Below are 288,358 nucleotides of genomic sequence, written 5' to 3' on the forward strand. Positions count from 1 at the left end.
AGGAACAGAAACTTCAATGACCATATTGACAAGGGATACAGTCTTCTCAATAATAGTTTGGCAAAGACACTAAACAAACAGGCTACCACAGCCTTCAGTAAGTCCCCAACAACAACAACAAAAAAACTAGGGAAGAGATTGAGTATAATTTCTGGAACGACCACATTATAATGCCCAAATGTCCAGTTTTCAGCAACAACAAAAACAATGCATATAAAACCAGCAAAGTACAGTTCATTCAAAGGAACAAAATAAATTGACATATATCATGCAAAAGGTGCAGATATTGAAATTACTAGACGACTATCTTAAGTATGTTCAAAGTGCTAAAAGGAAACACAAATAACTAAGGGAAATCAGAAAAATGTATATATATGAACAAAATGAGAATGTTGACTATTAACAGCAGTTATGAAAAGTAATTAATAAGAAATTGTAGAGCTGAATAGTACAAAGACTAAAATAAAAATTTCACTATAAGGTTTCAATAGCTGATTTTAGCTGGCAGAAGAATCAGTGAACCTGAAGATAGAGCAATTGAAGTTATCAAGCCCACGGAGTAAAAAGGAAATATTAGGTTGGTACAAAAGTAATTGTGGTTTTGCCATTATTTTCATTATTTTTAATGGCCAAAACCACAATGAATTTTGCACCAATCTAATAGAATGAAAACAAGGGAATAGAGCCTAAGGGGCTTCTGGGACACAATCAAGCTATATATGACAAAACTGCATTTCAAGAATGAGGGAAAATTAAGCATCTCTCAAATAAACAGAAACTGATAGAATGTATTATTAGTTTGTCTATACTATAAGGAATGCCAAAGGGAGATCTTCAGGTTGAAATAAAAGGATGCTAAACAGTAACTGAAAGCCATATGTAGAAATAAAGATCTACGATAGGAGTAAATATATCGGTAAATATAAAAGCAGGTATTATTGTAACAACACTTTCTATTTTCCAACAAGATATAAACTAAAGGGCAAAATAAATTTTGAATTTACATGATTTGGCACGCTATGCATAAAAAAGCAATTCATGATGACAATGGCAATATAAAGGAGGGATGATGAGGGTGAATAGAAGCAGAGTTCCTGTATGCTTTTAATGTTAAGTTGGCATCAACTAACAATTTACCATGTTAAATGTAACACTCATGATAAGTACAAAAATAATCTAAAAACTACACACAAAATGAAATGAGAAAATAATCAAAATGGTTCAGTACAAAAAGTTAACTAAACACAACAAAGGGAGTAATGAAGAATATGAGGGACAAACACTATGTGGGACAAACACTATGTAAGACAAACAGAAATAATAGGAAAATGGCAAAAGCAAGTTTTTTCTAATTAATGATTACTCTGAATGTAAATGAATTAAACTCATAAAAGGGCAAAACTGACAGAATGAATAATACAGAAGAAAAACTATGATCCAACTATATGATGTCTGTAAGAGACTAATATAAAGCACAAAGATATCTGTAGATTGAAAGTAAAAGAATGTAAAGGATATAGTATGCAAGAGAGCTGTGGTATCTATACTAATATCAGGGAAAAAATGGAATTAACAACTATTGAAAGGACAAATAAGAACATAATATATTGATAAATATGTTAAATCACTAAGAAGATCTAACAATTATAAGCATGTGTTTTAAATAGCAGAGTTCCCAAATTATATGAAGGAAACATTGACAATATTGAAAGGAAAAATAAACAGTTCAACTCCCAATAATTGATATACCAGTTATATAGAAAATCACTGTGGAAATGAAGGACTTGAAAAATAATATAAGCATCTAGACCTAACAGACATATATATATATAACAATCCACCTAGTAACAGCAAACATTCTTTTCAAATACATGACATGGAGTATTCTCCATGATATATATCTCCATGATATATATTAAGGACACAAAACAGGTCTCAATGATTGGATGCTAAAAACAAATTACATGGAAAACTAGAAAATTCAAAAATATTTGGCAATTAAACAACACACTGTTAAACAACCAATGGATCAAAGGAGAAATCACAAAGGAAAATATATAGCTATAAACAAAAACCCAAATAACATATATCAAAATGTATGAGATCCAGCAAAAGCACTGCTTAGAAGGAAATTTCTAGCTATAATTTTTTAAATTAAAAAGAAAGCTCCCAAATCAATAACCTGACTTTACCTCAAAGAACTAGAAAAAAACAACAAGAACAAACTAAGCCCAAAACTAACAGAAAGAAGGAAATTGTTAAGGCTAGAGCAGAGATAAGTAAAATAGAGAACAGAAAAACAATAGAGAAAATGGGTAGATCCAAAAGTTTGTTCGTTGGAAAGATCAGCCAAGTCTGACAAATATTTAGCTAGACTCAAAGAAATAAAGAAAGAAAACACAAATAACTAAAATATAGAGAAGAAAGAAAACTAGAGATAAAAGTGGGGACATTACTGTTAACCTTAGGTAAATGAAAAGATTATAATACTATGAACAGTTGTATGCCAGCAAATTGGATAAGCTGGATGAAATAGACAAATTCCTAGAATACCTTAAATGACTCAAGGTAGAAAATTTTAATAGACCCATAACAGTAAACTGAATTAGTAATCGAAAACCTTCCCACAAAGTCCATGACAGGATGGCTTCACTAGCAATTCTATTGGTTGTGGTATTAATTATGTATAAACATCTATGACAATTCTCTACTACTCAGCTTTCTATAAAATAAGGATAAAACACTCATATCATGGTATTTCTATGAACATGAAATCAGATAAAATAAGTCTATGCAGCTTTTGTAATAATATGATTACCTTGGCAACTAACATTTGTATTTTCTTTTTTCTTTTTCTTTTTTTTTTTTTGAGTCAGAAGTCTCGCTCTGTCGCCCAGGCAGGAGTGCAGTGGCATGATCTCGGCTCACTGCAAGCTCCGCCTCCCGGGTTCACTCCATTCTCCTGCCTCAACCTCCTGCCTAGTTGGGAGCACAGGCGCCCACCACCACGCCCAGCAAATTTTTGTATTTTTAGTAGAGAAGGGGTTTCACCGTGTTAGCCAGGATGGTCTCGATCTCCTGACCTCCTGATCCGCCTGCCTATGTTACAATTCATTAAGACACCCCACTTAACCAAGAAGAGAATTAATGTAATCATGAACATGTCAGTTGAAGATGGGTAGAGAGAGTGAAGTTATGTGGCTTAACTCCCATCTCTACAGAAGACGACTACAAGTTTAGGTTATTGAAGGATAATTCTAAGCAAATTAGAGGAGGAGGACCCACGCAGAATGCAAAAAGCTTAGGGTTCTAATTGTTTTCATTATCCATGCATTCTTGAGTAATTCTTAGTTCTTTTTCTTTTCACCTCCCTTCTATTTCCTTAACCTTGAAGTTTCACTTTTTAATCATTACAAATGCATGTGGAGTCTCTAGCACATATCTTTTGATATGCCTACCATATCAAAAACATCTAATAAGTGTTACTTTCCTTCTCATTTTAATGCTGTCAAAATTAACTATTTTCTTAAACTGTAAATCAAAGAAAAAAATCCTTTAAATTTGTGCAATAAGACCATGCTTTGGGGTCATATGTGTCTATTTAATAGAACTATTAATGTCTTGCCCATTTATTCTTTAAATCTTTGTCTAAACTACCACACCAGATGATAATATATTATTTGATTTGAATCTATGTAATCCTTCACTAATTTTGTATTTTTAAGATGGAATCCTAACTTTAAGTTGAATAAGACAACTCTCAAGTTATGTCTAAAGAGTTAAAGTAGACCAGGTTAGATTCAGATAGAGTGCTAGGTTTTTGCTCCCTGAAACAAGTGGGGAGTCAGACAGACTAGTCAAAGAATTAATTTTTTCTCTCACCACCTACAACAAATTGCTAAAGTGAAAATAAATAGAATAGTCATATGTAAATTGGAGTATATATTTAAATCCAGTAGACAAACAATGAAGAGAGAGAGATAATTTAAGCTCAATCTTACTGGCTGTGAGAGCCACAGGAAAACAGATTATACTTTATGATAGAAGCAGAAGCATAAAATGATTGAATTAAATATCGGTATGAAGCTTTAGGAAAACTTTCACTTGTGCACACACCTCACACTTTCCAAAGTGTTTTCCTGAGCTTACCACTTCTGGAATCTAAAGTGTAATATACATGTAATAAATCAAAGTTGACTGTCAAAGATAGAATCTGGCATGGAATTTTCAGGTAGAATATGAGTGATAGTACAAATGTGGCAGTCTATCTCGGATGCATTCCAAATTAGAATAAAGCTATGATTATCCTAAGTTATGCTGTGATACAACAATAGGTCTATGTGTAACGGCAAGTATTGATAATTTGAGATGGAGGCATAGTAGCACTGTAGTGCATTGCTTTATTCTTTGTGAAAGTCTCCGTGCTTATGGCAGCAGAATGTGTTTGGATTTATGATGGCTGACAATGTGATTTAAATTATGAATCTGGAATTTTTTAATAGAATTTGAATAATCCAAAAGAATAAAAACTTAGATAGTTGTGATTAATTTTAACCTCAATAGGCTGCTTACCTAGGAGAACTGTGCCAACATTTGAAGGAACCAATGAAAAATGAAAACCTCTATTTCCTGAGTGGATATAATTTTTGTTGACACATATGTTTGTGAAAAAAAAGTGGGTTCTGTTTTAAAAACATTAAAAACTTTCTGGGAAAAAGTTGGCTCTGCAAGCGTGTCATTTCACATAAAGTTTAAATAGAAAAATATTTGATTACATAAAATACCCAATGTGTCTGAGAGGAATATTGAAACCTTTGCGCTTTTTGAATGAACATTGGAGTCATTGATCACACTGATCATCTAAAGTCCAATTTGATCATTATGATGGGCTCCCCAGGAATTCTATTTCCCTCAGAGCTCACTCTTCTAATTTTGAAAAATGCTGAGGCTTCCAGAAAAAAATCTCTCTAAGACCAGAAAATAACAAAATTTTTTCCAGACACATAGCACAAAAACGAAAACTAGTTTTTTATATATATATATATATATTTATTTATTTATTTACAGTTATAGAGTGTTATATAAAGAAAATATCAATGGCAACATGAAAAATCAAAATATTAATGTACTAAGATGATATATTATAATCCCAAATATTTATTGGTTAATAATATATATTAAAATAAAAATTACATGTTATCTTGTAGCAAACAACAACAAACACTTCATATGTAAAAATTATAAAATGTGAACAAAGCAATAGTCAGAAGAAAATTTATACATTGAAAGTCAATAATGTAAAAGCAAGCAAGAAAAAAATAAACATTTATGTAAATAGTGTGGAAAAATAGATAAATAAACCAAAAAAAAAACCCACTAATAAACCAAAAGGAGCTATAGAAAATCAAAAATGAAAAGTAATGGGAAAATAAATACCATAGTTAAACAGTTAAAAGGTAAACAAAACTGTAGCAATCTTTTTTTATAAAAATGCAGAAAGCAGAAGTTAGCAACATTTAGAAAGAATGATGTAACTATAGATATTAAAACATAAAAATTATTAAAACAGTTGGTGGTTCTTTACACAAATTAATTTTAAAATCTATTTAGGAATAAACCAATTTTCCAAGTCAATTCAACTAACAAAAAATAATTGAAGAGAAATAGAAAACTTGAAAAATGAACAGTCACAAGACAGAATGCAATTATTAAATGCTTAACACAAATAGGCATTGAGCCTAGACAGATTATATGTTCAGCTTTAATCACCCTTCAATGAACAAACACTTAGATTTTATATACAAAGTTCCAAAGCACAGAAAAAAACTGTAAGATTACAGAGAATGAATTGAACATAACCCCTGTAACTAGAACCAATAAATGACATCACAACAAAACAATGCCAGAGATCGAATCATGTTAAAACACGAGACTATCTTAAATAATACCTAATACAGATATCTTAAATAAATAATACAATATGAAATAATATTTTATGGTTATTTAAATGGTGAGATATCCTGCCCAAGAAATATTTGGTTAGTTATTCAAAGATGTTTAAATGTTACAAATTTTATCAATACATTCTCTTCATTATCAGTTTCAAGGAAATGTACCCAGATTTTTAAAATGTAAGAGTAACTCCTATTGAGCCAGTCCTCCCTCAGATAGTAACCAAAACCTCTGAACAAAAAATAAATAACAAGTACTTGAAGGCATTGGCAAACACTTAAAGGTAAGCAGACACTCTATGTCAGTCTACAGTGGGATAAAGAACAGTGAAGGTGAGTATCCTAACTTTTTCAAAAATTTTCCGGAGTAAGCTCAGTCTTATTGGCTTAAAGGATGAGTGGACAGACATTAGGGTAAAACCATAGTTGAAAAGAAAAACAAAACAAAACAAACAACAACAAAAAAACCTATATAAAGAGAGAGCCATAATTTGGAGCCCAATATTCTGTAAAAAATATCTGTCCAAATCTCTGATCGACTCCTAAGCTATACTTGTGCAAGGAAGACTTCAAGAAACCTAGCTACCCCGGGCACGGTGGCTCATGCCTGTAATCCTGGGACTTTGGGAGGCCGAAGCGGCTGGATCACCTGAGGTCAGGAGTTGGAGACCAGCTTGGCCAGAAACCCTGTCTCTACTAAAAATACAAAAATTAACTGGACATGGTGGCGGATGCCTGTCAGCTACTGGGGAGGCTGAGGCAACAGAATCACTTGAACCCAGGAAGCAGATATTGCAGTGAGTCAAGATCACACCGCTGCATTGCCTGGGCGACAAGAGTGAAACTCTGTCTAAAAAAAAAAAAAAAAAAGGCGTTTTTTAGATGAACAGAATTACAGCTGATACTATGTTCATTTACAATACCTCAATACCTAGGACACATTCTAGAATTATTAGGTGTAGGAAGAAATAGGAAAAAAATAGTAAGCAGCAGTGGACAAAACAGTCCAAATCAGTAAAATGCTAAAATCAGAGGTGTGATTTCTTACCTGTTTTCACAGTGATTATGCAGACATTATTTTCTTCAGGTGAAATGATAGAGTTTCTACCCACAAGAGACCTGCATATCCCAAGTATAGAGTGCTGGGAAGGCCCTCTTAACAACCATGGTGGACTGATGGAGTACAGTTTTCTCAGCTTAACAGGGACAGGATGAAATCAGTTTCTGTAAAAATATGAGTCTAATGTTGGAGTCACAAATCAGAAATTAACTTAACTGGACATCGGATGGAATAGGCTTAAGAGAGGCAAAAAGTCTAGTTCAGGATAGGCTGAATGAGGATAAGAATGAAGTTCCCAATACTATTGTCAAAAATATAACCAGGAAAACTATAACTGGGGATGAAGGACTCTTTGGAAGTTGTTCAGGATTGCTAGCTCAGCTTTCTAACAAGAATGGGGCACAGCCTTGAAAGTTCTGAGGAGCACAGTGAGGCCTAGCAATGACAAGCTGCAATTTGTTAGAGCTTCAATCAGCTGGCAGCTGAATTGAAAAGCCTATTAGTGTTCAACAACAGGCCATGTTGGTATACAATTTTCAGTCACAACTAACATTAAAATCATCTTGCTCAGATAACCAGGGAGAAATAACTTACGTCTAATTACTTGTTATTTGTAGCTATTAAATATTTATATCTATAGTATCATGAATCTTTAAAGATAGAAGAAAACTCAGAGATCATTAAGAACTTTGCTGTAAAATACCACAGACATTAGCCACATTGGCTTTTGAGCACTTGAATTGTGGCCTCCTTAAATTGAAATGTATTGTATGTATAAAATATACATCGGATTTCTTAGACTTAATACAAAAATAACAAAAATAATATAAAATATCTTATTTTTTTCAAAAATTGATTACATGTTGAAATTATAATATTAGATTTACTGAGTTAAATAAAATACATCAATATAATTAATGTCACTTTTTTCTTTCTAAAAGGCAGCTTTTGGAAAATTTAATATTATGTGTGTGGCTGACATTGGTGGCCCACATTATATTTCTATTAGAGTTTATGTACACCAGGATTAGCAAACTTTTTTAAATAGCCAAATAGTAAATATTTAAGGCTTTGAGTGGAAAGTGCTAAATTCACTTTATTTCTTTTTTTTTTTTTTATTGTAGTTTAAGTTTTGGGATACATGTGCAGAATGTGCAGGTTTGTTACATAGGTATACATGTACCATGGTGGTTTGCTGCACCCGTCAGCCCGTCATCTACATTAGGTATTTCTCCTAGTGCTATCCCTCCCATAGCCATGTACCTGCTGACAGGCTTCAGTGTGTGATGTTCTTCTCCCTGTGTCCATGTGTTCTCATTGTTCAACTCCCACTTATGAGTAAGAATGTGCAGTGTTTGGTTTTCTGTTCCTGTGTTAGTTTGCTGAGAATTATGGTTTCCAGCATCATCCATGACCCTACAAAGGACATGAAACAATCCTTTTTCATGGATGCATAGTATTCCGTGGTATATATGGGTCACATTTCTTTATCCAGTCTATCATTGATGGGCATTTGGATTGGTTCCAAGTCTTTGCTATTGTGATTAGTACTTCAGTAAACATACATGTGCATATGTCTTTATAGTAGAATGATTTATAATCCTTTGGGTATATACTCAGTAATGATATTGCTGGGTCATGGTATTTCTGGTTCTAGATCCTTGAGGAATTGCCACACTGTCTTCTACAATGCTTGAACTAATTTACACTCCCAACAGTGTAAAAGCGTTCCTATTTCTCCACATCCTCTCCAGCATCTGTTGTTTCCTGACTTTTTAATGATCACCATTCTAATTGGCATGAGATGGTATATCACTGTGGTTTTGATTTACATTTCTCTAATGACCAGTGATGATGAGCTTTTTTACATATGTTTGTTGGCCACATAAATGTCTTCTTTTAAGAAGTGTCTGTTCATACCTTTTGCCCACTTTTTGATTTGTTGTTGTTGTTTTCTTGTAAATTTGTTTAAGTTCCTTGTAGATTCTGGATACTAGCCCGTTGTTAGATGGATAGATTGCAAAAATGTTCTCCCATTCTGTAGGTTGCCTGTTCTCTCTGATGATAGCTTCTTTTGCTGTGCTGAAGCTCTTTGGTTCAATTAGATCCCATTTCTCAATTTTGGCTTTTGTTGCCATTGCTTTTGGTGTTTTGGTCATAAAGTCTTTTCTCACACCTATGTGCTGAATGGTATTGCCTAGGTTTTCTCCTAGGAATTTTATGGTTTAAGGTCTTACATTTAAATCTTTAATCCACCTTGAGTTAAATTTTGTATAAGGTGTAAGGAACGAGTCCAGTTTTAGTTTTCTGCATATGGCTAGCCAGTTTTCCCAATACCGTTTATTAAATAGGGAATCCTTTACCTATTGCTTATTTTTGTCAGTTTTGTCAAAGATCAGATGGCTGTAGATGTGTGGTGTTATTTCTGAGGCCTCTGTTCTGTTCCATTGGTCTATATATCTGTTTTGATACCAGTATCATGCTGTTTTGATTACTGTAATCTTTTAGTGTAGTTTGAAGTCAGGTAGCATGATGCCTCCAGCTTTGTTCTTTTTGCTTGGGATTCTCTTTGCTATATGGGCTCTTTTTTGATTCCATAAGAAATTTAAAGTAGTTTTTTTCTAATCCTGTGAAGAAAGTCAATGGTAGCTTGATGGAGATAGCATTGAATCTATAAATTACTTTGGTCAGTATGACCATTTTCACAATATTGATTCTTCCTATCCATGAGCATGGAATGTTTTTCCATTTGTTTGTGTTTTCTCTTATTTCCTTGAGCAGTGGTTTGTAGTTTTCCTTGAAGAGGTCCTTCACATCCCTTGTTAGTTGAATTCCTAGGTATTTTCTTCTCTTTGTAGCAATTGTAAATGGGAGTTCACTCATGATTTAGCTCTCTGTTTATTATTGGCGTATAGTAATGCTTTGATTTTTGCACATTGATTTTGTATCCTGAGACTTTGCTGAAGTTTCTTATCAGCTTAAGGAAATTTTGGGCTGAGACGATGAGATTTTCTAAATATACAGTTGCGTCATCTGCAAACAGAGACAAGTTGACTTCCTCTCTTCCTATTTGAATACCCTTTATTTCTTTCTCTTGCCTGGTTGCCCCGGCCAGAACTTCTAATACTATGTTGAATAGGAGTGGTGAGACAAGGCATCCTTGTCTTGTGCCAGTTTTCAAAGGGAACGCTTCCAGCTTTTGCCCATACAGTATGATATTGGATGTGGATTTGTCATAAGTAGCTCTTATTATTTTGAGATATGTTCTTCCATCAATACCTAATCTATTGAGAGTTTTTAGCATGAAGTGGTGTTGAATTTTATTGATGGCCTTTTCCATGTCTATGGGGATAATCATGTGGTTTTTGTCTTTGGTTCTGTTTATGTGATGGATTACATTTATTGATTTGTGTATGTTGAAGCAGGCTTCCATCCCAGGGATGAGGCTGACTTGAGAAGCAAGAGCAAACTAATTCAAAAGCTAGCAGAAGGCAAGAAATAACTAAGATCACAGCAAAACTGAAGGAGATAGAGACACAAAAAAAACCCTTCAAAAAAATCAATGAAGCCAGGAGCTGTTTTTTTTTTTTTATTAAAGATTAACAAAATAGATAGACCGCCAGCCAGACTAATAAAGAAGAAAAGAGAGAAGAATCAAACAGACGCAATAAAAAAATGATAAAGGGACTATCACTACTGATCCCACAGAAATACAAGCCACCATCAGAGAATACTATAAACTCCTCTATACAAATAAACTAGACAATCTAGAAGAAATGGATAAATTCCTCTACACATACACCCTCCCATGACTAAACCAGGAAGGAGTTGAATCCCTGAATAGACCAATAAAAAGTTCTGAAATTAAGGCGGTAATTAATAGCCTCAAAAAAAGCTGAGGACCAGACAGATTTACAGCTGAATTCTACCAGAGGTACAAAGAGGATCTGGTACCATTCCTTCTGAAACTATTCCAAACAATAGAAAAAGAGGGACTCCTCCCTAATTCATTTTATGAGGCCAGCATCATCCTTGTACCAAAACCTGGCAGAGACACAACAAAAAAAGAAAAATTCAGGGCAATATCCCTGATGAACATCGATGTGAAAATCCTCAATAAAATACTGGCAAACAAAATCCAGCAGCACATCAAAAAGATATCCACCACTATTAAATTTACTTCATTTCTATAGCACTTTTTTCTTTCTTCCCTCACGCACTTTCCTCCTTCTTCCTCCTTCTTCCTTTTCACTTAAAAAACATTAAAAGCATCCTTAGCTTGAGACCTATTTTTTAAAAAGCAGGCCATTGGATATGGTTGGCCCAAGAATCTTAGTTTTCTGACTCCTAACTTAGATCAACCTATATTATATTGATAAGTAAACCAACCTCAGAGCGTTATATTATTTACTCTTAAACACACATCTGCAAGCCCATCTTCAATCTCCAGGGTTAATGTTTCTAGTATACTATAAAATAGTTATGATTAAGGATTATGAATCTTTTTGGTGTTTCTTGAGATTTACTTTCCTGAAATGCTTCATATGCTCTTTATATAATTACTTTAAGCACAGGCATATTCTAGCTAATTGTTGAACACATTATCAACCTGCTTTTCATCAGTGATTTGCCAAATGATTTTAATGTCAAGTTTAATTTGACCACAAGAGAATGTTGCCTGCTTAAATATCTGACATTGTGCAATTCATTTTTTTTTCTTTGCTAAGTTCATTCTTCTCAGAGCCGTTGCTATTAAGCCAAACTTCATCTACTAAATTTTTCAACCTTAATCATTATCAAACTCTTTGAGTTATCTTTCTCAATCACTGCTAGCATTTAGAGATTATTCCCAGTAGGCTCAGGTAAATGTACTTAGCCTGGACTATAGCACAACCTCATATGCCAGTAGTATTTCAATTTCACAAACCAGAATAGTTGGTGTCACTTGCTGACTCGAGCACTAAATTATCAATGTAAAACTCTTTATAATTGCCTCTTCTTGAAGCACAAGCAAATTTGAAATGGCAATTTCTTCCTGGGTTTCTTGGTAATCATAATGTGCATTGCCTCAAACTATCCTGTGATGGACATGTTTTATAAATAAGAAATAAATATCATCTCTTGTAAACCAATGACATTTGTAGGCTTTTTGTTACTTCAGCATAACATGTTTCTTCTGACTGATACCTATGATCCATAGACAGGAAACCCTGCTGCAGTAAAAGGTGAAGGAGGTATTGTAGAGTTTGTCATAAAACTGATGAGTGTAATCTTTTCTTCTTATCTTGCTCCAATTTTATTGGTCATTAGAGGATAATTATGGAGTATAAAATAAATCATACATTTGATAGTATAGTAAGTGAAAGTGGTTAAAATGTGAAAGCTGAGACTTAGGCAGAGGAATCCAGAAATTAAGATGTTAGCAAAGAGACTTCTGTTTCTTAGAGTAGAGTGTATTATTGGTGGATAATATTGAGACTTGATTAGTAAAATGGCAATATTGCTAATTTCTCTGCTTAATGTTATACAACAAACCCAACAATTTATCTATATACACTCATTTCTCTCTCTCTCTATGTATGTATTTTATATATTTTTTCCTGTAAATGTTTTCTTATAATATATTATCTTTATTTTCATAATGATTCTTTTAGCATGGGCTTCATTATTTATTATGTATCATGAGAACCTCCTAACTCATGCTTCTGGATATATTCAAACTCTTTACTGATCTATTTTCTATATGAATCACAGAGTAATCTTTTAAAATTATAAATTTACCATATCTTTTTCTGAATTAAAATATTTGGAAATATTTTATTTGCCCTGAGGCAAATAAATCTTTTCATCACTGTATAAAAGACTTAATAATCACTGCTTCTCAATGCCCTCACTCCATACTGAATTGTTTGCAATTCCATGTATCATACCCTTTCTCCATATGTCCTGGCATACAAGCAGGAAAGGGGTCTTAGGAAATCAAGTCAAATCAATGTGGTCTTAGCAAATTGTATCAAACTGAATAAAGGCAAACAGATGAGCATAACTCCTGAAAAAACAATCCCAATAATAATATTACATAATATGTAGACTAAGTAGACAGAACATATAAATTATAATCTTTGGTGTTATAAGTCACCACACACAAGATTTTTCTATAACCACAGTTATTATTTTCTATAACTAGTTCTTATATTTATCATGATTGATTACAGGAAGACGATCAGATTCTGACCTGAAAAGGGTGATATGCAGATTTAGTTGGATGTTAAATATTCCTTGGATTTCTCTATTTCTGGACTTTTCTTTGAGACTAATGGCCTTGTTACCTTTCACTTTATTTTACTAACAAATAGTGTTTTCTTGACGTTTTCATAACTTTTATTTTCTTTGATTTTAATGCTCAGCTGAACCAATTCAATTTTTTTTTTAATTTTCAAAATTGCTATTCTTCATGTAGTTAGATTTTGTCTTCAATTTGGCTACCTTTATATTACACAAATTTGTAATTAAATGAAAGTGAGGGGGAAAATGGAACCAAGTTGGAAAACACTCTTCAGGATATCATCCAGGAGAACTTCCCCAACCTAGTAGGGCAGGCCAACATTCAAATCCAGGAAATACAGAGAATGCCACAAAGATACTCCTCGAGAAGAGCAACTCCAAGACACATAATTGCCAGATTCACCAAAGTTGAAATGAAGGAAAAAATCTTAAGGGCAGCCAGAGAGAAAGGTCGGGTTACCCACAAAGGGAAGCCCATCAGACTAACAGCAGATCTCTCGGCAGAAACTCTCCAAGCCAGAAGAGAGTGGGGGCCAATATTCAACATTCTTAAAGAAAAGAATTTTCAACCCAGAATTTCATATCCAGCCAAACTAAGTTTCATAAGTGAAGGAGAAATAAAATCCTTTACAGATAAGCAAATGCTTAGAGATTTTGTCACCACTAGGCCTGCCTTACAAGAGACCCTGAAGGAAGCACTCAACATGGAAAGGAACAACCGGTACCAGCCATTGCAAAAACATGCCAAAATGTAAAGACCATCGAGGCTAGGAAGAAACTGCATCAACTAACGAGCAAAATAACCAGTTAATATCATAATGGCAGGATCAAGTTCACACATAACAATCTTAACCTTAAATGTAAATGGACTAAATGCTCCAATTAAAAGACACAGACTGGCAAACTGGATAAAGAGTCAAGACCCATCAGTCTGCTGTATTCAGAAGACGCATCTCACACGCAGAGACACACATAGGCTCAAAATAAAGGGATGGAGGAAGATTTACCAAGCAAATGGAGAACAAAAAAAAGTGGGGGTTGCAATACTAGTCTCTGATAAAACAGACTGTAAACCATCAAAGATCAAAAGAGACAAAGAAGGCCATTACATAATGGTAAAGGGATCAATTCAACAGGAAGAGCTAACTATCCTAAATATATATGCACCCAATACAGGAGCACCCAGATTCATCAAGCAAGTCCTTAGAGACTTACAAAGAGACTTAGACTCCCATACAATAATAATGGGAGACTTCAACACTCCACTGTCAACATTAGACAGATCAACGAGACAGAAAGTTAACAAGGATATCCAGGAATTGAACTCATCTCTGCAGCAAGCAGACCTAATAGACATCTATAGAACTCTCCACCCCAAATCAACAGAATATACATTCTTCTCAGCACCACATCGTACTTACTCCAAAATCGACCACGTAATTGGAAGTAAAGCACTCCTCAGCAAATGTACAAGAACAGAAATTATAACAAACTGTCTCTCAGACCACAGTGCAATCAAACTAGAACTCAGGACTAACAAACTCAATCAGAACCGCTCAACTACATGGAAACTGAACAACCTGCTCCTGAATGACTACTGGGTACATAACGAAATGAAGGCAGAAATAAAGATGTTCTTTGAAACCAATGAGACCAAAGATACAACATACCAGAATCTCTGGGACACATTTAAAGCAGTGTGTAGAGGGAAATTTATAGCACTAAATGCCCACAAGAGAAAGCAGGAAAGATCTAAAATTGACACTCTAACATCGCAATTAAAAGAACTAGAGAAGCAAGAGCAAACACATTCGAAAGCTAGCAGAAGGCAAGAAATAACTAAGATCAGAGCAGAACTGAAGGAGATAGAGACACCAAAAACCCTCCAAAAAATCAATGAATCCACGAGTTGGTTTTTTGAAAAGATCAACAAAATTGACAGACCACTAGCCAAGACTAATAAAGAAGAAAAGAGAGAAGAATCAAATTGACGCAATTAAAAATGATAAAGGGGATATCACCACCGACCCCACAGAAATACAAACTACCATCAGAGAATACTATAAACACCTCTACGCAAATAAACTGGAAAATCTAGAAGAAATGGATAATTTCCTGGACACTTACACTCTTCCAAGACTAAACCAGGAAGAAGTTGAATTCCTGAATAGACCAATAGCAGGCTCTGAAATTGAGGCAATAATTAATAGCCTACCAACCAAAAAAAGTCCAGGACCAGATGGATTCACAGCTGAATTCTACCAGAAGTACAAGGAGGAGTTGGTACCATTCCTTCTGAAACTATTCCAATGAATAGAAAAAGAGGGAATCCTCCCTAACTCATTTTATGAGGCCAACATCATCCTGATACCAAAGCCTGGCAGAGACACAGCAAAAAAAGAGAATTTTAGACCAATATCCCTGATGAACATCGATGCAAAAATCCTCAATAAAATACTGGCAAACCGGATTCAGCAACACATCAAAAAGCTTATCCGCAATGATCAAGTGGGCTTCATCCCTGGGATGCAAGGCTGGTTCAACATTCGCAAATCAATAAACATAATCCAGCATATAAACAGAACCAAAGACAAGAAACACATGATTATCTCAATAGATGCAGAAAAGGCTTTTGACAAAATTCAACAGCCCTTCATGCTACAAACGCTCAATAAATTCGGTATTGATGGAACGTACCTCAAAATAATAAGAGCTATTTATGACAAACCCACAGCCAATATCATACTGAATGGGCAAAAACTGGAAAAATTCCCTTTGAAAACTGGCACAAGACAGCGATGCCCTCTCTCCCCACTCCTATTCAACATAGTGTTGGAAGTTCTGGCTAGGGCAATCAGGCAAGAGAAAGAAATCAAGGGTATTCAGTTAGGAAAAGAAGAAGTCAAATTGTCCCTGTTTGCAGATGACATGATTGTATATTTAGAAAACCCCATTGTCTCAGCCCAAAATCTCCTTAAGCTGATAAGCAACTTCAGCAAAGTCTCAGGATACAAAATTAATGTGCAAAAATCACAAGCATTCTTATACACCAGTAACAGACAAACAGAGAGCCAAATCATGAATGAACTTCCATTCACAATTGCTTCAAAGAGAATAAAATACCTAGGAATCCAACTGACAAGGGATGTAAAGGACCTCTTCAAGGAGAACTACAAACCACTGCTCAGTGAAATAAAAGAGGACACAAACAAATGGAAGAACATACCATGCTCATGGATAGGAAGAATCAATATCGTGAAAATGGACATACTACCCAAGGTTATTTATAGATTCCATGCCATCCCCATCAAGCTACCAATGAGTTTCTTCACAGAATTGGAAAAAACTGCTTTAAAGTTCATATGGAACCAAAAAAGAGCCCGCATCTCCAAGACAATCCTAAGTCAAAAGAACAAAGCTGGAGGCATCACGCTATCTGACTTCAAACTATACTACAAGGCTACAGTAACCAAAACAGCATGGTACTGGTACCAAAACAGAGATATAGACCAATGGAACAGAACAGAGTCCTCAGAAATAATACCACACATCTACAGCCATCTGATCTTTGACAAACCTGAGAGGAACAAGAAATGGGGAAAGGATTCCCTATTGAATAAATGGTGCTGGGAAAATTGGCTAGCCATAAGTAGAAAGCTGAAACTGGATCCTTTCCTTACTCCTTATACGAAAATTAATTCAAGATGGATTGGAGACTTAAATGTTAGACCTAATACCATAAAAACCCTAGAGGAAAACCTAGGTAGTACCATTCAGGACATAGGCATGGGCAAAGACTTCATGTCTAAAACACCAAAAGCAACTGCAGCAAAAGCCAAAATGGACAAATGGGATCTCATTAAACTAAAGAGCTTCTGCACAGCAAAAGTAACTACCATCAGAGTGAACAGGCAACCTACAGAATGGGAGAAAATTTTTGCAATCTACTCATCTGACAAAGGGCTAATATCCAGAACCTACAAAGAACTCAAACAAATTTACAAGAAAAAAACAAACAACCCCATCAAAAAGTGGGCAAAGGATATGAACAGACATTTCTCAAAAGAAGACATTCATGCAGCCAACAGACACATGAAAAAATGCTCATCATCACTGGCCATCAGAGAAATGCAAATCAAAACCACAATGAGATACCATCTCACACCAGTTAGAACGGTGATCATTAAAAAGTCAGGAAACAACAGGTGCTGGAGAGGATGTGGAGAAATAGGAACACTTTTACACTGTTGGTGGGATTGTAAACTAGTTCAACCATTATGGAAAACAGTATGGCGATTCCTCAAGGATCTAGAACTAGATGTACCATATGACCCAGCCATCCCATTACTGGGTATATACCCAAAGGATTATAAATTATGCTGCTATAAAGACACATGCACACGTATGTTTATTGCGGCACTATTCACAATAGCAAAGACTTGGAATCAACCCAAATGTCCATCAGTGACAGACTGGATTAAGAAAATGTGGCACATATACACCATGGAATACTATGCAGCCATCAAAAAGGATGAGTTTGTGTCCTTTGTAGGGACATGGATGCAGCTGGAAACCATCATTCTTAGCAAACTATCACAAGAACAGAAAACTAAACACCGCATGTTCTCACTCATAGGTGGGAACTGAACAATGAGATCACTTGAACTCAGGAAGAGGAACATCACACACCGGGGCCTATCATGGGGAGGAGGGAGGGGGGAGGGATTGCATTGGGAGTTATACCTGATGTAAATGACGAGTTGATGGGTGCTGAGGAGTTGATGGGTGCAGCACACCAACATGGCACAAGTATACATATGTAACAAACCTGCACGTTATGCACATGTACCCTAGAACTTAAAGTATAATAATAATAAATAAATTTTAAAAAAAAGAAAGTAAACTGATAACATGCTTGTTTTAGATATTTACGACTGTCAGCAATGGTAGGGATTAACTGGAGCCTGTACACGCTAGAGACAGAGAAAAGATAATCCTACTGAAATAATGAAAGGTAAAGGTTAATAATGATCCAAATGGTAAAAGCACAGTGACAATTACTGAAAGAAGACAAAAGACACTCAAAATGTGAGATAAATAAAATTCACTAATTGACAGAATGCGTTGGGTAAAGGAGAGGGAAAAGACATCTATGATTATTTGAGTTTTAAGCCTTAGAAAATTACTATGTGGTTTTAACATTATCTAAATTTTGCCATAGCAGAAAGTCAGATTCTCAGAGAAAGGTGAACTCACTTTTGTTCACGTTGAATTGGAGCAGTGATCTCTGTGACTTAACAATTAAAGCGTATCTGGCTTAATGATTTCATAATACTCTTTAATGTCAGAAAAATGGTCACTTTAAATAAATGTGCAGAGAAAAGCAATAGAAAAATATATTTCACTAAACCTGCTGGAAAAACTATTGAAACTGCAATGGAGACATGCAAATTTGAGAGTAATTATTGTCATTTTAATTTTAATTCTTATTGGAATATATTAAAATTAATATATTTATATTATTTAATATAAATTATTATAATCTTTTTGAGTAGAAATTTGGCAATTTGTTTCAAGAACCAGTAAACCAATAAAACTATATATGTGAAGACTCCCAAAAAAACTGTAAACACAAACAAAATTCTGTAAACATACATAAAATTTTAATAAATTAGTATTTTTATTTTTTCTTCAAATAGATGTTCAATTATTTCCAAACACACACACAAAATATTTTTAACTTCAATTATGCTTATAGTTAAATCTAAAAAACAGCTTAATACGGCTTTGAAGTGTAATGACGTATTTCAGGGAATTACAAATAAAGTACATAATGAATAAAAAAATCAGAAAATAAAATTTATTTCTAAAAAGCTGGTACGTCAACAAAAATCAAATAATAGAAGGGTTGATGATAGCATTTTTGAAAATCTGAAACTAACATTGAAAATAAGATAAACAAAAATGGATAGGAAAGGTTTAGTAATTAAGCAGTAAATGTATCCTATAATCTATTCTCATATGTCTCACCTTACTCCAGCTGCTTGCTTTTATTGTGACATCTCCTTCTCTGAATTTCCAACTTTATCATCTCCCTTTATAAGGACCTTTATGATTACATTAGTAGACCCAAATAAATAAACCAGGATCATCTGCTCCTAGAATCCTTAATTTAATCACATCTGCAAACTCTAAAGGACATGAACATTTTTGGAGCAGCCATCATTCAGCCTACCACAAAGTCTATAGAGGGTACAGTTCTGTACAATACCTGGTTGTGGAAATTGCAGGTGGAGTAGCAGACCAGGAAGGCTTGATTAGAGCTAATGCTGATATGAAATAAACAGAGGATACTGCAGCATGTTTCAAGATAATGTCCCAAGAAAAGTGTGGTTATGTGGCTTGGATTCAGATTTCCAATAAAGGAGATAAGGTCTTCAAATACCCCTTATGAATATAGTATGATTGAATATGGAAACATGAAACAATAGGGACAATACACACCATTACAGATATCTGATGGGGGGGCATTCAGAATTAAGAGCAGGGATGGGAAGTGGAAAAGACTACGACTCTCCTAATTTTTATGCATGAACTACACTCCCTGGCAAGGGTCATTATCACTGGTTAAAGTCTCCCTCTTATACAAAAACTCTCTGGTGGACATCAAGTAAAGGTAGTTTTTGCTTTGTTTATTCTGATTTATTATTAATAAAGCATCATAACAGGTACAATATCATTTGACATTACTGATTTAAGATTTTTGGGTGTGTCTTCTGCTGTGCCTCTTTTTAAAGAGCTTGGGGATTGATTGATATTATTTAAATTGTCATGTGAAAGTTAGAAAAGAAACTAGAAATCAGAGGTGAAGGTAATTAAGGCTTTCTAATATAATGGTATTCAGCTCATTAAAAACAGGTTCTTTGGATATGTCTTCTAAGTAAAATAGACATCATTGTTATCATCATCAGTGTTTAACAAATAACAACATTATGGCAATTTTGAATAATGAACACTACAACTGATGATTATTTTAATATTGCAATTTTAGATAGGCCGTAATTCTGTTAAGAAAATCTATTTGGAAAATCATTTGAGGCTAGAAATTTTTGGTGGGGTTGGAATATTTTTTTCTAGACACTATTGTTACCTGAAAATAAACATTTCTAATAATTAATGACTATCAAATCAACTTCTATACTTAAAAAATAATGTCCTAAATAATTTAATTAATTAACATATTTTAAATAATTTTTTGTTGTGAAGACAAAGGAATTAATATAAGCATGCACATTAAAAAAAACTTATTTCTGTCGGGGTGTGGTGGCTAATGCCTGTAATCCCACCACTTTGGGAGGTCAGAATGGGTGGATTACCTGAGGTCAGGAGTTAGAGACCAGCCTAGCCAGCATGGCAAAACCCCTGTCTCTACTAAAAATACAAAAATTAGCCGGGAGTGATAGTGCATGACTGTAAACCCAGCTACTTGAGAGACTGAGGCAGGAGAATCACTTGAACCCAGCACTGCACTCCAGCCTGGGCAACAAAGCAAAACTCCATCTCAAAAAAACAAAACAAAACAAGTCATATTTCTTAACGTCTACTACATCTAAACTGATATTTTCTGCAATGTATCCTGATAAGTCTTTGAAAACAGACATTCTTGTATCCTGAATCTGCAGAAATGCCAGCATTAGTAAACATGTAAGTATCAGCCTGGTGAAAATTATTTATATGTGTTATATTCCTATGCATTTATAGGGCTTTTTCTTTTTGTATGTTACTGCAAAGGACTGATGTTGCCTATCCTAGAAGTAATGAGACAAAGAACTCAAGTATTTGAAAACTTTCTCATTAGTCAAATGTATTCATTTTACCATGTTTAAAGTGCAGAAAAGATAAGCAACTCTCAGGAAATGTTTTTTGGTAAATTTTTATATCAAAATGAGGTGTGACCTTGCATCAGCCCCCATGAAAAATTGCATAATATTTTTTCACAGTTGATCATTCCGAAAACCATCTGCAAGAAGAAGTTTGTATCTACAGTACAAAATACATACATTAATGCAAAATACGTTTGTGTTAATGTATCTATAATACATTATTTTAGCTTATAAATTGTTTTAAATTTTTAAAATTAAAGTTAGAATTTCAAAGGTTTATTACATATATTTTTAAATTAAAACCCAAACTTTTTAGTAAAATATTTTAACTTGCTGACTCTTCCTTTTAATTTTTCTTGCTTTGCTTGCTCTCCAGGAAAGAAGAGTGAAAGGGAGTCTAAATTTGACATAAAATATCACATGAAAGTTAAAGAATCCAAAAATAATGAAACAATTTTTTTTTTCAAATCTCATATTTATCTTAAGATTTGGTATCATTTGGAACAGAAAATAATACTTCTTATTTGTTCTGTGGAATTCACTGGTTAACAAAATCTATTATTTCAGATAAGATTCTAAGTTAATATTCCAGGTTGTACTGTTAAATAAGACTCATACAAACTGAAGATCCTAATATTAACAAATATCACCTAATATAAAATGTTCTAATAATTTAAAATCAAAGACAATCAAGAGGCACAAAAACAAAAAGAGGTCTGGGACATCTACAGCAGCTCCTTCTCTTTCCACTCTGGTTCCATGTATTTTTGGCCCAGAATGAATGGATAAGGTCCCTAGGTGAGGTTCTGTGGGATTGTCTCACACAACAAGGAGGGAAAGTTCAGGTTGTGAAATACCTCCACTTTATACCTCAGAGTGTTATAAAACTTACCGTGCCTCAGAAATCCATAGATCCTGGATTTATTAACTATAAGTAATCTTTAGGCAAAGTTATGTTGCTAAGAATGTTCTGTAGCTTAGAACTCTGGCAAATATCATTAGGTTAATCACCCAAGAGGTCCAACTGGCAAACCTATTCAGAGCAGATCACCAATTTTCTCTTATTTTACCAAAGGCATCCCCCAGTAAAGATAAAAAATTCAGTAGCAGGCAGCTGTTTTAACTCCATCCCCCTCAGGCTCATTTGGTGATCAAATAATCAAACATGAAGGAAGACTCATCATGAGATAATATTGCATCCTGAAAGAAAATCTGCTTATGTGAAGGCAAAAAGCAGCCAGCTTTAAGTTCACAATAAAGTCTAGCTTACTAATAACCCTCTCAATACCCTCTGCATTTAATTTAGAAAATAAATATAAGTAGATAAGCAACCTTAATAAATAATTTGAAAGCAATTGAAGAAAATAAAAATACATGCAAAAAATTATAAGTATAAATGACTCTTGTACCCACCAAAATAATCTTACCAACCAAAACTACTACTACTATTACTATTACTATTACTATTACTACTACTACTACTACTACTACTACTACTACTACTACTACTACTGCTAGCACTACAGGTGATGATAATGATGATGGGTAAAGATCATTGACAGTTTGACTGGTTTGATTAGAATAGTAGTATGGTTAGAACATTTCTAAAAAGTTGTTGGAATAAATTTTTCCTCATAAGCAGGGAAAACAATTTTTCACCTTTAAATTAGGAATCTGCGTAAGAGTAGTCAATCAAAAATAAAAATTGTTTGGAATTTACAGTGTTTTGATATTACATTTCTCAATTTTATCATTCTAATTATCGTCTATAGTTGAACTTCAGGTATTTTTCCATAACCAACCAAATGGAAAGCATTTAACATTTGTGATTTAAGTATGTATTATCACATCTCTTGAAATTCAGCCTTCCTGTTAACATTTGTCTCTTGACCTTAACAACTACAGCAGCTGAGCAGATAATGAAGGGTATAAGATATAATTGTTTTGTCGATTTTTTTCTATTTATCCTAAAAGGTATTGTTTTACATTTTAACATATTCTTTATATTTAAGTGTGAAATAGAGCTTTTATAGTCAAATCTGATGAAAGTAATGTGTCTTACTCCCAGGAGAGCAAAATTAGAGTATCGTTTTATGAAGATGATAATCTTAATTTATAATTTTTAAGTCTATGTCATTGATTTTTATTCTATGATAAAATTGGCTTTTTAATGTTGGCAAGGAATAATGTATTTTCTTGAGAGAGAAACATAATTTGGGGATACATTTTTTTTTGTTTAAGTCTTTTTTGACACCTAAAGAGACATGCAGATTTTTCCTTTAACATAGACTATTATTCCTAGTAAAAAGCATTTTCTTTTATGTAGTATGAAATAAAAATCTGTATGTTCATAAGGCCTTCTAAGCTTATCTATGTCAATTAATAACGAAAGTGGAAATTACTTACTTCTATTGTGTAGGAGGTACCAGACTAAGTTTTTTACATTTATAATGTTTTGTTTACACACTAGAACTTATCACACTTGAGTACTGCTTGGGTCTTTTTTCACAAGAAAATAATTGTGGGACACCAAATGAAATTAAACATATTTTATTAAGATCAAGTTTCTATAAATAGCATTTCAAGGTAAACCTCCTTGTGTTTATAGTTTTTTACAGTTATAAAAATGAGAAAAGTTATTTATCATTACCAAAACCAAATTAACTAGAATAAAATAGGTAATTGGTCATATTATTCTATTAAATCACCAATGAAGTTATATTTTATTCTGTTATTATATTTTGACTTCAGTAATATCAGGGACAAAATGTATATTTAAAGAAAATGGTGTATAAAATAATATAAATATCAAATCTCTATTATTAACATAGGATTATCAGAACACATTAATAATCAAAGTACCACCACAAATATTAATTTTAACGAGATGTCACTGAGTTAACAGTGTTGATAATACTATAAAGTTTAGTAGTGTAGCATTATAAAAATATGCCAAATGCATATTGTATCTAATTATTTCAGTAGAAATGAGAAAGATAATAATTGTTTGAAAGTTTGAACCTGTATACATTTTATCTACAATGCATATAAGTTAAGACTTTAATATTATTCTGTATTCTGTTTTATGTGTCTTTGGAGTTAAGAATGTCTGCACACTGAGATAGGGATTAAAATCTCATATTTCCCTCTACTTAAACTTCTGAAAAACATTGTTTATATAGCACCTTATGATGTCATTTGGGCAAACACAGAGGAGAACACTGTATTTAAATATGCTAAAACAGATGTTACTTTAGGTTGTCATCATAGAGACCGATTGTAGATTATGCTGGGTACTTTCGTTTGGTTGTTTGGTTTTTTTTTGTAGCTAAGTAAGTATGTTTAAGTTTGAGGAAACTTGCATTTTACCTTGATGTCTCACGAATACTTGAAAAAAGGATACTTAAAATGCAAAAGATATAAAACTCAATTTTATGATCTATCGAAGAATCACAATTCCTTTGTTATTTTTATTGTTAAGATATTATCCTTTTTCCATCAGCTTTTACAATATTCAGCCTTCTGGAATTCTAGCATTCCAGAATGCTAGAATTTCCCCTCTGCATAAATGTCTTATATATTCTCCCATGAAATCTATTCTAAAGGTGACATACGGGTAGATAATGCCTTTTTATTTGTGGTTACACAGACCGTAGCAGTGCTTGGTGCAGTTCTGGTGAGATAGCATTATATAATATGTTAGGAATTAAGTATAGGTAGAATAATGGAGAAATCAGAAATACCAATGTTGCCTTTATGTTTAATTAGCATCATTTTTAAGTTGTGAATCAGGTTGAAATGTCAGTTATGCCACTCAGAAACATTGTGACTTTGAGAAATTTTCCTAATCAACTTGGGCCTCAGTTTCTTCACATGTAAGGTGTGATAATAATTCATATCATTCATTTGAAACATTAAATTGTTAATAACTATATTGTACTTCACACAGGTTACTACATGACCCAGAGTAGTCATTCATTAAATGAATGTCATTACTATTATTAGAAACAGAATTTATGTCTGGTCTTATGAGACAAATTGGCATCCAGTCTTTTCTTTGATTAATGGGGAGGAGGAGATCAGAATAGGAGGAAGAGACCTGCTTTATCACATTTATAAATAACCTGTCTAAAAAAGTTTTGTATAGCTAGTTGTTTAGATCTAGGGAGTAATTTTCCCATGGAAGCAACGCTATAAATGGTAGGTTCTCCGAGAAACCCACAGAACTCTATTTAGGCCATAATGTGGTTGAAAATGTATAATTGCAAAGGAAAATAGTAGGAAAATAATAGTGTTGCCATACTACCAATTACACAAAACAGAGAAAAAATAGAATAAAATTAGTCCTTTGTAGTGAATTCTTGGAGTAGATAAAAATATTTAATAAACAAATGAAGAAATGCCCACCATAAATTTCTGTAGAGATTCTGAGAGTCAATTTATTACACATTTCAGAGGCTTTAGAGAATGATTAGTCTTTAAACATAAGCTGACTTCATTTTGTTTTCTTTTTTTAATTTTTATTTTTATTTTCTGGAGACAGAGTCTCACTTTGTTGCCAGGCTGGAGTGCAGTGGTGTGATCTCAGCTCACTGCAACCTCCGACTCCCTGGTTCAAGCGATTCTCCTGCCTCAGCCTCCCGAGTAGCTGGGATTACAGACGTGCACCACCACACCGAGCTGAATTTTGTATTTTAGTAGAGATGGGGTTTCACCATGTTGGCCAGGATGGTCTTGATTTCCTGACCTTGTGATCCGCTCGCCTGGGCCTCCCAAAGTGCTGGGATTACAGGCGTGAGCCACCGTGCCTGTCCTTGTTTTCTTCTTTCTCTCTTTTCCTGCTTAAATAAAATAAAGAAAGGATGAAGAGTAGAAGAAAATGAATATATAGAGAAAGCTTCTGATTTTGGAATGGAGAGGATGTTCAAAATAAGAAAGAAAAGAAGAAAGATTATTGAAGAGGGGAGTAGAAGCTTATTGAAAAAGGAAAAGAGAGAATGGCTGAATGAGAGAAAGGAAGAGCTACAGAGGAAAAGTGAAGAAGGAAAAGAGGAGTGAAATTTGTTGAAGAGTTTCAAGCAATATGAGATATGTGAAAAATAAAGATAATCCATAGCATAAGGATCTGACTGCAATATGAAGCCCTCAGCAAGTGTAAAATTTCATTAATATTTGAAAATAAAAATTTACAATAATTTTGCCTTCTACAAGGAAAAAGATGAATATACTGAAAACAAATTACTTTTCTTAGGCCCACCAAAAATTTCAGGTCACATAGGAAACTGTCACCCAGAAATCTGAAATGAAGGGGAATATAGAAAACTGTGTCAACGATAACTAAGTCCTTCTTCTGAAATGAGAAAATTCAATTTATACTTAAAATGAATGGCAAAGCAACAAAAAGTTATACAAATTTACTACACCTGCACAATTATTCTTCAGAAGTGAAGGAAACAAAAACATTTTCAAATACTGAGGGAATTTATTGCCAGTAGACCAGTCCTGCCAGAAATATTGAAAGATGTTCCTCAGAGAGAGGAAAATGATATAGGTCAGAAACTCAGGTCTGTATCAAAAGAGAAAGTGTGTTAAAGACAGAAAAAAAATAAGATTATAAGGTACCTGCATTCCTCAAAAAGTGTTATTCAAAAGTGGACTTAAATTAGTTGCAAAGATTTATTGAAAACTCTAGGGCAACCACTAACACAAACTTTAAGAGAGGTATAATTGATATGCTAAATGAAGAAACAAAATGAAATCTTATAAAATGCTCAGTTATAACCAGAAGGGACAGAGGAATAGAGGGAAAATAGAATGAAAAACAGAGAATATGTACAATGAAGAGAACATAGCAACATGGTAGGTATTAATCAAATCATATAAACAATCACCTTAGATGTAAATGGCCTAAATACAACAATTAAAAATAAAGGCAATCAGAGTGACTAAAAACCAAGACCTGGCTGGGCATGCAGTGGCTCATGATCTACAATCTTACCAGTTTGGGAGGCTGAGGCACGAGAATCACCTGAGTTCAGGAATTTGAGACCAGCCTGGGCAATAAAGTTGAGACTTTCTCTCTATGAAAAAAAACTTAGCCAGGTGCAGTGGTGCATGCCTATAGTCACAGCTGCTCAGGAGGCTGAGGCAGGAGGAATGCTTGAGACCAGGAGTTCAAGCCATGATTGTGCCACTACACTCCAGCCTCAGGGACAGAGTAAGATCCGGTTTCAAAAAAAAGAAGAAGGAAAGAGAAAGAAAAGAAAGCAAAAAGAGAGAGAAAGAGGAAAGAAGGAAGGAAGGAAGGAAGGAAGGAAGGAAGGAAGGAAGGAAGGAAGGAAGGGAGGGAGGGAGGGAGGGAGGGAGGGAGGGAGGGAGGGAGGGAGGGAGGGAGGGAGGGAGGGAAGGAAGGAAGGAAGGGATGAAAGACCCAACTATACATTGTTTGGGTTTGGCAATGAGTTATTATATACAACATAAAAATCACATGCACACACATACACACACACACAAACCCTGATTACTTAGTCTGTTAAAATAAAAAAATCTGCTCTTCAAAAGAATCTGTTAGGGGAATAAAAATACAAGCCACAGACTGGGATAAAATATTTGCAAAACACATAACTTCCAAACAACTTGTAAACAATTTTTTTAAACTTCTACTAAGTGTGGTAGTGGTACTATAAATAAATAATAAAATAAATAAATAAATAAATAATAAAAATTTTAAAACTTCTAAAACTAAACAATAAGGAAACAACCCTATAAAAATCATCAAACATCTGAACCAACACCTCACCAAAGAAGATACAGAGATGGCAAATAGACATATAAAAATATTCAACATCATTTTTATTAAGGAATTGCAAATTAAAACAAGATGCCCCTACACACCTGTAAGAATTGCTAAAATTAGAAACATTGAAAATGCCAAATGCTGGCCAGGTTGTGGAGTAACCGGCATGTCATTCATTGCTGCTGGGAATGCAAATGGTATATCCACTTTAGAAGACAGTGTGGTTGTTTCTTACTGTAGAATGTTCAAGGGATTTGGGGGGAACTGCACAATGAAGAAGACATTGTGTAACAAATGTCTTACAGAAGACATCTGTAACAAACAATAACAGATGACAAGATTTATTGAATGGACCAGGCTGCATGGAAGGGGGCTTCCATGCAGTAGTAAGCAGAACAAGAAAACTTTTAAGGGAGAAAGAGGGATTTGAAAGGGAACTTACGTGTCTAGGTGTTGTCTCTAAGTAGCACAGCCAGCTATATCTAGATTAGAAATTCTGAAAGGCAGCAGTTGCATAGGATCTTATAAAACAAGCTCTCTGTTATCAGCAGACAATAGATGCTAGATCTATTTGCATGTAGTGTGCAAAGCAAGCAAGCTTTAATGACTAAAAATTTGGTGGTTTAGGTTGAGGTTAGCTGATGGGCTTGTGAGTGAATGGGTCTCATCGGGCAATGAAGACATAAACAACCTAGAGGCCAATATACAAAGGCCATATTTGGCTCATTTATAAGGTATTTGTGAAGCTAAATACAGTATTACTGTGTGATCTAGTAATCAGTTGTATTCCTTGGTATTTGCCCAAAGTTGAAAACTTATGTCTATGCAAAAATCTGCACATGAATATGTTTTTTGCAATGTTATTCATAATTGCTAAAAACTGGGAGCATGAAATATGTTTTTAATATTTGAATGGATGAATAAACTATATTCATTCAAGGGAATATTATTTAGCAATAAAAATGAGCTATCAAGCCATAAAAAGGACATGAATGAACATTAAATGCATATTGCTAATTAAAAGAACCTGGTATGAATAGGCTATAGACTGTGTCATCCCAATTATATGATGTTCAAGAAAAAGCAAAATTATAGTGATATTAAACATCTAAATAGTTTCCAGGGTCTTGGAAGTGAGGAAAGTTGAACAGGTTACCAGGTGATTTTTAGGTGAAAATACTCTATGACGCAGTTAAAAATATATATATATAACATTATGCTTTTTAAAACCAGTAGAACTTTACAATACAAAGAGCAAATCTTAATTGTAGCCTAGTTAATATACCTGTGTATACATGTCTCTGTCTCTGTGTGTGTGTGTGTGTGATCAGTTAGGAGTGGTTTGAAATTCCAGCGAGGAAAGAGTGAAGACAATGAAAAGAGTCTAACTCTATTACAAATGTATGAAACGGCATCACTGAAGAGGGTGAGAGAAAAGGTGCAAGCATAACTTTGGAGATAAATCTGTCTGTAAAACTAAAGGAAAAAATGAACTGTGCATAAAAACTATAGTCTAGTTAATGATTATTTCCCTCAGGCATATAAGTTAACAATTCAGATACTGTTATACAGGTATACTGGAATCAAATGAAGTAAATGGATGATGGATGGTGGGAGACATGCATGTATTATCTGAATTATATAATTCAGGTAATATAAATTCCATGAAGACAATGAAACAGGGCAATCGCGTAGACAGTGACTGGACTAGGATGTTTTAGATACGGTGATCAGAAACAATCTCTAAAGATGTGATGTTTGAGAAAGAATGTAAATGATCAGAAGTTAGCTTTATGAAGATTTTGAGGAAGGGCATCCCAGGCAAAGGAAATAGAAACATGTAAAACTTGTGAAAAATAGAAGCTAACTTTGTCAGCTCCAAGAGTCATAAGGAGACTGATGTGATTAAAATGTTTTACATGTTATAAGACAGTCCGAGTTGACAAGCTCAGTGTGATAGCTAATTGTGTAAGGCTTTGTAAACTGCAGGGAATTTTCTGCATTGTATTCTCAGTGAGAAAGAAAGCATTCAGTAGGAGTGGCAAATAAATGAGATAATCTGACTTACATATTTAAAGAAATACATTGACTGCTTTCTCATTAAGCTCAAGAAACACAAACAAACAAATCAAAAATGAAACATGTTGACTGCCACATGGGTTAGAGACTGTAGAGAAACAAGAGTGGAGACAGAGTGACCAAATGCACATTATTAAAGAATTTAATAGCTGATAGTGGTAGATATAGTGTAATAGACTTGGAATGAATCAGAAGTGGTCAAATTCTGGATATATTTCTGAAAGGAGGGTCAAAATAATTTGTTCAAGTATAAGATATTGCAGTGCAAAAAAAAAAAATGACTCCAATTTTCTTTGATCTGAACAACTAGAAAAACAGACTTGGTACTATTGAGATGGGTGAGCCAGTAGGAAAAAGTTATTCTCCTAGGAACAGTTATCAGGTGTTCTATTCTGAAGATTTGATATTTTAGATGCTTATTAAACATAATGAAGATGTCAAATAGGTAATTGGTGCCTAAGTCTTGAGCTCAGGAGAGATCTGGACCTGAAAATATAAATACAAGCACACTAGCATCCAGTAGACTGTATTTATAGCCATGAAAATGGGTTTATTAAACCACTGTAATATTACAGAAGGAAGATGGAAAATTGGTTAGCTTTATATAGTAAATTCTTTAAAATTTACATATTGATTAGAGAAGTTGCCATAAATGGATTTTTTTAAAAGTTGCCTTTGAGATAGAAAGAATAAAAAATAAATAAAAAGTAATGTATTATGTAAGGGCTGATAAAGAAACAAGCAGTTAAATAGTTGGGCAAGTTGAGCACATAGATCTATTAGACTTGTTAATATGAATTTCAGCAGAGTGAAATAAAAAAATGATAATTAATGTTTATTGAAGGCATTACAATCTAGGCACTGTTTTAAGCACTCTACATATATTATATCACTTAATCTGATTATTTTATTGATTTTACAGATGAGGAAATGAAGGCATTGTGAGATTAAGTTAAATTATTATAGAATTGCACTGTTAGTAACTGAGGCAGTTAGGATAAAATCTTGAGCACTCTGATTTTCATGTTTATACTCTCAACCACTGCAAGAAATGTAATGATGAAGTCTTGGAAGCATGCTTTTAAAGGAGGGGGAAATTAAACAAGTCTGGCAACTATCTTTTCTATTTTCAACATGTTATCAGAAATTCTGGTTAATCAATATAATTTTTTAAAAAGAGGCATAAAGATTTAAAGATATGTATACTTCTTTTCCTCATCTGTAAAATCAAAATAATTATATATATATAATTATTAATATAAATGATGAATTAGAACTAAAAATGTGAGTTTTGGCAAGTTATCCTGATATAAATAAGTAAAATAGTAACATTCCTTCTCTGAGGAATTAAAATTTAGATGGCACTTGGCTAAGGGTCATAATATTAAAGGAATACATAATTTTAAAGAAATACATTTTTCCTTTAAATTTAATTATGATTTTTAAAAAAAATTATTGAGGATTTATTATGTATTAGTAACTTTGATAGTATCAAGTAACAGGGAGATCAACAGGAGGAGTAACTGGCTCAAGGAGTTCAACATATAGTAGAGGAAAAACGAATTAGTAAATAACCATTGCAAAGTGTTATCCACTAGAACGCACACATAAACAAATTATTAAATGCAAAAGGAAAAAGGAGTATTTTATTTCCCCAGGCTGTGATGAGGAATGTAGTCTTGGTCTTTGAGGGATGTTCAGTGAGTCCTAAAATCTTACTTGAGGACATTGAAGCAGACCATTGCAAGATAAGATGAGTTTCATAAATTAATGTCAGGTAGAACAGTCACTGGGGGAAAGGAAAGAAAAACAAAAGAATCGTGCAAATGGATGGTGAGCTCACTTGGCTCTTGTGAAAGAGGCAGGCATTTGAAAATGGGAAACACAGGCCGTGACGACACTGCACCCAGTAAGTGAAAGCTGCTGTGTATCATATAAATAGCGTGGTTAGTAGTGATGCAGGATTTTTGCTCCTTAGTTCAGCTAAATCCGGGTTCTTGTGTCACAACCAGGAAAAATTACGCACAGGGACAGAATGAAGGGTGAGGAGAATTAAATTTATTGGGCGAAAAGGAAAAAAGAAAAAACAAAAAACTCTCAGCAAAGCAAGAGGGGATCCTGCCAACAGGCTCCCACCTCACAGATTGAATACCAGGCCACCACACACACACACATACACACACACACACACACACACACACGAGCTGAAGAGAGGCCAGGCTCCTCCCCACTGCAAAAGGCACAAATTCCTGGTGGCTCCGCCCTGTTTCCGTAGTGTGCATGTGGGCATTATTCAGAAAGAATCATTCAGGAAAGGGTGGGCAAACAGGAGCAGTTCTCCATCTGGGTCATGGGTTTCATCTAGGACCAGCAGTCTTCTCTTTCAACCTTCAGGCTGTTTTAGGCTTGAAGGTGGGGTTTCAGCAGGGACCCTTGGCTGTCTCCTGTCTCTATCAGTAGTACATAGTAAATAAAGTAGAAGATTATGAGTTTTTTGTTTTTAATTTTTATGGGTACATAATAGAAATACTTATATTTATGGATCATATATTTGAAAGAAAACTTTTACAAATGTAAGGATGGAGGTGAGTGGAAAAAAATGATGAAGGGAGATCAGGCAGGTCAAAGGAAGTGAAACGCCATTTCATTTTCAAAACCTTCTCAAATCTCTCTAAAACATCTATTTCCTCACTATTTCTGATGAAAATGTTTCTGGCTTCTGAAGATTGATCTCTTTTATGTAACTCTTTTCAGCTACAACCATCTCTCTCCTTGAGATAAAGATGCTTTAGCATTGATCTGTACAATTGCTTTCTTGCTATTTTACTAGTATACATTACATTTTTGAAGTTTCATTCTAAGTCTTTGAAGGAAAAACCATATCTGTCTTTCTAAAATGTCTGTTACATTCAAAGGACGTAATTGGTAACAAATAATAATTGCTGATGAATTCCAAATCTAAATCTCCAGCCTGGACTTCTCCCCTAAACTATAGACTCACGTATTCAATGATTTCCTGGACATCTAAACTTGATGTATAATAGACATCTTAAGCTTGACACGTAGAGGCTGAGCTTATACTATTCCTTCTCAAACTGATCTCCCAAGAGTGTCTGCCATCTTGTTAAATGGAAGCTCTATCATTTCATTGCTCAGGCTTTAAAATGTGTAGCTTTCATTGACTCTTTGCTGTTTTTTAATATTCCACATACAATTCATTAACAAATTCTGTCAGCTTTATCATCAACATTTATTCAGAGTCTGTTTACATTTATCCAGAATAAGCTTACTCCTTTCTGACGCTATTACTATCGTCATTGCTGCATCTCCATTCCAAGCTACATCACTCATCCTTGGATTTGTTAATAATCTCCTTAATGGTTTTCCTGCTGCTTGTTTATGTACATTCAGTATATTCTAAACAGTAGCCAGAGTGACCCTGTTCAAAGGTAAGGTTGGTATGTTGCTTCTCTTTTTCATTTCAGTGACTGACTTCTCGTCGAAATCAGAACAAATATCAAATTCTACACAATGATTTCCAAGGCCCTGTGTAAAGAGGACCCTGTTATTCCTATGTGCCACTTTCTGGTACTGTTTTCTGCTCATTCTGCTTTAGTCACTTGGAAACTTGACTATTTGTAGAGCGTACTAGACAGTCTCCTAGAGCACACTAGAGCGTTTGTTCTTTGCTCTGTGTGGAGTGCTCTTCCCCGCTCATTGCACGTCTTGCTGATTCATCAGCTTCATTTCTTTGTCAAATGTTAACTTCTCAGTCAAACCTCTCTGGAAAATCCTGTATACAACTGTGATTCTCTTATCTAACACTTCCTTTTCTTAGCTTTTATCATTTTTCAACATAATTAATACCCATTTATTTATCTTCTTATCATCACTGGGAAGAAAGCTCTGTAAGGAAAGCAATGCATTCACTGTTCCTAAAAGATTCTCTGGCACTTAATTGACACTCAAACATTATTTGTTGAATGAGAGATTAAATGAAATCATCGAAGATAAATTGTTGAGTTAATTGAAAATACAGTAAATCTGATGTCCTAACATATCTTGTCTCAGCTAATGTGTCCCATTAAATTATGGCACTAACTTAGTCACTGTAATAAAATTCTTTCATGCTAATATTGTGGATTAAATATTTGTTTAGAGAGAAGTTTTTGGTGTGAAGACTAAGCTTCGACTCCAATCTAAATGGCTTTAGGCTTCAAAATGATGGGATGTATCTTTTTTTTTTGTCTGAACAACAGTAGTTAAATGATCACAGCAGGAGGATGGATTAATGTGGTTAAAAGAAAAAAGGGAAGCTTCAAGAGAGACATTCACTTATTTCAATTTTATTGTTGGCTCCAACATAAAGGAATCATTATTTTCTGATTTATCTTTTTTCCTAACTTACCTAATTTGCTGAATTCTCTCCATTTACTGATGCCTTCTTACCAATCTGACAAGCTGACCTCCTGCCTGGAGAATCTTCCTTCTTCACAAGCCTCTTCTTTTTTTTTTTTTTTTTTTTCTTTCCTTACTGCCACTTGATTATTTTTTGTTATTCATACGTCCCCTCTGTCAAGTTTTCATCACCTGATACATTTTTATGAAATTATTTTTGCCATCTAGTCCATGTTAAAAAGTACTTCAATGTCATATTACTAAAATTCACATCTGTGATGGCTACTGATCCCTAGAAAAGGTCTTCCTTATCTTTTTTACATACAAAATATTGAGTTTTCTTATCTTTGAAAAACCGGCTCATGCATTGCCTCCTCTCTGTGTTTTGACCTCACTCATCTAATCATAATTCTTCACCTTGAGCTGTTTTCTTACCTGCCTTCCCACCATAATTTATTAGTACCTCAATTCTAATATCTCTTATTATAAGTACTTGTTTCTGTTTCTGTCATCCCAGATATAGAGAGAAGCCTTTGAAAAAATAATTTGAGTCATTTTCATGTTTGCATTATATTTTCTGGCACTGAGTACCGAAGAAGAAAATGATTTTATGCTAAATGCTTTCAATTCATTAAAAAATTATAGCTCAGATTATATTACAGCCCAAACATTTTATACAAGTTAAATCTGACTAGCACTAATGTAGTCGTTAATTTGGAAATTAGGCATATGCTTGCAATTTCATATTAAGCCATTTCAATTCTTATTTTTTCTGTAGGCATAAAAGGGAGGCAGGAAGGCAAAAGAAAGAAGTGAAGGAAGAACAGGAAGGAAGGAAGAAAGAAAAGGAGGGAAAGAGGGAGGGAGGAAGGGAGGGAGGAGGTAGGAGTAGGGGAGAAAGAAAGGAAGGAAGACAGGAAAGGAGAAAAGGAGGGAGAAAAGCAGCAAATATAGTTGTCTAATTCACAAAGAATACTCAAAAAACAACTCCAATATTTTGTGTTTTGCTTTTCACCTGTATTCCCCTGAAATCAGCTTTTCCAGGCATTTACTTTTATACTTACTAGTTTCTTTAGCTGTCTGACCATTTTTCTCACATTTGAGCTGTCAAAATTTTATTTTATTTTAATTGATTATAAAGCTGTCCTTGCTATTTAAACTTTAACTCAGTTACCAAACTACTCAGTTAACTAATTCAGTTACCAGTTCTCAACATAAAATTAGAGTATGATGGCAGCTTTTCCTGAACCTTTCTTCCCATATTCTTTGCTAAGGGAAAAAAGGAGGAAAATAGAGACTAATATTCTTACCTGAAAAGCAAACGTAAAGAAACATTATATTCAATGTTGACAGTATTTTTCCCATAGGCATGCACAAGCATTGGTTGGTGGAAACGGTATAATAGCAATGAATTTTAAAACACAATTGACCATATCTATCAGAATTTAAAATCTATTTATTATTATTCCTAAATGTCCCACACATTAAATCTATCCTATAGATTTATCTGCATATATATGACATGGTATAAATGAAATGGCATGTGTACATTGATAGCTTTTCAGCATTTTTGTCATAGTAACATATGATAACTAGCACAGGAATCATTAATGAGGGAGGGAAGAGTTAAATTAACTATGATTTTATACTCACAATGAAATAAAATGCAGTTGTAAGGAAGAATGAGGAAGTTTTTTGTATTCTGAAATGGAGAGATATTGAGGATATGTTGTTTTCTATACAGGAATTTATTTGATTAATGAAAGAAAATAACGTATACTGTTTTTCTTAATTTACAACATAATAAATGTTCAATATAAGAATAGATGTTTACATGGATATATTCTGTAGAGATAGAAAATAAACTAGCATTATTACTCACAAAAATCAGCCCATGATGAGTTAAATTGCAATTATATGAATGCACCTTATTGATCACCCTGAACTAAATAAAATCTCTGTACCTGAATACATTTTAGATTCATAGACATGGATAGGATTTTTTTTTCTCTTAAAACATACATTATTAAATGCATGGCTTACATGACAAAATCAAATAAAGATATTACATGACTCTCTTGGCAAACGTGGAATACTAAATTGTTCTTGTTTCAAAATACATAGATTGAAGCTAGATTGTTTTTCTTCATTTTTAAATTTAACCATATAATGACATCATCTTTTGCATTAAAATTCTGATAGAAACTTGGCTTTGAGAAAATGATATTCTTCACAGTCAGATTTAAAGACAATCTAATTTCAAACCCCAAATTTAAGTATTCTTGTGTAATTTTATATTACTTTTAATATGTCTAATTACTTCACACTTATAGCAACAAAAATCCACTGACACCACTTCTGTCTGTTTCTCCACTTTGGCTGCCTTCCAACTCTTCCCATCTTCAGCAAAGAGCCAACCCGCCTGAAGGGAAGCTGCAACCCACATTCCACTACTGATTGGTATACACCTCACAGCCTGAGCACTAAGTCTTTCTCTGAGAAATTGGAAAGGCTCCTGTGGGCTGCTGGGGAGCTTAAATGCAGTTAGTAAGTGAACAGATTGTCTTTTAGAACTGGCCAAATTTTATCTTCCATATTGAAAAAACAGACTCCCAGAAAGGTTTTGTTTTTCCCCCTTTTTTTCTCTTTCAAGAGTAAAAGCTTTAGAGCTTTCTTCTTTTAACCAAAACTGACCCAGCACCTATCCTGGGTTTTGTGGATTTCATCCTTATTCTAGCTGAAGGTATATAGCATTATAAGAACAACACTGCTACCTGGCTCTGTTTTTAATCTGTATTGGCTGGCTATCCACTTATCACAGGGTTTCAGGAGGAAATTCTCTTGACAATTTGCACGTAGGGCCTGGTGGGACCTTCTTTATGGAGTAAAATGATGTTCAATACTAAGTATTCCTCTTTCTCAGCAAAGGGCAGGTAGCCTGTATCCTGGTGGCAACAACTTCATTTAATTTTTTGTCTGCCTTTTTGATTAAATTCTCTGGTGTACAAAGGAAAGAAAAGGAACAATTTCAGCTTGTTATGCTTGAGCAAAATTGTGAAATAAAGAAAGCACTGCAGTGGGAGTCAGAAGCTTTTGGCTATGTTCTTCTATCTGCATTTTTTCTAGCATGATCATCATCCTCTCACTTTGGGCCTCAGTCCTCTTCCTGGTAAAGTGGAATGATAATAATACCTACCTGCCTAAAGTAGGGCCATATTAATTGATGTATGAGAGTCTTTGCAGATCTAGGTTTTGGCCATAAGATAAATAGGCTCATCTATGCTAACAGCCATAGCCAAAAAATTCCAAATAAATGCCCACCATTTAGAGTGGTGAATGCAGTTTGTTGAATGCTTACTCCCTGTCTAGACCTACGAAGGCACTTAAAGAAAACATTAAGCAAAATCAAAAATGTTCCTAACTTCATTTACATTGTAGTACTGAAGAAATGAAAGGTGATATATAGGTTGAGTATCCCTAATCCAAAAATCTAAATATCTGAGATACAAAACGCTCCAAAATTTGAAACTTTTCGAGCACTGACATGATGGCTCGAACGAAAGGCTGATTACAACATTTCAGATTTTTTTTTTTTTTTTTTTTTTTTTTTTTTTTTGAGGCGGAGTCTCGCTCTGTCGCCCAGGCTGGAGTGCAGTGGCCGGATCTCGGCTCACTGCAAGCTCCGCCTCCCTGATTTACGCCATTCTCCTGCCTCAGCCTCCTGAGTAGCTGGGACTACAGGCGCCCGCCACCTCGCCCGGCTAGTTTTTTGTATTTTTTAGTAGAGACGGGGTTTCACTGTGTTAGCCAGGATGGTCTCGATCTCCTGACCTCGTGATCCGCCCGTCTCGGCCTCCCAAAGTGCTGGGATTACAGGCTTGAGCCACCGCGCCCGGCCCAGATTTTTGTATTTTTGGATTAGGGATGCTGAACTAGTAAGTATATAATGCAAATATTCCAAAATAAATTTTTTAAAAATCTGAAATCCAAAACACTTTTGGTCCCAAGTGTTTCAAATAAGGAATATTCAATGTGCACTAGGTGTTTTTCTTGATTAGAATATCACACGCTGTGCCAATCTTATTTTGCTTGAGTGTTCTCATCTGTGAAACAATCATTGCTTTCTTCCTACCAGCAGTATCAGAATAAACAGAAATGTTTCGTGAGAGTTTTCTGCTTCCTCAGAATTGGCGTTAATAATTTATCTAATAATTTGGAGGCCCAGAGAACTCTAGAACTCTGCTTACATTTCAAGTTGGAGAACTTTCAGCTATTTTTGTTGTTATTGTTTCTTTTTTGTTTGTTTGTTTTTTTCAAGCTGAGATGTACCAAGGAGGAAAAAGGCATGCGAATTCTTCCATCTCATACAAAAAAAAAAGGTGCTCAAATCTGGGAGGACACTGTGTAAGTGTCTACCTGAAAGAGCACAATGTTCTGCTCTTTGAACTTTGAAAGTAAGGTTGCTTATCAGCTGACCTTAAAATAGGGAGATTAGTCCGAGTTATCCAGGTGAGCCCAATGTAACCACATGAGCCTTTAAAAACAGAAGAGAAAGGCACAAGAATGAGTCAGAGAAATGTGGTGGAACTAAAAGGTGTTTGAATCCTGAAACAGAGGAGACCCACTATTATTGGAAGGAGGCTACAGGCCACATAATAAACACAAAAGGACTGTGGATACCTTAGGAGCAAGATTCACGACTGGCAGCCAACAGAGAAGTGGAGGCTTCAGTTCTACAACCACATGGAACTGAATTCTGCCTAAGTCTGAAATTAAATTATATCTGGAGCCTCTAGTAAGAAATGCAGCCATACCAACACCTTGATTTTAGTCCTGTGAGATCCAAGTCAGGTCTAACCTTCCAGAAACTGTGAGGTAATGAATCTGTGTTGTCTTAAGCTTCTACATGTCTGATAATTTACTGTGGCAACAAGAGAAAAATAATACAATTATATCCTCATCCTTCTGTAGATACATTTGCCTTCCTGTCCCTGTGGAATGTAGAAAGCTGGGTCAGCAAAAGGGGAAAGCAAATTAGTGGGGTCAAAATATTATTCCCCTTATGCTTTTTAACTTTATCAATATTGATATGATGGCCCTATGCTAATATTATAAAGCACTTTACAGACCTTACATATAGAGTAGCTTCTAAAACACTATGTGTGTGTGTGTGTGTGTGTGTGTGTATGATGTGTATGAGACAGAGGATTGGATTAATGATTCATCATATATTCACTGTGATTTACAGCACTTTCTCAGTTTAACCTTTAATGAATTAAGTATCCTGATATGTATACTACATGTAAAGTAACAGGAACAGAAATTTTAAGTGATATGCTCAAGGACAATACGATGAAATTGTGACTGTGCAAAATGGAACAAACTCTAGCGAAATGAAACACCTAACATTAGTGCACCTGAAAAAGTACAAGGTCACCAGAGATTAGAGAAAAATCCAGAAGGCCAGGCATGGTGACTCACACCTGTAATCCCAGCACTTTGGGAGGCTGAAACAGGATCGATTGAGCTTAGGACTTCAAGACCAGCCTGGGCAACATTAAAAAACCCCACCTCTACAAAAAATATCAAAATTAGCCAGGCATGGTGGCAGGTGCCTATGGTCCCAGCTCCTCTGGAGGCTGAGGTGGGAGGATCACTTGAGCCTGGGAGGCAGAGGTTACAGTGAGCTGAGATTGCACCACTGTACTCCAGCTTGGATGACAGAGTGAGACCCTGTCTTAAAGAAAAGAGAAGAAAAAGCCAGAAGATAGCTTAGCCAAAAGCAAGGATACCAAGAGGTAGACTATATCTAACTATTTATCAGGATAAGAATATATGAGGTTTCCATTGATTACAGGAACACCTTATTTATTGTCTGAAGCTTAAGTTGACTTATCACTATTTTGAAGTAAGGTGCCTCCTTAGCAAAGGGCCCAAGTGACAACAAAATGTGGAGTAGACCACCATAATAAGGATTCAATAAATGTCACGCATAATTATACTAAGCAGTCACTACTTCAATGACTCATTTGCATTAAGCATTTAAACTTTAAAAAAAAATTCTTGTCAAAATTTTAGTAGGTGAGTGGTAAAGACAGGAAGAATAGCTTAAGGTAGATCTGTGCAAGTCTTATAGTACCCTTTGTACAATCACACATCTTTCTCCTAAAAGGCCCAGTATTACCATAGAGAGGTAAACAAAAACCAGTTCTCATTAGCTGGGGAACTGGTGGCATGCCACATGATAGGGACAATGACCTCTGTACGGCTAGTGTGGAGTGGCTATTTTTACCTTCCCCTGTATATTTTCAACTAGAGAAATAGGTGAAAGAAGAGATCCAGAGGAAAGAGTAGATCTTGATTCTACCCCACCCAACCTGGTGGAAAGGACTGCAAAGCTAGACTCAATTTGGGAAGGAGAAAAACTTTGAATTAAATATGTGAAGACATTTAAAGTGATTGAAATTCATGGGCTCAAATTAGAAGCAGTTACAGTAATCAGTTACACAGTGGGAAAGGAGATTTCAAGGTCCATAGCAAGTGTTAGAAAAAAATAGAAATATTTTCTACTTATACTTTAATTCTACTTATACAATAATTTTCAATTTATTGGTCAAACTTTATGTTGTTTGCCTCATGAGTTTTACACACACACACACACACACACACACATACACAGTAGGTTCTCACTTAACACTGTTAACAGGTTCTTGGAGACTGACTTTAAGTGGAAGGACATGTAATAAAACCAATTGTTTTTCTTTTAGCATTATAATGAAATAATGAATGAAATGACTATATTCAAGGGCCTGCTGCATGCTGTTTTTGTTAAAGTTGCTGTTTCCAAGAACCTATCAATGTCATTAAGTGAGAACTTACTGTATATATTAACTTATTTGTAGCTTACTATGTTATCACAAAAAAATATAAAATTTGTTAAAATGTTTCTCAAATGAGCCATTACATTTATGACTGTTATATTTAATTTATTGAGCACTTACTATGAATAGAACCCTGTTCTAAAATCTGTACACATGTAATATCCAAATTATCAATACTGCCTTAATGAAAATTTTGGTGACATGAAAAATCTTAGGCAGCATGAGCTTAAATATATTGTACAATATCTCAGAATTATAAAGTATTATAATCATGATTTGAACACTTGAGGTTAGACACTGAGGCTTTTCTTGCCAAACTTCCTTTTATGAAAAAAGTATGAAAGGTTTAAATTAGAAGTTCAAAATCAACTCCAAACTGTTTGCCCAAAGCTAGAAGATCAATCACAATTAATGAAGGTATCAGCCTACTTCCATACACACAATGCTTACTTTGACAACCCAACTTAATTCCACTGGCAGATGCCCAAGGCATTATTTACGCTATGTGCTTGACACATAATAAACAATTTATTATTATATATGTATTATTAGACATATATCCTCAAATATCAATTTTAATTGGTTTTAATCCTAAAAAAATATATTTTCAAAATCTCTCAGCCATCTCTTCTTTCTTTCCTCTTTTATCCTTCTGTAATTCCTACTAGATATATGCTGAAAAGTTGCATTTGATCTCCCATGTCTCAATTGCTTTTATTTTTCAGTCTGTTTCTCATTATTATGCCTCCTATGAGATTATAGTAATGTAATGGATAAATAGGAATTTATCGAGTACCTACTCAGTACCAGATACTGCTCTTCAGATTTTAAAAAGTCGCATTCACATCAACACAAAAATGTAAAACCTATTATAATTTTCATTTTATAGATAGAGAATCTGATGATGAAAGGGAGGGAAAGTATTCAAACCAAATAGGTTTGGTGTTAGGATCTCCAGTGCTAGTTCTTTCATTTTCTTCTGGTTTCAATTCGTTAAATTTTCCTGAGCAAGATTAAGTCTACTCTTTAGCACTCCTATTGAAAGTTATAACATTTTTTCTTCAATGATTATATCTTAAAATTCCAATATTTCCATGTCATCCATTTTAATTTCTCCCTGTGCAGAAAACTAGTATTTTACACTTGGTTATTACAAACTGTTTTCCATATAATTCTTTAATCTCTATTTCCTTAGATTTTCTGCTTGTTGAACCTCTCAAATACTGAAGGTTTCTTGGCGGTCTCTCCATCATATGCTCGTTACTAAAGGAATAGCTTCCAATCTGCTGTAAGAAGCACTATGCCATCCATTTGTTCCAGGACCTTATCCTCCGCAGGTAAGCAGTCTTGATCTTGCAACCACAAATGAGGCAGATCAAATCCTAATTATTTGTGAGTGCATTTACTTTAGGCTTCTGTACATTCAGAGTAACACACTTACGGCTTTGTCTCAACTTGATGAGCAAAGGTAATTCACGTAAGGTAATGACAATAAGGTAATTGACACATAATAAACAATTTATTATTATATATGTATTATTAGACATATATCCTCAAAAATCAATTTTAATTGGTTTTAATCCTAAAAAAAATCTGTTTTCAAAAATCTCTCAGCCATCTTTTCTTTCTTTCCTCTTTTATCCTTCTGTAATTCCGAATAGATATATGTTGAAAACTTGCATTTGATCTCCCATGTCTCAATTGCTTTTATTTTTCAGTCTGTTTCTCATTATTAAGCCTCCTATGAGATTATAGTATCAGGTGTTTTCCTGAATTGTAGAGATTATTCAGGAAGCTTTTTTCCCCACCACACCCCAACCTCACATGTGCTTCTTCTATCAGTCCCAGACTCCACGTGGGTTCAGCTTTTTGCTACCTTGCTTTTTTGGTATTTATCTTTTTACTTTTGGCATTTAAAATCTTTTTAAAAAATGTAAATGGTATAGTTAATATTTCATCAATAATATATATGAATTAGAGTGGATAAAGTAAGGTTATTTTGCTCTTTTCAACATGTAGACCCAGAAATACATATGTTTTAACAAAACAAGATTATACCAGGGTCTTTTATCATGCAATAATTCAGCATATATACATTATTGTTCTGTTTATGTAGAGCTTTCACATGACTTTAGGTTTTGAAAAAATATATTTTTGAGATATATTATTTTTATTTTTGTGTGTAATGCATATCCAACTCATGATTTGAAAGTTTTTAAAAATTATAGCAATTTGAAGAAAACAGTCTTACTGTCTACTGGTTTTACTGCTAAAAAGCAGAGATTAAGTAAACATACAAATATATGATTAAAGAAGGAGAACATTAACATAGATATAGACTAATTAAACAAAGAAATTTTGGCCCAATTATTTCTTCTCATTAAACTATTTCAAGTCTGTTTTTCAGTATTTGTTTACAGCTCCTGTAAAAAGAACTCTAATAATAAGAGAATACAAAAAGTCAGTTGCACCTGGGCACAGTGGCTCACTCCTGTAATCCCAGCACTTTGGGATGCCAAGGCGAGCGGATCAACTGAGATCAGGGGTTCAAGTCCAGCCTGGCCAACATTGCAAAAACCAGTCTATATTAAAAATACAAAAAAAAAAAAAAAATTAGCCGGGAGTGGTGGCAGGTGCCTGTAATCCCAGCTACTCAGGAGGCTGAGGCAGGAGAATCACTTTTTTGAAACTCTGTCTCAAAAAAACAAAGGTCAGTTGCTAGTTTTCTTTTTACCTCAAATATACATATATATATATATATATATGAAAAATGTCATCATATATATCACATATATTATATATTATTACATATATAAGATATATCATCATGCTGTGAAGACCAAAAATATAAAAGGTAAACAAGTGTATTAAAATATTTATTTTCTTTTACATTTTTTCATAATTTCAAAATTGAGTTTGATTTAGAAAAATCTGTATTCTTATAAAGAACCTGCTAATGTTTGACTTTCCCTCAAAATTATTTTACTGCTTCCAAATATTACATGAAATGCAAATAGCCCAATAATTTTTTCTCTGATGTTACTTATTTTATTTTTATTTATTTATATATATATATTTGAGATGGAGTCTTGCTCTGTTACCCAGGCAGGAGTGCAGTGGCGTGATCTCAGCTCACTGCCACCCCCACCTCCTGGGTTCAAGGGATTTTCCTGTCTCAGACTCCTGAGTAGTTGGGATTGCAGGCGTGTGCCACCATGCCTGGCTAATTTTTGTATTTTTTTTTCAGTAGGGACTGGGTTTTGCCATGTTGGCCAGGCCAGTCTGGAACCCCTGACCTCAGATGATTCACCCACCCCGGCCTCCCAAATTGCTGGAATTACAGGCACGAGCCACTGTGCTCAGCCTGATATTATTAATTTAGATTTTTACCTGGTTGTCAAATTATTAACTGGAATATTTATTTGTTTTGCTTTAAACCATACATGCTATTTTAATCTTTAATTAAAACAAAAGCTTCAAAGTGGTTTATCCTTTAATATCCTTTAAAATTATACATTCATTTGCACAGAAAACTAAAATAACACTGGGTTTTCTGAAAAAAAAGCAATGTTATTTTGGTATTTTATAGCATGCAACATTTGCTAATTAAAAGGCATTTGAACTCAACTTTGATAGTTAATACAAAGTCCTCAATTAGAGTTTTTTTCTAACTACAAAAAAGCCATTCATATTTGACACTTAGTTGAGGATATTATAGATGAATATTTATAAATATTTTGTCCACTATCTCATCATTTAAGAGCCTTTTATAAAATAAATCAAAATAAAAGTACTTGAATCTTAAGCTAATTCCCCATTATGTGCCTATCTCAGTCCATTCTTACTGGTATAACAAAATATCTTAGACTGAGTAATTTATAAACAGAAATTGACTGCTCAGAGTTCTGGAGGCTAGAGCATCCAAGATAAGGCACCAGTAGATTCGGTGTCTAGTAAGGGTTTAAATTTGCTGCAAAGATGATGCCTTCCAGCTGTGTCCTCACATGGCAAAAGGAGTCAATAAGCTCCTTCAGGCCTCTTTTATAAAAGGGCACTAATTCCCTTCATGAGTGTAGAGCGCTTATTACCTAATCACCTCCCAAAAGCCCCACTGCTTAAATCATCACCCTGGGGCTAGCGTTTACTTACAAATTTGAATGGACACAACATCTAGATCATAGCATTCCTCTCCTTGCCTCCCCAAAATTCATGTCATTCTCACATGCAAAATAAATTCATTTCATCCCAGTAGCCCCAGAAATATTAACTCATTTTAGCATTAACTCAAAAATTTAAAGTCCATTCTCATCTAAATATCATCAAAATCAAATATGAGTGAAGCTCAATGCAATTTAGTCTGAGTCAAATTTTCTTCCAGCTGTGGGTCTGTGAAATCAAACAATTTAAACATTTTCAAAATACAATGGTAGGATAGGCATAGGATAGGTCTTTTCATTCCAAAAGGGAGAAATATAAAAGATGGCAGGGATAATAGGTTCCAAGTAAGCCTAAAACTTAATAGGGGGAAAAAAAAAAAACTATTAAGACTTTAGAATAGTCTTTGACTAAATGTCTCACCTTTTGGACATGCTGGAGTAGGGGCTGGGTCCCCATGGCTCTAGGCAGCCCCACACTCATGATGTTACTGGTCTCAGCCTATGCCACACTTTCATAGGTTGGAGTCAATTGCCTTCAGCCCTCCTAAAATGGATGGGGTTGCTTCCAAGTGGCTCCATCAGTGTGGAGTTCTGAGGGTGGCCCCACCCGCACTATTCCACTAAGCATTACCCAAGTGTGGTTTTTCTGCAGTGCTTCCACTTTTGCAGCAAAAGTGGGTCTTCCTGGGTCTCATGCTTCAGTCTCCAGGAAGCTCCATCCTTCAAAACCTAGGTAAAGGCATCCATGGCTCAACATTTTGAGTTTTCCTTTGACACGTGAATCACCCCATCCCATCTCATGGTGCAAATTTGATGTTATTATTGTTAAAGAGGGCATGAGTAATGGGTAACAGGTTAAATATTAATTAGTATTTATTGAATTGAAAAAAGGAAGAAAAATAATACCGTTCTAAAAAAAATGAATGATTAAATTTTGAACCAAAATCTCAAAATTTTTATCATTTCATACTCTACTAGAATTTATGTGACATCACAAGAAACAATTACAGGAGGTAGTGTAATTACCCAGTAAATTTTACCAAGTAAAAGGACCCCTGGTGTAAAGTCAGAATAACTAAATATAATCCTTAGCTCTTAAATTTAACTTGTGAGCTATCTTCCAGTTATTAATTACCTTGGCTAATATAAACATCTTTTTTTATCAGATAAGGATAAAGAAGCTCTCCTTACATTTTAGTTTGGCTGGTTAAGTGGAATCATATTTTGCCAGCATCTAAAATAGTTAATTAAACTAAATGCTAATAAAATATTGATCTATAGGTAATTTACTAAACAAATTGAGAATTCTAATTAGTAGTATCTCCAGTAAATTCATGGGTAACATATGTGTGTATATCCTAATCTGTTGTACTTAAATTTATTTGAATTAGGGAGCAATTTTTATTCTTATTACCACATAATCCTGGCATGGTGCCTGGAACAAAGTAAGAAACAGACACATATTTGTTAAATATTGAGTAATAATAAGAAAGCTCATGCTGTTTTACTTTATCATGAGTTTTTTCTCATTCTTCAAATTTCCACTTAAAAAATTATTATCCAGTAAATACAGGATGGTCAAGAATATTTCACAGAATTGCCTCCAGCTTCATTCATTATTCACATGGCCCATCATTATTTTAGCATTAGAGATAGGATTTGAGCAGTAACGTGAAAGTACAATCTGCAAAATGAGAATTAATTATATATAATAAAATACTTATGTAGATATAATAAAATTTTAAAAGTAAAATGATTCAAATATTAAGATATTAAAAAAATCGAAACCTTTGGTCCTTCAGTTATTTTCACATAATTTACCTAAATCATGAGAGTTGGACTTGGGCTTTTACTAGTATTGGTAACTTTAATACATTACTTATAATTTGAGATTTCCCAAACTGCAGTAAATGAAATATCTGTTAATAACTTAATTATTGCTTGCTTATATGGAAAAGTTTATTGCATAAAGGAAATGCCACAGTCTGCTCTTGAATTGATGGCAATTATCATAAAATTATGAAATTACTGTAACAAGAATATGCAATTAATCAGTTCTGTGTTTCATACTAACATGTGCATGCCCTGATGCATTGCTTTCAGCAATATAGCAGCTGCTCTTTAATGCATTTTTTATGTCTCCAAGTAATTCTTTCATGATGAATTATGGCACATTCAGCCAGAATTAATAATGCACCAACAGCATGTGTAAAAAAATAAGTCAAATTTTTACTGAAGAGTTAAATTTGATTTGAGATTTTAAGTTTTAAATTTCAAATATATATATATTTATAATATGTATCACATCAGGTGATAAGTATTATCAAAAATATATCTAAAAGTAGGTCAGAGAAGGTGATATGAGTGGGGAGACGGTTCATGGAACACATATGACATAACATGCAGTTGGATGTGTCATACAGAGGGAAAAGCATGGTCAAAGCAACAGGAGGAAATGGAGGAGAATGACTAAAAAATCCCAATTTGCTGTTACATTGCTATTTGGTTTTTGAGGACCTTTAAATAATGTGATAGATCTTATTTAATAGATAATTGAGATGATAAAGATTTTAAGTAAAGGACTCAGGAATTAAAAATGTGCTCTAGGAACATAATTTCCCTATGGCAAACAAGACAACCAAAGCTGTTGTAGTCTATCAGAATAGTAAAGACTTATCTCTTACTATAAAATAGTTTTATTTTCATCTAAATAAATTGATGTATGGGAAAGAAAGTGGAGTAGATAATGAAACTGTAAACAGGTGCTTGAAAGTATGTTGATCCTCCACATCAACATGTAAGTTAGTAATCCCTGCTTTGCCCTCCACTTGAGAGCAGAATTAGCCATATAAGATAAAATGCATAAGAATTATTATAAGATGAAGGTCATATGGGGCTGTAAAGAAGAAGAAAACTATTCATGATCACTCCGTAATCTTATGCATCAAAGAGAGATATATATACACACACATATATATACATATATATGTATACGTGTCTGTGTGTGTGTATTATATATATACTCATTGTCCAGTTCCCAAACTGTGGATGTTCAGGCTTCAATTAGCTTTTAGTTAATTGTGTTAATCGTGATGAAGTGCAAAACAACCTAGTTAAACAATATGGATTCAGTTCTAGACTGTGCTCTCTATTGCCCATGTAATGTTAAGCAATAAAAGTGACCTATAAAATCTCAATTTTAATACAGTGCATGACTGCCATAGGAATAAAATATTGTAGGTGAAAAATGTGTATTAATTGGAAAGTATTATGTATTAAGAAATACAAGAAATTGGTGTTATTCTGACCTACTTCAACTTTGTTGAGGAAGGCTAGTATTTTAAATAACAAAGATTTATCTCTTAGAGAATCAATTTGTCAAAATTATATCCAGGATATATTTTTTTAAAGCAATTTTTCCCCTAAGTATCCAGAAGGAAATACCTTTTTCCTTTCTGGACTGAACAATGAAGAAAATAGTGTCAAAGTTAAGGTTTTTGATAGACATTTCATAATCTCATAGAAACCTCATGCATCTTTCATATTTCATCTTATATAACTTATAACTACTCCAATTGTATAACTTCTAACTACTCTAATTTTTATATTTTTCAAATAATTATGCTTCAATATTTTTATTAAATGATTATACACATCCTCTTTTCCTTTTTTTGTAGGTCTACTCATTTAAGTGATATTATAAACTACAAACTCATTCTTTTTATTTAGAGAGAGGGTTTCCTCTGTGACCCAGGCCTACTATAAATATTGGTGTATAAAACATGAAAGTCAAATGCTATTTTTTAATTAGTTTAAAGAGAGGATCTTGTTCTTTTGCCCAGGCTGGAGTGTGCTGGTGCCATCTATCATAGCTCACTGCAGCCTTGAACTCCTGGGCTCAAGGAATCCTCCTGCCTCAGCCTCCCAAGGCTACAGCCATGTACCACCACACCTGGCTTTTTTTTTTTTTTTTTTTTTTGAGATAGGCCTTTGCTATATTGTCCAGGCTGGTTTTCAACTAGCTTCAAATGGCCTTCCAATCTTTCCTGTGATTATAGAAGTGAGCCACTGTGCCTGGCTCAAACTCATTCTTAACTTTCCAATATCCCTAATTTTAAGACTTATTTTAATATATTTTGAATTTTAAACCATATTATTTAATATCCATATTAAAATACTTATTTTTAGTGTAAGTTTAAATAGATTTTAAAACTCCCTGCTGATAAGCTTACAAAATAAAAGCTGATCAAATAAGTATCATTTTTATAGAAAACTATTTTACAGGGGTCACATAGCTCAAGTAACAGAAATTAAGGTAATTTCTATTTTCACTAATTTAAAATATATATTCAGCACTAAATTTGCATTGCTAAAGAAACCAGCAATAATTGTTGTTTTGGACTATGCCATACCAAAAGGAAATGAGCCTCGTAATATAACCCCCTCAAACTAGCATTTCTCTAAGAAGTTAAAGGAGAATCTTGCTAGGATTAGAATAACAAAACGAGACTTGACACTTGAACCTTATCCATTTTCATACAATGTGTCTCTCAGCAGAATTAAAAAAAAAAAAAAAACTGTATCATCTTGCAGTGTGCAAGCTATCAGCAAAATGCAAACTAAAGGTTGAAATCTAAAGGCAAAAAATAACCTATATTCATCTAGAATGAGCAAAGCATGTCACAGTGTTTCCGATTTTAGCTGAGGTAAGCTTAAGCGTTGCATGGTGAAGGGTGAATATGAAATACAAAGACCTAATCAAATATTATGAGAAAGCAAAGACCATAACATAATTGAGGGAAGATTACATGCAAATATTAGGTCACTGAAACTAGTGAACTTTTTAAATAGATTTAGAAATTTTAAAAAACATTGATTTATTCTAGTGATGTGTATCTTTTCCTCATTACACATTATAATGATTTTATCCATACAGCAGAACATACACCTTATTGTTAATTACAAAAGCGACATGTGACACAAAAGCATATGTTTTGATTTTCCTGAAGCTCTGTAGAGTTAGTTATATATACTATAATGTTAAAAATGTTTTCTTAAATTGACTGTCATTGATTATTCCCACTCACCTTTTAAAAACTGGATTGGAAACTACAGGGATTTCATTTTCTGGTTATGATAGAATAGCTTATATCAGACATTTCTCAACATGAGGAAACATAAACACTGGATTAAAAATGAAAACTGCTGTTTGAAGATATTGGAAAGCAACTTAGGCAGTCAGGACTTCAAAGCCTTAAATTTCCCAGAGAGGAAAAACACAACGAAAGGACTTCAGCCCTGTTTGTTTGCCACTTCTGTTCTGGAGGCATTTGCCAACTTCTCAGTAGCACGGGGCCCATAAGCCAAGTAAAATGGAGAGGTTCAGAGCTTTTTGAAGTGGCTCAGAACTGTGGAAACAAAAATTAGAGTTCAAGGTTTCCACAGTAGCTTAGAATTAAAATAGGAAGATCTCAGAGCCAAGGCATCAACAGAAAAGGTGGACCTGACACCATGTGATTCTTTGCTTACAGAGTGGTTCTTAATATCTAATCTGCAGGGTGTGAGAAGCTAGGCAAGCAAGCTGAAAGTAAGAACTAAGAAGCTAAATTGACAGCAGGGCAGTCTTATAGTACTGAAAGAGAGAAAACAAATGTGTTATTTAGGTCCCAACTAAGAGGAACAGCCCTGGAAAATACTCCAGGATTTCAACTGAGACTCATGAGGAGTTATTACTAGACACAGCTGAATAAAATATTAATAGAATGAAAGACAAGTCAGTGTGTGTGTGTGTGTGTATATATATGTGTGTGTGTGTGTGTATATGTACACACACATGCACATATACAGATGAATACATGAAGTGAACATGAATAAAAATATAGAGAAGATTATAAAATATTCATGGCACAGAATGAAAAATTATAGGAGTCCAATTGGAGTCCCAGAAGGAGAAGAGGAAAAAGAAGGAGGCAGTAAGTTCTATTTGAAGACATTGTTCAAGATCTCCTAATATTGAAATAAAGACAAAAAAAGGTAAAGAAACAGGAAGAATTAATACAAAAAGATAAAACTGAGGCAAACTCTAGTAAAATTACTGATATTCAAACAAATAGAAAATGGTTGAAAGCATTCAGAGAAAAATAGATCAATTATCTTCACATGAGCAGGAATAATAATGGTATCTGTTTTTAAAGAGAAATGATGAAAACCAGTAGATAATAAGTGATATATTTAAGATGCTTTAAAGAAATAAATGCTAATTTATAATTTGATATCCACCTAAAGTATATTTAAACCTGAATATGAATTAAAATTGAAGCAAAAAGAGAATGTATAGGTAGCCTGCTTACACTAAGAGAAATAATAAAGGAAAGTTATGGAGGCAGAAAAGAAAGTATCCTAACTGGATTTTCAGTAATGAAGGATGGAAAAAAAAACACTGAAATAAATAAAAGTGTTGTAACTCTAAGTAAAATTGACTATATAGTACAGTAATGTGAATTACTTATTAAGAATTAAAATACTGGCTGGCGCGGTAGCTCACGCCTGTAATCCCAGCACTTTGGGAGGCTGAGGAGGGTGAATCACGAGGTCAAGAGATGGAGACCATCCTGGCCAACATGGTGAAACCCCGTCTCCACTAAAAATACAAAATTAGCCAGGCGTGGTGGTGCATGCCTGTAATCCCAGCTACTCGGGAGGCTGAGGCAGGAGAATGGCTTGAACCCAGGAGGCAGAGGTTGCTGTGAGCCAAGATCGCGCCATGGCACTCCAGCCTTGGCAAGAAGAGCGAAACTCCATCTCAAAAAAAAAAAAAAAAAAAAAAAAAAAAAAAACTTACAAAACATGCAGAAATGAAGGTAAACATACCAAGTGCTTTAATGGGACACCAAAAAAATAAAGAACAAATAAAAACAATGTTGGGATGGGCACATAACACTTTTTTCATAAAAAACTACGTTTTTCTCCTACATTAATATTTATTCAAAAAGCATTTGTGGCTAGGCATGGTAGCTCACACCTGTAATCCCAACACCTTGGGAGACTGAAGCAGGAGGAGCTCTTGAGGCCAGCAGTTCGAGACCAGCCTGAGCAATGTAGCAAGACTCTGTCTCTACAAAATATTTTAAAAATTGGCTGGGCATGGTGGCTTGAGACTACAGTCTCAGCTACTTGGGAGGCTAAGGTGGGAGGATCTCTGCAGTCCAGGAGTTCAAGGCTGCAGTGAACATGATCATGACACTGCACTCCAGCCTGGGTGACAGAGCAAGAACTTATCTCTAAAATAAACTAACCAAAAGAAACCAAAATCCATTTGTTTTTCATGTTTTGGGCACCAAGATTTATAATAGGCCTTGACATATATACATGAACAAGATATATTATCTATTCTCAAATACATTAAATCCAGTTTAATAACAAATTATATTTATTCTAAGATTCAGCATTGATTTAATTCAGATTAAGGATAGAGAAGAAACACTGTATAAGATACGAATTAAAAAAAATACCTGAAAACAACATTTATTTATTCATGCAAATATATACTTCTTTTACCGTGTATTCCAATCAAAATTTGAATCTAAGATCTCTATATATTTAGATTATATTTTTTCTAAATTAATTTGGTGATTGCTAAGAATTTAGGGCATCATTCTGTTATTAGTAAAAAATATTTCACTTGGCCTCTTTTAAACTTTTAGGATTGATAGTATTATAAATGGCTATGATAAGTAGCATTTCTCTCAGGTCTTTATTTCCTGGAGACATTTAACAGTTTGGTACTTCAATGGCATTCCTTCTTGATTCATAAAATAGTTATACCTAACTCTCCTAACTCTAAAACTTGTATTATTTAAGGAGCGTTATCAATTTATTTGCTATCAGTTGTATTCCTTGCAACTGGATAGTGTTCTAAGCATATAATACAAATTGATTTCTCATCTTAATCATCTTTGAAAAAACATTTTATGGTACATGTAGAAATTCACATTTAAATTAACATTATACTCCATTTGGGTGCTAAACATGGAAATAGTTGAAGTGAGGTGATAATCAGTTAAATGTAAAGTTCTTTGATAGGTAAGTTAAATTAGGTGAAATCAATGATAACAGCATCATAGAGTATCTCATATGGTGTAGTAAAGAAACTTTCTAATTGTGATTATAGGACATATTTTAATAGCTCAATTAGAAAAATGTAAAAAAAATTTAGCTGAGAGTTGATGAAATATGGTAATCACAGAGCTGAACAACACAGAAATGCAACGGTATGCACAAAACATTATGAAGCACAGAAACAAATTGCCAAACTTTACTAATGAAAATTTTTGTCTCCATTTCTGAAAACATTTTTCTCAGTATGCTTTTATTCATGTCTTAAAGATAAGTGAACACAGAGCGTTCAGTACCATGTGATTGGAGGTAAAAAGAGGGCTGTGAAAGGAGAGTCTCTCTTAACAGCAGCACTCCAGGAAGATGTGGAAACCTTCCATTATCATGCTCCCTCTGTGTTCATCATCCATTGTCACCATTTTCCCAAACAGAAAACAAGTGAATGGCAGAATTCAGCTGATTGTTTCTTTACTGCAGAGCTAAACAAATTACTTGTAGACATTGTATCTACAAAGGCCCTTAGCCTTTTCTCAGACTCCTGAAACCCAAAGCTACCTAACTTCAAACACAGAGAGCAAAAGCATCTCTTTGTTAAAGATGCTTATAGCCCAAGCTGTATTCTAGATATTATTTTCTGTCTGATAAGTACCCTGTATTGTTGATGCCAATATATCTTTATAAAATATAAGTAAGTTTAGAGAATATCTATTTAAGATAGTTTCTCAGGTTTCTAAATCTTCTTGTGAAATGCTACATGCAATATGGATTTCTGAGTGCTTTTTAAACAGGTTGGAAAATACTAGTTTCATAAGTAAGTAAAATGAACAGACAAAATAAACTAATATTGTAAAAAACAATCTATTGAAAGAATATGTTATTCTTAATCAAAGTATTTGAAAATAAGGAAATGCTTTATGAAGGAGGTATTATATGTTTGAACATAGGGAAATGAAAGAGCGTTTTGTGTAGACAAATTGAGGGAACCTAGAAAAAGAGGTAGAAAATTCAAATCCATATGCAGAGAATGAGGAAGAGTCTACTTTGGATGGATTTATAAACTGGGTGAAAAATAATCATGGTAAATAAATCAGTGATGGTGAATGGAAAATTATTATAGTAAGATATGTATGTCTGAAGTGGTTAAATAGTAAATCTTATAGAAACAAACCAATATTAGATTATAATTTTCAGTAGTGTGTGTAAATTTTTAAGTGTGACATAAAGTGGACATGTTACATAATTAGAGTTAGCATTCAGAAAGGTTTTTAATTTGCAACATTATGCAGAATATATTAGATCAGGAAAATACTGAAAGCAAGAATACAAGAGATAATAAAATTGCAATGATTTAGTTCATTAGCAATGAAGGTCTGACTACCCGTGGTCAAGAGGATACCATACATTTGAAAAACGCTGAGAGAAATAAGTAAAAGGGCTGAAAAATAATTAAATCATTGGAAAAGTTAAGAAGCAGGAAAAGACTGGGGTGACTTCAGCGTTCTTCGTCTGGGGGAAGGAGGTAACTGGGAAGAGGAAAGCATCATCTGATAGAAAATAATGATTATTTACTCAGGGGAGTAAGAATTTGTATAATATTTCACAGAAAAGCTATTCTAAAACTCAATTTATTCTCTTCTGTTTTCTTCAAAATATATATAAGGCTGGGTGGGGTGATTCATGAATGTAATCCTAATGCTTTGAGAAGCCGAGGCAGGAGGATTGTTTGAAGCCAGGAGTTCAAGATCAGACTGGGCAACATAGCAGGACCCTGTCTCTATAAGAAATAAAAATAAATTAGCTGGATGTGTTATAATCCCAGCTACTCTGGAGACTGAAGCTGGAGGAACACTTGAACCCAGAACTTCAAGGTTGCAGTGAGCAGCCACTGCACCCTGGGCAGAAGAATGAGACTCTGTCTCAGAAAAAAAAAAAAAAAAAAAAGATATGTGATATCATAATTATAATTAAATTTTGCTTTGTAAATATTTTTTCTTTCATCCTTTTAGTTTTTACTATCAATGGTATGCAAATGTGTGACCACTGAAACATGAATGCTTATAGACAATATAGTTTAGTGGAAACAGTATTCTATTGACTTATTAGTGCTAAGTGCAAGTTCTATCAATGCCACTATACTAGTATGACTATATTAGTTAAAAATAAATGTAATTGCATAAAAAAGAAAGCTAGCTGCAGTGGTTTCCCTAATAGGATTATATTTTTATTATAAAAAAGAGGCCCAGAGCTAAGCAGTCCAAACTGCAACTGGTCAAGTAGATATTACATTTCTTTGTAATCCAGCATCGTTAGCATGTGCATGTTATATGCCTGGTTGCAAGTCAGCTGCTCTAACTTCTAATAAGCCATGTGACCTCTAGGCAGGAAGAAATAAAAAAGACTAAAGGCAAAATGAGCTGAATCTATTCTTTCTATGAGGAAACAATCCAGGAATTCTATCCACTAGATATCTGCTAACACATCATTAGCTATCAGTGTGATATCTGTCTCAACAAAGTAGTGTGAGTATATGAATATTTTAAAGTAGTATGTTGGCATGCAAATAAAATTGGTGTTATAGTAGTAAAAAAGAAAAATAGGATGGCTATTGTTCCCATATTCTTATTTTTCTCATGTGAAAAATGAAGAGATTGTATAATCTGTAAGGCCCAGTTAATTATAAGAATCTGTGATTATGTATAAACTGAAAACTTGACCAATGTATTCAAATATCGCTTGTATTTCATATCATAGTCTAACAAAAAAACAATTGCCTGGCTGTAATGGAACAACGCTGGGAATTGTGATTATGATAGCAGAATGTTCTTTTATAACTCAAAGGTTCTCTTTCATCAGAATAAGCAATATCTCTGAATACTGAGTAAGCTAATGTCAGAAATGAGTTAATTAGACTTTTTTCTTTTTATATTGTTTACATCAGATCTAAAAGACTTGCGTTTCAAAGTAGCAGAAATGCAATTTCATGGTATTCTGCTTAAGTGACTTAGAGATATATACTAACTGCCTAAAGTTGATTATTTTAATGATTTTAAGTCTACCGAAACTCAAATAGAGATTTGTGATTTTCTAACCAATATACTTGTTCCAGAATGAAGACTCTAATCTGAATGTTAAATTATAAATTTTCTCATCAAAACTAATGTGCAGACCACAAAGAAGATAATCTTAGTAAAAGTAGCTAAAATTCTATAAAAGTTTTATACACAATTTATGACTGATAAATCAGGCATAGAATTAACTATCACAGAATCTAAACACAATTATCAAATAACCTGAGGTTATTGGTGAAGCTAATCTAGCCTTTTAATCAAATATTCACTAAAATAGATTTAGATCATTGACAGAATAATTAGTTAATTGAAATTTCTGTTTTGCCAAGTGGCTATTTCTCATTATATAAACACAAGCACTATTTTTATATCCTGGTAGATGCTGAATTTGAGTAAAATATTTAGAGCTATATGCTATTTAAGTTAATACAGTGATGCATTACTTCTTAGTAATTTAAAGAGTCATATTTAAAAACACATCCTCTGCTTTAAATTCACATATTGACTCATTATCAGGCACAATAAAGATTTTTTACATTAAGATTAATAAGCAATATGAACATTTGATTTGTAAAAGTAAACATAATTTCCTTTATTTCATACATAACATTGTGAAGCTTAAAATTCTTAAATAGTTGTTAAATACATATTTTATACCTTTAGGAGTTACAAATTATCTTAAACTTGGTAATAATTATGTTGCATTGATTGCCTCAATTGAGATAGTTCAGTATAATCAGTATACATAACCAAAAATAATTGGTAAAACCTAAGAGCTACTGTCTTAAGAAGTTCGTTGAATCACAAGAAGCATATATAAAAAGGAACCAGTTGGTAGAAAAATGCTAAAAACAAGACAAGAGATCATTTTATTTTAAAAAATTATCTTAAAACAAGCACTACTACTGAATGGAATGATATACTTATGTGCAAAAATAAAATAATCACTAATCTAGAATGTGAAAATATTATTCAAGAAAACAAGGTATTTTCAGATGAACAAAACCTGAAAAAATTTGCCATAAATAGGCATACATTAAAGTCAATACTAAAGGATGTTTTCAGACAGAATGAAAAATATTCTAGTAAGAGGTAGGAAATGAGGAAAAAGCAATAAAAAAGAAGAGAAACAGTAAAAATGTAGTTAATTTAAAATACTGTTGAAAAAGTAAACCAATACACATAATAATTTGATATATATTACATATGATTTATATGCACGCATATAATTAAATATATGTTAATTATTAAATAACAAGTACATGGATGTCCAAGGGCTTCAATAAGATTTTCTCATATCTTTTTTAATTTTAGAATTTTCAGTGTTGAAAGTAAATATAAAGATTCATCATAAGATAATGAACTTTGTTTATAGTTGAGAAAAAATGTAGAAATTTAAAATCTATACTAATCTTAATATTAGCTCATCAATATATTGACAAATATATGTAGTAATTTAGAATATTTATTGGAACCAAATCCTGTTTTTATTTTTGAAATATGTAATCATAGGAGTTCTGTTGCTTTAATAATTCTACTTCTAATTGTTGAAATTTACAAACATAGATTTCTACCATTATACTTTAAGTTTTGTCTCATTTATTTCACTTGCCTGATAGGTTGGCAACATACTATTACAAATTTTGCATTTATGTTATTTTTTTGCAGAATAGTGAAGTGGTGAAATAAAGAAAACAATGAACAATATCATAAATAGATATATTTAAATATATAGATTAAATATCTCTCTTCTTTATTTGACCCTTTCCATACCATTTTCATCATCTTCTCTGCTCAAGTAATCGAATAATAAAAGGAGAATCCATTGATTAGAATAATAATGATTCAATATTTGCTAGGGTTAGCTTATTTTTTGTTGTTTGTCAAATAATTTTTTCATGATAATTTCAAAGACAGGTGCCAAAATAGGTAAGCATATACACTCTGAAGCCCAGTAACCTAACTTAAACTGACTCTCTTACTCACTGGACAGATCTATTCCCTTAGAAAAATTATTTAACCTTCCTATGCACTACTTTCTCCCTCTTTTACGTTTTATAACATACATAGTAAAACATAAGGTTCATTGCTGTTAACACATGTCATGCTAGAAGTTGGGGTAATGGGAGAGGGAAAGGAAATAAAATGTGGTTAACAGATATCTGAATTTACTTCTATTTAGTGAGTGGAAAATACCTATAATTCTCTCTTGGCAAATGATCAGATCATTGCAGCTTATATTTATATCTACCATTTTAGCAAATAAAATCTACCAGTATCATCTATAATACTTTTTTTTTTACAAATTAAAACCTTCTACAGATTAAGAAGAATGAATCTAGTTGAAGAAATAATCAAAAGCATATTGATGGTCTATTTGGAGAAAAAAAAATACAGACGATAAACATAAGATAATTTGCACCTCCTTACATACCATCTTAGAAATACAAGCACATATAATAATATAACATTTCATGTCTAACAAATAAAGGGATGGGGGAGAGGGAGAAAACTGGGGAGGAAAGAGAAGCAAGGAAGGAAGAAATAGAAAGAAGGAGGGAAGGCAGGAGGAAAAGGAGGGAAGGAAGGAAGAAAAGGAGGAAAGAAAAAGAACAAGGAAATACAGAGGAAGGATTAAAAAAGAAAGAAAGAAAGAAATAGAAAAGGAATTAGAGAGGACTGGCAATACCACAAGTTGAGGAAAACATGGAGCAATCAGAAATTCTCAGACACTGCCAATAGGGATGAACATTGGCAACACAATTTTGGGAAAGAATTTAACAATATCTAGTTAAAGTAAAAATGTTTGTAACCTCTCACCCAATAGTAACTATTTATAAACATGTTTGGCCAGGTGTGGTGGTTCACGCCTGCAATACCAGCACTTTGGGAGGCCAAGATGGGTGGATCACGAGGTCAGGAGTTCAAGACCAACCTGGCCAAGATGCCGAAACCCATCTCTACTAAAAATACAAAAATTAGCCTGGCATGTTGGCAGGTGCCTGTAATCCAAGCTACTCAGGAGGCTAAGGCAGGAGAATTGCTTGAACCCGGGCGGCAGAGGTTGTAGTGAGCCAAGATTGTGCCACTACACTCCAGCCTGGATGACAGAGCAAGACTTCATCTCAAACAAACAAACAAACAAATAAATAAATGCTCACAAGAAGACATATAAAACTATAACCACTGGGACATTGATTATAACAGCAATATGTTGCAAACAACTTCATTTATAAGAGGATTTATACCTAAATTGGAATAGAGGTATACAACTAAATATTCTTTTAGCAGTAAAATAGAATGAAGTAGAATTCATATTTTACCGTGGATGAATTACAAAAATAAAATAGGTGAAAAACTGTGTATATTTCTTAAAAACATAATTTAAAATATATGTGATTGTGCATACGCTATGCATGAGCATGGGAAGTACCATCTATACCCATGAGAGCTAGAAAAGATAATAAGGAGATTGATTCCCTGTCAAACCCTCAGTTCCTTAAACATAACTTGGTACAAGTGAAGTTCTCAGAAACGTTTGCTGAATGATAGATGATATTTTCAGTTTCTTTCCTAATCTGCAAAATTATCAATGTTTTTATAATACTATTATCTGTACCATTGTGGAAACTATGAAGCATGTTGTCATTTTAACAACTAAAGAAAAATATTCTTTACATATAAATTTAATTGAAACGGTTATTGTGAATTTTTAAACTTTGTGTCATTTTATCAGAGGAGTTACTCATCTATAAACAGAATAATATTTTTATTAATAATAAAAATGAGATTTTTTATGACTTGAAAGATATAAATAAAATCACCACAGTACTATCACAGTTTTATGCTCAACAAGGTATTGGATGAAAGATCTCTGGTATTATCATAATAATCTTCTATCTAGTAAATATGATTGACGTGGTTGTATATACAACTTGGAAAAAAATCCCAAGATTAATGATATAGATATGGTGTGCAACTTCAACTAAGCAAAATAATAATTTTAGTATCTGAGTAGCACCCATTATCTTATTTTAGTGTCAATTTGTACTGACCCAGTAACTTGCTTAGGGCAGGTTAATGCTAATGAGGCCAAGGTCATAAACTCTATGCCTTGTGGGCAAGGTCTTTGCCCTGTTTCTCAGCTGTTGATTGCACCCTATGGTGGTGAATCTTGCTTGAAAACATACACGGCTAGAAAAAGTTTTAATTTTATAAAAAGACTAAAAGTTCTTTAAAACACACCTTTTCTTTCTTGGAAATCAAGTTGTTTTAATTCTAAAAATGAAGGGGCAAAGGGAAAGTTATTCAAGGTTAAGTCAGAGTTAAAATGAGAATCAGAAACCATTCTTGGATCATGTCTTTAAATATAGTAGATGTGATTCTCTTCCTCTTAGTTATAACTCATAGTACCTATAGTTGGAAGTATAGAAAATATATTAATATAAATAACTTGTAATTTTCTAGTAATGATAGGCAAAAATCAAGGCCCTCACATTTTCTAATTCCCATTTTTTAATCTTGAGCCTCTGTTCAATACAATCTCTTTTCCATATTATCTAATTGTACCAATTGCAATAAATTCAAATAATTTCAAAAAACAAGATGATAATATAAATATCTAAATGGGTCTAGGAGCATAAGGAGTTGTATTTCAGTCAACTGAAAATTTCAGAGCCTAACTTACCATGTGGAAATTCAATTCACTATTAGTTTATGATTCTTCTATAATGGTATCTGCCTTGTTGATCAAGTGATCTACAGCATTCTATATTTATATTACACTTTAAAATGTCACCATGCTAACTTTTTAAAGTGTAGAAATTATACTTAGTTTCTTTAATCCCGGCATTCAATTCATTTAATGTATCTTGTTAATATAATAAAAATAAACACCATTATTGAGAATTTATTTTGAGATTGTTATGGAGAAAAGAACTTTGTACTATATTACTATCTCATTTAAACCCCAGAACAACACTACAATATGGAGATTATTAGTCCAATTTTATAATTAAGAAAATTACATATTAGAATAAGAAATTTGACCAGTTTTGTCCTAGGAATATCTACCAGATTGATCAATGTGCTTGAGTAAGCTTATGTCAGCATGTGAAAGGCAATTGTTAAATTTTGTGTAAAAGTTGTTAACCATTGGTAGCTTTTAAATGTCCATGGTGGGAGTATCTATACCACAGAAAATGGCAAAGCCTGAAAGTCGGGGCTTTCTTTTTTTCTTTTTTTTTTTTTTTTTTTTTCAGAGAGCTGCTTTACCAGCACACAACTGAGTATTACTTAGCTAGTGTCTATAGAGTTAATATTTGTATTCTTAAATGATTTATGAATGAGCCCATGTTTTTTATCTCTGTGTGATGTGGTTTTCATTATTGTACTTCTGTTACTCAAAAATTTATTATTATATATTGATAGAGCATTAGTAAATAAAACTTAAATTTTATTTTTAGTGCTTTATAGTATATTATGCTTAAACTAATTAAACTAGTAATCGAATGTCAAACTAGGAAATGTGTACTTTATTTTATAGCCAGTGGAGAGTTTTTATGCAAGGCAGGGACATCATCGGAGCCATGATTAGCTTCTTAACACGTTCTCCGGCAATAGGGTAAAATGTGATTTTCTTTTTAGAGGAGACTAGAGGCAAGCAATTGGAAGGCCATCAAAATAGTCTCTGTGACAGGTAACAAGGTCTTCCCTGATACAGGAGAGGCAGTGTGGCTTCAGAAGTTTATTACTACTACCAGAGGACGTCTGCTTAATGTAGTAAAATGCCATATATGAACTTAGACTTGGTGGCTTAGAACAAAATTTTGCTCTTATAATTTGTATGAATTGAATCCATTCTACCTGAGTGTGTCTTTTTTAAAAAAGTAGTTGTCTCCCAGAGATCACTGTACCATCTCTAATTATTTGATGAGAGTAATGAAGTGAATTCATCTTCAAATTTTTAGAGGCTTATGAATTTACGCCTGATTGAAAGCATTTTTGTCCTAGGAATATCCGCTTTTTTCTTGTTAATTTTTCCTCCATCTGTCCAAATATTGAGAATGTAAAGAATATTTTTGATCATTTCCAAGTGGTTCTTTCCCTTTTTTGTTTTGCTAAATGAATTCTTCTAAAGAAAAGTCATTTTGCATTTTATTATATTTTAATCTGTCTTTGGAACATTGTGATAAGGTTTAAAAATAGGATTTCATTTCATTTGTTTTAGTGCCTAAAAAATGCTATAGCTATTATTTTTAAATAGCAAAGAAATGATTAGCTTTAAAGTCATAAGTAAAAAGAGGAAAAAATATATGCTCAATCTAAGAGTATTTATTATTAGATGCTTACATTAAATTTGTAAAATTGCTATTTTCTATTTTAACAAAGTAATTTAATATATGGTCCATAATCAAATTGTAATTTCACATATATAAGGAACAGGTACAAATCTCAGTCCATAAACTCTGTTGTGAGAGAAATACCATTAGATGTTTTATAAATAACTTTAAGATTCGTCATGGAGTCTCCATTCTCTTGGGCTGCCCTTACATTTGAACTCAATGATTGTAATGTTCCCTCCTTTCTTTTGCTCTGGTTCCAAGACCCTATACATTAATTAGGGTACAAGGGAAGAGGTATCTCTAGTCTTTAGTTGTCTGTCTACACACATCATCAAACATCCCACACACATGTTCCCTTTAGATTTGGTGGGTCTCCACAATTTTGTTGAAAATCTTTGTCTATAGGTGTTTTTATTGAGTTTTGAGACCTTATCCCTAGAGCCCAAGGTGATTATTGGATTATTTATCCATAAAATCCTGAAGCCCTTATTCTAACTGCTTCTAGATCCAAATATCTCTCCCTCTTTTTCTTTCTCAGGCCAAGAAACTTTCCATATAGTCTAAAGTCCTTCTTCCATCAAGTCACCCTGCTCCTATGTGAAACTTTATTTCTTTTCCTTTGACTTCCTTAGGAAAGTCTCTAAGTTCTCCTAAAAGCGTGGGCTATGAAAAAAAGAAAAAAAAAGAACCAATCCTGTTATATGCCCTCCAACATACTTCCCTTGAAGCTGTAAAATATAAATCTAACTGCTTTAAAAAGATTGGGGTAGAGGCCACCATTTCAAGAGTATTTCCCACTCGCATAAGAAATACCACAGAATCCTTAGAAGTGTCTCTTGTTAATGGATATCAGAAAGAAAATACATTTACCTGGGACTGCAATATTGGATTGTTTGTAAATGGATTATCAATTATTAGGTGATTTTTAGATTACAATGTGTGCAATGCAGTCTGTTTCTACCTACTCTTTTTTTTTTTAACATTGTAAAACTTCTTTGGGGGCATGGTTACAGATTAACAGTTGATGCTAGCCTTATGCTCTTAAATGGAGAAATTATTTTTGGATGTCTTAGTTAAATCCAAGAGATATATTTTACTCTTGTAAAGAAACCAAGGACTTTGATACCATATGAACATTTGAAATGAGCATATAAAAAAGTTATTGGTTTTAAATATGGTTGTATGCACAAATAAATTTAAGAAACTGAATTTGTTTATGCACATTTATGAATTTGAATAATGCTGGTCTTTGGGGGAAAATGGCACTAAAGTTAATACATATAGCTATCCTTTCATCAGAAGAATCTGCAATTTGAGAAAATTTTAATAATAAGATTCTTTCAGCATTCAACTATTTTGTATTATCCTTGGAACAAAGAATGTGGTTGAACTAAGGTCAAGTCTTTCTACAACCAGAGCATAATGTATGGCAGATGCATCTGACAGCAATAATTGAAGCATACTCTGAGAATGACCCTAAGGTCTAAGAAGAATGTGTATTTGGAGATCTGAGCTAAAAAAAAAACCAGGAGGGGCCAACCAGTTTCATCCCTTTTCTGTGAAGAACACACAGACTCCTGGACCATCCCTTGGAATATAGACATGCAAGGAACCAAAGCCCTTTGCTTTGGGTTAAATGGAGGTTGCTAGGTGGAGGGTGATAAATGAAAATGATATACAAACTTCATGCTTTTTATAAACAGTAGTAATTCTCCTCTCCAGCCAGCTACCATTGGACCACCCCTGTATTTAAGTCCTCAATAATCCCTATGTCTGGATCACTGGTGCTGGGTCTTTTCTGTAGCATCTTGGACACAGTGCCTTCCCGATTGGAGTCAATAGGGGTCTGGCAGAGCACTTAGCAAAACTAGTAATGTTCTCGGGCTAGTAGTCTTGATGCTCTAACCAGCAGTTTTACGTTGTCACAGAATAGCACCAACTTTTAACAATGTGCGAGGCACTATACAGTTCACAGAGTTAGACTATGATCCCAATTAGTTAGCTATACTAATTTTTATCTATATCTCAGCAGATTTACAGGGATTTAAGTCAATCATTGTAAAATGAGTAAAGTTCATATTTTCCTGTCAAATTGAGTTTTTGATCCCTATGTGTGTGTTTGTAGCATCGAAGTTTAATTATTCAAAATGCATTGACTGAACTACCTTTGTAGTTCTTTGGGAGACCTTCAGAATCTTATCGCATAGTTAAAAAATCATTTTAGTTGTTTTCAGAAATATAATCAAAATTGTATCCACAAAAATATATCTTAAAACTAACAAAAGTGTTACTCAATCTTTCTCTAAATTTCTTTTTTCCTCTAGCCACAAGACCAGATTTCCATGTGTTTGTATGAGTTTTGGTCAGCCAATGGTTGAGCAAAGGCTATGCTCAAATGCCTTGTGCCCGAAGGCAGATGGAGCTGGGGGGTAGAGTGGGAGTTAGACAATTTTCAATTCTGCCTAAGCTTTCACTTTCCACCAGTCCAGTTCAGTTTCCTCTGTTTTCTAGGCAGCTCAATTGTTTTCTAGTCAGTCAGGGATGTATGGGGAGCTTGCTTATCCCTTCCAGGGACCTTTCATTTCTGGGCTTTATTTCCTTTTTAAATATCTGGCTTTTCTGCCACTTTCCTCAATCAAGTTTATAACTTTAGTCTGCCAGAGCTTCAGATTTCCATCCTCCTTTCCAACTTAGTTTGCTACTTTTACTATGTAACAAACTTTTACTAGGCCGCAGGGTGTGGTTTTTCACTTTCTGCTCCTAATCCAGTCAGTTGCCTTTATCAGCAAAGTTGCTAGTGTTTCTGGTGATGCTAGGTGCGGACAGAGCCAGGAGGGGTGGGGTGGGAATGGGAGCAGCCCCAGGCAAGGCCATAGAGTCTCACTGTTTTTTAATAAAGTTCTGGAAGTCTCTCACAAATAAATACTGTTCAATTTGTTCTTGCCTTTAATTAACTTCAGAGTTCTGAAACACTTATTTTCTATAATATTATACAGTTTTATACTTGCTTTCATAGGAGATTTGCCAATATCTATTACTGTAGCTAGAAATCCTACCAGACTTTGTTTGATTTATAAAGGATTTTTCCCAATTATTTAATTTTATCATCACAACTAGTCTATGAAATAATGCTATTTACATACTTTTATAAAAGCAGAACTCATGATGAAGTAGACTCCGAGTATAACCAAGAAGAGAAAGTATGTATGTATCCAAAGATATGATATGATTAGCTTATCACAGAAAACCCATTTACACCAAAATGGTAGGTGGCCATCCTTTATAAATAGTGTATGAAAGACAAAACAAAACCATGAATTGAAAAAACTAAATACACATATTCATACATAAAATTCTTCACTTTCATAAGTGAGACTAGAACTATCTCTTTCTACTCCCCATATACCACTTTTTCTCCCATATGATAGCCAATTATCTCAGTATTGCAATACATTGTTTTTAAGTATAATGAATGCATCTGAAATTAAGAGCATACTTAAATTCCAAAGAAAAGTAAGAAACAGATTATTATAAATAACAAAACACAGTCCCATTAGGAATAACACTTTTTAGAACACAGCATAAAGGTGATAAACTATTTCAGCACCTAACAATCACTTTAATTATGTTTTCCAATTCTATCACTGATGTTGGAAATATATTTTCATAAAATGTTTCCCACAGGTATGTTCAGTCTTTCCATAAAGCATTTAGTGTTATAACAGCATAACTTATTTCCTTTGTGGAAATTCTGGGTAGTCCAAACTGTAAGCTATGCAAATTCTGATAGAGAATTAAAATACTATCATGAGATACTGTGAAACACACAGTTCTAAATTCCAATTCCCATTTCAGTTTCAAGGAGAAGATATATGCAACATCTCAATTTTAATTTGTGCTTCAAGGTTCAGTTTTGTTGACTATGTGATACCATATTACAGCTAAAAATTAGCTTACAATATTGTATTTGTCAGCTTAAGCTGCCATAAAAAATACCATGTAGACCAAGTTGCTTATAAGAAAGAAATGTATTTATTCTAGTTCTGGAGGCTGGAAGTGCAGGTGAACGCATCCTCACTGTGTGCTTATTCTAACTCTTCTTTGTGTGCAGAGAGAAAGGGAGAGACAGAAAGAGAGATACAGAGCTCTGATGTCTAATTACATAAGGGCACTAATTCCATCAGACCGGGTCCCCACCCTTACGACCTCATCTAACCCTCATCACGTCCCAAAAGCCATATATTCTGAATACCATCACATTGGAGGTTAAGGCTTCAACATATTAATTTTGAAGGGACACAAGTATTCAGTCCATAGAAAATGTTTATATAAATAACTCATTTATACATTCAAAGAGTATATTTTAGGGCTTGATGTTAAAGAATGAATAAGGCATTCTGTATTTCCTTATAGAGTTGAAATCTCATTGATTTCCCTCTGCTCATGTCTACCTTAAAATTTGTCCGAATAATCCTCAGAATCTGTGAAATTCATATTTATATTAGAAGAAAGAATTGCCATAGCTATTTTTCTATTAGTTTTTAAAATATTTAATATAAAACAGTTCACAAGGTTGAATTTAGTATTAAACATATCATGTAATATTCCTCTAGGTCTAGCCTTTCTGTTGTTAATGTTACATCAAAATATAGCACATCTACTAGTTTCCCAACTATAATGCTGTCATAGGCCAGGCATGGTGGCTCATGCTTGTAACCCTAGCACTTAGGGAAGCTGAGGCTGGAGTATTCCATAAGTCCATGAGTTGAAGACCAGCCTGGACAACATAGGGAGACTCCATCTCTACAAAATAAAAAAATAAAATAAATAACTGAGAGTGGCACTGCCCGCCTATGGTGTCAGCACTCTGCAGGCTGAGATGGGAAGATAACTTAAGCCCAAGAAGTCGAGGCTGCAGTGAACCATGATCACACAACTGTATTCCAGCCTGAGTGACAGGGCAAGACCCTGTCAAAAAAAAAAAAAAAATAGCTGTCATGTTACTTTATATAGATGCTGTCAGAAATCAACATAAGCATCTATGAACATGAACTTGCCTGGCACTTAGTAATATACAATACACAATAATACTTTATGTGAATATAATTATTTTTGTAAGGTAATCCAGACTTTATTGTCCTGATATATAAATTGCCCAAGTAGTGCTTGTCTTAATATAACAGTAATATAGAGGTCCCTGTTTAAACTCTGTAATTTTCTCCCACGTGGTAACCACCTATAACCATAGCCTCTCTAAATGCGAATACAACCACTTGAAACATCTCTATTTTGGTCTTCAGGATGTTTAGGCCAAGAATGATAGTTAATACTCCCTTCACCAGACCTGTTTTCTGCCTAATTACTTCTTCTATTCTGGACAATTTTTATAAAAGATGATCTTACCTTTTATTAGACATCATATTAACCCTTCCCTATAGGAATGTGCGCTTTTATAAATGTTTCTGCCAACATTCAAGCCAAGTCAACCTACAAAACTGACTTCATGACTGATCCTCACTTACCTCTCTAGTTTCGTTTCAAGCTACTCTTATCTTTTCTTTCTATGCTTTGATATAAAAGACATCTAGGAAACCAAGAGTGAGATGTTTTGAAGAGGCTAACCAAGTAAGCCCTGGACCTTGGGAGACAACTTTACAAAACCCAGGGAAAAGCCTGGGGAAAAAACTCCAGAAAATCACTAAGGTGAAAGAATTTGACATGGTAGAGGCCAAGGAAAGAGCAAGGTGGGTAGCAAAGAAAGCCAACACTGGGATGATGTGAAATTGATTTGGAAAGATAAGCTGCAATTTATGCAGCCTCAGTTCACAGAAGACTTGCACCTCATTCACGGAAGTTTGGAGTGTAATTTGATTGCAAAAAGAAGTCACTGGCAAATTTTAGGTGCGAATGAACTGCGGGTGATCTTTTTAGATCATGAATAAGAACACGACAAATGTAGCAATGAGAAGAAACCTTGGGAAAATTTTGCAGTAGTCCTGAGACGATACGAGCTTTAGTATGGTAAAAATGGAAAATAACTGCAGATTAGAACATGAAGGTAGAACCCAGAGGACTGGCTGTAGAAGTGGAGAATCATAGTAGTCGTGACGAAAATCAAGAACCAAGAGATTTCCAGATTTCCTACCATAGAGCATGATAGCTTGTAATGTCATTTATTGACATGAGAGGAAAAAATAGGGAAAGAATAGAACTTGGTTTTTGTTATCGTGACTCTCATCTGCTTACACTAATGACTTATGTTATGCTGACTATTGTAACTCTGAGGGCAAGGAAGTATGTTTGATGTTCACCACTTTGTCATTTATTGGTTATTTATTAAATACTTTTTTTTTTATAAGTCAAGCCGAAGATTTATGTGTGAGTCAAATGCAAATGGAGAACTCTATGATAACAAATTTTATGGTAAGTGAAACAAATCACAAGGATGTCAGACTGCTTCCCTTTTGTCATATTCTTCATAATTAACCAGGCTTCAATCATTATATTTAAAGCAACAACAAATATTTTTTCTCATGTCTAAAGAACCTCAACCCTATACCTGCCATAAATAATAGTGCATTTCTTAATGAATACAACTCCTGAAATCATTCCTAGAGTAAACAGAAGGCTTGGTTTTAATATAAGGATTGTATAATTATATTTACATGATAAAATAAAAATATGTATAAAAAGTTCAGCTGTTATTGTCCAATTAATCTGTTGATATCTGTGCATGTAAACAATTAAAGTTACTTCAAATGTGTTAGAAGAGTAGTTCAAAAGTATTCTTTACAAAAGTAATAATGGTTAAATTATAGGCATGCTTTTCAAGTTATAATTTCAAAGGAAATAGAATAACTTTTATACACATATTTACCATATTTTCATAGTGATCATCCAGGAAAGACTATTAATATAAAGTGAATTTTACCTCAAAATGCATACAGTAAGCCACAGAACTGGTGACAGTTTAAATAAGGGGCTTTGATACGTATTTAGGGAAATTGAGTGTGACAAGGAAACTCATGAATTCTGAAAGCGTTATGATAGCAGCACCCATCTCACTGCAAATCTCCCAGGCTGCTGGCCCAAAAAGTAGAAGAAAAATGATCAAAAAGACATTCTTAATAAGAGGGCCAATGAATCTCTGCTGGTAAGTATGGAATCAAATCAAAAGCTTTATCGGAATTTTCTTACTTTACATGTAATTTTCGCGTTAACCAGGGGATATATATGATTTGTTAATAGCTACAGTTTTTCTTCATTATTTGGGCTTCTGTTCATGTAAGTGAACAGCTAGACTCATAGCTGCACATAAATTCTGAATTGAGAGGAACATAAAAAATACTCGGAACTTAGAAGAAGAAGAAAAATAGCACTGTCAAATGGCTACAGCATTGATCCATGAAGACTTAGGTTAGAGTTTACTCTGCTACTCGTTTGTACCTGGACCTGGTCACATGCAAGTCACTTGATCTATCTGGGTTTCAATTCTCTAGACTTTAACATGGGAGAGATCAATCGGTACCTTTTCAACTTTAAAAATCTTGCGTTGTTTCTTTGAAATTAGACAATAATAAAACCTCTTTTTAAAAAGTTCTCTTCCCTTAAGTCCATTTTTAGTTTTTTTACCTCTTAGAATTTATTCTTTTTTATTTAATATCCCAGATCTACAGAATAAAAGTGAAAAAGATTGTTTTATCTAATAAAGTAGCTTATCAAAATGTTTAGTCACTTTCATGTGAAATGGGTCAGCTCATAACAAGGGCTTCATTGTCAATACTTGACAGTTTTGCAGAATAATTTCATTTATCAAGTATTCTGTCTCACTGTTTCCATAATTGCTTCTTAAAAAAAGCATACTTGACAATGTGCCCCAATTGTTAACTGCAAAAATATTCACTAAATTTAAGAAAGATATAATATTAAATATATACTCAGTATAAAACATAATAAATATGTGTGTTGCACCCATACTATAAACTGACCAAAAAAAACCAGACATGATATTAAAGCACAAGAAATCTCAAAATACATATTTTAGAGCGGTTTGGGCAATTTATGTAGAGAGGGCATGTTGTTTATTCTGAAGACGAGTTGGCTCCCATTAACTCTCTCATGAACATTATAATCTTCTAGTTAGCCTAGAAGATACATGAATAACTGAAAACATCAGAATATGATGGAATGTTTCCCTGGGGGCATATATTGTACATGGCTGGATTTTGATTTTATTTCATCATTTCAAATAGCCATTCACTTGTGATCTGAGTCCCAATGTTTTCCTCGCTAAGTTATTTATCAGATAACTCCTGAATCATGCCAGATGCCCAGGTAAAATTTAAATCCTGTTCTCAAATATTCCTTCTGCTTAACTCTTGGGTCAGTTTTTAAATGTAACCAACATAAAAATCACTTAGAGGGCTTTTTAAAGCATGGATTCTTCAGTTTCATTCCCAGAGATTCCAATTCAGTAGGTCTAGCACTCCTGAGTGATACTAATTCTGCAGCTCTGTGAACCACACTTTCAGTAACATCATCTCAGGTAATATAGATAATCACCCAAGAATCTGTTAGAAGTTCAAAATTTAGCCAAGTTTGGTTTCTTCCAACTCCAGTATATTAACTACTCATTGTACATATATAAACATTAATCATTATCTACTTTTTGATATTTAAGTTATACATAAATTGAAACGCCTGATGATTTCACTAGGAAGGTGCATTCCGTTTGGTCAAACCTAGCAATGTAGCAGTGCCTATCTATCTGACAGTTCCTCCAATCAATTGCACTTCAGTAAGATGAAAGGAGATGTAAATTTCAAGAGAATATCCAATAATTGTTTATTCGTACTCACCTTTAGTCTTGTATAAATCAAGCCTAACTTTTTTTTTCTATATTATTTGTGTGGGGGTGTTCGTTTTTGTTTTAAACAAAACTGCAAAAGCAAGAACTTTCTTTGAGAGAGAATTCCTCTTTGATGGTAAATTGCAAAGTGGACTTGATAATGTCTCAGATTCTTTTTATTTTTAAAAATATTTCTCCTTACTCTTGCTATTCTAGCTGAAGCATTCCTCTCCAAAAGAAAGGAAAATAGCCAAAGCAGGAGGAATACTTGAGTCCAGGAGTTTGAGACAAGCCTGAGCAACATAGCTGGACCTCTTTTGTACAAAACTTAAAAATAAAAAAAAGACTAGCTAGGTGTGGTGACATATGCCTGTAGTCCCAGCTATGAGTGGAAATATCATTTGCATCCCAGGGTTCTAGGCTGCAGTGAGGTATGATTGCACCACTGCACTCTAGCTTGGGTGGCAGAGTGACACCCTGTCTCTTAAAAAGAAAAAAAGGCAAACAATTTAGGCTTCCTTCTAGCATCAGGAAAAAAATATGTATCCCCTGAACATCTGTCTTAGGCTTTGGAAACTGAAGTTGTTGGTTTTAAACACAGGTTAGCTTTGCTAGACAACTACATTCATCACATTTAGAAATAAAATACAGGGAGGATGTACAGGGGCTCGTTCTTTATCCTGGGTCACATAGAAACTTCTCAAACAAATCGTCTCTGGACAGCACATTCTCAGAAGCTAGACCTCTCCCTGTTGCTACAGTTATAAAGGAGATTCATGCTTTGGCATTCCAGGGATAATGGAATATTGGTAACATTTGTCATAATGATGACATTACATTATATCAGTGACAAAGAAAACTAAATACAGCCTGACTGGGTGTTTAAAAAAAGGGAGAAAAGATTGCTACCTATAATCAAATGCTTCTATCACACAAAGATGAATTATACACCAAAATAGCTAGTCTTACAAAAATGTACTATCAATAGAGTCAACAAAATATGAGTTATATGCTGATATCATTGGTATCTGATACCTTGTATATTTCTACAGAAATAAAGCCTTTCAAATAATTTTAATAGATTTGATTACTTTGTTAAACATTTGACTGAGTCCATGAAATGGAATTTTGTCAAGTAGTTTTCTGATTTGATATCAAAACGATAATTAACTGATCTTTAAAAAGACAAATATCTATAAAACATTTCAATGTATCTAGATATTACACAAAGCTTACCAGAAGCTGGTAAGGAACTGATACTTTTTAAATTCTTCTAGCTATATCAATAAGATTTGATAGTGTGATATATATTTTATTTTATTTTTGTATAATAGTATCAGGCATACAGATTGTAAGTTTATTTGGAACTCTATAACCTAGCATTAGACTATATGATTTGTAGGACTCAACAATGTGGGATTTAAAAACATAGTAGAAAAATGTTGTATAAAAGAAAGAAAACTGAAATCTGTCACACCTTTACCTGAGAAAGTCCAACATGTTGCTGCATCACTTAAAAATCCACTCCTTAAAATGTTCTCATAAGTTCAAGGAAGCCACTGACATAATATATTTAAAAGACAGTAATTTTTCTCCTTAGCTATGCTATACTCTTGGGAAAAGGCAATCACATAAAAAAGGTTAGACTAAGAAAAAAAATCAGATGGGATTTCTGAATTCACTCATTATCAACTGTGCAAACTTAAGAAAACTATCCAATTTCTCAAAGCTTCAATTTCCGTCACATGAACCACTTCAGTTTTCCTACATTTTTTCTTAGTTATGTTATTCTATATTTTATGTAGTTGTGGCAATTTGTTTAAATATGCCTGGTTGTATGATTAAAAACCAGAAGTCCAGGAAGCTGCTGAGTGAGGATACACAGAAAAATGTTATTTAGAAGTTTAAAAGTTAAGATGTGAGCTTGAAAAAAAAAGAACATGTACAAAATTTTTAACTGCTTCAAGAGATTTATATTCAAGGGATCTATAGACTGACCTTCCACCTGTTATAAAAGTCCATTTAAATGGCAGAGAACTCATGAAAACTAAAAGCACTTAGAAACAAATTAAAGAGGAAATTCTGCTTACTTGTTTGTTTTTAACATGAAGTATTTCAGAGTGCTTATGAAACACATTTCTGTGTGTATATATAGAAAGGGAGAATTTACACACACACACACACACACATATATGTAAGTTCTTTGTAAAAATAATTAGGTAAATACACATCAAAACAATTCAGACATGAAACCAATGTCTTGGAAAGAAAACTATATTAAATGAGGATCAGGGAGAGCTATTGCTTTACTTAAAACATTGCTGTGATTTTCTTATAAAAAGAAAGTACTCAATATTATTCACATAATTTAAATGTATTATTAACTAGAAAGGACAAATGAGAAATTATTGAGGAATGAATAAAGATGGAATATACCAAATTCACAAGTGCCAGAGGGTGCCCCAGAGATGACACCATACTTACATTCTTGCATGCAGGTCCATACTACTTTCTCTACAGTTTAGAGTTTACCTATGGCTTGGAACTAGGGATCAGGAACTAAAAAAAGAGGATTTGATTTGTTCTTTCATGATTTTGTCACTTTTTTCTTACATTTCATTTTTCCCACTTACAAGGCTGCTCTGGCTCTTCTTGGATCAGGGCATGTGAACTAGGCATAGGAGGAAAAAATAAAATAACTTTTTATGCAGCTGGAGTCTTTCATGGGTTTCTCTTGGTTTTTGATTGTAAACTGTCATGGCGGAAACAAAGGCAGAGTGTTTTATGGGTGACCCACCTTTCCGTGGGAAACTCCGCACAGAACTGATTTGGAGGGACTGATTGCTAAGGTCATAAATATTTGCTCTGCCAATTTGACCAGCACTTGCTGCCTCTTCTGCTGCTGCCATCTTGATTGGTTCAGCCAGTAGTCTCCAGCTGTCAGCGTTCTTGGGATGAGAGGTGGGGTTTGAGTACTTACTTCCACATATCTCTCCACACTCCTGGAACTCCTATGAGTTTCTCTCATGCTCTGCTCTAGTGGCAGCAAGGTGCAGGTCTACTACAATTTATTTACCGTGGCTTATGTCCTGTAGGAACTGACACTCCAGCCCTCCCTTTGATGAAAACATCTGAAGTGTCTTTTAAGAAGTTTCTCTTCCTTACTCCTACCAATTTGGCTGTGGACGAAGAAGCATCTTTAAGTCGGAAAACTTTTTACAGCACTCTGAATCTCTAGAAAAAATCTTCAATTAATCAGTATTCTTCCAATGAATCAGTAAGATGTATAGACTCTTGGGAGTTATGTTGCTGGGCTGCTTTTACTGCCTCTCATTATGTCCTGCAAGGTTGTGTCTGGCTCTGACACTGCTCCAGAAAATGGGCAGGTTATTCCATCTATTATCTTCATGGTTGGTGCCTCACCACCAACTTGAAAATATAAATTTCCATTCAATACCTAGTTCCTAGTCAAAGCTTAAAAGTAGAAAAATGTTAATGTACCAAGCAAATATTGAGACTGAGAGGAAGTAGTAGAGGTGAAAATAAATGTTTGAGTGCACTAAATATTTCTTAATAGAGTTAAGAAAATAGATATTATCCAAATTTGCAAAACAAAAAATTGAGTTTTATGCATATGATAATTACAGAAATGAAAAATCTGGTATCAGTAATTGCCTTTGGACAGTGACCTGAGGAATGGAAGTAGAGAAGGTTTTTATTTCAATAACTTCTTATACTGCCTCAAAGGCAGCTATGAAGCCATTCAGATTCTCTCTCTCTCTCTCTCTCTCTTTGTGTGTGTGTGTGTGTGTGTGTGTGTGTGTGTGTATGTGTGTGTGTGTATATTTGGGACCATATATCTGTTCCCCCTCTTATCAGATATTGGGCCAGTTTTCTTTAGATACAGAGAGTGGAGATGGACTGCACCCAAGGGATAATATTTTTATCTTAAATATACAAGTATAGTGCCTACATTCTTTATTAAACAATATTTATAAGGTGCTTATTGTTTACCAGACAGTAAATAAATAAAGATTAAAATATATTCTCTACTCTTCAGGAAAACAAAGTATCAAAGTGTGAAATGTTTTAAATAAAATTTTCATGGTAAAGCTTAGACCAGTAGTTTCTTTAACATGTAGCAGTTATTTTATTGGGACTGATTAACACATAATTTAGATCTTTCCAAGTTTCTCCTGGAATAATAAACATCTGATTTGAAATCATGACTTTTAACTAACTTGATTTAATTTTTTTTATTCCCATAAAATTGTATAACAATTACCAGTATGGATTCTAGACATATATACTTACATGTCACCTTTTTTTTTTTTTTTTGAGACAGGGTCTCAGTCTGTTGCCCAGGCTGGAGTACAGTGGCACAATCTTGGCTCATTGTAGCCTTGACCTCCAGGGCTGAAGAGATCCTCACACTTCAGCCTCCCAAGTAGCTGGGACTACAGGCACAGACCACTACACTGAGCTAATGGTATTTTGTTTTATTTTGTTTTGTATTTTTTTGTTAAGATGGGGTTTTGTCATGTTGACCTGACTGGTCTCGAACTCCTGGGCTCAAGTGATCTGCCGGCCTTGGCCTCCCAAAGTGCTTAGATTATAGGTGTGAGCCACTATGCCCAGCCACATATTAACATTAAAAACAAAACAAAACACTCTTTGAAAATAGTCATGAATTCTTCTTTTAATATGCTGAAAACACTGAGGTTCATCCATGGCTTATAATAATTGATTTTGAAACTTTGAGGCTATAAATTGCCCTGATCCTTGCCTGTGTGTGATTTATCTAGCAAAACTCTAGCTATTGCTAAAATGCCTAAACTCCTCTTTCTTATAGGGGAAGGGGAAGTTACAGTGTCTAATTAAGATACTGCTGCCTTGTGCTCATTTTTGCCTTCAAAGAGACTGGATACCTACGCTATCCACAACTCCCTTCAGGTATTCAGCTTGTATTTGGTCACTAAGTCTAACTAGCTAACACTGCATTCAAGCCATGTTCTGATATTGATGTTCCTGACAACTCAAGGCAGAACTTATGACTTTTTTGTTTGTTTTTTCTTTTCTTTTTTGCCCATGTCAACTCCAGTAAAAACTTATGTGAACAGCCAACCCTGCTTTCATGATTGCCTTTTTTATTCATCAGAATAGAAAGACAAGCAGCTTGCCATTTCAAGCACTGCACTACAATGTCAAATTATCTCTGCCAGCAGTGTGAAGATTTCCACACAGCACATTGTTTAAAGATATACATCTTGCATAGAATCAGTACTTATTATTGTCTTTTGAACATACCCAAACATAGCAGAATATATACAAGAAGGAGCTATGCTGCACTCTTATAATGGTTAGATAACTTTATTTAATAAGTGTTCATGTGCCGGGAATTCTTGTAGGAATTTGGGCTATATCTGTGCATAAAGAGACTAGATTCCTGTCTTTCTGCAGCTTTTATTCTACCAGGAAAAAACAGACAACAAAAATTTATATAATGAATGAATTATTAATATCTAATATTTAGAAACAGGAGGGCCAGGTACAATGGATCATGCCTATAATCCCAGCACTGAAGCGGGCAGATCACTTGATCCTAGGAGTTTGGGACCAGCCTGGGTATCATGGTGAAAACCCATCTTTACCAAATAAACACAAAAATTAGCCAGGTATGGTGGCACATGCCTGTGGCCACAGCTACTCGAGAGGCTGAGGTGGGAGGATTGCTTGAGCCTGGGAGGCAGATGTTGAAGTGAGCCATAATCAAGACACTGCACTCCAGCCTGGGTGACAGAGTAAGACTGTGTCTCAAAAAGAGAGAAAAAAAAGAAAAATATGAGGATTTAAAAAAAAAAAATCTCTCAGGATGTCCTCTTTGGGATGATGAAATCTGAGCAAAGATTTAAGAAGGTAAGTGATTTAATCACACAGACTTCTGGATTTATGCCAGAATAAATAAATAGCAAATGTTTAATCTTTTATGGTAGAATCAAAGAGGCCAGTGCAGCTGGCATATCTTGGTGGAGGTGACAAATAGAAAGCATAGAAAATGAAGTGAAAGATTTAAGGCGAATTTGCAGGAATAAGATTATAGGGCTTTACAGAGTACATAAGACTGACTTTTACTCTGAGTTAAATGAGGAATCCTGGTAGGGTTTGAGTTGAAGGGAGACAAGACCTGATACAGGGTTCCTACCCCTACCCTTGCCTTGGATGGCACCTGTAGAAGATTTAATAGTATTGAACTAAGAATAGAAGCAAAGAGGCCAGTTAGGTGTCTATTGCCGTCATCCCAGTAAGAGAGTAGATATTTATTTAGGGAGGTAGTGAGAAAGTGCTGGATGGCCAGATTCTGTGGCAGACAACATTGTTGGGGGTGGGAGAGGGAGATCAGCGTGCAGGATGACTCCAAAGATTTAGGGTTAAGCAACTGAAAGAATGGATGTGGGTGTAAGCAGATTTAGGAGGGGAAGAACAGTGGTCAATGTTATATATATTCAGTTTGAGATTCTCAACAAACAGACAAGTAAAGATATTGAGTAAGCAGCCAATAATTGAGTGTGAAGTTCAGAAGGAAGATCAGGCTAAAGATATAAATCAAGGATCACTGGCATGTACATGTATTTAAAATCATGACACTGCATGAATTCACCAAGGAAAGAAGCTAATTCAAGAATAGAAAAGAACCAAACTGAACCTGGAGATCTTCCACAAATTTGACATTGAGAGTATTAGAATAAAACAGCCAAGAAAAAGAAAGAACACCTGTGAAGTAGAAGCAGCAGCAGCAAGAGATAGTGGTATCCTAAATGGCAAGTGAGGAAAGCATATAAAGAAAGTGAAGAGGGAGTGAGCACCTGTGTGAGTGTCACTAAGAGAACCAGTAAAAAGAGGACATGAATTCATCATTGGATTTTATAATATGACAGTCACAGGTGAACTGGGCAAGAGCAGTGATATTGTAATGGTGAAAGAAAGGCCAGATGATAGGAGTCTAAGAGAAAATCCAGGCTCCAGGGATTGAAGAAATTGAAGGAATACAACTTTTCCTAGGAGTCTGACTGCAAAAGACAATATTCCTTTAAGGTAAAAGCCTTAAAGATTTTATAGATTAGAAAAATGACACTGATATAATACATAAATAGAAACAGGATTCAAATTCAGGCCTGCTTAATTTTTTCTGTTGTACTAGGCTGTTTTCCCAAAAGTCCAAAGAGTTGGAAAGTAATCAATCCATCCTTATTTTATGTGGTTTTGTGAACATTGTTTTATTTATATAAATTACATAGTCCCAAACCTGGCACATTATAGATGAAAAATACATGTTAGATTTCTTCTTTCTTTGTTTCTTATTCCTGTTTGCTGTCTGAAATATATAGGGTCATTGGTAAATGTAAAGCAAGTATTTATTTCATGTAGAAAAAAATGATAACATCAAACATAGCCTACTAAAAGAACATATGAAATTTATAACATATTTGTTCTGATAAAAGAGGTCTATAATAAATGTAAGTCTTACTCATTTTTTTGCTCACATCTTACTCATTGCCAGATAAAAAGAAATATTCTATCCTATCCTGTAGACTTGTATTTAAAAATATGTAGATATAATTTTTAACTTGTATTATTCTAAGAAATAGCTATGTACCTATAGAAATAAAAATTTTTTATCTAAACCCTTTTACCACATATTTTTTACACTTTTTCATTTAATGACAGCAAAATGAATAGCATATAGTATAAGACTGCTTACATTATTTAGATAATTAGTTTAGCCACCAAACACAAGAAACAAAATGAATCTAAGTGTTTACAAAATGATATTTAGGTTTTAGTAATCACATGTGGATTTTAAATTCCAACTCCCTGGAAAAAATTACTTTTAAAACATATACATGGGATCAAGGTTTTAGATGTGTTCTGGAAATATTAACAGTAACAATAGTAAATGATCTTATTTTGCTAGAACTTAAAAACAATAGATTGTTTAGAGAGATTTAGATGTAGATGTAGTACAGATAAGAAAAGAACATATTTTGATATTGGAAGAGGTCCTTAAAACTTTTAATTTTGCAAATCATTTGTATCCCAGAATAGCAAAACATGGAAATCATCTTTTATTCAAAATTAGATACTACCTTGAGGGTGAGAATTTGAAAAAAGCAATAAATATGTAAATTTAAAAACTGCTTAAGGGAATTGGGGATCTGGGAAGCTGGTTGAGCTACAATAATCAGGAAATAAATGTCTGAGGGGGTCATATTTGATCTGAGAGTAAATAGACAAAAAGACAGTTGTGCAGGTATTTTATGAAAGAGCTTCCCAAATATGGGTGAAGGCAGTACAGAGGGCTTGAAAAATGACACCACATGATTCTGAATTTAATAATCAAAAATTAAAACTCTATGTGATTGGAGCTCAGTAAGAAAGTTAGAAAATAATGGGAGAGATGGTTGAAGAGGTTGACCAGACAAATTATGCAGGATCTTGGATGCCAAGGTAAAGGGGGTGAATTCCATTGTAGTGGGAATGGAATCCTTTAAAAAACTGTTAAGTAAGGGAGTTAGGTGATTTGGTGAAGGCTTTGACAAAACCACTCTGGCTGATATGTGTAGAATGGGCCACAGTGGCCAACAGGACTACTTACTAGAAAACTGTTAAGGTAGTCCAGATAGCTGACGATAGTGGTGTGGACTATAAACTTAGCAGAGAAGAGGAAAATACAAAAGCTGGATATAGAAGTTATAACAGATGAAATGAATACCTATGGAAGTGTATGATGGGGAAGAGTAAAAGATAAGTTGAACTGACCGGGTGAACCTAAATTTGAACAGATTGAGTCTGAGATACTAGTAGTAAAACTGCAGAAATGCACAAAAATAGAAACTTAAAGCTTACTAGGAAGATCAGATCTAGCCAGCCATACAGTTTCAGTGTCATCATCCTAGAGGACATCATTAAACTATTAAAAAAACTACCCTCTGCCCAGTCACAAGAGTTTAGGGATTTTGGTGAAATACTTCTACTGTATAATGCAAAAGCCTGTAAACTTGAAGACGTTAGGGTGGGAAAGGTAAGGGTTTCGAATCTAAAAGGAAGAGGTGAGGAAGAAGAGAGACTAAAGTTTCAAGTCTCTTCCTCCATTACCAGTGAATGCTATCGATACAGGATCTAAAAAAGAAATTATTTAGGTAGATAGGGTAAAGGAGTCCTTAGCAAGGCTTCCCTTTCAACAAAAAGCAACCTGAAATCATTTGTTTTCTAACAAAGAGCAGCCTGAAAAATTCAGTTGCAAACATAGATAAGCCAGCTGGAAGATTGAACGGGTAAACGTTGGCAGCTGTGCCAATAGAAAAGGGCTACCTGGAAGCCAAGTATGTTCAACATGGAGACTCCATCTTCCTTTTCCTTTGTCACCACGTGTACAGCAGAAAAGCAGGCAATATGGTACCAGTCAGGTAGAGAACCCATCTGTATAATAAAAGATTGGGGCAGGGCATCCACCTTCTTTGGGTGCTAGGCAAATGGAACATCTAGTCCTAACCAGTTTTTCATGCACTATGCAAATGGCACACCTGGTCTAACCAATCTCTTGTGTCCTCTATAAATTAGACACAGCCTCCTCAAGCTCATCTATAAAACCTCCTGCACTTCATGGTGGACCAGAAGAGCCGCTCGAGATATCCTCTCCCTGCAGGAGAGAGCTTTTCTCTTTCTTTCACCTATTAAACCTCCCCTCTTAACCTCACTCCTTGTGTGTCCACATCATTGATTTCCTTGGTGTGGGAAAATGAATCTCGGGTATTACTCCAGACAAAAGACACTGCCTCTTCACCACCCTCTCTTCTGGGAAGAACCAGGGATAACATTATGTTCTTGTAATAGTAGTTATATAGGGTAAGTAAGGTATATTTATAGATACTAGCTATTTATAGATGAACATAAAACTGTACATTCTGTCCTCGATGAGTTATAATTCAATTGTTAAACAAAAACAGTAGCCTTCTTGATTCTATTTAATTATTCACCACAGCATAATATTTTAGTGAAAAGTTGTACAAATGAATTCTGAGTGGGATTTTCACTGTCTCACTCTACATAATCTTTCTTAGCAAGTTTCCTTCACTGCCTCTCTCCGTAACTGATTCTTTTCATTCTATTCATCTCTCTAACCCCAGTGTATAGATGATCATCTTCTTTCATTGTTTTCTCTGTTGTATTTCTGCCTCCTCATTGTAGATAGCTGCAGACTTTTTTGCTTCTTTAAATTTTTCAATCTATATTTTATAAAGATCAAAGACCGGCAGAAAAGCAGATCAAACAAATGATCTTCCATAGAATATATAGTGTGTGTGTGTGTTGTGAATGTGTGTGTTGTTGGGAAGAGGAGGGCTGTAAATACTTCTACACTAATATTTTTTGTCTCTGAGACATGAGCTATATTTGAGTTAATTTTTATTGTATTAAAAATGTGAAGAATCTTCTCACAACAGACATGTTCTCTGAAATCATGAAACAGTTAAATTTTCTATTTGAAGTGGCTTACATTTTAAATCTTAAGTACTCCTAAACTTAGCAAATAATCAGAAACTCATAGTCTTTCAAAGAAGAAGCATATAAAAACAATTAATTTATCTCCATTTTAATTAAATGATGAAGCAATTTAACCAACTCAGCTTTTAAATTTAATCATAATTAATCTAAGTAGGTACAGAATGCTTTATTTCAGTGGCTCAATAAGAGACTGTAGGCAGCTGGCAGGAACATTTCAACTCTATAGGTTGCTTCATTTATTCAGAAAGTGATAACAGGGCAGAAAATCATTAAAAAGTTTTTTGCTGAGATGACAGTGCATTTTTTCAAAGTTTGTCTCTGGATATACTCTAAAGGACATAAACCTCAGTCACATTTAGAGTCTATTTACAATAGTTCTTAGACCTGACATCAAAAGCAGGAGTCATAAAAAAAATTTAACCTCATCAAATTAAAATTTGTATTCTTTAAAAGACCTTTGAAAGGATGACATGATAATTTAAACTATAAAGATTTCTGTATCACAAATTTTCATATACGCCACTAACCTATAAAATTTAATGTTATATAGAATATAGAGCAGTCCAATATAATTGTGCTGTTTCTAAAACAATTTGAAATAAAATATGATAATGAGCATTCTAGTTGTTTTCTTTCTTTCTTCTTCATTTTTTTTTTTTTGAGACAGGATCTTGCTATGTTGGCCAAGATGGTCGATAACTCCTGGCCTCAAGCAATCCACCTGCCTCAGCCTCCCAAAGGGTTGGATTTATAGGCATGAGATACTGCAATTTGCCCATTCTGTTTTCATCAGAATAATTGGCTCTGATGAATATGTATAGTCTGTTACATATTACTGAAAGCATAAGTCTTCTTGTTAGTTGCCAAAGTTATTTAATCCCCTACCTCCAAAATAGCAATTACTTTTCTACAAAAGCTATGTTGACATGAAGATCAAGAAAGGTTTGTCATGTACAGATTACTTATTATTAATTTGCACAAATGAGAGAGAAATAAAGAGAAAAATACACAGAGACAGAGATTGAGAGACAGATAGAGATGCAAGGCCACCTTCTTACAGATATAACATAAGGTCCGAATAAGAGTAAATTAGCTAGCAGTGTGACTGAAAAAGAGGTGGTAGATATGAGAAAAAAGTATAAGAATTGTTCATTGTTCTCCTTATTGTTCTTTATACACTATTTTGTTTAAAAGTAGCACAAATGCAAAACTTTTGATAATATGTTTCCAATCTGTAAGGCAGGTTACAAAAATAGGACAAAAGTTAAGTATAATAGTAGAAGGCTATGTTTGTAAATTTGAACACAATCAACTACAAGTAAAATTATCCAAGTAACATAATTCTTTGTGATTATGTGTTTTAAAATATAAAAGAGAAATTATGTCTAATGAATTCTCCAAATTACTACATATATTTTCAAAGATGTGGATGATTTAACACTGAGATTAGTAGAATAGTTTTTAAATATCTACATTTTTCTTTAAAATATAAGCAAAACTACATTAACTCATGATAGACCTTTGAATTTACTTTCACTAAAAAAATGAATTACCTATAATTACAGATTTCCACAACTGGTTTTGCAATCCATAGGCAAAAAAAAAAAAAAAACAAACAAACAAAAAAAAGATTTAAAACTATACTTTAGAAACATGAACTAAAAGACTAAAAATTTATCCTAGACTTACATGTGAAACATAAAATTAGAAAATACTTGAAAAACATGAGAAAATCTTCAAGACCTAACACTAAGAAAAAGTCTTTAGACATGATATCAAAGTTTGAGTAAAAAAATGATAAACTGTACCTCACCAAAATTAAAAACAGCCCTACATAAGACCCTGTGGAGTTCATAAAAAGGCAAGCTATGGACTGGGAAAAAAATCTTTGTAAACCACATATCCAATGAAAGACATATCTAGAGTACGTAAGAAACTCAATAAAGCAACTTATTAGAAAAAGGGCAATAGATATAAACATATTTCACTGACTAGGACATTCTCATGGCAATCAGGTATATCAAAATATATTCAACCTCATTAGTCATTAGGGACATGCAATTCAAACCTCTTGACTGTGATGCTGATCACATGAATTTACTCATATGATAAAATTGTACAGAACTAAATACACATATACACATATACATATGAACAAATGCACATATACAAGTTCATGTAAAACTAGTAAAATCTAGATAATGTAGATGAATTACATCAATCTCAGTTTCTTGGTCGTGATATTATATTATATCTTTGTAAGATGTTACCATTGAGAGAAACTAGGTGAAATGTACATAGAGTCTCTCTTACAACTGCATATGAATTTACAATTGTCTCAAGCAAAATGCTTTTAAAATATATGTATATATTTTGAGGTTTCTTTAATCACTATGACTGGTGATCATAAAAACAATGCTCAGGTTTGCTGCTTTATGATGAAAACAATTAGAAGTGAGCTTTTCATATTACATAATTAACAAAACACATTACTTTGCTGGAATTTCATATTGATAAAATAATATTTATAAAGTAGATTACTTTGCATATCAAGATATTGTTTAAACTCGTAAGGAGTCAGATGAAAGTGAAGGATAAAATATATGAGCCAAAGTACATCTTTCTGCTCCAAAAGGAATAGATTTTTATGTCAGAAGAGTTTATACCTCCAAGGAGATAATAATTGCTAATGGACACATGGTTTCCTCCTTGATAGGCCTTTGCATACTAGTAGTTTTCTATATCATTATCTGTACTAAAAACATATGGCTCCCTCAAGCTAAGCAGATAAGCAGTTAGAAGTACTTTTGGTAAAATATTTCTCTATTTTGGTAAAACAGAGAATTTGTTAGTGAGTAGATGTTTTGCCATAGACCAGCAGATTAGGTTTATTTATATGAGATAGTAAATATTATTTTGTAATTTAAAATGTTTAGTATTTATGTAATTACATCATTTTTCTTAAATCTGTAGGCAAAAGTAAATTGATGTTAATTTTAGACATATTGAATAAAAACATATTGCCTGGTCAGTTAGAAATATGGTTCTGAAACTCAGATTAAAGTTGGTGCCAACAGAAGTCATCAGTATGACTTGCCAATAGAAGTCTCAGAACATTATGAGATCTGGTTAATTAGATCTTCCTACATAAAACACAAGAACTGGTGAAGAACAGACCCCTATCTAGTGTGTATTAGTCCATTCTCATGTTGCTATAAAGGACTGCTGAGACTGTGTAATTTATAAAGGAAAAAGGTTTAATTGACTCACAGTTCCACATGGCTGCGGGAGCCTCAGGAAACTTATAATCATGGTGGAAGGGGAAGCAGGCAACTTTTTCACATGGTGGCAGGAGTAAGAAATGTGTACAGCAAAGCAGGAAGAGCCCCCTATAAAACCATCAGATCTGGTAAGAACTTACCCACTATCACAAGAAGAACATGGGGGTAACTGTCGCCATGATTAAGTTACCCCACACTGGGTCCCTCCCAGGATATGTGGGGATTATGGAAACTGCAATTCAAGATGAGATTTGGGTTGGGGCCCAGTCAAACCATATCATAGTGGCTATAATCAAAAGGCTAAAAGGAAAAGTGTGGCTGTGGTGGTTAACAAATGCTTGAAAATTTAAATTAAAAGGGAAATTCAAAGGTTGAATGTGTAAAAAATAAATAAATGTTGTTTGCACTAATTGTACTTTCTGTCTTTCTATTCATTATCTTATTGAGTGTACACATGGAATCTAAAATACTGACAATATAAAGTAAGGCTGATTTTGTTTTAAAAATCTTTTCTCCTTTATTATTATGTACTTATTTGATTAATACCATGAAGATAAGTTTTAATTTAAGAAGAAAAGAAAGGTTATGACCATGAAAAAAGTCTATAGCATATCATTAGTTATAGCATTTCAATAGTGCCATTAAAACTTTCTTTTATTTTAAATGTTTTTTAGCTCAACCATTTGATTTCAAGCTAGATTTCATTAGTTCATTTTTGTTTCAATTTTGGGGGTAATTCGGGAAACTGCTAAAAGTTATGGGATCTTTCCAAAGGAATGTGGCTAAATGCAGGAAGTATTTACACACTGTCATCTACAACTGAACAACAGTATCATAGACTAACCATTAGATGCTATTGAGTAAATTCTATTAACCATTTCATGAGCATTGCCTTTATCACATAAAGGGATCTTCATATTACATAAGGGCATAATAAGTCTTATTGTTCTTTTAAGTTTTAAATAGGTGTATATGAGAAAAATGGTATATAATCAAATTTACCCTTGAATCTTCCTCAAATAACTGTAATTAATAAAATAGCCACATAGGGCAATGTGGATTATTATAATATATTGCTCTGAGAACTACAAAATATATAATTCCACTGATAAATGCTATTCATAAATTAAATTATTCAAGGGTTTGACTACTTGGAAATTTCAGTAGTTTCTGAATTGGCACTGATTTATCTAGAATTTATTATGTGATTTGATTAGGTTTAAAGGCATTAATGGCTCTATTTGCATTGATAAAGGAGATACTGTTAACTCATTACAAGTAGTAGCAACAGATACTTAAATTATCACCCATAGCCATTTCTAATCAAGTGCTTATAGAAGGTAAGGCTTTGAGGGATCAGGTAGAATACTTTGTAAAAAATGAGTATAATAGGCTGATTGGTTGCTTCTAAGTACACTGAAGAACTTGGGGGAAAGAAAACGATATGGTCAGGACTTTAAATCCTCTGCTTGAAGTTCAAGTGAATGACTAGAAAGTTTTCTCTACTGCCCTAAAATCAAGACATATTCTGTAGTCCCAGGATCAAGATTTTAGAAAATCAAACTTAAAGCCTAATGCTACAGATGGCTGAACTTTCATGCAAAATTTACCTCCCAACCTCCAAGCATCTCTGACAAAATTAGGGCATTGATTGTTGTGTTAGTCTGTTCTTATGCTGCAGTGAAGAAATACATGAGATGAGGTAATTTATAAAGAAAAGAGGTTTGATTGACTCCCAATTCTGCATAGCTGGGAAGGCCTAAGGAAACTTACAGTCATAGCAGAAGGCTAAGGGAAAGAAAGGAACCTTCTTCACAGGGTGGTAGGACAAAGAAGTGTGGAGGAAAGAAGGGAAAAACCCCTTATAAAACCATCAGATCTCATGAGAACTTATTCTCTCTCATGAAAATAGCATGGGGGTAACCGCCCCCATGGTTCAGTTACCTCCCATGGGGTCCTTCCCATGACACATGGGGATTATGGGAACTAAAATTCAAGATGAGATTTGGGTGAGGACAAAGCTAAACCATATCAGCTGGTAAGGTAATGGAGCCTGAAAATGGAGATAAAGGGCATATTGACAAAGTATTCGTTTGGTGCAAAAGTAAATGCAATTTTGGCCATTACATTAAATGGCAAAAACCTTAATTACTTTTGCACAAACTAATATTAAACTGGGGAACTTGTATCCCAGGGGACTTCAGTGGAAACTCTTAAAAGCAATTCTATGAGAATTAAATTTATGAGGGGAGTCCTGGCATCCTTAATGAGGCCTTTGGCAGCTATTCTCTATAGGCCAAGATGGACAATGGGAACATACCTCCTCAGATATAAATTTGGGCCATCTCTGCCAGCCATGAAAGAAAAAAAAAAAAAATACAGAATGGGTGTCGTCTTAGACTACTATGCAAGCCCATAAATGGAGTAGCTTATAAACAAAATAAATTTGTTTCTCACAGTTTTGGGGGCTGAAAGTCCAAGATCAAGGTGCCAGTATGGTCAAGTTTTGGTGAGAGCCCTTGGCACGGTTTGGCTGTATACCCACCTAAATCTTATCGTGAATTGTAATCCCCATAATCCCCACGAGTTGAGGGAGGGACCCAGAGGGAAGTGATTAGATTTAAGGGGCAATTTCCCTCATGCTGTTCTTGTGATAGTTAGTGAATTCTCTGGAGATCTTATGGTTTTATAAATGGTAATTTCTCCTGCACTCACATGCACGCCGTCTCTCTCTCTCCTGCCACCTTGTGAAGACAGTGCTTTGCTTCCCGTTCAATTTCTGCCATGATTATAAGTTTCCTAAGACCTCCCCAGCCATGTGGAACTGTGAATCAATTAAACCTCTTTTGTTTATACATTACCCAGTCTCAGGTATTTCTATATAGCAGTGTGAAAATGGACTAATATAACCCTATTCTGGATCGCAGACTGTCGTCTTCTCATTGTGTCCTCACGTGATGGGCTAGAAAGCTCTCTAGGGTCTCTTTTGTAAGGGCATGCATTTCACTTAAGTGTCTACCCTCATGGCCTAATCACTCTCAAAGGTCCTACCTCCTAATACCATTACCTTGGGAGTTAGGACTTCAACATATGAATATGGGGAGACACAAACATTTAGTTCATTATACTAGTGTAAAATGTAGTTACAAAACCAGCCACTATCACATAATCATTTGCAAAATGAGGACTAGTAGAATTTGACTGTTTTCCTTTAATTTATTGAGTTTTGTGTATGTATCTATTAACTAGTTTTGTTTCTTACCCATCTTCCATCCCCCTACCATTTAATGTAGTATGTGTTCATAATAATAGACGTTATATTTCAGATGTAGGTTATAAGATATCAAAGGAAGGAGTCTGACATAGTTAAAATGAGGAAGTTATATTAACCAAAGTCTAATAAAAATGTGTATTCTCTTTTAATGACAAGGTTAGCGTGTTTCAATTGTGTAAGGTAAAGATGTATCCCATTAGGCAAGATAATGAATACGTTATTATCATTATTTAGAAGTTATTCTGGTTGCGCAGGGCACAGTGGCTCACGCCTGTAATCCAGGCACTTTGGGAGGCCGAGGCAGATGGATTGCCTGAGCTCAGGAGTTTGAGACCACCCTGGGCAACATGGTGAAACCCCATCTCCACTAAAATACAAAAAATTAGCGGGCATGGTGGCGCACACCTCTAGTTCCAGCTACTATGGAAGCTGAAGCAGAAGAATCACTTGAACCCAGGAGGCAGAGGTTGCAGTGAGCCGAGATGGCACCAGCACCATTGCACTCCAGTCTGGGTAACAGAGCGAGACTCTTGTCACACACACAAAATAATAATAATAATAATAATAATAATAATAATAATAATAAAGTTATTCTTGTTAAGAGAGATGGGAATGGATGCTAAATTGACAAAGGATAGAGGACAGCTTTGTACTGCCACAATTTAAGCTGAAACTACATTTCCCAGAATTATTTCCATATATGGTTCATAACATAAATTTGTTTTGTGAGATTTAGATTTAGCAGCCATATTTTTATCTTCTGAAAGTTGATGCAGGTTCACCCAGGTACTGTGGCTGTTCACATGAATTATTGTTGGTCTGCTAGCAAACTTTATCGGTGAGGAGCAGCACCAGACCTGTAACTCCACTAGATCCTGCCACATCCACCTCTTCAGTTTTTCGGAGTCTTCCCGTAAGCGCATGTGCAGCTCTTTGGGGATGTGCACTAACTTTCCCATGCCCCCTTGGGGTTCTCATCATACTCACAGATTTCAGTTTTGTCACATTCTTGTTCACATCCAGTTTTCCTTTCTCACTGCTGCATTGGCTGACTGGTAGCAAATTTGGCTAAATAAATGACACAGAAACAATGTCTGTGCAGAGTCTCTTCCACCAACATCACAACTGCCCAAGGTCTGATCCTTATACTATCTGAATCATCTATAGTGCCTCTGGTTTTCCTTAATGAACGCTTAATGAAAAAGAGAGACAGAGAGAGCGAGAGCGAGAGCGAGAGAGAGAGAGAGAGAAAATATAATGATGGCGAAAAAAGCTGTATCAGACAATGGTATTTTAATACTGCATTGTTCTGTGTTACCGGAAATAATGTAACTTATTCCACAATTTGGGTACGGAAGCAAGCAAACAAAAAACAAAAATGAGAAAGGCAAAAATAATAAATAATGAAAAGAAAATAGGTCAAACATTTTTCGAGGGTCCCATTGTTGAACAATTAAGATAGAAAAATGCTTTCCCTCAGAGCATCCAGTTTAACAACAACAACAACAAAAAAAAACCCTCCATTACTCATTATTTAAATGGTATATTAAAGAATGTTGTCCTAGAGTTATAAATATCTGAAATGATTTAATCTATATATTTCTGTCTTAATAAAGTACATAGTGGCTTTCCTTAAAAGAATGGATTAGAAAGCAAATTTAAATAATTACTGTATTGCTATACCTTTAACAATATCCTTTTTGGTATATACAATAGCAATTATTATTTGTGTAGTGCTTGTCTTGTGCCAGGCACTACACTAATTACTTTTTGTTGATTAATTTTGTATTCATAGTACTTTATAAAATAGGTACTATTTTTATACCGGGTTACAAATGGAGAAAGTAAAGCCCAAGGAGGTTAATTTGCCTGAGGAAATATACCTAGTAAATAAGAGAACCAGAAATTGAACTTAGGTTTTCTGATGTCAGAGTATATATGCTTACTTCTTTGATAGCTATTTTTGAAATTCTCATTAAAATCATTTGAAAAATATCAAAATATGAATCAACTCTAGCAAAATGTTGGAATCATTATTCTAATCTTTGGAATTGTCTTTTATCATTACATTACCTAAGGAGATGATGAGGTGGAGATGGCAAGAGGGGAAGATGAAGAAGGGCTATATGTTTACATATATGTAGTATAAACACAAATATATACACCCAAATCTATACACACATATGTGTGTTATGTGTGTGTATATCTGTATATATTATAACAAATTAAATAGAATTACATAGTTGATAAAAAACATGAAAGCACTTCAAAGTGTTTTTATTAATTTTAGATGTTTCTTCTATCTGTAACCCTATTCCTAAGTGCATAGTTATCCTGCTATATCTTGTTGTTCCATTAATAAATATTGTCTATCAGTTTCCTACTACAAAAAATGAAGTTTTAGACCACTCATGCTGCATCAAATGAAAACATTTTCCATTATCACATTCTTTCAATAAAGTTTAGAGTTATTTAGTAAATATTATGGTTTACATTACCATAATCATGTAAACATTGATTATATCTAATTTCTATAATGTTCTGAAATGATATAAATTGCTAGGAATTAAATGTTTATGTTATCTAGAGAGAACGATTAAAATTTGGGGCATTTTTTCCTTTTTTTATTTCCATCATTTAATATTCTCTGAATTTTAATACTCTAGTATAGGTAACGAAGTTTAATATGTGCATGTATGTGTGTATATATATGTGTATATATGTGCATCTATACTATATATACATATATAATACTGTATATATAGTACTATATATGTATATATCTATAATATATAATATACATAGTATATAGTATATATAACTATAGAATATATAACTATATATTATATATTGTGTATATTATATATAACTATAATATATAACTATATAGTATATAGTACTATATGTACACATTATATATAGTATGTATATACATATACATATATGGTATGTATATATACAAATTGAATATATATATTCTATATATACTATTCTACATGTACTATGTATAGTATATATGTACTATATAATATAGATAAAGAATATACATACTACATATATAATATATTATATTATATTTTTTATATATATATATTTTCAATTTGAAGGCATCCCTCCTGCTACCCTGCCTCTATCTCCTCCAGTCTCAGTTGCTTTATCATTACTGTGGAAATTGTTTTCCTCATGATGCTGGGATTTTCTTTCTCCTTTCTCCTACATGGCATGCCTGTTTCATAGATCCTATTGTCTCTTTCTTTCTTTAAACTTCTCAATATCTCACCTTGCAGGAGTATGGTCTTCAGCAGCGTCATAATAATGGGTCTGTGTGAGGTATAAACTATTGTAGATTTATCAAAAATTCCTAATTTGTTACAGAATTCTGACTTGAAAATCATTTAAGAATTTTTAGATCAATCCTTCTACATTTCCACTTTGCTTCTCAGAAAGCTCATAACATTCTTCTGTTCACCCTTTGTATTTGACTTTGCTTTATTTATTTAATAATATCTTTGTTCTCTGTCTGGAAGCTTTTCAGTTTTTTATCTTTAGATCTTAAAATGTCAGGATGAGATACCTTGGTGATATAGGTTTTGATTTATTGTGCTAGACTCTTTCTGGATATTTTCAATCTGAAAATACAAGTACTTAGTACCAGGGCCTTTTCTTGTATTATTTCTCACATAATTTTCTGTCCTCTATTTTTGTTTGTTTGTTTGTTTGTTTTGTTGTGACTTTTTGGAATTCTCTAATCTCTATTCATTTTCTAATTCCCAAGTGGGATGTAACATCTCCTAAGCTAAGTCTGTTGTTTTCTTTTTTTATACTCTCCCATCTTCCATGTCATCTCCTCATTGCAGTTTCCGCAATTTTCTTACTTTATTGTATATATGCTGTATATATACATACATTTATACATCACTCTGTATATTTATCATTTCTTTTGTTTCCCACATTTACTCCATATTTCCTAAGTTCTTTTCTTCTGTTGTTTGTTTATTTGGTGTTCCAACTTTTATGTTAAGGGTTCTTCCCTATGTCTGAATCTGGGCTATTGTTTATATTTAGTGGTGAGACATTTGAAAACCGATTGGTACATGACAACTGGCATGCTTTAGTAGCTGATGTTAAAACAATAAGTTGATCTCTGCATTGGAGGTCCCTCAACATTCAGTGAATATTTTCTTTTCAACATGTCACTTACTTTCACTTAATGTTGTTTCTAGGCAGTATTTTTATCTCTGAGCTCAACAGAGCAAATATCACCATAATATAAACATGTTTTTGTCAGAGTTGGGGTTGTTAGGTATAGGCAGTCACTTAGCGCTGCACAGTACTGAAGATCTGTATCTTACTGACCCTTCCACAATATGTAACTGTATTGGGTCATTCTTGTATTGCTGTAAAGAAATATCTCAGACAGAGTAATTTATTAAAAACAGAGGTTTAATTGGCTCATGGTTCTACAGGCTTTACAGAAAGAAAGGTGCCAACATCTTCTGAGCTTCTGGGGAGGCTTCAGAAAGCCTCCAATCATGGCAGAAGGCAAGAAGGGAGCCTTCTGACACCAGGTGACACACCTGGTGAAAGCAGGAGCAGGGGAGAGTGGAGGTGAGGTGTCACACACTTTTAAATTACTAGATCTTAGGAGAAGTCACCCACTATTGCAAGGTCATTACCAAGAGGATGGTGCTAAACCATTCATAAGATATTCACCCCCATGATCCATCACCTCCAGGCAGGTCCCACCTCCAACACTGGGGATTACATTTCAACATGAGATTTTGGTGGGGACAACATCCAAACTATATCAGTAACCCACTCATCTGTCTCCATTTCAGGAAAATACACAGTCCTTTCAAAAGTACCTAGTGCCTTCAATTCCTAAGCTTCTTCAGAGTTCTATTCTGCAAGTGTAACATCAGTTTTCTGTGATTTATTTTATCATTTAGTATTTTTCCATATACTTTCTGTTTGACTTTTCTGCTATGTTCTTTTCTCCTATTCTTTTCTTTGAGCACTGCTTTTTGAAATTATTTTATTTGTACTATTAAAATAAGTTCGTTGAGAGAGAAGACACAGTTATTTGCAATACTTAGTCATATTAACAAGAATTTTTTTTATATTTTAAACTTAGCAGTCAATTTATATTGTCTGTATGGTTTAATTGATGTGATTTGTTATAAGAATAATTATAAATTAGAAATCCAAGCCAGGAAATTTCAACAAGAATCTTGGTTTTAATTTGACTTGATTAAATTATGATGTCAATTTATTATCTCTTGTTACCAATTTACTTGTCTTAGGTAATCATATTTTACTGAGTATAGGATTTTCTTATAAGAAAAAGACAAGCTAAATGACTAAGATGGGAAACACTATGCAAATTAAACTTAGTTTCCATGATAATACTGAGATCGTTTCTATTTTAAGAAAGCACATAAAAACATAACACAAAGTCCATAATTTTTGTAAACAGTATTAATTAAGGTCTATTAATCATTAAGTTTAGAGATAATATAACAAAGCACTAGGAGCAAATTCCAGCTTGGGAAATAAATGATTTGGAGTCAGTTGAAAGAATATTACCTAGGATCCTGTCTAGTGTTTAGAATTTGATTTCTGTTTTTGAGGTAGGAGTAAGAACATGGAAGTCTCAGCACATATTTCTGAACTCTTTTCTCTTCTAATTTCTTGACAGGTTAACTCAGCCATAAAAATTATCTTAGCTAATTTCCTTTAGCCTACTAAAAGTATCCTTCCATGTATCTTTCATTTCTCATCAATTCTCTACTGCCCAACAGACTCTGACAGCTTGATCTTCACAGGGGTTGAGGGTTCTCACAACAACTAAGATGAGCAAGAAACGGAAGGCCCCAAACTTCACCTTTCCTGTGTGACATAGAAAAGACCATTCTAAATAAATATAACCACATTAAACAAATACAACTAAAGAAAACTTTAAACAAAATAAATGTGAACCCTTGAGGATATGCAATTAGAGTAATTTCTAAGAGAGTACTGGAGGGGCAAATAGACACCACAGGGGCACAATGGTCATTAGACAAACAGGCAGCTCACTGTCAGGGGTAAATGATGAAGCTGAGGCTCAGAACTCTGTGGGTATGTAAATGACTAAACCTATTCCCAAGAGTGGTCGACATTGTGATGGACAAAAGAGAAGCAGATTCATTTAGACTCCTTTAAGTAATTTGGAGTAAGTCTAATGAAATAGAAAGACTCAAGTCTTCATGAGACTAACCCTATAGGGACAGACACAGCTCCAGATAATACAAGTATAGCTGTAAAACAAGTAGAAGAATGAACAGTACTTGTTAAATTATTTAAACTTATGCATACTATCATGACTCCATAACAAATGAAAGCTAGCTTGGGTCAATGTTAAACTTCAGTATATACTTCTAAATTATCTCTATCAAATGCTAAAATTTCTTAATATTATTTACAATAAAACCAGAAAAATAAGTATTCTTCTGGTACTATATATAATGAAGATCTTATATGAACAATATCTAGTATTGGAATAATAAAAGGGAGTTTCCCAGTACAATGTTGATGGTATTTAATTGGTATTCTATAATTTTGTGTGAGATGAAATGAATATGAGTTATGCTATGAAAGTTATGCTATGAATATGAGTTATGCTATGAAATGAATATGAATATGCTATGAAAGCAAGTGATGAAGAAAAAGAAAAATGTTATGAGAACACTAGTACAATCTCTGAAGATGGACATTGCTACAAATGTTAAGTTTATCACTGAGCTTTTTTAAACTCTCAAGAATATCAGGCCTGCAAGATTCTGATTTTTTGGGACATTTGAAGACTGAAAGTTTATCTTTTCCTGGCTTTGACAATTTATAAACTCCAGAATTATGTGCAATAGCTGTGCATGATCAAAAGGCAGACACTACAAGTGAGGTAGTTAAGTAAGAGAATACTCCAGATAAAGCCAGGAAAATGTAAGAAATATAAACAATGAAAACAAAAGTTATAGACACTCTCAGTTAAACAGTAGGCAACATTTTGGTGTCCGGACTAATTAGTCAGTGAGAGTCAATGCTGAGCAATAGCAATCAGCAGCTCATAAGACAAACGTGGAACTTAGGCATTATAGCCATAAATTAATCCCCAATAATATTTCTCTTAATTACACTGAGTTTACATGTAGTGACATGATATTTTCAAAAATTGAAAGTTGAAAATGGTAAGTTAAAAACTAAAGTGGAGAAAAATCTATAGTCATTTAGTAAAATGTTGGTTTGTTTTGTTCAATAGATTAGAATCTTGCATAAAAATATAAACTCACTCTAGTCCTCAAATGCCTGAGTTTGAATTCTGGCTCTAAAATCCGCTAGATTCATGGATTTGGGTAATTAACATCTCTGATTCAGTTACCTCATTTGTAAAATTGGCATGTTATGAACTACCTCATTAGGTTACTCTGAGGTAATCATCCCATAAATTAGTTAATATGTATAAAATGATTAGAATAGTACCTGACAGCCAGTAGCCACCATGCAAGTGTTTGCTATTATTATTATCATTATATTAAGAAATTTTAGGACTCTTACTTTGCACCAAGTCTGTAGAAAATATTCTTAGCTCTTCCTAATATCTATCAAAAAAGATAAATATTAAATATTGTGCCTAACAACCCTTGGAAACAAAAACCAAATAAATGCTTAAAGCTCTTAAAAAATGATAAGTATGTGATGTTACCATGTAATAGCAAAAGCAACACTATGGCCAATATTGTCAAAATTCTCTAAAGTTATGTTCACTTTGGTTCCCTCTCATCTTCATTACTCTGTTCTTTACTTTCTGCTCATAGTATTGCTTTCCAGAAAGGATGTTCTGTGGTCTACCTGAGCTCTTTATCTAGAAACAGAGAAAATCATTCAATTAAATTGTTAATTAATAACAAGTAATTTATTGACTCTAGGTTGACTTTCTGACACAATATAATTAAGACATGTTCAACTATCAGTAATGTGCAACAGCACTAGTAAAATATATTATCCAATGTATCAGGTTGACCATTGTTAGTGCTTTTGAAAGGGAGAAACATTTTTTTTTCTTTTTGTCGATCAATATTCAATGATTATTGAACAAAGAACAATTTATGTTTCCTAAAGAGTTTTAACTCTGTTTTGACATATGTCAATAATAGATATAGCTATTTGAAAAGATCAGACATAAGCATATTTAAATTAATCGTGGTTTCTTATCTGAAGAAATCAAGGTACACAATAAGTAGATTACTAATTTTTATTTAATGAAGGTGTAGACATCATGGCCTCTAAAATCCTCATGTGTCTTTAGGACATACAGTTGTCTATTCTAAGTTTGACTGAAGGAAGGACATAACCGACATCATGGATGATTAACTTCTCTTCCAATCTCAGGCTTATGAAAAAGGTTGGGAAACTCCACGTTTAGCATTGGCTAGAGACAAGCTGTGGACCACCTCACCTGAACCAGGTGTGGCTCATAAGAGACTCAAGACTGGAGCCTTCTTCTCATCCAGTAAGTTTAGCTCCATAGTCTTTGTATATCTCAAGGAAAATACATTTCCTAAAACAGTTTGTAGAACTAGAAGAAAGGGTAGAATCCAGATGTCCCTCGGAATAATTCTTTTAGTCCATTAGACCAGCTACTATACCCTACTCTTTGCTAGTGAATAAAGGGAAAAACTTTGAAGTGAATCTTTTCTGATATTGGAGATTGTACCAAATAAATTGATAATAATAATTTTCATACTGTTACTAAAAGTAAAATTAGCATCAACTTACTCTTATTGAGTACAGTGTTTTTAAAGATTACCTGTATTATTTTCTTTTATTACTGCAACACTAACCTGAGTTAGAAGACTGAAGCTTAAAAGGTTAAAACATGAAGTCATCTAAAGGACAGAGCTGTAGTTACACCTTTGTAGTTTAACTCCAAGGCCTATCTCTACACCACTTCTAAAGATGAATCCTGGCCTCTTCTGAGCATTGTTTCTAGGCACTCCCACAATGCTACTGACTGCTTTTCAAGGAAATTAGCTAAATTATGTTGGTGATCTCACTAGTCCTGTGAATCAGGAGATTCTGAGGGAAACTTGCAAAATGTATAACCACTTCAACATGCCAAACTGAGAATGCCTGTCCTGTGCTATATTGCACAGAGAGCAACACAATTAAAATGTGTCATGATTTTGAATCATACCCTATGCTTTAGGGAGCATCCTAACATCACCTTTCATAATTTCACTGTCTCAGTGCTGTAATCTTTAAAAGTTGAGTTTCATGGAACTATATATGACACTTTTTTAAAAAAGCACTATTAGGATATAGACTTTGAATACTTTTACAGGAAATGTAGGAAGATGGTCTTTTTGCAACAAGAAAGGCGAAGGCAGAACCCATAATATCAGTTTTCTTAAATATTTTTAAATTACAGAAATAAATATGTATTCCTGTGGTCTATTTTCCTGACATAAAAAAAGTACCTAAATGCCACATCACAGTACCAGTTCATTGATACGAAACGTACAACAATCTGCATTGCTATTTCTACATCTTCAAAAATTTTATTGAAAAGAATATATTATATAAGATTTTAGCCCCAAATACCCAAATCAGTCTAGACCAAGATTTCTCAGGCCTGTAATCCCAGCATTTTGGGAGGCTGAGTCTGGTAGATCACCTGAAGTCAGAAGTTTAAGACCAGCCTGGTCAACATGGGGAAGGCCCATTTCTACTAATAAAATCCAAAAAATAGCCAGGCGTGGTGGAGGGCGCCTGTAATCCCAGCTATTCTGGAGGCTGAGGTAGGAGAATCACTTTACCCGGGAGGCAGAGGTTGCAGTGAGCCAAGATCACACCATTGCACTCTAGCCTGGGTGACAGAGCTAGACACTACATCTCAAAAACAAAACAAAACAAAACAAAAAAACTATTCATCAGTAATGCAGTCTAAAAGATACTGGTTTCACTGATATGCTTCCAAAATACATTTTTTGAAAAAGTCATTTTGCAAATAACATTTCAAATTAAAATATTAATACAAGAGAAAAATCTCTACTGCACACAATAGGATCAAATAAATAAGTATACACTTAGGCTGCTTTTTGCACAGAATTATGCAGTAAAAATACATTTGACAAGATATTTCAATACCTCATTCTGTTTCCAGGGTAGTAGCAAATGTTCTTGTCATTTTCCTGATAACAATAATAGATCTCAACATATATCCTGTTGCCATGTACTATTAGCAATCATTTAGAACAGCAGCCTCTTCAGCTGAGTAGGTAAGACGCAGCGGGATTTAGAGAGAGTAGCCAATAATCAGCAGGTTTATTGGATCTGCCAGCATGTAGATTACTTTAAAACTTGAACCTGCTGGGATTTTGATTTCTGAAGAGTCTCTTTGTATTTTTGGTGTTGCTTTTGCTATATCTTTGTAGTAGTGAATTTCACATAAGCACACACACACTATCAAGAAATTCTGAGATCTAGATCAGAGGGAGTTAATTACTCACCAGTAGTGGTCATTACCAGTGAGTTTCCCCTTAACACTGGAGAAATAAAGATTGACAGTTGTAATTATGTGGTTTCAAGAAAACCAATTTTGTGAGTACATTTTCAGTATCTCCACTTATATGCATTTATTCATTGCATCAAAGTTGGTTGGCTTAAGAAAAAACATCTTCAAATACAGCAAAGTAATAAATTAAGTGGTTGACACTGGAGAGTAATGGAAAAAAAGAACAATTAACTAAATGATTTTTCTCTCTCCTAAACTTCTTAAACAATAGTGAACCTGGCTTTAAGGTAGGATTTTGTTATTATGATAGCTTATAGCCATAAATTATTGTGGTTTACTCTGTGCTAGGCACTGTGCAAGAAAATAGCATACATTACTTCTAATCCTCATAACAATCTATTAAGATAGTTACATTTTCCACATTTTTGAGCTGGGAAAAAAATAAGTCTAATTTAAATAATTGTCCCATAGGACAGCTAGTTAGCATTCAACCAGTTCCTAAAAACATAGTAGTTTAGAAGGCTAAGAAATCTTAAATGATCAACCACAGAGTCACAGTATTGCTGCCTCCTTTTGGTAATAACAATGATTATGAAAACACTGTTGTTATAATAATATCAAAAGGTTTTATGCAAAAAAAAAAAATGAACTACAACTGAAACAATAAGGAATTTGTTGTCTCAATAAACCAAGAGGCAGAGATTGACTTAGAAGGTTAATATAATTATCAAAGCCTCAGTGTATTTTTATCTCTCCGTGGTGCCATCCATAATTGTGTCTTTGTTCAAGGCTGCTGCAGCAAGTATAAGATAGATGCCAGGAACAACCCAGGTGTACAGCCTAACTTATTATATCCAGTGGGGATAAAGGAGAACCTTGCCACAACCATCAAAGAGAAGTGCTGAGCTTTGCACTAACAGGGCCTCTCCAAATAGAAGTGTCAATGTTGTGTACTAATTGTTACGACATTTCTACATATCACTACAACAAACGGGAATAAGACTGAACAGCCTGTGTCTTAGGACCTAGGTCTGAAATGATAAAAGTCTTGGTGTTTTCAAGGAACTCCTAAAATGCCAGTGAGACTGAACATTGTGAGAAAAAACAAGAGCAGCAAATGTTGAGGGTAGAGATATTGACAGAGGCTAAATCACATGGGCGTTCATAGGCCATGTTAAAGAATTTAAGGTTTTTTCTATGTTTAATAGGTAAGTATTCATGCATTTTAGACAAAAAGGAGTATGGTCTAACTTAGGTTTTAAAATGATTTATCTGGCTTTTGTATGGAAATGATTTCTGGAGAATAGAAAAGAAAGTTTGTTAACTATACCAATAGTCTGTGAAAGAGACAACAATCACTGGTGCCAGAATTATATCAGTGAAGATGGTGATTAGTAAATTGACTTGAGATATAGTTTGTAGTCAGAGTCAGCAGGACATACAGATGCTTTTTTATAAGATACTTTTAGTAGACCATTTTCTTAATAAATCGTGTTTGAATAGACTACCTGGCTAGCTTTTTTGGGAATTTTTTTCTATGGCTGGGGGAATGCTGAAACATTAATGAAAGGAGGATAAAGCACAGTTCTGAACAGACAAAACCACATGCCTTTTTAGGATTTGCTTTCCTAGTAAATTGATTAACATAAATTAATCAATTAATTAAAGTTTACTTTGAAGAAGATCGAATTGAACTTAGAAGAAGATTTCTACTGCTCAGTAGTTGGTTGAAGTCTTAGCTACAATCTCCAGTAAGATTTTGATAGTTATCCATAGGGGTTTTTTATATCTTGATCTATGATTATGGCAATATTCTTTCTAGAATGCTATAGTTCATCACTAAACAAATCAGATATTGCTCGATGGTGCCACCATACTAAGAGACACTAAGTAACCCAGGTAGTAAATGTGTGGAATTATAATAATAGAGTCATCTCCAAAAACAAACTATGGTATTTGGGGATAATAGTGACAGTCAATGTGTGTTGTTCTTGTTGTTGTTTGTTTGTTTTGAGACACAGTCTCCCTCTGTCACTCAGGCTGGAATGCAGTGGCACCATCTCAGCTCACTGCAACCTCTGCCTCCCAAGTTCAAGTGATTCTCCTGCCTCAGCCTCCAGAGTAGCTAGGGCTACAAGCCTGCACCACCACATCCAGCTAATTTTTGTATTTTAATAGAGACAGGTTTGCACCATGTTGCCAGACTGATCTCGAACTTCTGACCTCAGATGATCTATCCACCTCAGCCTCCCAAAGTGCTGGGATGACAGGCATGAGCCACCAAACGGGCCAACAGTCACATTTTAAGTTGTTAAAATAATTCTGTGAAAAAATAGGGTTATTAGAACTTAGATAATAAGCGTCTTTGACATCTGGCAGCAAATTTGCTGTTTGAGAGGTCATTTTTCAAAAGATCATTCAAAGATGTATAGGATGATTAGATTTTGAAGACAAGATAATTCAGATTGGGTTTTTGGTTCTTCTTCTTGGGTGAAAACAGAGGTATTTTTCCATAAGGAGTTATCCTCCTACCTCAATGACCTCTAATACTACCCAAGTTTTGGTAGTGACCCATTCATGGTGTGGCCCAAATGGTCTTCTTGACTATGAGGAAATCTTCTCATACAGATATTCACAGCTTTTCTGCATCCTCTCACACTAGGAACCAGGAGTCCACATCAAGAAAATATCATTGACATCTAACAAGACAATACAAATATTTCCGTAACAGTTTAGAGTATGTCTACTCCTACGCCATGTTACAAAACAAAACCATGCCTGATAACAGTCAAAAGCTCCATCTTGATAACTAACATTTATGGAAGTCTGATTTTAATTTAATCACTTCAACTTTTCAACTACATTCTGAAATTTATTAGTTAGTTAAGGCTCACTATTATAGAACAGAGTACCTAAACCACAATGCCATTATCCTTTCTGTAACTGGTTATGTGATATTTGAGAGAGATACATACAATCCCCTTGCATTATGAAAATTTATTTAGCAAATGGCCCTATTAATTTCAATATTGGCATTTGTCATTTTAGGGACTGGTTTGTTTTTCTTTGATTAGGACTTTGCCCACAAAATCATACTGTGCCCACCAAATCATATTATGCCCTTTAAAAGGGCTCATGAGAAGGAGGTATCTCTAGATTCAGTTAAACAAATGATGACATTCTGAGCAAATGATCTTAGTTATAGGCACAGTAAATCTTGAATTTACATTATCCTTATTGCTAAACTCCTAAGAACTCAAAGCCATCTTTCTTTCTCAACTTCTACAGTTGCTGAGGATTTAATGGCATGTTTTGTCATATTATTTCTGGCTTAATTTTAATCTTTATTAATGTGTTATTTTTAATTAATTGCAAATTTTAAATAATAAATATTTCTGTATTAGCCACGTCAAATCATTTCTGGCAAAGGAAATTATGTAAAAGTCAGTAAACAAAATGACTGAATAAGTATTTCAAAGATTATTATCTGGGCATTTGAATATAAAAAATCTAAAGGCCATTTACATATAAATAGTTAATTTGTGTTCCAGTGTACTTGGGTTAAGGTTAGAGAATATTCCAGAAAGTGTTTTTATAAGTATCATACTGTATAATGCTTTTAAAAATTGTAATCAGAGTAATCATACTATTTGATATTTTGTAACAAAAATAACTAAGATGAATATTCTTTCTGCTTTATTGGCTTATAATTTAAACAGTGGGTGTTTGAAAAATTACTGGAAATATTTCTTGAATTAAAAATTGATTTTTTCTCTTGTTTTATGAGACAGGGTCTCTCTCAGCCACCTAAGCTAGAATGTAGTGGCACAATCACTGCTCACTGCAGCCTCAACCTCCTGGGCTCAAGTGATCCTCCTGCCTCAGTCTCCCAAGTAGCTGGGACCACAGATATGACACCATGTCCAGCTAATTTTTTTCTATTTGTAGAGATGAGGTATCTCTGTGTTGCTCAGGCTGGTCTCGAACTCCTGGACTCAAGGGATCCTCCCACTGTGGCCTCTCCAAGTGCTAGGATGACAGGCATGAGCCACCATGCCCGAACAAAAATTGATTTCTAAATTAAAGAAAAAAGTTAACTGACATAACACCATCTATATTTATTTTTCATATTTATTTTGTCTCAATGAAATGCTCATTTATAGGCAGTATAGTTTGTTGCTGAAGTATTGATTTATTCATAATGAACAGAAATATGAAAAAATGTACCTCCTTAAGATAATTTTTTTTTTCTTAAAGACCAGTATGGTATAATTTATTTTAAAAAAACTGAAATGCCACTTTTTCTCTATGACTGTATCAAACATAACTACTAAACAGATTTAAAATAATATAGAAAAAGTTACCTCTCTCCAGAGCCCATGTTTTTCTTTTCCGTACATTTTATAGTGAACAATCATTTAACAAGATTTCAGTGTGCTTAATGAACAGTTATAACTAACAAAATGTTTTGACCATTACAGAATCATAGTTTCTATTTTACTGGGAAGTTCTTCAGTGCTGTAAAATCAATGTAGTCATGTATACTTTAATTCAAAAATAATTATTAGAAGTTTATATTTAGCATTGTGATGAGCAGATAAAAATACATAAAATAATGTATGCTCCAGAAAATAGATAATTCTATTGAAAATTATCTTTAATGTAGTTTGGTAAAAATATAACTAAGGGCCAAAACAAAAACAAAAACAAAAACAAAAACAGGGCTATAGAAACAATTGGAAATAAATAGAAGAAAAAATTTAGTCCTATTATCTCTAAAAGTTTGGGGAAGAAATTAGAAAAAATAAAATAGTATATTATTAGTCTAGTTAGAAACAGTAATAAAGCCCATTCTTCCTGCAGATGAGTTTGTCAGAAACATATTTTATCAATACAAAAATGAAATATGGCAGAATATCTAATATTTTGACCAGTAACATAACTTTCAAGTCACTATTTCATTTGATGGCCAGTCTATTTGAATAAATAGACTTGTTTGCCCAATAATATAAACACAAAGTCCAAAATTGTTTTTCACACATTTCAAGCTGACATTTATGGAACACCAGCTTACTGCCAAGGTATGTCTAATTCCATCTCAATAAAAATAATTTATTACAAACCATCACTGAACAAGCCACTCTGTTAGTTTTTTGCTTAGTCATTCAACAAACATTTACAAAACACCTATTGTGTGGGCGGGTACTCTGACAACCATTAAAGATTCAATAATAATTAAAAAATAGAAATATTATCTGCTATATTATTAGTGTCATAAAGTAATAGGCTATAAAAAAGAGATGGAGCTATAAAAGTTTATAATTGATCATTTGATCTATAATCAATTAATTAGTAATTACTATGTGAGAAATTACCTCCTTCAAAGTGGTAGTTTCATGAAAACCAGAAGCCTCAGATGAATGGATGGAAGAGAGGTTGGAATTATAACCAGGCAGCAGGAATAGTGTATGTAAAAGGAGGCATGGTGAATGTGAGGAACTAAAAGAAAGGCAGTGTTCAGTGTTGCTGCAGTTAGGGAGAATGTGGTGTAGATGAGGTTGGAGAATTAGGTGGGTACCCAAACACTCAGAGCATTTAAGCAGTGTTTAGTCATGTTGTCTTCACCCTAATAACAGTAAAAAGCCATTGAACCACCCTATGTATTGGGGTAATATGACCTTATTTGCTCACTTAAAAGACTGTTCTGGATTTTTAAAAAATTGAAATGGGTAAATGTCAACGTTTTTATACTGGGAAGGAAATGGTGGTAGCCGGGACTAGGGAAGATTATGAGATTCATAGTATTTCATGTAAGTGTTCAAGCTCATGAGATTTTTAGTAAGCTAAATCAATAAAATTTTCCAGTGATATGGATATTGGGGTAAATGAGAGGCAGATGTCATAGATGATTCTTGGGTTTCTGGTTTACATAACCTGATGGATAATAGTTCCATTTGTGAAGAAAAACTGTGATAAGGGATCATGTATGTGGGTAATGATCATAATTTTAGTTTCTGTCTTTGTTGTGTAAGAGTGTCTTCGAGATATATAAGAATTAATGTTAGTTACGTAGTTAGATAAAGTATCTGAAGCTAACAGGCCATTCTTATCAGATAAATGTTTTTGGTTTTTTGACTAATATATATGAAAGTCAGATATAAAGAAGGAATTGCCTAGGAGAACAGTCTAGCTTGAGACAACTTGAGACCTTGGGACTGAAACTCTAGAAAATTTACCATTTTGTTGTGGATTACAAAGGATGAGAAGTATGAGTAAAATCGGGAGAATTTTGAAAATAAAATACAGTATAAAGAGAGTGTTCTGAGAAGGTGGGAGTGTTCAGCAGTAATATATTTAGTGACAAACAAATAATTGTTAACCTTGGTAAGAATTTTATCTATAGAGAGATGGAAGCTGAAAGACAGAATGATGTAGTGAGGGGGAGATTAAAAATAAAATGGAATAAGGCATAACATATGGATAAGATGTTTTAGAACTTTGCTCTAGATAAGAAAGCATACTAAATATGAGGTGAAAAGTAAGATTTTGTTGCATTCTTTAATTTTTTTCATTTTGAATAGGATACACTCGAATTGATTTAAAAGCCAATGTAAATGATGCAACTATGTGAGAAACATGGGAAGTCAGAATTTTATTGTAACATGGGGAAAGAGGAGAGAAGGAAGCAAATACCACTAATAATCATAATGATATAAGCTAATTAACAACAAGCCAACATTTAGGAGCTGTATATATGAAAGAAATATGAGGCACAAAGCAGTTTTACATTGTATAAGGTCATCTTTTTGGAATAAATGGAAAGAAACTGAAAACTGGAAATCAGAAGAGAGTTAGAAACGGGTCAAATAAGAGATGGGGAAGAGAGCCACAAATGTAGGATTGCAGAACAAATTGGAGATCCTAATTAAGGTTGGTAGTTAAAAATTCATAGTGGAAAAAATTTTGTCCTGTTATGGGAAAATCTCATGAAGCAATTGGATGATCAGGGTCAGTCTTGGTGAAGATTATTCAGTTCACAGAAGATAAAATTTTCAATATAGATTTGAAAAAGTTTCAGAGAGATAATGGAAATTTATATATCTAGATATACTCTTGAACAAATGGACATAAAAATAAATGAATAAAGCTGAGTAGGAAAAAAAATGAGATAGCTAACAAACTTGTAAAATGTGCCAATTTCAAGAAACTGGAAATCTTGATGGAGTAAAAAATCGATAACATTAGTTGAACAAGACTTAAGGAAATGAGACATTGGCCATAAAGTGAGATTATTTAATTAGTGATTTTTGAAGATTGAGCAGATTCGGGTTATGAAAAGGCTGAAAGTCTGACCGTGAAAGTAAGTGACAAGTGAGAAGCCATAGAAGCTCGTTAAGAAATTGTAAAACCTAAGGAGCTCTGCAGCTGGACATGTTGTGTACATGAATGTTAATGTCAATACATATGAAGTTAGGGCTTGGGATAAAGATGAATATCTAAACCACATATAAAATCTTTGAGGAGTGATGGGAACTAACTGAAAGTCACAGATGACAGTGTTAAGAAGAGGAAGGGACTGGTGTAGCTCAATGACTCGATCTTAAAATGATCTGCATTTCTTTCTCTTTTCTTTTCTTTTTTAAATATTTAAATTTATTTTATTTTTATTCAACTGAGAGATGGAGATTATTTTCTTCTGAAAATGTATGCAGGATTAGTAATATGGAATTTCTAATGGAGAATAAAAAGAATGCCAATCTTCTGTGTTATCTTTAAAGCACATGGTTTATAAAAAATAAATAAATAGTCATCAGTTAAGCATTCTTCAGTTGAAGTGGTATTCTCAGAGATAAGCCTGATTTCTGTTAAGGAAAGAAAGTTAAAAGAGTGATTTAAAGGAGAGAAGGAAAGTTACACATTATGACACAAAATGAATCTTAAAAAAATTTAAGGTTAATATTAAGAGACAAATAGAAAAGTGAGATATTTGAAAATTTAATTTTAGAACTCTTTTGCGAGTCAAAAAGGAATCTATCTTGTTTTGTTTGGCCAAAATAATAAAGGCACAATTTTAGAGTAAATACTGAAATATATGTTAGAATGTACATGTAAAAATACATATAAAATATAATTGTATTATCTATGAAGCCACTATATAAGATTTGGCACCAAATGTGTAGAAGCATGGTGAATAGAATATCATTTTGTCAAAGGAAGGGATTGCTGAGGGCTTGCAGGAGGTAAGAAATCTTAACTTGCCTTTGTATTGGAAGTTTTCAAGTATACATTTTGTCCTAAAGGCAATGGAGAGGTGTAAAAAGGGAGTTTTAAATAAATGTCTGACAATTATACAATATTGAGTAAAATCACTCTGAAAATAAAATAAATGGAGGATAGATTAGAAGGTGACATGCTGGAGGATTAAATTCCAGTTACAAGATAATTGAAATAGCCCACTTATTCACTATCTATCTACCTTTAGACCTGGGGATCCAAACCAGGGATCCAAATCTGAATAATAATGTAATTCATTTAATTCAGGAAGTCATAGTTTCTTATTAGGTGGAAGACAGTGGTTCGGGAAGGAAGCTGATAAAACAGGGTTATCATATGCTCTCTCTAGGCACTGTTTGGGCTTTTTAAAAATTCCTGTGTAATACATCGAATGATTGCTTCCAATCTTTGTTGCTTCCCTGAAATAGGATATTATCCTATATGTATTTGTCCATTGTCTTATACTTCCACATGACTCACAGGAAACGAGAAATACATTCCACCTTCCACTGATTTGGGGCTTGGTCATCTGTCATGCTTGTTCATATGTCAGCTAGGAAGATACGACAAAGGACCAATTCTGAGCATAGAATTAATTTAAAAGATATTATGGGCATACACATAATCTTCTTGAAAACCTGCCCTCTTCCTTGAGAGCTTTATATCTTGAATAGCACTTGCTCCTTCAACCTGAGTCCTCAAATAAGAAGATATGTGAATATATGTGAATAAGACCTGAATGTGACCTGCAGCCCATAGGCAGGCCCAACTGAACTCAGCTAAACCCAACTCAACCCAGCAGAGTCACACATAGCTCAGAAGATCCCAGCAGAAGTTCAGCTTATAAGTGTATGTTTTTTTGTAATAAACCACTGAGTTTTATGGCTACTTTTTATGTAAGATTGTTGCAATAATAAAGAAATATTACACCTTGGCTTTTCCCTTTTGAGAGATATACATATAGATACACACACACCCATACACACATATATATGTACATATATGTATAATATATACATGTACATATAGGTATATATGTTTTGAAATTGTTTATATAACTATATATAGTTTGAAATATATGTATATATCGCCCTTCTACTAAATGTTAAGACTAATTTTTATAGGATATGTGATAATATATTTATTTACATCTTTCACAGTGGAAGATCCAGTGCCTTGTAAAAAATACTTTTTAATTAATATTCAAGACCTATTTATACATCTTTTGATTTGCTCTTTTTAATTAAAAAAGTATTATTCTACAAATATAGGTTTTCTTTCTTTTCCTTCATATGTAAACTTTCTCAAAATCCTAAAATCAGTAAATAAATTCTTCTTCCACTTTAAATATTCACAGAACTACTCTGTTGACAATCTGTGTTAGACAATTGCTGATTAACTAGAAACTGCGATCGAGTGTGAAATATCTTGAGTAAAAATATCACATGTCCATTTTTTGACAATTACAAATCGTCCAAAGTATGGGAAGTGAAGAAATATAATGTACATTGCCCCAGAATCAGTATATTATTGGTTTCTTAAATTACTAAATTACATTGCACTTTAATAACTTTTTTCTTTTCCAGTGCGTTAAATAGAAAATTGTTGCATGCTCTAAGTTTAGATAAGGCATACAATTAACCTTGCTTTTATACAAAATTATCACTTCACCTTTTAAAAAAATGGTATCCAACTATTTAGATATTCATTGTGGTTATCTACTTGTATTAGCTACAATGAGAAATTATTTTTTTTTCATTGGATGAAGTCTAACCATCACTTGTTATCTAATAAAAGAGTGATTGCAATGGAGTTAAAGAAAACTTCAGAGTTTAAGAAATGTTTCACAATGACCTAAAGACACTGATATATGACTTCTTAGATGAAAGATAAGTTTTATTCTTTCTGCCCATGTACTGGATGCTTTTCTATCTGAAAATAGGAGTGGTTAATGTTAGCCTTCTGTAGCTCTGACACCTTATTTGAGGTTAGTGATGGTAAAAATTTTGGATACTTGTTCTCTAAACTTTCAATGACCTAACTTTTTAAAAAATCCAACATTCTTATTTCTCTTTCCTTTATAACTGTCTGTATCTTAGCAAAGAAGAGAAGATTTTGGATTTTCAATGTGTTATAATTATAGAGAAAAAGCCATGGATGAAACTCCCTCTATGAAATTGTGTGGATAAAGAACACTGGCAACATTCTATTTTTTCACTTAAAACACCACACGTAGAAGGACTATATTTACACAGATACTAAACCTTACATTTAGTATCTCCAGTCCAATGTGAAGAAAAAACAATGATCATGTCAGATCAAAATTTTAGTAAGCAAGAGTGACAAAGTTTGTAGATGGTATCAACCCTTAAAAGATCTTCATAGGCTTATACTTTGCCCAGACAGAAGCAAATAATGGAAGGTTAATTTATGATGATTTCCTAAAGTTAATATTGTGCAAAAAGGCAATTATGTCTATGGTATTAATTACCTGACTTGATCTGCCCAGATAAGTGAATACAGTCTTCCCTTGGTATCTATGGGAGATTTGTCCCAGCAACCCATTTCCCACCACCCGCACACCGCAACTCTATGGATAACAAAATCTGCGAAAGCTCAAATCCCTTATATAAAATGGCCTAGTTTTTTAATATAACCTGTGTAGCTTCTCCCATATACTTTAAATCATCTCTGTATTAGTAATAAATACCTAACATAATAACTACATATTATTTCATGTGTGTGAATTCAATATAGTTCTTACTGCATGGCAAACTCACGTTTTGCTTTTTCAAACTGTAGAATTTTTTCTGAATATGTTTGATCTGTTGATTGAATTCACTGTTGATTTAATTATTTGTATCCATGAAACTCATGGTTACAAAGGGCCAACTGTATCTACTTTTTCCTTCAATAGCCCACGTATTTATTTCTTGAATGTGTATACTAATGGAAGAGAGTGGCTTTCTTGGGTAGAGAAACTTTATATTTTTCTAAAAATAAACAAAATTATGCTCTTCATTAGAACCAAAACATGTTCTAAATATAGAGCTGTTTAAACAAAGGGGGAAAATAAAATATTTAGGATGATCTTAAAACAGTCCCTGTATTGAGATTAATTTTAATAAAACAGTTTAGATGTATAAGATATAGATATATTAATATTTAGTTCAATGAAGTTTCTGGAAAAATAAAATCTGCTAATTATATTGTTAATCCTTTTGAGAATCAAGAACTGTGGTATGAAACCTGCTTAGATATACAATTCAGAGAACTTAAGACAAAACAGCTTAAGATTGAAGACACATTAGTTTGGGCTGTTTTGTGAGATCATACCATTGTAATATGGTAACTCAAGCTACTACAATACGACAGACAAACCAACATGAAAGTGGCTTTAAATTTTCCTTGTTACATAAGAAAATATGCAGGGTTTGAGATTTTTGCCTTCCTGTGAGATAATAAGTTAGCCAGACATAGTATACTGACAGAAAGTCACAAGACCCAGTCGGTTAAAAACATCAGTCAGAGCAGCATTTTTCTTCCTGGTCTATTTCCAATAAGATTAGAACCAGATGTTACCTGCCCATACAGTAAGTTTCAAGACAGTAAAAAAAACACAACTTTTAAGAGATACTACTATTTTATGAAGCTTCTAGCATATCCATGTTTTATTCTCTCTGGAAGCAGGGAGATTAACCATTACCCTAGAAAATAAGTACATCACTGAGAGGGAAAACAATGGGCTTTATCTTTATTATGCTAGAATATTTGTGAGTGGTACATTTCTAAATCTCTCAAGAGGGATTCGCTATATCTATCTTCTAAGGCTGTTTGCTTTCTAACATGGCCTTATTCTGAATGTCTGGATCTTGTAAGAAAACGAGGAACCCATGGAAAATTGTCTCCCAACAGTTCTCCATGGCTGCATCTGAAACAGATATTGTAATAGCTCCTCCATGAAACTGTAAGATTTTTGTATTTCATTCCCTATTATGCAGGTGTAGGGCCTTAAGATGTTAAAGCTTAGAAAATCAAAAGCACTTTAGATTTAACTCATGGTTTCTTTGAAAATAAAGCCACCTGAAATATTATCTTATATATTTGCTTATAGTTGGCTCCTTTGGCTGTAATCACACCTAAAATCCTCTCCTATATTTAGTTTTTCACTCTGTTTTATTTATTTTACTTGTTCTATGCTTGCACTGCCTTACTCATGGTTATTTTAAAGCCATGTGGAGAAATCAACTTGAGTGTGTAGCTAATTACCTTTACATTAATCTTGACTGAATCTTTATAGGTCTTTGTTTCAAAACATTTATTATTTTTTTTGGTAGGTTCAGCAATAGTTGTAATCCCAAATTTATGGATTTGTAAAAGTCCTTTTATTTCAGCTAATAGGTGAATTCTGCTTTGTATTATACTTTTTCTGTAATATTTCACTGTAAGGTACAAAGATCAAGTAGCATATACTAATAAGCTAAGTCTATTTAACATTTTGCCTAGAGCTACAGTCGTTAAACAAAAAACAAAAACCAGTAAGAAACTTCAGGTGACAAAAATATAGTTATAAGAATTGTTCCTGCTGGATAATGTACAGCATTGCAGGAAACAAATCTTCAAAACTTGTTTTAAGTTCCTCTGTGGTAAAAGATCCTCAAATAAAACTGCTAAAATTCGTATGCTTACCTTTGCATAAGACAAGTATAAGTTAGCTTGACAATGACAGTATGTATTCTTTATAGTTTTTAATATTGGTTTCACATGCATTGGTTGAAAATGCATATAATATTGCCTCTCCAGCTCACGACTCCATTCCTAATACACAGCAATGTGCCTGTTACATAGAAGGATTCAGTATGTACTTAAATCATTAATGAATAAATGAAGATCGTTTTTATGCCTTAGTCCATCCAATCTGCCATAATAGAAAACTATAGACTGGGTTGATTATAAACAACAGAGATTTAGTTTTCACAGTTCTAGAGGTTCAAGACCAAGGGGGCATCATAATCAGTGTCTGGTGAAGGCTAGCATTTTTTGATCACAGACAGCTGTCTTTTCTCTTTGTTCTCACATAGTGGAAGGAGCAATAAATTTATCTGATATTTCTTTTATAAGGGCACTGATATGGCTTGGCTCTGTTTCCCCATCTGTCATGGGTAATACTGAGTGTCAACTTGATCAGATTGAAGGATACAAAGTATTGACCCTGGGTGTGTCTGTGAGGGTTTCGCCAAAGGATATTAACATTTGAGTCAGTGGGCTGGGGAAGGCAGATCCACCCTTAATCTGGTGGTCACCATCTAATCAGCTGCCAGCGAATATAAAGCAGGCAGATAAACATGAAAAAGAGATATGAGCCCAGCCTCCCAGCCTACATCTTTGTCCCATGCTGGATGTTTCCTGTCTTCAAACATCGAACTCCAAGTTTGTCAGTTTTGAGACTCGGACTAGCTCTCCTTGCTCCTCAAGCTTGCAGACAGCCTATTGTGGGACATTGTGATTCTGTAAGTTAATATTTAATAAGCATATTTAGTATTTTATATATATCATATATATATGTGTGTGTGTATATATATATATATATATCTCGTATTAGTTCTGTCTTTCTAGAGAGCCCTGACTAATACACCATCCAAATCGAATGTCACATTAGGAGGGGCCTGGTGGGAGGTTACTGAATCATGGGGGCAGACTTCCTTTTTGCTATTCTCGTGATAGTGAGTGAGTTCTCACAAGGTCTGGTTGTTTGAAAGTGTGCACACTTCCTCTTTTACTCTCTCTCCTTCCACCATGATTGTAAGTTTTCTGAGGCATCTCAGCCAGGCTTCCTGTAGAGCCTGTGGAAACATTAGTCAATCAAACCTCTTTTCTTCGTTAATTACCCAGTCTTAGGTAGTTCTTTATAGAAGTTTAAGAACACACTACTACAGGCACTAATCCTGTTCATGAGTGTTCCAGCCTCATTACTTGATCACCTCTCAATGACTATTCCTCCTTATATTATCACATTGGGGGTTAGGATCTCAACATGTGAATTTTGTTGATCATAAACATTCAGTCTACATTATTCTATCCTAACTCTGTGACATAATCTGGATTGTAAGAATGTTATCGATGAAGAAACTTGAAAATACAGGATTAATTTTTCAAAGTAAAAATGGTACCCAGAGAAATAGTAAAGTTTAATTTGTGTGAATAACCTTGAACTGTTCGCTACATGAATATAAATATGGATATTTGAGATAGAAAGGAGATTCAGAATATAAGGTTATATATAATAACGCTATATAAATTAATTAGTTGCAAACTATTAGGAAAAGAGTGAGCATATACTCTAAGGATTATGAAGCTGGAAATTAGATGGCATCACTTCTACCCACTTCATTTTATAAATAGAAAAGTATGCATATATGTATAAAAATTTGCAACTATTCGGCTGGGTGCCATGGCTCACACCTGTAATCCCAGCACTTTGGGAGGTTGAGGCAGGTGGATCACGAGGTCAAGAATTCGAGACCAGCTGGGCCAACATGATGAAACCCCATCTCTACTAAAAATACAAAAATTAGCTGGGCACATTGGTGCACACCTGTAATCCCAGTTACTTGGGAGACTGAAGCAGGTGAATCTCTTGAACCTGGGAGGCGGAGTTTACCGTGATCTGAGATTGTGCCACTGGACTCCAGCCTGGGCAACAGAGCAAGACTCCATCTCAAAAAAAAAAAAAAAATTACAACCATCCTATTTACATATGTATAGAATTACTTTTACTGTATTAGTCATTCCTCAACTTACTTATAAATAGTGAATGACATACCCTACTATGATCTCATTCTTGTAGGCAGGTGGAATTTATTGATAAATCAGCCAAGCTCAAGGTACATATGCCGATAACACAGCCATATTTTTTTACACATTTGTACTAGAGATGTACCTATAATTTTTCTTTAATAAGTTGAAGAAATTGTATTAGCTATCTCAAAGATCTATGTAGATTTTAAAACTCTGTTATTTTATTTGAAAATATTCCAAGTCTTTCTGGAACCATATCAAACAAAGGAAAAGGGAGAAATATTTTCAAAAATTATTTGAGTGTATTAAATTTAACAATTCTGATCTCTGGAAATTATCACATTCTCCCCTGAACATGAGAATCTTTTGTAAACCTGTGACTGTCAAAATGTATGACTAGAGTAAGTGTTCATTATCTGTGTAATGATGCAGAATATTTATAGTAAGATAATTAAGTACTGTCTTGTTTTATGCTTCCATGTGTAATTTTAAATAACTGAATTACTTACAAAATTTTAAGTAGATGTTATATTTAAGTGTCTTGTATCCTAGTAAAAATTTTTAAGTATGAAAATTTTATATTTTTACTTACACCTGAGCAAATAAATGATAAATAAATCCTTAAGGCAACATTTTATGAAGATAATGAAAATATCAATACAACAGTAATTTAATAACTTGCAAAATAAAATTTCTAAACTAGATATGAACCTATACCAATGATACAATTTCTTATTATACCATTTTTCTGGTTCCAAAAGTCAATCTTTTTCTGAAATAAGAAGTTATGTCTACTTTCCTTTTTTCCATAAATGCCTTTGCCTTGAATTTAAGTAGTTTAACATTTTTCTTCAATTTTTACCACAGTGACAGGCAAGTGGAATTTTTATAAAGCAAACTACAAAGGCAATGTATGATATTCATGATTCCAATAGTAAAATCCTCTGAGGGGATACTGTGGGGACAGAATCTAATGAATTTTTTAGAAAATAAAAACTTCATGTTGATTTGAACCCTTTATTATTATGTAATGCTCATTGTCTTTTTTGATCATTATTAAACTCTGTTTTCTCTCAAATAAGAATAGCAACTCTTACTCTTTTTTGTTTTCTGCTTGCTTGATTTTTCTTCATCCCAGTACTTTCAGCCTGTGGTTGTCATTGCATGTGAGATGAGTCTCCTGAAGACAGCATACACTTGGGTGTTGATACTTTATCCAACTTCAAATTCTGTTCTTGTTAAGTGGAGCATTTGTCCCATTTATGTTCAAGATTAATATAGATATGTGTGGATTTGATTCTGTCATCATGCTGTTAGCTGGTTGTTATGTGGACTTGATTGTGTAGTTGTTTTATAGTGTCTGGGGTTTGTGAAGTTAAGTGTGTTTTTGTGGTGGCTAGCAACAGTCTTTCCTTTCTATGTTCAGGATTCTCTTATGGATCTTTTCTAAGGCAGGTGTGCTGATAACAAATTCCCTTAGTGTTTGCTTGTTTGAAAAGGACCTTATTTCTCCTTGGCTTATGTAGATTAGTTTGGCTGAATATAAAATTCTTGGTTGAAATTTATTTTATCTAAGGATGCTGAATATAGACCCTTACATTTCGGGCTTTTAAGATTTCTGCTGGAAGTTCCACAACTAACCCAGTGGAATTTCCTTTGTAGTTGGCCTGCCCCTTCTTTCTAGCTGTCTTTAATATTTTTTTCTTTCATGTTGACCTTGGAGAATCTGATGACATTTTTCTTGGCTGTGGTTGTCTTATACAGTATTTTGCAGGGGTTCTCTGAGTTTTCTGAACTGAATGTCAATCTCTTTAGCAAGGTTGGGGAAATTTTCATGAACAATATCCTCAAATAGATTTTCTAAGTTGTTTACTCTCCCTGTCTTTCAGGGGGTACCAATTAGTTATAGGTTTGGACTCTTTACATTACCCCATATTCCTCAGTGGTTTCATTCATTCTCTTCTTTTTCTTTTTTTCTTTATTTAGGTATGCATAAGTGAATTCAAAAAACAGGGCTTAAACCTCTGAGATTCTTTCCTCAGCTTGGTCTATTCTGCTGTTAATACCTCTGACTGTGCTAAGAAATTCTCATAGTGAGTTTTTCAGTTTTATCACATCAGTTTAGTTATTTCTTAAAATGACTATTTCATCTTTGAGCTCTTTAATATTTTTATTGGATTCCTTAGAATTCTTGGATTGAGTTATCACTTTCTCCTGAATCTCAAAACTTTTTGCTGCCATCCAGATTTTGAATTCTGTCTGTCATTTCAGCCATTTCACTCTGGTTAATCATTGCTGAAGAGATGGTGTGATCATTTGGAAGTAAGAAACTCTGGGTTCCAGAGTTGCCAGAGTTCTTGAGCTGGATATGTCTCATTTGTGTGGGCTGATATTCCTTTAACTGTGGTGTCATTTGCATATATTTAGTTGGTTTTATTTCTAGATATTTTCAGAGGTCTGAAGTTTTGTGCAGGGGTCTTAATTTGTGGCTGAATTCTTCCCATTGGTTTTATTGGGGTTATATTAGCAAAATATTTTTGGTGTTGTAGTTTGGGCTGAAATCCAATAGAATATGTCATACAACTCAACTTCAAACTACACTACAAGGCTACAGTAAATAAAACTGCATGGTACTGATGGAAAAACAGACACATAGACCAATGGAAAAGGTTAGGGAACCCAGAAATAAAGCTATGCACCTACAACCATCTAATCTTCAACAAAGTTGAGAAAAACAAACAGTAGGGAAATGACTATCTGTTTCATAAATGCTGCAGAGATAATTGGCTAGCCATATGCACAAGATTGAAACTGGGCCCTTTCTTTACACTATATACAAAAATAAACTCAAGATGGATTAAAGACTTAAATGTAAAACCTAAAATTTCATAAACCCTAGAAGAAAACTAGAACATACCACTCTGGACATAGGCCCTGGCAAAGATTTTATAATGAAGACTCCAAAAGCAATTCTAACCAAAACAAAAATTGATAAATAGGACCTAATTGAGCTAAAGAGTTTCTGCACATAAATATATATAAATATATAGATAGATAGATAGATAGATAGATAGATAGATAGATAGACAGATACATACATACATACATATACACACACACACACACACAGAGTAAATGTACAACCTACAGAGCAGGAGAAAATATTTGCAAACTATGCAGCTGACAAATGTCTAATACCCAGAATCTATAAGGAACTGAAACAAATCAACAAACCAAAAGCAACCCCATAAAAATAGGCAAAGAATGTGAACAGGCATTTCTAAAAAGCAGACATTTATGAAGCTAACAAACATATGAAAAAATGTTTAACCTCACTAATCATTAGAGAAGGGCAAATCAAATGCACAATGAGATACCTTCTCACACCAGTCAAAATGGCTATTAAAAAGTCAAAAAATAAATATGACAACGAAGTTGCAAAAAAAAAAAAAAAAGGAAAAACTTATATACTAGTGGTGGGAATGTAACTTATCAGCCACTGTGGAAAGCAGTTTGGAGAATCTCAAAATACTTGAAACATAACTATTTGACCCTACAATCACATTACTGAAACATACCCAAAGGAATACAAATTATTCAACCAAAAAGACACATGCACACATATGTTCATCACAGCACTTTTCACAATAACAAAGATGTAGAATCAGATGCCCATCAACAGTGGACTTGAAAAACAAAATGTGGTACATATACACCATAGAATACTATGCGATCATAAAAAAAGAATGAAATTTTGTCCTTTACAGCAACATAGGTGCTGCTGGAGTCCATTATCCTAAAGGAATTAATGCCATAACAGAAAACCAAATACCACATATTCTCACTTATAAGTGGGAGCTATGCATTGAGTACACATGGATACAAAAAGAAGAACAAGAGACACCAGGGTCTACTTGAGGATGGAGATTGAGAGGAAGGTAAGAATAGAAAAACTGTCTATTGGGTACTATACTCACTAACTGGGTGATAAAATATTTTGCATATAAAACAACCACAACACCCAGTTTATACGTGTAACAAAATTTAACATATATCCCCTGAATTTAAAGTAAAAGCTGGAATGAAAATTTTAAATAAATGAATAAATACAAATATAAAAATTTAATATTGGTCTTCAGTATTCCTGGAAAGATATATTTAATATTAATTTGATATTTATGGACATATTCTTAAAGAAATTAAAGAAAATCTCATTAATACAATGTAGTTTATCTTTTTAATACATAAAAGAGGTATTTCAAAGTTTAGTTTATATTTATTTTTAATTGACACATAACAATTGCTCGTATTTATAGGGTACAGTGTGATATTTTAATATATGTGTACAAAATGTAATATATCAAATCAGGATAATTAGCAAATCCATCTCAAACATTTATAATTATTTTGTGTTGGGAACATTCAAAATCTTGTCTTTGGGCTATTTGGAAATATACAAAAAATTGTTGTTAACTATAGTCACTTTACAGTGATAAATAATTTTACGATGTAATCATCTTATCTAGCTACAATTTCTTATCCATTAACCAATCTCTTCTTTTTCCCCTTTTCCCTTATCCTCCCCAGCCTTTAAAAAACCCATTTCTATTTTGTTTCTTCTTCCTTTGTAAGAAGTCCTTCAAGCTGAGACTTCTTAGCCTCCATACTTGTAATAAGTATATTTCTGTTCTTTATAAATAAGTCAGTTTTAGGTATTCTAAGAACAGAAAGTGAAGTAAGACAGAAAATTGGTACCAGGAGGGTGGTGTCGCTAATAAATAACTGAATATGTGAAAACAGCTGTGAAACTGGGTAATGATCAGAAGAAACTAGAAGAATTTGAAGGAGCACAATAGAAAAAATTTGAATTATAGTGAGAGATTTGAAGAAAAGAAGACTGGGGAAAGTTTTGAACACTTTAGAGATTAGTTAAGTGGCCATTACCCAAATGCTGATAGAAATACGAGAAATAAGACCACTCTGATGAAGCTTCAGATGAAACAGATAAACAAGTTATTGGAAACTGGAGTAAAGACCATCCTTGTTATAAACTGACAAAGAATTTGGCTGCACTTTCAGCTAGACTGGTAACGTTCAAATCTCCAGAATTCTTTATCATATGAGAATAGGCATGGCTTTTTATCATTTTGTGTTTCAGTTTTATCCATCAAATGAGGATAACAAATCACTGTACAAAATTTTTTGCAATGGTTAAATGATTTACGATATGTAAACTGATTATAACAATAGCTAGTACATTTTAAGTACTTTATAAATGTTAGCTAGCTAGTATTATGATTGGTGTGATTGAAAACGGATAGCAAAAATAATATTTCTCAAATATTTTCATTAATTTTTGGCCCTTCTTTTTATTTAGAGCATTCTGGTTTCATAAAAAATAGAGGCATGTTGCCTTAAAGTATATTCAATATATTTAGGAAACACTTAATTCGTGGACAGATTGCTCTATTCAACATAGCATTAGATCTCAAAATATTTAAAATACTTTGAAAAGACAAAAATTGTATTTGGTTAATTTTAATAGCAAATAGAATCATTCTATAAATAGTGGCCACCAGTTTCTCTTTACCTTTAAAGAAAGAACAAAACTGTAAATATTTAATGTATGAGCAATTATGAAACAATCAGGGAAATAACTTTTTATGTATGAAAGAGAACTTCTTATAATATGGATAATGTAGCTTATAAAAATATTGATGTTTTTCTCTTCTCTTTGTATACTAATAGATTCTTAATCAACTGCATATGTAGAGAACAGTTTCTTTTGTTTTCTTCTGTTCTTCCTCTAAAATCGTAAGTGCTCATGGCAACCGTTTAGGCCCCAAACTTAAAAAGAAATATTTGTTATTCTCGGTGGAAATATTTCAAAAGTATATTTAAGTTTCACTTCTCATTTAACAATTATATTTGTCACTCATTACCATTTTTTAAATAATGAAAGTCAACCTCCTTTATTTGATACATGCTTCCTAGAAATCTCCAAGGCATCCTTCTTTTCTTTTTGCAAACATTAGGCATTTCTTATTCTATAGTATCTTATATCACAGAACTGATTCTTCTAATTTTTCAATTTGTAGAGTCATCTCCAGTGAGCAGTAGATAATTGTACATAATAATCATATTATGCATAATTACATTTATGAGTATCCATTATTACACTTATAATATATCAAACTAATAATTACAAGGATAGTTTTTTATATGTATATATATACACACACACACACATATATATGTGTGTGTGTATATATATATGAGACAATGGGACTATTAGCAAAGTTGAGTGATGAGTGAGTATAATTCTGTCTTATTTCAAGTTGTGTCTTGAAGGAGCAGTTGGAATTCACCCTACTGTAAAAAAATGGGAGAGTTGAATATAGAATATTCTAGGCAAATGCACATGTATGAGAAAACCTCAGTGCTGTTAACAAGGTTATATATACATGGAATTTTAAAATACTTGACTGCTGTGCAAAACCATGAAAAGGAGGCCTAATTTTGATGATATTAAATGATGTGCTGAAGAACTTGCCCACAGTGTTGTGAATGAATATGTTTGTAGCACTGATCATAGGATTTAATCAGGAACAACTCTTTAGAGTTTTATTTTCATCTGTTTACAAATTATTTCCCAGAAGTTGTTCTTAAAATGTAAAAGCATTCAGCTCAGCCCAAATATGTCCCATAAATATGTTTCGACAGTCAACATAAACACAGAGAGAGAATCCTTGAAACTATATAGGCATTTATTACCATTGGAAAATTTCTACACTTACTGATACAATTGTATTACCTTATCTTTCATGTAAAATAATAAAAATTTCTAACACTCACAGTCCTCTAAGTAAAATATACCTACTGAAATGTTGCATCCATGAATGAGCAACGGAATTAAAAGTGTAATTACAATTTTAAATAAAAACAATACATGTCATATCAACACATTTCTTACTAGGTAAGTGTGTCACACTAAATACCTGAGACTGTGTAATTTATAGAGAAAGTAAGTTTAATTAGTTCACAGTTCTGTAGGCTGTACAGGAAACAAGTTGCCAGCATCTGCTTCTGGGTAGGACCTCAGGAAGTTTACAATCATGGTGAAAGGTAAAGGGGGAGTAAGTAGGTCACATGGAGAGAGTGGAAGCCAGAGAGAGAGAGAGAGAGAAGGGCAGGGGCCTTCAATTCTTTTAACCAGACCTCACATGAACTAACTGTGTGAGAAACTCACTTATCACCAAGGGGATGGTGCTAAATCATTCATGAGGGATCCACTCCCATGATCCAATCACTTCCCACCAAGCCCCACCTGTAAAATTGGGAATCACATTTCCACCTGAAATTTTTAAGGGACAAACATCCAAACCATATCAGCAAGTTTAAATGAAGTAACTACATAAATGCATTAAAAAGTACTTTGTCATTATAGGCACATTTATTCTTCACATCAAGTTTTTTTTTTGTTAATTATAAGTAAAAAATTTAAAAATATTGATATTTCTTATAGAGTTTAGTATACAGGTTAAGTATCAAATTCTTTTTTTTTTTTTTTTTTTTTTTTTTTGAGACAGAGGCTCACTCTGTTGCCCAGGCTGGAGTGCAGTGTTGTGATCTTGGCTCACTGCAATCTCCACCTCCCAGGTTCATGCCATTCTCCTGCCTCAGCCTCCCCAGTAGCCGGGACTACAGGTGCCCGCCACCACGCCCAGCTAATTTTTTTGTATTTTTAGTAAAGACGTGATTTCACCGTGTTAGTCAGGATGGTCTCAATCTCCTGACCTGGTGATCTGCCTGCCTCGGTCTCCCAAAGTGCTGGGGTTACAGGCGTGAGCCACCGTGCCTAGACCATAAATATTTTTAAAGAGTAAATACCCTAGAAATTATTACACTTCTATACTCATTAAAAGTTGTTACTTTTGCTTTCTCTTTAGCGCGTGTTTATACCACATCCTTAAAAAATATTATCAGTTAAATTATGTTTCCTGTGACAGGGTCTGAATAGGGATTTGATATATAAAATATATTGGTAACAAGTTATGTGCAATACTTAACTGTCAAACTTAATTACTTAAATTCAGCTTTTCCTGCAAAAATTGTAGGTAAGAGGCACACTGACTCAGCTAAAGCAATTACTATTTTAATAACAGCATCACATATACAACAACTTTTTAAGTCGCCTAAAATCACATCATTTTTAGCTTGAAAGTCATTATAAAAATATAGGGTATAAATTAAGTAGTGTTTTATTTTGATTTGTGGAAATATCAGTCTTAAAATTTTTTTAATTAACAGTATTTTCCTTGGAACAAATATATTCTCATTACTCTAGAACTTCATTTAATGATTGAGAGGCTAGATAAACTGATCTTTGAGTCTCATTTCTTCTAAAAATCACATGATTCTATTTTCTTTTCTGTTTTGTTTTCTCATTATTTTTTAAAATTTCTACATTCATGCAATGGTCAAAGGACTTACCAATAAATAATTTTATTTTTCTTTTCATTTTCTGGGTCCCTATGTGCTTCCTTACATTCATTTTCCTCTTGCAAATACCATCAAGTCTGTCAACTGGTCTATTCTAAAGGAATTCCTTAAGGTCACTAGCAAGGGAGCTAGCTAAGAGCATTCTTAATTTTCTTCCATACAGCACTTTCCAGTGCTAGTTGTGGTGCCTGGTTTCATATAAATCCATTACAACTTTCCATCTTCCCTCTGTGGCTCACAATAGTTATCTAACTCACCATTGTTTCATTTAATTTTCTTTGCTTCTGGGTGGCTTTTTATCTCAAGGCATCTAATCTATCTATGTTCATATTGCCAAGTAGAAGAATCATTTTGCATTCAATTTCTTTTTTCAGATGCTATTAATTCCAGATACAGATGGAAAACTTCCTTCCATTGCAACCACATAAGAGACCATTTTACTCAATAACAGCTTTTCTTTTTAAGGCTGAAATTCTGTTATATATTTGGCAATGCAAATTCTTTTCTCAAAAGTATTTAGCTTATATTCTTTCATTGTATTGACTTTCTTCACTTTTATCTACATTTAAAAGTGTGTACTTTTTTCCAAAGTGAAGTAAAACTTCAACTCTATTTAAATGATTATATTTTGATTTTTGCTTCATAATGACAAATGAGAAATGAGGCATAGAAGTATCTGGGTAATGAACTGAATATTAGTTTAGTCCTTCAATAGGCAGTGAAATAATAATACAATTCCTATGTACTATAGGTTATATATTTTTTTAAAAAGTCAACTTAGTAGCTGTTTTATTAAAGAAGTTGTACTATCACAGTTTATTAAATTTTATGTCTTGTCAAAACTTTTATTTCAGCTCTAACTATATGTTTTAAAAGAAATTATGGCTGATTTTAGCTGTAGTATCAGCTTAGCAAAGAAAGGGGAGGAAACAATAGCTGAACAGGACAGTTTTTGCTGCAGGAGACAAATTGGCAATAGGTGTAGTCAGGGCATCAAACTTTTTAGACAGCAAAGTTAGTCACAAGAGTAAAATATCTGAGGCAATGGAAGAAACCAACAGGATTCTCAACACTCAATCACAAGGGCTATTACTATAAATAGTTGTAAGAAAATACCAGGTCCAAATCAGTAAGTGATAATGGAGTCAGGCAGCCAATCTAGGATGGGTATGACGAAGGCAAAAATAACTATCTGTAACTGCTCCTATACTTCCCTATTCTAGGCTTTGGCTTTAGAGAATCCTACATTTCAAAAGCAGGTTAAAAAATAAAATTAAATAAAAATATGAGAGAACATATGGATGCCTATATTACTCAGGATCTAATGCCCAAAACTGGCATGAAATCATGTGTAACCAAAACATCAAGTTTCCTAATACTGTTTTGGCCCCAGAGAAATCTTCTTTCTCATCTGTTGCAATCATGTCCAAATTAAAGATTTGTGGGTTGTTGCCTTGATCTCGTAGGAAATAGACATAGTTTAATAAAGAGGAAAGACAGATTAATAAAATCAATAAGTTTTTCAAATAGCATAAATACAATAAATTCTTGAAAATAAGTTGTTATAAAAAGTTTTAAAAACCTAAAAATATAACTTTTGGCTATTTAATTTTAAGAATGAAATTAAGAAAAAATGAATTTAATTTTAAGAATGAAATTAAGAAAAGGTAAAGGTAGTGCATGTGAAATATTCAACTAAAGTAGCATTTCAATATTCCAAGAAAATTAGAACAGAAAAACAAAAATTATTTGCATGACTGAAAAAGAATTATATACAAAAAATCCAAATGAATAACCCAATCATTATTTTCAGATTCTTTCCTGGCTACTATCAATCAAGGTAAATTTTCATTGAAAAAATATAAATAGTAAATTGAGCCATTTTCTGATTTCTTTATAACATTATAGCTTAAAAACAATTAAAAATGTTTAAGAAGTACTGAATGGATTTATACATTGCTAATAGTAAAAATTGGAATATAAGTAATAAAGTTGCATATAATAAAATAAAAATATTTCAATAGCTTCTGTTCTATCAATTCATTATATTTGATTTTTTACAGGCTTTAAGTTGATTTCAATGGTTAATATCTGAATTTATATATGGTCTGAAAAATTATATTAATAATTACAGTTATTCCTGTTTCAATAGAGCAAAATATATCTAAATTGAAATTACTTAATGACTGAAAATTATAATGCCTTAAATATATAATTTGACATTATTGTCAACTGAACACAAATGATCCCAAATTAGCAATTATAATATTATTATTTTATGTTTTATCTGAAATACAAATGTAGAATATATATAATAATTTGCAATTCATGTTTATTTTTTATATGTATACTTTAAGTTCTAGGATACATGTGCAGAATGTGCAGGTTTGTTACATAGGTATTCACGTGCCATGGTGGTTTGCTGCCCCCATCAACCCGTCATCTATATTAGGTATTTATCTTAATGCTATCCCTCCCCAAGCCCTCCATCCCCCAACAGGCCCTGGTGTGTGATGTTCCCCTCCATCTGTCCATGTGTTCTCACTGTTCAACTCCCACTTATGAGTGAGAACATGCACTGTTTGGTTTTCTGTTCCTGTGTTAGTTTGCTGAGACTGATGGTTTCCAGCTTCATCCATGTCCCTGCAAAGTACGTGAACTCATCCTTTTTATGGTTGCATAATATTCCATGGTGGATATGTGCCACATTTTCTTTATCCAGTCTATTATTGATGGGCATTTGGGTTGGTTCCAAGTCTTTGCTATCATAAACAGTGCTGCAATAAGCATATGTGTGCATGTGTCTTTATAGTAGAATGATTTATAATATTTTGGGTATATATCCAGTAATGAGATTGCTGGGTCAAATGGTATTTCTGGTTCTAGATCCTTGAGGAATCGCCACACTGTCTTCTACAAGAAGCATATACTTCTGAAATTACACTCCCACCAACAGTGTAAAAGCGTTTCTATTTCTACATATCCTCTCTAGCATCTGTTGTTTCCCAACTTTTTAATGATCACCATTGTAACTGGCATGAGATAGTATTTCATTGTGGTTTTGATTTGCATTTCTCTAATGACCAGTGAAGATGAGCTTTTTTACATATGTTTGTTGGCTGCATACATGTCTTCTTTTGAGAAGTGTCTGCTCACATCCTTCGCCCACTTTTTGATGGAGTTGTTTGTTTTTCTCTTGTAAATTTGTTTAAGTTCTTTGGAGATTCTAGATATTAGCCCTTTGTCAGATGGATAGATTGCAAAAATGTTCTCCCATTCTGTAGATTGCCTGTTCACTCTGATGATAGTTTTTTTTTTTTGCTGTGCTGAAGATCTTTAGTTCAGTTAGATCCAATTTCTCAATTTTGGCTTTTGTTGCCATTACTTTTGGTGTTTTAGTCATGAAGTCTTTGCCCATGCCTATGTTCTGAATGGTATCCCCATCAAGCTACCATTCATTGACTTTCTTCACAGAATTAGAAAAAACTACTTTAAATTTCATATGGAACCAAAAAAGAGCCCATATAGCTGAGACAATCCTAACTAGAAAGAGGCATCATGCTACCTGACTTCAAACTATACCTGGAGGCATCACGCTGACTTCAAACTATACTAAAAGGCACAGTAATCAAAACAGTATGGTACTGGTACCAAAACAGATATAGACCAATGGAACAGAACAGAGGCCTTAGAAATAATGCCACACATCTACAACCATCTGATCTTTGACAAACCTGACAAAAACAAGCAATGGGGAAAGGATTCCCTATTTAATATATGGTGTTGGGGAAACTGGCTAGCCACATGCAGAAAACTGAAACTGGACCCCTTCCTTACACCTACAAAAATTAATTTAAGATGGAATAAAAACTTAAATGTAAGACCTAAAACCATAAAAACCATGGAAGTAATTTATGTTTATTTCAAATAATAAAGTTATCACGATTCCAGCAAGGAACACCAAGACATGTACAATATCATTGAAATACAGCTGTTTTTGATATTTTGTGGACTTTCAGTGACATAAAAAACATATCTTTCCACATGTGCTTCAATTCTGTTTTTATAAAGGTGTATTTTTCATGGTAGAAAATTATATTACGTATTATGTAACAATTTCTTAGCCTCATTCATAACTTTCAGGTGAATCTTCATTTGTATTCTTGCCCAAATGTAGACAGATGTCAGGGCAGACTTGATCATCTGGAAAAGTAACATTTTGGTTAGAATTTCTTTTAATAGATTTACCCTCCTTGATCACTCTTTTTACATCAGCTAATTATGAAGATAAAAGCAAAACCAAAGATATTTAGAGATTTAACTATGATTCATGTTTTGGAGATTATATTCAGATACGTATATATGTATTTGAAACTGAGTCTCACCCTGTTGCCCAGACTGAAATGCAGTGGTGCGATCTTGGCTCACTGCAATCTCTGCCTCCCAGGCTCAAGCGACTCTCCTAACTCAGCCTCCTGAGTAGCTGGGAGTACAGAGACATGCCATTACGCCCAGCTGATTTTTATATCTTTAGTACAGATGGGGTTTCACTTTGTTGGCCAGGCTGGTCTCGAACCCCTGACCTCAAGTGATCCTCCCATCTGAGCCTCCTAAAGTTCTGGGATTACAGGCATGAGCCACCACACCTGACCTATGGATCCTATTTTAATGTTTCTCTTTTACTCATTTTATCAACCCTCGTTTCTGTATTAAACTAAGATCCTACAGTGTTAGAACCTGTTCCAGTTTTTTGCCATGTGTCTACTCACTTCATCAGTAAACTAGCCCTATTTTTCCAACCGAATATACATGAATTACAAAGGAAATGCTGTATCTTATTTGAATTAGTTGATGTAAAAGTTATGTAAATAATAAAAATGTTCTATAGTTCCCTCACTAATTATGCTTTTCTAAAAATAATAAAATTCTGTGAAATAATAAATGGTCTTTGACAATTTGAAGAAATTTCACTTTTAAAATAAGATTTTTCCCAAGTCAAACCAATTATTTAGAGAGTAGAGACAAACAAAAGGTTTGAAGAAAAGTTTTTATATATTTACAGTAAGCATATCTTTATACATCAACACACATAGACTCTCATGGAGTAAAAGATGATAGCAGAGGGGTATCTACATGATAACTTGAACTATGGCAATTATAGTCTTCTGGTAAGACAAAATAATACTTTCAATAATTGACAGTAAGAACTAAAATTTTCAAAGCATGGTGCTAATATCCCCAAATGTAAATTTAAAATACACCAATTTAAACTGAAAATATACTTTTTTACAACATTTTAAGAGAACATGGTTAAAATAAAACACATACACAGTATTTCTAAAGTTTTCATCTCACTGATACTCAAAACCTAAAATTTTGTTATTGCATCCAGAAATAAATTTTTAAATTTATGTTTCATGTTTCAGTCAATGAAACAACCATTAATCCTTTAAAAACTAAAACAAGAACATTTTTTCTCATTTAGGCATTTAATTAGAACTTCAAAAATAGATTAGTTGTAATTTAAAAAGTAATAAAATATAGTTTGGCATTTTTAAGAGGAATCTAAATTAGCATGTCTAATGAAGTTACATTATTTTTTGCTTTGTCAGTATACTTAGTCCCTTCCCAAATCACATAGTTGAAAAACAAATAATCTGTAAAAAGCAGATAATTTTTTTTCTTTTAATCATTTGAAATGGTAAGGTCTATTAAAGCAGTTTTCATTTATTTATAATACCTGTATTTTAAAATAATCATTTGAGAGAACTCTGTTGGTGGGAATGTAAATTAATGCACATATGATAGAAAACAGTACATAGGTTTCCCTAAAAACAAAAAGTATAACTACCGTATGATCCAGTAATCCAATTACTGAGTATTATATCCAAAGGAAAGGAAATCAGTGTATCAAAGAGATATTTGAACCCCATGCTTTCCGCATCTTTATTCACAATAGCAAAAATATGGCATCAACATCAAAAGATGTATGGACAAAGAAAATGTGGTATGTAGTCACAATGGGATACTGTTCAGCCATGAAAAAAGAAGAAAATCCTTTCATTTGTGGCAGTGTGCATGATACTGGAGGACATTAGGTTAAGTGAAATAAGTCAGGCACAGAAAGATAAATAACACATGTTCTCACTCATATGTGGGAGCTAAAGGAAAATTGAGCTTATAGAGGTAGAGAGTGGAATTGTGGTTATTAGCATCTGGAGAAGTAGTGGAAACGGGGGGATAAAGAGAGTTTGGTTAATGGATACAAAGCTACACCTGGATGGGAGGAATACATTCTAATGTTCTGTAGCAGTTTAGGATGAATATGGTTAAAATAATTTAGTGTATATTTACAAAAGCTAGAAGAGAGGATTTTTAATGTTCACAACACAAATGATAATGTTCAAGGGGATAGATATGTTAAATACCCTGATTTGACCATTGCACATTGCATACATGTTTTAAAATATTGCACTGTCCCAACAATATATATAATTATATGCTCCAACTAAGAATAAAAGGAAAATATAAAAGAAAAATAAAACCTTTGGTTTCTTTTATATTTTCAATTCTTTTCCTTTGCTCCCAGAGATGATTCATTTTATGTAACATCAGTTTTCCCACCATTTTCTTGTCTGGGTGAAACCACTAGAGAAAAATTTAAGTTAGCATAACTGTTTGAATCGCTAGATAAATACTAAAATTAACTTGAATGATAAAATATACATATAAAACATGACCTAAATAATTTCTTGTTTAAAATAACCTCTGGCCAGTAGCTGTTAATTCAGCTGCTTCTAAATCTCATTCATTTAAAAAATATTTCAGTTATCCAGTAAGCCTTCTTCTAAGTATAGCATATATCAAGACAAACTTTATTATTAAATTCAGGGACATACATTTTATGTGAGAAGAAGGTGGGAAGACGGTAAACAAGAAAAGCAAAATCACACACAAACAAGATAGTATCAGTTAGTGATATACACTGTGATAAAAATAGAAGAGAGTGTTGTGATACTGAGAAATCGAGAGTACTTTTAAATTGATTGGCTGAGACGGATCTGTCAAGGGACATGGTTTCAGACAAGACATACATATAAATATTGAGAAGTCAGGGAAGAGTATTATTGGCAAAAGGAACAGCAAACACAAATGCTGCGAGCTATCCGAAAGCCAGTGTGACTAGATTGATAACAAGTGTAGAAATATTTTGGGTATTTCTGAGAGAGGAGCAGAAAGCAAACACTTTTACATTATTGCAATAATTTTGGATATTATTATAATTGTACAAAAAGTTACTAAAAGTTTTAAATCCTTGCGTGATGAGTGATTCAAATATTTAGTGTGACTGATGCTTGGAGAATAGCATAAGATGGAAGCTTACACAAAGACCAGTGAAGGCTATTAATATAGTCTAGTGTAGTTATAACCATGATCCAGCCAAGTATGTTAATGAAGCAGTGGAGGACAAGTGAAAGAATCTGTGAAATATTTTGGAGGTAGAGATGAAAATATTTTCTAAAGGAAAGGTTAAAAAGTATGAATATCAACAAAGATAATTGATTTTTTTGGTTTAAGCAACAAAGTACTGGTGTCATTTACTAGGAAAGGGAAGCATAGGGAAAAGACACATGTAGAAGAGAAAATTATGAGTTCCTTCAGGATGTCTTCAATTGTACAGACCTAACAGTTATCTAAGTGGAGATGTCAAGTAAGCTGTTGCAGAAATGAGTCTACATTTTAGATGAAAAGTTAAGGCTGCAGATAGACATTTGAGAGTCTCAGCACATGGATATTATTTGTAGTCATGGAACTACATGAGATTGCCTGAGAAAGATGATATATTCAGAAAAGAGAAGTAGGCTTGATGATTGAGCCCTGATCTAAGCTCAAATGACATAAAAGGAGCATCAGGCACCAGAAACTGAGATGGAGTGAGCAATAAGCTAGAAGAAAATAGAGGGTGACAGAGAAAGCAGAACATGAAGAAATAAACTGATGTAAGAACACAAAGTGGTATTTTGCGTTAAATGTTGCTGATACATCAATTAAGCAGTTTATTGCAGTAGCAGAGATGCAGTGAGGAGGGAAGGGTAAATGAGAAAATACAGGCGGTAAGGATAGACCCTTCTTTCAAAATTTATTCATTAATTTATTTATGTTTATGAAGGGAATTGTGGAATGAGACAGTATTTGGAAAAGAATGTTATGTTGGAATAGCTAGATAGATAATAAGATTAGATAAATAATAAAGAAGAGATAGATGACTGATAGATAATAAATGATAGATTAGACCGATATTTTAGACCGGTGAAACTAGAACAAGTTTGTTGATTGAAAAAAATAGACACTATTCATGAAGGTGAAAGAAAAAAAGCAGCAACGAAATAGTTTAGAAAATGATGGAGCAGAGGTGTATGCATATGCCTGTGGTTGTTGAAAATACTTAGAAGTGAGACTGAAAATTTAGGAGAGTCTTGATGATTCAGTGTTATTTTCTTAAATCTCAATGAAAGATTTTGGTATGCTGGAGAAGGGTACAAAAAGGGGATAGATTAATCAATGTACAGACTAGTTTTTTTTTTTTTTTTTTTTTTTTTTTTGAGATGGAGTTTCGCTCTGTCACCCAGACTGGAGTGCAGTGGCAGTATCTCAGCCCACTGCAACCTCCACCTCCTGGGATTAAGTGATTCTCCTGTCTCAGCCTCCCAAGTAGCTGGGACTACAGATGTGAGCCACCATGCCCAGCTAATTTTTATATTTTTAGTAGAGACAAGATTTCATCATGTTGGCCAGGCTGGTCTTAAACTCCTGACCTCAGGTGATCCACTCGCCTCGACATCTCAAAGTTCTGGGATTATAGGTGTGAGCCACCACCCAGCTGTACAGACCAGTTTTGAGAGAAAAAGCTGGATGATGGAATAAATCATGGATGACCTGGGAAGACAGGACATAGGCAGCAACTCAGGAAAACGAAGCGTAATGCAAGTAGTACTGAATATTTCTTGGACACGACTTCTCAAACTATCTGTGGTGAAAGATTATTTTCCCTGTCTGCAATCATAGAAGGATAATTGTGAAAAAAAAATGGATTTCTAAAAACCTATCACGTACTTGTATATTACAGCAATGGCATTTTCTAGAAATGTTTGTAAATACTCCAATTTCTGTAGTAACTCTTTGTGGGTCACTAACAAAAATTTTCCAGCGGACATCAGTTTGAGAAATGCCTTCAGTGAGACAGTCTTAAACAAGTGTAATTAAGAAAAGTGTTCTATTTTTTTTAATGTGAATCCCATAATAATAAAATTCAGACAAACTACAGCACAGTTATTCAGTTAGAAATTTTGTATATTTTTTGTAAATAATATATATACACCAAGGGCTAGTATGTTATATAACAATAACATTTAAACAGAAAAGGACAAGACACTCACTTTAAATACACTTGTGGCATCATTGAAGAAAAAATGAAAATGTTTAATGAAAGCTAAGGCTGTCAGAAAATGTAAAGCAAAAAGTAATTGGCACTAATGACAATGCAGATAAATCTGGATTTTAAAAAATTACTTAGGCTTTATGTCATTCTGATTATGTTAATGTTATCTTTCATAATACTTGTTAGATCTAACACCTATCTCAGTACATGTGGAGTCCAAAAGCTGAATGATATTCCTCAGTCATGAATACTATTATACTTACCATACCTCTAGATTTAGACAAATGTTTTATATTGTGGAGAATAACTGGTAATGGAATGGTAGGGTTCTAAAGAGAAGCCAGTAGTATTTAGGAGGATTCATAGATGCTGATGATAATGTATGCTTGATAGAACTACTACGTTGACTAAAACTAGTAAGCTATGAAACATTTAAAAACCTAATAGGAACAAAGCCTACTGAGAATTTAATGCATTTTCCTCTGTGGACTATTCTGTATTTATTCAGAATTACATACAGCAAATCAAGTGAGAAAAAAAAAGAAAGATTTCAGTAGGGAAAACATTCAAAAGCCTAAGATCTATTAAAGATTAGAAATTGGCTTGGAGCTTTACATGTTACCATATTCTCCATCTATAAAACTAGGAATGTGACTTCCAATTTCTTTAAAAGTAACAGCCATCAATGTTTGCTACTAATGTGCCAATAAAATACCAAAAAAAAAAAAAAAAACCCCAAACTCTCTCTCCTTTCACTTTATATTTTTAAGTCTAGGTCATGCTGAAGTTGAATAAGAAAATAATTCTAAATTGGGTGAGTTTATCTTTTAATATTAGCTTAGGCAAGACCTTATTGATTTATTATTTAGTACTTAAGGACCGAAATATTTGCTAAGATATGCAAATGTACAGAAAAACTTTGGGCTAGATTTGAGATTTTATGCTTTTATGAGAAAGGGTGATGTTACCAAGCAGGTTTAAAGGCCAGTGTTGCTAATTAATATTTATTTCTAAAGACACCCTACTCAGTCTGCTTCATTCTGACTTGTATATTGACAGACCATATATTGCCTTGTTTGAGAATTTCTGAGACTGCTAGCTATTAACCAAATCCATTTTCTTCTTCTCTGTCACACAGATGACCTCATTTCTCAGGCTTATTCATAGTTAGACATAGCTATAGAACTGAGTGCCCACCAACGGCACATGAGCCATAATGACGTGTGCCATTATGGTCCAGATCTGGTCCATTAAAACCACTTATACAGTCTATTTTTTGTTCTTTCTCCTTATGACAGATGCACACAGAGAATAAGAAATATCCATGCATTGGTAGAGATATAATAAATCGGAGCCTGGGTCACTGAATGAATTCATGGATAAAAGATCATCTGCCTCCCGTACATTTAACAACCATTGTTTTGGGAGCAATATATATATATAAGTGTCTATTGTGTTAAGCCATTTGATTGGTCCTATTTCTATTGCATTTAGTCTATACTAAGCAATATGTATTTACAGTAATAGACATAAGAACAAAACGATACCATGGAACAATTTTTCTACATTACACATTATAAGTAAATGTATTAGTATCTGGAAGACACACAAGAAGCATATACTTCTGAAATTATATAATGCAAAAACCAAAATAACAAATTTAGAATGCTGTTCACATGCTTAATGAATTTCAAGGCATTTATTCTTATAAATGAGAAAACCAAAACAAAAGGAATAAATCAGAAGAGATTAAAAGGTAATAACATAAGTCAACAATGAATAAAAAAAGACTGCATTTCAGGGAAGGAAAATAAAGTTTGATGCTACAGAAAATTGAATCAGTAACCTCAAAAATGAATGTGAGAATCTCTCCTAGAATGTGGAGAATAAAGGGTAATGATTTTGAAATGTTGAAAAAAAAAGAGTGACAAATGTCAGGGTTAGATAATGTAGTGAAAGGTACCAATAATTTCTGTATCAGAAGCAAATGACTAAAAAATAGCTAAAGATTTCAAGTGACAGAAAGCTGATAATGATTTCATAGTTTGCTCAGGAATGTCAATAAAATGATTTATTGTGATAAAATTTTGAACTGAAAAGATAAGAAAAACATTACTTAAGCCATCAGAAATGGAAAATAAGAAAGACAAATAAACAAACTAATGGATACTACTGAAGAAAGGTCAGTGGTTGTGATATTGCTGCACAAACAAAATGCCAGAATTCACAATGCACAGTTTTCAGAATATTGAGTGAAAAAAAATTGTGACCACCAAATGTCAAGCCTTGCTGAGTAGTCACATGTTTGAATTCAACAAAAAATAAAAATCTTCTCATGTCCATAATGTTAAGAAGTCTTTCTCATTCCTTTCTTTCCAAAATTTAAGATATGTATCTAATGAAAGGAGATTGAAAATAGAGAAAAAAATGTAAAGAACAATTACAGTGTAAGTGAATAAAGTGAAGTACTAAAAAAAGATAAATGGCAAAAAAATTATAGTCATTTTTGTTAATCTGTCAAAAAAAGATGGCAGATGGTAAAAATATCAAATAATGAAAAATTTTCTGTATGTAAAATGACAGAGCATTAAGAAAAATCTTTAACTGGATTCAATAGAGCAAAACAAAAGTGGACTAAATTTTTTTTGTTGATATAGGTAAGTCAAAATTAGTATTTTCTTAATTTTATCAACTAGAAAAATAACTTTAAAAAGCTATTAAAAATCACTTTGGAAAAGATTCAAGCAAATAAGAACAAAACCCAAAAAAAAAAAAAATTGAGACATATGACAAGCTTACAAATAAATGCAACACAACTTCTATCAATTAAAACATTAAATTTTAAGGAGTTGTACTTATTAAAATAAAACAAAGTGACAAAAGGTAGAATATAACTATGCGATGTATGAAAAAGTCATACCTGAAATTAAGTGACATTAAAAAGTTAAAAATAGGTACATATATGGTAAACAAAGCAAATGGGTGACATTTTATAGTATAATATATATTTTTCCTTGAAGGGCTTAATATATGATATTAGTAATAGCTGCATTTCGTGAGTTTTTATACTGTACCAGTGACTATTCTATAACTTTATGTTTATTAACTCATATATAGTTCTAAATTATTCTTGGTACAATATAATCCTCTAGGCCCACTGTAAGTCAGACCTGAGCTAAAACTTCATTAATTACATAACCTCCACAAACCCCTGTTTTAACTGGGGGACCATAATGACATTTTTGGGTCTCCTGGAATCAATGTCAGCTCAGAGCCAGTGTCCAGTAGTCCCCGAAATGTCTAATCATTTCCCTTTGCTCAATGTAATCATTTCCCTTTGCCCAGTGTACAGTTACCTTGGTAAAAGGCCGGAGGTATTCTTGCAGAAGGATAGGAAAAATAGTCACTGCATAAATTGTCGGTAATATAGTGGGGTCCTTCGTCAAGGGGATCCGTCCTCCCCTTCATTCAGGGGGTTTTGGGTCTGTAAACTGGCTCAAGTCTGAAAATTGATTGAGGGACCACGATTCTCTGTTTTTATAATTTAAATTATAAAATTTAAATTCAACCTAGAAGCTTTTTGCTTTCTGCTTGTATACATCAAGTAGAAATGCAGTAGGTTTCCAATCAATTTCATTTCTCGGAACACTGTGATTAATTAGCCAGTGCCAGCGGTCTACATGAGTCAACCTATGCTGATTGCTGCTTTGCCTCTGCTGTTCGTTATGATACCTACTTCCACCTTGCCTTTGACCATTGAGTGTGGCCAATTGGGACCTACTACCTTGGGATCCAGTTATTCCCATTGTATTTAAATTTTGTAGTCAAGTGACTGCAGTTCCCACTGTTAGATCTGTCATACAGAGAAGACCAATTACAAGCCTCTTCAAAACTGCAGGTGCTGCCTTCACAAATCTATTTCACAAGGCATTGGTCAAGGATATATCTTCTGGACCCTCCCAGCTGGGATAAGTAGGTCTAAACTGACTAATCCACTCCACCATCCCAATCTCCCTAAGCCTTTGCACCCCTTCCTCTACGTTAAACCAAGAGATCAGGCATTTCCAGCTTGCTCATTTTGGACCATCTTTTAATCCATATTTCAGTTAACCAAGCAAATAAACTATTAGAACTTTTTTTATTTTTATTTTTATTTTTTTTTTTTTTTGAGGCGGAGTTTCGCTCTTGTTGCCCAGGCTGGAGTGCAATGGCATGATCTCAGCGCACCACAACCTCTGCCTCTAAGGTTCAAGTGATTCTCCTGCCTCAGCCTCCCAAGTAGCTGGGATTACAGTCAAGCATGCACCACCATGCCCAGCTAATTTTGTTTTTTTGTTGTTGTTGTTGTTTAGTAGAGATGGGGTTTCTCCATGTTGGTCAGGTTGATCTTAAATTCCCAACCTCAGGTGATCCGCCTGCCTCGGCCTCCCAAAGTGCTGGGATTACAGGTGTAAGCCACTGTGCCTGGCCTAGAACATTTTTAACTCCCCTAGCTACAACGTTAAAAGGAGAGTCCCTAGTTAGTAGGCCCAAATCAATAAATACAGCCTGATCCAACTCTATGCTCCTTCCACCATTATCCTATACCCTTAATATCCATTCCCATGTCTGTTCTCCAGATTTCTGTTCATATAAATTAGAGAACTCAAATAGTTCTTTTTGAGTGTACCACACCTCCTCATGGGTCACACTCTCAACCTCACATCAGGGATCCTGCCAGGACTTTAGGCCTAGAAGTAAAGTTATAGATCTAGAAGCCAACAGGGGTGTTGGGGATGGCTCCTGAAGAGAATCAACATTATTTGGCCTGGCAACTGCCTTGGGGGAGGCCATCACTATTGTCTTGGGAAGCACACGGTTTATCTCCTCAGACAAATGTGGAAAGGCTGATGGCAGCATGGGTAGGGGAGGGAAAGTTACCACTACTGGGGATGAGGAAGCTGTTCCTTCTGTCAAAAAATGTTCATCAGAGTTTACAAGCTCAGTGTTCCCAACTTCATCAGGGTCCTCTCACACATCCCTATTCCAAGTTGCAGGGTCCTATTCTTTTCTAATCAATGCCCTCACTTTAACGGGAGACATCTGGCAAGGCTGTGCATGCCCTTTTCATTGCAGGTTAGCCACTCACATAAGACCTTGTGTCTGTTTTTCCACACTTTTAGCTCTTTCTCTACAGGAGATAAGACTCTCACTCAGGGCAATCTTAGCAGATTTGAGGCTCAGTATCTGCTTTTGAAGCTAAGAGACAGAATCCCTGAGTTCATCATTTTCTTTCATTACTTTGTTCCCTGAACTTAGGAACAACCAACCAGCTTCTTTAAGTTCCTTGGTTCTCCACATATGGTCAAAGGTATTATGTATAGTGTCACTCAACCCCTTGCCTCTCATGAGTGGTGAATCAGGAGTGTCAAATGCATTTATTTTGCATAACTCTCTAAACAGTTCATGCCAAGGACTACTGGTGTTCTCCATAGAAGTAAAATCCTTAGAAGTAGAATCCTTAGCATTTGGGGGTCTAATCATATGAAGCAGCCAACTCCAGAAACCCCAAAACCAACAAAAGAACCCCATTCTTAATATTCTGTTCCTCTAGAACCACTCCTGGTACCAAAACCTCTATTAGTAAGGGTTCTCTAAAGAGACTAACATAATAGGATCTGTGTGTGTGTGTGTGTGTGTGTGTGTGTGTGTGTGTGTGTGTGTGTGTGTAGATAGATAGATAGATAGATAGATAGATAGATAGATAGATAGATAGATGGAAGTTAATTAGGTGTTGACTTACAGTTGACTTACAAGATCACAGGTCTCACAATAGGTTGTCTGCAAGCTTGAGGAGCAAGTAGAGCCAGTCTGAGTCTCAAAACTGAACTTGGAGTGTGATGTTCCAGGAGGGCATGAAGTATCCACCACTGGAGAAAGGTGTCCACTGACAGACTAGGCCAGCCTCTCCTTTTCACGTTTTTCTGCCTGCTTTATATTCACTGGCAGCTGATTAGATGGTGCCCACCCAATTAAGGTTGGGTCTGCCTTTCCTAGTTCAGTGACTCAAATGTTAATCTTTAGCAACACCCTCACAGACACACCTAGGGTTAATACTTTGTATCCTTCAATCCAGTCAAATTGACACTTAATATTAACCATCACAAGCACCCATGTCACTTCTTGAATGCTTTGCTGCTTAGACATTTCTTGTGCAAGATACCCTAAATCATTCTTGAAGTTCAAAGTTACACAGATGTCTAGGGCAGGAGCAATATGGCACCAGTGTCTTTGCTAAAGCATAACAAGAGTGACTTTTGCCCCAGTTCCCAATGAGTTTCTCATCTTCATGCAGACCACCTCAGCCTGGACTTCTTGTCCATATCATTATCAGCATTGTGGTCAAAACCATTCAACAAGTCTCTAGGAAGTTTCAAACTTTCCCACATCTTCCTGTCTTTTTCTGATTCCTCCAATCTGTTCCAACCTCTGCATGTTAACCAGTTCCAAAGTCACTTCCACATTTTCAGGTATCTTTATAACAGTAACAGACTCTACTGGCACCAATTTACTGTGTTAGTCCATTCTCACACTGCTGTAAAGATACTACTCCAGAGTGGAGAAAGGGGAAAAGGGCCCTTTATGAAACCATCAGATCTTGTGAGAACTCCCTCACCATTATGAGAACAACATGGGGAAACTACTCCCATGATGCAATCACCTCCCACCAGGTCTCTCCTGAGACATGTAGGGATTATGGGGATTACAATTCTAAATGACATTTGGGTAGGGACCCACCCAAACCATATTAGTCACTAATATATTGAAATCAACCATACTACTACCTAGAAAATCTCTATTCCTGATTAATTTTAACTGTCAGTTTATTTTCATTCTAGTTGAGCTAGAACATGACAGGAGAAAACTTATAATCGTGTTGACTGGTTTCACATTAAATTTATGACCATGAACCTCAGTGGCTTTTTCTATATTTTTACTACTTTATTGCTACAACTCTTCAAGATTACCATTTCACAATTCTGGCTCTTCCTCCAGTCATCCAATTTTACTCTATTATCAGTTTGCATCCTGTTTTTTTTTTTTTTTTTTCATTTTATTTTACTTGTATTTTATTTTATTTATTTTACTGAAGATTTAGAAGCCATGATGAAGTAAATGCCAAATCTCCCAAATATACCGACATACCAAGTCTACCAATCAATCTAAATTTATACTCACATATTCTGCTTTTATTCTTATTAAAGTAGAATAGCTATTCTTGCTCCTCTCTAAGCAAACCACCAAATTTTATGTGTATAATGGAATCTCATCTCTTCTAATAATAATAATAATAATAATAAATGGTTTCTAGAATTATCTTCTCTGTTTGCATTAATGCATTTTTCCTTTTCTTGGATCACTTTCAAGAACATACAGACATGTATTACATATTTTTTTAAATATTTTAAAAAAGATTTTGACCTCCTTTTTAATCCCTTCTCTGCTCCTCTTTTCAATAAAATTTCTAGAACTAATTGACACCTTCCACTCACTGAAACAATTCTAGACAACATCACTAAGAAATTTAATTTTACCAAAACAAATGATTAGTTCAGTCATCAACTCTCCTAACCAGCTAAGTTCTTAATTTGATTTTGCATATGTGCTCATTTTCTCCTATTCTCATGAAACAATTTTTTAAGTTTATCTTCAGGGCCATCATGATCTTAGCCTTACTATTAAATTATCATCCTTCCTCAGTCTCTTTCATTGTCTCCTCTTTCTTTGCTTATGTTCTAAATATTAAGAGTACCACACGGCTTAGTCAAATATCTTGTTTTCACTCCCTAGATGATCTAATCAAGTCCTGTGCTTTTAATATGTCTAAAAATAGATGAGTGCCAAATTTGCATTTCTATTCTAAACATTTCAAATGAACTTGCAAGCCAGATATGTAAATTCCTGTTTGATGTCTCCACTCAGGTGCCTGATAGGCATCTGAAATTTAATGTGTTCAAAACACTTTCTTATCAAATGCAAACATTTCTGAATTTTACCCATTTCTATAAACGAAGTCACTGGCTAGCCCATTGCTCAAAAACCTAGGAGATATTTTTAATTCTCTAACTTTCCTTAGGCCAGCAGGCAAGTTATAGCATGGTCTTCTTATGATGATTAACAGTGGTGGAAAAGAAAAAGTGAAAATCTGTGATGCTTCTTTAAAGCCAGGCTTAAAATCAACACTCCGTTACTTCTGCCAACATACCATTAACCAAAAGCAGCTTAAATGACAAGACTTACAGTCAAAGAGTAAAACTTTGAGCCAAAAATTTAATCTGTCACACAATATGTCAATCATTGATAAACTCTATTTAAGTTAAGATATTATTGGAGTTGTAAGAAATAGCAAATGATGCTTTTTTAGTAGAGATTTTTAAGTGTGTAAAACATTTTCACATGCATTGTATAGTTATTGATAAAATTTGGATGTGTGTATCCGCCAAAATCTGAATTGAATTGTAATCCCCAATGTTAGAGATGGAGAATGGTGGGAGGTGATTGGATCATGGATGTGTTTTTCTCATTAATAGTTTAGCTTCATCCCCTTTGGTACTGTTCTTGCAATGGTGAATGAGTTCTCAGGTCATTTAAAAGTCTGTGTTGCTTTCCACCTCACCCTTTTGTTCCTCCTTTCACTATGTGATATGCCTGCTCCTCCTTCACCTTCTGTGATGATTGTAAATTTCCTGAGGTCTCTCCAGAAGCTGAGCAGATGCTAGAGTCATACTTCCTGTACAGCCTACAGAGCCAATTAAACCTGTTTTAAAAAATAAGTTACCCAGTCTCAAGTATTTCTTTATAGCAATGCAAGAACAACTAATATGGTTTGGCTCTGTGTCCCCACCCAAATCTCATCTTGAATTGTAATCCCCATGTGTTGAGAGAGGGACCTTGTGGGAAGTGATTGGATCATGGGAGACATTTCCTCCATGCTGTTCTTGTGATAGTGAGGAAGTTCTCCTGAGATATGATGGTTTAAAACTGGCACCTCTCCCTGCACTCTCTCTCTTTCCTGCCAACATGTAAGATGTGCCTTGTTTCTCCTTCACCTTCCATCATGATTGTAACTTTCTTGATGCCTCCCCAGTGATTCAGAACTGTGAGTAAATTAAAGATGTTTTTGTAATAGATTACCCAGTCTCAGGTAGTATCTTTATAGCAGTGTCAAAGGGAACTAATACAGAGAACGGGTACCAGTAGGGTGGGGTACTGGTATAAAGATAACCTAAAACTGTGGAAGCAACTTTGGAACTGGGTAACAGGCAGAGGCTGGAGCAGTTTCGAGTGCTCAGAAGACAGGAAGATGTGGGAAAGTTTGGAGCTTCCTAGAGACTTGTTGAATGGGTTTGGCCAAAATACTGATAGTAATATGGACAATGAAGTCCAGGCTGTGGTGGTCTCAAATGAAGATGATGAATTTATTGAGAACTGGAACAAAGGCTGTTCTTGCCATGCTTTAGCAAAGAGGCTGGCAGCATTTTGCCCCTGCCCTAGAGATCAATGGAACTTTGAATTTTACAGAGATGATTTAGGGTATGTGGCAGGAGAAATTTCTAAGCAGCAAAGCATTCAAGAGGTGACCTGGATTTTTCTGAAAGTGTACAGTCACATGTATTCACAAAGAGATGATTTGAAATTAGAAGTTATGTTTAAAAGGGAAGCAGAGCATAAAAGTTTGCAAAATTTGCAGCCTGACCACGCAGTAGAAAAGAAAAACCCATTTTCTGGGGGAAAAAAATCTAAGCCTGCTGCAGCAATTTACGTTAGTAATGAGGAACTGAATGTTAATTGCCCAGACAATGGTAAAAATGTCTCCAAGACATGTCAGAGATCTTCGTGGCAGCCCCTCCTATCACAGGCCTTGAGGTCTAGAAGGGAAAAAAATGGTTTTGTGAGACAAGGTGCAACTCAGGCCATGACTTCAGAGTATGAAACCCCCAAGCCTTTGCAGCTTTCACATGGTGTTGGCCCTGTGGGTGTGCAGAAGACAAAAGTTGAGCTTTCGGAACATCCACCTAGATTTCAGAGGATGTATGGAAATACCTGGATGCCCAAGCAGAAGTCAGCTATTGGGATGGAGTTCTCATGGAGAGCCTCTACTGGGGCAAGGGGGTAAATGTGGGGTTGGAGCCCCAACACAGAGTCCTCACTGAGGCCCTGCCTAGTGGAGCTGTGAGAAGAGAGCCACTATCCTCCAGATCCCAGAATGGTACATCCACCAACGACTTGAACCAGGTACCTGGGAAAGTCACAGGCACTCAGTGCCAGCTCATGAAAGGAGCTGTGTGGACTGTACCCTGCAGAACCACAGGGGAAGAGCTGCTCAAGGTCTTGGGAGCCAACACCTTGCATCATTGTGCCCTGAATGTCAGACATTCAGTCAAAGGAGATCATTTTGGAGCTTAAGATTTAATTACTGCTCTGCTGGATTTCAGACTTGCATGGGGCCTGTAGCCTCTTTATTTTGGCCAATTTCTCACATTTGGATCAGGAACATTTAGGGAACGCATGTATCCCCACTGTATTTTTGAAGTAACTAATTCGTTTTTTATTTTATAGACTCTGAAATGGAAGGGACTTGCCTTGTCTTAGATGAGACTTTGGACTTGGATTTTTAAGTAAATACTGGAATGAGTTAAGACTTTGGGGGATTGCTGGTAAAGGCATGATTGTGTTATGAAATGTGAGAACATGTGATTTAGGAGGGGCCAGGGACTGGATGATATGGTTTTGCTCTGTGTCCCCATCCAAATTTCATGTTAAATTGTTATCCTTGTGTGTTGAAGGAGGGGCCTGGTGGGAGTTGATTAAATCATGGGGGAAAACTTTCCCCTTGCTGTTTTTGGGATAGTGAGAGAGTTCTCATAAGATCTGATGGTTTAAAAGTGGTACTTTCCCTTGTTCTCTCTCTCTCCTGCCACCGTGTAAGATGTACCTTGTTTCCCCTTCACTTGCACCACAATTGTGAGTTTCTTGAAGTCTTCCCAGCCATGTGGAACGGTGATTCAATTAAACCATTTTTTGTTTATAAATTACCCAATCTCAGGTAGTATCTTTATAGCAGTGTGAAAATGGGCTAATACAACAGCCTAATATAGTTATCTGTATTATCCCACTTGATCTTCAAGGGAACACTGTATAATGTGCATATTTTTATCATTTTACAACATCAAGAGTTAATGGATTAACATGTAAAATATATTTTCCCAAATTCAATTATATTTGAAAAGTTCCTGGAATTTACTACTCTTCTTTACATTCTAACCATGTCCTCCCTTTTGCTTTAGTTACTGTATCATATTGTCTCCATAACTGATTAAAACAAAACAGAACAAACTTTGGAGTACCGTATTTTACAAATTGCCTATGTATAAACTAACAGTTTTATACTCAGTGACAAATATGTATCTATGTTACCAATAAAACTTCACTTAATAAATGTCAGGTGATTCTTATAGTCAGCTGTGATAGATGATGCTGCTACTATTGCATACAAATCATTTAATGAGATCACTGCCAAATCAATGTTCTTTCCAGTGTATCATGTAAGAAGTCTGAAACAGATTACAAAATAAAGTACCCATACTTTTAGAGTGTTGTCATGATGATACTTGTGTCTAGAAGTTAGATAGTATAATGGGATTAAAAAAAAAATTGTAGTCAAAATAGTGAATAAAAAGATTAGGCTTTTGGTTGCAAAACAGAGTTCTGTCCTTGTTCTATTTATTAGCTATTGGTGAGTAAAATGTACTGGACTTCTTCTAGTATATGGATTTTGGCTGTCTGAGAAAGCTATAGAATTTTTAAATAAATAACATTATTTTTACATGTAGTAAGAAAATAGGAAGATTTGTTATTTTAAATCACAGAAAATAGCCGTATTCATCCTTTAATCTGTAGCATTATGAAGAGAGGAGGCATACACACACTAAGGGCCCCAATCATATTTATTCTTGCTTTTCACCTGAGCTTTTAATCTCAGTCCAGCTACAAAGGCTACTAAAAGGGTCAACCAGCACCTAGGAGTAGCTAGCAACTGTGGCTAGAGACACAACAATCAGAGGTTTAAAATGTTTCTCTCCCTAGTGTTGGAGGCAAAATTCAAGTCACCATGCCGCAGCCATAGCTCTGCTCCAGGGTTCAATTAATAAACAAAAGTCACTTGAAAACTCTAACTGAAGGGAAATCCATCATTTGAAGATCAGTTGTATTCTGTTTTGCATTATTTTCACAATACCTGGCAAGTGTTTGACACCTGGTAAGCAATCATAAATGTTTAATAAGTTAAATAAATTAACTTGTGTGAATTTTTCACAAGGAATAAGGAATGAATACAAATTTAGTGGAAATTATCAGTAATATATTTTGTGAAAGGAAAAATAAACAGGAAAATAATAATATAAGGTTTCAAATTTTTGTAAGTTATTATCTTAGTCTATCTGGGCTGCTATAAAAATATACCATAAACTCGGTAGCATTTAAGCAACAGAAATGTATTTCTCATTCTTCCAGAGGCTGAGAAGTTCAAAATTAAGGCACCAGAAAATTCGTTGTTTGATGAGAGCCAGTGTATGGGTTCATAGATGGCACCATCTAACTGTGTCCTCACATCCTGGACTGAGCAATTTGTCTCTTTCAGACCTCTTTTATGAGGGTGCTAATCCTATTCACCAGGACTGTGCCCTCATGACTAAATCAACTTTCAAAGGCCCCACCTCCTAAAGTCATATTATCACCTCAGGGGCAAGAATTTTAACATACGAATTTAGGAGGAACACAGATTTTGAGACCTTAGCAGTTATCATGGATTACTTAAAAGAGAGAGAAAGTGAAAAGAAAAATAGAATTCTTAAATAAACAAAAGAAATACATGGTTTCATAATCCCAGCACTTTGGGAGGCCGAAGTGGGTGGATCACAAGGTCAGGAGATTGAGACCATCCTGGCTAACACAGTGAAACCCCATCTCTACTGCAAATACAAAAACAAACAGCAAAAAAAGAAATTAGCTGAGAGTGGTGGCGGGTGCCTGTAGTTCTAGCTACTCGGGAGGCTGAGGCAGGAGAATGGCATGAACCCGGGAGGCAGAGGTTGCAATGAGCCGAGATCGCACCACTGCACTCCAGCCTGGGTGACACAGAGACTCCATCTCAAGAAAAAAAAAAAGGAAATAAACAGTGTCCATGTAAGGGAAAACATGATTACTTGTGGACTTGGAAAAAAGATATAAAATATAAAGCTCAGATAGCAGGGCCATATAAAACGACTCTAACTGGAAAAAAAAAAAAAAGAAAACCTAGAAGAAGAAAACTAGATGGTTTTATAACAAAATCAAAAATAAAGAAAAATGTCTGCAAAGCAAACGATTTTGGGAGTTGAGTCAATCCATTAAAAAATGGGAAGAAGTTGAAAGATGCATCAACTTTTCAAATGAAGAGAGATTTGGGTCCCAATGATTCACATTTTACACAGATAAATACATAGTTGATAAAAAGAGCTGAGTTCGTATTGTCTGAAAACCTAGGTTCAGATCATATCTTTGACATTGCCTGATTTAATAATTTATGACACATAATTTAAAAATCAAGAGCTAGATTTATCTCATATATAAACTAAGTATTAAAAAATTATATGACCTTTACACAAGAACATATAAATATAAATTTTTACACAGCTACAAATACCTTCAAATATATTATCTCATTTGCAAGTTATTTACAATTGTAATCTTCAAGTATATATTAACTTCCATATTTTCAAAGAATGAAGATGAAGATTAAATAAATAGTACTGAATCATGGAATTGGAAGAAAATTCCAATTTCAATTCATTGTCAATGGTTTCTGATTATACTTGCAATACAGTCTAAACTCCTCACCTAGCTTACAAATACATATAATATCAGATCACAGTCTTCTCTATTTTTTTTTAATTAATTTATTATTATTATACTTTAAGTTGTAGGGTACATGTGCATAACGTGCAGGTTTGTTACAGATGTATACTTGTGCCATGTTGGTGTGGTGCACCCATCAACTCGTCATTTACATCAGGTATAACTCCCAATGCAATCCCTCCCCCCTCCCCCCTCCCCATGATAGGCCCCGGTGTGTGATGTTCCCCTTCCTGAGTCCAAGTGATCTCATTGTTCAGTTCCCACCTATGAGTGAGGACATGCGGTGTTTGGTTTTCTGTTCTTGTGATAGTTTGCTAAGAATGATGGTTTCCAGCTGCATCCATGTCCCTACAAAGGACACAAACTCATCCTTTTTGATGGCTGCATAGTATTCCATGGTGTATATGTGCCACATTTTCTTAATCCAATCTGTCACTGATGGACATTTGGGTTGATTCCAAGTCTTTGCTATTGTGAATAGTGCTGCAATAAACATACGTGTGCATGTGTCTTTATAGCAGCATAATTTATAATCCTTTGGGTATATACCCAGTAATGGGATGGCTGGGTCATATGGTACATCTAGTTCTAGATCCTTGAGGAATCGCCATAGTGTTTTCCATAATGGTTGAACTAGTTTACAATCCCACCAACAGTGTAAAAGCGTTCCTATTTCTCCACATCCTCTCCAGCACCTGTTGTTTCCTGACTTTTTAATGATCGCCATTCTAACTGGTGTGAAATGGTATCTCATTGTGGTTTTGATTTGCATTTCTCTGATGGCCAGTGATGATGAGCATTTTTTCATGTGTCTGTTGGCTGTATGAATGTCTACTTTTGAGAAATGTCTGTTCATATCCTTTGCCCACTTTTTGATGGGGTTGTTTGTTTTTTTCTTGTAAATTTGTTTGAGTTCTTTGTAGGTTCTGGATATTAGCCCTTTGTAAGATGTGTAGATTGCAAAAATTTTCTCCCATTCTGTAGGTTGCCTGTTCACTCTGATGGTAGTTTCTTTTGCTGTGCAGAAGCTCTTTAGTTTAATGAGATCCCATTTGTCAATTTTGGCTTTTGCTGCTGTTGCTTTTGTTGTTTTAGACATGAAGTCTTTGCCCATGCCTATGTCCTGAATGGTACTACCTAGGTTTTCCTCTAGGATTTTTATGGTATTAGGTCTAACATTTAAGTCTCTAATCCATCTTGAATTAATTTTCGTATAAGGAGTAAGGAAAGGATCCAGTTTCAGCTTTCTACTTATGGCTAGCCAATTTTCCCAGCACCATTTATTAAATAGGGAATCCTTTCCCCATTTCTTGTTTCTTTCAGGTTTGTCAAAGATCAGATGGCTGTAGATGTGTGGTATTATTTCTGAGGACTCTGTTCTGTTCCATTGGTCTATATCTCTGTTTTGGTACCAGTACCATGCTGTTTTTGTTACTGTAGCCTTGTAGTATAGTTTGAAGTCAGGTAGCGTGATGCCTCCAGCTTTGTTCTTTTGACTTAGGATTGTCTTGGAGATGCGGGCTCTTTTTTGGTTCCATATGAACTTTAAAGCAGTTTTTTCCAATTTTGTGAAGAAATTCATTGGTAGCTTGATGGGGATGGCATTGAATCTATAAATTACCTTGGGCAGTATGGCCATTTTCACGATATTGATTCTTCCTATCCATGAGCATGGTATGTTCTTCCATTTGTTTGTGTCCTCTTTTATTTCACTGAGCAGTGGTTTGTAGTTCTCCTTGAAGAGGTCCTTTACATCCCTTGTAAGTTGGATTCCTAGGTATTTGATTCTCTTTGAAGCAATTGTGAATGGAAGTTCATTCCTGATTTGGCTCTCTGTTTGTCTGTTACTGGTGTATAAGAATGCTTGTGATTTTTGCACAATTAATTTTGTATCCTGAGACTTTGCTGAAGTTGCTTATCAGCTTAAGGAGATTTTGGGCTGAGACAATGGGGTTTTCTAAATATACAATCATGTCATCTGCAAAGAGGGACAATTTGACTTCTTCTTTTCCTAACTGAATACCCTTGATTTCTTTCTCTTGCCTAATTGCCCTAGCCAGAACGTCCAACACTATGTTGAATAGGAGTGGTGAGAGAGGGCATCCCTGTCTTGTGCCAGTTTTCAAAGGGAATGTTTCCAGTTTTTGCCCATTCAGTATGATATTGGCTGTGGGTTTGTCATAAATAGCTCTTATTATTTTGAGGTACGTTCCATCAATACCGAATTTATTGAGCGTTTTTAGCATGAAGGGCTGTTGAATTTTGTCAAAAGCCTTTTCTGCATCTATTGAGATAATCATGTGGTTCTTGTCTTTGGTTCTGTTTATATGCTGGATTATGTTTATTGATTTGCGAATGTTGAACCAGCCTTGCATCCCAGGGATGAAGCCCACTTGATCATGGTGGATAAGCTTTTTGATGTGTTGCTGAATCTGGTTTGCCAGTATTTTATTGAGGATTTTTGCATCGATGTTCATCAGGGATATTGGTCTAAAATTCTCTTTTTTTGTTGTGTCTCTGCCAGGCTTTGGTATCAGGATGATGTTGGCCTCATAAAATGAGTTAGGGAGGATTCCCTCTTTTTCTATTGATTGGAATAGTTTCAGAAGGAATGGTACCAGCTCCTCCTTGTACCTCTGGTAGAATTCAGCTGTGAATCCATCTGGTCCTGGACTTTTTTTGGTTGGTAGGCTATTAATTATTGCCTCAGTTTCAGAGCCTGCTTTTGGTCTCTTCAGGGATTCAACTTCTTCCTGGTTTAGTCTTGGAAGAGTGTAAGTGTCCAGGAAATTATCCATTTCTTCTAGATTTTCCAGTTTATTTGCGTAGAGGTGTTTATAGTATTCTCTGATGGTAGTTTGTATTTCTGTGGGGTCGGTGGTGATATCCCCTTTATCATTTTTAATTGCGTCGATTTGATTCTTCTCTCTTTTCTTCTTTATTAGTCTTGCTAGTGGTCTGTCAATTTTGTTGATCTTTTAAAAAAACCAACTGCTGGATTCATTGATTTTTTGGAGGGTTTTTTGTGTCTCTATCTCCTTCAGTTCTGCTCTGATCTTAGTTATTTCTTGCCTTCTGCTAGCTTTCGAATGTGATTGCTCTTGCTTCTCTAGTTCTTTTAATTGCGATGTTAGAGTGTCAATTTTAGATCTTTCCTGCTTTCTCTTGTGGGCATTTAGTGCTATAAATTTCCCTCTACACACTGCTTTAAATGTGTCCCAGAGATTCTGGTATGTTGTATCTTTGTTCTCATTGGTTTCAAAGAACATCTTTATTTCTGCCTTCATTTCGTTATGTACCCAGTAGTCATTCAGGAGCAGGTTGTTCAGTTTCCATGTAGTTGAGCGGTTTTGATTGAGTTTCTTAGTCCTGAGTTCTAGTTTGATTGCACTGTGGTCTGAGACACAGTTTGTTATAATTTCTGTTCTTGTACATTTGCTGAGGAGTGCTTTACTTCCAATTACATGGTCAATTTTGGAGTAAGTACGATGTGGTGCTGAGAAGAATGTATATTCTGTTGATTTGGGGTGGAGAGTTCTATAGATGTCTATTAGGTCTGCTTGCTGTAGAAATGAGTTCAATTCCTGGATATCCTTGTTAACTTTCTGTCTCGTTGATCTGTCTAATGTTGACAGTGGAGTGTTGAAGTCTCCCATTATTATTGTATGGGAGTCTAAGTCTCTTTGTAAGTCTCTAAGGACTTGCTTGATGAATCTGGGTGCTCCTGTATTGGGTGCATATATATTTAGGATAGTTAGCTCTTCCTGTTGAATTGATCCCTTTACCATTATGTAATGGCCTTCTTTGTCTCTTTTGATCTTTGATGGTTTAAAGTCTGTTTTATCAGAGACTAATATTGCAACCCCCGCTTTTTTTTGTTCTCCATTTGCTTGGTAAATCTTCCTCCATCCCTTTATTTTGAGCCTATGTATGTCTCTGCGTGTGAGATGGGTCTCCTGAATACAGCAGACTGATGGGTCTTGGCTCTTTATCCAGTTTGCCAGTCTGTGTCTTTTAATTGGAGCATTTAGTCCATTTACATTTAAGGTTAAGATTGTTATGTGTGAACTTGATCCTGCCATTATGATATTAACTGGTTATTTTGCTCGTTAGTTGATGCAGTTTCTTCCTAGCCTCGATGGTCTTTACATTTTGGCATGTTTTTGCAATGGCTGGTACCGGTTGTTCCTTTCCATGTTGACTGCTTCCTTCAGGGTCTCTTGTAAGGCAGGCCTACTGGTGACAAAATCTCTAAGCATTTGCTTATCTGTAAAGGATTTTATTTCTCCTTCACTTATGAAACTTAGTTTGGCTGGATATGAAATTCTGGGTTGAAAATTCTTTTCTTTAAGAATGTTGAATATTGGCCCCCACTCTCTTCTGGCTTGGAGAGTTTCTGCCGAGAGATCTGCTGTTAGTCTGATGGACTTCCCTTTGTGGGTAACCCGACCTTTCTCTCTGGCTGCCCTTAAGATTTTTTCCTTCATTTCAACTTTGGTGAATCTGGCAATTATGTGTCTTGGAGTTGCTCTTCTTGAGGAGTATCTTTGTGGCGTTCTCTGTATTTCCTGGATTTGAATGTTGGCCTGCCCTACTAGGTTGGGGAAGTTCTCCTGGATGATATCCTGAAGAGTGTTTTCCAACTTGGTTCCATTTTCCCCCTCACTTTCAGGCACCCCAATCAGACGTAGATTTGGTCTTTTTACATAATCCCATACTTCTTGCAGGCTTTGTTCATTTCTTTTTCTTCTTTTTTCTTTTGGTTTCTCTTCTTGCTTCATTTCATTCATTTGATCCTCAATCGCTGATACTCTTTCTTCCAGTTGATCGAGTCAGTTACTGAAGCTTGTGCATTTGTCACGTATTTCTCGTGTCATGGTTTTCATCTCTTTCATTTCGTTTAGGACCTTCTCTGCATTAATTACTCTAGCCATCAATTCTTCCACTTTTTTTTCAAGATTTTTAGTTTCTTTACGCTGGGTACGTAATTCCTCCTTTAGCTCTGAGAAATTTGATGGACTGAAGCCTTCTTCTCTCATCTCGTCAAAGTCATTCTCCGTCCAGCTTTGATCCGTTGCTGGCGATGAGCTGCGCTCCTTTGCTGGGGGAGATGCGCTCTTATTTTTTGAATTTCCAGCTTTTCTGCCCTGCTTTTTCCCCATCTTTGTGGTTTTATCTGCCTCTGGTCTTTGATGATGGTGATGTACTGATGGGGTTTTGGTGTAGGTGTCCTTCCTGTTTGATAGTTTTCCTTCTAACAGTCAGGACCCTCAGCTGTATGTCTGCTGGAGATTGCTTGAGGTCCACTCCAGACCCTGTTTGCCTGGGTATCAGCAGCAGAGGCTGCAGAAGATAGAATATTTCTGAACAGCGAGTGTACCTGTCTGATTCTTGCTTTGGAAGCTTCCTCTCAGGGGTGTACTCCACCCTGTGAGGTGTGGGGTGTCAGACTGCCCCTAGTGGGGGATGTCTCCCAGTTAGGCTACTCAGGGGTCAGGGACCCACTTGAGCAGGGAGTCTGTTCCTTCTCAGATCTCAACCTCCGTGTTGGGAGATCCACTGCTCTCTTCAAAGCTGTCAGACAGAGTCGTTTGCATCTGCAGAGGCTTCTGCTGTGTTTGTTATTGTTTACTGTGCCCTGTCCCCAGAGGTGGAGTCTACAGAGACAGGCAGGTTTCCTTGAGCTGCTGTGAGCTCCACCCAGTTGGAGCTTCCCAGAGGCTTTGTTTACCTACTTAAGCCTCAGCAATGGGGGGCGCCCCTCCCCCAGCCTCACTGCTGCCTTGCCGGTAGATCACAGACTGCTGTGCTAGCAATGAGGGAGGCTCCGTGGGCGTGGGACCCTCCCGGCCAGGTGTGGGATATGATCTCCTGGTGTGCCTGTTTGCTTAAAGCGCTGTATTGGGGTGGGAGTTACCCGCTTTTCCAGGTGTTGTGTGTCTCAGTTCCCCTGGCTAGGAAAAGGGATTCCCTTCCCCCTTGCGCTTCCCAGTTGAGGCAATGCCTCGCCCTGCTTCAGCTCTGGCTGGTCGGGCTGCAGCAGCTGACCAGCACCGATCGTCCGGCACTCCCCAGTGAGATGAACCCAGTACCTCAGTTGAAAATGCAGAAATCACCTGTCTTCTGTGTGGCTCGCGCTGGGAGTTGGAGACTGGAGCTGTTCCTATTCGGCCATCTTGCTCAGCCCCCCTCTATTTTTCAATTTATAATGTTTTCCCTCTTACTTATTATCCTCTAGCAAAGACAGTCTTCTCTACAGATCCAAATTTTGCCAATTTTATTACTGCCTGCAATTTCTTCTATCTTTGCACGGTTAATCCTGGTCATTAGATTTGATTTCTTCCTTAAGTACCTGATCTAAAGTAGCATCTATGAAGTCTATCAAATTCCCTTACTTTAATCCTTTGTATAATACTCATCACCATCTGATAATTCCTTGAGTCTTCATTTATTTCTTATGTGTTGTTAACCTCACTCTAGAAATAATCTCCATGAGTGCTAGAAACTTGACTTTGTTGTTCATCACTGTTCTCAGCACCTAGAATGGTGTCTGGCAAAGAGTTGGTTTTCAACATATGCTTGTTAAATAACCATAGAAAACTTCCAATGTGAACACACGTTTTTTGGTGTTGGGAAATAGAGTTTCAGACAGGTACACTCTCTTATGCAATAACACACAGCCAGTATCCTGGGTCTGAGTTTCATTGATTGTCTACTTTTCCATGCTAATTAGCACTACTTTATCTTCCATACTAGTTTGATGACCACAGTTCACAATTCTATGTTCAAGCTTACTGCAAGTAGCATAAATCTATTCTATTTCTATAAAGCTGAGAAATATTTAGAGAGTTCTAGAATAAGAGCAGGCATCCTGCCAACCAAATAAAAGTAAATGTTAGCAAGTTGATGAGGATCAATCATTCCCTCAAGTAATAGAAGCAAAAAAAAAAAAAAGTATACATATAAAAGAAATATTTTTAGTCAGAAGAATCATAAAAGTACCTAAAACTCCAGATGGGGAAGTGACATTAGAGGGAGTTAGATCAAAAGGCTTATTGATTTTTATGATTCCAAATTGTTGTTCCCAGTAGTTTCAACACAAACATGAAAAAGTCAACCAAGAATGGTCACAGTTTCTGATGGATATTTAAAAGCAAGATATTGACTAAAAAGGTTAAGAAAAACAGTCATTTCTCATATTAGAAAGAATCAAAAATATTATTTAATCCACTTACTTTGATTATGAAGAGGAAAAAAAGTAAGGTTTCTAATTGTAAAAACATTTTAAGTTAAATCTGATAAGAGTATCTAACATTTTCATAATATTTAATAGCTTATAAAACCAATTAATACTCATTCTCAAAATTAATACTCAATCTTTTGCAACGTGTATTTTTAATTCTTTTTTTTTAAAGATTAGGGTACTAGTTTCAGACCTAATATATAAAGAGTTTGGAAGTCACTACTCCTTTCCTCATATCAAAAAAAGCTGGACAAATAAAATATCAATAACTTTTTTTGAACTCATCAGAGAACTGAGGTCACAAAGCAAATGTCTACCATAAAATCTGAAGAGGCAGACACATCCAGAGAGATGAAAGATCCGTGATTTGCTTACTTAAAATAGAAGCTGCTGAATACCATAAGATGGTAGGAAGAGTAAGATATTGCTTAATTAGTAATTTTGACTAGTTCTTAGAGGGTGAGTGTGGACTAGCATGGGATTAGGCAAATACTCTGGCAATAATCATAGTAGGGCTCCACATTCTTATTAACTTTCCTCCAGGAACTTCACTAGGTTTTCATGTCCATGATTCAAAAATGATCCTCCTTGTGGCTGTAACAGTGGGAGGAAAAGATTAATCACTATAAAACCCTCATAGATCCTTCTCCCTAACAAAAGCCTAGTCTCTAGGGAAAAAGATGTCATTAGTGGGCAGTACTGAAACCTTATCCCAGCTAGAGTAAGGGAACATTGTGTCACTCTAGCCTGCTATGGTCTTCTTGTCTCACCCAAGGCGGAAAATAAAAATCCGTAGTCAACATGACAGAGGGTTTTAAATAACTAGACTGGAAATACTGCAACTAAGGAGGAAAAGAATGGAAAGGAAAAAAAAAAGAGAGATCCCTTTAGAAAAAACAAACAAACAAAAAACCAGAAATACTCACAAAAGCCACACTCTTGAGACACAGGCCTATAAGAGACTTGTTGTAATCAGAAGATTATAGAACACTCCTTCCCATACTTTAACATCATACTGAGATAAAGATGTTCTCACACCCCCGGCAACAGCATTTTTTCATGCATTTCCACTGATCACAAAACCCACTCCACTACCCCACTGCTAATAATCCTTTTACTTAAATAATTCCAGGAACTGGAATTTAGGAGATAACCAAGCTTGTGGAGTCTCCCACCTCAGGAAGGAATGCTACACAACTCATTTACAGCCTTCTTGCCCCTGACCCCATCAGACCACCAGTTGGCCCATTACTCAAGATAAGCATTGAAATCAGATAATGCATCTCTGCATACCCTACCCCTCATAGCCCAGCCAGGCTGCCCAGTCCAGCTTGCATACCATACTCTTGACGTCAATTCCCAGACTTTGCCTAATAAAAAGTTTTACCAGCTCCTTTTGAAGAGTTAGTCAAGGGATTATCCTCTTTCATGTGCTTCCTCCCTTATGCCTGGACATAAACTCCAATGAAAACTGTTTTGGTCTCATGTTAATTTCTGCTGCATTGAGAACTCAGGAACCTGCGGTGGGTAACAGCAGCGTAATAGTAGATTACAGCGGAAATGGCTGTAAGACACAGACCCTCTCAGAGAAACAATACAAAGCAAAGTCCCAAAACCAAGAAGGGAAACAAAAATAAGGACACTAGAGAAACTTGAAATATCTGTTACATATATCTATAATAAATGTTAGATGCATCCCCATCTCCTAAGGAGATTAACATAACCCTCACACTATAGATCTATTACCCAGTTCCTATTACTAATACATGCCCAACTTTCACCACCCCCTAAAAATTGTCAAAGATGTAAAACGGCAAGGAAAAACACAGTTTGAGGAGACAAAACAATCATCAGAAGCAGATTTACATATGACACAATGTTGTAATTATCAGACATGGAATTAAAAATAATTATTCTTTATATTATAATGCTCTAATAAAAAGTAGACAGAAAGCAATATTATTAAGATAATATAAGCAGAAAGATGGAAGCTAAAATAACTAAGGAAAATTTTGTAAACCAAAAACAGCAACGGAAAAGAAAAATGCTTTTGACAGGTTCGTCAGTAAACTTAACACAGTTGAGAAGGAATCAGAAAGTTTGAAGATAGGTTAATAGAAACTTTACAAACTAAACCAGGTGTAGTAGCTCATGCCTGTAAATGCCTGTAATTCCAGTACTTTGGGAGGCCAAGGCAGGAAGATGGCTTGAGCCCAGGAGTTTGAGACCAGCCTAGGCAGCATAGCAAGACCCTGACTCTATAAAAAATACAAAAAAAAAAAAAAAAAAAAAAATAGTGGGACGTGGAGGCATGCACCAGCAGTCCCAGCTACTCTGGAGAGTAAGGCAGGAGGATCACCTGAGTCTGAAGAGGTCGAGGCTACAATGAGCCACGATCGTGCCACTGTACTCCAGCCTGCGTGACAGAGTGAGACTATTTCAAAAATAAAAAAAAGGAAGAAACTTTTCTAAGTGAAGCACAAAGGAAAAAAATATGTATCTTTAGGAAAGTGAAGTAACCTTAATATTCTCATCTGGCCAGATGCGGTTGTTCCAGCCTGTAATCCTAACATTTTGGGAGGCCAAAGTAGGGGATCATTTGAGTCCATGGATCTGAGACTAGCCTGGGTCACATAGTGAGATTCCATCTTTACCAAAAAAAAAAAAAAAAAAAAGCTAGTATTTAAACTCAGTATCTCAGCCTCCAAATTTTACCACCTACTTCTACCTTTAATTATTCTTTTGTGGTAGAGATATCATTATCTAACAAAAATAAACAAATGGAATGTGAATTTTTAAAATAATTTTCCTGAAAATTTAGTAATAATCCATAATGTAAAAATAAATGTACTTATTTAGAGGAGGAGAATAAAGGAGAGAAAGTAAATACATACCATTAAATATATAACAAGCAAAAAAGTATTCATAGGAGTTGAAATTCTCATTTCTGTAACATGTCACAAAGTCATAGTTTATATTTACCTTTTTCTTCTTCTATTTTCCATGACCTCAGTTGAAGCTTCACCTGGTCTGGGTATTAATGGAGGGATTTATACATTCATTTTTATTGTGTTGAATACTCAGTCATCTTAAGTTTTTATCCCACTTTTAATACTTGATATAGAAGTAGTAAGAGATGCCTAAAATAAAAAACAAAAATATGAATTTCAAACCTTGTTTATCTCTCTCCCACTTTGTAGCAGCAAGCCCAATATTATTTTGATAATTAGAAGCAGTTACCCCAGCCAGTAACCTAACCTCCCTCTGTGTTTGTTCAATGTCATGGGGCATCTACCATGGCCAGGAGGCAGCGTAAACTTCTCATTAAATGTAATCATTGTATACCCCTAGGCAAAGGCATATTTCCTGTGAAAACTAAAATCTTTAAACCCACAGTACTTAAAACTTTTTGAATCTTAAGGATGAATTGTTTGAATGTATTATTAAGTTTAGAATAACAAGAGTATTCCTACTAGCATGCCTTGGTTTCCAGAATTGATAGTCTCACTATGGAATAAATATCCCTATATGTTGAATACTGATTCAAATAAAAGTATGATGCCCTTTCTTAAAGGATAGGATTCCATCCAATCTGAATGTTGTCTCCTACATGATATCATAGTTGATTCTTCAGAATATGATTCCAAAATTCTTCAAGATGAGCTGCTCTGTCAGAAATATTATATCAGTGAATATCATGGAATGAGTCCATTGTATTATTTTATTTTGCTATGAAATAAATTATTTGACCAGAAACAATGTTACAAAGAACACCATAATGGTAAATAAGGCATTCTAATTCCACAGATGGTAGTTGTAGAATGAGAAATATGAGCTGTAAAATTAAATGCGTACTCAAAAACTATTTATCTATTCCAATGAGAAGAAATTATTGCTTCTTCCATTGTGGAAAGAGTCCAATGTAATCAGTATGCCACTGAGAGAAAGCCTAGTTCCTTCAGATAATGAAGCCATATCAGGAGCTCAGAATGAGACTAGAAAGCCTTTTTAAAAGGAAACCTATGTTCTTGAGCCCATGCATAATCTCCATCTGTGTCATTATTAACATTTTGTATGTAAGACTACAGAGCAAGCACTAAGATGTCCAGGAGTAAGATGATTAACTGATATACACAGAATGTCTCATATCGTCTGTCTGATCGGTGAGAGTCCAGTCTGCAATGGATGGCTTTTGGTGGGCATTCTGGATCCACAATGTAAATATCTTTCCCTTTTGTTTCTATTCTGAGAGGTTCTTCCACATATCTCTTCCCATCACCATTTTGACACTAAACTTCCAACCCTGCTGATTTCAAACCTCTAGCCATGTAGGAAACTCATTAGCTGTTGTTCATAAATCAATGTATATTCGCATTTCTAGTCATCTCTCAAATAACAAATTGGGCAATAAAATGTACTGTTTGAAGATATGTTTAGTAGAAAGAGTTCTTTCATCTCTTTCTTTCAAAGATACTTCTTAATGGAATTGTACTGCTGCAGAAGTATACTCCAGTTGGTGTCATGTGGATCCATCTGAAAACTAGCGGCCATAATGATCTTCCTATGAGACTGTAAGTATGATTTGAGGGAGAGAAAGAAATGTAATAATAGCAGATGAAAAAGGAACATAATCTAGTTACTCATGTAACTTATTTGTGTGCAGACCAGCTTCATCCCAGTCTCTTAACCATTGTGTACACTTGAAAAAATATAGATGCTACAAATGCCTAACATATGGTTTGAAGGGAAAGGGATACACAATTCATGAGGGGCAACACACATGGCATGGTCATTGGAGGCCCCCATGGCAGTCTGTCTTTACCAAGGTCTCTAAGTAGCCAGAAGTTGTTTTCCAAAAGTGAAATAATTATCTCCAGAGGAATGAATAGATTCATACTAGAATCTTAGATATCTGAACTGTGATTCCTCTATGGAGGCTCTCCAGAGGCTTCATAAACATCTTTATCAATGAGCACAATCAAACTGCTGTTTGTACCAAACTATAAACCAATTTGCTGCTTAATTGAGAAATACATATATTAAACAATGCTTTTAGTGATATCATTTACCTAATGTTGCATGTTCCTATCTTACTATTGAGACTGTGAGAATTTATGAATAATACTTGGTGTGGCACTATCTGTAATGTAATGGGGAGCCGAGCAAGAAGACATGAGGCAGATGAGAACAGAGGTAGCCTTTATTGGGCTCGCAGGCGAGGTTCACCAGTCCCCTAGGAGGAGGGCCAAGGAAGTCAGGCTCAGGGTGGATATCGGGGGCCTTTTATAGGGTGAGGTGGCGGGGTTTGTAGGTTTCGGTTTTCCTGAGTGAGGTTTCCATTTCTGAGGAATGACGTGTCCAGGAGCTTGCGCAGAGCAGGGGTTTTTTGGCAGGCGCCGGCTTTTTTCATGTGCAGAGAGTCTTAGCAGGAAGTGAAGGGTGGGAAGTCCTAACAAAGGGCCTGCTGTGCCGGGTGATACCGCCATGTTGGGTCTAGATTCCTGCCTAACACTATCATAGAGAATTTTAACATCAAATCTACTGGCTTGTAAAAGCCCAAGCAGTAGAATCAGACTGTAGTCTGAGCTACCTGCAGAGATTCCCTTGATCTTCATCTGGTACCTACACAAAACTAGCAGCTTTATGGTTTTCTCAGTGAGTGAGTTAGCATAGTGCACTCATATGTAGTATATGTTGTCATTACAATCCCAAAGATCCTAGGAGTGTTGTGTCTCTCTTTTAGTGGTGGACAGTAAACAGTAAAGTAACTTTTTTTATTTTACTTTAAGTCCTGGAATACATATGCTGACTGTGCAGGTTTGTTACATAGGTATACATGTGCCATGGTGGTTTGTTGCACCTATCAACCCACCATCTAGGTTTTAAGCCCAGTATACATTAGATGGTTGTCCTAATGCTCTCTCAACTTTAAAGTGGCTTCTTCTTTACCTTGGAGAGAATGTACAGACATGCTTACATCATTGATGTATACCTCTCTCCCCTTCAATATAGCAGGCTCCTGAGATTCTATGGGCATTTTATCCAAACTCTTAGTTCACCTGAGTCTTATAAAGCTAACGTAAGTACTTGTTATTTCCTTGTGATCAGATTCAATTAATTTAATGTCATTCATTTAGGGCTCAATGCGAGTTCTGTTATGAAAACAATAAGGTATTTGAGGAGTATATTAGGGAAGAAAGAAAGATAGTTGCTATATCCCTAAGACAAAGTTTTGAATGTGTTGTTTTAGCCCTACTAGGCAAAAACAAAGAACTTCTCATTATCCTTGAAAATTGGTATAAAGAAGATAGGGTTGTCAAGTCAATAGTTACATGCCAGGTGTCAGGAACTATCTCGAATGTTTCAGGAAAGATACTAAACTTATTCAGGCTAACTAACCTCCTGATTATATTTCATATAATCCACAGTCAATTATAATCCTTCAGCCTGCTCCATAGACCAAACAGTGACTGTAATAGGGAGGTGATGTCCACAGTGCTGTATCTTTAAAGTCTTTTATAGAGGCACTCGTCTCTCCCCCATCACTGCCAAGGATGTGTTAATGTTTTATTGTTTCAGGTTTACTATACTCCTAGAGAAAGAGCTTCCATTTGCCCTTCCTAACAAAAACACCTTGTAGTCACATGTCAGAGAGCAATTTTGTTGGGTTTTACCAATTGCTGAACAAGTCCACAGAAATACCTGGGCTCTGTAATATGAACTTGAGACAAAAATTCTATTTGTCACTTGACAAGCATAATTGTCTCCTTTAGCTAGTGGAAAAAAGTAGTCTTTTAAGTCCTCAGGAATTCAGTTCCATTCCGGTGTACCAAGTTTGTAGATTGGCTGAGGTCTGGAAACCTAACATTTGACTAAAATTTGAACTCAATGGTGAAAATATTTAACTTTATTTTTCTAATTTTAGTCCGTTTTCTGGTCACCAGGTCTGGAGATTTTCCTAGTATCTAGATCAAGTAACATTGTAATAGGCTGTTAAACAGTTGTATCCTAGGTATGCATTACTCAGCAAGCCATTGCCAGTTATCCCTGAGGATCAAAACATTCTGATTACTACATTATCTCTATCATCCTCTTTAGTAAATGGGCCTATTGTGTCTCTGATATTTGCATCGTGCCTCTTGGCATCTGCTACACCAGGATCCCATGATTTCCTTTGAAATCAGAGAACCTGTCTCAATTATATCACCTATGGAAGACATCTATCACAGATATTTTTGGGGAAACTAGCACTGCCCTCTTCAATGTAGCTCTCAATATCTTGCTGAATAAAGTGGGTTTTTTAAAAATAACTTTAAGGAATGGGTACTGATAACACACTATAAAGCTGATCTAACATTCATATGTCCCTAATACTTTGGATTCCTTATTTTGCATTAGACAAGAACAATTTTGACATTGTAAATCATTAAATAAACTGACCACCATTTAGTCCAAATTTTTGCCAATCAATAGAGTAATATATGAAAGTTACTTTAAGCTAAGTTAAACACACTGAATCCAGCATGAAAGTTGAATTCGCTTTTGTATATAAATTTGTCCTGGTCCTCTGATGTAATCTGTTACTTTATATTGAGAACCTTAGAATCCATTTGCATGCGTGTTACTTAGGTTTTTGCCAAAATAATAAATAAAATTATAAATTAGCAAAACTTTACAGTTCTTTTGAAGTGAAAGCTGTTTCCTCCCATGTATATTTTACTTCTCTCCTGGAGTTTGTTAAAATATAACCATAGTTACATATTTAGAGGCAACAACAGTGCGTTGGGGTTTGTTTGCTGTTTTTGAGGATAGTAACTATGACCTCACATGAGCTTTGTCACCAGATGAAGATGTTATGGAGTTTTTAAGCAAGGGACATTTGCCTCCTCAGACTTGAGAAAGAACAAGTTGCTTCTGCTTACAAAGAAGGCTCAGTGTGACTAAAGTTTTCAACATTCTCAGCTTCATTTTTATTCATACAAATGTTGTTGTTCTAGGTCTCAACTTCATAATTCCTCCCAATTAATTACCCTGAGTTTCACTTGAGAGAATTGACAATGTTAGGAATTCAACTTACATTGTAATTCTGCAGCCCACACGATTAAAGTTTATGTATGTGATTAAGTAATATCAGCTCTATGATTACGAAACAGAAATTACAGAAAGCAACTAGCACCCCAAAGTCTGGAGAAAAATAAGGAAATAGGCTATAACTATTAAAAACTAGAGTAGATAGGGGGTTCCTTGGAGATGGGATCCAGTTTTCTGGATGCCTCAGGAGTTTAGGGGAGGATTCCTTGATTCTGGTTCTTGAAAAAGAATTAAAAGAAAAATTATAAAATTCTTAGAACCAAATGGCAATATAAAACCTCTATAGAAAATATATCAAATGTACCTAAAGAGTGTTTTGTTAAGAATATATAGTTTTACATGTTTTGTCAGAAAATGAGATCAGTATGAGCTAAACTTTGAAGCCAAGAAACTAGTAAATGAATAACAGAACAAACCCAAAGAAGAAATGATTAAGAAAAGAATCAAGCCAAAGGAAGAAATTAATTACATAAATATACTGAAAGAAAGGGAATACATTTTTAAGCAGAAATTTAAGAGACAACCACAATTTAAAAAGAAAGAGTAAAACCAAGATGGAGAGAAAAGAGAGAATTAAATGGTAGTCAAAAATAATCTTTGGGAAAGCAAAGAAATTATCCAGTTAAATTAATTGTACCATGAATATGTAGGACTTATGAAGAATCACAATAAGACATGCAGTCTACTGAATTTTGAAATATTTCTACAATGAATTTTAAATTTTTATACTTTTAGTGATCAAAGAGAACTCGTTGAATGGATTTAAATACATATAGTAAGTATTATAGTATTAAAAAGTAGGTCTTCTCAAGAGTAATGAAACTATGAAGTAAGGATGAATGGGCCAAAAACACACAAAGATAAAATGTATAAAATGACCAATGCAGACAAAAGTTACAAATTAAAGAATGTGATAGATTATATTATTCAAGTCAGCATTGTGTTGGTCCAATTTGAAAAAAATAAAATAAACCAAGACACAAAAGTCAGTACACTTTTCAACATACCAGAGTTAGCAGACACATATAATAAAATTATGAGAATAACAAATTAGAATAGCTAACTTTTATTCGTAGTTATGTGCATGGGACTGTTCTATTCACTTCCTTTCTAGTCATTTGCTTAACCTCTTTAGGCAAGTATTATTATCTAAGTTTTTAGATAAGAAAATTTGAACAGAATGATTAAGTAACCTGTTACACATTATACATCAGAGAAGTGTCAGAAGTAGGTATCAAGCCTGGGAAATTTGATTTGAGATCCTAAGTTTTAAGCACTTATGCTACAGCTTTGGTGGTTATGAGGGTATGCCTGTTCACTTAGATGAAACGTTTTAATAGAAAAAAAAAGAACTTGGTTTTTCATTGTCTCTATTCTTCTTTTATAATCATAGAGTTAGGCTTAGAGAAAACCAAAGAAGTGTCTTTAAACCTATTAATAACAGATTATATGAAAGGGAAAAATCAAGTGGAGATCTTTCCCCTTTATTATCAAACACAACAGCTTGTTTTTTTCATGCTGATTGAATTGGTGCTTGTTAACCTAAAGTGTGACCATTTTACGCATTTTCAACTTCTGTTTCAGAGAAGTGAGCATACAAATGCTGATATGATCTTTTCATTTGTATTATTTTTTAAATTTTAAAACATACTGTTATATCACAGGTCAACACTAGAGGTTATATAACAAGATACAACAAAGTAATAAAATGAACTAGATACAATTTCAGTGGCCTTATGAGGCTTTTCAGAATAAAGGTTAACCACCAAATCCCATTTATACTCATTACCTTCATCACCTTCTGTTAAAACAAGCCCGCAATCTGCTTTCTTCCCTTCATCACTGCCCTAAAGTTATTGCTAGTACTAAATTTTCTATTTCTTTTCTCCTCTCACTGTTATTACTTTAAGGTACAGAAAGGGGTTGATCTAACTCTTTCAACACCCTAGAAAATTATAACAGGCTTCAACAACATATGATACCAAGCAGAAGAAAGAATACCTGTACTTGAAGACAGGTCTTTTGAAATAAAACGGGTAAAAATTTGAAAAGAAAAAAGAAAGGAAAAACAAAATAAATGAAGAAAGCCTACAAAAATTGAGGAACATCATTAAAGAAATATCTGTATTATGGACATTCTAGAAGGAAAAGAGAAGGGAAAAGGTATAGAAAATATTTAAATAATAACGGTCTGGTCATAGTGGCTCATGCCTGTAATCCCAGCACTTTGGGTAGCTGAGGTGGATGGATCACCCGAGGTCAAGAGTTTGAGACCAGCCTGGCCATCATGGTGAAACGTTGTCTCTACTGAAAATACAAAAATTAGCCATGTGTGGTGGCAGGTGCTTGTAATCCCAGCTATTCATGAGGCTGAGGCAGGAGAATCACATGAACCAAGGAGGTGGCGGCTGCAGTTAGTCAAGATCATGCCATTTTGCTCCAGCCTGGGCAACAGAGCAAAAACTCCTTCTCAAATAATAATAATAATAATAATAATAATAATAGTAATAACTGAGCAGTTTCCAAGTCTTGTGAGGGAGATGGGCATCTTTGTCCAGGAAGCACAAAAAACTCCCAATAGATTCAACCAAACAAATCCTTTCCAAGACACATTATAGTCAGATTGTCAAAAGTCAAAGACAAAAACAGAATTTTAAAAGCAGCAAGAAAAAAGCATCAAGTCATATATAAAAAAATCCTCATTAGATTAACAGCAGATTTCTCAGCAGAAACCTTACATGCCAGGTGAAAATGGGAGGATATATTCAAAGTACTGAAAGAAAAATTTAAAAAACCTGTCAGCCAAGAATATTATACTCAGCAAAGTTGTCTTTCAGAAATGAAGCAGAAATAATACCATTCACAGGCAAAAAAAAAAAAAAAACAACAACAAAAAACAAAACAAAAAACACCACTAAGGGAATTCATTCTCACTAGAACAGACTTATATGCTCAAGGGAGTCCTACATCAAAAAATGAAAACACAATAACTTCCATCATGAAGACATATAAAACTATAAAACTCACTGTTACAGCTGATGCACTAGGGAGAAAGAGAAAGAAATTGTGCTTATTACTGCAGAAAACCACCCAACTTCAAAAACAAATAGCAAAAGATAAAGTAGGAAAAAAAAGGATCAAAATGACCAAAAAATGATTAATAAAATGACAGTCATAAGTCCTCAGCTATCAATAATCTTGAATATATAAAGATTAAATTTTCTATTTAAAATTTATAAACTGGTCAAATAGATTAAAACACAAGACCCAACTATATATTGGCTATAAGCAACTCATCTCATCTATAAAAACACACATACACTAAAAGTGAAGGAATAGATAAATTTTCATGAAAACAGGAACCAGCAATGATGAGTAGTATCCACACTTCTGTCAGACAAAACAGACTTCAAGTCAAAATTGATAAAAAGAGACAAAGAAGAACATTATATATTACTAAAATGAACAACTATATATTAAACAATATATTAAAACTATATATTAAACAATATATTATAAAACCTAGAGGAAATATATAAATTCCTGGAAAGATACAACCTACCAAGATTGAACCAAGAAAAAATAGAAAAACCTGAACAGACCAGTAACTGGTAATGAGCCTGATGTCTTCACTGCTAAATTCTACCAAACATTTAAAGAATAATTGTTACCAATTATTCTCAAACTATGTCAAAAATTGAGGCAGAGGAACTTCTTCCTAACTCAATACACATAATTAAGATAACCTTGATGTTAAAACCAAACAAGGATACAACTGAAAAAGAAAATTACACGCCAATATTCCTGATGAACATAGATTCAAAAATCATTAATAACATATTGGCAAACTTAGTTCAAAAGCACATTAAAAGATAATGCATCATGAACAAGTGGGTTTTATCCCAGGAATTCAAGAATATTTAAACACACACACACATCAATAAGTATCATACACCACATCAAAAAATGAAGGAGAAAAACCCATATGATAATCTTGATAGACAGAAAAAGCATGTGATAAAATTCATTCCTTCATAATAAAAACTCTCAACAAATTAGGAAAGTAGCTCAATACAATAAAGGACATATATGAAAAATCTAGTGCAAATGTCATTCAGAATGGGTAAAAGCTGAAAGTATCTCATTTAAGAACTAGAATAAGGCAAGGATTCCCACTCTCTCCACTCTTGTTCAACAAAGTACTGAAATTCCTAGTGAGAGCATTAGCCAATAGAAAGACATAAAAGGCATCCAAATTGGAAAGGAGAAAGACAAATTGTCCCTGTTTGTAGATGACAGGAGAGACAGAGTCTAAAGACTACAAAAATCTCATAGAAATAATAAAAAATTCAGTGAAATTTGTTACAAAATTTGGATACAAAATCAACATACAAAATTCAGTAGCATTTCTAAGCAACAACAATGAATTAGCTGGAAAAGAAATGAAGAAAGCATTCCTACTTACACTTGGTACAAGGATAAAAATACCTAATAATACATTTAATAAAGAGATTGAAAGATCTCTACCAGATGAACTACATTACACTGATGGAAAAAATTGAAAAGGATACAAACAGAGGAAAATTATTTCATGTTCATGGGTCGAAATTAATATTATTAAAATGACATTACTATTCAAAGCAATCTGTAGGTTCAATACAGCTTCTATAAAAATAGCAATGACATTCCTCAATATGGAACCACAAAAATCCTCAAACAGCTAAAGCAATTCTGAGAAAAATGAACCAAGCTGAAGTCATTACACTACTAGACTTCGAAGTATACTACATACTGTTTTGGCTACCATTTTGTAAAAGTATTTATTTAGTTTATTTGTATGTCATTATCAAAACAGTATGTTAATGGCATAAAAATAAACACATAGGCAAATAGAACAGAATAAAATATCCAGAAATTAATCCACATATGTATAGCCAATTGATTTCTGACAATGACACCAAGAACACTCATTGAGAAAAGGACAGTGTCTTCAAAAATGGTGCTATTAAAAAACTGAATATACTTATGCAGAAGAATAAAACTAGACCCCATCTCTCTCACTATACAAAAATCAACTCAAAATGAATCAAAGACTTAAGTGTAAGACATGCAAATATAAAACAACTAGAAGCAAACAAAGCAAATCCTTAGGACATCGGCTTGAAAACATATTTTATGAATAAGACCTCAAAAACAGGCAAAAAGCGAAAATGAGCAAATGTAATTATATCAAACTCCAAATCTTTTGCCCAGGAAAGATAACAGTCAACAGAGTGCAGAGACAACCTACAGAATGGGAGAAAAATACTTTCAAATTATTCATCCGACAGGGAATTAATATCCAGAATATACAAGGAATTCAAACGTCTCAACAACAAAAAACAAGCAACTCGATTAAAAATTAGGCAAATGATCTGAACAGATCTTTCTCAAAAGAAGATATACAAATGATCAAAAACTATATAAAAAATGCTCAACTTCACTAATCATTGGGGAAATGCAAATCAAAACTACAATCAAATATCTCTCTCAAGTTAGGATGACTACTATAAAAAAGACAAAATGTACAAATGCTGGCAAGGATGCAGGGAATAAGGAGCACTTATACATTGTTGGAGGTAATGTAAACTGTGGTAGCCACTGTGGTGACTAGCATAGAGGTTCCTCAAAAACTACAAATAGAACTACCATATGATTCAGCAATTCCAGTACTGGATATATATCCTAAGGAAAAGAAATTATATTGATGCGACATCTGTACCTGCATGTTTATTGCAGCACTATTTACAATAGCCAATATTATGGAATCAACCTAGGTGTGCAACAACCTGATTAATGGATAAAGAAAACATGTATACACACACACACTTATGTACATTGTTATATATATATATAACAAAGTATATATATATATATATAGTATATAATATAGTATATAAAAATACTATTCAACTGTAAGGAAGAATAAAATTCTGTCATTTGTGACAACACAGATGGAACTGGAGAACATTATGTTATGTGAAATCAACCATGAACAGAAAGTTAAATGCCATATCTTTTCACGCATATGTGAAAGCTAAAAAATATTAATCTCATAGAAGTAGAAAGTAGACAGAGGTTACTAGAGGCTGAGAAGAGTCAGGGGAAGGGCAGTGTAGGGAGATACTTGTTAAAGGATACAAAATTACAGGTAGATAAGAGAAATAAATTATAGTGTTTAATAACACTGTAGGATGAGTTTTATGGTCATAAACAGCTAGAAAGAAAATATTGAATATGTCTAACACACACAAAAAATGAAATGTTCAAGATGATGGATATTTTAGTTACCCTGATCTGATCAATATGCATTATACATCACCATTTATTATGTATATGTATTGAATCATTACTATGTACACCATGAATTGTACAATTATTATGTGTCTTTTTTAACTCTTTACGTTAAAAAAAAGGGTTTACTAAAAAAAAAAAAAGTATAAAGAATGTGTCCTTTTTGTCTCTACTTATGTGTTCATCTGTTCTCATGCTGCTATGAAGAAATACGCTAGATAGGTAATTTATAAAGAAAAGAGGTTTAGTTGACTCAGTCCCACATAGCTGGGGAGGCCTCAGAAAACTTACAATTATGGTTGAAGGCAACTCTTCACAGGCTGACAGGAGATAATGAGTGCTAAGCAAAAGTGGAATTCCCTTATAAAACCATCAGATCTCATGAAAACTCACTATATGAGAACAGCATGGGGGAAGCCGCCTCCAAATTACCTCCACCTGGTGCCACCTTTGACACTAGGTATTATTACATTTCAAGGCAAGATTTGGGTGGGGATACAGACCCAAACCATATCATTTCATCCTTGGACCCTCCCAGATCTCATGTCCTCAAATTCCAAAACACAACCATGCCCTTCCAACAGTCCCCCAGAGTCTTAACTCATTACAGTATTAATCTAAAAGTCGAAGTCCAAAGTCTCATGTAAGACAAGGCAAGTCCCTTCTGTTAGTTACTTCCTAGATACAATGGGGGTACAAGCATTTGAAAAATACAACCATTGCAAATGAGACATTGGACAAAACACAGGGGCTACAGGCCCCATGCAAGTCTGAAATCCAATAAGGTAGTCATTAAACCTTAAAGTTCCAAAATAATCTCTTTTGACTCCATGTCTCACATCCAGGTCACGCCGATGCAAGACGTGGGTTCCCACAGTCTTGGGCAGCTACACTGCTGTGTTTTTACATGATATAGCCCCTATCTTGGCTGCTCTCTTGGGCTGGTATTCAGTATCTGTGGATTTTCCAGGTTCATGACACAAACTGTTGGTAGAATACTATTCTGGGCTCTAGAGGATGGCAGCCCTCTTCTCACAGCTCTACTAGGCAGTGTCCCGCTGGGGACTATGTGTGGGGGCCCCATCCCTATATTTCCCTTCTATACTGCCTTAGCAGAGGTTATCCAAGAGGGCGGCACCCCTGCAGCAAACTTCTGCCTGGACATACAGGCATTTCCATACATCCTCTGAAATCTATGTGGAGGTTCCCAAACCTCAATTCTTAATTTCTGTGCACCTCCAGGCCAAACACCATGTGGAAGCCACCAAGCCTTAGGGCTTATACTCTCTGAAGCAATGGCCAGACTTTGGCCCCTTTTAGCCACAGCTAGAGTTGAAGCTGCTGGGATGCAGGGCACCATATCGAGGCTGCATAGAACAGGCAGACCCTGGGCTTAGTCCACAATGTTATTGTTTCCCTCCTAGGCCTCTGGGCCGATGATGGGAGGGAATGTTGTGAAAGTCTCTGACATGCACTCAAGACATTTTCTCCATTGTCCTGGTGATAAACATCTGGCTGCTGGTTACTTATGCAAATTTCTGCAGCAGGCTTGAATTTCTCCACAGAAAATGGGCTTTTTTCTTCTATTGCATCATTAGGCTGCAATTTTCCAAACTTTTATGTTCTGCTTCCTCTTGAATGCTTTGCAGCTTAGAAATTTCTTCCACCAGATACTCTAAATCATCTGTCTCAAGTTCAAAGTGCCACAGACTTCTAAGGCAGAGGCAAAATGCTGTCAGTCCCTTTGCATAGCAAGAGTGACCTTTACTCTGGTTCCCAACAAATACCTATCTGCATCTGAGACCACCTCAGCCTGGACTTCATTGTTCATATCACTATCATCATTTTGGTCAAAGCCAATAGACAAGTCTCTAGGAAGTCCAAGCTTTCCCACATCTTTCTGTCTTCTGAGTCTTTCAAACTGTTCCAACGTCTTCCTGTTACCCGTTTCCAGAGTTACTTCCACATTTTTGGGTATCTTTATAGCAGCATCCTACTCTCTGCAGTACCAGTATACTGTACTAGTCTGTTCTCCTCCTGCTGTGAAGAAATATCTGAGACTGGGTAATTTATAAAGAGGTTTAGTTGACTCAGTTCCACATAGTGGGGGAGGCCCCAGAAAACTTACTATCATGGTAGAAGGCACTTCTTCACAGGGTGGTAGGAGAGAGAAAGAGATGAATAAGAGAGAGAGAATGAGAGCTAAGAGAAGGGAGCTCCTTATAAAACTATACAACTATCAGATATTATGAGAACTCACTCACTATCGTGAGAACAGCAGCATGGGGGAGACTGTCCCCGAGATTCAATTACCTCTACCTGGTCTCACCCTTGACATGTTGATATTATAATTCAAGGCAAGATTTGGATGGGGACACAGAGCCAAACCATATCAAAAAATGTGTCCTTTTTAACTGTGCTTGACTTTTCACCATTATTTTACATAAAAATTATATCAAGTGGTATCTCCTTAGGTTCACAATGAAGAAAACAATCAAGTTTCTCTAAATATTTTGATATTTTAAAATGGAAATTAATAATCATATATAAAGTGAGAATTCATATATTCTTTATAAAGTATTCAAATGATGAAAATTTGTGGTTGATTGTCCTAAGAATAAGGAAGTGTGAAACAAGCTCAGAAAGCACATCACTTGCTTGCTGTTTTTTCTTTCTTAAGTAACCTGACTGAAGACTGTCTTTGGCACATTTACTCTAGTTAGTGGAAGAAAAAGTACACATTACTGATGTATCTAGAGAGCCACTTCTTTTGTTTTTCTCTAGGGAACTTATTAGATAAAATTGTGAATTTGTGCTCATCATATATCTATAGCAAAATCAATTCTATGCCTGCTTAGTTAGGTGTTTTCTTTAATCTCCAGGTGTAAATATTTATCTGTCTGCTTGTTGAATTCTCCACAAACATTCAATAAGGTGACTTTTTAAAAAAAATGTCAATTTTGTTCATAATTTTGAGAAGTAGTTATTTATACTTCTTACCAAACATTTCTAGTCTCCTTCTATGCCAATGGTAGGATTGTATTTTCCTCTCCTCATATAATTATGGGCAAACATAGTAAAGCAGAAATGACTTGTATCACTACTGAATAAGGGCTTTAAGAACTAATACATAAGTACATGATGCTGTACTTCCATTTCCTAGGTGCATACTCTTTTCACTTAGGGCCTTTGGTATATATAGAGAGTAGAACTTACTGCCAACCTGTTTTGGGAACATAGCATTAGCAGATGACAAATTTTGATTGTGTTTAGCCATGGAAACATGGATGCTATTTTTTTAATGCATAACCTATAACATAATCTATCCTAACAGACACATGTAAAAATCTACTTTTCTTGTTTATTTGCAAAATGTTGACATAAAATATGTAGCTACCTTTTCTGTGTTATATATTCTAAGCTTGGTTGAAGGGTTACATACTTTTCATCATAAATACATTCAGTTATAAACAAATTATGTAAATATATATGTGAATAAATAAAATTAGATATTAGAGTGAAATGAGAGAAGAGAGAGATAGTGGAGACAATGTTGAAATAGTATATTGTTTAACATATACAGTAAGGTTAGTAAGAGCTTATTGGATCTACAATAATTTTGAGGAGTGAAAAAATCTAATGTAATATTCAACCAGCAAATCTTGCCTCCCTCAGCAAACAATGCTTTATTCTTACACAAATTGCCACCGTGGATGATTTTTGAACATTTGTAAATCTTTCCATCTTAATCACTGTGAGAAATTAGATTCAGAAACACCTTATTTTGTAATATACATCTCAGGCCCCCAAACTAAATACAGTGTTTATGAGGTTACTAGACATAGAGAATGCAATGTCTTCTCAGGAGAAATGACTCATGTTTATTTTGGTTGCTTACACCAGCTTTCATTCTCCTGCAGGAAGAGAGAAAGAGAATTGACTAGATTATAACACATATTAAAGCAATGCCGAGTAGAGAATAAAAGTCAAGCTGAAAAAAGACCTTTGCTGAAGCTGAATTCAGCATAGATTTGATGAACTTAAGAAATAGAGTTAGCAATAAAATAACCCAAGGATTACCCAAGTAATTTTCATAGTGTATGTTACACTTTATCATAGTGAGACTCCACCAGCATCCTTCATCTCCTACTCCATTAGATTTCTGTATCTCAGGTCTGCCACTGCTAGAATAGCACAGCAACGCTGTTCTCACTAGGTCTTCCCACCTCCTAAATGTAATTATTGCTATTTGTCCACATTTGTCTTGCAAGTATATCTAGTTTTAATTTTTTTCTCTTAATATACTCTTTTAGTTTCCTAATTCACTGAGTAAATGCTGTTATCAAAGTACATATAAAAGAATTATTTTTATGCTGAAAGGCAATAAATTTACAATTTACTATCAAAATAGCTGTCTCTTTTAACTGCATTAAAATTGTATTTGAACACTTGCCTTCACTTAAAAAATCTACACTACAAACAATAGCAAACAATTTTCAAGTTACAGTTAAATAATCTTTAGGATGAAAATGAAAATGATAATGATATTAATAGTGTTTTCCTTGTTTTTGTCAGTAGCAAATAAGATGATACATACATATTTAAGTTGCCAGATAAATAAAGTTAATTCCTATTAAATTTGATTTTTCAAATAAATAAGAAAACATTTTAGTACAAGTACATCCCAAGTATTTGAATAAACCTTACTAAAAAAATTGGAACATATAAATACAAAAATATTATTTTTTATTTATCCAAAATTCAAATTTAATGAGGTAGCATCTATTTTTATTTGCTAAATTTGAGAACTACATACATAACACTCAACACAGTATGTAGTACAAGACGTCTTAGCTAAGTAATAGCCACTAGTATTACTGTTAACATTTCTTGGGATGTTCCTATAATTTTATTTTTTCATATAATTATGATTCAGCATTATTAGAAACATAAGCCACTATATTCTTGTAAGGTATAAGTATAAATTATTTCTTCCCACCTTTTTTTCTACTTAGCTATTTGCTGCATGCACTTCACCTAGATATTATCTCCTTTATTTAATACTACCTATGGCAGACTGACTTTTAAGTTGTCCCCCACGTCCTTGCTTCCTGGTATTCCTGACCTTGTATAGTTCTCTACAATGTGTTGGAATCTATGGATTACTTCTAGTAAATAGTATATGGCAAAGATGACAGTTTGTAATGTTCACCTGTGTATGTGACTGGGTGATTACATTACATAATAGTATAGTGCCCACCTTGCTGGACTGGAATCTCTCTCCCTTGCTAGCTTTGAGGAAGCAAAAGATTAAGTTGAGGATACCCAAATAGCAAGGGACTCTGGGTAGCTTCTGGGAGATGGTGTGGTTTCTAATTAATAGACAGTCACCAACTAGAGACCTCAATCTTAAAGCCACAAGGAACTGAATTCTATCAGGAACCTGGGTGAACTCATAAAGGTATTCTTCCCCGATCTTTCATCATTTGAACATCAGATGAGCTGTAGCCTTGGCAAACATATTGATTGTAGCTTTGTAAATCCTAAGTGGAAGATGCAGCTAAGCCATGACAGATTTCTGATGCACAGAAACTGTGAGACAATAAATGTATTTTGAAATCACCAAATTTATGATAATTATTACTCAGCAGCAATAGGTAAGTAATATCATATCTTCCATTTAGCTTACTCTTTGCCTCATCTAAAAGACTGACTTAAATTCCACATTTGAAAGTCTTGGTAATTCTTTGTGCTAAACAATGAATTAACTCTCGCTCTGTCCTCCAATAACATTTGGAATATGTTTCTCTAGGATTTATTCAATTTATTTACATTTATTTTCACACATTTTAATCTCATCTATAAAAATAGGATGCTAGCAGCTATTTTGTTAAGTGTTGTTAGATGTGGCTACTTGAGACATTGCCTAGAAGTCAATAAATAATGATGTCTTTCTGTCCCTGAGTTTGATTTCCTTAAGAATACAGATTTCTGATATATTTGTCTTTATAGACTCAGCTCATGGCATGTATTAGGTACTTAAAGGTATACTCCTTTAATAAGAATTAGATCTCATTCTTTACTAACCTACTTAGTAAGTTTTTAAAAATGTGTTTAGATCTTTTCCCAAAGATTTTCGCAATTCACAATTGTCCTAGCCCAAAATCTCCTAACCATGTATCTGTGAGAAATATGAATTTTTATGGGTGAGGGAGGATGTGGAACATATTGCAAACTTCAGATCTTTAGCTATCCTATAAATACAATTTACTAATGTTTATATTAAATAGCACAAAACTATGTATGACCTTGTGTATTATACCAATAAAACTTTCCTTATGATTCATATAAAGATTAAACTACATAAGCAATTTTTGATTTTTCACTGAACATCATTTTAGTTGCAAGCTTGAATACAAAGCTCAAAATACAACACTAGAAATGAAGTGGTTTTAAAGTAGCATTCTTACCAGAATCTCTTTTTATTTCTTGACTTACTTTTTTCATCTATTAAATTCCTTAGTAGCTGATTATGAATAAGTATTAGTTTTTCATTGGCAGCTAACTGGGAATTTATGATTTGTAAGCATGGGAAAAAAGCCAAGAAAAATTTTAATATAGAATGAAGGGTCTTATAATAATTAAACAGCAAGTATTGCAACATATAAAACATATAAAAGTTGCAAAGGCTCCAACTACAAGTTTCAAGTCATCAAATAAAATTCAATGTGACATAAATCACCATTATTAAGTATATTATTAGTAAGTATATTATAACTAAGGTCATGTTTTTAGATCTCTAGTTAAAAATTCAGTTCCTGGTGCCTAGAAATATTATCAACTTTAATATCCAGGTCTTTGACTATGATAAATGCAGTGATGACAGCGTATTTCAACAGGTGGTTTGGGATAGTAATCCTTGGTTGAAGAAGTAGTTTACTACTTTTTCTTATCATTTGTTCTTTTTCAAAATGAGTTAGTGTATTCATAACCATTTTGATTAGCCTGTTTTTTTTTCTTCAATGCAATCAGCAAATAGATTATGTATACTACCATTCCAATTTTATTCGGTTCATTTTGTGTGACTCTGGATTTTAGGTTTAAATTCTTTTATTGAAATCAGCAGCCCTATCATTTCATTTTATTCAAGAATAGAAAGACCATCATTTTACAAACTTGGCAGCTTTTCTGCTTCAGAGATTCTGTAATTTAGTTGGCTACTCTAATAGGGTTATATTTCATGTATGCTGAATATACCCTTTATGCTTGTGTTACTCCTTAGAGAACTCTCAGACAAAATAAAGTAGTTTATTGCATAAGAGATGGCAATTGCATTGACCATTAACCTCAATAACTTGTAAAGGCTATAGAGAAGCTTATAAAACACTTTGTAGTCAAGTTTAAAGTGGTACAAGATGTTTGTTCAAGCGGAAGCACTGACATATAAAAAAAGTCTTATATTCTCGCTTCTAGTGAGCAGACCTATCATTTCAAACTCAAGTGTATTTTGTATGTCTGTATAGGAAAGGGGAAAAGTTTGCCTAGGATAACCTGAGGGATTTTGGCCTGTGCATTTAGCTGTTGTGTATGTAGAAAATATTTATTCATATACTAAAATATTGTTTCAGATTTCAGAGTTCTAATTAAGATGCAAATAAATTTTATACAAATAGTAATAGCCTCTGTTAAGTTTTAATGCAATGACCATATTAAAAATGCACAGATAGATGCATTCTTTATGTAACTGAAAAATCAGATAATTATTACTTAATAAATATAATATTTATACTTGTTCAGCATAAATACAATAAGAAATCACTTACACTATAATTTTCTTTAGACCACTAATGCTCATTTAATTTCTGCTTTGCAAGCAAAAGCACATATTATTTTCCAATTGCTTTAGAAGAACAGTTAATTGAATTTATAATTTCTAAAAATTATGCTATTTTTCTAGGTACAGTATATGTGAATATTAAATTAGAATTTCATTTTAGAGCTAAGTTAAAATAGCTTCAAAACAAAACAAATACAACTTTAAAAATTGATTAATAAACCATTAGCAAAGGTAGGTTTAATATGAAATAAGTAGTTTGCAAATAAAAGTTATTAGCAAAAAAGGAAACAAGAAAACTGTACTCTCAAATATGCATTATATACTATCACTATTTTTGAACTTATAAATCAGGTTATGTTTAATGAAATGGACACTGGCTAAACTGATAGCTTTTTTACCAGTATTCTAAATTATTTTATATTTGGAAAGCATCAAATTACTTATATAATCGAAACATTATGCTACTCTTTAGAAGAGAAATTTGAATTTGACAATAAGCAAGTATATAAAGGTATAGAAGGGGACAGAAATAAATAAATAAATCATAAATATTTCTGTAGCATATGTAATCTAAACTACTTCATAAATCTGGACAAAATGAGATATATAACGAAGAGGAAGCTAGAAACCAAAATGTAAAAGTAATGTTACAGCTGCTTTTTAGACATTTTCCAATCTTTGTAACCAAGGGTCTTGATTTTTAAAGGCTGCTTTGTGAACAGAGGACAAGACTTCAAAACCAAGAAAAGTTTCAAATTGTAATTGGGAAGCTAGCGTAAAGTCAATTCATTCATTGTTCTACCTTAGGTGAATGAGTAGACTATAAGATCCACTCAATTCTCAATAAGGAGATGAAAATGTATGTTATTTACTTTGTAGTTATTGGAAATGAAATTGTTTTCCTAATTTTTTCAGAGAGTTTACTATTTGTGCGTAGAAACAATATTGATTTTTGCATATTTATTTTGTATCCTACAACTTTACTGAATTTGTATGTTAATTCTAACATTTTTTTAGTGATGACTTTAGGATTTTCTATGGATATAGTTTAACTTTCTTCTTTCCTATTTGGATAGCTTTTATAACTTTATCTTGGTTAATTACTCTGGCTAGGACTTCTAGTATTATGTTGAGTAGAAGTGGAGAAAGTGGGTCCCATTTACAATAGCTGCAAATAATAAAATATCTGGGAATAAGTTTAACCAAGCTTGTTGTATTAGTCTGTTCTCATGCTGCTGATAAAGAGATACCCAAGACTGGATAATTTATAAGGAAAGGAGGTTTAATGGGCTCACAGTTCCATGTGGCTGGGGAGGCCTCACAATCATGGTGGAAGGTGAAAGCCAAGTCACATGGCAGCAGACAAGAGAAAGAATGAGGACCAAATGAAAGGGGTTTCCCCTTATAAAACCATCACATCTCATGACACTTACTTACTATCATGAGAACAATATTGCAGAACTGCCCCCAAGATTCAGTTATCTCCCACCAGGTTCCTCCTACAAGATGTGAGAATTATGGGAGCTACAATTCAAGATGAGATTTGGGTGGGGACACATCCAAATCATATTACATGTGAACACTGAAAACTATAAAACATAAATGAAATAAATTGAAGAGGACACAGATTAATCAAAAAAATCCCATATTCATGGATTGGAAGAGATAATATTGTTAAAATGTCCATTCTAACCAAAGCCATCTACAGATTACTATAGTTTTGTAGTATATTTTGAAGTCAGCTAGCTAATGCCTCCAGCTTTGTTCCTTTTGCTTAGCATTGCTTTGCCTATTTGGGCTGTTGTGGGATTTCATATAAAATTTAGGGTTTTTTTTTTTTTTTCTATTTCTGTAAATAATGGCATTGCTGTTTTGATCCTATCAAACCTACAAAGTAGTAATCAAAACATCATGGCACTGGCAGAAAAGCAGACACATATATCAATATAATAAATCAAAGAATCCAGCAATAAATCCAGACATTTGCAGCCAACTGATTTTTACACCAAGAACACATATGGGGAAAGTATGGTCTTTTCAATGAATGATCCTGGGGAAACTAGATATCCACATGGAGAAAAAAGATACTTGACGACAGTCTTTCATCATATGCAAAAATCAACTCAAAATAGATTAAAGACTTAACTATAAGACCCAAAATTATGTATAACTAGGAGAAAACAGGAGAAAACTTTCAAGACAAGGGTCTGGGTAAGAATGTAATTGATAAGAAAACCCAAAGAACAAAACAAATAAACAACAAAACAAAACAAAACAAAAAGACAAATGGAATTACATCATACTAAAAGCCTTCTGCACAGTAAAGAAAAAAAAAAAATCAACAGTGAAGAGGGAATCTACAAAACAGGAGAAAATACTTGCAAACTATACATCTAACAACAGACTAATATCCAGAATATGTAAGGAACTAAAATAACTCAATAGCAGATAAATAATCCAATTTAAAATTGGAAAAATATCTCATAGATATTTCTCAAAAGAAGACATTCAAATGGGCAACAGGTATATGAAAAAATGTTCAACATCACTAATCATCAGGCAAATGCAAATGAAAACCACAATAAGATATCACCTCACTCTAGTTAGAATGACTATTATCAAAAAGATAAAAGAAAATAAGTGCTAGTAAGAATGTGGAGGAAAGAGAACCCTTATACAATATTAATAAGAATGTAAATAAGAACAGCCATTAGGAAAAATAATAGTATGGAAGTTCCTCAAAAAAATTAAAAATAGAACTACTGTGTGGGTCAGGCATGGTGGCTAATGTCTGTAATCCTAGTATTTTGGGAGGCCAAAGTGGGTGGATCACTTGAGGTAAGGAGTTCCAGACCAGTCTGGCCAACATGGCAAAACTCCATCTTTACTAAAAATACAAAAATTAGCCAGGCATGGTGGCACACACCTGTAATCCCAACTCCATGGGAGGTTGAGGCAGGAGACTCACTTGAACCTGGGAGACAGAAGTTGCAGTGAGCTGAGATCATGCCACTGCAGCCTGTGTGACAGAATGAGACTCCGTCCTAAAAAAAAAATAAATAAAAATAACTATTGTGTGATCTAACAATCCCAATCCCATTCCTGGATACATATGTAAAGGTAAGGAAATTAGTATGTTGAAGAGATATCGGCACTCCTGTGTTTGTTGCAGCATTATTCAAAATAGCTCAGACATGAAATCCACATAAGTGTTTATCAGTGGATGAATGGATTAAAAAATGTGATCTATATACACAGTGGAATACTATTTAGCCATAACAAAGAAGGAAATCCTGTCATTTACGACAACATGAATGAACCTGGAACACATTATGTTAAGTAAAATAAGTCAGACAAAGAAAGACAAATACCACATGATCTCACTCATATGTGGAATCTAAAAAAGTTGATCTCATAAATCTCATATAAGTAGAAAGCAGAAAATAGTAACCAGAGGCTTGGGAGAGGAGAAAGGAGGGGAAATGACGAGAGGGTGATCAATGAATACAAAGTTACAAGTTAGCAAGAATAAATGCTGGTGTTCTATTGCATAGTAGGATGACTATAGTTAAAAATAATGTGTATTTAAAAATAGCTAGAAGATAAAATTTAGAATGTTTTCATAACAAAGAAATGATAAATATTTGAGGTGATGGATTTGCTAATTACCCTGATTTGATTGTTACCAAAGTTTACATGTATAAAACATAAGTTTGTCTTCTATAAATATATACAGTTATTGCATATCAATTAAAGAGAAAGTAAACATAGATGATGAGGAAAAAAACCTATCTGCTTCAGCCTTATAAGAAAAAATATATATGAGATATTATCTATTATTAAATCTCTGAGATGTAATATATACTATTACAGAAAGGGAAATTCTTTATAGAAGAAATAAGTCACTGTATGTTAATGCTCATTGAAGGATAAGCTTTATGCTGGTAAGAATTTTTGATGTTGTTATTGATGTTTAACACACAGAAGAAAACAGTACCTGCCACATTACACTTGACTAGTAAGTATTTGATGAATATATGAATAAATTTAGCTCTCCTGTGATAGCAGAGACAAGAAAGCTGCATGTACTTTTAGAAGAACACAATTTCAACAAAACCTATTGTGGTTATCATGGATAATGCATTACCAAATCTAAGTTTAAATCCAAAAAATTTAAAAAAATTGATAATCTTCCAGTCTTTAGGATTACATTCTAAAAATGTCACATAGTAGAATTATTAGACAAAGATAATAAAATAAAGATGGTTGAAATGTTTAAAGTTATGAAAAAGAATTTAAAAATGAAAGAAATAAATTATAAACAAAATAAAATTAGAAAACAGCATCCGGATACTAAAAATTCAATCATTTAAATTAAAACTAAAAAAAAGCAAAAAACAAACAAACAAAAAAACTCATCTGATAGTCACTTGACACAGTACTACCACAGACCACAAGGAGGCTAGCTTGCCAGATGACTTTTACAAGATATCAGAAGAAAAGTATCGCACATCTCACAGATTAATGAAAAATTAAAGGCAACTTCAATTTAAGATTGGACATGTAAAGGACTTGGAAGTCATCACTTTCATTCAAAAGAAAAAGCTGAAATATTGAAAACTGGTAACTTTTCTCAAACTTGTCATCTAACATAAGTCACACAGCAACTCACCACCATACAATCTCTAAAACAAGGGCAAATCAAGAGTCGTAGCAGAGACTACTTGCCTTTAGCAGAAACCACCTGAGCCATAAACTGATAGAACAATTACATGGTAATTTGACAAACTGCTGGACACTAAGTATGACTAGCTTGAGATTATTGGAAACTCCTGGGACCCTCAATTTTAGTGGCATGGAGGACATTGCAAGATTTTCTGAGTTTTTCCTTCAGGAACACTACCAAGTTCTCATAGTGAACAGAAGACAAAGATCCTATTTTGATCTTGGCAGGAAAAGATGAAATGTAACCGTTGTGAAACATGCTCAGGGATTTTCATAAGAAAGGCCTATTAATCAGGGTAAAATATTTTCATGGAGTCTATTTCCTTCTGGGAAAAGATAACTGTTCTCATTCCTACCCCTTCTGAACATTCTGTGTTATCTAAGAATGAAGGAAGAGGAAATGCTAGAAAACAATTCTGAATTTAACAGCTCAGGCACACAAGTCCACTAAAAGAATAATATTGACTCAGAATATTAAATGATTCTTTTTCCCCACAATGTAACTCCATTCTAACAGGGGCTCTAGTAATAGTTAGGGATTACAGCTGAAAGATTTGCAAGACATAGACTATCTCAGGGGAAAAAATTTGAAAGGCCAAAGTCAACAGAGAGATGAAAACAATTACCCTATAAAATTGTAAACCTACAGGTTCTATAGCTAAAGGAAACATTAAACAGAGTCCTATGCCTCCTGGGACTAACAAAACTCTTTACACTTAAGGCCTACTTACCTCTGTTCCTATTACTAAATACATCGTGTCAGCTTTGAACAATTAAAAATAAAACCATATGAAATTCTGAAAGGCAAGAAAATATAGCCTGAAGAAACAAAGTAAGCTTCAAAATCAGATGCAGATGTGAGACAAACGTTAGAAACATTTGAAAGAAAATTTAAAGTAATTGGCTAATATGTTAAGAGCTTTAATGAAAAAAGTAGACAACATGTAAGAACAGATGGGGAATATAAGCTGAGTTGGAAACTCTATAAAAGAATTGAAACATTAGAAATCAAAAACATTGTAACAGAAATTTTAAAAATGTTTTTCAAGGTACATTAGCTTTCTACGGTTGCCATAGCAAATTGCTACACACTTGGCTATTTAAAACAGAGATTTATTCTCTCACAGTTCAAGCAACCAGAAGTATAAAATCAAGGTGTCAGCATGATTGGTTCCTTTTTGGAGGCTCTGTAGAAGAAACCATCCATGCTTCTCTCCTAGGTTCTGGTGGTAGTCAGCAATTCTTGGCATTCTTTGGCTTGTGGATGCAGCTCTCTAATCTTTGCCTCAAACTTCACATGTCCTTACCCTCTGTGTGTTTCTGTGCTTTCTTTCTTTCTTTTGTAAGAACACTCTTACTGGATTTCAGGTCCATTCTAAATCATTATGATCATATATTGATCCTTCTCTTAATTACATCTGCAAAAACCTCATTTCAGATAAGGTAATATTCTGATGTTCAGATTTGAAATGATAAGACTTACAGTGGACTTCTCAAAAAAATGCAAGAAAAAAGAAAATGGAGAGAAACAGTTAATGTTTTGGAAGAGAGTAACCACCAGCCAACAAGTCTATATTCAACACCATTTTCCTTCAAAAATGAAGTAGAAATAAAGCTTTCTCAAACAAACAAAAATTAGGGGAACTCAGCATAAGCAGATCACGCAGGGAATGTTAACAGAAGTTCTTCAGAGAGAAGGAAAGTGATATAGGAAAGAGAATGGAATCTAGATAAAGAACAGAAGACTATCAGAGAAATAATAAGTCAAAGTAACACAAAATATTTCATTTTTACTATTCTTAATTGCTCTAAAAGGTGATTGTTAAAAATAATAATAGTTACAGTGTATTCTTTCATCTTATAGCATATGTATAAGCAAAATAAATAAAAGCAATGTTATAAAAGATGAAAGCAAGAAATTCAGCAGACTTAGACTCTGTCATAAGGCACCTGCACTGCCCATGAAGATATACAGTATTATTTGAAAATGGGCATAGATTATTTTAAAAATGTACAGTACAAACATCAGGACACCAAGTACTTTTAAAAAGAGGTATAATTGATACGCAAAGAGAGAAGATAAAATGGAATTATATAAAGTGCTCAACTTAAACCATAGAAAGCAGAAAAAGATTGAAAAAATGAAGACAGAAAGAAAAGCAAACACCCAGAATAAAAATATACTACAAATATGGTGTCAATGCACATATTACATTAATCACTTTAAATCATAGTCGTTTGAATACAGTTAAAAGATAGATCTTTTCAAAGTAGATTGAAAAAATACATAATTTTATCTTGTCTGTAGAACACTTGCTTCATATATAAAGACTCACATGTGTTAAAAGTAAAGGACTTGAGAAGCATATAACATTATAACATTAATACATCAATCAAAAGAAAGTTAAAATAGCTATATTAATTTTAAACAATTCAAACTTTAAACTGGAAATACTATGCCTAAATGGAGCATTTTGTAATGATAAAGGGCTCTATTCAACAACAAACAAAAATCCTAAGCATGTCTGCTGTCTGCACCTACCAACAGAAATTCAAACTATGTGCTTACACATTGATGGAATTGCAAAGAGAGATACAAATCTCCTCATATAGTTGGAGACTTCAACACACCTCTGTTAGCAACTGACAGATCCAGCAAGCAGAATATCAGTAAGAACACATTGACTTAACTAACTCTATCAATCAACTTGACCTAATTGACATTTATAGATGACTCCATCCAGCAACAGCAGAAAGTACATTCTTTGCAAGCTCACATGAAACATTCAACAAGATAGACTTATTCTAAGCCATAAAATACAACTTATCAAATGTAAAAGAACAGAAATAATATGAAGAATGTTCTCAGACCACAATGGAATTAAACTAATTTTTTTAAAAGGTTAGATAATCATAATATTTGGAGACTACCATACACTTTTAAATAGTACATGAATCAAATAAATCTTAAGGGAAAATTTTAAAATACTTTCTTCTAAGTAAAAATAAGAACATATTATCAAAATGTGTAAAAGTCGGTAAAAGGAATGCTTACAGGGAAATTTAGACCATTAATTACTTATATTAAAAAAAAAATCTAAATCAGTTATCTAAGTTTGCCCTTTAGGAAACTAGAGAAAGAATATTTTAAGCCAAAAGACAGAATAAAAAGTTAAAATAGAACAGAAATCAATGAAATTATAAATAGAAAAACAACAGAAAAATAATCAATGAAATCAAAAGCAGTTTTATTCACAAAACCAAAAAAAAAAAAAATGATAACTCTCTGTGCAGGAAAACCAAGGAAGTAGAAGACACAAACAACCAACATCTGAAATATAAGACAGGTATCTACTACTGATACCACAGTCATTAAAAAGATTATAAAGGAATACTATGAACAATTATATGCTCAGAAACTTGAAAAATTCAACTAAATAGACCAATTTCTTGAAAGGTACAAATTATCAAATTTCACGCAAGGAGAAATAGATAATGTGGATCAGCCTATATTCAAGTAATAGATTTAGTAGTTAATAAGCTTCCAAAAAAAGAGAGAAATAACCAGCTCAGATGATTTCAATAGTGAGATATACCAAATATTAAAGAAAAAAGTTTCACTTCTCCACAATTTTTTTTTAGAAAATAATAGTACAGAAAACACTTTTTAACTCAGTCTAGGAGGTCAGCATTGCTCTAATAAAAAAAAAAAAAAAAAAAAAAAGGCAATACAGATTCTATCTTTCACAATTATTTAGGCAAAAATCCTTAAGAAATAATAGTTTGTCAAGTCCAATAATGTATGTGTGTATACATATATGTACATATATCAGTAGATAGATATAAATATATGTACATATAGCATGAACAAGTGAGGATTTTTTCAAGCATGTAAAACTGGATAAAAATTCAAAAACCAATCAATATAATCTGTGACATCAGTAGAATAAAGAATTTAAAACCATATTGTAATATCAATTGATGCATAAAGTGCATCTGGCAAAAAGCATTTTATACCCCTTCATGACAAAAACTGTCAGTCAACTAGAAACTGGAAAGATTTCCTATTTCATAAAAAACACCTACAAAAATCTACAAGTAATATTAGATTTAACTGGTGAGAGAATGAATACTTTGCTCCTAAGATCAGAAATAAAGCGAGAATGTTTTCTCTCATCATTTCTATTCAACACCTTACTGGGAGTCTTAGGGCAAAAAAAAAAAAAAAAAAAAAAAAAAAGGAAATAAAAGAAATATATAATTGGAAGAAAAATAAATTAGTTTTTGTTCAGAGATTATATGATTGTGTATTTTGAAAATCCGCGAGAATCAACAAAAGAACTCTTGGTGGTACCTGAAAACTACCAGGATTTATTGGTGTAAATGTATGTTAAGTTAGTGTCCTGCAAACTTCATATACATTTACAGGAGTAACTGTTGGTAACTTTTGGTAATGCCCAAGAGTAAATGTATATGAAGTTTGCAGGACACAAGATTAATATACAAAGTCAATTGTTTTGCTATATGCCAGCAATGAGCAATTGAAATTTGACAATTAAAAAGAATAATAGCCTCAAAAAGTAAAGCAGGCATACATCTATCAAAATATGTACAGTATATCCATATGAAAAACTAAAAAAGGCTAATGAAAGAAATTAAACATCTTAATCTAAACTACAAATAAACCCCCATTTTATTGTGTTTCACTTTTTTATGCTTTACGGATACTGTGTTCATTTGTTTGTTTGTTTGTTTTTTACAAATTGAAGGTTTATGGTAACATTGTGTCCGGTGAATCTATAGGCACCATTTTTCCAACTGTGCCTGTTCACTTGATTTTTCTGTGTCACATTTTTGTAATTCTGACAACCTTTCAAACATTTTCATTATTATTATATCTGTTATGTTGTTCTGTGATGAGTGTTACTAATACTGATTAGTGTTACTATTGTAATTGTTTTGGGACATTACAAACCATGCCTGTGGAAGACAGCAAACTTAATTGATTAATGTTATGTGTGTTCTGCCTGCACAACTGACCAACTATTTCCCTACCTTCCCCTTCTCAGCTTCTGTAGTCCCGAAGCACAACAATATTGAAATTAGAATCCCAAGTGTTCCAGTGAAAGAAACAATTACACATCTCTCACCTTAAATAAAAAAATAAAATTATTAAGCCTAAGGAGGAAGGTTGAAAACTGAGACAGGCCAAAAGCTAGGCCTCCTGTACCAATTAGCCAAGTTGTGAATGCAAAATGAAACAAAACAAAATTGTTCTTGAAAGAAATAAAAGTGCTACTCCAGTGAACACATGAATTGTAAGTATGGAGAAAGGTTTAGTGGTCTGAATAAAAGATCAAACCAGCTACAATATTCCCTTAAGCCAAAGCCTTATCCAGAACAATACCCTAACTCTCCTCAATTCTATGAAGGCTGCCAGAGGTGAGGAAGCTGCAGAATAAAAGTTGGAAGCTAGCTAAAGTTGGTTCATGAAGTTGAAAGAAAGAAGCTGTTTCTGTAACATAAAAGTGCAAAGTGAAGCAGCAAGTGCTGATGTGGACGCTATTGCAAGTTATTCAGATCTATGTTAATTGATGAAGATGACTACACTAAACAAAAAATTTTCAATGTAGTTGAAACAGCCTTCTATTGAAGGAAGATGCCATCTAGAACTTTTACAGCTAGAGAAGAGAAGTCAATACTCTGCTTCAAAGATTCAAAGGACATGGTGACTTTCTTGTTATAAGCTAATGTAGCTCATGGCTTTAAATTAAAGCCAGTGCTCATTAACCATTTTTTAAATTCTAGGGTCCTTAAAAATTATGCAAAAATACTCTGTGTGTGCTCTATAAATGGATCAACAAAGCCTGAATGACAGCACATGCAATTATTGTATGGTTTCCTGAATATTGTAGGCTAATCATTGAGACCTACTGCTCAGAGTAAAAGATTTATTTGAAAATATTACTGCTCATTGGCAACGTACCTGGTCATGCAAGAGCAATAATGGAGGGGTCCTAGGAGATAAGTGTTGTATTAATGCCTGCTAATATAATGTCCATTGTGTAGCACATGGAGAGAGAAGTAATTTTGACTTTCAAGTTTTATTTAAAAATACATTTTGTAAGCTTATGGTTGCCAAAGACAGTGATTCTTTTGATAGATCTGGGTGAAGTAAATTGAAAACCTTCTGGAAAAGATTCACCATTCTGCCATTAAGAACCTTCATGATACATGGTAGGAGGTCAAAATATCAACATTAACAGAAGTTTGAAGGAAGTTGGTTTCAGCCTCCAAGGAGGATTGAAGCACCATTCATTGCTGTTGGGAATACAAAATAGAATCCAGCCTTCATGAATGACTCTGAAGGTTTCAGGACTTCAGTAGAGAAGTAAATTCAGATACAGTGAAATATCAAGAGAAGTAGAATTAGTGCGGTTGCCTGAAGATGTGACTAAATTGTTACAATCTCATGATAAAACATTAACAGATGAAGAATTGAGTCTTGTAAATGAACTAAGAATGTGGTTTCATAGAGTGGAATCTACTCCTGATGAAGAACATGTGAATGTTATTGGAATTATAACAAGAAATTTAAAATATTAAATAAACTTAGTTGATAAAACAGCAGTAAAGTTTTAGTGAATTAACTCAAATTTTGAAAGAAGTTCTACTGTAGGTAAAATGCTGTCAAACAGCATCACATGCTGCAAAGAAATCTTCATGAAAAAAAGAGTCAACCAACACAGCAAACTTTAATGTTGTTTTATTATAAGAAATTTCCACAGCCACTCCGACTGTATTTTCCAACTGTATTTTTAATATAGACATGGTTTCATCATGTTGGCCAGGCTGATCTTGAATTCTTAACCTCAAGTGATCTGTCTCCCTTGGCCTCCCAAAGTGCTAGGATTACTGCACCCTGCCTATATAGCAATTATTAATATATGCACCCACTGGGCCCAGCCTAAAGTAGTTTCTAAAATAAACTCCTTATGTATTTTATTTTTAAGCAAAATGTTCTGACAGAAATAAATTCCATCAAAACCCCCTAATATTTATTTTATTAGAAAAGTATAATGAATTTACATGTCCAAATATTCAAAACAATTTAAATAACTTGGTCAATAAAAAATGAATGTCTTTTTTTTTTTTTTTTTTTTTTTTTTTGAGATGGGAGTCTGGCTCTGTCGCCCAGGCTGGAGTGCTATCTCGGCTCACTGCAAGCTCCGCCTCCTGGTTCAAATGATTCTCCTGCCTCAGCTTCCCGAGTAGCTGGGACTACAGGTGCCCGCCACCATGCCCGGTTAATTTTTTGTATTTTTAGTAGAGACTGGGTTTCACCGTGTTAGCCAGGATGGTCTCGATTTCCTGACCTCCTGATCCGACCTCGTGATCCGCCTGCCTCGGCTTCCCAAAGTTCTGGGATTAGAGGCGTAGGCCACCACAACCGGCCAAAAGTCATTATTTCTTACACTTTTAATGTAAAACCTATTTTTAAGTAAAAATTTATTCAATTATTTTGAACATAGGTTTCTGGTTCTGTTTTCCTGATGAGATGATTAATGTTCAATACATTTCTAAGTATGCATAATTTAAAAAATTCTAATATATTCAAGAAAGCCAATAATAAATGTTTTTAAATAAAGCAAAGATTACAGGGAAAAAAATAGTGACTATCAGACTACTATAACAAGATGATATTGATGATTCAAATCAATCTATCAGTCATTTGCAAGATCTTTAGAATTATTTTAAAGAACTTCTACTATTTAAGAAAAAATAACTTTGGCAATAAGATATATATTTCTAGAAAATAAAGAAAATTATACTGCTGCCTCATATCTTATTAAAACAATTTCGTGTAAATTATAAGCTTAGTAACAATATAATTGTATGTATTACTTTCATTTACTAAAATTAATGTTTTGAAATATCTAAATTATCTAAAGTTTAAAATCAATTTTTAAAAATACTAATATCACATTTTAAATCAACACAAATTAAGTATAATAATAGGCTGAAAACTTATACTCTTCTATTTGTTGAGTAGTAACTCAGTGCTGATGAGAGCTTTCTTTATGAGATCCTATACATGATAAATTACCTTGAGGTTATTAATGTGGTCTTAGACATTCTTTAGTGGAGACGCATTGCACATCGGTGCTTCCACAATTGGCAAGTCTCAAGATACTAAATGAGAATTCTCTCTAAACAAATCCTTAGAGAACATTTGCTTCTACTATGATACATTTTTCTTTGAAATAACAGAAATTGAACTATTCTTGGTAATTGAGTTTAAAATGGCTTAAGTTGAAACCTAATTTGCATTCACCTAACAAAGCGGACACTCTCCATGAGTTATATTACTCAGATTAACACAATGTAAAATGGTATGTTCTCAATAAATGTATGCACATCTATCGAATATGTAGGTTCAAATGAGATATGACTGGGTAATTGCTTTGAATACTATAAAACTCAAGTATGAGGCAATTTCCTTCTTATATGCTTCCAAAATGTGCATTGATTTTCACACAGTACCTTGCCATTTTATTCATGTGCCATATAGATATAAAGGAGCTCTTTCCATCTCTTGAATATTTGTTTATTACTTTCTACCTCAAAGCCTGAGTGTATTTTCCTTATTTTTCCCTTAGTTCATGCCTGCTCATTATTCAAGTCATACATAGATACAGCTTTTTTGGAGAAGCTGTCTTTCAATCTTAAGGTTAAGTTAACACACTCATTGTACAGTCTCATGCACCCATCTATGACGCTAGCCATAACTTTGGAAATATTAATATCTATTTATTTCACTAGATATTTACACCTTCTGTACTAAGCACCTAGCTTACTACTTGGCACATAGAGACTGAACAATAAAGAGCTAAGAGATAAAATAATAAAACAATTACTGAAAGATACAATAAAGCAGGGGTGTATAATAAGTAACTAAAATTACTGTAAAGAAATGAAAGAAAACTGCATTTCTTCTATCCTAGTCCATCAAGTATAAACTGTTTTTAAATATTTTTCTCTTATTATTTATTTATTTATTTTGAGATCCAGGTTACATGTGTATTATGTGCAGGTTTGTTACATAGGTAAACGTGTGCCATGGCAATTGCCTCACCTATCAAATCGTCACCTAGGTATGAAGCCCAGCTCACATAAGCTATATACACCATGGAATACTATGCAACCAGAAAAAGGAGTGAGATCATGTCCTTTGCAGGGAAATGGATGGAACTGGAAGTCATTATCCTCAGCAAACTAACACAGGAACAGAAAACCAGTGCCACAGGTTCTCACTTATAAGTGGGAGCTGAACAATGTGAACACATAGACGCAGGGAAGGGAACAACACACGCTGTTTTTAAATGTTTTTATGGTCTATTTTGATTTAAAAATTTGTGACTCTTTGTTAGGTTTTTCCCGAGTATTACAAAATTGCAAAGGAAATCCAAAGACTGAACTTTCTTGTCCTAAAAAGTAATTGCAATAATAAAAAACTATTTTTTAATAGAGACAGGGCTTCACTCTGTCACCCAGGCTGGAGTGCAGTGGCACAAAAACATTTTTTTATACAAACATTTCACCAAAACCATATACGCCGCCCTTGAGGTCAACAGTGACTTAAGTTTTGATTTTTCAGTTTACCTTAATGCATACAAATGGAAGACTAAAGAAAGTGTTGAGTTAGGAATAATGACTATGAACACAGGGGAAATGAAATCTATTGAAAGATAAGAAAAGATCTGTATACAAAGCTGGTGGATAAATGTTTTATGATATAATAAAAATATGTACATAATATTTATTCCAAGTTATCAAAATCATGTGATATTGTGTGTGTATTTTCTTAAAACAGTCACCTGAGTAATATATTTTAGAAATTGTTTATCAAAATTGTTTAAAAAGCAAAATATTTTAAAATATCTTATTAAAAATAGCCTCTACATGTTATGAAATTGTTCCATATTTTAGCTGTGATGATGGTGGTCATATGAATCTACATATGTTCTAAAATTGCATAGAAGTAAATATACACACATACTCACACATTGCATGTAAAACTGGTGAAATCTCAGATAAAGTAAATTTTCTGATTTGATATTGTACTATAGTTCTACAAGACATTACAGTTGAATGAACATATAAGAAATATCTCTGTTATGTCTTACAACTGCAAGTGAATTTATAATTATCTCAAAATTTGAGGGTTTCTTTTAAAATTCCACGTGCACACTATAAATTCATTGAGGACATGGACTCAGTCTGATTCACCATCATATACTAACGTCTAACAAAGTGCCTTTTACATTGTAGCAAACAAATACATAGTTGTTGAATACATACATAAATACCCTAGATAATTCATACATGTGTGTTTTCATATGTATACACATATAAATTATTTTATTATTTTTTAAAAAAGAAAGAAAAAAACAGCACTACCAATACCACCACCAAAAACAATAAAATACAACACTAAGATTGTAATGTTTTTATACAACTTAACATAAACTGTTGCATTTTGCTAGAGCAGAGCTTATGTTTCAATGGTGGGACAAAATATTTATAATGACTCTATGCAGATTAAAATGAGAAACCTTAGCTATCTTTCTGTTATTTTTAGTTTTTATTATCATTGTTATGTTTCCTCATGTAAAAACTTCCCTCAAGTATATTGCAGTAATTTACTTTATCAGCACAATATTTTTGGCATTTTATATATTCAGATTATTAATAATATCACTTATTAGTATCATTAGGCATCAATTTTATGGACCTTAATATGGAAAATTAGATCACAACCTCTAGTGTAAAGCATTTTTTCTGTTAACTCTTTATCTTTTGGAAACAATGATTATCTAAGTTTGTTCACTGTTCCAATTTCATGCAAATCAGGGATATTTAAACTTTTTATGTCCCTGGGCCACATTGGAAGGATTGTCTTAGGCCACACATAAAATACACTAATGATAACTGATGAACTCAAAAAAAAAAAAATCTCATAATGTTTTAAGAGATTTTATGAATTTGTGTTTGGCCTTATTCAAAGCTGTCCTGGGATACATGTGGCTCACGGGCTGCGGGTGGACAAGCTCGATGTAAATAATCAAAATGATGCTATTGTGCTAGGAGTCATTTTTCAAAGCTTTATTTTCTTGTAATATCCTTCATTAAAAAAATTATAAACTCTACAATAAAACCATAACAAAAAATTATAAAATTATTCACTAGGTTCCTGTTTATCATACCCTCATTGTAAGGATGATTCTTGTATCATGTTGATCTCTTTATTTATAAGAATTTTTTCTGCTAACCTAAAGATGGTACAGATTTGCTCACATCTCTGCACTGCTGTTGTTTTATTGAAAAATTATGTAATAATTATTCAAGAATATAGATGTTATGAACTATTATGAACTATTCCTAATAAATTTTTGAGTATTATTTAAAACGAACATTAACAGGCCCCTGAAATTTTTAATTTTGAATATATTTTTCAAAATGAGTCAGAATGAAAGAATAATAATGTGATCGTATCTGCCTATCGAGCAAGCTAAAAGAGGGTAATGGGGAGCTATTTCTATGTAGTGGAATGAGGGCAGATAGGATTTCGTATTTTCCTCCATAGAACTAATTTATAATCCACACACACATGCATATATGATAGAGCCTGTGCAATATGTATTTTACATACTTAATACATATTTTACTTATAAATGTTTTATACATCTTTATATGTTTATTTAAATATGCTTGTATTTGTGCATATGATACAAAGAAAATAAAAATTGATAACTTCTTTTTTTTTTTTTTTTTTTGAGACAGAATCTCACTCTGTTGCCCAGGCTGGAGTGCAGTGGTGCGATCTTGGTTCACTGCAAGTTCAGCCTCCTGGGTTCACGCCATTCTCCTGCCTTAGCCTCCCGAGTAGCTGGGACTACAGGCACCCGCCACCACGCCCGGCTAATTTTTTGTATTTTTAGTAGAGACGGGGTTTCACTGTGTTAGCCAGGATGGTCTCGATCTCCTGACCTCGTGATCCACCTGCCTCAGCCTCCTAAAGTGCTGGGATTACAGGTGTGAGCCACCGTGCCCGGCCAAAAATTGATAACTTCTTATCACATATCAGAATTCCAGTAATGTAAATTATATTTTTAATGTATTGAAAGTTCAAACACTTAATAAAATCAGAATCCTCTTAAAGTAGACATTTCAATTATGAAGTCAAATTAAAATGTTATTGTTGCAAAAATTCCTGGCATGTGATGGATAATTTTAGTAATATTCATGTATATAATTAGAGTAAGAATATTGATATTTTCTTCAACTGCCTAGCAGTATTATACATAGACTTAAACAAATTAAAGTTGCCACCCATTGAGAATGGTCACTGAATGTATCTAAATAAGGTTAGATCTGCATTACCTTGCTTATTAATCAACACCCTTATTGGAAATGGAGGAATAATAAAGATAAAGATTAATCTTTGATTATGTCTGGTACCTAGAAGACAAATTGTGTTTAGATTTTGAAACAATACATACTTTGGTTATCATGAAAACTTTAAAATATTACTTAAAGGAAACCAAAGTGACAAAACAATTTATTTGACTAGGTCAACAGCTGCACCACTTTGATAAGCCCTAAAAAAGGGAAATTGCAACACAGGCATCTTGCTGTTTTTGCCTTGATATTCCAAATGGAGAAATTCATTTTATGCCAATAGGCACTGTTGAAACCTTACTCAGTTTCTCTGCCAATATGATAATTTGCATAACATTACCCACAATGCCTCATATTGTGATTTTGCTTTGAAACAGATTTAATTGAGCCTTGCTGAGCTGCATTAATGTGTCTGTTTAAATTGAGCAAACCTAATTATCTCACATGAAAGTTATGCCACCTCTGGTGCGACAAAGCTAATGCAATTAAAGTCTGCCAGATGTATTAATTGAGTATTGTAAACATGCATTCTATCTGGTAGAGAACAGTTTATTATACATCAGGGACTGGACAGTTTGTAACCAACTACAATATAGCTTTCTATGTCAAAATTATCTTTAGTACAAAAATCTATAAAACCCAGAATCAAAGGGCTACCATATGTCTTAGGGGTTAATATCTGTGTGGATTTAGCATGTTATATCTTTAACATTTTGGTTCTATACTTTGAAAATCCAATTTTCTGAAGCATTCATAACATATGAACTTTAGCTCTTCATGGTCTCCTAAAAATCACTAAAATCAAAAGGGCCATCACAAATCTTTAGTATTCTACTTTTACACAGTTGTTCCTTTATGTTTTAAAGATGGAATTGGAGACAGTTTTCTTTAAAAAATAGTAGTTCAAAAATAATGAGGCAAAGTACGAAATGGAAAGAAAAATATCGTACTTAGACCTCTCTATACATAATAAAAAAGAAACAGAAGACAGGACTAAACATTATTAAACTATATTATAAAATAATATAACAGGTCAAGTAATCTTTGAGATGACTGGCAGTTCACAATTTTAAATTCCATTTTATTTGCTATCAAATCAGTCACATTTGTTGTGAAATGTTGAACAAACATATCAAAACATTGATCTTGTAGAACTTTGTAAATACAAATTTAACGTAGCCTGACAATAGGAAGAAAGATGACAGCAAATATGAGGTTTACTTATGTGTATTTCCTTTCCTTAAACGTTCAATTAAAATATATTTTATATAAATAGAATGATGTTTTCCTTAAATAGTCAGAAGCCTTCTACTCTAACAGAAATTTATATTTTTAAAATGTCAGGATAAACATATATTAAAAATATTTGTATATAACAAACTGGCCATTTTTAAAGTTCATGGTTTCAGAAATTAAAGGAACATAAAGAAAACAAAGATTAAGGTTTCATTTTGGTATTTGTTTTGGGTTTCAGTGTTTCATTTTCATTAATTTAAATCAATTATAAAGATTAGAAATACAGACTGAAAGAAAATTCTTCTTCTTTTAATCAGACATGTTAAAATTTATTTTATTAATCTAAAGACCAAAGCAATGGGACGTGTAATTACTTTATAAGCATAAAATTTTAAGTAGCAATAAAGACATTGGAATAATTTTTTTATAGTCACTTATATCGTGTCTCAGAGATACAGGCTTTAAAATATCTTTGTTGATGAATTTAGTGGAACACATAAACGTACAAAAAGAGGAAATCTTTCAAGAGTCATTCACAAGAAGTATAGTATGCACCATTTATTTAAAGGATAATCATATCTCCAAATAAATATTCCATGAATTCCATAAAATATGAAGAGTGTAAACAGAGTATGGTGTTTTAACACAACTACCTAGGGTCATAAAACATATGACCAGTGACTTATTAAAATAAAATACTTGTTCACCATACCCATTAAATACCCAATTGTGTGACCAAGTGTAAAGACTCAATGAGGACTAAGTAGGAATGTACCCTTTTTATAATAAACTTAGTACAAACAATTTGTAAAATCATTGCTGTAAGTTTTGTATTTTTAGAATATACACAGACCTCTTAAAATAGGTCCCATGATATAACCTACCTACTGGCCAGTTTTTCTTTGTAATATTCATTCTTTCTTTACATCTATCCAGCTTAACCAATTGCATTTCTCTTAATAGAACTTCCATTTCTTCCATCTGCAGATTGCATTTGCTCCCTCTGCACCTAAATACTATGAACTATTCAAGTCACAGCCTAGTGGTTACATTTTATGTGCAGTTTCCTGGATTAACCCAAACTAACATAGTGCTCTAGACTGGACTGGATGCTCCCCTTTTTGTTATCAGAGTACCTTGTGTGTTTTTATTACAGCACTGAACATATGTATATAATATATATTACATATTTTATAGTAGCTCTCCTCTGCATGTTATGCTAACATTGAGCATCATGATGGCAGAAGCCACATTCCTCATCTCTGTATTTCAAGTTCGTATAACAAATTCCAAATATTCATATAACAAATATTCCAAATATTCGTATAACAAATTCCAAAATATTCTGCATTTTCTAATTTGCTGTAAAATACAGGAGTTTACAGAAGCTCAGTCCTCCCCTTTCAATGAACAGGTATTCTATAACACACACAAAAAAATTGCAAAATTCAGTTTTACTGTATCACAAGCAGGTAATCACTCCTTAGCAACCCTTTACTATGAAAAATCCCTGTCACAGGAATACTTTTCAGTCACCATGTAGACAAATAACAAGAACAAACTCTTCAAAATATCTAAAGAGTTTTATTCTGAGCCAGCATGAGTGACCATGACCCAGGAAATGTCTCAAGAGGTCCAGAAAAAGTGTACCAGAGGCAGTCCAGTTGCCTCTATATATTTATTATATTAAAAAATGTATAGTTTTATACATTTGAGAGAAATGAGAATTGTAGGTAAAATTATAAATTAATACATGAAAGATATATATCCATTTGGCCCAAAGAAGTGAGATCTTGAAGAGGAAGGGTTTACAGGTCACAGACGCATTCAAATATTTTCTGATTGCCACTTAGTTGAAAGAGTTAAGCTTTCTCTAAAAACTTGAAGTAAGTAGAAAGAAATGCAAGAGTTAAGATAGGGGTTGTTGTGGAAACCAAGGTTTTTGTTATGAAGATGAAGCCTCCAGGTAACAGACTACAGAGAGAATGGATACTAACTGCCTCCTTTTGAAAGGTATCAGACTCTTAGTTAATATCTCCTAGATTCAGGAAAGGCCTGACTGTATTAATGGAGATTCCCTACAGATGGAATTTTCTCTCACAAAAGATTGCTTTGCAGAGCCATTCAAATTATATTAAAGAAACATATTTTGGGGTAAAATATTTTGACTTCCTTCAGGGTCAGCTATCTGGCATGTGATGCTATATTGGAGTCACGTTTGAATTTAGTATTTCATTGCCAGAGAGTCTGTTCTGTCTGTCTTATAATATCTCTTTTAAAGTTAATGCTGGTCATTTGTGCTTAAACTACAAAAAAGGAAGGCGTATAGCAAGGTGTGTTCGACCTCCCTTCCATCATGGCTGGGCATTCAGTTTTCATTTTTTCTTTGGTTCCTTTGGTCCAGAGATCCATTCAGTCAGTCGGGAGGCTTAGGATTTTATTTTTGACTTACAAACTCATCTCTACAAACCCCATCTCTGCATCCATTCTCATACTACTTCCCAAGTGTGAGTCCAGAAATCTTTATAAATGTTAGCATTCTTAGCTCTAGGTGCACTAATCCCCTTTATCAAGTCTCTAATTCCATAGCTAAAATAAAATCTGTATCTTCTTATTTGACTTTCTCTTCCAACTTGAGTTTTATCACCAATGGAAGATGACAGCCTGCCCTTTCACTTAACAAGGTTGTTTTTAGAGGCAGTATACGTATTCAATCAGTATTAAGAAAAGGTGTTCAGATTATAGAAGTATCTTTCCTGCTTTTTAACTAATGACTCCTCCTTTCTGTGCTAAGGCAATCCCTTTCTCTACCACTGGGACTATTCTTGTTAAGAATCACTATCAGTTACTTCTTATGTCTCCAGGGGAACAAGTGCCAATCTCAATCAAATGTCCTGTTTTAGTCATCCTCTGACAGAAGAGAAAGTAGGAGAGCAGAGAATATGTTGAAATTTATTTCATCACACTTGCTTATTTCTCATTTAAAAGAAGGACCTCAGATAAGTTAAATTTAGCAGACTTTAATTGAACAAAGAACAATCCATGAATTAGGCAGCCTCCTGAGCCAGAGCAGGCTCAGAGTCCAGTGCAATCATGTGGAAGATTTATGGGCATAAAAAGAAAAGTGATTTATGGAAAATGAAAGTGAGGTACAGAAACAGCCAGATTGGTTATGGTTTGGCCTTATTTGAACATGGTTTGAAAAGTACATCACCCTCAATTGGCTGAAATGTTGTGATTAACACAAGAGTAGGTTACAGTCTGTTTATGCTTCCAAGGTGGCAGTTTACTATGTACAGAGAAATCTTTAGGCTGAACTTAAAATATGTAAGGATGCAACTTTAGGCTAAATTTAATTTTACAATTACCCTTTTGGTCATCTTCTCAATTTTAAGAGATAAACCAAAACTTTAGGTAGTGATGTCACTCTGTTACCGTCACAAATGTACTTATTTGGTCTCAAATTCCACTGAGAAGTAACAGGACAATGGTTTTTTAATGTGGGGAAAAAAGATGGTTTGATATGGTTTGACTTTGTGTCTCCACCCAAATCTCATCTTGTAGCTCTGATAATTCCCATGTGTAGTGGGAGGGACCCAGTGATAGTTGATTGAATCATGGGGTTAGGTCTTTCCCATGCTGCTTTCATGATAGCAAATGGGTCTCATGAGGTGTGATTATTTTAAAAATGGGAGTTTTCCTGCACAAGCTCTCTTTTTGCCTGCTGCCATCCATGTAAGACGTGATTGGTCCTCCTTGCCTTCCTCCATGATTGTGAGGGTTCTCCAGCCATGTGGAACTGTAATTCCATTAAACCTCTTTCTTTTGTAAATTGCCAGTCTTGGATATGTCTTTATCAGCAACGTGAAAACAGACTAACACAGACTTCAAGTTATTTTTTGTAAGAGTTAGATGGGTTCTTCTTGTGCTGGAATCACCTGTTTTTTGAAGAAAAAAAAGGCTGGTTTGTTTTAGGATCTATCTTTTGCCTTAAAGATTCAGTTTAATTATGTCACATTTGGCATGGATGACTTTATGTTAGTTTGGTCTTGTCTGTTTGGGCCTAGCACATGAGCTCAGTTAAAAACGATGGCCTCCCATGATTTTATTAAAAAATTCCCACCTTTTGTTCAGGTTATCTCTTAGGTTACAGTGTAGTAAAAACTTAGGGCATAGTGCCACCCTCAGTTACCATTATTTGGGGTTTCCAGTCTCAGTATGTCTTTCAGAAGTTACTGTGTCCTCGTGGCCACACATTTATTTGAGTTTTGTCATTCCAGTCAAAGACAGACCATTTGATATCCTAGAGATGGCTGCATTCAAATACTTAAAACTATAGCCCACTAGACTATATTCTTGATTTTGAGACTACTATTCTTAATTCTTGAGACTACTATTATGATTGTCTGGAGGATAACACCAAGAGTTTGGAGTATGCTCCTTAGCAAAAGTCCCTGTGAATGAAACCAACTAAAATCAAATGGATCAAAGAATGAGCTAAAGAGTCAACTCATTTTAAACAAGCAGCTTGTTCATTACCTCTTTACAACTGAATCTCTATAATACCTGATGTATTCCTCTATGTGCAACTAAAAGCATCAGTAACTACACAGCTATTTCTGTTTAGTCAGCAAGTAATCTACAGGAATTCTATTATATAACACAATTTTAGCAAGGGAACTTAAAATACATTGTGCTACCACAGTCTTTTCAGTAGAATCTTCTATAGAGCCTATTATGAGGGATAAATTTCTAATCACTGCCATAATTACTCCAAACCATAGAGAAAGAGACCTAACAAATGACGTCCATCCAGAAGAGTGAAGGCCTCCTGGCAATGTTCTTTTTAACCTGTGATGTAGGTTAACAGGAGTGGATCAATGTTCTTTTTCTGACTGATTATAAAGCAGCAAAGGTACTATTAAAATTTCTTGCCCACATTGGCCTTTCCTCTTCCATCTGTCAAGGTGTAAGTTTATCCATGTATAAAATTGGTTGTGAAATCCTCCAAAAATAAAAGTATACCCCATGAGAGCACACAAGAGACCCCTTTTTCAGTTCTACATTCATAAAGGCGTAGGCAATGGAAACATTGAGAGATAAGAGTCTCATTATAGCAGAGAAGTTATGACTTGTGACCTTAGGAAAAGGCTGTTCATGTCTGGGATGTCATCTACTTCTAGGGAGAAATTTTCCTGGCTAGCTTTACCTTAAGGTCTCTGATAGGGATATAGTTTCCAGAGTCTGGAGGGGCTCTTCTGAGTTGTGAGATTATAAACCCAAGGTCCAATGTCCAGGACATTTTGCTGCAGTGTGGATGGCAAGTATGGTCTTTCTCTGATGTCAATCTCAGAAGACCCAATCTCCAGGTTCTAGATTGTGAAAAGTTTGATTATCCTTAGTTAGTGGACCACAAAAAGCTTTCTTTCACTGGTTAAAATACACTTTGGCATGATGCATTAAAGCCTTTAGCTATATTAGAGTTCAAGAGTGAAAGATACATGAGTTTCTATTATTTGGTGCATGGACCTTCCAGTGACTATTTCATCTGAGATCAACTTATATCTTCCACTGGAAGTGGATCTGATTACCATTAATTTACAATACTTTTTACCAAGGCAATACAATCAATGCAGCTAGCTTTGCCTAATGCTATTGTATTTATAATATCCTACTTAACTGTTTTACAACTTGTCTAGTGAAACAAGTACTTTTATCACTGGAGATTTCTCCAGGAATGTTCTATGAGGAAAACATATTTCCTAATAACCTTGTAGCTACTGTTATAATGTCAGCCCTCTTGCATCGGAAAACTTTTATACAAACAGAAATATGCATTGAAATGACAACTGAATACAATTCCTTTATAAATATTTAAATGACCCATCAGGTAGCAAAGTATGCCTAAAGTTTTGATCATTGGCCCAGTATTATGGGATTGTAAAACAAAACATTGGTCATAAATTATTTTAGCAACTTGAAATAGTCACTGCAACTATATATTTACATATATTTTGGACTATTTTGTCTGTTCCATGATGAGTCATGAAATTCAGAGCTTTTAGTAATGGAAGATTTAAGGACTCAGGAAATACCAGGTGGCCATAAAGGCTCTCCAAGGATCCATGCTTAAACCCGGGCATAAATCCTAAATATCAATTTTGTTTTTTCTAATTTAGGTGCATAGCACTGTTTTTTTTAGATGGGTCACCATAGATAATTTGACTTGGAACATTGAATTCATTCAAATTGCCCATCTTAACAATGTTGGTACTGGCTGATTTAACATCAAAATGTAACAGTATTTTCTTGGCATTCAATTAATCCTTATACTAGTTTTATAAACCAGTCTATCTTTTTATTGGAGTTTTGGGAATCCTTACCAAGTCTAAATGATATGATCCTAAAGTTTTCAAAAACTTGTACCCAAGAGTGCTTTCCAGAATCTTTTCTATCTTTTCATGAACCTCCTTAAAGATACAATGCTCTAGGATCTTGCTTGCTTGTGACTTTTTCAGAAATTGCATCAGAATTAAGCAATTAACTGTGGAAATGACTTTAAATGGGCATAAAGATGCAATTCATAGGAAAATTTAGTTATTTCTGTGGCCTATAATAATGTAATATAATAACAATAATTGTGACTGATAGTACATACACAAACATATCAAAATTTTAGGAAGCCCATACAATTTTTGAGCATATATGAATAACATGTTTAATAAAATATAACTCAAAGAAGATTAAACATTTATTATTTGGAAATGCATTTCATATAATTTAACATATCAAATTATACTTTTTCTCTCTTTTAGATGTTTCAGGGGCCCTCTCTAGCATTCCAAAGTTAGAATTAAAAAAAGACCTACTTTTCGGATTGAAATTTGATTTTTGGAAGCCTCTCAAATATGTCAGAATGACAGCGGCTGGAGGCGGCCAAATGCTCAAGAAGATAGGGAGGAGTCCCTGGTGAAATCCCACCTCCAAGCTGAAGACAGTTTAAAACCCGAAAGCCAAGCTAAAAGTTAAACCCTCGGACTGAATTGAGAACTTCTCTTACGGGTTGGCGCGCTTTCCTCTAATTGATGCCCATCCTTCATTTATTTAAAATATACTTACCCTTTCCTAATTGGTTTTTTATTTTCTTCTTAAAGGTGCCCATCTTTAAGCGGTATCTTTGCTTTAAGCTTTTTTTGAATACTCACAAACCAATCAGCAACTCCCCATTCTGAGTATGTAAAAGGCCCTGGACCCAGCCATGCAGAAGACTTTCTCACCTTTGGGTAGGGGAACCACACCCCACACTCCCTCTTTGCTGAGAGCTTCCCTCTTGCTTAATAATTTTCACTCCACTCACTCTCCAGTGTTTATAATTTTATAGAAAAATGTGCACCTAAGTCTTCCTGGTTGTGAGACAAGAACTCAGACCTAGCTGAGCTAAGGAGCAGAAAGACTGCAAAAAAAAAATTTAAACACTTAATCAAAGTAGAATCACAGGTCACTATAAAATAATAGTGATTCATTTTACCAAAGTGTTAAAAGATTTTTAAAAACAAAAATCTTTATGCTTTAATAGGTGGCACAGTTTTCTAAATATTCTAAAAACCCGAGAGAGATAAAATGAGACAGAATCTGCTTCTTTTTCTATCTTCACTCTTTTTTTATTGTTTGCAATTTACTCAAAAGGTGAACAGAAGTATTTTACTGACACTTATTAACACTTCATGTAATTTTTGTTCAACAGAGAAAAATACGTTTTACTTCTGTGTTTATATATAATCAATAAAGTCAATTTTAGTAAAACTGTATAAATAAATTAATTAAATCTCTGTTAATTTTGGCCATACCAGATTATTTTATGATAATAAAAAAGGTTTATGCCTTTTGTAATCTCTTATAATTTAAATTTTTTCAACTTTTTGTGTTTTAGTTTTATTTAAACACCTTTTATTTTTTCTATCTGAAACAACCTTTAAGTAACTTCAAACTAGATAAAAATTTTTAACAAACACATTTTTAGGCCTTTACAACTTTTCTAATCAAAAGTATATCTTGCTTTTGTTTGCATACTCTCTATAATTTTCTTATCTCTAATAGTTTTAATTATACATATTAACTACATTAACTCTTAGTAAACTTAATTAAAAAAAAATCCCTAGGAAGTAATTTTGAATGGTTATATATCAGGATTTGTAGAACAAGCAATTTTATAATTTTATAGAAAAATGTTTCATAAAATTTTGTTTACTTACAGATGTAAATATAATTAGATTTTCTATGCCATATAAAAATAATTGGCCAAGGTATTAAACTTTAACTTATTTTAAATAATTAATGATTTAGTATTTTACAAATGACTTAGATATTTTTATTATTTAATTTACCATAACATGACTTTAAGATTTTTGAATTACTACAAATAATTTTGAAACTATGACACAAATACCTTTCCCAATGTCATTTTCAGTAATCCTGGGTCTCAGGTGGCCATGTGGCATTCCAGATACCAATGAGGGTCACAGCCTGTCTGAGTCCTGAATTTACATATCAGTTGTAGAGCTCAGGACCTGAAAGACAGAACTGTAAAGACTATGCCTGGAGGATTCAACCCCTCCTAAAATAGCCAAGAGGCAATGCTGAGTCATGGAAGAAGGGGCCATACTTGGCTTGATTCTGCATTGAAGCTTCTGGTCTTGGCACTGAGGACATCGTAACTGCCCAAGTGGTTCATTTTGCCCACTGCCTAGACAGACCCAGTTCATCAAGACTGGGGAATTGCAACAGAGAAAGAGTAATTCACACAGAGCTGGTTGTGTGGGAGACCAGAGCTTTATTATTACTCAAATCAGTCTCTTCAAGCATTCAGGGAACAGAGTTTCTATGGATAACTTGGTGCATGGGGGGAAGCTAGTGAGCCAGGAATGCTGATTGGTCAGGGATGAAATCACTGGGAGTCAAAACTGTCTTCTTGAGCTGAGTCAGTTCCTGAGTGGGGGCCACAAGATCAGGCAAGCCAGTTTATTGATCTGGGTGGTGCCCACTGATCGAGTAAGTGCAGGGGCTGCAAAATATCTCAAGCACTAATCTTAGGAGCAGTTTAGGGAGAGTCAGAATCTTCTAGCCTCCATCTACATGACTCCTAAATCATAATTTCTAATCTTGTGGCTACTGTTAATCCTATAAAGGCAATCTAGTTTCCGGGCAAGAAGGAAGTCTGCTTTGGGAAACAGCTGTTACTGTCTTTGTTTAAAATATAAACTATACACTGCCGGGTCTGACATGCAGACCCTGACCAAGCGTTGGATGAAAGATGTACACTAAAAAATACACTAACATTTGGAAGTGAAAATTTAAAAGAATGTTTTAATGTGGCAAATAGAAGTATATTTAATAAAATACTTATACTATAAAATATTATTTAGAACATTCCAAAAATGTATGTTGTGGTCTGTTTTTGGCTTGCTGACAAATACTGACTTACTAGCATCCTAATAAAATAAGTTGAGCTAAAAAAAAAAAAAAAAAAAAAAAAGAAAGATGTACACTGACACAGATATTTTTGCCTGTCGGCATGGCTAAGGGGCTCTGCTGCCAGAGTCTACAGTGGCCTCGATATAGCTGGCAAAGCTCACATTTATTTCATACAGATTAAATGACAAAGGTCTCAAGTCAACAAACAAAAAAATTACCTAGAGAGTAATTAGTATTGCCGACCCACCAAGTAGAGAGCAGTCATGCACCCACAGATGATCAAAGGTTGTTCTTAGGACCACATGAGTAAGCAAGCTAGTTAGATAAACTCCGCTACATTCGTTTGTTACTTGCTTTTTACTATTAGGTCAAGGTAAGAGGGTCAGGCTGCCTTCAGCCATAACCCTTTCCCAAAGCTTTTGTAAAACCTTCTGGCCTTCCAAGAATGTTTGCATCTTTCTATAATTTTTCTCACCACCCTGACTGAACTCCTACATCTCCCCCTTTCTGTTTTCAGCATCATGTTTTGTTGATTGAAGAGTACAGATGTATGTAGCAACAGGTCTGTCAGATAAGGTGGTCACTGCTCGAATTCTGGCTTTGCATCCTAGAATTAGTAATTAACATAAGACAAACATGAGTATGATTAGCAACATCATTTTCCAATCAAGGAGTGACCCCCCGCAGGAGTGGGGGTCTATCCAGGAGAGATAATCTCGCACATCCTTCCATATGGCTGTTTGTTGGGTGTGTAAATCTATGACATTTATACATGTGAAGTCCACTTGCCTATTCAATCTACTCAATATGAATGAAAATGATACCACTTACATATAAAATTTACTTGTCTTCCTCTGTACTATAGCAAGATTAGCATCAATTTATGACAAGTAGTAGCTTCTTAGAAGTTTGTTGCATTCTGGAATGTGAAATCATAACAATGAACTCTTCACAGTCTATTCCATTACATTTTGTACTTTGAATGGGGCTGATACCCATGCATGGTTTTGTTGCTTGAGGTTTTGTTCATTGGGACAATGTTGGTATACTGAGTTATGCAGATATTCCAAAGATTGACACATTTCTTATAAAACATAGTAAGATATTGTCCTTTAAATGAAACTCTTGTTGTTCACTTTAGAGAAAATGTCTGCCAAATACCCAGCCTCAATAACCACAGTTTGTCTGTGAGTCTTTCTAGTAAAGCAGCGTTGCATGAATGAAGCAGGTAGTCAGCTTGCAGCGCAAGTAATTGTACTAGTGCTTTTCTTCAAGACAAACATGATAAAGTGGTATGCTTCAGAGCTGCTTTCTACATATTTCCCATTTTATTACACAGACTATTACATGCATAAGCGAGAGATGAGTTTTAATAAAATTCACATTTTTAATGCTTTATCAAGGACATTTTAAAGTGAAACCATATGTATTTTTAAATTATGAGTGTGTAGCAATGAAGAAAACTACCAGTACAGTTTGGGCCACTATTTTGATGACTCCTTGCAGGACAGCATTTTTACTCATTATTGCTATTGTTTCATAAATGGAAACGTCAACTCAGGGAAAAAGGTAAATGACATCTTAGTATAACTGTGAGAATAGTTTTGACTTCATGAACATGTTGAAAGGGTATCAGAGACCCAGTGTTCTGCAGATTATACTTTTAGAAGTCACTCCAGTCAAAGATGATAGTCACAACTCAGCTCCAAATACTTGTTGCCCTGAGGTAATGAAGACTGAAAATTGCCAAGTCTTCAACTTATAGGAAATTGAGAGTGTTTTATAACAACATCTTAAAATATTAACTAGTTGAACTTTTTCTTCTTTAAAAACATTGGCATGGTATGTAATACTAGTTGTTAGGCCTTTCAGTGTATCTACATATTTTCAACTCCATCAATGTTTCATTTACCTCCACATTCCCATCATAGAACACTCTCCCTTCCCTCCTTCCCCACCTCCCTCCCTCTCCCTTTCCCTCCCTCCTTTCCTTCCTTCCTTTATAACTCACTCTTGCTATTCAGTCCCACTGGGCCAACCAAGGTGTATAGAATATTTCAGCTTTTGATGGAGAATAGTCATTTGTCCTTGAAACTGAGATTTTTACCTCATTAAATAAGGAATAGTGTTGCACCTTGCATGCACAATGAGACTTAGGACAATATGAGAGACTAATCTCAACTTATGTGACTTTGTAAAATGAAAGGACTCTGAACAGGGTGCCTCAAGTCCAAGAATATGTTGTTTGTGAATACTATAGCCTTAGTAGAAGCAGTCTCAATTTTCATTGAGAAAAGTAAAAATAAAAATAAAAAATATTATAGCAAGTTGTTAAATACTGGAATTTGAATTTTTTCATTGAAAACAGGCAGACGATAACAGTTGGAGTTGATCTGAGTACAGTCCTGAAACAGCCATTAGGAGAAATTTCTAGTCATATAATTTTATGATTCTTCAATTCAACAAAAAGTGCCTTTTAATTTTATTTTACTTTTGTAATCAGAATAGCTTATATTTGTGCAATTCTTTTCACTTCACAAATAAAGTGGAGTGTTGGAAAATGGGTTAGGATATTTAAAATAAAATTTGAACTAATAACTGTGCTGGCACCTATTACTAGTACTTGTATTATCTTGGGCAAGTTGCTACTCTTTAATGCCTTGATTGCCCTATCTATATAATACAAAGTGGCCATGGAAAAAGCTAAATATTTATTGAACTCCAGTTTTTGTTTAAGTCTTTCAGAATTCTGATGACATTTGCATCATTTTTATGAATTCACAGGTTGGAAAATGGTATAAGAAGTTTAAATCAGTTTTTTTTTTTTTAAGTGGCAGAGTGAAGTCTAGATCTGAAATTTCATCAGAGTTTTATTAGAATTTGCCTATAATTGTATAATTTTTAAAAAGCGACAAATACTAAGAACCATCATATAGTGTCTTTCATCGGCTGTGTATTTTCACCTAAGATATGTGTGCATTCCTGAGTATTTATTTCCTAGTTGAATGTTTTTTGGACTCAACTTAATATTCAAAGTTACTCAGAAAATATCTCTCCTCTTGGCTGAAGTTACTGTCCTTGAATAATGCCCTTTGCTATGTTCATAAGTAGAGCTGTCTTTGATCACAAAAGACAACTATACCATACATTCATTTTCAAAGTATTTCATTACCATTAATTATTTCATGGAGAGATTTTGCAGAGAAAAAGATGTCTGAAAAGATAGCAATATCTTTGCTCCATTGCCTTTATGATCATTTAGTGAGTCAAAACAATACAAACTAAACTACACTAAAAATAATTTTCCCTTTTCTATTTTCATGTTTCTGTAATCATCAGAAAGTTTCATTGTAACATTCATGCATTGTAATATATGAAAAAGAAGATTTTCTTACAGCATAATTTATATTCATCTTCAAGCCACAGTATATGAAATAGAAAGGTGACACACTCTTATACTATCTATTGCAGCCATTCATTTGTTTCTTTATTAGCCCATTTTCACAGTTTTCAGATATTTTGCTTTCAGAGTAATTTTACATTTTTAACAATCATTGAAGACACCAAAGAGCTTTTGTTTATGTAAACAACATCTTTATATATTTATTATATTAGAAATGAAAGCTCAGAACATTTTAAAAATATTTATTAATTCATTTACATGTAATAAACTTACATATATGTTAACAAAAAGTAACATGTTTTTATGAAAAACAAATATATTTTTCAAGACATTGCTTTACATTTTTTAAAGCACTATTTTATACTTTTGCAAATCTCTTTATTATTTAGTTTAGAAGAAGACATTAGAATTTTTATATCTGATCTTATATTAATCTGCAGTGATATCTCATGTAGCCTCTGGAAATATCCACTGTACTCTTGTTAAGAGATAAGAAAAAATCAATTGACATCTTAATATTATCTTAGCTTTACTGAGATATAATTTACATACTACATTTACCTGTTTAAAGTATGAAATTATACAATAATTACCATAATGTAATTCAGAACATTCTCATCAATGTAAATAGAAGCTCTATATGCATTATCTGTCATTCCCCATTTCCCTTCCACAGCAGCTTGGAATGACTAATTTTCTTTCTGTCTGTGTAGATTTGCCTATTCTGGACATTTTATATAAATAGTACCATAAGATATGTGGCCTTTTGTGAGCGGCTTCTTTTATTTATCACACTGTTTTAGAGGTTCCTCCATGTGGTGGCATGTGCCAGTACTGCATTCCTTTTTTTTTGCCAAACATTTTATCATGAGAATAGATGACATCTATCTCTTTATTAGTTGATGGACTAATGTTGGTTGATTGGTTTTTCTACTTTTGTCTATTGTGAATAACTCTATAGGTCACGAGGTCAGAAGTTTGAGACCAGCCTGGCCAACATGGTGAAACCCAGTCTCTACTAAAAATACAAAAATTAGCTGGGCGTGGTAGTGGGCACCTGTAATCCCAGCTACTTGGGAGGCTGAGGCAGGAGAATTGCTTGAACCCAGGAGGCAGAGGTTGCAGTGAGCTGAGATCATGCCACTGCACTCCAGCCTGGGCAACAGAGCAAGATGGTCTCAAAAAAAAAAAAAAATGTTTGTACACAATGTTTTCATTTCTCTAAGATATCCAGGAGTGGAATTATCAGGTCAGTGGGAACTCTATGTTTAATATTTTCAGGAATTCTCAAACTGATTTCCACAAAAAATATACCATTTTATATTTCTACCAGAGAATGTATAAAGGTTCCAGTTTATCCATGTTTTCACCAACACTTGTTATTATTTGTCTTTTTTTTAATTTTAGACAGTGTATGAAGTGGTATCTCATGATTCAATTTGTGTGTCCATAATTCCTAATGATGTTAACCATTATTTTGTGAACTTATTATCTATTCATATATCTTCTTTAGAGAAATGTCTATTCAAACTCTGTGACTTTTTTTAAACTGGGTTATTTTTTATTTTTGAGTTGTAAGGGTTATTTATACACTCTGGGTATATGTAATGATTGTTAATTTTATGTATTAACTTGGCTGGATCAACATTTTTTTCTCTGTCTCTGTGTAGTCTATTTACTTTTATAATGATGTCCTTTGAAGTATAACTTTCAAAAATTTTAAGTTCATCTTAAAAATCTTCTGTATTATTATTTATGCTTTTGGTTTATAACTAAGATATCATACTCTAACCCAAGTTTATTCAGGTTGATTACTTTTTTTTATTCTAAGAATTTTACCGTTTTGGCTCTTGCCTTTAGCACTATGCTCTACTTTGAGTTGATCTTAATGTATAGTATGAGGTAAGTGCCCAAATTTATATTTTTGCATGTAAGCATCTGGCTGACAGCAGTATTTATTGTACCTACTATTATTTTGACAATATGTTTTACCCCAAAGACTCCTAGAATCCACCCATGGACTGCCTTTGAGAACTGCTGTCCTACTGCCAAGTATTAGAACACAATTAAAACACTTAGCTTTTCTAATCTACTTTAGAACATTGTTGTTCATACCTCAAATGGGCTATATATCTTGTATTACCTTGGATCACACAAATTTAGAATAACGGCCATGTGTAATGTCATTTGGCAAAAAAAAAGAAAAAGGTTGACCCTTAACAATTTCCCAATTACAAGTACAATCATTTCAATCTTTTCTAAGGATTTCAGTCCTGAAACTGGTAATATAATCAAATGACTTTTTTTGTGTGTGGAATAGTATTACTTGTAAGAAATCCCTTCCATTATGAACCTCCAATTTTGCTGTCCTAGAGTTATGCTAACATTGTAGCCTACTGCCTATTGTACTTCACCTCCTATAAAATCATGTGCATAAAAAATATTTCCTCAGAGATTTTCTTATGGCCACATGAATTGGAAACTAATTTCAGGCTTAACAAAAAACAAACAAACACATGACTTGAATACAAGCCAGCAATTATGAGTACTTAAGTGACATCCCAAGCACTCAGATAACTACTAAAGTGTATATTGTTTTAATTAAACCTAAAAATACCTTCTGCAGTCAGTATTATCTCCCTTTTAAAAAGAACAAAAGTAAGACTTTAAGCATTCATTTGTAAAAATGAGATTGAACAAAGACTAAAATATTGACTAGAGGATATCTAGCTAAAGACAACCCAAAATTGTAAGAACAAAACTGAGAAATAAATGAGAAGAGTGAGAAGAGATAATACCCATTAATATTCTATGTTTCAGATGACATATGGCTATGATTCTGTAAAATGAACTAAACTTTCTCATTGGAAACACTTCTCATTAGAAAACATTTTTTGAGGTAGGGGCATAGGGAAAGTTGGAACACTTATAATCTTAAGTGCTTTAGATTCTCATACATTTTCTTTCCTATCACTGCTGATTACAAAGATATTTGCATGTAAATAGAAATGTTCTTCTGTGTAATCAGCAGGCTGTTCTTTCAGTTTGATATGCATGCTCTCACCATAGATTTTTTTTCCTCAGTAATCAATTCAGAAATCACAGACACTGGGCTATTACATCATCAAATAATTCCAGATTACGGGCAGTCAAGAGATCAAAAAGGCAAAAAAACACTTTTTTGTACAAATGTCTTTACGCTCTGCAGTAATACTCACTGTGAAGTATATATTTTGACAATTTTATGAGGCTTGATTAGCCACAGGATGTGCAATCAGTATACTGATATTAACATTAATTTGTAGACCTGATGTCTTGCCAAGCTAAATACCTGCCAATGAATGCTGGTTTATCCTTTCTCTTCAGACCCATTATAGAACTTAACTATTCTCTCCATCAAATTTATTTTGTTGTGGGGTCGTGTACACACACACATATTTCAGCTTATTTAAATATATATGAAATATTTTATGTATATGTGTGTGTGTATACACACACACACACATATACATACATATATATATATATATCAGTCTTTCTAATAGACTAGATATATCAGTCTTTCTAATAGACTAGGGAGAGGGAGATAACTAGTGTAATTTAGGAGTATTTTTTAATTGCCCAAAGCACCTGAATGTCTAGTCCATAACAACTAGTAAACCATTACTTGCAGATTAACATAAACTCAAATTGCTCAGTGACTCAGTACAATTTAATCTGATATCTTTTTTTCTCACATGGAACAATGTATAACTTACTGAAAGTTAATTATTCCATAAACATAAAATGTATGTTCCGGAACCAAGAGAAAAAATAACTCGAGGACTAAACTCTGACTTTTTATTTTTCTTGCCCAAATTCCTAAGGGGCCTGGGGCGTCATGCTCTACAAACCATAAAATCTCATTAAATGGGTTTTATTTAACACTATATAATGTGGCTTACTTTTCAATGTGACTCTGGCGTAACATCGCATAACAGATAAAAAAGGAAATCAAAATATTTTACCCCAAAATATTTTTCTTTGCCATATTTTAAAATGATTCTGCACAGACATCTTTTGTGGGGGAAAATTTGCATCTGTAAAATTTCTCTATTAGCACAAGTAGATCTTTATTTTTCCGGGCCCTCAAAATCCTAAAGAGATAACTGAGAGTCTAGCAACTTTTAAAGTTCTGAATAAGAGGCATTTGCCATCTATTATCTCTAAAGGCAGCCACCTATGAGACTTCATCTCTATAATAAGAACCTTGGTCTCCACAACTCCTTATCTTAACTCAGCACTCCTTTCTACTAATCTCAGATTTTTTACATAATAACTCTTTTCAACCAATTACCAATCAGAAAATCTTTGACTCCACCCATGACCTGTAAGCCCCTGCTTCAAGTTTTCCTGCCTTTCCGGATTGAACCAATACATTTCTCACATGTATTGATGTCTTACATCTCCCTAAAATGTACAAAACCAACCTGTAATCTGGACCTCTTAACATTGTGCCTCAGGTCTTGGTCATTCACATTTGGCTTATAACATCTGTCTTCAAAGATTTTACAAAGTTTTGTCCTTTATGTCAACAGATCTCTTCTGGCAAAATCAGCTACATGTGACTGTCTTAAATATATACATACTACTTTTTTTTTTTTTTTCAGTATCTAAACTAGAATTTTTCAGAAAAGCCATAATGAGGGAACTAGCATTCAAAGTAACCATTTTATTATTTTTTTAAGCTTTTAGAGCTATGAAATAAGAATGATAAGGTGAAAATGCTACCAAAAAACAACTGAAAAATAGTCTTCCCTTATTTATTTATTTGAGACTGCATGTCACTCTATCCCTAGGCTGGAGTGTAGTGGCATGGCCATAGCTCACTGTAACTTGAAATTCCTTGGCTCAAGGAATCCTCCCTTGTCAGACTCCCAAAGTGCTGGCGTTACAGGCATGAGCCACTGTGCCCAGCCCTCTGTTTTCTTAAGAAACCAAATTCTGAAATTTGAACAGCTTCACATACAAAATATTGTTTCAAATCAACTTCCCAAAATTTTAAGTGACAAGTCTTGATTCTTTAACCTTTAAATATTAACTCACATATCTAACTGCTTACTTCACCAATGGACTTGAATGCATAATATGCAACTCAAATGTAAGATACTCTATTCCAAAAAGACAAAGCTCTGGATATGTTCTCAAATCTGTTCCTCTTTCTAAAAAGGAACAACCACTGTAAACTCAGGGCTAGTGTTATGGATGAATGTTTGTGTTCCCTCAAATTCCTAAGTTCAAGCCCTAGCTCCTAATGCAGTGATATTTGTACATAGGGTCTTTGGAAGATAATTTGGTTTAGATGAAGTCATGAGAGTGGGTCCTTATGATGGGATTAGCGTCTTTGTAAGAAAAGGAAAGATCAGAGCTTTCTTGCTCTTGCGCGCACTCTCTCTGTTTCTCTCTCTCTCTCTCTGCCACTTGAGGACATAGTGATAAGGCAACAATCTGCAAGCCAGGAAGAGAGCCCCACCAGAAATTGAATATGCCAGCACCTTGAACTTAGACGTTTTATCTTCCAAAACTGTGGAAAATAAATGACTATTGTTTAAGCCATCCAGTCTATGGAATTTTATTATCAAAGATTGAAACATCCATCTTTAATTCTTATCCTACCATTCATTTGTAATACATTATAATATGCTAGCAATATATGAAAATGATAAATTTGCAGGCAACAGCTTTCTATTTTTCTGTGTCTCTATTGCCAGACTTAGTCACTACAACAGAATCCTGACTAAGATTCTCTGTTGAATATTTAGACTGATTTAGTTTTCTGTTTGTTCCTTTGTATGTTGTAAATTTTATAAAATAATTCTGTGATTTTTCAGTGAAAATTTGTATTAAAATTAAATATAAAAGAACACATGAATGGCATAACAAGAAAGGGGGGCATTTGCAAGTCCATTTGTGAGTAGGTAATTGTGTTTGCCTTAGCATGTATCATTGGCTAAAGAGAAATATTCTCAGCTTTAAAATAAAACACTTTGAACGGTATATGCATATTGAGGGATGTGGGAGGAACAGCTTCTTTGGATTTTTAAAACATCTTCTTTACACATATTTTATTAAACCTATTTATGCTGATTGCTGTGTAAGTTACCTGGAAAAAGGAAATGATAGTCTTCAAGAGTGTTGGCATTTATATTTGCTCGTGTGTGTGTGTGCATGTGTCTTAATTTTTGTTGGAACTGGGTTTTCTCTGCAGCTGGTTCTTGGTCCTGTGATGGGAGACACTGTAACCTAAAAAAAGGTCATTACTTTGGAATCAGATAAACATGGGGATAAGTCTGATTACTGTGGGGTCATCTCTCTCTCTCTCTCTCTCTCTCTCTCTCTCTCTCCTTTTTTGCCTCTCCCATTTCTTCTTTCCTCTCTTTTTTCTTTCTTTTATTCTAATAAGTATTACAAAGCACCCCGTTGATAAAAAGTTCTAAACCAGGCAACAAGGACAAAGAGAGAAATAAGATCATTGTCCATGACCTCAAGAATTTCTAGTTTAGTAGGGAAGTCAGATAGTTAGAGATAAAATTTAGTATTCCAAGAGATATGTTTAACTCTGGCTGTAAAAATGTCATGGATAGCTTCAAGAGAAGAGGAAGAATTTGAGCTCAGTTGTGACCCATTAAAGAAGGTTGTCTCCCTGAGACACATGACAAGATTTCATGAATATTCTCTTCTCAATTATTACTTTTCCTCTACAAGTAACTTATTATCTTGGGAGATTTTTCAATATTTCTTTTATAAGAATCAGGTTTTAAATTAAATCAAAGAAATTCATGTTGTAGCAATTTAATCACGCATATATTTCTGTGTCTACTGCTTTAGCTAATGAAGATGATACAAAGACTAATAACATAGATGCCCTGGAATCTAAAAACTTACAGTCTGTACTGTAAAAGCTTGAGGAAGCATACAGATAGCTCTGTTAGTTGGCAGGCTATAATAAATTATATTACAAGATTGCAAACAATGCTATTAAACACAGGAAAAAAGGCAAATTCCAACTGAAGGATCATAGAAGGTTTTCCAAAAATGATGGTGAAATCAGTTCTTGATGTATTGGTTGTACTTTGGTGAGTGAATTTGTAAAGAAAGTATTGTCAAGCCTTGAGTTCATGTTGAATGAAGGCAGGGTATTGAGGATAAACTGATACATTTTTAGATACTTGAGATTAGTGTGAAAAGCAAGAGGAAAGATGAATCTGGTTTTGTGGAATTTGGAGCTTATAAAACTGGATTAGTGATCCTTAACAAAAAACAAAATTAAACTTACAAATACAAAGTAGATATAGAGGTGAATATTTATTTAGAAAGAGAAGAAAAAGTCAAGAAATTATACATTATTGTAAAACCAAAAAAACACCACTGTTAAAGAAAAATTACACTGGATATGTTAAAAGTGGAAAGAAAGACTTTACTCAAGGTTATTTCACTAGGAGCCAAGAATAGTGCAATAAGGAATAGAGACTGAACTCAATTCTGCTGAAATGAAAGGCAGGAGGGCTTTTAAATGCTGAGCTGAACTCGTGGAAAAGTACTGCAGAACGTTGATGGAGGCTAGTCAATGTGATTGGCCATCTGTGTTTGTTTATTAGTTTGTTCTCATAGTGGTAATAATGACATACCTGAGACTAGGTAATTTATAAAGGGGAGAGGTTTAATGTACTCACAGTTTCACATGGCTGGGGAGACCTCACAATCGTGGCGGAAGATTAAGGAAGAGCAAAGGGACATCTTATATGGAGCAGGCAAGAGGGCGTGTGCAGGGGAACTCCCATTTTTAAAACTACCAGATCTTGTGAGACTTATTTACTACCATAAGAACAGTATGGGGGAAACTGCCCCCATGATTCAATTATCTCCACCTGGTCTCAACCTTGACACATGGGAATTATTATAATTCAAGGTAAGATTTGGGTAGGGACAAAGCCAAACCTTATCAGTTTGTTAATTGTTACTTAATGAAGTTAGGCTCTTATTCTCCCATGGAGATTGGAAGAGACAGCCCTATTTTTTTTTTTTTTTTTAATAATTGCCTTTCAAAGAAATTACTCCCAGATCCCTGAGAAAGATATTCCTAGATGTAGAAAGTTTACATTTCAAAGGGGCAGAGAAAGAATTTACAACTCTAATTTGTCTAAAGTAAATGCTCTAAGTAAATAGAGATCAGAGGCCCAGAGTAAAGAAGTCTGGTTTAAGTTTGTCAAGCTTAGAAAAATGTGTTAAAGCCATCTTAATTGCCACAGTCATAATATGCAGAACAAAAATTAGCATTTATTTTAATTAAATGCTTTCAACACGTTTATATTACAATTCGTTTCTATAATCATTAGCTGCTTTATCTTTCATTATATCTCTATCTGACAACAATTTTATGGGATTCATTTTTTGTAAAAAGAATTCAGGTTTTTCTATAGCAAATTTGGCTAAGATGAATTATTATTGGTTTAAAAAATGTTTCTCCACTTTATTACTCATTACATTATTGGTAATGTCTGGAAAATCTTAGTCTTTTCCTTAGGAAAACTTAAAGAAACTTCCATCAAATTTCTTTTATATGTGAGCTGTAAAATTTCATAGAATTTCAGGTTTCCTTGTACAATGATGAATCTTAATTATTCTTTGAACTGATAATATTATCTTAATTGATTTGTCAATGATGTTTGTTTACCTAAAGAAAGAAGCTGAGACAAAATTGGCAAAAAGAGTTAATTTGAGTTGAGGGCTGCAGCTTCTCATGTTCTTGTTGTACTTGCATACTCTGAGTTTTAAGTTACTTTTGTCAGTATCACTATTTCAATTCAAATAAATGAGACATTCATGAATCTCTTTAGTGTGATTAGGGAAGGCCAACTCAGGCCAGAAGATGCACATGAACAAGGCCTGGTCTGGTAAGGAGTCCACTTTGGCTATTTTGTGGTAAATAGCCTCAGCATCAATTTCCAGGACACTGGTGAAGTGTAATGAAAAGTGGACAGACAAAAACCAGGCATAGTTAGTTTATGACAGAAATGCTTGCACTATGTTCACATAAAAAAACTTAAACATTTTCCCTACTTTTGAAGTCACTAAGCTGGGAAGCTGAAAATCAATCAGCTATTTGTGTAGGAGCAGTGATCACCTGTATATTTTCATTTTTTTCCTGAAAGGAATAAATTGTCAAATTGAAATATTAATAACCACTCTGGTGGATCTTCTAAAATGTAAAAGAATTATTTTTGGTAAGAAAATATAGTAAAATATATATCTCTCTCATATACAAATATATACAGGACTGATAATATTATTGTGTGGACAAGCAAATAAAACAAAAAATAAAAGTTAATTGAAAGCTGATATAGGAGTTAGTTGGAATAGACATCCATTAACACCTCTATAGCTGTACCTTTGCATACATACAGGAAAAATTTCTCAAGAACAATAGAAAATAAAATGTGCATACATGCCATCTAAATCAAATTCCATCTCAGTGCTTGAATGGATAAAATGCTGCAAATAGAACACTGCTGGAAAAAACCTAAAGAAGAATTTGAAATAATATTAAAATGGGCTTTTGTGTCACTTTTCTCAGGAAATAAGTGGCATACTTTATTAAACGAGGGGATGACATCGTTTTCCTGTTTATGGTTGAAACATGACTTACCACAGTTTGTTTGTGAGAGTCTCATATTTTCTTGTCATATTTTGACTATGATTTCTTCAGAAAAAATATACTTTTCAATTTAAAAGTGGTATACAATTATGCTAGTCTGTAAATATATTAAAATTTACAACAATAGATGTGGAAATAATTAGAGTTCAACTTGCCTCTCTTTTCTAACCAAATCACACAAAGGGAAAATGAAAGGCTAAGAATGAAATGCATGCATATTATCTGGGAAGAGTCATTCAAGTTTTGCAAACAACAACAACAGCAACAACAAAAACCAGTGTTTTAACCATATCAAAATTTATTATGATTTGATGTGTTATATCTACATAGCCTACAACGATATAGTTTCAGTATAATGTGAAAAATTAAAATTATTATCTAACAAGCTATGCTCATTTATGCAAGAAATTGCATTTCTAATTAAAACGAGGATTAGTACTCCAAATATGTAAAATAATACTGGCTTGGGTCAGCATGAACCCTTTGAAATCACTAGTCTTCAGGCACATTCTCTGGTAGTTAGAAAATTCTGCTTTTGAGGTAGTAAGTTTATTCAGGAATACTTTAGGTATATATCTGTCACTTCTGCTTTGTAGTTTGAAGCTCATTTTCTTTCCATGTGCACAGAGTCTAGAATGTTAACAATATTCCAGGAAATTAAGAAAATTTACAGTATAAAATAAATTAAAATCAAATGTTACATAACAAGAGATCAATTTTGAAATTAGATTTGGCCAATTTTTTCTCGACAGGAAGCACCAGCAAGTATTAATGCTACCATTGGGTGTATAAATTGATACAGTCTTCCTGAAGGGCAATTTGACTCCATATATTGATAATTAAAATGTACTTACTTTGCATCCCACCAATCTCCTTTCTATAAATATATCATAAGGCAATAACTGAACACACTTGCTAAATATGTGAACAAGGCCCTTTATTCCAACATTTTTAAAGATATGCAAATATTAGAAAAACTAAAATTTTATATAAGGATGAATTGCAGATATTTTGTCCAGCTAAATCTGACTATATTTATAAAATAAGCTAATGGGATGTATGTTTATAAGCATGTGTATATCATGCCTGTCAGTAGGAAGGGGAGGTAAGAAGGCTAAATTTTTATTTTCCATTGTAGAATGCCTAAAAATAGTGTCCAAAGCCAAAAAGAAAAGAGACTGCATGAAAAATATGTGATTTAGAAATAAGGAGCAAAATACACTGGGGATGGGGGCAACTTAAGGTCATGAACGTGCTTGCCTCTGTACAATGAACATAAGAGGAGTGAGGTAAGGAAGCTACTATTCATACATTCTAAGACTTGAAGATTTAGTTGTTATTTAAAATTGAGAATTTTTAACTTCAATAAGAATTTAAAAAATTAAGACTTTGAGTAATAAATGTTTAATAAAGTTTGCCATTACTGACATGTTCAGATAATTGCAAATGCCTCTTAACTGTTGTGCTGCTTTTGCTCTTGTTCACTTTGAATTTATTTTCAAAATGGAGCCAGAATGATTCTCTAAATATATGCCAGCTCACAGCTCTTCAGTGGCTTCCCAGATAGTCAGAGTCAAGTCAAGGAGCGAAGAATGAGTTATGAGAATCCAACCACCTGTTACATCTCTGACCACATCTCTACCACTTTCTCTCTGGCTCCTTCACTTCCAGTTACTCTGACTATTCTATTAAGTGTTTAATAGGCTTATTTTAACTTGGCACCTGTTTTGTCCTTGATAGTCACAGCCTTTTCTCCTTCACACTCAGTTTTATCCTGTCACCTTCTCAGTGAGGTCTTCTCTCACTCCTATAGCAACTCACAGGCACTCTTGATGTTCTTTCCTTGACTTACTTTTCTTCCTATAACTCAGCTTTCAGCAAACAATGCATTTTCTCTGTTAATTAACTGTTTTATTTTCTAACTCATCTACAACTAGCATACATACACTGTAATGAAAATTTATATAAAATTAAAAATGAATCTATATCAGCAGATTCAGAAGTGCTAAAAGAGTGCATACAAATATGTGGCTTAGGTAAAAGGTGAAAAATAAATATAGAACAAATGAAAATATGTATTTTTTCTGGAATGTACATCAAGGCTTGCATACATAGGGGTCATTATCCAAACACTAAAGTAAAACAGTTCTTGGAATAAAAATAATCAGTTTTCTTTGCAGAGTTGAGAATTGGCATGGGAAAACTTCTCTGTAATTCAAAGAGACTTTCCTTTGCATCTTTTATGAAATGGATATTTGGGATGCTGTTTAATTCATAGGGGAAAAAAGACATGTTTTGAACATAGCATGAGATATTTTGTTCGTTTTTAAAAATATTTTTGTATGCAGACACAACACCTTGCTGCAGTTGTAAAACTTTTTTGTATAAATTTTTTATTTGCATTTTTTTTCCTATATTTGGGAGTCAGCTTAGCATTAGGGAAGGGTCCTTGCTTCTAAATTAAACTTGCTTCACTCTACCATAAATTATTTATGAAAAAAAAATTTCCTCCTAATATATTGCATTAGAGATAATATTCCCTCCATAGATTGGTTTTGAGGTTGAAATCATAATAGAAATTAAATTACTTTTTGTTGGAATTATTTTATACCACCATCACTGAGCAAATATGTCAGATTTGTTTCCACAGAATTCCATACAAGTTATGCAAAATGTTGAAAACCCACAAAGACATTAATGCATTAAATCACTTATTGCATTAGTAGCTTTAGAAGCCAGTAAAACTCGCTAGCTAAAAAATTTCCTTGCGGTCTGGAGTCACATAAATTATTTTCAATGCCTGTTATTTCACTCTTGATTTTCCACAAGATGACAAGCCTCTTGGAGATAACTCCTTGCATCTACTTTCCAGGTTATTAGATACATTATTTTCCCAGATACATTATAGTTTCCCAGATACATGTATAGCTTTTCCAGATACATTTTTTTCCATGATATAGCAAAATTTTACATCTGTGGGTTAGAAATTAAATTTCACAAAGTGCCTAAGAAAGTCTTAACTGTTCTAAATCTTTAACGAATAAAGACCTGGCATGCGTTTGTGGTTTGTGTTGTGTATGTCTCTCTCTCTCTCTCTCTCTCTCTCTCTCTCTCTCTCTCTCTCTCTGTGTGTGTGTGTGTGTGTGTGTCTGTGTGTGTGCGTGCACATGGGTGTCGGTTCTAAAAGTATATATTGGGGTCTAAGGCTCATGTTCTCAGAAATTTGATGCAACACGCTTGGATTATTTTGTTCAATGTGATGGTTAAAAGCTACATTATAGTGCTATTTTGGAAAAGAAAGAAAAGTTTTCCAGTAGTAACCTAACATTTTGCATTGTATATGTTGCCTTTTGCTTCTTTTTCTTATGCATGTATACAAAAGTACATAATGATAATGGTATCATTATTGTTGTTTTTGTTAACCCCGATGGATCACTCTCTGTTTCCCAGGTTCTCTGCTAAGTGCCATACATACGTTCAATCACTTACTCTCCATAACATGAAGTAGGCATTTGTTGCATTGAAGAATTTGTGCTGAAATTAGAAAAATAATAGTAATATGCTAATGATAATGTAGGTATTCACTTGACAATTTTTTGAGTGTTCTACATGTTATTTATTATTTAATTTACGCAATGGATTAATGGATGGCATCATTACCCAGTTTTACGGAAGAGGAACCCAAGTCACAGAAAGGTGAATAACCTGAGAAAGTATCACAGCTTCGACACTACAGTAAATATTACATGCTCAGTGAAGCACTGACTCCTGAGAACACACTTTTAAATTGCCTGTTATACTGCTTTTAAAAATATAGACTATTTGAAAATGTAGCTTTAGAACTTCTCATTTAAAATTGAGTTTGGGAAAATATCCTGACACAATCTATTTTTTCATTTAAATAACTATTCAGATAAAATAAATGAAAGGAAAAAAATAATAAAGCTAATAATAATAATAAAGAAAGAAGGGATCTGGGAAAACAATGGATAATTCTAAAATCAACCAACCTCTTTCAATAATAAAGTATTATTCATGTTTTGTTTTTTGGTATTACTGGGCTTCATTTCATAAAATGGATGCCCCTCAAACAAAATCAAAAAATAAAATAAAACACTGTACACATCCCAAACTCAAAACTTCATGGATTAAAACAGCAGGAAAATTAGATAGATATGCACTACTGTGTGGCTGCAACTTTTTAATCCACCTAAAGTCTTTTTTTATTCCATCACATATGTTTCCACTCCCATTTAAGTTTATAACTCTCAGAGAACAATGATAAGAAAAGGAAGGAGGTAGAATGACTGGCATTAACATGTTACATCCTGGGAACTTTTCTTTGTAGATTATATATTACAGGAGGGCAGACTTTTTGTCTGCTTTATTTACTGATAAATCCATATCACTTAGCACATGAAAGGCATTAACTAAGATTTTGAATAAAATGTGTACAGTTTTACAGGTAGCATTTGAGACATGGAACTCTCTGCCAACTACGGAGAGTAGGGATTTTAGTGTAATGTACTACACTGGGATATTACAGCAGCTATAGAAGAAGGCCACACTCTGAAAGAGGCAAAGAAGAAAATAAGCTGAGAAACCTACATCTCATGACTCTCTACATTTAGATCTGAGAAGTAATTTTAGCCTCCCTTCACCTGAGTCAATCTGCATACCAATAATGCTTGATTAGTACATTGGTCAAAGACACATAAAGGAGGAAAAAAAGCTATATGTGGTAAACAAAAAAACTAAAAGAGCAATGAAAAGAGAGAACTACACTAAAGACTCAGGGGAATATGCATCTTGATTCCTATGAATTTAAAGAAACTTTTTCATATTGTCAAAATAATATGACAATTTGTTCTACAGGAAACAAGAAGCAGAAAATTATAAGAGAATCACAATAGAAATCACAGGGAAAATAATAGAAAGCTAAAACTTCAATTGCAGAATTATAAGTTCTTTAGAAGCAGTAAAGCACAGAATTGACAAAATGGCATCTTGATTTAGTGATAAAGAGAACATTTTTTGGCCGGGCGCGGTGTACTTATTCTAGTCAATTTTTAAATTAATTTCTTGGCTTGCTGAGAACAACCCATGTAGAAAGATAGTGTAAATTCTGACTTCATCTCATACCTTTTCATAGTACAGACCAGGGCTAGTTTATGGCATTAATCTAATTCCCATTACACAGTGACCTCTCCATTTTATATATCAACATACATTTTATTTATAATCAGAATGTATTAATAAATGCTACTTTTAAAGAGCTAGACTAAGACTTTCATTTTATAAATATCTAAGAAATATACAAAAGTAGTAATTTCTCGTTTTATGATTTTGATGTTTAGTGATTCATACTTTTCTCTTTTTCATAATTTCAAGCAAAGAAAATTTAATAAACAGAAAAACTAATATTTTTATATATTTTTAATATTTAATATATAGTGTATTGGTCAGAATTCCCCAGAAAAACAGAACCAATAGGATGCTTGTGTGTGTGTGTGTGTGTGTGTGTGTGTGTGTGTGTGTGTACATAAAAAGGGAAAGAGGAAGATGGAGAGAAAGAGATTTATTATAAGAAATTGGTTCATGCAATTATGGAAACTTGAAGGTTCTGTGGTCTGCCGTCTGCAAGTTGGACATGGAGAAAAGCCAGTGCTGAAGCTCCGGTCTGAGTTTCAAAGCCTGATATCTGGGCACCTCATGACCCAGTCAGGTTGATACATAGAATTAGCCATCAGGTATAATAATATATTTTATCAACAATTCCAAATTTATACACACACTTCAATGAAATATTTTACAACTGTGTTAAGAGTTTATTTACTCAAGAAGTATTTATTGAAGTTTACAAAGTGGTGACCACTGAAATAGTAGCTAGCATAGAGAGGTAAAGAAGAGAGAGATTACAATTCTGAGATTCCAAAATGAGGCGTAAACTAAACCAACATGCAAATAAATAATGAATACTAATTTTAAAATATAAATATATTTTGCAATTTAAGAATATAAAATAGTCTTATCTAACTTAGGTCAGGGTTCAGCTATACTTCCTTTAAGAAGATGTTATTTAAGCTGATCCCTGAGGGATAAATAGGAGCTTCCTAAGGAAAGTCAAGTGGTCTTGTTCTATTCCAGTCATTTGATTATTGAATAAGTTGCCTAATGTATCTGTCTGTGTTCTAATCTGAAATATACCATTATATTTAAATGACCTATTATATAAGGTTATTATATTAAATTGGTATTTTAGGCCCCTTTGGTACTATAATAATATACCATACACTTGGCTTAAACAACAGAAATTTTTTTCTCACAGTTCTGGAGGCTGGTAAGTCCAAGATCAAGGTTCCAGCAGGGTTTTGGTTTTGGTGAGGGCTTTTTTCCTGATTTGCAGGCAGTGGCATTCCCATTGCGTTCTCACATGAGAGAGACAGCTCTGGTGTATCTTCATCTTTGTGTAAGGGTACCAGCCCTATTGCATTAGAGCTACACTCTTATGATCTCACTTAACCTTAATTACCTCTTTAAAATAACCTAACTCAGTACAGCTACACTGGGGGTTAGGGATTCAACTACGAATTTTGGCAAGACATAGTTCTTTCCACAGAATTATTTTCCTGACTTCTTGCCTGCTCAATTCATGTTTTTATCACATGCAAAATTCATTTTTTCCATTTCAGCAACCCCAAAAGTCTTGTCGTTACAGCATCAACTCTAGGGTCTGAAGTCCAAAATTTCATCTCTAAGGTCTGAAGTCCAAAATTTCATCTAAATGTTATCTAAATCAGTTATGGGTCAAATTTAAGGTACAGTTCATCCTGAGGCAAAATTTTTTTTCAGCTTCTCTAGCTCTGAATCTGTGAAACCATACAAGTTACTCATTTCCAAAATACGATGGTAGAACAGACACAGGGTAGACATTCCCATTTCAAAGGGTAGAAATAAGAAAGAAAGAGGTGAAGGGTCCTAGGCAAGTCCAAAACATAGCAAAGCAAATGTCATTACGACTTAAGACTTGAGAATAATCCTCTTTGGCTTGCTGCCCTGTCTTCAGGACCCACTAGGGTGACAATCTGCTCCTATGGCTTTGCTGAGCAGTGGTCATGTTCCCAACACTCTGCTAGGAGGGGATCCCACACTCAAGGCTTTAGGCAACCCCTCACCCATATCTCTGGCTGGAGACTATTTGGCTTGTTAAAACAGAGGCACTAGACCCATCCTTTGAAACTGGGGAACAGCATTGATGATCTCTGAAATACCTTCAAGGTCATTCTTTCTTTTTTTGAAGAATAGTGTATTTGCAGTAGAATAGTTGTATGATTGGGCCATGTAGGTTGTAAAAAGTTTGACAGCTTTCTTTCATTTTCTCTCTCTTTTTTTTTCTGCCCCTTTTAGTCCCAGTTGGCAGTGTTTCTGCTGGTGTAATTATATCTCTATTCCTGACTTCTGCTTAAATGGGTAATTAAGTCCATGAATCACACCTATGATCTCTTTATCAAATGGCTATGCAGCCACATTCTTAGTGTTCTCTATAGAACAAATTTTCTCATTTTTGTGTCATAGATAAACAGCATTTTTCAAATCTCTGAGTTCTTGTTCCTTTTTAACCTACCAATTTCTACCTTCAATTCATCTATTTCCTCTCATATTTTACTACAATCATAAAAAGAACCTAAGCTGCACCTTCAGCGCTTTACTTAGAAATCTCTTCTGCTAAACATTTTATTGCCTACAACATCTACCTGCCACAAAATACTAGAACACAACTTAGCTAAGTTATTTGCCACATTATAACAAGTCTTAGCTTTCCTCCAGTTTCCAGTAAACTGTTTCTTTTTAATTTTTCTTTTTTTTTTCTTTTTTTGAGATAGAGTTTCACTCTTGTTGCCCAGGCTGGAGTGCAATGGGGCGATCTTGGCTCACTGCAACCTCTGCCTCCTGGGTTCAAGTGATTCTCCTGCTTCAGCCTTCTGAGTAGCTGGGGTTATGGATGTGTGCCATCATGTCTGACTAATTTTTGTATTTTTAATAGAGACGAGGTTTCACCACATTGGCCATGCTGGTCTCAAACTCCTGACCTTAGATGATCCACCTGCCTCAGCTTCTCAAAGTGCTGGGATTACAGGCGTGAGCCACAATGCCCAGCCTCCAGTAATCTGTTTCTTATTTCTGAGACATCACCAAAATTTCCTATAATGTCTATATGTATTTCTAGCATGTACTTCATAACTCTTCTGGCCTCTACCTAGTATCCAGTTCCAAAGCTACTGCAATATTTTAGGTATTTTTTACACAAGAACTCTACTCCTTAGTACCAAAATCTGTCTTAATCTTCTTGGGCTACTATAATAAAATATCATAAGCTGTGTGGCTTAAACAACAGAAATTTATTTCTCATGGTTCCAGAGGTTAGAAAGTCCAAGATCAAGTTTCTGACAGTGTTTTATTCCTGGTGAAAGTTTTCTTCCTGTCTTGAAGATAGTCATCATGTTGTGTTTTCACATGGTAGAGAAAGAGAGAGCTCTGGTGTTCCTTCCTCTTCTTATGTGAGGATCAGCCTTATCAGATTCGAACTCCACCCTTATGAACTCAGTTAACCTCAATTACTTCTTCCAAGACTTTTTCTCCAATACAGTCACATGAGGAGTTAGGAACTTAACACATGCATTTGGGGAGACACTATTCAGCCTGCAGCAATTAGTATTTTTCAATCTATTGTTCAAGATTTTCAAGAGTGTTAGCTACTATTCTGGCTGTTATTAGCCAGGATAACATCTGTGTAGAATTATTGGCAGAGAGAAAGATGCATATGCTATTTGTGGTGTGGGAGGGAGGTTGACCAATGCAGTTGGAACTGCATTGTGAGAATGGGTAGGTTTGTTATGAGAATGACAAAACCATGGGGGGCGAATTCATGCAGTGCCTTGTATGATCTGAAAAAGTCTTAATTTATTCGTTGAGAAAAATGGGCAGCAATTTAGAGAAGTAATATTATCAAAAATGAATGTTAAAAAAAACTCTATTTTTATGAAATGCATTGGAGGGGAGAAAACTGAGTGGATGCTAGATGACCAGATATGGGAGAGGAAAAATGGGGATTTAGTATATCAGATATTTCTGTATTGAAAAAGCAATTTAAGGTTCAGCCACTGAGGAATGGCTATATCAGTCTTGCAGTGTCAAGTTTCAGTATTTTTGTATACTCTAAAAATAATTCTTAATAATATTTGAAAAAAATTGGATAACAGAAACATTTTTACAATGCCACACTATGTAAGAGAGACCATATTTAAATCAATGTTTCTGTCCTGGCGTGGTAGCTTACACCTATAATCCCAGCACTTTGGGAGGCCAACGTGGGTAGATCAGCTGTCAGGAGTTCAAGACTAGCCCGGCCAACATGGTCAAACCCTATGTCTACTAAAAATTAAAATATCAGATAGGTGTGGTGGCGTGCACCTGTTGTCCCAGCTACTTGGGGTGCTGAGGCAAAATAATCACTTGAACCCAGGAGACGGCAGATGCAGTGAGCCAAAATCATGCCACTGCTTTCCAGCCTGGGTGACACAGTGAGATTTTTGTCTCAAAATAGATAAATAAATTAAATAAAACAATGTTTCTAATTGTGTAAGCATCTTTATATGTACATGGCTGCATAGGCACATGTAAAATATTGTAAATATTTATAAATAATATGAATACATAAAAAATGCATTAAAATATGAATGTGAAATATTGCTTATTTGATAATTTTAATATTAAAATAGCATTTAAAATATTAATCATTGTTATTTCTAGAGAGACAAATAACATTTTTTTTAATCTGCTTTTCTTACAACTCTAAATGTTTTGTAAAGTATGATTTGCTTAAATTTCTAAAATTTTATGAAGTTTGGGCAATATATTTCTAAGGAAAAAATGACTACAACTGGCACATAAAGTTAGGAACCTTAGATTGAAAGATAAAATACTCTTTTTGATATCTAAGTATAGTATACTCATAATGATATTACCAGGTGTTTTATATATTGTAGATGTGTCTTGATTTCATGGTTGTGCTGAGACTAATGAAGTTGAGAAGTGGAGCAAAACTGATATTTCAGAACAAGAATTTGAAAAATTCTGATTTTCACATTTTCTACTTTCATTTTATTAGTACAATCCTGAAATTATGAATACCTCACCAAGGTGAAGATAAAACAAAAATATGGCTTTACAACTTTAGAAGTTAGAAATTGTTTGTAGAGTGTGTTGGGAAAGAGCCTATAGTTTGAAATTAAAAGGCCTGTGGTTGGTTCTAAATGTTCTACTTTGTAGCAACAGGATTTTGACCAGATTGACTAAGTCTCATTTTCACTACCAGTAAATAAATTAGAAAATAAACTCTGCTCTGCCTACTGTATATGGAACTTGTAAGGGAGAGGTAAAATAATGTGTGCACATTATTTAGAAATTGTGTGTTATGCAAACCTAAAATTCTTGTTTTAGCAACAAAATTAATGATCACAGGGAAGCAAATAAAGCAATAATTAGATTGTATTGAAATTTGCAACAAATAATTAAGAAGCATATGAAGAAAGCTAAATGCTAAATAAACCAACTTCCTTTTCTTTGGGCTTAACTAATATCTCATGTTCATGTACTCCTAATAATCACTAATGAATTAGTTAACCTCCTCTCTAACAGCTTGAAGAATAAAGGCCTTTGATCAAAGACCTAATCGGTATATTTTAAATTTTTTATTGTAGCACAGTATGTTTTCAACTCAATATAACTAGCCTGGAAATAAACTAGACCTATTCAGTTTAGATATAATCTGAATATCATCCATATTTATTCATAACTAATAAATGTATTAAATTAATAAAATACAAGGTATATCTGAATAAAAGGCACACACGAGGTAGTTATAGTGAATATAACTGATAAAAGGAATGATAAAATAAAAAAGATTTATTCATTTAATTGAATGCTGTACTGTCACTAAGGATATGGCTTTCCTTCCATTTTTAGTTTAAATATAAATTATTCAACCCGAATATTCATGTACATAACTCTTTTTTTATAAATTATAGTTTAAGTTCTGGGATACATGTGCAGAACATGCAATTTTGTTACATAGGTATACACATGTTATGGTGTTTTGCTCCACCCATCAACCCATCACGTACATTAAGTATTTCTCCTAATGTTATCCCTCCCCTAGCCCCCAACCCGCTAACAGGCCCCAGTGTGTGATGTTCCCCTCCCTATGTCCATGTGTTCTCATTGTTCAACTCCCACTTATGAGTGAGAACATGCTGTGTTTGGTTTTCTGTTCTTTTGATAGTTTGCTGAGAATGATGGTTTCCAGCTTCATCCATGTCCCTGCAAAGGACATGAACTCATCCTTTTTATGACTGCATAGTATTCCATGGTGTATCTGTGCCACATGTTCTTCATCCAGTCTATTATTGATGGACATTTGGGATGGTTCCAAGTCTTTGCTATTGGGAATAGTGCTGCAATAAACATACGTATGCATGCGTCTTTATAGTAGAATGATTTATAATCCTTTGGGTATATACCCAGTAATGGGAAGACAAATTGATGAACAATATACTATAGCAGTCAGACAGTCCTGAGTTTAAATACTGAGCCCACCACTTTGCTAGTTCTGTGACCTTGGGCAAGTTAATTGTTCCAATCCTCATGTGCCTCATCAGTAAAATGAGAATAGCCACAGTATATATCTTAAATGTCATTGTGAGTATTGAACAAAATAATCACGTCAGTCACATACACAAATATTCAATAAATGTTCAATGCTGCTGTTTTGTTGTAGTTGTTGCTAATTAGAAAGTTTGGTAGAGAAAATTTCCCACCTATGAGTGAGAACATGCGGTGTTTTGTTTTCTGTTCTTGTGATAGTTTGCTAAGAATGATGGTTTCCAGCTGCATCCATGTCCATACAAAGGACACAAACTCATCCTTTCTTACGGCTGCATAGTATTTCATGGTGTATATGCGCCACATTTTCTTAATCCAGTCTATCACTGATGAACATTTGGGTTGGCTCCAAGTCTTTGTTATTGTGAACAGTGTTGCAATAAACATATGTGTGCATGTGTCTTTATAGCAGCATGATTTATAATCCTTTGGGTATATACCCAGTAATGGGATGGCTGGGTCATATGGTACATCTAGTTCTAGATCCTTGAGGAATCGCCATACTGTTTTCCATAATAGTTGAACTAGTTTACAATCCCACCAACAGTGTAAAAGTGTTCCTATTTCTCCACATCCTCTCCAGCACCTGTTGTTTCCTGACTTTTTAATGATCGCCATTCTAACTGGTGTGAGATGGTATCTCATTGTGGTTTTGATTTGCATTTCTCTGATGGCCAGTGATGATGAGCATTTTTTCATGTGTCTGTTGGCTGTATGAATGTCTTCTTTTGAGAAATGTCTGTTCATATCCTTTGCCCACTTTTTGATGGGGTTGTTTGTTTTTTTCTTGTAAATTTGTTTGTGTTCTTTGTAGGTTCTGGATATGAGCCCTTTGTCAGATGAGTAGATTGCAAAAATTTTCTCCCATTCTGTAGGTTGCCTGTTCACTCTGATGGTAGTTTCTTTTGCTGTGCAGAAGCTCTTTAGTTTAATGAGATCCCATTTGTCAATTTTGGCTTTTGCTGCCGTTGCTTTTGGTGTTTTAGACATGAAGTCTTTGCCCATGCCTATGTCCTGAATGGTACTACCTAGGTTTTCCTCTAGGGTTTTTATGGTATTAGGTCTAACATTTAAGTCTCTAATCCATCTTGAATTAATTTTCGTATAAGGAGTAAGGAAAGGATCCAGTTTCAGCTTTCTACTTATGGCTAACCAATTTTCCCAGCAACATTTATTCAATAGGGAATCCTTTCCCCATTTCTTGTTTCTCTCAGGTTTGTCAAAGATCAGATGGCTGTAGATGTGTGGTATTATTTCTGAGGACTCTGTTCTGTTCCATTGGTCTATATCTCTGTTTTGGTACCAGTCCCATGCTGTTTTGGTTACTGTAGCCTTGTAGTATAGTTTGAAGTCAGGTAGCGTGATGCCTCCAGCTTTGTTCTTTTGGCTTAGGATTTTCTTGGCAATGCAGGGTCTTTTTTGGTTCCTAGGTATTTTATTCCTGGGTATTTTATTCTCTTTGAAGCTATTTTGGATTCCTAGGTATTTTATTCCTAGGTATTTTATTCTCTTTGAAGTATTTTGGATTTCTAGGTATTTTATTCTCTTTGAAGCAATTGTGAATAGGAATTCATTCATGGTTTGGCTCTCTGTTTGTCTGTAACTGGTGTATAAGAATGCTTGTGATTTTTGCACATTGATTTTGTATCCTGAGACTTTGCTGAAGTTGCTTATCAGATTAAGGAGATTTTGGGCTGAGACAAAGGGGTTTTCTAAATATACAATCATGTCATCTGCAAACAGGGACAATTTGACTTCTTCTTTTCCTAACTGAATACCCTTGATTTCTTTCTCTTGCCTGATTGCCCTAGCCGGAACTTCCAACACTGTGTTGAATAGGAGTGGTGAGAGAGGGCATCCCTGTCTTGTGCCAGTTTTCAAAGGGAATGCTTCCAGTTTTTGCCCATTCAGTATGATATTGACTGTGAGTTTGTCACAAATAGTTCTTATTATTTTGAGATATGTTCCATCAATACCGAATTTATTGAAAATTTTTAGCATGAAGGGCTGTTGAATTTTGTCAAAGGCCTTTTCTGCATCTTTTGAGATAATCATGTGGTTCTTGTCTTTGGTTCTGTTTATATGCTGGATTATGTTTATTGATTTGTGTATATTGAACCAGCCTTGCATCACAGGGATGAAGCCCACTTGATCATGGTGGATAAGCTTTTTGATGTGCTGCTGGATTTGATTTGCCAGTATTTTATTGAGGATTTTTGCATCCGTGTTCATCAGGGATATTGGTCTAAAATTCTCTTTTTTTGTTGTGTCTCTCAGGCTTTGGTATCAGGATGATGTTGACCTTGTAAAATGAGTTAGGGAGGATTCCCTCTTTTTCTATTGATGGAATAGTTTCAGAAGGAGTGGTACCAACTCCTCCTTGTACCTCTGGTAGAATTCAGCTGTGAATCCATCTGGTCCTGGACTTTTATTGGTTGGTAGGCTAATAATTATTGACTCAATTTCAGAGCCTATTATTGGTCTATTCAGGGATTCAAATTATTCCTAGTTTAGTCTTGGGAGAGTGTAAGTGTCCAGGAAATTATCCATTTCTTCTAGGTTTTCTAGTTTATTTGTGTAAAGGTGTTTATAGTATTCTCTGATGGTAGTTTGTATTTCCGTGGGGTCGGTGGTGATATCCCCTTCATCATTTTTTATGGCGTCTATTTGATTCTTCTCTGTTTTCTTCTTTATTAGTCTTGTTAGCGGTCTGTCAATTTTGTTGATTTTTTCAAAAAACCAGCTCCTGTATTCATTGATTTTTTTGGAGGTTTTTTGTGTCTCTATCTCCTTCAGTTCTGCTCTGATCTTAGCTACTTCTTGTCTTCTGCTAGTTTTTTTAATGTGTTTGCTTTCGCTTCTCTAGTTCTTTTCATTGTAATGTTAGCATGTCAATTTTAGATCTGTCCTGCTTTCTCTTGTGGGCATTTAGTGCTGTAAATTTCCCTCTACACACTGCTTTAAATGTGTCCCAGAGATTCTGGTATGTTGTATCTTTGTTCTCATTGGTTTCAAAGAACATCTTTTTTTCTGCCTTCATTTCGTTATGTACCCAGTAGTCATTCAGGAGCAGGTTGTTCAATTTCCATGTAGTTGAGCAGTTTTGATTGAGTTTCTTAGTCCTGAGTTCTAGTTTGATTGCACTGTGGTCTGAGAGACAGTTTGTTATAGTTTCTGTTCTTTTACATTTGTTAAAGAGTGCTTTACTTCCAACTCTGTGGTCGATTTTGGAATAAGTGTGATGTGGTGCTGAGAAGAATGTATATTCTCTTGATTTGGGGTGGAGAGTTCTGTACATGTCTATTAGGTCTGCTTGGTGCAGAGTTGAGTTCAATTCCTGGATATCCTTGTTAACTTTCTGTCTCATTGATCTGTCTAATGTTGACAGTGGGGTGTTAAAGTCTCCCATTATTATTGTATGGGAGTCTAAGTCTCTTTGTAAGTCTCTAAGGAATTGCTTTATGAATCTAGTTGCTCCTGTATTGGGTGCATATATATTTAGGATAGTTAGCTCTTCCTGATGAATTGATCCATTTACTGTTATGTAATGGCCTTCTTTGTCTCTTTTGATCTTTGATGGTTTAAAGTCTGTTTTATCAGAGACTAGAATTGCAACCTCTGTTATTTTGTTTGTTTGTTTGTTTTCCATTTGCTTGGTAGATCTTCCTTTATCCCTTTATTTTGAGCCTATGTATCTCTCTGCATGTGAGATGGGTCTCTTGAATACAGCAAACTGATGGGTTTTGACTCTTTATCCAATTTGCCAGTCTGTGTCTTTTAATTGGAGCATTTAGTCCAATTACATTCAAGGTTAATATTGTTATGTGTGAACTTCATCCTGTCATTATGATATTAGGTGGTTATTTTGCTTGCTAGTTGATGCAGTTTCTTCCAAGCATCAATAGACTTTACATTTTGGCATGTTTTTGCAATGGCTGGTACCTGTTGTTTCCTTTCCATATTCAGTGCTTCCTTCAGGATCTCTTGTAAGGCAGGTCTGGTGGTGAGAAAATCTCTAAGCATTTGCTTGTCTGTAAAGGATTATATTTCTCCTTCACTTATGAAACTTAGTTTGGCTGGATATGAATTTCTGGATTGAAAATTCTTTTCTTTAGCACTGTTGAATATTGACCCCCACTCTCTTCTGGCTTATAGAGTTTCTGCCGAGAGATCTGCTGTTAGTCTGATGGGCTTCCCTTTGTGGGTAACCCAACCTTTCTCTCTGGCTGCCCTTAACATTTTTTCCATCATTTCAACTTTGGTGAATCTGAAAATTATGTGTCTTGCAGTTGCTCTTTTCGAGGAGTATCTTTGTGGTGTTCTCTGTATTTCCTGAATTTAAATGTTGGCCTGCCTTACTAGGTTGGGGATGTTCTCCTGGATGATATCCTGCAGAGTGTTTTCCAACTTGTTTCCATTTTCCCCGTCACTTTCAGGCACACCAATCAGACGTAGATTTGGTCTTTTCATATAATTCCATATTTCTTGGAAGCTTTGTTCATTTCTTTTTACTCTTTTTTCTCTACACTTCTCTTCTCACTTCATTTCATTCATTTGATCTTCAATCGGCCACTGATACTCTTTCTTCCAGTTGATTGAGTCTGTTACTGAAGCTTGTGCATTTGTCACATAGTTCTCATGTTACGGTTTTCATATCTATCTGTTCTTTTAAGGTCTTCTCTGCATTGATTATTCTAGTTATCCAGTTATCCATTCTTTTTTCAACTTTTTTATTTTTTGCGCTGGTTACATAGTTCCTCCTTTAGCTCTGAGAATTTGATTGATTGAAGCCTTCTTCTCTCAACTCGTCAAAGTCATGTCCAGCTTTGTTGCATTGCTGGCAATGAGCTGCGTTCTTTTGGAGGGGGAGATGCACCCTGATTTATTGGATTTCCAGCTTTTCTGCACTGCTTTTTCCCCATCTTTGTGGTTTTATCTGCCTTTGGTCTTTGATGATGGTGACGTACTGCTGGAGTTTTGGTGTGGGTGTCCTTTCTGTTTGTTTGTTTTCCTTCTAACAGTCAGGACCCTCAGCTGTAGGTTTCTTGGAATTTGCTTGAGGTCCACTCCAAACACTTTGCCTGGGTATCAGCAGCAGAGGCTGCAGAAGATAGAATATTGCTGAACAGTGAGTGTTGCTGTCTGATTCTTGCTCTGGAAGCTTCGTCTCAGGGGTGTACCCTGCCGTGTGAGGTGTGACGTGTTGGTCTGCATCTAGTGGGGGATGTCTCCCAGTTAGGCTACTCAGGGGTCAGGTACCCACTTGAATAGGCAGTCTGTCCATTCTCAGATCTCAACCACCATGCTGGGAGATCCACTGCTCTCTTCAGAGCTGTCAGATGGGGGCATTTACCTCTGCTGAGGTTTCTGCTGCTTTTTGTTTAGCTGTGCCCTGTCCCCAGAGGAGGAGTCTACAGAGGGAGACCAGCCTCCTTGAGCTGTACTGGGCTCCACCCAATTCGAGCTTCCTGGTGGCTTTGTTTACCTACTTAAGCCTCAGCAATGGCGGACACCCCTCCCCCAATCTCACTGCCACCCTGCAGTTAGATCTCAGACTGCTGTGCTAGCAATGAGGGAGGCTCCGTGGGCATGGGACCATTTGGGCCAGGTGTGGGATATAATCTCCTGGTGTGCCATTTGCTAAGACCCTTGGTAGAGTGCAGTATTAGGGTGGGAGTTACCTGATTATCCAGGTGTTGTGTGTCTCAATTTCCTTTGGCTAGGAAAAGGAATTCCCTTCCCCCTTGTGTTTCCCAGGTGAGGCGATGCCTCGCTGTGCTTCAGATCTCTTGGTCGGGCTGCACCTGTGGACCAGTGCCAACTGTCCAACTCACCCCAGTGAGATGAACTCGGCACCTCAGTTGAAAATTCAGAAATTACCCATCTTCTGTGATTTCTTCAACTCCTGCCTCCTGCTCTGTGTCTCTCACACCAGGAGCTGGAGGTTGGAGCTGTTCCTATTCGACCATCTTGGGCGCACCCTCTTCTTTTAGTTATTTTTAAATTTACAACAAATTATTGTTGACTGCAGTCATTCTGTTGTACTATCATATGCCAGATCTTATTCATTCTATCAAACTATATTTTTGTACCCATTAACCATCCTCATTTCTGCCCTCCTCACCACTATAAATCCTTCCATTCTTTTGAACCTGATGCTGCCTTCTGTTGCATTTGATCTTAGTTTTTTGGTTGACCTTTCTCAACTCAACCCAACCCAACTCCTTCCTCAGAGGCCCTGAAATGACTTTGGTAGAGGATCATTTATTTTCTGTATCCTATTTCAGACTTAATAACCCTAACAATTTGAGGGACCTGAAGTAGTTTCTTTAATTTGTTCATGGTCAATCAGGCCCAAATCTATACATGGCTCATTTTCTGCATAATGAGCAGGGTCAGATTGAGATATCTAGATTCCCTAAGCATGAAAAAAATAGTTCCTTGTTTTGTGTAATATTACAAAATAAACATTAACTCCAAAAATGAATTTGAAGAAATATGACATAATTTCTTGTATTTTTGTCATGTTTTGAAATATATACTATAACATTTAAAAATGTTTTTCTAATTTTTATGCTAATTCCTTATTTGTATATAATAAATGTTTATCATATCTGGTAGAAAATGCAACATGAGTTATACTGGATTCATTTTATTTGTATCTCTGTTAGGTCCACCATGTATTTCTCACACTATCAACCTAAGCATTCAAACAATGTATCCCTGTGCAGTGATAGCAACTTTTATTAATAAGAAAAAAAAAAACTTTGAATGAAATATTGAGAATCTATTTGCAGCAAATTAATGCTTTTTGTCACACAAACAAGTCTTTCAAGACATATCTTTTGATTGATTTATATGAAATATCTTTATCAAAATACCTGCATGCATTTTGCACAGTACTAATCACACAATCATTATTTTTAATGTAACGATAGCAAAATTTCTGAATTTGACTTATTGAATTTTTTTCAAGTCATAGCCAGATTTATTTATTCTGTCACACTTTTTTTATGGAAATGAAAAAGTAAGAACATGTCCCCTAAACTTCACTTACCTGTTCATTTCTAAGTTATTCTATTCCCCTTACTTTCAACAGTCACATCATGGCAAAAGATACAATGGCTTATGACTCATATTACTCTCTTTTAGCTAGAGAGCCCACAAGTCATTTAATAATACCAAAGGTAAGATTTGCTGCTTTCAAAGATTTAATTTTCCAGCAGATTAGATTTTAGCTAAATAGAAAAATGTATCTAATTGGTACCATTTTTTTTTTCAATCTTCTTTTTCTGGGTACCACCTTGCATAAGATTTATCTGAGACAGATATTCTGAAACATTTGAATATTATGGAGTTATTACATACTTAGTGTACTGAGTCAATTCAGTGGGTACTGAGAAATATGCACAATTACTTTCAATCTGTTCACTTCTCGACCACAGAGAGCAATTACCTGCAAAGAACTTCCTGCATGTTTTATGACTCATAAGTTGAGAATAAACTCCAACAGAATCAAAATTTATGTTTTCCTAATTATACGTTAGTTATCTAGCATGGTTTTAAATATTAAATACAAAATACTTATATTTAGCCATTGGGAGCCATAATATTGAAATGTTGATTTAACTCTGTAAATGATGACATTCCTTTTTGGAAATAACAGGAAAAAAATTCAGCCAACAATTTTTAGTTAATTTTCAATAATTAATGTCACTGATTTTATAGTTAGAGCTTGTTTGTCATGATGGTATATGCTTTATCTGTGAACATTTTGCCTAATATTCATAATAACCTGATAACATTGTTACTAGGTAGAATTATGATCCCCATTTTACAGATGAATTGACTGAGACCTATACAGATAAAATAGTTTGTCTAAGATCATTCAGATCAGAAGTAGAATAGGTGACTCTCATAGAAGAGCCATTGTTAAATTCTCCTAAATATGCCTACATCATTCTTAACATTTATACATTATTGCCTGGGAATTATAGAGAGGGGTATCAAACTGGCATGTTAACTACAAAAGTTATAGTTTCTAAAATGATTTACTAAGCTCTTCAATTTCATAGCTGCTAGCCACATATATCTATTAAACAATTGAAATGTGGCTAGCCCAAATTAGGAAGTATTTTAAGCGTAAATACACACTGGATTTCAAGGACTCAGTATGAGAAATTATGTAAAATATATTCAAAATATTCTTCAAATTTAATTACATGATGAAGTAAAAACATCTTGGTTATAAAGCATTAAATAAAATGTACTAGTAAAATTAATTTAATATACTATACTAGATACTTTGATGGCTACTTTTCATTATTAAATTGGTTCACATATGTATTGACTCTACATATACTTTTGTATTCTTATGTACATTTTGGTTGGTTTCAAAAATCTTAAATTCATAAAGAACAGAGAAAATGCCTTCTATTTAATTTTCAACAATTCATCCTCTGGCTTGAAATGTGGCAGCCCGGTTGGTTCATTGTTCTGTGATAAACTGATTTATGACTACCAGTAGCTTCTTCCTTGGTAATGGTAATATCAGGATTATATTTGGGGAATCTGGAATTTCTAAACAACCATCTGTAATTCATTATAACAATACCATTTTCCTTAGCAAAATTTGTTTATAAATGGGAAGTGATGCAACACCATTAAAACATTTTTTTTTTTTTTTTTTGAGAGACAGCTTGCTGAGATGATGCTGGGAAATATTTTCTGTGATAAATAGATTACAGGGAAAGAACGGAGATAATCTGCCTTCATTGATTGGACACTTTGCTTGTATATGAAGTCTGACAAACCTTCAGTATTACAATGAGGCTAACTAAGCTGACACACTAAGGATGAATGGAACCCGAGTTCCTAATGTCTTTAGTTATTTAACAATTTTGGCAGCTACCTCACATCTGGATTTATTGTTGTATGAGATAATACATGTATTTATTTAAAACATTATACATGTGTTCATTTTTTAGAAAATATGCATTCCAAGAATGTTGTAAATTGTATAACTAACCTCTTCAAAGATGGAACAATTGTACACCAATGAGAACATCGTTATGTGTTCTCAGGATCATCTTTGACAGATGAAATACAAAAAGCCCTTATTTACTTGCAAATTGAATAATAGAGATAAGAGGCCTACTTGTACAGAATAACACCTCGTAGAGTCAATGACCTGTCAATGCCTTGAGCTATATTCACAAAACAGACAGAAAACAGATATAAGATCTAAGAACAAAAAATATAGGTAGGCAAGTGCTATCATTTGATATTCTTGGTACTTTATTTGCTGTCTTATTTCCAATCTAGGTATTCTAGTAGCAGATTTTATAATTATATTAATAATGCCAAACAGCTGTTCTCTAACAGGCCAAATCAAATTTGTAATCAGAGTAACAGAAATATCATAATTTAAGAAATGTTCAAAACAAATAATTTTTGGAAAAGTCTGTTTTGAGCATCAGAACCTAGTCTTTTGTGAGATATTAACACTTAGAATAGCCACAGCACTCACGTGTTTCATAACTTTTCTTAATATGTTAGGTGACTTTAATTTCTGCCAATATAGTCAAATTAGAAAACCAAAAAGGCAAAAATGGTCTCTTATTTAACTGTGACTTACTAAGATATATGTCTTTTAAATAAAAAAGATATTTTCTTTATTCTTTACAAATCCATGCATTATCATGTATTTCCAAAATGAAGATGAACATTGAGCAGCAATACATGGTGATTTTCCCCAATCCAAAGTTGACAGGGTCTGACTTTACTGGAAGATGTTATTAAAAAAATAAAAAAAGGCCAGGCGCGGTCGCTCACGCCTGTAATCCCAGCACTTTGGGAGGCCGAGGCAGGTGGATCACAAGGTCAGGAGATCGAGACCACGGTGAAACCCCGTCTCTACTAAAAATACAAAAAAATAGCCGGGCGCGGTTGTGGGCGCCTGTAGTCCCAGCTACTCGGGAGGCTGAGGCAGGAGAATGGCGTGAACCCGGGAGGCGGAGCTTGCATTGAGCCGAGATTGCGCCACTGCACTCCAGCCTGGGCGACAGAGCGAGACTCCGTCTCAAAAAAAAATAAATAAATAAAAATAAATAAATAAATAAAAAAAATAAAAAAATAAAAAAACATTTAATAACATCTCATTCAGAGAATTTTTTATTATTCTCATAGACTTACTAATTGGATATTTTATAGTTTTATCCTAAATTCACTGCAAATCTTGACAATTTATAGATACGATTACATCTAAGATTATGCCTTTGTATGTTTCATTGAATATATGTTTCTGATAATTATATACTTGCATTTTTATTGTACGTTCTTGTCATTTCATTTGAAACTTTTTTTCTTTATGTAGATGTGCTTTTTATATCTATGCTTTTAGTCTACCTAAATATTTACATGGATAAAATAGATATCCAAAGGCTTAAGGTAAATACATATTTTTACATAATAAATACATACATATACATATGTAATACATATATACATAATATACTATATGTAATATGTAAATACATATATAAATAAAGTAAATACATATATAAAGCAAATACATACCCTAAACTATAATACAGAATCACATAATTCTTGGATTGAAAGAATCAAAGGTAATATTTACTCAAAATTCATTTTATAATGAGAAAATTGTCACAGAGAAGACCATATAACTTCTGATATGCTCTGCTTGAATATTTCTTTAAAAAACTGACCTAGGTTTAACTATTTTTCTGTTTTAGATTTCCCAGACCATCACAGCTAAATTTCATGCCCTAAATTTAAGAATTCTGGGTCTAAATGTGAACAAATTTCCTTGGGTCTATCCAATCAAACATCTTTGGAACTCATGACATAATCATCCATCTATCTGCTTCACACAGATTAATTCCATAACATTTCTCTTCTTGACCTGCATTTTCCTCTCTCCCTCATAGCCAGACCTCCTGGTATGCTGAGACTAGGTCATTGATGTTTTATTCATCAGCATAATTCCTGAGCCAGCCTTTCCTGTTCATCTCAGCAAGGTGAACAGATATGTAGTAATAAGGATAGATACTGAATCTACCTGTGATTGTAATTAATAAGTGATGAAACAAAAATGAAATAATTTTTACTCCCAATAGATGTGGGTTTTTAACCTAAGAAAAGTTTGTATTACAAATGGCAATGGTCAATGATATACAGTTGGCAGCCCTCATTGTTCTTGGGTGTGGGGTGGGGTGGGGGACTTTTGATTCCAGGACACCCCTCAAATACCAAAATTCATGGATGTTCAAGCCCCTTATATAAAATGGTGTAGTACTTTGCATAAAACCTATGCACATCCTCCTATATACTTTTTCATCTCTAGATTACTTATAACACCTAATAAAATGTAAATGCTATACAAATAATGTTATACTTTATTGTTTAAAGAATAATGACAAAGTAAAAAAAATCTGTATATATTTAGTACAGACAAACATCCTTGTTTTGTGTGTGAACAGTTTATATCCTGTTGGTTAAATCCAAGAATGCAGAGCCCATAAATATGGAAGGTCAACTGAAAGACTTCATGAATCAGCTTATCTCTCTTCTATTTAAAAGTTGAATTATATTTCATTTAATAGGTTTTGATGCCTATCCTCCAACTACAAATCATTCTCAATCTGTGATTATATTTTTTCTTTGGCAAAAAAATGTTTCTTTAACTTGTTATTAATGAAAATAATATTTTACCCTCACAAAGTGAGCTTATAACATGTACAATACATATACTCAAAAAGCTTGAAATAAACAGTAAGTCCTCACTTAACATTTTCTGTAGGTCATTGGAAACTGTGACGTTAAGCAAAATGACATGTGAGACTAATTTTATCAGAGTCTGATTGACGTAAACAAGACTTAAGTTTATAAGGCATATTTCTGGTCAAAAAAAGTTACAAAGCTTCTAAACAAAGACCAAAAGACTGTGTTTAATTTTTTTACATATTCCCCTTTAAAGTCATAAAACAGTGTTAATATTAAACATTGAAGTAAATGTTAACTATGCAGATATTTACGAAAAATTAATTAAAAACTAAGATAAGTATTTACCCAGTTATTCCAGTTCAAGGCTATGCGTAGGTGGCTGGAACCTATTCCAGAAACAGGGCACAAGGCAGGAAGTGGGGGACAGGATAGCATTCCATTGCAGAACACATTCACATACGCCCATATTCACTCAGAATGAACTGTTTAGACATGCTAATTGACCTAACGTGCACAACTTTGGAGTATGGGAGGAAACCTGACTACCTGGAGAAAACCCTCACAGACAAGGGGAGAATATGCAAAATCCACACAGCCAGTGTTCCTGGCTGAAAATTGAGGGATTTTTTCCCCCATTAGAGTTATAACAAAACAATGTTGAACACAACAATATCATTCAAGGACTTTCTGTACAACAGTTGAGAAAGAAGGAATCGGGCCAGGCGCAGTGGCTCACGTCTGTAATCCCAGCACTTTGGGAGGCCGAGACGGGTGGATCATGAGGTCAGGAGATCGAGACCATCCTGGCTAACACGGTGAAACCCCATCTCTACTAAAAATACAAAAAAAAAACTAGCCGGGTGCAGTGGCGGGCGCCTGTAGTCCCAGCAACACGGGAGGCTGAGGCAGGAGAATGGCGCTAACCCGAGAGGCAGAGCTTGCAGTGAGCCGAGACTGCGCCACTGCACTCCAGCCTGGGTGAAAGAGCGAGACTCCGTCTCAAAAAAAAAAAAAAAAAAAGAGAAAGAAGGAATCTTCTTTGTTGCTCTGCTTTCATCAGAATTACTTGCATGGATTACCATATGGATTTAGGAAATCAGGCATACCTCAACAATCACAACTCTCCAGGCATTTACTGTAGACACACCTCAGAGGGACCTTCAGCCTGAAGGCATGCTATAAAACATAAAGCAGGGTCTAAAACTGATCTCATTTCCTCTACTCTACAACATCTAGTCCATTGGGGAAAACCCCACCCCTGATATTCAACGTTGGTTCTTTTCTATTTCCCTAAGCATCAGCTAGTTTGATAAATAAAGGGAAAGAGTACAAGAGAGAGAAATTTTAAAGCTGGGCATCCGGGGGAGACATCATGTGTTGGCAGGTTCCGTGATGCTTCCTGAGCCATAAAACCAGCCAGTTTTTATTAGCGATTTTCAAAAGGGGAGGGAGTGTACGAATAGGGTGTGGGTCACAGAGATCACATGCTTCACAAGGTAATAAAATATCACAAAGCAAATAGAGGCACGCATTGTCATTGAAAACATCTTATCAGGAGACAGGGTTTGAGAGCAGACATCCTGTCTGACCAAAATTTATTAGGCAGGAATTTCCTCAACCTAATAAGCCTGGGAGCACTACCAAAGACCGAGGCTTATTTCATCCCTTTGGCTTCAACCATAAAAGAAAGCCACCCCCAAAGGGGCCATTTCAGAGGCCTACCCTCAGGGGCCATTCTCTTTCTCACGGATGTTCCTTGCTGAGAAAAAGAATTCAGCAATATTTCTCCTATTTGCTTTTGAAAGAAGAGAAATATGGCACTGTTCCGCCCGGCTCACTGGCAGTCAGAGTTTAAGGTTATATCCCTTGTTCCCTGAAGATTGCTGTTATCCCGTTCCTTTTTCAAGGTGCGCAGATTTCGTATTGTTCAAATACACATGCTCTACAAACAATTTGTGGAGTTAACACAATCATCACAGGGTCCTGAGGCGACATACATCCTCCTCAGCTTATGAAGATGATGGGATTAAGAGATTAAAGTAAAGACAGGCATAGGAAATCACAAGGGTATTGACTGGGGAAGTGATAAGTGTCCATGAAATCTCCACAATTTATGTTCAGAGATTGCAGTAAAGACAGGCATAAGAAATTATAAAAGTATCAATTTGGGGAACTAATAAATGTCCATGAAATCTTCACAATTTATGTTCTTCTGCCATGGCTTCAGTCAGTCCCTCCGTTTGGGGTCCCTGACTTCCTGCAACACTAGTCAGCTCTTTATATTATAAAGTTAAGTTTCTAATAACTCAAATTTTATCCTGTCATCTTTTATGTTTAAGATATTTTACTTCGTACACTAATTTCATAATAAAACTCAAAATCTATATAATTACTTCTAAGACTTTTTCTTTTCTTTTCTTTTCTTTATTTTTTTGAGACAGAGTCTTGCACTGTTGTCCGGGCTGGATTGCAATGGCATGATCTTGGTTCACCAGCACAACCTCTGCCTCCCGAGTTCAAGCGTTTCTCCTGCCTCAGCCTCCCTAGTAGCTGGGATTACAGGTGCCTGCCACCATACCCGGCTAATTTTTTGTGTTTTTAGTAGTGACGGGGTTTCACTAGGTTGGATAGGCTGGTCTCAAACTCCTGACCTCATGATCCTCCCGCCTTGGCCTCCCAAAGTGCTGGGATTACAGGCATGAGCCACCATGCCTGGCTAATTCTAAGGGTTTTTCTAATCAGACCCCTATTCATAATTCTAGCATCATTTTTCAATAATTGCCCTTCCTGAACTTTGTACCTCTGCCAGATTCAATGACTGTTAGTCTTCTGACACCCCTTGGCCTCTCACTTGGGATTTTCGTGTATGACGTTTACATCAGTTTTCTAATCAAAGTTCTTCATGGCTTGACCCTCTTTATTTTTCCAGATTCAAGTGTGACATTAATTCTCACAAATCCTTTCCTGAAACCTATGCTTAATGAAACCCCTGCTACCAATATTCATGGACTGTAATTCTGTTGATGAGGAGTGTTCATAAAATAGCTATTTATTAATTTTTATCTTTTTAAGAAGGTATATTGGCATTTAAACATTTTTAGAATATTACTATTTTACTAATGGAGTTATCTTAGGATTTCTTAAATGATAGCTTTTAGTTATGCATATGTTAGACATGTAGACTAGACTGATAAGCATTTGAGTAAGGTTTGTATTAGATTCCTTTCTGATTAGGTAAATGCCTGTCCCAAGGGAGTTGTTACAAATTGTGAGTATCACACTTGAGAGCATCCATGGTTCTATAGAAAGGGTGTAATGGAATATTTGTTGCATAATATAAACATGCCCTTTTTTTTCCCTCATTTTAGAGAACTTTATGATTACTGGGATGGGATAGTGCAATCTGCATAAAGTTTAAGGAATCCCCTGGGTAGAAATGTTTCAAGGCTTCTATCTTTCGTCTTTTGGGATTCAGTTTTAGTAGAATACTTCCAGTGGATTGAAATGACCTGGAGAAGTAAACCTGACAAAAACCACCTTAAAAAAGAAAGAAGTCTGGAATGGTGTCGTAAAAGACAGCAAAGACCAGCCACTCTGACACTATATGCCATGAAGAACATGATTGAGCATGTCAACATGCAAAAGCTAGAGAGTTGTGTGACTAAATTAAGATACCATGGAAGCTCAGGTCAATTTGATCGAAGCGCAAACAGCAGCCAATGGCTCTTACCTTCAAACGTAAATTCCCACATATGAATATTTAATATTGTGTTTAAGTGAAATGAGAGAAATCAGAATTGATTCTTTATACATGCCAAATAGAAATAATCAGTCAGGTATGAAGGACTACTTAAGTTTTCAGTCTCTGTTTTGAGTGATAGCAACATCAGCTGCTTTCCTCTTTTTTGGATCATCAAGGGAACTCAGCTTTGGTTCCAGCAACATGGTAGAACAAACTAGCTGGTGTGCAGCAGCCCCTAATTTCTAGACTTTCCCATTGGGAAAATAAGTCTGATGTCTTTACCCCACCTTAACAGAAGCCTGAAAAGGATTGTTTAATAAATAATTTAAAAATATATGTTCTATTTACTTTTCTCTGCCACAGGCGACCAGGGACCATCTTTGTTTTGTTAGTTTTTACATCTTTGTTACCTAGACAGAGTCTGGCCTAGAGCAGACACTGACTATATATCTGTGGAAATAATAAAAGAATAAAACAGCATATATTCTAGAATCTAAAATGGCTTTAAATTGTTTTAATATGACTATAATTAAATTGTAACTTTGATAAAAACAAAAATTCATTACTACCACATAAAATATATTTATAAATTATAAAAATATACTCATTTTAGAAAAATAAAAAATATGTACAGTAATAATTAAGAAGATATGCTATTTGGCTAAAATAAAAATTCCAAATATGTAGAATAAATGGAAGTAAAATGCAAATCTTACAACTTTAGTTCCAGATCTGAAAATATCCCTCAATTATAAATTTTATATATGTTGAAAATCCCATTTGCATCATTTTATTTTGATTTATAAACCAGAAAAACAAAAGTAAGGCCCTGGAGCCTATTTTATGAAGCTCGTATATTTCTCTAGATAGAAGTGTAACTATAGTCTTTTTTGGTTAAGTAGTTTCTGAATTACCCTAATGTTTGTTGAACAGACAGATTCATTATTACAAAGATTTTAACTTAAATATGAAAATTAGCTGGGTGTGGTGGCATGAGCCTGTACTCCCAGCACTTTGGGAGGCCAAGGGGGGCAGATCACGAGGTGAGGAGATCAAGACCATCCTGATTAACATGGTGAAACCCTGTCTCTACTAAAAAAACAAAAAATTTGCCAGGTATGGTGGCATGCGGTGGTAGTTCTAGCTACTCAGGAGACTGAGGCAGGAGAATGGCGTGAACCCCAGAGGCGGAGGTTGTAGTGAGACAAGATCGCCAGCATGGGTAACAGAGTGCGACTCCATCTCAAAAAAAAAAAAAAAAAAAAAAGTTTTAAATATTTAAAAATTATACATAAATCCAGAGATATATAAACTTAGTAAAAACAAACAATTAGTAATTATGTCAGGAATATTGTTCAAATTATTTCCAATAATCTTCTGAGCAAAAATTATAATTTATTTGTGTTCAAATATATTAAAACTGCCATTTATACTTTTTGACTACAGTATCATTCTTAAAATGGACTTTCTGCTATAACATTCTGTAAATATTTACTAAAAGATTTCCCTAATATGTATTTTTACTTTGTGAATAACAAATATTCAAATCATCTATGTCTCATTTTGGTATACATTGAAAGGTATAGATATTACTTTTATTTTACCTAATGCTGATGAAGCTATTTATAAACTAAAGAATTTCTTCTATATTCAGTATATTGTGTTCATGCTATTCTACATATTTTCCAATATCCATATAAGTTGTCTGAACTTTTTCGTGGTTAAAGTCCTTCTTTTTTCTCACGAAGACCATGTTTTTTAAATTATTGTAACTTTGTCATATGTTATAGTATTTATAGGGCAGAGTCCATTATTGACCATGTTTCACAAAATAATCTACAAAGTAATGCAACTGAAATTTATCAGTGTGATTTATACATGGGAATTAGAATTTACAATGTATATTCTGAAAGTCACTTGACAATTTTTTTAAAGAAGAGCTATTTAGGAGCTAGCTAATGCAACCATTCTTAATTGGGACAAAAACTTGTATTTATTGCTCACTGCTCTAATATTTTCATTTTGTACATTACAACTTCCATGTTAAGTAGTCTGTGGATGAACACTGAGGCCTCTGATCCATCATCTAAATCTGCTCTTTCCAAAGATAAATTACTACCTTCGAACATGCCCTGGCAAACTGGCCTACACCTGCCCTCACTGCTAAATCCTAATTTTACAAACCTTTCAGGACTTTGAGCTCTTCTGTTTGAGTAGTCAATTGATATATTTAAGTTTTACCTTTGTATGTCTTCAAATTTTTATTCCCATCCCAAAGGTATAGATCTTTAAATTTTGCTGACAAAATGATAGAAATTGGTATTAATTCAAATATTTATCTCATCACAAAGCCCACATGCATTGTGTTATGTTGGACTGTTTTTAACCTGAAGGCAGAATTCGGATTTTACAGCTAACTGCAGCTGTTGGCCAATCACATAAAATTTACTCAATAAATGCTTTGCCCAAATATGATTTGATTCTCTGTTTCATATTTAAATTTGCATATTAATAAACAAAAGCTAGGTTTTAAATATTGTTACAAATGTTATAATTTCTTTTGTTTTTTCTTCAGGATCTCTCAAAACCTAGATATTGCCTGAAATCAGTATATGGTGACTTAGTACAACACATCCACATTCTCTCTCTCTCTCTCTCACCCACATTTCTATTACATTTCAGTTTTTATAAATCCTGATATTGAGAATCTGTATAGTCACAGGTAAACCAGTATAGTTACACCCATTACTGATGCCACACTTGACAGAATGAGACTCATCAAATAGCATATTCATTAAAAGATAAGCATCATCTATTACCATACTAGTCATTCCAGGGGAAACACAGTTAATAATGGTTCCTGTACTCAAATTATTTAAAATGTAGTTAGACAAATAGAATACATACTGTATATTACTACAGTTATACCTAATGGAAAATGACGGGGCTGGCTGGGCTGTTGATATAGTAAGGCCATTGGTCTAAACCCTATCTCTTGAGGGACAGGGGAAATGTGCTATGTTGTTAGGGGTTGTCATAGGGACAAGAAAGGGGACATATTGAAGAGAGAAACAGAGATGCTATATAACTGTTGGTGTATATACAGTTCTGGACAGCAAAATATTGACTGACCCAAAATGCCAATATATTCCCTGGAAGAAATAATATAGTCTATAGTACATTTTAAACAATTTATTTATAGTATTTTTTGTCATTTAGAATATATACATGAATTACATATAACATACTAAGGTATTTTTCCTTCAAAATAAAACTTATGATAATTGGCTTGAGAAATTTTATTTCAGGGAAAAAATTTATACAAAAGAAGTATCCTTTATATATCCAAAATAAAAGAGACAACAAAAACTACAAGATATTACTGCTCTTCTGAGAAGGACAAAAGAGAACAAGATGGGGAAAATATCATCCGTATCAAATTTTTAAAATTGTCTTCAGTGAATTTCACTTGCCTTTTTACACATTCTGATTGAGTCCTCTCATCACCTTTGGGTACCTCTGGAGTGTATATATCATTGTCTTTACTTCAAGTAGAAAATCAAGTAAGCATCTAATGAAATTGAGCCTGGGTTTTCAGACTGGGGCTACTGCCTCAGTTTGGATTGTGTGATGTGTAGTATGATCATCGTTTTTAGTAGTGAAGAGTTGAACTTATCTGACTCTTAAAGTATAACATATCATTATTCCTGACTCGCTGCTGCAAATGGACGTATAGATAGCACTCAGGTTCATAGAAATGGCTAGATATGCAAAAGAAACTATGCAAGCTACCTAAATGAATAAATCTAGGCCTTCATTTTAAATATAACTGAGCAGCAATTACCAGATTTTTAGAAAAATCAGTAGGAAAAAAAAATCTTTACCTAGAAAGAATAAATCAATTCTAAAAGAAGCATAGGTAATTCGGAAAAAGGTTTACAACTTAAAAAATAAAATAAGAAAGAAGCAAACAAAAAATTTTTATTAGCAAATTTAGGGATATATGAAGAGATAATATATGTACCCAACTTTGACAAACATTTATGAGGAAAGAACAATTAGTAGAACAATAAAACATTCATGAAAATTAAATATATAATTGTTCTTATGAGAAAAACATATGGAGGCTATCTCTGAGAATTAAGACTAAAATATAAGCAAATATGTAAGAGATGTATCAGTTTCCAATCAGAGGAGATACAAAAGACTAGTAGACATTCTAGAATAAGACAACAAACAAGGCAGAAAGATATAATCAATGAACTACTGAAGTAAATTTTCTCAAAGTTGAAGTAAGCTTTGAATTTGTCTTTACCTTTGGTTTTTGAAAAAAATAACTTTCAGCTAGGCATGGTGAGTCACGCCTGTAATCCCAGCACTTTGGGATGCCGAGGTGTGTAGATTGCTGGTCTCGACCAGGAGTTCGAGACCAGCCTGGACAACATGGCAAAACCCTGTCTCTACAAAAAATACAAAAGTTGGGCCGGGCGCGGTGGCTCAAGCCTGTAATCCCAGCACTTTGGGAGGCCGAGACGGGCGGATCATGAAGTCAGGAGATCGAGACCATCCTGGCGAACACGGTGAAACCCCGTCTCTACTAAAAAATACAAAAAAACTAGCCTGGCGAGGTGGCGGGCGCCTGTAGTTCCAGCTACTCGGGAGGCTGAGGCAGGAGAATGGTGTAAACCCGGGAGGGGGAGCTTGCAGTGAGCTGAGATCCGGCCACTGCACTCCAGCCTGGGCGACAGAGCTAGACTCCATCTCAAAAAACAAAAAACAAAAAACAAAAAAACAAAAGTTAACTTGGCACGGTGGCATGCGCCTGCAGTCCCAGCTACCTGGGAGACTGAGGTGGTAGGATCACCTGAGCCCAGGAGGTCAAGGCTGTAGTGAGCCATGAGCATGCCATTGCACTCCAGCCTAAGCAACAGAGTGAGATCCTGTCTCAAAAAAAAAAAAAAAAAAAAAAAAAAAAATCAAGTAAACCAGAGCAAAATAAAAAATGTATCAGTAATCTAAGAAGAAATCTATAAAGAATTTAATAGGATTCACGAAAATACTATTCATCTATTAAACTAAAATGAAGATAAATGTGTGGCCTAGAAGTGAGAACACATAAAATTCAATAAGTTGTATAACCCAAAATGGAAAGGTTTAGTAATATGGTAACTATGGCATATGTTTTATCTGTCAAAATAAAATAAATTTTTTTAAAAATTGAAAAATAATGAATTATTCAAATATGAAGTCAATTAAAACATGAGATAATTTTTGCATTTTAAGCAAACCCAAATGTAAATATGGCATGTGTTTTATTCTTTGATGGATACCTGTAATATGTTAGGTACTCAATCCGTATTTGGTAGAGTACTTAAGTGATTAATGGAATGGAAAGAGCAACAATTCATTTGACTTTGGTGCAAGTGATGCATGAATTTAACGTGAAGTATAAATACAATGGAACATATTTTACAGAGGAAGACTTTATTATTCTACAGATGGAACTATCTAGTATTCACTGGTTTTGCTGTGATCATATTCGCATTACTAAAATACTGTAGATGATGTGTATTCTTAGACTTTTAGTTTTTATACATAATCCATAGACAAAACATAAAGCATTTGATTATAATTGTAGAGGTGATTGTAAATGTTTTCAATCTCTTGATTATGTAAGTGTAAAGGTATGGAGATTGAAAATAGTATTAGTGAACCCATAGCTGCCCTTTAGCTTAATGTAAACTTAGTGTATACTAGCCTGATGTTCAGAAGTAGAGAGAAAGTAGAGGAGGAAGAATGTAAAAAGATGACAGTTTTCTTTCTCATATATTGGAGTGTCAAACAATAGTGTATATAGTAAATAGGTCATGAAATGAAGGTATCCACATATTATAAGATGTACGAAGTTATGTAAGTTTTCTATTGCTGCCGTAACAAATGAACACAAATTTAGGAGCTTAAAACAACACAAATTTGTTAATTTATGGTTCTGTAGGGCAGAAGTCCATTACAGGTTTCATGGGCCTAACATCAGGGTTGGCAGAGTTACATTTCCTTCTGGAGCCTCCAGGGAAGAATTGATTTTCTTACTCATGCAGACTGATGGCAGAACTCCTTACTGTTTATTGGAGGCCACTATTTTCTTGGTGTCAAGTTCTAAAAGCTGCTGCGTACCTTGGTCTTGAGTTCTTTTCATTTTCAAACCCAGTAATGGTGGGTTGATTTCCTCTCATGCTTCAAATTTCCCTTGCCTCTTGTTCAGTTTCTTGTTTCTGACTGAAGTTTTCTGCCTTTCCAAAAGCTATGTGATCACATTAGAGCCTCCCAGGTTATCCAGGAAAATCCCTTTATTTTATGGTTGAATTTTTTTTTTTTTTTTTTTTTTTTTTTTTTTTTTTTGAGACAAAGTCTCTCGCTCTGTCATCCAGTTTGGAGCGCAGTGGTGCGATCTCAGCTCACTTCAACTTCCACCTCCCAGGATCGAGTGATTCTCCTGTCTCAGCCTTCTGAGTAGCTACTACCACAAGCAATCACCACGCCCAGCTAATTTTTATGTTTTTTAGTAGAGACAGCGTTTGGCCATGTTGGCCAGGCTAGTCTCAAACTCTTGACCTCAGGCGATCTGCCTGCCTTGGCCTCCTAAACTGCTGGGATTATAGGTATGAGCCACCGTGCCGAGCCAGTACAAAATCTTAATTCTATCTGTAAAGTCCTCCTTATCATATATTTTAACATATAGAGGCAAAATACCAGGGGTTAATACAAGAACATATTTGGTTGTCCCACATGAGACTTCAATTCAGGAAAGAGTAGCATAGTTAAGCAGATGCTACAAATAATTGATATTTTTAAATTAGGAAATTGGCATAAGTATCTACCTCATTAGAGGAAGCATTAATGATGGTTCTAGCATGAGTGCCTAGCGTCCAGTGTAAATGCCAAACCACAGCACCCAGGTGTGTTTGGCTAGAATAGTTCAGGTTTCTGGCAACAGCATAGTCCCTCTGAATAACATAGCCAATTACTCAACCAGTGCTATGTAGATTTGTTTTAAAAAACAGATCCCTAGATCTCATTTATCACTCTCTCATGGGTTTTGGGGTTTGTTGGGGTATGTCTGTTTTGGGAAGGGTGATCAATCTTGAATCTTAAGTCTCAACATATTTCTTCTTTAAATATCCGGAGTCAAGAAACAGTAGTAGTTTGGGCATGCTCTTCTCCTAATGATTGGCAGAAATGCAAACAGGCTAACAGAAATGTGCCTTGCCTCTTAAAGCCCTTAAGAGCTTCTTCTGCTCCTATACTGTTGGGCATGTATGGTCGTCACATAACGTTCTTTAATAAAATTATTTTCTGTAAGTTTGTGGATTTGTTTTCTTTTTTTGTTTTCATTTTTGTTTGTTTGTTTTAACTGAGAACCTTAAACGATACAGAGAACACCACCTTTTGTGGCTGAAATAATTTTCACTGGATGATTTTGGAAAAAACTATAGATGTTTCTTATTGACTATTCCATTGTAACAAAAGTAAACCACAGAAGACACTGCTCAGACACTAAGAAAGAGGCAGCCCAAAGCTATGGGTTTTAAAGAATGATCTTAGCATCTGCTGTCTCAGAATATAATGTGCTATTTATTTTTAGGAAAGTACACTCCTTTGCTCCACTAGATATCTACTCAATAAGAATATAGGATTACTATGTGTGAGAATCTGATTTTAAATTAATTTCCTGATGATGATTCTCTGTGCCTCTTACTGTTCCACAACTAGTATGTATTTGATTCAATTACAGTCATTACTTTCCCTTCATAAAGGCAATTGGTTTCTGATTTTCTAATGAAAACTCTGTTAAACCTAAGCTGTACTTCCTTCTTCAGTCATAGTAAATTACACTGTTTTCTATCATTTTAAAGCTTTAAAGGCATATTTATATATTTGATCTCATTTTCTCTTCTCACAGCACACTCCTCTGTATTAGGCAGAAAAAATAATAGTGAATGTAAATCTTCCCACTCTTAATATCTCGCGACTAGATATTAAGGCTCAAGCACTTTATAAAAAAATGGTAATTCCTAAAGTGTGCTTCAAAGCACAGCAGTGAATTCCCAATTTTAAAATTATCTTATAATTTTTGTTTTAACAATTGTTATTGTCATAGAGGTTACACACATTTAATGTATTTCAGCTTGCAGAATGTGATATATAATGGAAAAATGATTACCTCTTTTTTAAGACTATCTTCAAAACACTGAGATGCTGTAGTGTTAGGAACGCAGTCAAGGATGAAAGACCTAGCTACTTCACTTGCTAACTGTATTGTTAGGAGGATTTTATTTAAATTTTAAGGTTAATTTTTCTTAATCAAAAGAGGTTAAAATAGCTGCTTTATAACCATTAAAAAAATTACATGAGATCATCATGTAAAGCTTTTAGCATGTATCCCAACCCATCGACTATTATTCCTATCACTCCAGTATTTTTGTTCTTGTTGTTAATGGTATAATATAGCCAATTAACCTAAAGCAAATTTTGAAACTAAAAAATTAGTTAAAATCTAAGTATCTGAATTCAGGCTTGTGCTTCAGTCTAGATTTCAAAGGTAGTGTAGCATATTGATTAATATTGTGGATCCTAGAGTCATGCTCAATTCATGATTTTTTCAATTACAAGATGACTGAGTGGGAGGGTACTTAATTTCTCCACGCCTCAGTTTCTGCATCTGTAAAACTAGGGGGATAATAACAGAAATTAATTCATAAAGTTGTCAGATTTCAACAAATTAATCCATATAAAATGCTTAAGAACACATTTGAATGCGGTTGATATTCTTGTAAAGATAGCTTTTATAGATATTTTTGTACAAAAGCAAACGAATTTACTTTAGTGTGATGTCAAAATTTGGCATTAGATATAATGCTGTAGTTTTGCTCTTCAGGCATGGGAAATATGAGAAAGTGGATTGAAGTGTAACAAATAAATCCTTATTAAATGTCTTTGAACACAAGTGAATTTCTTCAACACTATTAAATATGACAAAAACATTTTAAACACCTTATTATGTTTATGATTCATGAACCATGTAAAAGCAATGACAATATGACTACACTTTTACTTTGCATTTGCACAGACCTTTAAATTTAGAAAGTTTACTCATATACAGCATTGTATTTACTACTTACAAAAAATATGTGAAATATATAACATTAAACTAGTTTACTGATGAGGGAACTAAAGCTCAGAAAGATTAAATAGGCTGGGCGTGGTGGCTCACACCTGTAAATCCCAGGGTTTTGGGAGGCCAAGGTGGGTGGATCACTTGAGGTCAGTAGTTCGAGACCAGCCTGGCCAACGTGGTGAAACCCTGTCTCAACTGAAAACACAAAAATTAGCCAGGCATGATGGCACATGCCCGTAACCACAGCTACTTGGGAGGTTGGGACGTAAGAATCTCTTGAACCTGGGAGCGGGAGGTTACAGTGAGCAGAGATCACACCACTGCACTCCAGCCTGGGTGACAGAGCAAGACTCTGTCTCAAAAAAAAAAAAAAAAAAAGAAAGAAAGAAAGAAAGATTAAATAATTTGATGAAGTTTAAGCAAACAATAAGTAAAAGAGTTTGAATATAAAAGCAGATCTTCAGATTCTCAGAATACTTCTTGTAACTTTAACATTAAAGAAAATATTATTTAGGAAAAAGTGTCACCTCAGTTTTTATGACAGGAGTAAGATTTTTTAAAGCATCTAAAAATGCTGACTTTATATAAGCCAAACAAAAAATCCATAACTAACAAACAAAGGCCACACAATATCTCCAGAAGAAATATGCCATTTCTTCTTCTTCTCCTCCTCCTTCTCCTTCTTTGCCCTCTCCCTCTCCTTCTCCTTCTCCTTCTCCTTCTCCTTCTCCTTCTTCTTCTTCCTTCTTTCTGCTTTTTTTTTTTTTTTTTCTTAACGGGGGAATCCTTGGCCGGGCACAGTGGCTCATGCCTGTAATCCCAGCACTTTGGGAGGCCGAGGCAGGTGGATCACAAGGTCAGGAGATCGAGACCATCCTGGCTAACATGGTGAAACCTTGTCTCTACTAAAAATACAAAAAAAATTGCCGGACATAGTGGCGGGCACCTGTAGTCCCAGTTACTCAGGAGGCTGAGGCAGGAGAATGGCGTGAACCCGGTGGGTAGAGCTTGCAGTGAGCCGAGATCGCCCCACTGCACTCCAGCCTGGGCGACAGAGCAGGACTCCGTCTCAAAAAAAAAAAAAAAAAAAAAAAAAACTCAGAAACAAAGCAACTAGTCACATTTATTGTTAGCTTCACATTTAAAATGAAACTGCTCTCTGAAGTAATCATGTGCCGTGTCTATGTGTGTGCGCCTCTCTTCTAAATGTATATAAAATAAATTTTATATAATATATATATTTTTTCCTCCAGAGGAGGTCAAACTAAAACCAACATATGGCGAAATTAATCAAGCATCTCATTTATTTTGTCTGATTGGATTTTAATGGAGCTGATAATCTAGTTTGACAACTTCCTGAATTATTGTCAGGTATATTGAACAATTTCTTCTCATTATGTATGACAGCTAGTTAAGTGCTGTAAATTATGGAGCACTGCAGGACTTGGATATGTTATAAAAACCAAGAGACAAGCATTAGAGGACAGAGAGTAATTCTGTTCTTAGATGACCTTTGTATAGTATTTCACAGAGAGCCTTCAAGCAATTCTAGACAGCATCTTTTATTCTAGTTCAAAGAACAACATTCACTTGAATAAGAAACAATTGAGGGTCAGGCATGGCGGCTCATGCCTGTAATCCCAACACTTTGGGAGGCCAAAGTCAAGACCAGCCTGAACAACACAGTGATAACGTGTCTGTTTTATTTTTTAAAGAAACAATTATGTGTGCATATATCGGTATGTATTTACATTTATCTATTTTATAATATATTTTGTGCAATTTTATTATTCAAATATTTTCCAAATTAAAGATCTAGTTTCTAGCAATCTTGTTCAACTATTCCAGTCACAAATTTATTAATACCATAAATATTTGTTGATTACTGGCCTGGCAAATTGTAGTATTTAATATATGATGGTAGCATATTTTTATGTTTTATTGTTAAAGAGAAAAGTCAACTGATTAAGTATTACCCTAAAGTAGTTTATAAGCTCAAGTATTTTATTGTGATAATAACATAAATCTATTTTAAAAATTGGTTAAAATACACATAATGATTGTAATTTGTAATGTGTGGCAATAAAGTAATAAATGCTTATTAAAGGATAATTAGGGACAAAATCAATGTAACATTTTCTTCAATAATATCACTAACCAGAAATAATGGCTATTTTGGTGGTTTTCGAACATTCCGTAACAGTTGTTTCACATGAGTAAGATAATACTTTATATACTTTCATGTATCATTATGTCTTAGTTTTTGACTTAATGTTATATTGTAGATTTTTTGTGTCATTAAAAAATTACTCATTACAGTGTTGGAAAATTAAGTAATATTGACTTCCAGTCTTATATCTGGCATATAGAGAACTTCGAAGTTATCAATTCTGTCCTTGCAAAGAGAAAAGGCAGGACAAACTGAAAATAAATTATTTTTCATTGACTTGTGGAAAAACTGAGGTTGCAGGGCAAACTGCTCTCTTGAAATCTGTAATGACAGATTTATCCAGAGACACAGCCAGGTGTGCTTACCTAGACCAGGATCCTCTGGAGCCATAAACTGATAGGAACACGTAATGATAATTTGGACTAATTCCTGTAGGCTGAAGGTAGGCTATTATGTGAGTGAGAAATTGTTGGTTGCACTCACATTTGTATCCTTACCATCAAGTAACTATGCCTAGTTCTCAAAATGAAGATCCCCAAAATGTCCCCTTTTGATTCCACGGACAGATTTGTCAGAGCATTAACCTAGTTAGGGGAAGGGCATTCCTTCAACTCTAACCCCATTTTCTTCTAACCTTTCCACCTCACCAAATTGAAGGAAAAACTCATATGCAACTTTGCTGAGGGCTTCAAGAAAAAGGACTGAGAATGTTGCAGCAGGGAAAAATGGAAAGAGGAAGGTGGTGGGGAAAAGCAAAACCGCTGGATAAACATATGTGAATGTGAAAAACATATGTGAATGAGACACATGCTCACTAAAACATTGAAATTTGAGGGAAAGATGATTAAAAACCCTCCCCTTGCCCTGTACTTCAGTATCACAACAACAGGACTCCAGTATATAAAAGTTGATTTTACTGAAAGAACTGTCTGGGGAAGATTAATTAGGGAAGCCTAAAGTCAAGAGGGAAAACAGAAAAAGGCCACGAGAGGGAATGGAAGACCTGGTACCCACAGATAAGACCAATATTAAACAATGCCTAACATGATATGCTTAGGGTGTTTGTTTATTTTTTGCTTTGTTTGTTGGTATTTATCTGTTTTGATATTCTCGGAGCTTGATGGCCCTGAAATAGTTTGGGGTCTGTCATTAATTTTAAAAATTCTTGCCCAATATTACTGCAAACACATCATATTTACCTGTTTATCTTTTCTTCTTTTTTTCTCATTCTGTATTCTTGTTATACAGAAATTGTCCTACGGTTCTTGGATATATTTGTTTTTTTATTTTTCATTGATTTCAGTTCAGAAAGTTTTATTGACTTGTTCTCAAGCTTAATGACTCATTTCTCAGTCTTGTCAAGTCTACTGATGAGCCCATAAAATAATTCTTATTTTCTATTACACTATTTTTTATTTCTTTTTTTCGGTTGTTTGTTTTGAGACAGGGTCGCACTCTGTTGCCCAGGCTGGAGTGTAGTGGTGCAATCTCTTGGCTCACTGCAGCCTCCACCTCCCGGATTCAAGCAATTCTCCCAACTCAGCCTCCCGAGTAGCTGGGACTACAGGTGCATGCCACCACACCTGACTAATTTTTGTATTTTTTTTTTAGAGATAGGGTTTCACCACATTGGCCAGGCTGCTCTCAAACTCCAGACCTCAAGTGATCCACCCATCTCAGCCTCCCAAAGTGCTGGGATTACAGGCATGGGCCACCGTGATCGGCTACAATGTTTTTGATTTCTAATATTTCCTTTGAATTTTTTCAGTCGTTTCCATTCTTTCTGATTACATTACCCACTTGTTTTTGCATATTGTGTACTTTTTTATTAGAACCTTTAACACGTTAGTCACAGTTATTTAATATCTCCTACATGATACTTCCAATATACTTACCCTATCTCCATCAGGATGTGACACTTGTCTTTTCATATTATGTTATCTTATCTTCTGGAATGACATAATTTTTTATAAGATATAGATATGCTATATTGGGTAATAGGAACTGAAGTGAAAAAGCTTTTATTTTGAGAATTTATGTTAACACAGTTAGGAGTTAGTCTTGGGTATTTGGTTATAGAAGCACAAATGGACTAAGACAGAAAGGAATATAAACTTGATAAAGAAAATCTGCAAAATACCTATAGCTTAAGTCATACCCAATGATGAGAAACAAGACACTTTTCCTTTAGACTAGGAACAGGACAATGACCTTCTTTCTCAGGAATCTTGTTCAAAATTATACCATCAGCTACCAAAATGTCTTTTAATAGGTGAATGGATAAACAAATTGTGCTATATCCATAAATGAAATACTATTTGTAATATATAATGAGCTGAGCTACGAACTCATTAAAAGACACAGAGAAACCTTAAATGTATACTGTCAAGTGAAAAAAGCCAGTCTTAAAAGGGTGCATAATGTATAATTTTATTTACATAACAATCTGAAAAGAGTAGAACTATAGAGGGAGAGTAAATACAAACAGTAGTTGCCAGGGACACGTAGAGGGTGGGCACTGCAGAGGTAAAGCACACAGAAAGTTTTAGGGTAGTAAAACTATTCTGTATAATACTGTAATGTGAATACATGACTCAGTATTTGACAAAAATCATAGAACTTGATAGCACAAAGAGTGACTTTCAATGAAGATAAGATTTTTTAAAGGTGTAAGGGGTCAGAGGTTCCAGGATGGAATGTGAATAGATCAAAATAATTAAATTGAATTCTAACATGACAAAAGGAATGGTAAATAAGCACTGTACTCTCATTGATAAAGTTATATCTCATGGGGGTACAGGTTAACAAATTTGAAATACACACACACATACACATTCTAATTGAACAGAGTTTTATTCGGTGGACGGTGGGAGTCAGGTTTCTCATTGTTGGAGTGGAAATTTAGAGATAAGCAGGGAAGTAGGGTGGAATTATTAATGTGGTAATAGATTAGAGTTGGAAACCAGTATCAACTCATGTTTATATATAATATATATACATATATATTTACTATATGTATATATATGTATATGTATATACATGGGCTAGGATATGCACATACTTTTCCTTGCTCTGTCACTGATACAGGCTACGAGCAAAGACACTCCAACAGCAACAAGCACCAAAAACTACTTTGCAACAAAAATAACCAGGGCTCCATGAAAAACTGGCTGGTTTTAGAACAGGGGAAAGAAATAAACAAGATGTGCCTGGAGCATGTTTTAGTACCAGAAGATTAAAAAGTATTCAAAAAACAAACAGCCAACTTCACAATGGTGAGAGTATGACAGATGGATACAGGAGCAATGCTGAGCTCCCAATGCCCAAAGCTGGAAAAAAATTGAACAACAAATAAAGTAGCACTGAATTATAACATAAGATATACAATAAATATACATGAATTCATAATATATAAAAACCATATATGAAATTGAATAAATAAATAGGAGACAATAAGTAAATTTTCCATGTGGAAACATTCCAAATAATTTACATAGACACTTCACCATCAAAAGTGTTTCGCATAACTCCCCACTTCTCAAGTGTGAGATGGACATCGTGACTTTTAAAATGTACAGTATGAAAAGAGGGAAAAGGAAGATTAATCTTACAGTGAAGAAACCTAAAAAATACTGCCTCAACGTGTTGATCAAGGATAATCTCAACAGTTAAAACTCATGTTGATTATATGTACCTTTGATATGATATGATGAAAATGGCATTTTATCTCTGTTACCTACCTCCCAAAAAACTATAATTCCAGTTGAACTACAAAAAAAAATCAGAAAAAAATCCCAATTGAGGAAAATATATAATTGGGTTTTCCTTAATGTTTTAGACTTACATTTCAAAACATTTGATAAGGTGACTGTTAGCATATTTTTATAGCAGCCATATGGCATATATGTACCACATTTTCTTCAGTCTATCATTGATGAACATTTGGGTTCATTCAAAGTCTTTGTTATTGTAAACAGTGCTGCAGTAAACATACATGTAAATGTGTCTTTATTGTAGAATAATTTATAATCCTTTAGATTTATGCCCAGTAATGGGATTGCTGGGACAAATGGTGTTTCTGGTTCTAGATCCTTGAGGAATTGCCACACTGTCTTCCACAATGGTTGAACTAATTTACATTCTCACCAACAGTGTAAAAGTGTTCCTGTTTTTCCACATCCTCACCAGCATTTGTTGTTTCCAGAGTTTTTAATGATCACCATTGTAACTGACATGAGATGGTATCTCATTGTGGTTTTGATTTGCATTTGTTTAATGACCAGTGATGATGAGTTTTTTCTCATATGTTTATTGGCCATATGAATATCTTCTTTTTTTTTTTCTTTTTTGTTTTTGAGTTGGAGTCTCACTCTGTTGCCCAGGCTGGAGTGCAGGGGCACGATCTCGGCTCACTGCAAGTCCTGCCTCCCAGGTTCATGCCATTCTCCTGCTTCAGCCTCCCAACTAGCTGGGACTATAGGCACACACCATCACTTCTGGCTAATTTTTTTGTATTTTTAGTGGAGACAGGGTTTTACCGTGTTAGCCAGGATGGTCTCAATCTCCTGACTTCTTGATCCACACACCTCGGCCTCCCAAACTGCTAGGATTACAGGCATGAGCCACTGTACCCAGCCAAATGTCTTCTTTTGAGAAGTGTCTGTTCATATCTTTTGCCCACTTTTTGATAGGTTTGTTTGTTTTTTTCTTGTAAATTTGTTTAAGTTCCTTGTAGACTATGGATATTAGATTTTTGGCAGATTGGTAGATTGCAATTGTTTTTTTTTGTTTTTTGTTTTTTTTCCATTCTGTAGGTTTCCTGTTCACTCTGATGCTAGTTTCTTTTGCTGCAGAAGCTCTTTAGTTTGATTAGACCCCATTTTTCAATTTTGGCTTTTGTTGCAATTGCTTGGTGTTGCCCATGCTTATGTCCTGAATAGTATTGCCTAGTTTTTATTTTTCTAGGGTTTTTATGGTTTTTGGCTTTACATTTAAGTCTTTAATCCATCTTGAGTTAATTTTTGTATAAGGCATAGGAATAGGTTCAGTTTCAGTTTTCTGCATATGGCCAACCAGTTTTTGCAGCACTATGTATTAAATAGGGAATCCTTTCCCCATGGCTTGTTTTTGTCAGGTTTGTTGAAGAACAGATGGTTGTAGATGTGTGGTGGTGTTTCTGAGGTCTCTGTTCTGTTCCATTGGTCTATATGTCAGGTTTGGTACCCGTACAATGCTGTTTTGGTTACTATAGCTTTGTAGTATAGTTTGAAGTCAGATAGTGTGATGACTCCAGCTTTCTTCTTTTTGCTTAGGGTTGTCTTGGCTATACAGGCTCTTTTTTGGTTCCATATGAAATTTAAAGTATTTTTTTTTCTAATTCTGTGAGGAAAGTCAATGGTAGCTTGATGGGAATAAAATTGAATCTATAAATTACTTTGGGTAGTATGGTCATTTTCACAATATTGATTCTTCCTGTCCATGGAGCATGGAATTTTTTTCCATTTGTTTGTGTCCTCTCTTATTTCCTTGAGGAGTGGTTTGTAGTTCTCCTTGAAGAGGCCTTTCACGACCCTTGTGAGTTGTATTCCTAGGTATTTTATTCTCTTTATAGCAATTGAGAATGGGAGTTCATTCATGATTTGGCTCTCTACTTGTCTATTGTTGGTATATAGGAATGCTTGTGATTCTTGCACATTAATTTTGCATCCTGAGACTTTGCTGAAGTTGCTTATCAGCTTAAGGAGTTTTGGGGCAGAGACGATGGGGTTTTCTAAATATACAATCATGTCACCTGGAAGACAATTTGACTTCCTTTCTTCTGATTTGATTACGCTTATTTTCTTTCTCTTGCCTGATTGTCCTGGCCAGAGCTGAGGTAGGAGAATCGGTTGAACCCAGGAGGCAGAAGTTGCAGTGAGCCAAGGTCATTCCACTGGTCTCCAGCCTGGGCAACAAGAGCAAAACTCAGTCTCAAAAAAAAAAAAAAAAAAAAAAAAAAAGGAACTTCCAATACTATGTTGAATAGGAGTGGTGACAGAGGACATTCTTGACTTGTGCTGGTTTTCAAAGGGAATGCTTCCAGCTTTTGCCCATTTGGTATGATATTGTGATATTGGCTATAGGTTTGTAATAAATCGCTCTTATTATTTTGAGAGATGCTCGATCAATACCTAGTTTATGGAGAGTTTTTAGCAAGAAGGGATGTTGAATTTTATTGAAAGCCTTTTCTGCATCTATTGAGATAATCATGTGATTTTTGTCATTGGTTCTGTTTATGTGATGGATTATGTTTATTGATTTGCCTATGTTGAAACAGCCTTGTATCCCAGGGATAAAGCTGACTTGATCATGCTGGACAAACTTTTTAATATGCTGCTGGATTCAGTTTGCCAGTATTTCACTGAGGATTTTTACATCAATGTTCATCAGGGATATTGGCCTGAAATTTGTATGTGTGTGTGTCTCTGCCATGCTTTGGTATCAGGATGATGCTGGCGTCATAAAATGACTTGGGGAGGAGTCCCTCCTTGTTCTATTGTTTGGAATAGTGTCAGAAGAAATGTTACCAGCTCCTGTTTGTACCCCTGGTAGAATTTGGCTGTGGATTTGTCTAGTCCTGGGCTTTTTTTGGTTGGTAGGCTATTAATTACTGCCTTAATTTCAGAACTTGCTACTGGTGTATTCGGGGTTTGATTTCTTCCTGATTTAGTATTAGAAGGTTATATATGTCCAGAAATTTATCCATTTCTTCTAGATTTTCTAGTTTATTTGTGTAGAGGTGTTTATAGTATTCTCTAATGGTAAGTTGTATTTCTGTGGGATCAGTGGTGATCTCCCCCTTATCATTTTTTATTGTGTCTGTTTGATTCTTCTCTCTTTTCTTCTTTATTAGTCTAACCATAGGTCTATCTATTTTGTTAATATTTTCAAAAAAGCCAGTTCCTGTATTCATTGGTTTTTTGAAGGGTTTTTCATGTCTCCTTCTCCTTCATTTCTGCTCTGATCTTAGTTATTTATTGTCTTCTGCTAGCTTTTGAATTTGTTTGCTCTTGCTTCTCTAGTTCTTCTCATTGTGATGATAGGGTGTCAATTTTAGATCTTTTCAGCTTTCTGATGAGGGCATTTAATGCTATAAATTTACCTCTAAACATTTCTTTGGCCATATCCCAGAGATTCTGATATGCTATCTGTTTGTTCTCATTGGTTTCAAAGAACTTCTTTATTTCTGCCTCATTTGCACTATTTACCTAGTAGTCATTCAGAAGCAGGTTGTTCAATTTCTATGTAGTTGTCTCATTTTGAGTTTCTTAATCCTGAGTTCTAATTTGATTGTACTGTGGTCTGAAAGCTGGTTTTCATGATTTCCATTGTTTTGCAATACTGAGAAGTGTTGTACTTCCAATTATGTGGTCAATTCAAGTTCAATATATAATCTGTTGATTTGGGTTGGAGAGTTCTGTAGATGTCTATTAGGTCCATTTGGCCCAGTGCTGACCCTATATGCTGGTTAGGTCCTGAATATCCTTGTTAATTTTCTGTTTCATTGATCTGTCTGATATTGAGAGTGGGATGCTAAAGTCTCCTACTATTACTGTGTTGTAGCCTACATCTCTTTGTAAGTTTCTAAGAACTTGTTTTGTGAATCTGGGTGCTCCTGTATTGGATACATATATATATATATTTGGTATAATTAGCTCTTCTTGTTGCATTGATCCATTAAACATTCTCTTTCTTGGAAACATACTAGCTTTATTTATTTATTTATTTATTTGAGATGGAGTTTTGCTCTGTCACCCAGGCTGGAGTACGGTGGCCCAATCTCAGCTCACTGCAACCTCCATCACCTGGGTTCAAGCATTATTCAATGCCCTTCTTTGTCTTTTTTGATTGTTGTTGGTTTAAAGTTTGTTTCTTCAGAGACCAGTATTGAAACCCTTGTTTGTTTTGTTTTTTCTTTGTGGTGTTCTCTGTATTTCCTGAATTTGAATGTTGCCCTGTCTTACTAGGTTGGGGAAGTTCTCCCAGATAATATCCTGGAGTGTTTTCCAACTTGGTACCATTCTCCTCATCATTTTCAGGTATACCAATCAATGGTAGGTTTTGTCTTTTCACATAGTCTCATATTTCCTGGAGGCATTGTTTGTTCCTTTTCGTTCTTTCTTTTTTCTTTTTCTTTTTCTTTTTTTTTTTTTTTTTTTTTTTTGAGACAGAGTCTCGCTCTGTCACCCAGGCTGGAGTGCAGTGACCAGATCTCAGCTCACTGCAAGCTCTGCCTCCCGGGTTTATGCCATTCTCCTGCCTCAGCCTCGAGTAGCTGGGACTACAGGCGCCTGCCACTTCGCCCAGCTAATTTTTTGTATTTTTTAGTAGAGATGGGGTTTCACCGTGTTAGCCAGGGTGGTCTTGATCTCCTGACTTCATGATCTGCCAATCTCGGCCTCCCAAAGTGCTGGGATTACAGGCTTGAGCCACCGTGCCTGGCTCTTTTTTTTTTTTTTTTTCTAATCTTGTCTTCATGCCTTATTTCAGTAAGTTGATCTTCAATCTCTGATATCCTCTCTTCTGCTTGATCAGTTCAGCTATTGATACTTGTGTAGCTTCACAAAGTTCTCATGCTGTGTTTTCAGCTCCATCAAGTCATTTAAGTTCTTCTCTAAACTAGTTATTCTAGTTAGCACTTTCTGTAATCTTTTATCAAGGTTCTTAGCTTCCTTGCATTGGTTTAGAACATGCTCCTTTAGCTCAGAGGAGTTTGTTATTACCCACCTTCTGAAGCCCTACTTCCGTCAATTTGTCAAACTCATTCTCTATCCAGTTTTTTGCCCTTGCTGGAGAGGACTTGCAATCATGTGGAGGAGAAGAGGCATTCTGGGTTTTGTTTGTTTGTTTGTTTGTTTGGAATTTTCAGTGTTTCTGGTTTTTCCTTATCTTTGTGTATTTATCTACCTTTGATCTTTCAGGCTGGTAATCTTTGGATGGAGTTTTTGTGTGGGGGTCCTTTATGTTGATGTTGATGTTGTTGCTTTCTGTTTGTTAGTTTTTCTTAGAACAGTCAGGCTTCCCTTCTGCAGGTCTGCTGCAGTTTGCTGGAGGTCCACTGCAGACCCCGTTAACCTGGGTATCAAAAGTGGAGGCTGCAGAACAGCAAAGATTGCTGCCTGCTTCTTCCTCTGGAAGCTTCATCCCAGAGGACTACCGGCGTGATATCAGTCAGAGCTCTCCTGTATGAGGTGTCTGTCCAACCCTGTTGGGAGATTTCTACCAGTCAGGATGCACGGAGGTCAGGGATCCATTTGAGGAAGCAGTCTGTCCCTTAGCAGAGCTGGTGCACTGTGCTAGGAGAATCCCTCTTGTCAGGATCAGCTCTTCTCTTCAGAGCTGGCAGGTGGAAACCATTAAATCCCCTGAAGTTGTGCCCATAGCTGCCCCTTCCCCCAGGTTCTCTTCCCAGGGAGATGAAGGTTTTGTCTGTAAGCCCCTGACTGGTTCTGTTACCTTTACTTCACGGAATCCTTGTCCAATGAGGAGGAATCTAGAAAAGCAGTTTGGCCACTGCCACTTTGCCATGCTGTGGTGAGTTCTGCCCAGCCCAGACCTCCCAGCCTCTTTAGCAGTGCCAGGTAAAAAGCACCTACTAAAGCCTCAGTAATGGCAGACCAAGCTTGATCATATCAGTTTGACTTCAGACTGCTGTGCTGGCAGTGAGTATTTCAAGCCAGTAGTTCTTAGCTTGTTGGGCATTGTGGGAATGGGACTCACTGAGAAAGATCACTTGGCTTTCTGGCTTTAGCCCCCTGTCCAGAGGAGTGAAGGATTCCATCTCGCTTGGGCTCCAGGCACCACTGGGATATGATACAAACTCCTGCAGCTAGCTTGGTGTCTGCCCAAACAGCCACCCAGTTTTGTGCTTGAAACCAAGGGCCCTGGTGGTGTAGGCACACAAGGGAATCTCCTGTTCTGCAGATTGCAAAAACCATGGTGGCCAGTTAGCACAGTCCCTCATGGCTTCGGTTGGCTGGGAGAGGGAGGTCCCCCAGTTCCTTGCACTTTTCAGGTGAAGCGACACTCCACCCTGCTTCTGCTCACCCTCCATAGGTTGGACCCAGTGCCTAACCAGTCCCAACCAGATGAACTGGGTACCTCAGTTAGAAATACAAAAATCACCTTCCTTCTGCTTTGGTCTCGTTGGGAGTTGCAGACCAGAGCTGTTCCTTTTCGACCATCTTTTCCCTTCCCTCCTAGAGAAGGTTCTTTAAAGCAACATTTGTCTCATGATTGTTTAATATTTATAAGAAATGTTTTAGAGAAGGTCAATATAAAATTTTCCACACAGCCTCACTTATCAGGAATTGTCAGAAAAAAAATGGTTTATTCTAGGATGATAATGATGAAAATGTCAAAACTGAAAAAAAGACTTTGAGATGCCACAAAAAATTATGTTTTGTCAGTTCTGATTGTATGTCCTCATAGCAAGAACAAAGCCTTAAGGTTTCAAAACACATGTAGACAACATTTCTGTTTTCTGGAAAACTCCATAATTCTTGAAATTAACTCATCTTTGATTTTGTGAGGGGAGGATAAATGTCATAAAACAGTAAAAACATAGATATAAGAAACATATCAGGCAAAAAGAAAAGTAGAACCTTACACTCAGCAGCAGACAGTAAATGTTTCTACATAATTTTCTGTGCGTTATATGTAAATTGTAATTCAAATGATATTCGTTGTATAGATAGCTTTGTATCATATTTTGCAAAAATTGATTCATACAGGCCAGGTCACACTTGTAAGGATGGAAGGAAGACTTAAGGCCAGAAGTTGGAGAATTAGTCTGGACAATATAACAAGTATCCATCAAACAAAAACAACAACAAAAAATTAGGCATGGTGGCATTCTCCTATAATCCTAGATATTGGGGAGGCTGCGATGGGGGGATTGCCTGAGCCCCAGAGTTTGAGGTTGTAATGAACTAATCAAACCACTGCACTCCAGCCTGGGAGTGAGACCCCGCTTCAAAAAAATTGGCTCATACAGTGCTTTTGCTATATACCTTGCTTTTGTTCATTTTACCTACATGATGGTGTTTTCTCATGGTGGACTTCCTGTTATCATGAAAGTTTTTGTCCTGTTTACTTGTATTTGGAACCCTTTTGCTTCTTGCCTTTAAAGCATTTAGGTTTGCCTGAACTGCAAATATGCATACCACCTTACCTGTCACATGTTTTGTTTTTGTTTTGTTTTGTTTTGTTTTTGTTTTTTTTGAGACTGAGTCTGGCTCTGTCGCCCAGGCTGGAGTGCAGTGGCCGGATCTCAGCTCACTGCAAGCTCCGCCTCCCGGGTTTACGCCATTCTCCTGCCTCAGCCTCCGGAGTAGCTGGGACCACAGGCGCCCGCCACCTCGCCCGGCTAGTTTTTTGTATTTTTTAGTAGAGACGGGGTTTCACCGTGTTAGCCAGGATGGTCTCGATCTCCTGACCTTGTGATCCGCCCGTCTCAGCCTCCCAAAGTGCTGGGATTACAGGCTTGAGCCACCGTGCCCGGCTTGTTTTTTAAATTAGCATTTAATTGTCTTTTGCCATACATTAATTCTTAATTTTGAATGCTATAAAATATGTCCTTCCAAGGTTCCCATTCCTTAATTTTTATCTCTTTTATATTATTTGGTTTCAGTGTATTATTTCAAATTTCTGTATTTTGATGACATACTTTTCAACTCAAATTGAAAATATACTATATATTTTATATAGTGAGTCTCCATAACTTATTTATAACAAACTTTGTATAATTTGACCAACATCTCCCCTTTTTTCCCACCCTCAAGCCCCTGGTAGCCAACATTCTACTTTCTGTTACTACATTGAGTTCAACTTTTTTTTAAAGATTTCACATATAAGTTAGATCATGTGGTATTTGTCTTTCTCTGTCTGGTTTATTTCATTTAGCATAGTGTCCATATTCAACCATGATGTTGCAAATGGCAGAATTCCCTTCTTTCTTAGGACTTCAGATAATGCTTATTATAACTGTCTTTATAATAAATGCTCAAAATTATCAGTTAATTAGTGGTTGATAAATTTAGATTTTAATATTATGACTATTTTTTCATTGTCATTTCAAACTGCTTACCTAAATGACAGGTATATCTAAATAGTGTTTTCTTTCTTTATCATATGATATCATTCCATTATGTATCACAAAATTCTTTCATAAGTAAATTAATAGTAATAATGAATTGAATTTCATCTAATGAAATCTGACAAGAGTGATAACATGCTGTTTCTTTAAATTATGTTTGATAGATATAAATATGCTGATTATATGGTAATTATAAATTGTATAACACAAAATACTAAATTAAATAAAATTTAATCAATTTAAATTATTGACTGAAATAAAATTAGTGGTATCATACTAGCTACTTGAGGAAGGCCCTTTCACATCTAAATTGCTACAAGCTAAATACTAATATATCATAGATTTAAGCAATATAGATAGAAGTGTTCATTTACATAGAGTATATAAATATCTCTGTGCAAAAATGCATTCCTTTTATTAATAAATTATTTCTTTTAAATTTCCAAATTTCTGAATTTATAAGGAAAAAAGTTCTTTCTTTTGGATAAATCACCTAATGTTTTGAACAAATAAACACAGGAATTCATTCTCTCCACTCACCACCACCACCACCACCACTAACACACACACACACACACACACACACACACACACACACACACACTTCTAGAACTCAGAAAATCTAAGGAACAAATTAAACTTTTAAAAACCTTATTTAATCTATTTATTTAAAAAGGGTCTATACTGAGACAAAATTAATGATATTGAAAATCTAATAAACGTTCCACAACCAGTAATGACAGAGAATCCCACTTGGCTTTTGAACCAACTGGCATTCTTAATGAGGCACAGCTAAGCCATCAAATGTGCAGGTTAGGATTATTCTATCTAAATGTGCACCCTAAGAAATGAGCCTCTTTCTAAATGTGTTCTCAACATGCAACTAGTGTTACAATCGTCAAATCATGTTTCCTGTAGGAGATCACTTTTCCTTTAGAGTTAAGACTTGATAAACTCTACCCACTTTATCATATTTAACTGAACTGTTACTGTAACACTGATAAGATCCACTCAGAATTAGAAGTTAAATTAAATTTGTTCTTTGCCCTTTCATGATAAGTATTTGAATGACAAAAGGTAATTTTCAGAAAATTTGGAAAATTCAATCAAAAAATTTATAGTGAAGTTTTATATGCTCCAGCATTCTATTAAGTGTGGAAATGCTTATAATTCCTATGGGTACCTATTTCTAGTTTTATTTTCTTATAAAGAGAAAATAGGAGGAATTTTGTAACTGAGGAGAGAGGAGAAAATGAACACTAATGGACTTTGTTCAAAATTATTCTATTGATACAAGTGAACAGAATTTGTCAAAACACATTCTCTTTCTTGGAAACATAGTAGTTGTTCTAGTCTTCAATTTGACTCTTTTTTTTTTTTTTCAGTTGGAGTGTTGCTCTGTCACCCAGACTAGAGTGCAGTGGCCTGATCTCGGCTCACTGCAACCCTGTCACCTGGGGTCAAGTGATTCTTCTGCCTCAGCCTCCCAAAAAGCTGAGATTACAGGCACGCATCACCACACCCGGCTAATTTTTGTATTTTTAGTACAGATGGGGTTTCACCATATTGGCCAGGCTGGTCTTGAACTCCTGACCTTGTGATCCACCTGCCTCAGCCTCCCAAAGTGCTGGGATTACAGGCATGAGCCACCGCGTCTGGTCCAATTTGGCTATTTTTAATTCTGACAGCAGAACTCCTTTGCAGAGAGGCAAGCTAGACAGGGAGTATGACCGACTATCTTAAGAAATGAATGATCCAAATGATGAAGCATCCTAATATAAGACCTAATAATTTCTGGGTACATGTAACTCCAAAGAACCCTAATGAAAGATATTATAGTTTCCTATTTAACTACAGTGACCCCATACTTATTATAAACAGATAAAATATTTAGCTAGCTTAAATTTGCAAAATGCAGTGCTAGTTTTAAAGGCACAATGTATTCACTAGAGCCTCAAAAAAAAAAAAAACCCTCAGTGTAGTTTGATATTATGTTTTTCTGATGCCTTACTAGTGTATGGTATGATCAAAATAATAAGCTCATTTCAAACACAATACCCATTATTTTTTGACATAAAAGTAAAATATGTGTTTATGCATATATATTAAAGAGAAAAGTGAAGCAATTTTATGGCATTTTGAATAAATCTTTCTTTTTAAAATATGGTATTATTATACTGTGCAGTAGATAGTGAGATACAAGGAAAGAAAACATATTGTTAAGCCTACAAAATATAGAACAATTTTTTGTATATCCTTCTAAACACATGCACACATCAGAGCTGGCAGGTGGAAACCATTAAATCCCCTGAAGTTGTGCCCGTAGCTGCCCCTTCCCCCAGGTTCTCTTCCCCCAGATGTTTTGGAGCAGTGTCACAGTTAAAAGAACTGACTATGGCACAGATTGTTTTGTTTTCAAATCCCATTTCTGCCAATTACTTTCTATATAACTTCAGTTTCTTCATCAGGAAGTGGGCTGACAACAACATGTTCATAATTATTTTGTAAAAAATTTGTCTTTTTGGGATGAGTACTCTTTTATCTAGAAAGAAAATCACTTATTTTCTAACATGCTTTTACAGTTATCACATAACTAATGTCTGTATAAATAAATATATACCTATACTATTTTAATAATGTTCTATCATAAGAGAATATTGTGCTTCAGTTTGCAAATGCATTTTTGTTTCTTTTTAATTTTTTTTCTAATTGATCAGTCATTCATTGTATTTAAGTACGAATTTGATTAGTTTACTATTGGCTATTTGATATTGGTTGAAATCATACACTCTATTAACTAGCCAAAGTTAATCAATGTTTTTTACATGGTTAGAAAGATAAATATATTCTATTTAATACAAGAAAAACTATATTTATGTCAAATTGTTTGTCCCTTGCATTTTTCAAATGTTCTGTATTCCTGTTAATGCTTAGTTTTCTCTTCCTTCCCTATAAATTTAGGAGGAGTGTATTTTTAAGTAGCCCACATAATATTTTAGAATTTTTATGTCTATTTGCAATTTTTTTTAGATATAGCTTCTTTATACATGTTAATACTAATTCTATTAGGTGTACTGAATACAAGTTTAGGATTGTTGTATTCTCTTGGTGGATAATTTCTTTCTTAAAATAAATATTAACGTTAATTATCCCTAATAATCTTTATGCTTAATGATTATATTTTTCTGGTCATAATATGAATACATGAGGTTTCTTTTTGCTAGTGTTTGCCCTATATGTGAATACGTTTATATGGGAGTATGATATGTACATATATATATACACACACACACACACACACACTCATGCATGTAGACAAGCATATATAATGCCACAATTAATATTGGGAAATAGAGCACACATACAAAATAACATACTTCATCTCTTTAAAGAATAACAAAAATATACTATGTATATATTCACCCACCAGCCTAAATACTAAGAAATTACTAATATCTTAGAAGTAGCTTGTGTATCCACTTGCTTAATCATATCCTACTTGCTCTTTCTAAAATAATCAATTAACTTTATTATTCATTATAATTCTCTATTTACCTTAAAATGTACTATATATAGATGATTACCTTTTTGCGACTTAGAGAAATGTGTGTATGTGTGTGCATGTGTTTGTAACTTCACATGCTACAATAAATACATTAGGAAATGATACTTGTGATTTAGATAAATGTCTAACTTTGCATTTGTGCAATGAAAGGTTGTATACAGACTTAGAGAATTTAATTAACATTGCCAACCTCCTCTCAGAAATACTAAACCAATTTTTAATTTAAAACTATTTTCTATATACACAGATGAAAGAGTACTTAAAAATTTATCTCAATCATACCTAACCTAGCTGAACCCACTAGTTCACATTTATCTCTTCATTTATATCATTCTTCAGTTAGCTTTATTGAATTCTATAAATATGTATAATGGTATTAAAAATTAAAAATAATTTTAACAGGAATCACTTGCCATGATACTTATACAAACTATAAACAAGTAAAATGATATATAATATTTGTCCAGTTTACTCAGGTAGGTTGCTCTTAAGAGAGGCTACAAATTTACCAATTTCAATCTTCCTGTAAACTTAATTTCTGAATTCAACATTAAATAGGAATAGCCTTAGTTGTTCTTGGTTATGTTGTGAAGCCATTAGCAAACCTATTTGATAAATTCAGCTGTCCTGTAACCCAGTGATAGGTTGATGCATTCATTTTCCAGGGCTGCCATAACAAAGTACCACAGCCTGGGTGGATTAAACAACAGAAATTTATTTCCTCATAGTTCTGAAGGCTGGAAGTCCAAGATCATGTTGTCAGCAGGGCTGGGTTCACTCTGTGGCTTCTCTTCTTGGCTTCTGTATGGAAGTCTTCCTCTGGTGTCTTCACATGTCTTCTATCTGTCTCCAAATTTCCTTTTCTTGTAAGAAGACCAGGCAGATTGGTATATCCTTAGGGTCGGCCCTAAAATACTTAATTTTAACTTAATTATCTCTTTATAGACCTTATCTCCAAATCTGGTTACATTCTGAGGTACTGGGATTTACTCCAAATTTGGTTACATTCAACTTCAACAGGTGAATTTTGGGGAGACACATTCACCCCATGAAAGTTGATACACTTGCAATGGATAGTTTGGAAGAGCAGTGTAGCATGTCTCTGTCTCGTTCTACCTCATCCTCGCCTAGCTTGCTGCAATTTCTGACCTAGAAAAATTGTCCTGTATTCTATGACTGGTATTGATATCATAAGGGATTATGACCTTTTATGTGACAGTTGCTTATTTTTTCTTTCTTTGAAAAAAATATGTAAATATGTGTTAAAATATATATATATTGTGTTTAAAGACCATTAAAAATGACTAAGCCCCAAGAACAGCTGGATCTGGGAACACAAAAGATGAAGATATTCTCTGCTTTTATTCTGATTATTTGTAAAGACCTCCTTTATTTCTTTTCAATAAAAGAGTAGCTATGCTTCTCTAATATCTATAGGAGTAAACGTGACCTAATGACTCCAGAGACATAACTCACAACTTCAAACACTCTCAGCTTTTGTAATTCTGATATCCCAAGGAAAATACATATTTTATACATCTTTGATTAATCAATATTGATAAGAAATCATGTTTATATAAAAATACGAAATTCCTCAAGGAAATAATATAGATGAAGTGAGGATAGGGAAAGCTACCAGGAAGGCCAAACAAAATAACTGAGCAGAAAATCTCACATACTTTATACACACTCTATTATATAATAATATGTTTTCCTCATTGGTATCTTTACAGAAAGGTAGAGCAAAGCATGTCCCCTTCTGACAATGTTATGTAAAAGTGACTGATGCAAACTTTTCCCAAGTAGTTTCACCACCCTCAAAAAAAAAATCTTTTTGTATTATTATCACAAGGCTTTGACAAGAGCTTGGTCAAAGTATTATTTATGATTTCACCATCACTCGGATAATAGGCAAAATTATTTATTTATGCTGATTGCCATTTGTTGCACTTAAAATATTCATTTCTGGAGGATACAGGGGTTTTCTATGTTTCTGTTTCAGTTAACATATTCCAGGTTATTTTTGTGAGGCCTATTTCAATGACTGTAAATTCTTCTCTTTCTTTTTGTCTTTCTGTCCCTTTTTCTTCTCTCCTTTGTCATCAATAAATGCTCTTGTAAACGCGATGCCTGGTCAAAGTTTTATTCAAACTCCCTTTAATAACCGAATGTCAGGCATTAGCTTCAAATTAATATTGTATAATTAATCTTACAACAAGTCAAAAATTCCTGTATCATTTTTCAAAGTATCAACTTATCCGTAAATTAATTGTAAATTATTTTTTATTCTGAATATCACTCAGATACAAGTTTAATGAATAAATTAGCATTGCTACATTTTTTTAAAGTAGAGTAAAAATTTTTTTTTAAATAGAAAATCTTGGGTGATGAAGCTGCCAAGATATCAGATCTTAAATTTTTCCTCTAAATATCCAAACCTGAGTTAAATATTTTTTCTATTTCATAGCTCCCTATGCAGATTCTTATATTTATCATATGACATGTTAATTACATAGTTACTCTCTTCAACAGTCTTTATGGACATGTCTCTTGAAGGCAATAATTGTATCTCATTCATTGATAAACACATAGTAGAAAATCAACATATGTTGAATGAATTAATATGTAACTAAATCAATCCTGACCTATGTCTAATGACAAATGTACCCTCTGTTAGATTGCATTATTATTTCCAAAGAAGGTCCAATTGGCTTCCTCATCCACCTACTCATTTTGTAAGAGGATTACCAAAACATGATCAATTGCCTTAAAATTTCAGTCCATTGTTTGGTGGATATATTGATGTCATATTTAGTCCCACAAATCTTGGAGTTGGCCATGTGATATAATTTCGCCAATGGAGTGTGAATGGATACAGTGTGCACTATCTTATTCAGAAGTTTTAAAAGGCATTGTGATTTCTATCATCTCCTTTTTTTTTTCCTTCTCTGACTCAAAGAGAAGCTGATCCTTCTACCTGTGTTCTAGAATGAGAAGACTCTGGAGCAGAACTCAACTTATGGCAGGCAAAAATTATTTTCTCATGTGAATTCCTGCAGTTTTACAGATTTTTGCTAAAACATCAAAGTTAGTTAATTACATACATTCTTAGATAATCACACTGAGACTCATACTTACATGTACCTGTTTTCCACTTGTAATTTTCACTTAAGAACAATTTTGCCGTTAATTCCTTTTTCTGAGTCATGCAGTAACATTTACACATTTATGTATACTAATGTTTTATTGACACATGGCCCACTCCCATTCTGCAGAAGTTTAATATAATGTTTTTCTTTCCTTTTCTTTTTAAGAAGACTTTGTGAGTACATAGAAGGTGTATATATTTACAAGGTACGTACAATGTGAAATAAGTACATCATGTAGAATGGGGTATCTATCCCCTCAAGTATTTGTCTTTTGAGTTACAAACAATCCAATTACACTCTTACAAATGTACAATGTAAAATGGACAATTAAGTTATTATTGACTATAGTCACTCTGTTGTCCTATCAAATAGTAGGTCTTACTCATTCTTTCTAATTAATTTTTTTTGTAACCACTACCTCCCTCCAGCTCCTCCCCACTTCCACCCCCACCCACAGCTACCCTTGCCAGACACTGGTAATAATTCTACTCTCTATGTCCATGAGGTCAATTGTTTTGATTTTTAGATCCCACAAATAAGTGAGAACATGCAATGTCTGTCTCTTTGTTCCTCGTTTATTTCACTTAATATAATGATTTCTAGTTCCATCCATGTTGTTGCAAATGACTGGATGTCATTCTTTTTAGTGGCTTAATAGTACTTCATTGTGTATAAGTACCTCATTTTCTTCATCCATTCATTTGTTGATGGATACTTAGGTTGCTTCTAAATCTTAGCTATTATAAACAGTGTGACAATAAACATAAAAGTACAGATATCTCTTCTATATACTGATTTCCTTTCTTCTGAATACATACCTAGCAGTGGGATTGCTGGATATTATGGTAGCTCAATTTTTAGTTTTTTGAGGAACATCTAAGCTATTCTACATAGTGATTGTACTAATTGACTTCAATTTCCAACTTTCACTTTAAGTTCAGGGGTAGATGTGAAGGATGTGCACGTTTTTTACACAAGTAAACATGTGCCACAGTGGTTTGCTGCACAGAGTATCCCATAACCCAGGTGTTAAGCCCAGCATCCATTAGCTATTCTTCCAGATCCTCTTCCTCCTCCCATCCCCATCCCATGACTGGCCTCTCTGTGTGTTGTTCCCCACTGTGTGAACATGGGTTCTCATCATTTAGTTCCCACTTATAAGTGAGAACATGCAGTATTTGGTTTTCTGTTTCTGCGTTACTTTGCCAAGGATAAAGGCCTCCAGCTGTATTTATATCCCTGCAAAGGACATGATCTCCTTTTTATGGCTGCATAGTATTCCCCATGGTGTATATGTATGATATTTTCTTTATCTGGTCTATCATTGATGGGCATTTGGGTTGATTTCATGTCTTTGCTATTGTGAATAGTGCTGCAATAAACATAAGGGGCCTTGTGTCTTTATAAATAGAATTTATATTCCTTTGGGTATATACCTACTCCTGGGATTGTTGGGTCTAATGGTATTTCTTCCTGTAGATCTTTGAGGAATCACCACTCTGTCTTCCACAGTGGAGCTAATTTACACTCCCATCAAAAGTGTAAAAGCATTCCTTTTTCTTCACAACCTCACTGACATCTGTTGTTTTTTGGCATTTTATTAATAGTCATTCTGATTGTTATGTGATGGTATCTCATTGTGATTTTGATTTGCATTTCTCCGATGATCAGTGATGTTGAACTTTTTTTTAATGTTTGTTGGCCACATGTGTGTCTTCTTTTGAGACGTGTCTGTTCATGTCCTTTGCCACTTTTTAATGGGATTATTTTTTTCATGTAAATTTGTTTAAGGTCCTTATAGATGCTTGATATTAGACCTTTGTCAGATGGATAGATGGCATTTTTTTTCTCATTCTTTAGATTGTCTGCTTCCTCTGCTGATATTTTCTCTTGCTGTGCAGAAGCTCTGTATTTTAAATAGTTCCCATTTGTCAACCTTTTTTTTAGTTGCAGTTGCTTTTGTCATCTTTGTCATGAAATCTTTGCCCATACCTATTTCCTGAATGATGTTACCTAGGTGTCTTTCCAGGGTTTTTATAGTTTCAAGTTTTACATTTGAGTCTTTAACCTGTCTTGAGTTGATGTTTGGAAGGAAGAGGTCCAGTTTCAATGTTCTGCATATGGCTAGCCCGTTCTCCCAGCACTATTTATTAAATAGAATGTCCTTTCCCCATCACCTATTTTTGTCAGGTTTGTCAAAGATCAGATGGTTGTTAGTGTGTGGTCTTATTTCTTGGTTCTCTGTTCTGTTCAATTGGTCTATTTGTTTGTTCTTGTATCAGTACTACAGCGCTTATTGTTGCCTGCCTTTTGGATATAAGCCATTTTAACTGAGGTGAAATTATATCTCATTGTAATTTTGATCTCAATTTCTCTGATGCTCAGTGATGGTGAGCATCTTTTCATTTGCCTGTTTGCCATTTATATCTCTCTTTTTGATAAATGTCTCTTCAAATCTTTTGCCTATTTTTGATTGGATTATTAAATTTTTTCCTATGGAGTTGTTGGAACTCCTTGTATATTCTGATTATTAATCTATCAGATGGACAGCTTACAAATATTTTCTCCCATTCTATGGGTTGCCTCTTTACTTTGTTGATTGTCTCATTTTCTATGAAGAAGTTTTTAACTTAATATAGTATTTGTTCAGTTTTGCTTTGGCTGCCTGTGCTTCTAGGTCATATCTCAAGAAACTTTCGTCCAGACCAATGTTCTGGAGATTTTCCCCAATGTTTTATTGTAGTAGTTTCATATTTTGAGGTCTTATATTTAAGTAGTTAATTCATTTTGATTTGATTTTTGTATATGCAAGAAATAAGTGTCTAGTTTCATTTTTTGTATATGAATATCCAGTTTTTTTTTCAGCACCATTTATTGAAGAGATGTCTTTTCCCCAGTGCATGTTCTTGGCACGTTTGTTGAAACTAAGTTCACTATGGACTTATGGATTTAATTCTTGTTTCTCTATTCTGTTCCACTGGCTTTTGTGTCTGTTTTTATGTAGCACTATGTTGTTTTGGTTACTATAGCTCTTTAGTATAATGTGAAATCAGGTATGTATTTCCTCCAGTTTTGTTCTTTTTGCTTAGGATAGTTTTGGCTACTCTGGGTCCTTTGTGGTTTCATAAAAAATTTAGATTTTTTTATCCTATTACTATGAAGAATGTCATTGGTATTTTGATAGAGAGTGCATTGAATCTGTAGATTGCTTTGGATAATATGGCATTTTAACAATATTGATTCCTCCAATCCATGAAAATAAAATATTTTTTCAATTTTTTTGTGTCCTCTTAAAGTTTTCATTATAGAAATCTTTCACTTATTTGGTTAATTCCTATGTATTTAATTTTATGTGTGGATATTGTAAATTAGATTACTTTTTCATTTTTTTTACAGATTGTTCATATAGATTGGCATATAGAAATGCAGATTGGCATATAGAAATGCTACTCATTTTTGTATGTTGATTTTGTGTCCTGCAACTTTACTGAATTTGTTTATCAGTTCTAATAGTTTTCCTGTGGAGTCTTTAGGGTTTTTTCAAATATAAGATCACATCATCTTCAGATAAAAATAATTTGACTGCTTCCTTTCCAGTTTGGATGTCCTTTATATCTTTCTCTTGCCTGATTGTTCTAGCCAGAACTTTCAGTACTATATTGAATAACAATAGTGACAGTGGGCATTCTTTTTGTGTTCCAGATCTCAAAGAAAAAGTTTTCAGATTTTCCCGTTTGGTATGATACTAGCTGTGAGTCTGTCATATATGGCTTTTATTATGTTCAGATATGTTCCTTCTATCATTAGTTTTTGGGGGGGTTTATTATGAAGGGATGTTGAATTTTGTCAAATGCTTTTTCAGTATCAGTTGAAATGATTATATGGGTTTTATACTTCATTCTGTTGACATGATAGATCACATTAATTCATTTGTATATTTAGCCATCCTTGCATAACAGGAATAAATCCCACATGGTCATGATGAATGATCTTTCTGATGTATTGTTCAATTCAGTTTGCTAATATTTTGTTCAGGATTTTTACATCAATATTGATCAGAGATATCTACCTGCATTTTTCTTTTTTTAATGTGTCTTTGTCTGGTTTTAGTATCTGGGTAATACTGGCCTCATAGAATGAATTGGAATGTATTCACTCATCCTCTATTATTCAGAATAGTTTGAGTAGGGTTGGTTTTAGTTCTTCTTTAAATGTTTGGTAGAATTCAGCAGTGAAGCCATTGGGTCTTAGGCTTTTCTTTAGTGGGAGAGTTTTATTACAAATTTGGTCTCATTACTTGCTATTGATCTGTTCAGATTTTGAATTTCTTCCTGGTTCAATCATGGTCAGTCATATGTGTGTAGAAATTTGTCCATTTTTTTGTAGATTTTTCAATTTACTGTCATATAGTTGCTTATAGTAACCATTAATCATCCTTTGCATTTTTGCAGTATCAGTTGTTATTTCCCCTTTTACATCTCTGATTTAATCTATTTGTGTCTTCTCTCTTTTTTCCTTAGTGGTCTTGCTATAGCTTTGACAATTTTGTTTAGCCTTTCAAAATATCAACTTTTTGTTTCATTGATCTTCTGTATTTTTTTTTCATTTGAGTTTCATTTATTTCTGCTCTGATCTTTGTTATTTCTTTTCTTCTACTGATTTTGGGTTTTGTTTGCTCTTGTTTTTCTAGTCCTTTAAGATACATCATTAGATTGTTTATTTGATGTTTTTTTTCTCTTTTTTTTTTTTTTTTTTTTGATGTAAGTACTTATAGCTATAAACTTCCCTGAGTACCGCTTTTGCTCTATCCCATAAGTTTGGGTATCTTATGTTTTCATTATCTTTTGTTTCATTATTTTTTTCAATATCTTCCTTAATTTATTCTTTGACCAACTGGTCATTCAGGAGCATATTGTTTAATTGAAATGTATTTTTATTATTTCCAAAATTCTTCTGTTATTAATTTCTAGTTTCATTTTATACTGGTCAGAGATGTTTCTTGATATTATTTAAATTACTTTGAATATTTTAAGACTTGTTTTGGGAACTAACATATGGTCTATTCTTGAGAATGACCAATGTGTCAAGGGAAAAAATGTGTATTCTGAGACATTAGATGAATTTTTCTGTAAATATTTATTAGATCTATTTGATCTATAGTGCAGATTAAGTCTGATGTTTCTTCATTGATTTTTCTGTCTAGAAAATCTGTTCATGATGAAAGTGGTATGTTGAAGTCTCTAGTTATTACTGTACTGAGGCCTACCTCTCTCTTTAGCTCTAATAATATTTCCTTTATATATCTGGGCACTCTAGTGTTGGGTACATATATATTTTAAATTGTTATATCCTCTTTCTGAACTGACACATTTATTATTATACAGTGACCATCTTTATCACTTCTGATAGTTTTTGTCTTGAAATCCACATTTTTCTGATATGAGTATAGATACTTCTGCTCTGTTTTATTTTCCATTGACATAGAATATCTTTTTCCATCTCTTTATTTTCAGTTTATGTGTGCCTATACAGGTGAAGTGTGTTTATGTCTTTTGATTGGAGAGTTTAGTCCATGTACATTCAATATTATTATTGATAAGTAAGGAATTACTTCTGTCATATTGTTATTTGTTTTCTGGTTGTGTTGTGGTCTTCTCTTCCTCCTTGTTTTCCTTCCTATCTTCCTCTAGTGAATTTGATTTTCTCTGGTGATATGATTTAGTTTTTGGCTTTTTGTTTTTGTGCCTCCATTGCATGATTTTTTGGTTTGAGGTTACTATGAGGCTTGCAAATACTGTCTTATAGCTAATTGTTTTAACCCGAGAATGACTAAACACTGTTTGCATAAACAAACAAACAATAAAAAAAAATCCCTAATAATAAAAACTCTACTGCTTAACTTAGTCTCTCTGCTTTTTAACTTTCTGTTGTTTCTGTGTATATCTTATTGTACTGACTGTATTTTGAAAAGTTGTTGTAGTTACTATGTTTGATTGGTTTATTGTTTAGTCTTTCTTCTTACAATAAGATTAGTTTACATACCATAGTTATGATATTATAATGTTTTGTGTCTTTCTGTGTACTTACTATTACCGGTGAGTTTTGTGCCTTCAGGTGATCACTCATTAATGTTATTTTCTTTCTAACTGAAGTACTCCCTTTAGCATTTCTTGTAGTTCAGTTCTGTTGTTGATGAAATTCCTCAGCTTCTGTTTGTCTGGGAAGGTCTTTATTTCCCCTCATGTTTGAAGGATATTTTCTCCAGATGTACTGTTCTAAAGTATGTTTTTTCTCCATCGCTTTAAATATGTCACACCACTTTTTCTTGGCCTGTAAGGTTTCCACTGAAATGTCTGCTGCCAGGTATATGGGTGCTCCATTGTATGTTTTGTTTCGTTTTGTTTTTTTTCTCCCTGCCTTTAGAATTCTTTCTTTATCCTTAACCTTTGGGAAAAATTAAATGCCTTGTGGTAGTCTTATTTGAGTTAAATCTGCTTGGTGTTTTATAAACTTCTTGTGCTTGGATATTGATAACTTTAGGTTTGGGAAATTCTGTCATTATTTCTTTCAATAAGCATTCTAACCTTATCTCTTTTTCTACCTTTCTGTTTAAGGCTCTTATATTTGCCCTTGTGAGGTTATTTTCTACATCCTGTATGCATGCTTCATTGTTTTTCATTCTGTTTTCTTTTGTCTCTTCTTACTGTATATTTTCAAATGCCTGTATTCAAGCTCAATAATTCTTTCTTCCACTTGTTTAATTCTGCTCTGAAAGGATTTTCATGCATTCTTTACTAGGCCAGTTGCATTTTTCAGCTCCAGAATTTCTACTTGATTGTTTTTATTTATTTCATTTGTTAAATTTATCTGATAGAATTCTGAAATCCTTCTGTGTGTTATGTTGAATTTCTTTGAGTTTCCTCAATACAGCTATTTTGAATTAGTTGGCTGAAACATCTTTTTTCTCCAGGCTTGGTCCCTGATTCCTTATTTAGTTCATTTGTTGAGATCATGTTTTCCTGAATGGTGTTGATGCTAGCGGATGTTCTTCAGTGTCTGGATATTGAAGAGTTAGATGCTTATTATATTCTTCACTTTCTGGGCTTATTTGTGGCCATCCTTCTTGGGAAGGCTTTCCAGATATTTGAATGAACTTGGCTGTTTTGATCTAAGCTGCATTTGCTTTAGAGGTCACCAAATGCCCAATAATGCTGTGGTTCTTGCAGACTCATAGAGATACTACCTTATTGGTCTTGAACAAAATCTGGCAGAATTCTCAGGCAGATACTCAGGTTTTCTTCTCTTACTTTCTCCCAGAATCTCTCTGTGTCTGTTCTGAGCCGTGTAAAGCTGGGGATGAAGTGACACAAATAATCACTGTGGCCACCACCACTATGACTGTGCTGGATCAGACCTGAAGCCAGCAGAGAAGTGGGTCTCATCCAAGGCCTGATGTAACCACTTCCAGGCTTACTACCTATGTGTAGTCTAGGCCCTGGGTCTCTACAATCAGCTGGTGGCAAAGTCAGCCAGACGTATGTCCTGCCTTTCAGGGCAGCAAGGGCCCCCAGGCCCTGGGTGGGTCCAGAGGTGCCATTCAGTAGTCAGGAACTAGAGTCAAAACTTTAGAAGTCTACCTGGTGTTATGTTGTACTGTAACTGAGATGGCACTGAAACTGCAAGTTACAGTCCTTCCCACTCTTCCCTCTGCTTTCGAAAGACAGAGGAGCTTCACCTCATAGCCACACCCACCCACCCATTGCAGGCCATGAGGAGTACTGCAAGACTACTGCAGATGTTCCCTTAAGGCTCAAATGCTCTAAACTCAGGTTGTGGAGAATTTTGTCTGGCCTGGGATTCACCCTTCAGGGTAGTATGCTTTCCTCTGGCCCACAGGAGGTCCAGAAATGCTGTCCAAGATTCAAGTCCTGGAATTGAGGACTCCAAGAGCCTGCTTGGTTCTCTGTCCCTCTATGGCTGTGCTAGTACTTCAAGCTAGAAAACTTCTTAGACTCACCCAAGGCCCTTAATATGGTACCTGGGTATTGCTACTGGTTCTTTGGGGCCCAAGAGCTGTTCAGTGAGCAGGTAATAAATGCTTCCAGGTCTTGGTCCTTTCCTTCAAGGCAGCATGTTCCCTTCTGGCCCACGGTGTGTCTAGAAAACTCATCTGGGAGCTCAGGCCTGGAATGGTGGCCTCATAGTTGACCAGTGCCCTATCCGTTGTGGCTGAACTAGTATCCTAGGTGCAATACAAAATTCTCACCATTCTTTCTCTCCTCTCCTCAGGTTAAAGGAAGGAGCCCCACGCTGAGGTGCTTGGGAATGAAAGTTGCCAGCACTCCCTTGCCTGCCCCAACTGGTTTCTCAGTGTGTCACATGCTCCCCAGTCCACTGTCTGTGGGTCTTGTTCACATTAGGACTCACCTAAGATTTGCAGTTCTTATGGCCTAGACTGCCTTTCAAGTCTACTTGGAGACACAGAGCACTGTAGCCCTTGATGGTGAGGTTTGTGGGAACTTATGTTTGGATGACTGGGATTGGTGATTTCCCTCTGGCTAGGCCTGGTTTAAATGTTCCCTCCATGTGTGGGCATCAGCTGAGTTTGGTCTTGTTTTCCTTTACTCTCTGACAGGTCACCACTGGGTTCAATGCCTCACAATTACTGTCTTCTCCTTTCCCCAGCACCCAGATATACTCTCTGCATCATGCAGCACTGCCAAGAGTGGAAAAGGTGATGCTGGCAATTCAGGACTCTTTTTTCTATCTCTACAAGGCCTCTTTAGATGATATGAAGTTAAAACTAGGTACTATGAGTGCTTACCTGATTTGGGGTTCTTATGAAGGTTTTATTTTTCCTGTGTAGATATTTGTTTAATGGGTGTCCTTGTGGTGAGAGATGCTGTGTGGAAACTTCTATTTTACCTTCTTGCTCCCCCTACTATTTTTCAAGATGCTATCACTTTATCTTTCATAAGTCTTTCAGTCACTGCCTTCATCTCCATCACCTTTACATATCCACATCTACTGTTGCTATCTTCACTCTTGCCCTAGAAAAATTCAGTATAGTTTAGTCTAAAATGTTAATAAATTATTATTATTATTATTATTTTTAACAGCTCATACTCCCACTTTATTATTGGTTGCATACCATCTGCCTTCAATTTGAGACACAGTTTCTCCTTTGCATACATTTTTTTTTTTAATTGTACTTTAAGTTCTAGGGTACATGTGTACAATGTGCAGGTTTGTTACATATGTATACATGTGCCATGTTGGTGTGCTGCACCCATTAACTCGTCATTTACATTAGGTATATTTCCTAATGCTATCCCTTCCCCCTCCCCCCCACAATAGGACCTGGTGTGTGATGATCCCCTTCCTGTGTCCAAGTGTTCTCATTGTTCAATTCCCACCTATAAGTGAGAACATGTGGTGTTTGGTTTTCTATTCTTGTGATAGTTTGCTGAGAATGATGGTTTCCAGCTGCGTCCATGTCCCTATAAAGGACACAAACTCATCCTTTTTTATGGCTGCATAGTATTCCATGGTGTATGTGTGCCACATTTACTTAATCCAGTCTGTCATTGATGGACATTTGGGTTGGTTCCAGGTCTTCGCTATTGTGAATAGTGCTGCAATAAACATATGTGTGCTTGTGTCTTTATAGCAGCATGACTTATAATCCTTTGGGCATATCCCCAGTAATGGGATGGCTGGGTCAAGTGGTATTTCTAGTTCTAGATCCTTGAAGAATCGCCACACTGTTTTCCACAATGGTTGAACTAGTTTACAGTCCCACCAACAGTGTAAAAGTGTTCCTATTTCTCCGCATCCTCTCCACTGGGGTGTAAAATATAAATTTATTCATTATTTATTAATTTTCTCAATAAACATTTCTGAAAAACTGTTTTCCAGAAAACAGGCTGCATGTACGGAACAATTACTAAGAGAGAAAAAGCATCCCAGAATATGCAGGGTGTTTTTTTTTTTTTTTTTTTAAGCAACAGGGTGTGATATTTTAAATTACCATTCTATTTATGTTATCTTGCATTATTCACTTCATCACTCCTATAAAGCCATAAATTTCAAGCAGGAAGTAGCTGACAGATTTCTTGTCATTTAGTAAACCCATGGTTGTATCTTTATGTTATCAGCCACTTAATTGCACTACTTTACAAAAGCACCTCCATAGAAAGAGTTTCATCTGAAGTATTTTAAAAATCTCTAAAAAATGATCATGCTCAAATAACTAGATATTTAAATTTAGGAGAAAAGACATTTAGAGTTCTACCTTCATCCCAATTGGATTGCCTCAATAATCATCTGAAGTTGTTATCTGAATTCTTAAATCTAAGCATGACTTATTTGGTGTTATTTTTAACATATTTCTAAAATCACTACTGTTAGTACTATTGGAGACTTCGCCTTGTACAAACAAACAGCAATGAATAATTTTATTGTTCTGAAACAATTGTCTCTGGTTGAGGGAGGTGGGTGGACCTGAGGCTAGTAATATCCCTGTAGCTGCAAAGACCTCTCTTTAGATTTCTTTGATGTCTACATGAAAGTTTTGAATAAATTATTCAAATAATAGCATATATTTTCTTGACTGACAAGTGTAAGTGTAGTACCCACACACATTTCTTATGGGTGAAGCGTCTTATATGTGCAACATAGGCATGTTTAAAATTTGCAAACAGAAGTTTAGCAATGAAAATTTGAAAATACATTGTTTTCTCATGATAATAATTATACATTATTTTATCTCTAAAATATAGGTATAGATGTATAATAAATATAGTATTATTTTGATTGTTTTCATTTGCTTTTACTTTAAAGATAAACTTTTATTAAATATAGGAAATGTATTACAATCTATACTATCTTAGAATATAGGAAAAAAGATCTATACATGCTTTTTGCGCTACTCTTCTGTCTTGATAATACACTTTTGCAAGACTCACTATAGATTCAAAAACATACTTTCAGTCTTTCACTTATGATGAGGATGTAGAAAATCACCAGAGACAGATGTTTCCAGCCTAACAATGATAACAAGCTAGGGAAGCTAAACCATCAGATATCTTTTCAACACATAGGAGAGTTACAGAAGCAAAGAATTTAAAATTAACTAAATTTCAGAAAGTTGAAAGTCTTTCTTAGAAGATTCTCACAGCTGTATTCATCCCTGGTAGAGAGATGGGAATATTCAGAACCCAGGGGAATTATCCTAATGATGAAAAACTCAATAAATTGCTCAAATAGTCCAGAAATAGAACACACATATTTGGCAAAATAATTGAAAAGATACTCCAACAAAGAAGATACATAAATTGCCAATAATTCCATGATAAGATGCTCAGCATAATTGTTGGACTCATCATTCTTTTTGTTTTAGTAATTCTAGTGAGTGAGAAAATGAATCAGAAGGTGGTTTTAATTTTCATTCTTCTTCTGATCAGTAATGCTTTTCATGTGTTTTTTGACGTATATATCTTATTTCTTAAAGTGTCCATTCAAGTCTTTTGATCATTGTGTTTGTTGTATTGTCTGCCTTTTTATTGTTGGCTTATTTAGGTCTTTATATCTTCTGCACATGAGTTATTTGAAATATAAATATGTATATGTTTATGTAGCATATGTTATACATATTAGTTACATATGAACAGCAAATTATTTATTCTAGACTGAAGTTTGCTTATTCATTTTCTTAATGCTATCTTTTAATAAAATTTTTTTTCTTTTAAGTACAAATCATCTTTATTAATGGTCAAAACTTTTTTGAAACTTTTTATGAAAACTTTGCCTACCTTAAGTTTATAAACATATTCTTTATGTATTCTAATATATTTCTTTATAGAATTGTTATAAGCCTAACTTTTACTTTTTGGCGTATTATCAATCTTAAATTAACATTTTTATGTATAGAATCAAGAGTTGGTTCATTTTTTTCCTGCACCATTTTTGAGAAAATTATTTTTTTTCCCATTGATTGTGTTGTTTCTTTGTTGAAAATCAAAGTAGAGAGACAATGTTGAAAACTCAGAGAACTCATAAATATCTCACCCTAGTGAAAGTCTAAGTTATCTCCAGAGTAAAGCCTTTCTTAGATCAACTTTAACAAGCTTAAAAACAACTGAAAAAGATCAAGCTATTCCATGATTAGTTTAAACATGAGTTAAGATAAAATTCAATACTCATTGAGAAAACACAATGGTAAGACACTAAAAAGCATAAGATTTATAATTCATCAAATCTGTATTCCTAATGCATGAGAAGCAGAAAATTTTGATTCACAACCAAGATAAAAATCAATACATATAGATTTAGAACTAACAGATATCATATGAAGTGCAGAAAAGAACTTAAACACCTATTATAAACACTATAAATAGACTCTGTAAGTTAAAAATACAGTGAGAAAGAAAAAGGAAACTACTGAAAACAAACCAATTACAATTTCTGGAGCTGAAAAATACATTATCCAAAGAAGAAAACAAAATGAGATGGGATTAACAATAGACTAGATATAGCAAAAAAAAAGTGTTCAGTAAATTTAAAGCTATACCCACAAACATCATTTAAACAGAAGCACAGCAGAAGGAAAAGGCTGAAATAAAAATAAATTAAACATCAGTGACAGGGAGTATTATAGGGCAGTTTAATGTATAATAGGTTTGTGAGAAATAAAGAGGGCAGAAACAAACAAAAAAAGAAAATAATGGCCATTTAAAAAATTTAATAAGAACTACAAACTCACAGAGATCTAATTTTCTCAACAAATCTTGAATAGGATAAGCACAATGAAAACCACACCACCCAAATCATTATAAAATCTATAAAATCCAATAATACATAAAAATCAAAAATTGGCAAAAATAAATATGAAAACGCAAAATTTTTAAAATTACATTATTTCTCAGCAGAAGTAATGCAAGTAGGTAACAAAAATAGCTTGAATTAAAGAATGCAAATAAGCAACAGTTTTTAAAAATATTAGAGTATTATGCACAAAAAATGCCCTTTAAAAATTAAGATAAAATATTTTTCAGACAAAACTAAACTAAGAGAATTTACTACCAGAAATTTTTTGCAACAAGAAATGTTAAAGTCAATTTTTCAAGTTGAAGGAAAATTATGCTAGATATAAAGTTATATATAAAGATACAATAAAATAATTCAAAAATGGTAAATTTATGAGTAAATATAACCAAAAAACTTTCTTACATTTAGTTTTAGAGCAAACATAATAATAGTATTTATTTTTTAAGTCAAACTAAAATTTACTATACAAAGGAAAGTATACAGTTTCAAAGTTCTAATATTGTTGATTGATATAATATGTTTAAATATACACTGTGATAATCTAAAGATTCTTATTTTAAACTCTAGAGCAATCGCTAAAAATACAAAACTAAGAGGCATAGCTAACAGGTAATAGTGGAGGTAAAATTAAGCAAGAATTCTTGATTCAGTCAGAGGTAGGAGAAAAAATAAAAACTTACAAAGAACAGATGGAGCAAGTAAAAAACAAATAAAATAACAGACATCTCCTCATTACATTAAAGGTAAATGGTTTAAACACTCCAATTAAAAGGAAAAAATTGTCAGATTTGATTTTTAAAAGCAGAAGTCAATTATATTCTGTTACAGGAATTACACAAGACAGAGATAGTTTAAAACCAGAAAGATATAGTAAGATTACAAAAATGACAGTTATTAGAGGCCTGTAGTTACTATATTATAAGGCAAACTAGAACCTAGAATGAGGAATATTTTAAGAGGAAAAAAACACATTTAATGATAATAATATGTATATTTCATTAATAGTACATAATTGTAAATGCATGTGCATCTAAGAGAACATCAACCCACATTAAACAATATCCTTAAAATAAAAGGAGAAATAGACAAATCTGCAACTGTAAATAGAAATGTCAACATCTCTCTCAGGGTTGATATGACAAGCTGAAA

Source organism: Macaca nemestrina, chromosome 10 (assembly GCF_043159975.1).
Source record: "Macaca nemestrina isolate mMacNem1 chromosome 10, mMacNem.hap1, whole genome shotgun sequence".
Taxonomy (NCBI): domain Eukaryota; kingdom Metazoa; phylum Chordata; class Mammalia; order Primates; family Cercopithecidae; genus Macaca; species Macaca nemestrina.